The sequence below is a fragment of the Photinus pyralis genome, unplaced genomic scaffold (assembly GCF_008802855.1).
Source record: "Photinus pyralis isolate 1611_PpyrPB1 unplaced genomic scaffold, Ppyr1.3 Ppyr1.4_LG1, whole genome shotgun sequence".
In the NCBI taxonomy this organism is placed as follows: Eukaryota; Metazoa; Arthropoda; class Insecta; order Coleoptera; family Lampyridae; genus Photinus; species Photinus pyralis.
Genome location: NW_022170249.1, coordinates 66,611,585 through 66,820,192, shown reverse-complemented (window position 1 = coordinate 66,820,192; position 208,608 = coordinate 66,611,585). Strand labels below are relative to the sequence as shown.

At 35.2% G+C, this 208,608-nt stretch overlaps 5 protein-coding genes and 1 pseudogene across 8 annotated transcripts; 2 read left to right on the top strand and 4 right to left on the bottom strand.

Moving 5' to 3' along the window:
• The window catches only part of LOC116160717, a 7,525-nt pseudogene extending 3,745 nt beyond the window's left edge, over positions 1 to 3,780 (bottom strand).
• Positions 3,781 to 14,171: 10,391 nt separating this feature from the next.
• LOC116159949 (neuropilin and tolloid-like protein 2) lies at positions 14,172 to 141,065 on the bottom strand. 2 transcript variants are annotated; one of them, XM_031473060.1, is made up of 9 exons: positions 140,703 to 141,065; positions 56,273 to 56,323; positions 50,149 to 50,340; positions 32,469 to 32,732; positions 32,252 to 32,412; positions 31,950 to 32,196; positions 31,787 to 31,896; positions 24,305 to 24,442; positions 14,172 to 14,787 (listed from the first exon to the last, which is right to left on the bottom strand). In XM_031473060.1, exons 1-9 carry the CDS (start codon positions 140,737 to 140,739, stop codon positions 14,245 to 14,247), a joined length of 1,743 nt encoding a protein of 580 aa, XP_031328920.1. In that variant the 5' UTR covers positions 140,740 to 141,065; the 3' UTR covers positions 14,172 to 14,244. The 2 variants fall into 2 exon arrangements, with proteins under 2 accessions (XP_031328920.1, XP_031328921.1); XM_031473061.1 differs by lacking the exons at positions 56,273 to 56,323; positions 140,703 to 141,065 and having other exon boundaries at positions 32,469 to 32,648; positions 32,719 to 32,732; positions 50,149 to 50,306.
• On the top strand, positions 95,403 to 97,325 carry LOC116159952 (neuronal acetylcholine receptor subunit alpha-2-like). Of its 2 annotated transcripts, none has more exons than XM_031473064.1 (8): positions 95,403 to 95,638; positions 95,681 to 95,874; positions 95,923 to 96,032; positions 96,071 to 96,296; positions 96,345 to 96,513; positions 96,567 to 96,719; positions 96,766 to 96,926; positions 96,970 to 97,325. In XM_031473064.1, the coding sequence occupies exons 1-8, from the start codon at positions 95,542 to 95,544 to the stop codon at positions 97,153 to 97,155; spliced, it is 1,296 nt and encodes a 431-aa protein (XP_031328924.1). In that variant the 5' UTR covers positions 95,403 to 95,541; the 3' UTR covers positions 97,156 to 97,325. The 2 variants fall into 2 exon arrangements, with proteins under 2 accessions (XP_031328924.1, XP_031328925.1); XM_031473065.1 differs by having other exon boundaries at positions 95,521 to 95,638; positions 96,766 to 96,921; positions 96,970 to 97,132.
• A 10,265-nt stretch (positions 141,066 to 151,330) lies between the features above and the next one.
• Positions 151,331 to 152,850, top strand: LOC116159962 (longitudinals lacking protein-like). Of its 2 annotated transcripts, none has more exons than XM_031473074.1 (3): positions 151,331 to 151,371; positions 151,821 to 152,013; positions 152,066 to 152,850. In XM_031473074.1, the coding sequence occupies exons 2-3, from the start codon at positions 151,828 to 151,830 to the stop codon at positions 152,255 to 152,257; spliced, it is 378 nt and encodes a 125-aa protein (XP_031328934.1). In that variant the 5' UTR covers positions 151,331 to 151,371; positions 151,821 to 151,827; the 3' UTR covers positions 152,258 to 152,850. The 2 variants fall into 2 exon arrangements, with proteins under 2 accessions (XP_031328934.1, XP_031328933.1); XM_031473073.1 differs by lacking the exon at positions 151,331 to 151,371 and adding an exon at positions 151,518 to 151,671.
• A 3,201-nt stretch (positions 152,851 to 156,051) lies between these two features.
• Positions 156,052 to 202,950, bottom strand: LOC116159948. The gene is made up of 7 exons (XM_031473059.1): positions 202,619 to 202,950; positions 201,372 to 202,543; positions 195,960 to 196,146; positions 164,307 to 164,521; positions 163,462 to 163,553; positions 162,260 to 162,452; positions 156,052 to 157,296 (listed from the first exon to the last, which is right to left on the bottom strand). Exons 2-7 carry the CDS (start codon positions 202,507 to 202,509, stop codon positions 157,031 to 157,033), a joined length of 2,091 nt encoding a protein of 696 aa, XP_031328919.1. The 5' UTR covers positions 202,510 to 202,543; positions 202,619 to 202,950; the 3' UTR covers positions 156,052 to 157,030.
• On the bottom strand, positions 180,146 to 182,026 carry LOC116159950 (4-coumarate--CoA ligase 1-like). Its single transcript, XM_031473062.1, has 5 exons — positions 181,982 to 182,026; positions 181,280 to 181,922; positions 181,074 to 181,230; positions 180,726 to 181,022; positions 180,146 to 180,679 (listed from the first exon to the last, which is right to left on the bottom strand). Exons 1-5 carry the CDS (start codon positions 181,995 to 181,997, stop codon positions 180,164 to 180,166), a joined length of 1,629 nt encoding a protein of 542 aa, XP_031328922.1. The 5' UTR covers positions 181,998 to 182,026; the 3' UTR covers positions 180,146 to 180,163.
• Positions 202,951 to 208,608: the final 5,658 nt, after the last annotated feature.

The following is a 208,608-nucleotide window of genomic DNA, read 5'->3' as shown; positions in this document are numbered from 1 at the left end:
TCCGTCCGGACTCCGCCAAACGTGCGGGGTCCCTCGGCATACTGGACTCACAAACGGACCAGGCCCCGGGTTGGTGTATAACAAGGTTCGGGCTTTGGTAGAGTTGCCGATCAGGATGGTAGAACACCGCGGCTCCATTTCCAACTGTCCATCCCCGGCGGCGGGAAGTGTCTAGCCACCTTCCTTAACGATCTCATCGTGGCGTTTAACTACCGCTCGTTGGTTGGGTCACCAACATCCCTCAGCACATTGCGAAGAGGGACTCCACCCCGAGCGCACCCTCCCCGGCAGAAACGCTCCCTCTGGGATGTTTGGGGGAGACCTTTGGGGGGGTTTGGGGGGGGGGGGGGGGGGGGGGGGGGGGGGGGGGGGGGGGAAAGGGGGGGGGGGGTTCGACGTTCTTAGTTGAACGCCACGGACGTAGTTCGGCCCTCCCTCCTGGGGGGGATTAGAGTATCACAGGAATCGGCTGCCGACTCGTGCGCCACTTCCCTCCAGTCTCCGCGCAATGTAAGGGTCGCGTCGTCAGCTCTTTCCCGCCAGAGGCGTCTGGCGGACCTTGACCAGAAGTTCGGTCTATAACCATTAGATCTTGGGGGGACGGGGTTTTCCAAAAGAGGAAGAGAGATCAACGGAATCGTGCGTGTGTGCGCAGGGTTCCGAACCTCTTCGCGAAGAATCCAGGGGACAGGCGGCGAAAGTTCCGGAACCCCCAAGCCCCGTTGCCACTGACCCGGGCGTGCAGGAATTGAATTGCCCGTGTGACTATTCAGATGGGAGAATCCTCCTCGTTGTGGTACGGGCGAAATGAGGCGTCGCATTCGTCAGGGATAGCGGCAGTAAGTTTAGGGGGTTTTGCAAGCCGACAGCATCTTGGGGCACAATGTGCGCGGTCAGAGTCCAAACTTCTGCTGGGGCTTGAGACGGCGCCCTCTCCAGGGGGGTTGGTGAGGCCATGAATTTAGATGAAACAGGGTTGGCCTTCTGTGTACCCGGCTGCCATTACCGAAGGGCCAAGGTACATAAAGGTGGAAAAAGGGCACCCAAGAGCTGGCTAGAAGTTGGCCCGGCGATCTGAAGGCAGGGTCTGTGCGGGTGATGCTTCTAAACCTCCACCGGACAGGCCGAGATGGAAACAACATTTCTTCGGATTTATTCGACATTTTCCCCTGGCGTTGAGGGAATGCCTTGTGCGGCGGTCCAGCCGTTGCGGGCATGTCCAGATCCCTGTCTTCCAAGAAGTATTGGTTCGTCGGCGAACGCCATCGCCGAGATTTCTCGACCCCGGGACACTGTACCTTCCCGGTATGGCTCCTGTTAAATGGTCCACCAACTCATCCATTACGATGTGTGAAGAGGATGGGGTGTAAGGGATTCCCCTTGCTTCACCCCGGAATGGATGGAGATGGGCCGCTCCTAGCCCCGCCACTACTGAGATGGCGTTGGTGGCGTGTCTCAGGATGCTTAGAAGTACTCCGAGGGCTTGACTCGCTAACCTGATGCCTCATGCAGAGAGTCATAGTTACTCCCGCCGTTTACCCGCGCTTTTTTGAATCTCTTCACGTTGACATTCAGAGCACTGGGCAGAAATCACATTGCGTCAACACCCTCTGGGGCCATCGCAATGCTTTGTTTTAATTAGACAGTCGGATTCCCCTTGTCCGTGCCAGTTCTGAGTCGGTCGTTTGTCGGCGGTCGAAGGGGGAACGTCCCGAGCATCACGAAGCCGTATTACTCCGACTAGGGAAGGCCGAGGCCAACCCGTCGCCGGAGTCGACAAACCGCTAGCGCGGGGCCCCGCAGCTTGACGTTTTCGCGGGCGGCCTGCGAACGCGGTACCGAGGTCGGATCGACGAACGCCCCCGCTAGTGAGGCGAACGCCGCCTCGCTCGGTCCCGGTCTTTGGCCGTCGTCCGCTGCCGCGCCAAGCCCGACACGCCCCGACCCTCAGAGCCAATCCTTGTCCCGAAGTTACGGATCTAATTTGCCGACTTCCCTTACCTACATTATTCTATCGACTAGAGGCTATTCACCTTGGAGACCGGCTGCGGATATGGGTACGAGCCGGCACGGTCGCTCCTCGTAGCCCTCTCCCGGATTTTCAAGGTCCGAGGGGACGATCCGGACACCGCGGCAATTGCGGTGCTCTTCGCGTTCCGAACCATATCTCCCCACTATGGGCTTCCATGGATCTCGAACGCTCATACAGAAAAGAAAACTCTTCCCGGACCTCCCGACGGCGTCTCCGGGTCGTTTTAGGTTACCCAGACGAACTCTCTTACGAGGGCCCGAATAATGGCGGGTCCGTTGCCGGGTTGCGGAATAGGAACCGCATTCCCTTTCGCCCTTGAGGCGCGAACTGTGATACACAAAAAGGGCGCGGCGCGCGCGAGACGCCGGCCCCTTCGCATACGCGATCGTCTGCGCCTCATCGACGTCGGCTTTCGCCTAGCGGCTTAGGATCGACTGACTCGTGTGCAACTGCTGTTCACACGAAACCCTTCTCCACGTCAGTCCTCCAGGTGCTCGCTGAAGTATTTGCTACTACCACCAAGATCTGCGCCGACGGCGGCTCCAGACGGGCTCGCGCCCGGTCCTTCTGCGCTCACCGTCGCGACCCCCCTACTCGTCGGGGCCTCTCTTCGCGCCGCCCCCGAGGGTGCGACGCCCTTGCCGCCAACGGCGAAGTATAAGCACGACGCTTAAGCGCCATCCATTTTCAGGGCTGGTAACTTCGGCAGGTGAGTTGTTACACACTCCTTAGCGGATTCCGACTTCCATGGTCACCGTCCTGCTGTCCTGAGTTACCAACGCCTTTTCTGGTTTCCAATGAGCGTCGATTTGGGCGCTTTAACTTCACGTTTGGTTCATCCCACAGCGCCAGTTCTGCTTACCAAAAATGGCCCACTTGGCACTCTAGATCCGATCTCGCGGCTTCGTATGTCGGGCAAGCCGGAGATCTCACACATTTAAAGTTTGAGAATAGGTTGAGGTCGTTTCGACCCCGATTCGCTCTAATCATTCGCTTTACCGCATGAGACTCTCGCAAAGCGAGCGCCAGCTATCCTAAGGGAAACTTCGGAGGGAACCAGCTACTAGACGGTTCGATTGGTCTTTCGCCCCTATACCCAGTTCTGACGATCGATTTGCACGTCAGAATCGCTGCGGACCTCCATCAGGGTTTCCCCTGACTTCGTCCTGACCAGGCATAGTTCACCATCTTTCGGGTCCCAGCGTGCGCGCTAGAGGTGCGCCTCCGGCACCGAACGAAGACGCGCAAACGTTCCAACAAAAGTTGGAGTATTATTATCATTTAAAATTATAAAATTATTACTATTTAAAATTTCCGAAATCTTTTCTCCTCTTCTATTTTCAACATCACTATACCATAAATTTGATTTAGCATTGTAATCTCCAGCAATAATTATGTTATTTTTTTTCCCAATTTTTAAAATTATTTCTTCAAATAAATTACAATAATTTACATCTTCATTAACATCCGGAGTAAGATAAATCGAAACAATAAATAATTTTGATAAATTTCTAAAATTAATTTCAATAGTAGTAAATAAATTGCTTGATAATTGTTCTATTATTGTACACGTTGCTTCCAAATTTTGATATATTATACATGATTTGTATGTTTGTTCTTCTTTTAATTTTGATACTTTCATAATACTAAATCTTGATGAAAATCCCACAATATCTCCTCTCCTTACATTAGGTTCTTGTACTAAACATATATTAATTTTGTGCTTATCCATTAAATAAATTAAATTATTTGTCCCCGCTTTACTTTTACCCAAATTTAATTGTCCAAATTTAATAAATAATTTTTTATCCATAATTTATTCTATTTTCAAGTCCTTTTAATTGATTTTCCAATGAACAACAAAAATTACTAAAAACCTCGTGCTCAGTATTTAAAATTAATTTATTCTTTGAAACATTAAATTTTTCGCACATAGGACAACAGGGTTTGTTTGAATCACAATTCTGTCTTCTGTGTCCCTTTTTTCCGCATCTACCACACATTTCTTCGGTCTCCTTACAATGCTTGGACATATGTCCGAAACACCAACATTTATAGCATGTTAAAACTGATAAATGGTCTTCAACCAAGTGCGAACTCCAACCCAAACAAATCTCCCTTCCAACTATTAATTTTCTAAATTGCCAGGACAGCAGGATGGTGACCATGGAAGTCTAAGGAGTGTGTAACAACTCACCTGCCGAAGTTACCAGCCCTGAAAATGGATGGCGCTTAAGCGTCGTGCTTATATTTCGCCGTTGGCGGCAAGGGCGTCGCGCCCTCGGGTGCGGCGCGAAGAGAGGCCCCGACGAGTAGGGGGGTCGCGACGGTGAGCGCAGAAGGACCGGGCGCGAGTCCGTCTGGAGCCGCCGTCGGCGCATATCTTGGTGGTAGTAGCAAATATTGTCGACTCCGGCGACGGGTTGGCCTCGGCCTTCCCTAGTCGGAGTAATACGGCTTCGTGATGCTCGGGACGTTACCCCTTCGACCGCCGACAAACGACCGACTCAGAACTGGCACGGACAAGGGGAATCCGACTGTCTAATTAAAACAAAGCATTGCGATGGCCCCAGAGGGTGTTGACGCAATGTGATTTCTGCCCACTGCTCTGAATGTGAACGTGAAGAGATTCAAAAAAGCGCGGGTAAACGGCGGGAGTAACTACGACTCTGAGGGAATCCAATCAGTACGCTGGTATGCGTCAGCATTTAAGGCGTTCTCATCCGAAACAGTACAACCAAGAGCTAGAGTTACAGGTTGCACAACCAGTACGTGACCAGTTCAGATAAACGCATGAGGAACGATTATTACTTGAGAGGAAGCTAGCTTCACAGGACGCTTTTTAAACGTTCACCTAGCCCAGCTCTTGCTTGGTCATACCAAAAAGGCGATAAAGATTAGGCGACTTATGGACGACGTTCGTGCCATGACCGCGTAGTACCTACCGGACGAGGGAGAGACTTGCAGACGAAGCCGGAAATGGCCGGGTTGTCTCGGAGCGGCATTAACAGAGTGCGGAGACGAGTTCGTGCTCACACTCTGGGACTCAAACGCCGACGAGTAGGGGCTCTAGGAATGAGCCGGCGGTGAGGGGCAGTGCGCCCAGAACCCCCGTCTCTACAAGATCTGGGGTTAGCGAAATGGGAGTTGTCGGGAGAGGTAGGACATACCCACCCGGGACCGACCCTAGTAGACGAGTAGGGGCAGGCAGCAGTCTGCTCCAAAAGGCCACAAAGAGGGCGGTAGCGCCGGGAAAAGAGGTAACCCGGGTCGACCTGCCCGGGCCATCTACGAGACCAACGTACGCTGAAATAGCGTCTGGTACTTCCTCCTCGGTTACCTCCTCTTCGGAAGAGGATAGTCCGAAGGCTGGATTCTCTCTAATATCAATTGCCCGCCTCGAACGCCTCCCGGGGGCCCTAGGCTCGAGGGTCCCCACAACGTCAAGCCCTGATACCGGCGACGAATCCGATGAGTCCGAAAGTCGAGTAGTTGAGATCCCAGCTGCCGTCACACCCGGCCGCGAAAGGCCAATTCTGTTTGGCGATCCCATAGTCCGGTTCGTAAGCGCCATGGAACCGACCTTTGATGCCTGGACCGATTCCGATAGGAGTCTTTTCAAGTGCATCCACGACGTCACCAGTGCCAATAAGGAGCCTCTCAGAGTGTCTTAGGAACGATGGCTAGGTAATTTGGCTGTTAGAGCAGGTACACGGGCGAAAAGATCCGGTGGCAAAGCCCTTGATGATGGTAAAGTCGACCACTTGTAGCGGTGGGAGAAGAGAGTAGTTTTTTTTAGTTGATTTTTACACGTACTCAGCCCTCAGGCTCTCACATGTTGTGTAATTTTTAATCTATTTTATTAATCAGTTTTCTCTCATTATAAATTTTCTTCTTTTTTTTTATTCACATACTTTAGCCGTATCTAGGATGCTTATTTCCCTTGATATTGTAAGGATTACCTAGACTTCGTTGCCCGTCCCTAGCCACGTGGAGGCCTCTGTATATTTTTAAATTTTTTCTTTTCCTAGTATTATTTTTCGTGGAACCGCGAAGCGGAGCCTCCGTCGCGGGGCCCCTTTAATTTAATGTTCAATACTGTTCAGCAAGTTGTTTGAAATACAATTTAAAAAATCTGCAAATCCCTTGTCTTCTTTTTCGGGGGGGGGGGGGGGGGGGGGGGTTGATAATTTAGTCTTGCTTTTTCCGAAATGTGTTTAGATGATCATATCATTTAATTGTAGTCCTTCGCCAAATGTTACACCTAAATATTTAATTGATTTAACCATTTTTATTTGTGAATTGTTAATTTTTATTTTCGGTGGTCTTTTTGTGTCTAGAGTTCCCTTTAATAGAATCATTTCCGTTTTCTTTTCTGAAATTTCTCATTTATTTTCTTCACACCACATTTCTAGATAAATTTCTTAATATTCTTTTTGGCGTTTCTTCCAAATTTGTTCTTGAATGTTCCTCTATTAAAATTATCTTATCGTCTGCATAGGCTATTTCATTAATTTCATTTTCAAAACTTGAATTAAATACAATGTTCCACAGGGTCGGTCTAAGAACCGAACCCTGTGGGCATCCTTTGCTTACATCTTTATGGAGTTTATGAATTTTATTTTTATAAATTGTTTTTCTATCTTAAATAATTTTTTAAAATTGTCCAGATGTATTTATTACAATTCATTTTTTTCAATTCGTACAAAATTGACGGCCACCAGACATTGTCGAATGCCCCTTTGATATCTATAGTTATTCTAATTTTGTATTTTACATCTCGTCCAATGGATATATATTTTTTCCATTTTTAGTAATTTTACTCGAATTTCGGTTGTAGTCTCTAATACCCAGTGTACTGTATCTTTTTTTTTTAAATATAGGGTTCGACTGCCAAGGTCATATCCCCTTTATTGCACGGTATAGAGTACAGGTACACATATACACAGTGCTATATGTCGATATGTCAGTTGAGAGTGTTCGATTCGAACGTTCGGACGTGTTTCCTAATCGCTCTTGTGTATTTTCAATTTTTAGGTAGGTATATCTTAAAAGTTACGGTTGTGTTTGGTACTATAATACAGACAACTTCGCGAAGAATCTTATATCGTATTCGTTTCGGTAATCTGCTGACCGGTAAGTGTATATTTTTAATTATTTCCAAACCTATTTTGCTTGTCATATTATTGTTTGCGTAGATCCTTATCACATTAGTACCGGCTTTGGTACCGGTATCATAGCGTGTGCCCCACTCTGTTAGGGGCGGTCGCCTGCCGGTAATCCTTACTCGCTGTTGTCAGTGTTATCATTTTCGTTCAGGCATAGGCGTAATCTCAAACTATGAATATGAAGTGCTGTCATTGTTTTGAGTCCATTCTTGCCTCGCATTTCAAAATTAGCTGCAGTGCATGCAAACTTGGCCTGCATCTGGAATGCTTGGATATGACTGAAGAGGAAAGAACATTTGTTCCTAAAATGCGCTCCAACAATTTAAAGATTTTTTGTAACCGTTGCCATGTATCGCTTGCGGCAATTGCTGATATCAAATCAATGGTGAATGATTTGGAACTGGCTTTTGAATCGCGAATTGAGAAACTCGAAAATTTAATTACAGAAAACGCCACTCAATCTCTCTCTTCTAAAGAGGACACAATCAACGAAGCTGTGGACAGATTGAATCGTGCGCTCAATGTGGTACTGTACAATGTCCCTGAAACTCCTGCTATAAATGATTGTGACCTTGCCAACGACATATTAGAAGTAATAGACTCCACTTTGGTTGTCTCCCCTGATAGTGTTCATAGAATTGGTGCTCCTTCCAACAACAAACCAAGGCCGCTCAAGTTGAGATTTAAATCTTTGGACATGGTTAATCTATGTTTCAGAAAAAAGTCCCATTTACAAGGCCATCAAAAATACTCGAAGGTCTCTATAAGTGATGATAAAACTAAGAAACAACAAGTAGACTTAAAACAACTGCGTGTGGAACTTGCAAATCGTATTAGCAACGGAGAGTCAAACTTGACCATAAATTATATTAATAAAACCCCCCTCATAGTTGACCAAAAAAACTAAGTACTGGCAAGCCTTTTAATATTAACATCCTTTATTCATTGCCTCATTGTTATCTAAATTTAATGATCTTACTCTTGTGATTTCTTCGTCAATCCCGAGCATTATTGCTATATCAGAAACATGGCTTCACTCTAATATTGCTGATTCTGTTGTTGTTCTAAACAATTACACTTTACACAGAAAAGATCGAGTAGTCTGTAAAGGTGGCGGAGTGTGCTTGTTCGTGCACGACGACCTAGTGAGCGATTTTCTGTTGAAACAATTCATATTGCTACTGAACCCTACGATTCATTGTTTTTAAAATTCTGCAGCAAGGATCTCACTTTTGTTGTTGGTTGTGTCTACAGGCCGCCTATTAACACGAGCTTGAATAACGCCGAAAACGACACTACATTTCTAACCGCGCTAGACACTTGTTTTGCTAACTACTCGAATTTAATAGTCGTAGGTGACTTTAATTACCCTAACGTACAATGGAATGAACATTCTTATATAGGTAAGAACTCGTCTGAAACTGAATTTATTGATTTACTTAAAACACGATATTACTCCAGTCATCGATAGTCCTACTCGTTTTAACCCTAATTCCCGACCATCTATCTTAGATCTGGTACTTGTTTCCCATCCTAACATTGTTTCAGAAGCATCGGTTTCCAGTCCAATAGGTATATCTGATCATTGCTCAATTTCAATCACCGCCCAATTTTTGGTTTATCAAATTCCTAAAATGGAGATTAAAACATACAAAAAAACAAGTTACGAAAATGTTAACTACGATTTACAAAAACATAACTGGGCCGATTTCTACCAACTGAAATCTGTGCAGCTTCAATATAATTACTTTGTTGCTACTGTCATCAATTATGTACGAAGCAATACTAAAATTTATAGTTCTAAGCGACTGACTACGAAACAATGGATTCATGATTCATGATCAATTACTGGTACAAATTAAGACAAAACGGAAACTTTGGCGCAAATTTATCCAAACAAAAAATCCTAATGACTACATTGCGCACCGCACCTTTTCTAACCAGCTCAAAAGTAACTTGGCTTTAGCTAAATCCAAATTTGAGGATAAGCTTGCTTCGAAACCAAAAGCTTTTTATAACTACGTCAGAAAGCATTCAAGTTCAAAGGTTTCAGTTCCTGTTGTTTTTAACGATAATGGTGACTTGTGCCATGATAATATAGAGACTGCAAATGTTCTAGCCAAGACTTTTTCGTTAGCTTTTAACCGCTCTGCTCATGTGAACCTACCCGTGTTAACAACTGTTCCTCGTGAGACGCTGTCGATAGTCATATTCTCTAGAAATGATTTACTCTCTGAAATCAATAAGCTAAGTAATAACACGGCTCCCGGTGCGGACGGAGTCTTCTCCAAAATTGTTAAGTGTTGTGCGATAAATATCGCCGATCCTATACTGGCAATGTTCAATAACTCATTGAACGCTGGAGTACTTCCAGCCCAATGGCTACAAGCTATTGTAACGCCGATTTATAAAAAAGGAGACAAATGCAATCCGGCTAACTACCGGCCAATCAGTTTAACGTCGATAGTGTGTAAACTTATGGAAAAGCTTTTAGTTAAAGCGATTTTAGGTTATGTGCTAAAGCACGGTCTAATTCCTAATTAATAGCATAAATAGGCTTGCCTCATGCTATTATCATCTAAATATAATAATAATAATAATAATAATATAATAATAATAATAATAATAATAATAATAATAATAATAATAATAATAATATATATACCAATTCCTTTTAAGAAAGCGAGGGTATTATTTGCGTTTTGTGAGTTGAAGTTTGTAACGTAGTTTGGCATAATGTTATGACGTACGCGTTCAACGGCATATAGTGGGCAATCATTTATTATGTGCATCACTGTATGGGCTATGTGGCAGTGGTTACAGTACCGAGGAGGTCTACCTTTAAGTAGATGGTGAGTTATTTTGGTGTGCGGCCCTATCCTCAAGCGGTGCATCTTTACATTCTCCTCCCTTGATGGATGTTGCAATGTAAATAAATCCTTTACTGCGGGTTTTATTTGGGAAAGATGTGTATTGGTGCGTGCCCATTTTTCCTGCCATTCCATAGTGTACCTCTCTTTCAGATATTTCGTGATATCACTTGCCACCACAAATTCGACATCAATTTGCTCATTAAATGTAGCTTGGTATGCAGCTTGATCTGCCTGCTCATTTCCTGGAATGCCAACATGACTGGGGACCCATACAAATTTAATTGACTTCCCTTGATCGCGTACAACATTTAATGTGGATTGGCATTTTATGTTCATCGGGTCTGAAGGGTATATTTGAGATACGAATATACCATTTAGTACATTGTTGTCTTTAGGTCTCGTTTTAAAATTTAGTTTTATTTGCTCGTTATCTATTATTTCTCTGATGTTGTCTTCGCCCTCTGTTAAGTTTTGTCTAATTATTGCTTCTATTATTTGTTCCTTGTCTAGGTCAGACTTAATATCATCTTCTTATATCATCGTCTTCTAATATTTTCCTTTTACGGTTTTGTTTTTGTATACTTATGTCCATTTCACTACAAGATGAAAAAACCGAATCCGCGGCTTCATTTTCACTCGTCAATTTAATGTTTATATTGTCTTTGGTTTCGTTAATGTTATTCATTTTTGAAAAGTATTAATTAAAATGAAAATCCTACCTTACAAACACTCCCACGAAGGTAACAATCCTCTGGACGTGCTGTTTTTTGAGGCGTTTCAAATTGTTCATGACGTTTAAATTTCAACACAGTCTTGTAATAGCTATCGCTAGGAAAACAGTCTTATAATTCACAATGTTTTAAATTGAACAGCAACTTGAAAATAAATTATTTTTGACAACTGTCAACAAAAGTTTGAAAATTTGGTGGCGTTAAAATAGTATATTGAAAGATAAGTGTTACAATGCGACCTATTGGTAGGAGTAGTACAATAAAGCATTGTAACACGTGTTTTTCATACTATTTTTTCTATTTCGGGGCTTTAATTTAATTAAAAAATAATTATGAAAAACTACAGGAAACTTTAGAATTAATATGTCTTAAGTTGGTAACACCATTTACGTTGACAAATTTTAAGTTGGCAGCGTAGATAAACACAACACTGACATTTGGAAACTTTAAATTCCGTGAATGTGTAATTTTTTATTCGTAGATACATTTATTTATGGTGGATGTGTAAACTGCTGATTTGGAATGTATTAAGTTCTTCGTGTACCAAAAATCAAGGAAAACACATACATTTTACGTACGTAATTTGATTTCACATCTGATGATTTGACGTTGACGTCTTGGCGAACTGCCAACTTAGAGATGAAAAGTAACCAAAAACAATGTTACAATGGAACTCATTGAAACACTGTTTTTGCCGAAAACAGTTGCACAAAATTCTCATTGTAACACCGAAATAGAAAAACACCTTTTAGCCATCAATGTCATCACTGAACTGATTTAATACACTCGCGAAAAGTAAATTAAAAGTCGTATAAATTGAAATTAAATAATCCTCAAATGTCCTTTAAAAAGTATCATTTCTGTTTTTTCGTGTGATATTGTTAATTTATTTTCAGTATACCAATTTTCAAAATTTTTTATTTCATTTCCGGTAGTTTCTAATTTTTTTCTTGAATTTTCTTCTATTATAAAAATGTTGTCATCTGCATATGCGATTTCCTACATGTTATTTTGAAAACTATTATTAAAAGTTATGTTCCAAAAAGTAGGTCCCAACACCGATCCTTGTGGACAACCTTTGCTAATTTCTTTTGTTATTTTTTGATATTTGTTGCTATATATTGTAATTCTATCTGTTAAATAACTTAATAATTCTTTGTACTGATATACCTACCACATTTAATTTTCTCCAATTCATAGAAAATAGCCGGCCACCATACATTGTCGACCGCACCAACTATATCTATTGAAATTCCTAAAACATATATTTTTTTGTGAATTTTCAACGTTTTTAAATAATTCTAAAATTGCATCTTCCGTCGATCTTCCTTTTCTGAAACCAAACACTTTATTTGATAAAATTTTGTTCTTTTCCAAATAATAATTTAATCTATCATTTAATAATTTTTCTAATATTTTTCCTAAACAGCACAGTAGCACTATTGGTCTATAACTTTTTATGTTTAAAGGATCTTTTCCTTCACCTGATTTTTTAATAATTATTAAATCAACACATTGGAAAATATCCAAATTTTAAACAGGAATTATATAACATTTTTAATTTTTTCCTTATAAAAGGATATACTTTTTTTATAATTTCGTTGTTTATTAAGTCAGGACCAGGAGCTTTTTTATCTTTTTGTTTATATACTGCATTAGAAATTTCACTATGATTAAATTTTTCGAAATTATCACAATTTTGAATTTCAGTTTACAAAAATTTTTTTTATCTTTTTGTAATTCGGTTGTTTCAATTAAATCATCATCTGTTATTAATTTTGTTACTAATTTTTCTGCTGTTTCTATCCATGTAGTTGCCATTTTTCATATCTAATTGTGGAAGGTATATTTTCTTTTTTATTTTTATTTAATTTATAAATTGCACCCCATTTCCATGTTTAGTTACAAAGTCTTTTAAATGATAAGGAGATAAGGGCCATATTACAGACATTTGATCACAGTTTACTTATCACATTTATGGTGCTTAGAAATCGATTCATTACATATGTTTTGAATATTATTTGTTATTTTAGAATATTTTCTTCGATATCGTTTATATTTTCTATTTTTATTTTTTCATTAAATATTCTATCCATTAAATTATTACTCATTAAAGTTAAATCAATATTAGTTAATCCGTTTCCTATGTAAGTATGTGGATTGTTAGGTTTATTTGATATTATTAAATTATTTTCTGCTATGAATTGTTCTATTTTTTTTCTTTTCCTTTTTTATCTGTAATATTGTTAAATCACATAGTGGATTTTGAATTTGAATCCATACTTATTATTAATCTAGTGTTTCCTAAAATTTTTAATATTTTATTTAGTTGAGAATCTTGTTCAGAGACTCATAGTTACTCACGCCGACCGGTGGTCTGGGGGGGGTCGAGCTCGATTTCTCGAAACTCTACTCCCGTGTCGACAGTGGAGATCGCCCTTTCACCAGATTACCTGGAATCGAGAAGCCTGCCAAAGTTTACACGCGTTTTTTTGAATCTCTTCACTTTGACATTCAGAGCACTGGGCAGAAATCACATTCACCTCAGAGCATTTCTAAACGTCAAGTCAAGTTTTAATAACAATACGTTTAAATTGAGTGTGTATGCCCATACCCTTTGCGGAAAAAAATTGTACTGACCATTCCTTTTGAAAAATAGTGATACGAAGATAAATAAACGTATGGTAGTATCAAATGGCACAGCAGATGTACGGACCAATACTACGAGTAGAATTGTATTAAATTTCGAGCACATCATGTTCCAAGGTTTCTCCTTGTTTTATATTATGATAAATGCATATAAACAGTTTTCCACCGGGCCTTTTTCTATCAAACACTTTCTTCACAACAGGTGTGCTTTTTAATTAGTTTATAAATCGATAAATGAATAGGTACCTACCTACCTTTGTTGGCGCGTCACCTTTACTTCTCCACGTTGCTGCTCGCTTGAAAATGCTGTTAATTAAAAGCAGAAAGCAAAAACAATGGTAATGAAATTTATTTAATACATATATACACAATTTCAATAAAAAACGGCAGTTATTCTATGTGAAGGTTTTAGTTTTTTCCTCATACACAGTTTGATAGTTTGATAAGTTAGCTATTTTCGCCTGTTTAGTCCACAGAATCAATCACAGGCAGTTTGGTACATATTCATTTATTAACTACCTAGCGAAAATCAATAATCGAGTTAAACAAAAAGGATAAGGGATAAAAGGGAAATTGGGGGATTGTCTTTTGTGTGAAAATTTATAAAATATCTAGTTTATAGAAAAATGCAGGTTAACTATATATCACGTGTTATAGAAATCCCAATCGTGTGTCTGTGTTTCGGCATTTTTTATAAGACTTTCTATTACTTCGATCATTTTAGGAGAGTTCTTCATATCATGCCGGGGGTGTCTCCTTTTATACGGCTCCCACTCGGCGCAAGGCATATGTCAGTGGGTCACTATGACGTCTGGTGCGGATTTCGTCGTTTGAACACTATAGGGACGTCTTTTATCGTCCACGTGAGGTTTAGGCTCAACTCGTTCCATTTCTATTCTCGCCTCGGCGCGATATTTGTTCTCCTTTTTATAACCGAACGTACTAAACGGCGCTGGGGGGCTCGGCTTTGAATGTGAAGTTATGCTGTGAACGGGTGAACTATGTTCTGAATTATAGTCGTGAGGAAAGAACAAACTCTCCCTCGTTTGACACGCGCTGTCGCACATTTCTAATTGCATCTCGTCTCCGTTTTGTGAATAAATATCACCGTTTGGGCTAACACCGTGTTCACTACGAATTAATATTGGCAATATATCACCGCCTGGTACGTAGCAGGAGGTGTCAGCCATTATGGCATTTGCGCTAGTAAAGCGTTGGGAATCCGACGAATGTGTACTATCCGAATGAGATCCGATTTTTGAGTGTTTCTTTTCCATCTCCTCTTGCTTTCCGAGCTCGTCCAATTGTTGCTCTCTGCTTTGACGAATGTGTTCCTGAAATAAAATTAATTCCTTTATATTTTGTTAATGTGAGCCAAATGTGCAGAGTTCATTATCAGTAAAGTAAATAATTTACTATCACCGTTAATTTCCCCTTCAATCACTAGTAGACTTGGTATTTCCGTTGTATAGTGCCTACTGTCCTATGAAAGATAAGCACTAGAATCGGATTAAGTCTTAGCCATTCATACCACGTCTATTACCTAACGCTTATTATTTCAGGATAATGCATTCCTTCATCCTTGCAGCTGTATTGCACAGCAAGCTTACATAATTTCTATTATATAGGTATATATAAAATAAACCCGTGCTCAGGCTAAATACTCTATTGCGAAATTCCGATCATACATAATTAGCAGCCTTGATAGACGAGAGTACCAGGTATTGAAAATGTGTTGTTCCGAGTTTATTTCAGGCGTCAGTGCCGCAAGTATTTCAATCCCTCAGTAGAGTTTTTGTGGGTTTTACGAGACAGACAAGGATTCTTGTAAGGGAAGTTTTCTGTGGAAAGATGCTCGAGGAATCTACTCTTTGAAAAGACCTTTCTAGCACGTTCTATTCAAAAAGCATATTAATATAGTTACTCTCAGATTCCGCAACTCGTAATCTCATTTCGGTACTCAAATGGAAAAATCTTGGAAGAAAAGGAAATAGTATCCAATTGTGATATTTTCCATATAGCAAAACAACGTTTGTATCTTCCATAGCTGGTATTGTGATTTGGAAAAACCTGTTAGCTGCACTTTCAAAGTACGGCGCGGGCGGCGTAGTGAGGTAAGCGCTCATTGAGCCGAGCCGAACGAGTCGCACTCACCGCACGAATCGCAGGAAAATATTCTTTGCATTGGTTTAAGCGAAAGTGCACTTGACTAGTTCGAGTCGCACGACTCGTACTGCCGTAAATGCGGCTAGATTTTTTGAAAAGAATATATCTTCGGCGCGTACGATGCGAGTTGATGACGTACGACGGGATTCCGGGTAGTGAGCGCGCAGGCTGGAAGAACTTCACTTCATCTTCAAGTAGATCGGGAAATAACGAGTTAAATTCACCAAACCTTGGTTGTTTCTTGCATATATTATGTACCCATACGCTTCGTTTCGTTTTTACATTTTCTTCTTCTGCTAATAAACTGCCAACAATGATGACGTCTTCTTCACTGTCGCTTATTTTTCAAAAAAATACTAAGGAACCTGCACGCAACGGACGCCAAATGTCTAGTGGTACGACTCTTGTCGTGCGAAACTGAAAACCGGTGACGTATATATTTATTATATCAGCAAAATGCGGCTCCTGCGATTGATGCGGTTCGTTCGGCATGAATCAGTGGGCGCTTACCTCTTAAAACATGCGATTCGTGCGGTGAGTGCGACTCGTTGCGCTCGGTTCAATGAGCGCTTACCAGGTGCGCTCAACGTGCGGCAGTTTCGTTACTTAGCTAGTAGGCTGCTGTTTAAGTACTGGAATTCCTAAAACTGTCATAATTTGTACCTACATTAAATTTTTCAATTGATGATTAGGGGAAGATTCAGTTAACAGAATCATTTTGTTGGCATTATGTAAATAGAAATTACAGAAATGACGAAGCCCTATTGCATTATCTGCTCGAAACACATGCAACCGCTGACGCCGCTCACAAACGCCACGTTAAGCAAGTGTAGGGGTGTGCTAGAAATTCGAAACAAGTTTAAAAAGTCATTATGGAAACAAGAATGACGAGAGCGTATTTTCCTCCTAATAATACTAATGCTAGGAAAAAATACCGGTAGGCACGAGATCCTTATCCTATTCTCTTTCAAATGAGCCGCCTATCGCCGAAGTCTGCTTTCATAAATAAGAAAGTTACCATGCGCAAAACCAAATGTTAACACTGGTGTTAGATTTGCTTGTATTCCAAGTGCCTATGTAGTAAATTTAGTTTAAATACTTCAGTAAATAAGGAAGTTGGCATTGCGCATGCGCAAAATAATATTTTGAAAATATCGTTAATTATCGCCAAAATCGAGTACGTGTGACGGACGGGCGGACGGATGTCAAAGTGCAGCCAATAGCGATTTTTCACTTTGAGGAAAATACGCTAAAAAGAACTGTTTATCATTGAATAATGTAGTGTTACCAAAGACAATAAATGAGTTACATGTATCATTGGCTATGCTACCAGCGTGTCCACAGCTTTACCTCCAAGATACAGACTATCTGTAAACCTTCCGAACCATCAACTTCAAGTATACCAAGGTAATTTATTTTATTATTACCATAAATTAAGCTTGTGAAAACCGCATTTAGAAATTCGGAGTCCTTCTATGCGTTTGCGCAATTTTTCGTAAATATATACTTAATTCGTTTTTCTTGAAACTGAAAGAAATTGAATTGTTTTAAATTTTATCTTTGTGCTTTTTAGTTCAAGTCAAAACTAAAATATTCAAGCGAATGAAGATATCGAGAATGAAGAAGGAGTTAAATCACAAGACGTTAGTGTAACGAAGCATCCGGAGTTTCTGAGTGGATTTTGCCGTTTACAAGGACCACCCTGTATAGTAACGATTTGTTTGAGCTTCGTTACGTAGAAAACCGTAATTTTGAGAAGTTTCCGCGATGCCATGGAGACAAGGAGATACCGTAATTAATTAGTTCGCCTACACCCGTTGATGTTGGAATTTTCGAATTATTTTTGTAACCACTGAAGGGTCTTGTTCTGGAGAAGATGAAGAACAATTAATATGTTTTGGTTTCAGCACCGTTAATTTATTGTTTATAAGCTGTTTGAGTTCCCCATAATAAGTAAAAGCAAGGATAGAACAAGTTCCGAAGCGAGTTGTTTTGTCCGCTATCAGCTAGCGTCGTGCCTGCAAAAATTAGATAACCGCCACCTGCTCCGAGTCCGAAAACTTTCAATTAACATACCTACAGTGAATTATTGTAATGAGTTCATGAGCTTCCGTTGTGTCTTTTGAGTATGTATAATTAGCATGCACTAATTAAATGAATTACAGTAAAGGAGCGCCGATTGAGACCATTGTGGTATCAATCTTTGCGCGCTTAAATAAGGAATCGATTCCCAGCTGTTCGTGAATTTTTAGGACGAACAGGAGCCGAATAATTAATTAAAAATGAAATTGATTGGTTTCGATTTCGTATTGAATACGCTACGGTTTGGAGTTTCCTTCTACTTCTACCAAATTGGGTTTCCTTTATCAGCGAAACGCTCAATTTTGGAAGGATCTTTTTGCGTTCTACTTGCCGTAAGTAAGTCCGTAATATTTTTTGGATCTTTGCATCTTTTACGTTTCACTGACCGTAAGCGATCTTTATTTTTTGCGTCCCTCTTTATAAATTTCCAAAGCCGAAGCCGTTTTAGTGATTATATATATGTATAGGGGGGAATTGTGTTATTGTGTTTATCCGTTTTCCCGAATTTACCTAATTACCTTTCTTCCGCTAGGGAATTTGCCGGTAGGCCCTATTTTGTTTTATGTCTTACTAACCTATCATAGCACATTTTATATCTGTGATACGCGGGCATAAAGTACCACTTTATGCCCTAGGGCATTAAGTATCACCATAGTAACTCATTTATACTTAATGACAAAACAAACAAATATTTGCAGGTCATTGAAAATTAGAAACGTCAATTATTAATTGTCAATACCTACTAAATCACAAGATTGGCCTTATTTCGTATAGTTTCTGGAACTTCTTGCTCATTCATGATGAATTGAATTATTTAAAATTACGTTTGACGTTTGCATGGTTTCAATCACATTAACAAATTCGAACCACGCATACTCGATCAAACATAATGAATTATTTTGTAAACGAATTTTAACGAAGAAAACTATTTGTAAAACATAAAATTGTGTATGTACCACGCGCATAAACTGATGTTTATACTCTCGGGCGACTAAAAAGCTCTCGGGCCATAGGCCCTCGAGCTTTTTAACTCGTCGCCCTCGAGAATATAAACATCAGTATTATGCCCTTAATACATAAATAACTATTAGCGTTCCAGACATTACGGCCGCATTTACTGAACCTGACCGCCGAACACCTGGAATTATCATCTCCGATTAAGACTACTTCCGAGGCTACCGAAACCTACCCGTCCGTCCGTAATTACCGCCGACATCGTCCAGGCGCGAGATTATCGTCTGGTGGCGCCCGAGTCCGTTCTTCCGTCCGTTCCCTGTATCGCCGTTTTGCCGTTTTGTCGCCGACTACCGCTTGAGGAATTACAAGATACTTTGTATTAATATCTTTAATTAAATTACACTTGAACAATAACTCTACTAATTGGGTTTTAATTCCTTCAGCACCAGCTATTCGCGAGCAGCCAAAGTTCGTCGCAATAGTGAAATAATAAATTGTGATAATGATCTCGAAGATGAATATGAAAATGCAAATACATTATGTGTAATTTGTTTGCAAAAAAGAATGAGAGGACGCAATCTACCTCTCCATTTATGCAAAAAAAATTATAAGTACATTATGATAATTGTAATAAAAATTGGTTGTCGTATGTAAAAGTAATGTAGTACGTTTTACTTTCAAAAACAGCATCTCAATAAAATAATTCGTGGGCAGCGAAATTTGATGGCCGTCTGGCACACCTGCAAGGTATAGGCTACCTACTGCAAACATTCCAGAACTCTAGGACCATTCCCCTAGAAGTAGTTCGAAACGGCTGAAGTGGGCCCGAACGAATGGACAGACGGACGGACAAAACGCAAACAATAGCACATTTTTTTTAATTCTTAAAAAATGCGCTAAAAATACATAAACAGCAGCCTACTGGCTAAGTAACGAAACTGCCTCACGCGGCACGTTCCACGCAAATAAACGCTACGCCGCAGTTTGAAAGTTCAGCTAACAGGTTTTTCCAAATCAGAATACCAGCTGAAATTATAAATGATAAACCTTAACATATAACATTTTCAGGTTTGCCAAAATGCTCCGATTTTCATGAATTTTCCGACATGTTTACATGATCAGCTAACACATTTTTCCACGGATCCAATGCAGCTGACACATTTTTTAAGATCAACGTTTTATAAATTAATCATCATTAATTTTTTAGCTTTGCCAAAATGATCCAAAATTCATTCATTAATATTTTTATCTCTTATTCCCATTTTGCATTCAAACCATGTGTCAAAGTAATCAAATCTTAGAAAGCTTATAGGTGAGAAAAATCCTATGTTATTTCTTATTGTGATAATATGAAGAATCTGAGATAGAATTCAGAGAGAACGAACAATCCGAAGAATCTGAACAAACAGAAAAACTGTAATAAGCGGAAGAATCCGAAATGTCCAAAGTATTCGAAAGGTTAAAAGCATGTGTTTTACGAATTGTAAGAATCGGAATAATTAGAAAAAGTAGGAAGAATAATAGAAATTTTTGATGGGACTGAACAAATTTAAAAGCTGGAAGGATCCTAAAAATTTGATGAATCCGACGATTCCGAAAAAAAAGGAAAATCGAAAAATCTGGTCAGTTTGTAGAATTAAAAGAATCAGAAGAAACGAAGTAGAAACATTCAAAGCCCTAGAAGAAACGAAAGAATCCAAGCGCAAGAAAATACAGGGAATTCACTGCAAATAATAAATCCAAACGTGCCATGAAATCTGAAAAGCTAGATGAACTCGACGAAACGAAAGTACCAGAACAATTTTAATAATACGAAAGATTTGAAGAATCTTATGAATCTTTTACTTGAAGATCCATAGAATCATCCAATCAAAAGAATCTGAAGCGTGTGACAAATCAAAGGAACCCGGATGGATCTGAGGAATTTGAGAATCTGAGAAATCGGAAAGAACTCGAACCATCTTGTGAATTTAAAGAAATATGCCTCTGGTTAATTTAAAAAATCAAAGGATTTTAAAATACTGAAAGGTTAGAAAAATACTTCCGAAAAATCTAAAAATGTTTCAAGAATCTAAAAACATGAGAAATTCGGAGAATCATAAAAAACTGAACGATCCAATGGATCTAACGACTTAAAAAAACGGAATAATAAAGAAATTAAATAATCTGAAGAAAAACTGAGATCTAAAAAAAACTAGAAAATTTTTAAATTTTGAAGAACCCAAGACTAAAGAGTATCAAGCATCTGAAGGAATGGCACATTTAAAAAAATCTTAACTGAAGAAATTTGAAAAGAATATGAAGAAACAAACGATTAACCTGGAAGATCAGAAGGATATAAAGAAACTAGGGAATGTCAACGAGATCTTGAAAATTAAGATGTCCGAATCCTCTATGCCATAGTTCGATTTTATTTTGCGTGTTGTCGGTTACGGAACTACCTATTCACGTGTACAAACCATCGACATATTTGGTACTGATTTGGCACAAACGTAAAATAAATCGTCCCGAAGTTTGGCTGTCATTTTGACGTTGCCCTTTAAATCATGTCGATTTCTGAAAATAACTTCGTGATCTTTCTCTACAACTTTCGTTACAGATAACAAGTTTGTTCGTAAATCAATCAGGAATAAGGATTTTTGAGGTGTACGTTCTTGTACCTACCCTGGGATTTGATTTTGAGATTGACACGACCTGTCGCAACAACATCTGCAGTTGCTGAACTAGTAAGTCGTATTGAGCTGTCAATGTTTTCAAGGTTTTAAGGTGCATCTTTGTTCTTACAAAAATGTGATTTGCAACCACTATCCAAACACCAAAGTTGCGATTAAAGAAACGTTCGTCTACGTAACTTGCATTTTGTTTATTTTTGCCTGGAGTATTAACATTTTTTGGATTCCATGTCACCCTCTCCTCTTACAATAACCGCAATATTGCAGTTCAGTTTCTGTTTATTGTAGTTATCTGATCGTAATTTTTCTGTTGCGTTTGACTCAGTATTTCACGAGGGGAGTGGAGTATTTTGGTGTACACGTTTTGAGTAATACTGAGTGATAGTAAGTAATACAACATTATGTATGAGTAATGGTGTACACGTTTTAAACCAGCGTTTTACGACTCGGTTTTCCCTGTTTTTCTTTCCCTGCCATCGCTACCATCAATTATTTTAATTTTCAATGATTCAGGGTCAGGCGACGCGCAGTATGTCATGCGTCTCGATGACACATCTAAAATTATCAAAATTATCCTGAAGACTATGTAATCGAATAATTGTGAGAAGATCGTCATTGATTTCTAGTCATTAATGGCGTTGAGTTTGGCAACTATATCAAAGAAACGTGAAAAATGTTCCCCCACATCATTTTCATCGGATATTTTTTGAGTAATGAATTGCTTAAATGAACTTGCTTTTCGGGTTTGGTTCTTTTGATGCGTAAATACTTTGTAATTTCACCCATACATCGTTCTAAGTTTCACATCCCCATATTTGCTTTAGCTCCGTAGGTGAAATTATAGTATGAGCTCTGACCTCGCTTTGCGATCTTGTAAGATCCCTGCGTCTTGTAGTTACTGTCGATTAACGGCGTTTTCGGTACCTGACTCAACTTCTGGTTTCTCACGGATACCGAACACAAATCTACTTTCACAAGTAACGCATCGACTTGAATGTTCCATGTAACATATAATTACCTACTTCTGTTGAGTAATTCGATTCTGGTAGCATTAAGGATGTTAGCGCGAGCCATTTGTTGATTTCTAATCGAATAACCATATGACTAGGAGATTAAGACAAATCGACTGTTCGAGAGTAGGTACGTCACATTACGTTTTTGACAGTTATTCTGTTTTAAAGTAGTTAGAGCGCCTAAGTAAAAGTAACAAGAAGTTGGTGAAAATTTGGTCACTTATTCTCTGAGAGACGCACTTTCTAATGGTCAAAAGAAAAAAGTGTTCCTATGTGCCGTTTCTGAGATATTTGACAGTAAAAACAGGGTATTTTAACATGGGCTCTTATGGACATACTCAGTTTTTCTGAGCTAGCGAAGGTTTTTGTATCAAGACTTAAATGAGATGGGTCTCATTAGAAGCGAAAATTTTGTGACGAATCTAAATATGCACGGAAAAGTACATGTTCATGATGAAATAAGGAAGATATTTACCGCCGAAGCGGCGTCTGCTCTGGCACGCTATGCAGCACGCGTTTAAATCTGATGACTTTTCCACTAGGTCTAGTATATAGCTGAGCTAGGACAATCTTTTCCTTCTTCTGCTGAGCACTTTTCTTCACAAAAGGCATGGTGTCTTTCAGAAAGAACACCAAAACCAGCGATATTTATAAAGGCCTGCACACGTCTTGTTGACACACTGATCGGATCGAGATCAAGATAGCGGCTGGGGATCTATGGTGCCAACATCGAAAACCCAAATCCACTACACCGACTTCACGTAAAACGCCAAATTATTTAGTTTCCCGGCTTTTACATACGTCTCGCATACGTTTTGATTAAAAATAAATATATTCCTTTAGGATTTACCGCTTACACTGTGAATATTTAGTCGCGGTGTGTCGTCAACTGTTTAGTGTGCAAAGGTTTGAAACAGGGTCGAAAAGTAGGGAGACTAGTCAAGTAGACTACTGTATATACCTTTTTAAAAATCATGTATGACGTTTGCATTGTGCTGAGGTACAAAATACCACTCATACCGTATTCCTAATTATGTTTCCTTCGTAACAACATTTTTTGGGGACGTTTACCGTAAGTAATAGGTAGGCCGAGTACATCGCTTGACTTCAGCCGAACGCGCTCTAACTACTTTAATGATCTTCAATCGCGCAAAACTTCCAACAACTAATTTATCGGACGTCTGGGCCCATAACTTAGTGGAAGTTGTAAATGTAACGCGCGATAAAAGAGTATAACAAAGAATATCCTGAAATATATTGGACAAATATTACACGTCAATGAATGTTATAAATTGACCACACTATTAATTATAAACATGTTGTAATGGAAACGGTATTAGTTGTTAAATTAATTTAGTATAGTTAATTAAATGTTCAATTATTCGTTCTAAATCGTATAGAATTACAAATGAATTGAAAAAAAAAGTTAATTTTATAATTGATTTTGAGAGAGTACTCACAAAGGGTTGTATAAAAGAACGGAAAACGGGTTCCAGCATGTATCATTTTATAGTAATAGTGCGTTGCTGGCGCAAGAGGATTTATTTTGCAGATACCAGATTTAAGACTGCGCCACACGATTACATATATTGGTATACTATAGGTTTAACGTATAACCTTAAAATTACGCTAACCATAGGAAATGATTATTAAAACCCAAAGATCATTACCTCGAAAATGGCATAATGGAAATTGATTTAGATCTAACCAGGTACTTATCCGTGTGTTATATATAATCGAAAAGTGGTTCCTTTGTTAAAATGTACCTAAAAGAATATCTCTGTATTTGTCAAAAGAAATGATTCCATCATTTAAACGAGCTTACATTTACGGTTATAAATTCCCTCTACAAAAACTTGAGCTCGAGTTTAATTTTAATCTTGACTAATGAAGTCTTTTGCATTCACTCCAAAGAATCTTATTCTCATGGGAAAAATGCGAACAAAGATGTTGCCACTTACCTGGATGATGCGATGATCACTTATTAGCTTCTTAATGCAACTGACGATAAATGTGAGACACATTCCTGCCAAAATTAAGCAGAAGACTACCATTATGACGATAACACGCAGTTCGGAGAATGGAGCGCTTACAGTTTTCTGTAACAAGGAATAAATACGGCGGTCATTACATTAACATGGTACTTACAGTAATTACTACTATTCTATTACCGGTGGGTTTTCGGTTCTCAGTTCTTTATTAGCTCGTTCATTAGGTTAATAATTGTGTCGTTTTAAACCAGTAGTGTATTAGGTAGGTACGCAAATCACATTGCGATTGCGAGTATACGCTTTCGTAATGTTGTGCAATGGGAATAAAGTAGCCAGCAACTGCTATAGGTAGGTACTTTATGCATCCAGTTTAAAGTCGAAAGAATAGTCAAACTGATCCGTTTTATGCTGGCGAAATATTTAACGTAGGTACCATCAATGACATGGATTATGTGATTAGACTGATTAATGCATTATATAGTAGACTGTAGCACAGTGTGACTGTAGTGAATACTTGTATGTTAATGCTTGTGCTTCTCTACTGAGATGACGTTTGCCATAAAAATAATTTATACTGAGATTAAATTACTGTCGTCGCAAACGACCAATAACAAATAAGTTACCGAACATTCTTAGATTAATTAACTGACTGATACCTTAGACCATAGAGTACATGGATTGCTAATTGTAACTAAAATATGGCCAAGGACATTGCCTGGTATGTACGTTTCAGGATAAACGAGTCTGTCCGATGAGACACGATTTGAGGCTGTCAACCTATAAATTAACAAACGTCAATTAATTAATTGCCCAGATATGGCAAAAAAAGCAAACCTATTCGTATTTGTGGACGTATAGAAGATAATCAGGATTCAGGAGTATTTAAAGCTTCCCATACTACAAAAGCTACTCTTTACGCGAACCGAAAGGTGTTCATACGACTTTAGTTTACCCTGAGATTCACATACCCCCAACTACAATGCCCTCTGTCCGTGACCAACCATTTTGTATTGAAAGCATAGGGCTAATAGCAGTCCATGTATTATATGGTCTAAGACTGATACTCGAATAATTAATCTATTGTTTTCTTAATCAAATGATTGGTTGTCAAGTAGTCGATTCACCGATCCATTAATCGATTATTTTGCTGAGTAATCAAAATCCGATTGTGAATTATGAACGATTTCGGGCATTACTAGCACAGAATAATCCGATTGTATACCCTTCGTGTACCTAAATATCCAGGGGCGGACTGGGTACTTAAGGACCAGGTGGAATTGCATACGTTACGGGCCATTAAAGTATTAGTGTAGTAATGAAGGTGGCGGGGGGGGGGGGGTAGCTCTGAGGTGCACCACAAAAACAGTACTCCTTTCTCGAAAATCAATTACCATACAGTTTTCTTTTAATTCAGCTGATAATTAAAAGTAACAAAATATACAATCCACACGAGGTGCGTCGCCTATCATTGTATTTCAGCACTTTCATGCTACGACAAAAAATGATAAATTCATTGTAAAACACTTCAATTAAAACAGAATTTTTTAACAACCTAACATCAACCCCAATTAAAGAAACGTGTTAATAATTTTGAGCCCCGAAAAAAAATTGTCTCAGATCAACCCAGAAAAAAATTTTCTTATAGAATGGTGCCTGTAGAATCCATAATTTCAAACAGTTCCAAGATTGGGCTACTAGTTCAAAAGTTACAGCCCTTTGAATTTTTTTGGAAATTGGTTTCTAGTCTATAACTTTTGATTGAGAAGTCTGATCGAAAAAGTACGAATTGATTTGGATTCTACGCACCCAAATTAATAAAAAAAAGTGTTTTCCCGAGAAATTTTGGTGTAGTCGATTTTTGGTAAAAAAGGAAGGTAATACACTGCCTTTTTTTGAGCCCCGAAGAAAAAATTGTCTCAGATCGACCCGAAAAAAAAGTTTTCTTATAGAAAATTACCATACAGTTTTTTTTAAAATTGCAGCTGATAATTAAAAGTAACAAAATATACAATCCACACGAGGTGCGTCGCCTATCATTGTATTTCAGCACTTTCATGCTACGACAAAAAATGAAATTCATTGTAAAACACTTCAATTAAAACAGAATTTTTTAACAACCTAATATCAACCCCACTTAGAGAAACGTGTTAATAATTTATTAATAGTGCAAGAAACTAAATACAGCACATACTTATAAATTTCCAACGGGCCATTCTGATCTACAGGCCAGGTGGCAACCGCCACCCGCCCCCCCCCGGGTTAGTCCGCCCCTGTAAATATCCACAAATATGCTAGATAAACGCACCCAATGTACGACTTAAAAACAATTCGTTGATAATTTTAAGGTTACAGATTGCGAATATCTCTATACAATATCTTAAACAACAGCCTTCGACATCAATAACCAATCAATGACTATAGATAGGACAAGAACTACCTTTTGCAAAGTGAAGAACAAACCGAATGCAGTGTCCAAAACCGCAGCCCCGAAACCTATAACGATAGAAATCGTCTTATGAAGCTGAGGAAACTAGAGAACCACGTGAATGAAGCATCTGCAGTCTTGTAACAAGTGCTTGCTTTATGCTTAGAAAGATTTGAGTTCAAATTTGTCAATATTTACATTTTTATACGTGTCCCGCTTCATTGTGTTTCCGGGTCTAAAGATGGTTCTTACGTAGCATGAGGGACGGACTTTCTGTTATACTTTTACATGTATAAACAAGTTAAAAAGTAATCGTAAACGACTTACATAAAGCGCATTTCCACTTGCATTCATTTCCCATTTGTAAGATGCAACTTCTATAAAATCGTAAAAATCCGGCCACAAATATGAAAGATAGCGTTGCACATGGGCAATCCATTTTTATTGTGCTACTTCAATGTCAGTTTATGAGAAGAATTTCATTTCAATGCTTTTCTAAATAAGAAAGTTGGAACTGCGCATGCGCAAACCTAAATTTTGAAACTAATGTTAGATTTTCCTTTGTTCCAAGCGCCTAAATATCAAATTTCACTTAAATGCTTCCATAGATAAAAAAGTTGGCACTGCGCATGCGCAAAATAAATTTTGAAACTGGCGCTAGATTTTCCTTTATTCCAAGTGCCTATGTATCAAATTTCATTTAAATTCTTCCATAAATCAAAAAGTTGGCACTGCGCATGCGCAAAACCAAATTTTGAAATTGGCAGTTGATTTTCCTTTATTCCAAGTGCCTATGTATCAAATTTCATTCAAATGCTTTTATAAGTAAAAAATTTTGCAATTCGGTTTATAAATGGTCGAGATGCGAAAAGGGCACTGTGAATTTTGAATCGATTCGATTCAACTTTTGGCGTTGCGTATTATATGGCTAAATCTATGCCCATATTGAATTTCATGCAATTCAGTTCATAACTAACGGAGATGTAAAAGCGATCGAACATTTCTAAACAAAGTTATCGTTCACACGGACAGATAGATGGACAGACAGACAAAGGAACAGACGGACAGACCAACAGGCAGACGACAGATAGCAATGCAAAATTATAAACGATCTCTAGGATCGTTAATAAATGTTATGGAACATGTAAAAAACGGTTTTTTGTTTTTTTACCTTTTTTTGGTACAAGACTCGACACCATAACGAACCAAATAGCGAAAAAAGTAGAACATAGCTCTTAAGATAAAGAACTAGTAGCGTCGCAAAACGAGCGGACGGACGGACGGACAAAGTGGCCACAATAGCGCATTTTTTTTTTATTTTTGTGGAAATGCGCTAAAAACGTGACTCAATCAAGCTTGGTTTGCGTCGTTTCGGTTTTTTGATGCGGCTACTACATTAGTAAAAATTCGGTGGAAAACAGAGACTCTTCATCGAACCTTACAGGTGAACCCAACTGCAAATTTTCGAAGGACGGCTGCGTAATCGACGTGATATTTGTATTGCGCAAGCTACGAAGTTTAACGGCTGCGTAATCGACGTGATATTTGTATTGCGCAAGCTGAAGTTAATTGCCGAATTACAAGGAAAAATGGTACCTACCGCCAATTCGTGGAAAGTATTGTTGCATTTTTTGATCATCGTAACTACGTTTAAATTAATTTTTACCACAAAAGCGTTGTGATCGAAAGTGCAGAACGTGTCATTGCGTTTATACTTGGAGTGGTTAGTTATACCATTGAATAATATATTATTCAATGGTTATACGATAAAAAACCCAATTTGTGCACCTCTCTGTTTTATACGGGGCGATAGTAAGATTCTGGATTAAACAGAAACCGGTGAAAAGTTTCAAGACGATTTTAATGGCTGTCCTAAGTATACAAAGAGGAAAATTGACATTTCCCTACTGCGGAACATTGGTTCATTATTCCAGTGAGTAAACAAGATTTCAACTCTAAATTTCGAAAAACCTGAAGCCAGGTTTGTTTCCAATTCAAATCGGCAACCATCTTTCAAAATTCACATACAACGAGTAGTCTAATTTATCAGGCGAAGCATATTCTGTGACTGTGGCTTAACGTACAAATTTTGAATGGTGGCCATTACATTATGATGCTAAAACGGTTGTTCCTTTAATAATCAATGAGTTTAATTAGGTAAGCGTGATGATTTATAAATTAGGATACTGAAACTGAGAAGGGTTGAGAAGTCTTTGTTTATACAAAGTTTCCGTTTCGAAATGCTTCTGCATCCACCTACCTTGTGCTACGAACACGTTCAAATGTGTATACAATAGTGCCACAATTAAACCTTGGTTATTATCACAAACTGTAGTAGGAAAAGCGCACCGACTCGGCTACATTATTCAGATATTGAAATAGTTCATTTAACGTCGGTAGGCGATTAAGTATTGACAGAGTTAATAAAGTTGTACAAGTGCTTGATTAGGTTTGGAGATTTAATTAGTCAGAATTTATCGCATAAATATTGCCCACAGCTGCTCCCGATAATTTCCACTCTGATTACAATTACAATTTTACGTTTAGAAAATGGGAAAGATGGGATATTCGTTTCGTAAAGATATGTTGGCACAAAAATCCTTGCCAAATAATATTGCAGAAAACAAAACATCCTTGCCTTTTGCTTAGGTTTCTGCTGTTGGAATACAAACGGCGCTTTATGCGTTTTATTTTCAAAAATTTTTCATTGGATAGGTAACAGGACGAACGATATCACTCGAAACTTTGATTAATTCCGAAAGGCAGCTGTCGATTGAAATGCAGATTGAGTAAGAAGTACGCGCTGGAGGTAAAATTGGATACCAACTAATATTAAAGGTTGACAGGATCTTCTGTTAGGGTTGAGAGCGTCTGCATTGTACACGAAAATAGCCCTGCAAGAAGTTTTGATTTCGTTAGCGGTAATGAGAAAGGTAATATTGGATTCAAGGCTTTGCGTCTTCGCTATTCAAAGAGTACTTCTTCAGTTTTATGAAGTATACACCTATTAAAGACTTTTCGGATCGCATAGCAAAGGAAGCGGGCTCGGAAGACGACGAATTTATACAAGAAAAATGCGTATCGTTATTTGCACGAATGCGCAAAATTTGATACTTGCCTTCTTACTTCCCTTATTTGGAATTAATTAAAACACTACGGTTTTCTACTTTGTTTTATACGAAAATACGATAATCAAGTTTCTATTGTCTGAAAACATCGGTTCTTCGTCTTATGCTAGTTTTCATGCCACTTATACTTTCTATTTTTTAATTACTGGTAAAATATGAACGGGAACAAATCATTAACGTCAAGTTGAACTCAATCCAGCAATACAGCAATACTCCCCCTTTCCTGTTCATTTTATAAAATTAAACTAAAAGTGAGTTGTATCCATCCAATTCGATCACGAAACTGAAATAGTTGAAAACAACACGTTAGCCCCCAATAGTTCGACTTATAGCCCAAAATGTTACATTTGAGACTTTTATACCTTATATTTACCCCCAAGCACTCTTCATGAACAACTAGAACTTTGCGATAAATTTTATATTCATGCGTCATAAATTATGTCCAAAAAAGTTATACCGGGTGATTCATTAGAAGTGAGGACAATTTGACTTTCCCGCAAATCAAAAAAATTCTGAAGTTGGTACGAACTGATGATCATTTATTTAATTGCTTTCAGTAAATCGTTTACTTATTTATAATCTTCAAATACTGCTTCTGTTTTACCACAAATTATAAACTAACACCAGACACAGTCACGTTTCTTACATATTTTAGTGCATCAACTCCAAAAATTGTTCAAAATGGAAAAAGTAATAAACCACAAATGGCACACAACAATTAACGGCGACACTGGTTTCTTAAATGACAGTCATGACAGAACAAAATTACTAACGAAATTCAAACCGTCAATCTAACAATGCAAAAAATACTAAAACCTTACGCGCGAAATTCAAGCGATCATCACTTCTAATGAATCACCCGGTATGTTAGGTGTCAAAGCATCCATCTGTGATAACGATACTCGTAAATGACCAAGGATTGTTGGCACAGGAGCCAAACAATTTCAAGTTACGCCACTACGGAAATTCGAATACAAGTTGTGGACTTTAAAGTTCAAATTATCTAATCATTTTTTCTATTAGGAGCTTTGTTAGTATATTGACGTACAGCTTAATCACCCAGGCACCGTTTTTATCAATACAGTGGTTACAACAAAACATTAGTTTTTCTACATTACCTTTTTCATTTTTAGAGATTGGACGTCGGTTTGGTCCCTACTGTAAGAAGATTCAGAAAGGCAATATTGTTTGCAGCACACTTGAAGATTTTCTCACCACACTTAGGAAAATCAATTACGGTCCGTGAAGTTGTAGTGTCGATTTGAAAGGAATTAAGTTCCCAGTATTTCATAATGTTGTGCTCATACTTCGTGCTAATTTGTGCTGCTAATTTCAAACTTTGCGAGTAATTCAACTTTTTCTGATGTAGTGTCAACATTTATGTTTCCATAAATAAGAAAGTTGGCGTTGCGCAATTTGCGCATGCGTACATCTGATTGTTACATTACGCGATATGTTTGCCTTTACCACCTGGTGGTTAATTTTAAAAAATATAGGAGGAGGATGGCAGTGCGCAGTTTGCACATTTAATTTTTACTATAAATATGCGCTAAGTTTATCTTTACTAAAAGCATCTATGGTTACAATTTCAAAGAAATGTCTATAAACTTGGCTTGCGCACATCAATCGACAAGATTTTTTTTGGCTCAGGTGTCAGAGCCATAAGCTACCGAATTCAAAAAGAACGACCTAAATATATTGAAAACTGTTGCGGCCTCGGACGGACTGAGCCTCATTTTAAATGTTTTATGGCTCCGTAATTTCAAACCATAAACGACACTAGATATCAGTAACGAAAAGACGAACTTTCAGAAGTTTTCACTTTTCCGAGAAGTTTTTAGAAAAAAATGCCCGAGCGTGGTTCTAAACTGGAACAATACTAAAACTAAATAAACTTACGTGACAGTTTTCTTCATCCCATTGTGAGCGACAATTCTTCTGGTCGTTGCACTCCAATTCCTTGGCTATACAAGTAGCGTCGTCGCAATCAAATTCATCCGCTAAACATTCTGAAACAAGCGAGAAATGTAATCTTGAAATCTACTTTGAATATTAGACTTACTTTGAGAGACTTTATCGACATCTCTGTACGCTGTGAATAATGCTTTAAAAGACGAATCGTACGCTTTCGGCCGAGCAAAAAATCTAATAAACATAATGTGACTCTTTGACGACACGATGTCTGCAACGGAACCGCAGAAATTATTTAATCTGGAAGGCAAATCGGTTCGATTGCTGAAGACGTCGATGAAATTATTTTCACAGTCGTTAGGTTTCGATAGCTGAAAGTCAGTGAACGCGATCTGCACCTAAAATAGACAAAACGAAATAATCACCATGTTAATCGAATATGTAATTACTTGCCATTTTTGTTGATTCCACGGTTATCGCCCAAAGACAGTCAACGGGCATACTGTGTTCGGTAATGTAATCCTTAACATCGGTGGGAATATCGGCGTTGCTAATAATTCCCTCTTCTAAACCCACCCGATCGATTCGGCACTCTCTCAACTCGGGCGTCTTGACTGGAAAATACAAAATCTTATAAATATAAAGATGACTTCCTGATGGAACTACTTACGACTACTATCTCTCAGTTGATATCTAAAAACAGCTCTAAAGCCCTTCGCTTCGATATTTTCATCTGATCGAAAGAATATCCAAAGATATCTATCCGTAGAGGTAATTTCAGGCGGAAAAGTCGTTCCACAGAATGGTCCGTATAATAAATCATTATAACCGTGTGGTCCATCACGTACTTCTAAAAAGTCATTTTTACACTCTTGGCTATATTCTAAATCGAAGTATTCTCTAAAGTCCAAAATTATTACGTGATTCTTTGGCGCTGTAACAAAAATGATCAGTATTAGAAATAAGAAACTCCATTTCAGGTACGGTGTATGATTTTAATGATCATAAATGTCAGAAGATGTAAAGGAATGAAGTGTTTGTACGTTGTAACAGCACTTTTCAAGTACCGTAAACAACACATAAAACTACTTAAATAAACCTAAAAGAAGATAAAAGTATCATTCAAAGCTACGTTTGTGTAACTTTCAGAGAAAGCAATTTGAAAGGAATGGGCGCAAAAAAAATTGAATCTTTCACGTTAACTAACGATGTTTTTGTTTGAAATAGTCGTATACTTATACTCAGTATTTTTCCAATAATGTTGCATAACAATGTTTATCCAGTTCTAAAAAATTACCATACCGGCGTATAAATTGACACTTTGAAGTTATAGGAATAATATACTCGTTTAATTAAAAAAAAATGCGCTAAAAAAGCTAAATTGCAAGAAAATTGCTGGAAAAAGTAGCACAGGCTCTAAACCAGAAAATTGCAGAACATATATTAACAATACTGCAACTCAGAGAGAAATTCTGTGTGGAATTCCTTGGGCAAGAATTACGTAAAAGTTTAAGAAAAATGTCAGTATCGAAAAATTTGAGGCAGATTTTGAAAGGCGGCGTATTCTATCGGAACCTTTTTTGGTTAGCAAGTGGGTAAACAAGGACGCAACTGGCGTACCCCTGAAACTAAACGCGCATTATTTTGAGGTCCTTTATTACCTTTGTGAAATAGAGAAAAAATTATGAGAGAAAATCGCAGGATCTTGAGAACAAAATCTTCGAATCGAAGTCATGAGGCTTTCGGTTGATTCCGAAACTTGAAAGCTCGCCTTAAAATCTTCAGAAACTTTTCAGAAAGCTAACTTTTCGAAAATGACCGAGACTCTCGTGACACTTCAGGCAGCTACAGAGTGGGTTTCTGGGAGAATTATACACAAAATTGTAAGAAGCATAGTTTCAGGGAAAAAGATGAAAAAATTTTAGAAGGTAGTGTTTTAGGAGTGTTCAAATATTCGTATGTTCTTCGGAAAGTGTAAAAAATTGGGTTCCATTCGAGAATTCTAAAATTATTTCTCGGAATTCTCAAGTGTACATTCTTTTAGTTTGACGCTAATATACCGTCGTACAATTTATGTACACCTTTATAAAAGTTCGCATTTCACTGTGGGGGTTGAGTTCTTCACAGACTACATTTATTTTATTCATTCAATTATAAAGAATCGGAATCGATAGTTAATTTGGACTTCACGGTTGTATTGCAAATGCTGGCAAACTTTATTAGCCCTACACTGAACGTTAACCCCACCACTGGATACGATTGACAAAGGGCTACTATTTATTATTTTATTCCTTTCTCAAAAAGTTGTATAGGGTAAGAGGTGTGCCATTATACACGAACTTAACTTAACTACTCTCAATGTATAATTAAAGTTAAAAAGTTGTAATTAGATTTCAAAAGTTTAAACATTCATTTGAGTTGCGGGAAATTACAGATTTGTTTCTTATTAGGTACAGTAGGTTTCAAAGTACGTAAATTACAAAGTGCTCACAAATATTTAATTGAGAATTGAATTTACGGTTGTGTGATTTAGATTTAAACACACCATTGCACAAATGAAGATTTAGGTTCCTCTAATAGTGTAACTTCCATTATATTTCCTGCAATGTATCTGTCGTTGTAATTGTGTCAATTGATTTCAAATAATAGTAGGTTCCTAACTGTATTTTATAATATTGGCCTTTGTAACAATATTTTAGGAAAATAACGTAGATTTTCATTTTTTAATTGTGATTAAGTTTTCCACCCTCCGGTCCATCGACGTTAAGGAGTGAATTGGATTCTGGATTACGATAGGAGGGTGGACAGGGTCCACGTGTACCTAGACCGAAAATTCGGACCATTTGTACTATCTGCGGTCCATTTGTTTAGATGCAGTGCCAAGAAAGTATACTCAGAAAGTATGCGCACAAGTAACCTTAGGTTCTCTCTTGATAGCACTGTGCAAAAACGCTCCAGGCTACGATGTGGTCCTTGAAGGCTTCTATCGCGTGGCGACAATCTAATATCATGTTCCACCTAGTGTTATGGGTTGGGTTTAGGTGTCTTGAGTTACTAAGTTGTTTATAGTTGCAACTGTAAGTGGAAGATCCGGCTCTGGACCATAACACCTGTTTTGAGAGGACGGTAAAGTTGGTACTCCCACTTGGCCCAAATCAAATAAAAATATGAATACAATTTAGGACTAATTAAGGAATAGTTTTTACCCGCTTAGTTCCCCCGACAAACCGATTTTTCCGATTGAAAAATTTCATATTTGCAGCAAAAATATGAATTAAAGACTAATTTCTACCCATTTATAAATATACAGATAATATTAACAATACCTTAAATAAAATTATCATTAAAAACATCAACAACAAATATACTTATAGCAATAACATCCAAGTGCTTCATATTTTAGCCAAGATTCCAGAAATCCGGATAGACATCAAGGCGCCATGAAAGATTAATCATAGGCGTGGGACTATAAGGAATGGGTAGGCGGTGCATTCCTTCCGTGAAATATAATCCGCGTTCTAGACCTTTCCAAACGTTTCAAAACCGTTAAAGAAATGTTTCACTACTAAGGGAATTGGAGCGTGTTTGGGTTCAGTTTCAATTTCAACATGGAAGGAATAAAAGTTCATAATTAAATGTACGTTACAATATATTGCATTAGATCTTTGTATTATTATTATTCTGGTCAGGCCAACTTGATTTCAAGTTAACACTCCCACTTTAAAAATCGGTTTTCCGGCTGTTGGTACAAATTAGTCTTTAATTAGTCCTAGGCTTATTTTTATTTGAATTGTATAAAGTGGGGGTTTCAATTTTATCGACCACAAAACAAGATTAGCTATCCAAATATGGTTTTGTGGGTATTTCTGTAAAGAGAATTGTATAGCCTTTAAAATGATGTGACACTCGATGGTGCATTTAATTGTAAAGTAGTGGGGGTGCTGGAGTAAATAGTAAAACAAAAGTTAACAATCAAGCAGACATTAAACTACTCCCTAACTATCTAAATGGACGTGTTTTGCAATTTTGATCAAAATTACGAATTAACATCCGTGGTTCGTATTGGAATGTACGTGTCACAAAATGGCCAATTGTTATATTTACCTTTTTTCGTGAATTTGCTCGCCTCTATAGATATAGGAGGTTTTGCTGAAGCTCGTAAATATTTATTGCTAATTGTTTTACTGCTTGTTTAGATGATTACGTCCCTTTGGCATTTATACATTACCTATATTCAATGTGCTTGTTCGATGATCTATGAGTAGCCATACGTTATCGTAGGTACCTAACCGGAGAAAAAATACCGTTGCACGCGTTGTTTGATTTTGAAAGTCCAGCTTTGCTGCTGCCTTTACCTCGACTTTAATTTCATATTATCATACAAAGAAATCCCGCAGCTCTGGTGAGCGTATTTGACATTGATTTAGTTTGTAAGCTTAAGGTGAATGAATGTCTTGTTTGTCATTGAAGGCGTTTATAAAGCGAGTTAATAAATCTGTCGGGTTTGACATCAAACAATTTTACTTAGCCTTAAGCCTTAAGAGAGACGTAATTCTCCTTTGTCTTATATGAACACCCCTAAGGTATTGGGACGTATAATCTTATTGCTGGGATGTACTCTTACACGAGAATTTGATGTCTACCGTGCGCAAATAAGGCATAATAGATTTTTTTAGTTAGGAACCACAGCCATCTTTCCAAGCGAACTTGATTACAACGTTGTTTATTCAAAGTTCAGCCTTTATTATTCGCAAATTCTCTTTTTACTCCACGGTCTACGAAGTTACGCTAAGAATTTCTCTTTGCCAAATTCTCAACTTGATTGGATTGATTATAACCCTTCCAAAACCTCTACCTCGTGTTAGTCGTATACTTTTGTTCAGTATACAGTGAAATTAAGCGCTTCAGAATGATGTACTACAAAGCAGCTGCAATAAAGCAAAGTTTGTCTCTGTGAGGTTACTGTATGTATGTAAGCCAGACGATATCAAATTACAGTCCCATCGGGGAGGTACTTTCTAAGCCAATATTTGGCAATATATTGTGAAAGAGGTGCGAATGTGAAATTTAAGGATATTGGACAATAAATTGACCTTAATGAACTCACCTGAAATGTTCTTATGAAGGCCTTCCTATAACGAGCTGTCCGGGTCCTATTATGCCATTTAAAAGAGAGACTGTGGTCGCAGAGTAGGAATGAAAAAGTTGTGGTATGATGCGGAATCTTACGAGTATATAGGTACGAGAAAACCGGTAAAGATTTGTTTTTTATACTAATGTATTCTGAAATTTAAATAAACAAGCAAGCTCTAGCCTTATATTTTTATGAAATGAACAATCTCTGAAATTACAATGCGTAACAAATGCCTTCTGATGATCTTCCATCATTTGAGGTAGTCTTCCTAATTCACAAAAATAGTCGTATATTTCATAACAAAACATTTAATTTGTTCTAATTTAAGTTATGGTAGTCACTATGGGAGTATGGATCACTTTTAAATGTAATGTAATATAAGGGGGAATAGTGTCTTTGAAAGTGTAATGCAGCATACAAAGTGGTTTACCTGTAATTACAAAATACGCCGACCGTGCCTGATTTTAAAAAGTATATGTAAGTAAGCGAAGCATAACATCTTTTCTGTGGCGAATGCTGTAATTAAAATATTTCAATCAGGGTGCTTCAAAATGTAATTTTATTTGCATAGCATACGATCTATAATATGCAAAATTAACACTGTAATCAAAGTTTAAACCCTACCCCTCGAGATTTAATCAAATTCAAGTTTTACTCATTGAAATCTCTATCAAAAAATAATATATACGGTACCGATCCATATTTGCATTTTGTTGTGAAATATTTTCACTTTGATTTTATTTCTTTTATCAGATGTAGCCGCGGACATAGCGTTTATCTCCATGGAATAGATCACCGTAAAAATAATTAAAATAGTATATTATGCAATGAGCATTTAAAGACGCCTATTAAGACTCGAGTATGAGAATTACGAAACGAGCCGTGGCTTGGTTGAATCATGAATGAAAGATATCAAATTATCTTTTGGTAAGGTACCTTTTGGTATACTGTGTCGATTCACATCAGTTCACACCTAATAGAAGGTTTCGCAAAAAATCCTACTTTGGTATAATTCGAGGTATAATTCGAAACAACAGTTAAACTTAGTCGATTTCTTCAGAGGTCTATTTAAAAACCACCCTGATGTGTGATAAGTAATCTGTTTTGTGGTTCTAGAACGTCAGCAGATGCTTTTATAGTTAAGTTTAAAATATCTGTTCCGCAAGAAGCCATCATAACTGGAAGCACTGTGGTTGTTGAACGAAAGTCAATATATATTATTGTGGTTTATTCGTGTTATTGTTTTACCTTTGTTAGATGTAATAGTACTAAAGGTCAGTATGCACACGCTATTTTAACGTACGAATAAGTCAATAGATACCCTTACAACTCCGTTAATTATTACTCTCCGTTTGCAACTTCATCAACTTCAGTGTTAGGCGTAGAACATGAGCCTGTTGTACCGAAATTGCGCCCTTTCATAAAACTGCGCGTAACAACAAAGAAGAATGAGTTTAAACAATAACAAAATAGAGGGGTAGTTCCACCAAGCTGAATGTCCAACACGTTAAGATAAGTTTGTGTGCCTAAAGTAAGTACATTTACCCTTTTGCCTTCCCGAGGATTAACCGCACATCCCTGCAATTTCTGACTAATCATTAAACAGGTTACTGACCAAGAAGTTTATTCAATGAGTGACATTGTTACACAAGATGTGTCTTACAAAGATGTTCTGATAGTTTACTTACTACAAAGGACAACCCTTTCAAGTACGCGTACCTTCGCACTATATTAATAACTGAAGTGATATTAGAGGGAAGACAGAATTGGGAATGTGATATTCAGTATACGTCGGGGTGATCGGTTTAAATAAATAATTTATGGATTATTCTGTATTACATCGTGTTCAATGCTCGTGATTGATTATATGTGCACAAGCTGCAGTAAATCTGTGCAAACATCGTAAATGTATGAGCGTGCGATGACGAAAGGCATTCAATGGAAAATGATGCTTGGATGAAAAATTAATATTTTCAACTAAATAATCTCTTTCTCTACAAGAATTAAGGTTGAAATTAGCAGCTTTTTTTATTATACCTAAATCACAATCTCCGTTTTAAACACTCAAATGCGTGCGAAAAAAGGCCTTTAAAACACACGTGCTTTAAAGTTGCTAAGTAACGATACTTCAAGTATGACTTTTGAAACTGTCATCTGGGTGAAATAAAAAATCTTCCTAAGTCGCTTTCTGTAAATGCAGAACATTTCTTGAGCTTGTACCTATCCTTTGGTTGAAGCTTTTACAAACGCGCGTAATTTAGGGTATGCTTCCAAATCTGTTCTACTTTTTAATCGCAGCAATAAGTGAAGTTTTGAATGAATGCACCAAAAGATAGAAGATTTAAATACCTTTATTATTTAATACATTTCCTTCATATATGCCAGCATTATCGATGCATTTAAGACTTTATTCGTAAGTAACTTCCTATTCATCCATGGAAACAACTTTTCATATGCTTGATAATAGGCTTTACTGGATTGAGATTTTACACCTACCAACGTTTGTTTAGATTTTACAACAATCGATTTAATGGACGGTGTATTATCTTTTTCAACGGAAATCGTTTTATTCACAAAGACGACGATTTTTATAAGCAAACGTCAAGTGACATTTCCATGGCAATCGTGAAATTACGAACACCCAGCCCACTTAATTAAACATGTATTCGAGTATAACGTCAATATGATTTCATTGTATTTCCTATTTTTAAATTATACTGCAGGTATTATAATAAAAAATACTATAAGATACACGTGTATAATTGGTCTTTAAAGCACTTGCAACGTTAAAGGCACTCCGCTTTGCGTCGTGCCCTTAAACTCGTTGTGCGTGCTTTAAAGACTTGATTATACACTTGTATCTTAATATACTATTGTAAGTGATTATTGCATCATTAGTTGAATGTGCCATTTCCAGTTTTTTGTTGCATGACAGATAACTGAAGTGCTGAAACCTACAATGGCAAGCTATTTGAAAAATTCTGAACGGAATCTTTATTTGTGAAGATTCGCGTTTAGCGATTCGTTAAAACAAAAGCCCGAAAAAAAATTGTCTCAGATCAACACGAAGAAAAAAAGAATGTGGCCTGTAGAATCCATAATTTCAAACAGTTCCAAGATTGGGCTTCTAGTTCAAAAGTTACAGCCCTTTGAATTTTCTTTCGAAATTGGTTTCTAGTCCATAACTTTTGATTGAGAAGTCCGATCGAAAAAGTACGAATTGTTTTAGATTCTACGCACCAAAATTAATAAGAAAAAGTGTTTTCTCGAGAAATTTTGGTGCAGTCAATTTTTGATAAAAAAGGAAGGTTATACACTGCCTTTTTTTGAGCCCCGAAAAAAAAATTGTCTCAGATCGACCCGGAAAAAAAATTCTCTTATAGAATGTGGCCTGTAGAATCCATAATTTCAAACAGTTCCAAAATTGGGCTACTAGTTCAAAAGTTATAGCCCTTTGAATTTTCTTTCGAAATTGGTCCATAACTTTTGATTGAGAAGTCCGATCGAAAAAATACGAATTGTTTTAAATTCTACGCACCAAAATTAATAAGAAAAAGTGTTTTCCCGAGAAATTTTGGTGCAGTCAATTTTTGGTAAAAAAGGAAGGTTATACACTGCCTTTTTTTGAGCCCGAAAAAAAAATTGTCTCAGATCGACCCGGGGAAAAAATTTTCTTATAGAATGTGGCCTGTAGAATCCATAATTTCAAACAGTTCCAAGATTGGGCCACTAGTTCAAAAGTTACAGCCCTTTGAATTTTCTTTCGAAATTGGTTTCTAGTCAGGGGCGGGCCATGTGGAATTGCATAGGTTACGGGCCATTAAAGTATTAGTGTAGTAATGAAGGTGGCGGGGGGTAGCTCTGCGGTGCACCACAAAAACATTTTTTGCTTCATTTTAAAGTACTCCTTTTTCGGAAATCAATTACAATACAGGTTTTTTTAAATTGCAGCTGATAATTAAAAGTAACAAGATATACAATCCAAACGAGGCGCGTCGCCTATCATTGTATTTCATCACTTTCATGCTACGACAAAAAAGATAAATTCATTGTAAAACACTTCAATTAAAACAGAATTTTTTAATTTTTTAACAACCTAACATCAACCCCAATTAGAGAAACGTGTTCATAACTTATTAATAGTGCAAGAAACTAAATACAGCACATTCTTATAAATTTCCAACGGGCCATTATGACGTACAGGCCAGGTGGCAATCGCCACCCGCCCCCCCGGGCCAGTCCGCCCCTGGTTTCTTGGTGCCTTTGTTTAAGTGTATCCACCCTTTAAAGTTCTTTTATATCTATACACATTTACTTATCCTCATTTACATTTTGTGTAATGTGTACATTGTTACAAACAAAGCACGACACAATTTCCAGTTTTTTAAAGCAAAATTCAATTCCAAAATTTAACTTTTATTAATGCTATATCCAATTGTGTATCATCGAAGGTGGTATTATAAATGGATGCTACACTTAATTAAAGTATTATGCCCGTTTGCACCGACAAATTTAAGCGGTGCTTAGCTTAAGCGTAGCTTTAAAAACCATGGCAACCATTGTTTCAATAATCGTTGCCATGGATTTTAAGCTCCGCTAAAACTTGTCGGTGCAAACGGGCATCTTATTTAATCATTTTAAGGCCAATTTGATTAATAGTGGACAAAACATCTCTGTTATTTTCCAAGCTACAACGCCCACCGACTCTTAGTTACAATTTGCGGTAGCATTTCAGTTCTCTTGTATTCTTATGCCCTTAACAAAGTGAAATGTTTTATTCATGGCTTTTGGCACCCGACTCTACAAGATGGTATTAGTTGCAAAATCTTAAAATTAAACTTATATTTCATAAAAATTTAATAATACCCAATTTGCGATTTTGCATTGACATTTATTATGAAACTTACGAAATGGCACGAATTTTGTTAATGTTTGATGTACATTTTTAAAACAGAAACACTGAGATATAGAAATAAATTTCCCTCTTTGATCTATAACCGTTTATATTGCCTTTGTTCTCTAAAATCGAAACAAAATGTAAATATACAGAAATTGGTTATTTCGGTTTGGTTTTCACTTTGATTGGGGCATAGAGATCCTTATTTATACAGTATAAAACTTTCCCTTAATAATGAATTATAATATGCAACCCATCGAGTGACACATCATTTTTAAGGCCATAACATTCTCTACAGAAATGGATGCTCTGATTATGAAATAATTTACAAAATATATAAATTATGTGGTGGAGTAAACGAGAAATGGTTATATTCAAATGCTATAAACTTTGTAAATGATTACAAAAACAATAGCTACTTAGGACCGGTCTTTCGTGTAACCTTTAACACATCTATGTAACTGGAGCAGGAGCAGCATTCTGAAACTCAGGGTTATGCTTATGTTATTATCATATTTAGGTAGGGTAGATCATGTCACCCTGCACTTATAGAGGATATAGCAAGTAGTAATTAGCAACACTCTTGGGCTCGAATGGGTCAAAGAACATATGCGTGCGCTAAAAATTTAAATATGCGGACAGGATTAGGAACAAATAGTAAAACACTTAGCAACACTGTTCTGGGTGTTCTACTTTTTTTTACGTTTCAAGGTCTTAATGTCTGTATGTACGTATGTGTGTGCGTTCGGGATGATTTTTGTAAACAGGGTTCAGCCGAAACTACCCGACCGTATTTAGTTGAAATTTGAAACAGTTGTTTCCTTGAATGGTCGCGAGACTAGACAAACGTTTGAAAGCGATTCGAAAATGGCAAATGCCTTTTTGGCAATAAAATCGATATTTACTGAATTACGTATAACTGAAATTTTTTACTCTTTTGTGTTTTCTAATGGTAAAGCTGAGAATATTTTGGAAACGATTGGGAAATAGGAAATGTCCTTCTGGCTATAGAACTTATCTTTATTTAATAAGGTATGAGCAACAAAATGTTTATTGAGAGAAGTCTGTAAAAATATTAGGTCACGTCTAATATTAATTAGCAGCTCGCGTTAAGAAGCGCTTCTCGTGTACCATTTCACTGAATTATAACGCTTTTCGGCTCTTGTAACACAAATTCTATAAAACTAATAGTACATATTTCCCAATTAAAACAGAAAAAAATCTGTTCTAAGTATGAAATGTTCCAAAAGCTTCGTAGATGGCATCAGTATTATAATGGCTAAAGCAATGAAAAATATTGAAGTTGCCATGATAAAAACAGAGATTTACGGATTAAAAGGTCTTTTACATGAACGGATGCGTATTATAAAATTTTTGTTTACATAACATGGGGTCGATAGTATTCGAAGCAAGTAAATTGCGAATAGCAAACTTGTTTACACGGCCTCAACGCACGTTCACCTATTTCTTTGCGTAAGTGCAAATGTTGTTTATCGACCTTTTGATCATATACGCATAGCATGATGAAAAACTAATTTTGCAGTAATAAATCACTAAACATTGATGCCTCACGTTTTTAAAACTGAAAAATCTTATTACTCGCGTATATGTATATTTGCGAGATAATTAATCTTTATTTATTTTCAGCCGCTAGGAAACTGGGAAACATGGGTAATTCGTTAAAAAGCCATGCCATTAGCCGCAATTTATCAAATTCGGAACAGTATATGTATTGTTAGTTTTATTCGTTATTCAGTAATCTTTTCTAATCCATTATTTGTTACAACTCCTTCCTATGATAATTTAACTGGAATCATTGATATAATCCGCATCCTTTCTACTGAAAATGCATTTTATATTTTATTCATGATGGATTTTACAGAGGTAGGTATTCAAGTTTATCGATGTGAAGTGTATCATCCTTTGATATCCATTCTTTGCTTCATCCACATTTATTTGCCAAATTGAAACCTTTATCGTTTTGAAAATGAAATTAAGCAACACGTACAGAGATAACTTTGCAGATAATAGATTAATAGAATAGACAAAAGGGTTAACATGTTATGAACAATATAAGAGAGTGAACCGTTTTATCTAAAAAACTGGAAATTGTTGAAAGATTCAGAGCACTAGTTGCATCAGAGTACCCGTTTCAGAGTAGAAAAATGCTTCAAACGCATTGGTTGGAGCGAATACAATGTAGGTATTTCAAATTATGAATTGACATTTTTCATTAAGTATTGAATTTATTTCGTATCATAACCCAGTGAATATATATCGCAATTCGTAAGGAAATTTCTTTGAATAGTTATAGGTACTGTTGACGAGACATGTTTTGTTGAAAGGTCACTAAAATTAACATGTACGTTGTGTGCAATAAATTCCGAGCCGCATGTTATTTACATCTCAAATTTAGGTAATATGTTCGAATAACGGTTATGTAACAGCGGTATAGCTTTAATTGGAAATGCTCGACGAAATGCTACTCTGTGGAAAAATAGAACGCGTTTAAATTCCCCGAGGATATTTTTATAATTTAAACTACGTTTACATTATTTTTGTGCAATTGGAGTTAATGTCAAAAAGACTACGAAACCTTTACTTTAAACGAATTTGCATTAGTTTTACGCTTCGACCTTAAATGGTAAAAACAGAATGTGTATAATGAAAGCTTTATGTTGAATTTTCCACGACAAATTAAGTTTATTTGATAACGTAACTAGCTTTGATGAAGCCCCTTGGGAGTATAAAGTCGGCAACGAAGGAGACTAACCCGCGGTCTTTAAATGAAGCAAACGTTCTGCCGTCTTTCGTGTTTCTTTTGCGATATAGAAAGGAAAATTTTTTTAAAGCCATTAGGATGTGTAATAATCTGATGTAAGCAACAGGATCGTATGTACGTGAAAAGAAGTGGGTGGCAAAGGGAATGATATTTTTGTTACCACTAAAAACATTGACTTTAATAATTTTATTTGTTACTCAGTTGTAAACGTTGATTAACAAGACAAAACGCAAACGGGTAAACGTCATGTTTAAACGCTACTGACTTGTAAAACTGACAGCTGACCTGTAAAACTGACAGCTGACCTGTAAAAATTTTACAAGTTAGTAATCTAGTAATTTCATTGGCCAGAATTAATGTGAAGTCTCTGTTACATGGATAACATGATATTTTAGACATTTCTTCGAGATCAATTTAAGAACTAATTATTTACGTTTACTATTGTTTACAAATGAGTAACAAATAAAATATTGTACATTATACGCCAGGTAATAGTTTTTACGGGCTCTAGGAGATGACAGGCTCGCCTAGCGGCTCGCCAGTCAACTTCTCCTATCGCCAGTAAACTCACTTACCTGGCTAATAATGTAAAATACTATAAAAAAGTGTCAAAATTTGCATTCTTCTCCATTGAGTGTGAATTCGATCGGAAAGTTTATCTAGATATCAGTCAGTTTTTTAGAAGTGTCGAGGTGATTTTGTAAAGTAGGTACGTTGTTAGCTCTGAATCGCCAAAAGCACCTAGAAGTAAGTGCGTTTGTTTTTTATTATTTTGGAGAGAATCGAGGATGCACAAGTGTGTCAAAGTCACATTTCCGGCTAAGCGGTTGAAGCAATTTAAACCAAATTTGGTACACATATTCTTAGACATAAAAGGGCAAAATAGCGCATGCGCAGTTGGGGAGGGGGAGGGGTAGTACCTGTGCTAGCCACAGCACATTTTTTGAAAAATTTTTTTGTTATTATTTATTCCAGTTCGAATTGAATAGGTGTATTCATAGCTTAAGTGTACAAACAGAGTGGAAGCAGGTTTGTCGCTTTCCGGTATCTCGCGCCGATAGGAGCAGGTTTCTCGCGCTATGACTGACTGCACACAATAAAAGCGAGAAAAAGCGAAGCCGGTGGCGCAGTCCACAGTGGTGGTTGCGTTGCCGACTGCTATTCGGGAGGTTCGTTTCTTGTATGCAGTGATTATTACATCCCTAGATACTACGGTCTACGGAATTTTTTTTTTTTGGCTTTTCTCGGGATCAATGCCCATTTAGCCGCGATAATGAAAGGAAACCTAATGTCATTAATTAACGGCACACACTTCTCGCCAAGAGGTCTGTCATGGCCTTTCATGTAGACATCACAGGTTGCGACCTTGGATAGATAGGAAGAACGGTTAAACAAAGGTTAGACACTTAGGAGTCGATTAGGAGGGTAAATCTTTGATCTTTAAATATTTAGCCCAATGTTGATTAGATATTCTATGACTATGTCATATGTGGATTTAGAGTTAGCACACATGAGCGTAGGGATGTTCAACGGCAATTGTGTTCCTCTTTCGATTAACCGAGAGTACATATGATTAATGAACGGCATCCTCAACGCGCAATTAAAAATATATGATTCAAGTCGCCAATCTCCGCCCCGCACATACACATTGGCGAGTCAACCACCCCAATTCTGTGGAGATGAGAAGGAAATCGTCCATGTCCGAATTTAAGACGTACAATTGAGGCGTAGTATTTTTTTCGGATATGATGTTTGATGTACCATGGTTTGAATTTCACCGTGGGCTGAATTGTACTATACTGCGTTCTCCGTTCTTCATAGTACTCTTTCCAATGATTATCCCACTCGTCTAACATATTGCCTTTAAAGAAATTGAGGAGGTCGGACTTTGGGGTATCATAACTGAGTTTAACCCCATCTTGCGCTGCCTGTTTCGCTAATCCGTCTACCATTTCATTAGCATGTATCCCGGAATGGGCCTTGATCAAGAAAAATTTGACCATATGACCTTTCTGAATAATTTTAAAGGACTCCGCTATGATTGCTGTAATTATCGGGTGGGTGTGAAAGTAATGCTTCCTCTGATTGATTCCGGCCAAAACACTCCTGCTGTCTGACATAATAGCAAGGTTCTTAGTTACCCTGTGGATCTTAAAGTATTTTAATGCTTCGAGTATTGCTATTGCTTCCGCTGTAAAAATGGATACGATTTCTCCAAGTTTAAATAACTTGGACACCTTGTTCGAAAGCTGGTAGAATGCACAACCAACTCCCTTCTTGCTTTTTGAGCCGTCTGTAAATATAACCTTCCACCCTTTTAGGTCTTCTAAGATGTTATAGTACTGCTGTATATCGATGATTAAATTTCCCATATACCTTGGAAAGTACGTCTGGAGGATCCTAGTGTAGAAATCATGGTATGACGCCTCCGGTTTCTCTTGTACGCAAGGGGGCATGTTTATATCGTGAACGTAAACACAGGCAACTGCGAGTGGCGGCGATTTCGTTTTCGACCAAAAACTCGATCAAAGGACATTAACTTATAGAGGGTGTTGTGAATATCGACCAGATTTAATGTTTTAACCTTAGTGACGTATTTTACGGCCAAGTATTTAATTCGGAAGTTGAGTGGTGGTCGCGAGCTTCCACATACAGCGCCTCCACAGGTGTAGATTTCATTGCCCCAATACAATGTCTTAACGCTTTATTTTGGACGACTCTAATTCGTTGCAATGCTGCTTCGCTAGCTGACCCGTATAATTGAAGTCCATACTCTATTAAGCATCTCGTATGCGCTTTATATACCTTTCACGCGGTTGGCAGGTCCATTCCCCACCCCACTCTCGTCATCAAACGTAAGACGTTCAGTGATTTCTCACATTTTTTGGTCACCAGGTGTATATGTTCTGACCAATTTAATTTATAATCCAATATGAGCCCTAAATACTTGAAACATCGCAATAAGTTAGCTACCTCTGACTACAATGAACTGAGCAGTTTAACTTCTGATCAATTGTGACTACTAGAAACTTAATTTGTGTTCAGTTTTCTACATTGTGACTGAGTCTCAACTTGAAAATACGTTTTCGGGTTTTTGTTTGATTAATTTTTAATTTATTATTTAGTAATCATCGTTCGATATTGACAATAAATTTGCTCATCATCCTCTAATTAGCCTAATTCGTGACTCAATGAAGTTGGGTCATCTGCATAAAGAATAACATTATCAGGTTGAGTTAAAAAAAGGCAAGAAAATTACACATTACATTACTAGCGAGGAAATTTGTATTAAGGCTTACCCGAAATCGGATTTTAATATAAAATTTCAATTTTCGTATAGAACATTTGATTAATATCAATCTGTCGGTGATCAAAGGAGTCATTATAGACATTTAGCACTGTGACAGGTGCGTCCGGTAAAGTGACGGGTGCGGCCGGGCCGATAAAGTGACAGGCGGTAGGAAAAGTATAGTCTGGTTTCTCTGTCATAGAAACTAAAATTTGCTGACATAAACTACGTATCAAGATCAAGGTTTCATGACGATTTCGGGTAAATGAAGTTTTCGTGACTATTTTGGGTAGGTACATTTCATTTTTGACGCTTTGTGAGCATCACGCTTACCGAGCACTGTTTTCCGAGTTTTTCCACTCATAACCATGCCGTTTTCATAAAAAGAACATTCTCTGTGAAACGCGACAATCAGGAACTATTGTAAAAGTGATAAAAACATTTTAAAAAAAGTGTAAAACGTCAAAGCCTCTTTCACAGACCCAATTAGCGATAAAAAATGCAAATTATGATATAATGGGCAGGTTTTTAAATATACAGGATCTCCGATTAGATTCAATGATAATTGAGTTTGTTTTTTTAGTGATAAAAAAGGATTAGTTTACAATCTGAGAAACGAATGCCATACCACATATTATTATATTGGTTTGGTTATTCTCAAATGTACTTATACTTCCTTTCTATTTATTAGTTTGTACTACTTTGATGTTGGCTATAGCAATTGGAATGCTAATTACTTTGTTTCCATCTTCGGCTTTATATTTACTAATTCCGAATCTTGGGGTTTATGCTTTAATTAAGATTTGCTGTAAGAGCACCAAAATGTAACATTGTGTTACCACTTTCAGTTTTTCTTCAAAGGAAATATTTAGACCTTTCAAAGCGAAAGTCCCTCAAAGAAATGGAAATTTCACATCGCGCATTAATAAGTAAATGAATTAAAATCTTATTTTATTTTCCCTTGCAGAATGCACCTAAACATCACATGTAATTACCTAAGTGGGTAATTAAGACGAACGAGGATATAGGCCCTTATAAGGGCTGTAAAAATAATGAATAGAAAAACTTTCTTAAAGAGTAATACCCATATGCCTACAAATTGGATACTGCACTCAAGAGTTCCGAATGGTAGGAAAGAGAAGTAAAGGCGATTGCAAAATTTAACATGTATCTACAAAGCATTTGTTCCACATCATACAACTAAATTACCCTTCAATAGCAAAAGTAATGCGGTTGTAGCTGCAATCACAAATCTACAATACAATTTCCATTTATTGAAACTAGCTTACCACATGAATAGTACATTGCTCATATGCATACATTTGGCGGTGGCCGCCTGTAAATCAACCATTATTTTTATTTCATCGGCGATGAAAGAATCGCAAAATATATACAGCGCGAATTGGAAACAGGCCCAATATAAAACAACCTCATTAAGGAAATAACAAACAACTTAACAAACGGTAAAATCTCTTGCGATGTAAATCTTTGATAAAGAAACTTTTAACCTCTAAGCAACTTCTTAATTATGCTACGCCTTTTAATTATGACTGCTACGAAAACTTGTTTAAAACTCAATTGGTAATTTTAAGAATAAAGGATTTCATTTGCATATTTAAATTTTGAAATGTGGTAATTCGGTGTTGCTTTTAAACGTATATAACTTAACTGTAACGAGAGAGCCATATATGTAGGTATTGAAATAGGTGATGAAGTTGTTTTTACGATAGGGATATTTTAGCATTAATAGACTTTATCTCGAAAAGGTAACCGCCAGGATTTTCGTAATTAGCACGTCTAAGTTTCCCTTAAGAGCACGTGTATTAAGGATTACGCATCCGTCCTCGTTGTGACAAATTATAAACCCTCGGTTATGGTGGGAGATGATGTCCCTTATCAGATTTAATATTGGCGGCATTAAAAATTTTCGCAATAAAGTGGAAATGGAAGGCTTTTATCTTGAGATAAACAGGAAATGCAATAAAGTACAACGAACACAACACTTTGTTTTAGTAACAGATAAGTAATCCTCGCGTTTTAAGATGGCGGTGGATGGTCAAGTGGAAACGGAACATGTATTAGAAACGAAATCTTAAAAGTTACTTTAACCTCTTAAAGGAAATTGAAGCGTAAACAGTCTCGTGGTATGAAATAAAGCGAAACTTAGTGTAAATTTATTTTAGGTGATTAAATTTGAGGAAATTTGCATATTAATTAAAATGAAGTGAATATATAGTTTCTAACTTACCTTTCAAGACTAAGACACATTTGGTTAGATTAGGATACATCTCTGGATATCCGGGACTAGTAAATTCCTTCGTAGTAAAATCTGGATTTTCAAACTTATGGCAAGGATCATTTATATCTGATACGGGATGCATATTGTCCATGTCACTTTGTGGATATTCAGGATACATCGTTGTCAGTTCGCTATGATCATCTGCAATTGAAAGAAATCCCATTATTAGCAGAAAGAAACAAAGGTAATATCCTAATTTCGATTGACGCAAATAGCCTTTCATTTTGAAAAGTTAACGACTGCAAACTATGTGCTTATTCTAATTTTATTGTAGTCTTTACATTTACATTTACACAAATTCTCAAGATTTCATTACTTATATGCTACTTATGGGACTAAATACAATAAAATTCGGGCAATATCAGAATCCCATATTCTAGTGGCCGTTCTATTTTGCCAGAGACAAGTCTCTTATAAAGCACTCTAATATAAAGCAAGTTCGTTTTATTGTGAAATCGTGCTCTCATAAAGTCGCATATGAAAAATATCAACACTATAAGCATAACTTTCATGTTCTAACAAATATGATTAATTTTACACACTACTGACCACATACATTTTTTCGATATTGTGGTATAAGAACTTTTAATTGTGTGGGAAGTACTTGGCTAGGATTTGAGTGAATAGTGACCTTATGAAGGTAACGGTAGGATTTCAATAAACCTCTGCACATAATAGCTATTATTGGTAAGGAAAGATCATTAGCATATGTGCGACATAGATAACCATGAAATAAACCCCCTACATTCACAATAGCGTCATTTTTCGATGTCAAATTGTTAGATACCCGCATAGTGCACTATGGTACAAACTAGTAACATTTCGGTATGATCTATACGCATTCATCATTCCTACAACATACCTCAACTGGTTTGATTCTGTCCACCAGATCAGCGTATAGCTTGTAGCCGCACTTCTACTCAGAAACGGTACCACGTTATCACAAATTCACAACCCATTCGTATTCAAAAAACCTAAACGCAAAGCCAAACAAAGACTTACACAATAAACAACGCCACTTAATTTAATTGCTACACTTGTAGGAAATGTGTGTTTTTATTTTATTTTATTTTTTTTTTTATTATACGAACGACGTACAGACAAACACTAATCGTTACTTGATTTTAATCCGTGCGATTAGTTAACCAGGCTAGACCTGAGTTCTGACAAGAAAGACTGACCATAATAATAATAACAGCGACTTTTTTTGTACAGAGAATCATAACCATTTCAAAAAAATGTGTAAACAGTAACAACTAAGGAAAAAATCTCAAGGCGGAGTTCATCGCATCTTACGGTCATATATGATCCCGTGTAATTAAATATTATTACAGTGCCACCAAGCTCAAAAAAGCCCCGGAAAATATGCCAACTAATTTTTAAATCATCCAAACTTTCCAATAAGTTTACATTTTGCTTCTTGTTTTTACGTTTCCGTCTGCGTTTTACACAAACTCGTCTTTTTCAGGACACATATATAGCTTTTGGATTTGGTAGCTTAAATCACTTTAACGAAGGCTTATGGTTTGTCCCTTAAAACCTAGCTTAAAACTGTCCGTCCGATCAGATGTAAGTGCGTGCACCCAGTAGCCCTTTGACCGCAATGACCTCTGCGCAGTGACCATTGAGAGAGTGTAATTCGGCCCTCCTGCCCCTTCCTTCGGTTTGGAGCCACCTGTGTATAGGTACCAGCATAAGCTTTTTTTCTCAAACGCTGGACTGTTCTTCCAGACCTCCTTGGCCGGGATCACCACTTTACAGGGCTTGTCTTGGCGGCATTCGAGAGCAATGTAGGCTGAAATCTTGTAGGAAACAAAAGTTATTAACTTTACGTATGAAAATGAACAACCGTGTAACGATCTCTTTGATGATACAATAGCTGTAATAGCGTATATAATTAAAATATATTCTACTAAGCTCGCCCATAGCGTCCATAGGGAACTGCCCTGTGTAAGTGTAACAAGAGGTTTATAAGGATAATTTGATTTACATCACCTTCTGTAAGAAGGCGACCTGTAATACTCTAGTTTTATTTACCTCATTAATTTTCTTAAACCCTTACTAATTATTAGCGAAAATGTCCTTTAACGTTCATGCTTCATGTCCGTGTGACAGATCGAAATGCGAGTCTTCTTATTTAGAGATTTTTACAGTGACATACTTTTTCATTTAAACAAAATGCATCGATTTTGTAATAAAATAGTATCACACAACCTGACTACACGATAAGGTTAACATGTCTCTACACGACACATTCGAAACGTAATAGGATAGTATATTTATATTTTGGTAATAATAGCAAAGAGTATATGCATTATATACTCTTTGGTAATAGTCACTGGCTGGCCCAGTTCTACGTGTCGGTGATGAATGGAGGCACTTATGTTGTACATGTGCCAAACTAAACTCTTGCCTTGCTCGTGCGTGCTTCCGAAGCCCACATAATGGGATGAAAGAGTGCAGAAGGTAGTAGGTGGAACACCACAAAAATGCTTTTCCTGTGACATTGCTTTTTAAGAACTGCTTTTTTCCACATTTGTCAATGTTTTTGTTGTCGTGCACCACCTTTTCCTGGCTTCATGTTTGATATTTTGATGCTGTAATCTCTGTCGGCAGGCAGTTTTATCTTATTTCCGAGTCCGATGCATATTTCGTGACACTAGTGCTCGATCTTTTTGAATTCGTTCGTTATCTATAAAGTAGGTAGTCTGAAATTTAGTTTCATTCAATTGCTCGTCCATTTGTGTCGTGGGATTTAATGCGTTCGTGGTGAGTTACTCCCACCGTTTACCAGCTCTTTTTTGAAACTCTTCACGTTCTCAATGAACTGTTTATTTTCGAAACCATACACCCATAATGTCTGTGCGTCTTACCGAGCATCAAATACGCATTTGAAAACTGCAGTAAATTCCTCGCTCATAAAGTAGCAAAATACTACTTACTGTTTTTTATATTACCAAATAGCAGATAATTTTCATTCAGTTTGTTTCTAGTTTTGCTTTTATAACATGGATCTATAGTAATAATTGTAATTAATCTTATAACAACCAAGAAAGTTGGATTGTGCAAAAGTACGGAGATTTATTGATAATATTCTCGTTCACACCTCAAGGTAACTTTATATACAATAAACACTTGCAGTATGATATCAAGGCTGAGATTTCAATCGTTCGGACAGAAGGAAGGGCAGAACTCATACAGGCGAATGTAGTCTGCTATCTTTGTCTATAGATTATTGTTTTTAGGGTCGGTTTTTCCATCTCTCGATACATTTGTTCGGTAGGTCTGTACCATGACAACGATTGTATCTAGAATGGTATCCATGGAATTTATTCGGAGATTGAGAGTTGGAAAAACGGGGCCTTAGTGTCTATATACTCTTATCAACTTTATAATAATGTATCATTATACACGTAAAGTTAAATCCTTATTGATTGGTCCTTCTCATATTTTTAGCGCATTTTTGAAAAAAATACGCTATTATATTCGTTATTGCTGGCAGGCCGGCTGTCCGCGTTAGATCTCCACAACTACAATAGCTAGAGACTTTAAATTTTCACTAAAAGCTTTCTGCTATAGTGTAGATGTGCAGGCACTAGTCTATTTTGAGTTAGATTACTTGTGAGATCGATAATTGAAGAAAATAATTTCGATATGGGTTTCGGAGGTGCTATAATTTTACCGTTAGATAGCGCTACTAGTATAAAAACTTATTATTTACTTTGTGATTTGTTTTACAAAATGAAGACGTATCGTCAATTGAAATTAAATAAAATTAATTATTTAACGCAGCCAAAATTACTCGTGAGATCGATAATTTTAAACTTCGCTAATAAAATACTGACCTGCATTACCAAAAATGCGCTTTAATCATGCATATGCTGATTTACAACTTGTTTTATATATACTTCTTGATATTTATGCGCCTTGTACTCAAATTAACATTCCAAGTGCCTAAGAAATATGATATCGATACATAAGAAGTATAATTTTATAATACATTCTTTACGACTAATAAGTCCTTTTGAAATCATATTTCTCTTAATATTAATAGTATAAAGAAAAATGTTACAGGCTTACTAAACTACAAACGGATGAAGCCATCAAAAGGGACCAGCCGCAAATTATATACCTTTGCTAATTGAAGGGCGTATAATTAAACCTGACGATAGTGTGGACCCGACCGATTAATTACACATCACATAAAGATTATTATAAAAAAATGGAATTCCCTAAATCTTGAAGTTAAGTTATTATATTCATTAGTTTACGAAAGCTGTAATGATTTCTTACATAAATGATTGTGTTCAAGATTCTATTGAGAGTGTCCCTTGATCCTTGTATTTGATTCTAATCTCCTATAAGTTCTTTACTGCTATAGTGCTATTTACTCCGCTAGAATGAGGTTTCTGGAATGATTGGAAGTACGTAGTTTCCAATTTCTCCTTTGGCGGACTTCAAATAAAGACCGCAAGCAACTAACCAATTCTGACATACATATTATGTTACTGTAAAACCCCGAAAAGCAGTAAATCCTAGAATTAACGCGCACCAATTTCATCTGGTGGAAATTCGAAAAAATTTATCATCAGCATTATAAACAGTCCAGGGAAAAAAATACGAGATTCAAAAGAGCCTAACCCAAAATAAAACTTAAAAACAAAAAAATAAGTACTACAAAAAACAACGGTATCTTGATTGAAACTTGTAACAAAGAAGACCTAAACAAAATGGCAAATAATATTAGTTTACAAAAAGATTTAATTACAATGGTTCCTAAGCCTAAGAGACCAAAATTGCTCATATACGATGTACAGAGAACTAGAAAAAGAAAACATTATAGAAACTAAATTTAACGGTAGGAGAATAAGTTAACGACACAATTAATAAATGAAAAAATAAAACTAAATTTTAAGACAGGGCCCAAAAACAATAGCACTGTACAGTGGGTAATTGAGGCATAAGCTGAAATTTGGGAAAAATTATGAAGTCTGGGGAAAAGTTCAAAATTTTATTTCATTAGTAAAGATGTTATAAATGTATAAATGTCAGAAGAAAAACGAATACAAGAAAAAGAAGATGTAATGCAAAATTATAAACAACAAAAAATGCATACTACAAAAAAATAGTTATAGCAAAATAGAAAACTTTACAACACTTCATTATCCAAATAGAAATGAAGAACCATGAGGGGCGATATATAAAATATCTTAAAGATACTAGAATAGAAACAATTCCTAATACAGTCTAGGATGAGCAAAATAATAAATATACATGCACATGGATATCTACACCTAATCATTAATAAAAATTCTAATTAAAGATTACTTTATATAAACAAAAAAGATTAATTTCGGAAGAAAAACCTCAGAATTATGAAATAGAAAAATCGCACACAATGAAATTGCTAATGCAATAAATAGACAAAAAGATAGGATAAGCATCTGATACCGATAACTTAATAAAATGCAGTAAGAAATATGTAAAATGTTTACACATTTTAATACCCTATAAATTTATGTTTGTATTTTTGAAGCAAAAGTTTTCGGTGCATTTTTGTGTGTATCATTAAAATATTAATTTTGTTGTTTTATGTTTTTTCTTTTTTGCGAATCCGTTTCGAACTTGTAAATCTTAAGATTGGCCGCTTTGGCTTGGTAAAAGCACAAAATTAAATAATTGACACCATTTTTCGCACACTTGCCACATTCAATTGGTAAATCCCGGGTTTAACTCGTCTATCCTGGGCTACATCAATTTTCGACAGTAACATATTATACCATATACATGTGCAAGAACATAATTCAGAATTGTTTACGCACTCCCGTCTAGGAGCCCGAAAGGATCAGAAAGAACATGCCAACACTTGAATATCAGAATGTTATAGTACATATCATATTCTCGTGTTGTGTAACGTACATAGTTAATTATAACGGGCGATCAAAAATGAGTTGCTGTCGAGTCGCCTTTGGAAGTTCAAATTAAATATGATTTTCCATGTAAACATTCCAAAGGTGACTCGACAGCAACTCATTTTTGATCGCATTGTATGTAAAAATATGAAGGCGCATACCTGCTTTGCTTTGGAACATGGAAATTTGAACCAGATTCGTCGCGACAACCACTGAAACAAAATGTCACATTAGCTGTTGTTGCTGTAAAAATTCTATAGCTAATATATGTTAAAACAACTTCATCCGTCCTGTACTTTTAAAATTTGTCAAGCTCCGATTTTTTTGCGAACGCATGAAAGGTAAATACAATTATATAATATTGAGTGATTACATTTTATTTTATAGCATATGTTAAAATGACATTTTAATATCTTTGAATGAGTAGACTAAGCAGTTCTTTAACCGTAAGAATAGATAAAGAGAAACAATTGATTGTGCATACTAATGACATCTGTCATTCTTGTTTCAAATGCGCGATATAAAATGACGTTCAGAACAATTGACTATTCTGTTTCTATGGAAACGATCGCTACGGCAGAACCTAAGCTTGCTATTTTTGACGTCTCTAAATTAAATTCAGAATTGTCAGAAGCTTTACATTGATTTATATGGCTTCTGCCATATTTTCACGACGATAAAGGGAAACTATCTCGTGAAAGTTAATTCACTCAATGGTTAAAACATCCCTTTATCGTCTTGTATAATAAATAACTATTAATCACGGGTTACATACATATACGTATAAAACAAATAAACTGTGAAAATTACGCTAAAGTAAGAAGTAGTGGGGTAGCAGAAATAAATAGACTCAAATACATATTCTAACATTTATTACACCAATTCCTTTTCAAGTGAAACATCAAACACTTCAATACAGCAAATGAAGGAAACACTTTGAAAGGGTTCCTTCAAGATATTTACGACTTATTTTACTTCTAGTAGAATGTGAGGACGTATTTAAAATGTCGAATCATGAGTGAATTCATCGTATTGACTGTAAAATTCACAATACTTGTACCAATTTAATAGTTCATCATCAACGACAAATTAAATTTAGAATGGAGGTTGAGGAACTGAAAACGCTGAAAGGTAGATCGGGATCGGGATGGTAACGACATCCTTCTTATCAATCAACATTCCTTGAAATCGAAAGACACGAGCCAAATACCTTTATTGCATACGATAGACAATAAGATAAAAATTCAGTGAAGTTATGAAAAAATTCCTTTCTAAATACAAAAAATTGCGATCTTAATTCTAATTCTGTTTGTAACTTATTTCAAAAGAAATATTAACATGGAAACCCTAAATCAAATCTCGTGCAAAACCCGAGGCAACACCAGTACACCTATACCCTGTTTACCAGAGAGTGCTGACTGCACCCGGTGTGTTCTGCCAAAATGATAAAAGTTTCAATCTGCAATATTTTGCAAATATAACATTATCAAACTCAGAGAAGGGATACATTTTACAAAGATATATTACGCTCTATTGTGCTATTTAAAATTTTGATAGTTGCGTCCAAGGTAGTAAGAGATGACAGAGATTAGTGGAGTCGCAATAGATCTCTTCGAACGTGTCTTCTTAAAATTTACCTTCACCTACCAGAAAATTGAAATTAAACGACTAAAAGATAAACGATTTGTAATTTCTTTTTAAGCCCGAATCTTTATTTTCAGAGCAAGTTATATTAATAGCCGTTATAATTTTGCGATCGCGTTAAAGATAAATGAAAGAAAATTTTCCTTTTTGCTTTTAATTTTTCTTATCTAATTCGCTCACTTCGTAATTTACTTTTTTGTTGCTCTTCCATTAGCGCAGTGTTATAAACAAGACACACTAATTACTACGCAACGTCCGAAAAATGCATATTTGGAAAACAAAAATGGATGATATACTTTATTCTTTTGTTAGTATAACTAAGGTATAACGAAATAAATAAAATAAGAATACCAAAACTAAATTGAAGTTTAAATAGGAATGTCGTTTGCAGGCATTGTTAAGACAAAGTTAAGGATAAAGAGTTTTTCCGGATTTGAAGGAATTGAAATTGAACGTGAACAACTTTTTTTGTAATGCAAGACACCGAATAGCAATGTAATTGCTATACAGTTGTTTAAAAAACAATCATTTTATTATGAAATTATGACAAATTATAATTACGTGTCGTTTGATCTGTTACGCAATAAGAGCATGCCAGATCATTAAAATGGTAATTGGCAATGCCTTGAGAACCGCAGTAGAATTTCATTTTCAGAGAAAGAAAAGGGTTTACCGCAGGCAGGAATTTAATAACAATCACTTCTGTACGTAATTTTGCTTGTACCTGCCACGAGTATTTTCTTCGTAAATCTAGCCCTTGTCAATGGCCCAACAGTATAGTATATTAAGATACAAGTGTATAATCAAGTCTTTAAAGCACGCGCAACGAGTTTAAAGGCACGACGCAAAGCGGAGTGCCTTTAACGTTGCAAGTGCTTTAAAGACCAATTATACACGTGTATCTTATAGTATTTTTTATTATACCTGCAGTATAATTTAAAAATAGGAAATACATACAATGAAGTCATATTGACGTTATACTCGAATACATGTCTAATTAAGTGGGCTGGGTGTTCGTAATTTCACGATAGCCATGGAAATGTCACTTGACGTTTACTTATAAAAATCGTCGTCTTTGTGAATAAAACGATTTCCGTTGAAAAAGATAATACACCGTCCATTAAATCGCTTGTTGTAAAATCTAAACAAACGTTAGTAAGTTTAAAATCTCAATCCAGTAAAGCCTATTATCAAGCATATGAAAAGTTGTTTCCATGGATGAATAGGAAGTTAATTACGAATAAAGTCTTAAATGCATCGATAATGCTGGCATATATGAAGGAAATGTCAAAGGTATTTAAATATTCTATCCTTTGGTGCATTCATTCAAAACTTCACTTATTGCTGGGACTAAAAAGTGGAACAGATTTGGAAGCATACCCTAAATTACGCGCGTTTGTAAAAGCTTCAACCAAAGGATAGGTACAAGCCAAAGAAATGTTCTGCATTTATAGAAAGCGACCTAAGAGGATTTTTTATTTCAGCCTCAGATGACAGTTTCAAAAGTCATACTTGACATATCGTTACTTAGCAACTTTAAAGCACGTGTGTTTTAAAGGCCTTTTTTCGCACGCATTTGAGTGTTTAAAACGGAGATTGTGATTCAGGTATAATAAAAAATTACTTTTTTTCACTACTAGCGTCTGATGACATGATTATTAACCTTTTTTCCACTTGTAAAGTAGGCTTTCTCGGCATTTGTTCAAAGTGGTTAATAATTTTTTATTATTAACTAGTAGTCAATAATGAAAACTGTCATGCTGTCACTTTTAGAAAACACAACCCGAAATTTCGCTCAATGAACGTTTAGACAAGTTCTCTAAAACGAATAATTGCCACCATTCGCAATTTCCAGAGAAATTACATACCTAAAATTATCACATTTTGAAAACATTCGAATGAAATTACTCTTTGAAAAATCTCAATGACAGAACAAAATACGGCCTGTTTGACTTGTACTTCCACGTACTTGATTGACATGTTAAATTAAGAAACAAACAATTCTGTCCAACCGTTAACTCTCTTATCAATATAATATGTTAATTTAGAGGATTTCAAGTGCTAGTAGTGAAAAAAATAGTATATATACCACGGTAGAGAAGTCTATTATTGCCTTCGCACCTTACACCCCTCGGCGCAAGCGCCTCGAGATGTAATCTTGGTGCTCAGGCAATAATAGTGGACTTCTCTACCTTGATATATAATGTACTATTATATCACGTTAACTTGTGTAATCAAGGTAGTAGCGCCAACACCTCCTGATAATTCTAAGAAGGTTGTTCCTTGCTTGCACTTAATCTAAAAATTATAGTTTGCGATCGCGCCCAGAGCTATGTTGGTACAGTGCGGCTTGCCATCCTTATTAGGTAGGTCCACAAATATTAAACCGTCCTCTATGTTTGAATTGATATCATGGTTTTTTTGTTGCCAATTGGAGAAAACAGCTGCGCTCAGCGAATGCATGACGACAGGTACGCATTTGGTGAAACACAGTGCAAACAGTGGTTTCGAAGGTTCAGCGAAGTGGTGATTTTGACGTGTTAAACGTTAAAGTTTGGATGAACTTCGTCAACGCATCATCGAAAGCGGCCATGATATCCCACAGCATGTTTTCGAAAATGTCCTTCACGAATTTGAACATCGGCCCGTATGAATAAAAATAAGCAAATGCTTATACTTGCAAAATTCAAAGTAAATACTCGTAACTGCCCCTTCATACTGGTCTGTTTAGCAGCGCTGCACTGCGTCCTGTCCTACTGCTTAGCAGCGCTGCTAAGTCGCCCAGTGCGGAGGAGCACTTACGAGTACTTACTTTGAATTTTTCAAGTATAAGCATTTGCTTATTTTTATTCATACGGGCCATTGCCTACATTATTGTTTAGCCAATAACGGGCAACATTTTGAACACTTATTTTATTGAAATAGAAAGTGGTATTTTCACCGAACTTGGAACTTTTATTAAACTTACATTCCAATGGCTACGGATGCAATACACACCAATTTAATGGAAAATTGTTGTAGTGGTATAATTAGGGTTGTACAATTACCTACACGTAAATACATATGTATTTCGTTTACGGAATGAAATTGATTTAATGCTACAAAATGTGCTTCCTAATAGTAAAGTGTCAACTGTACTTTGCTTTTTGATTGTTAGGGTAAGGTACAATCAAACGTTTGACTATGAAACAAAATTAGCTATGGAAGGGTTCCTTGGGGATATCTACGAATATGAAATTACATTTTCAAATGTCACAAATTTAAACTTAACATTTAACAACAGGCTTAAATCTTTGACATTCAGTCTAAAATATAAGGCGAAATTCTGAATCCTAAAAACTGAAACTTAATAGTATATTGAAAGACAAGTGTTACGATGCGACCTATTGTAATACGACTATCTTGCGGCACGAGTGGCGACGCGAAGCGTAGCTACGAGTGTCCGCAAGATAGGAGTATTACAATAAAGCTTTGTAACACGCGTTTTTCATACTATTTTTTCTATTTCGGTGTTTTAATTTAATTAAAAAAATCATTATCAGAAACTATAGGGAACATTAGAACTAACATGTTTTATGTTGGGAACACTTTTTATGCCGTTAAGTTTTAGGTTGGCAGCGTAGTAAGACTGACATTTTGAAGTTCAAACATGGAAGTACCCAACGAAGTACCACAGCCGTCTATAATTACAAGCCGTGCTGAGAATTATGGCAACACTGCATGGTAGGCCGATTTCCTAATTCAACATGACAGATTATGAGTGTATTTTATATGTGTTTTGGGTGTACTATTCCTATTTACCCGTTTTAACAGAGCGAGATTGCGACAATTTGTGTTACTCCCTACGGAATTAACAGAAATTACTATTCAGGTAAGTTGCTAAACGAAATATATCGATTTGTTGTCATAACCTCTAAAGCAGGCTACTCCTTACTGGACCCTTTACAAGCACTTTTATTTGTTCAAAGTACCTGTAAAAAGCTCAAATATGACCTACACACTACCGGGTACGTAAGTACGGTAAGTGTTTATCGTGAAAAAATACAATTAGTTTGTATTTCAGGTATTCTAGCACGGACATGTCAAATCGATTTTCTGAAGGAACCTTTCAACTTATTCCCAAGAGTTCATGGTACGGGAATTTGAAGTCTATGGGGCTCCCCTCTTTAAAAGCTTCGTATCTAGACCCACTGGAGTAGCGACTGGCTTAAAGTCTGCCATTCCGAATCACACCTGGTCGTTGATATAACTTCGCTGATGCGCAGCGATTTACTGTCCTTTTACCGAAATTAAGTGCTCAAGCGTGTGCTTCACCTCAACCTCTTTCGACAGAAGTTCACCAATTTCGGAGATCTCCATGGAAAACACATTATGATGCAGTTACCAATTTACAGCGTTCCGAATTTTAAAGTCAAATAAAAATGTTATTATCCATTTTTGTAAAAGAAAAAAATATATGTACAATTGTAAGCTGCCTAAGTATCTTTCTTCTATATTAAAACCACCAAGGCGAAACACAGGGGAGAGGAAAATGCCATTTTTCAAGAGCAACAAGACGCTATTAAAACTTGAATCGGCCCACCGATTGACTTTCGAACAACGTTGCCAAACTTCTCAGCATGGCTTGTAATTATAGACGGCTGTGGAAGTACTTACTTGTACTAACTAGTAACTGCCAACTTAAGAGATGAGTTACCAAAAAAAAACGACTATAATCACTGTCTTTGTACAACCTGTTTTGTACAAAATCATCATTGTGACACCGAAATAGAAAATAGTATATTGAAAGACAAGTGTTACAATGCGACCTATTGTAATACGACTATCTTGTGGCACGAGTGGCGTCGCGTCGCCACGAGTGTCCGCAAGATAGGAGTATTACAATAAAGCATTGTAACACGCGTTTTTCATACAATTTTTTCTATTTCGGTGCTTAAATTTAATTAAAAAAATCATTATCAGAAACTATAGGGAACATTAGAACTAACATGTTTTATGTTGGGAACACTTTATGCCGTTAAGTTTTAGGTTGGCAGCGTAGTAAGACTGACATTTTGAAGTTCAAACATGGAAGTACCCAACGAAGTACCTACTTGTACTAACTAGTAACTGCCAACTTAAGAAATGAGTTACCAAAAAAAAACGACTATAATCACTGTCTTTGTACAACTGTTTTCGGCCGAAAACAGTTGTACAAAATCATCATTGTGACACCGAAATAGAAAAAAGTATTTTCGACTTCAATTCAATAGATAGTAATATCACAGGACCTTTAGTAGACACAGATTCTTGGTGGATTCCTGAAATAAGTAGGTAAGTAAATTAATAAATGTTGTCCCTAGTGACGAAAATTAGATAAAAAAAAGTGCTCACGCCCAAATGTTGAGTAATGTCTCGTAAACATCAAGATATTCTTTTCGTTTTGTAAAAGGAAAGCGTCAAAGGGGCGCAATTTTAATAAACACTTTCGTTAGATACTTCGTGCATGCTTTTATGCCTCCGTTCAGATTCTTGTAGATTAGTCGATAAATTAGGAAGTAAACACCTTTTTTCGGGAAAACAAACATTCTCAAGATATCTAAATTGCTTAAACAGAACTTTCTGTTTGTGTTTGAAAGTTTACTCTACTTATTGAGTACTTTATATCAAATTGAAATTAACTCGTGTAGACTAAGTCTAACAAGACTGAAGTAGGATAAATGTTTAGTTCTTCAAGTGATATACGAAATTCCATAAAAGTTATTTTGTCTGTCGTATGTAAAATTAGATTGGGAATCTCACTCGGATTCGTAGACTTGGCCTATATCATATGTATGTCAAACATTTCGGTAGTCATTAGAATCAGACACAGTATTACAACATAAAGGTTATTTTTATCTTGTTAAAAAAGTGTTCCTTAGTGTGTTTCTGCTGACGTGTGCTTAAAGGAAAATTTATTCACTACAATGCTTCGGTCGTTTTCTTTAGTTTTATGGGATATAAAATATGCTCTCTTAGCATCACAGATGCCTAAAATGTTTCTATAAAAAACACAATTTAGAAAGAACCTTCCAGTAACGACCTATATGAAAGTAAGTTGGTCGATTGGAATGCTAGAATATTTACAATATCTCGTCTACAGATCCTGTAAATTCAAGTATTAACACAACGCCCTCTCACACCCGTTTTCGTTTTGGTTCCATATTAATGTTGTCACAATGTATTTTCCACTTCTGTTCACGTGTTTTTCGTTCAAATCTTGCTGTCCTCGTAGCTTCACCCATAATTTAATATTCATGCTAATTGCATAGGCTTAGCTTAATACGCACCTCTACCGTCCTAATAGTCTTAATCACAATCGTAAATTCTGTTTCGCTCATATTCTATGTTCCATTTATACACATCTAACATCAAATGAGAAACAAATGTGGACAAGAAATTTTAGCACATATCCATATGTTATTTTTTATTCTCTCTTAATTGTAATAGGTATATTCACAGTGCTGTCAAATTGTACGGTATAATTCCGTAGACAATTAGTGAACAAACAACCTTTCTGCATTGCCTACAGGCTGAAGCGGATTTCGAAGTTCGGGTGACCTACGCGAACTTTCCTGACAAAGGGTGAAGTACACGTCGAGAGTCAACGTCTTTCTTTGGTCAATATGCATTAAAGTATGTGTCCGCAATAGTGATTTGTTTTCATAAGTACGAAAAATGCTAGTTTTCAAGACGACGAATGAAATGATATCCCACAACATATTGAATTTATCAAATCTACTAGGAAACGTTAATATGTGTTCCTCAATAAAGGTTTTTTTTGCAAGATCTTGAGACCAAACATAGCTCTTAATGCCCTTTTTTGAAGGATGAAAACCCGTCTTGTTGAAGGTGCCAACACACAGCAGCGTATCTTATTTTTGCTTCAAAATTTGCATAATACACGGAGAAAAATGGATTGTTAAAATCATATAGTAAAAATTATATTGTAATCAGTACGAGAAGCTATTATTAAATCAGACAAACCTTGACACACGCTGTACAATATGAATATGTCTAATCAAAATTATTCTCACTATAATAATGATATTGTATTAAATATGATCTTGGATATTTAAATATATCCAAGAGCAAATAGATAATAAACATTAAAATATAGTTTATTAACGAAATGGGTTTATTATTTGTGTATAATACAGTTTAGTATATAACGCATTCTTAAATGAAAACCTTGCGGTTGAAAGATTGTTAGTTTAACAACCCATATAATAATTTTTTTCTCTACAACTGTCAAAAAAACCTGTCATTTTCTGACGGATTTCGAAACGCGAAGTACTAGATTTTTAAACGGTTAATTAATAAGTAATGTTGCTCTTGACAACGTGCGCAAAATCGTCAACAGTGAAAAAAAGTATTTCGCGCACGTGACAAAGTTGAACTTAAACAGCAAATTTAATTATCAATCGGTTCAGTTGTAGAAAAAATATTGTATATAACGATAGCGCGAAGTTACTTCGCGCATTTGACTGATATTTTAACTCGGCCTCTCCTCGGCAAAATACCTTCAGTCTCAATGCGCGAAATTGAACTTCGCGCTCTTGTTATATAAATAACTATTTCACTACTAGCGTCTGATGACATGATTATTAACCTTTTTTCCACTTGTAAAGTAGGCTTTCTCGGCATTTGTTCAAAGTGGTTAATAATGTGGACATTATTAACTAGTAGTCAATAATGAGAACTGTCACGCTGTCACTTTTAGAAAACAACCCGAAATTTCGCTCAATAAACGTTTGGACAAGTTGTCTAAAACGAATAATTGCCATCATCCGCCATTTCCAGAGAAATTACATACCTAAAATTATCACATTTTGAAAAAATTCGAACGAAATTACTCTTTGAAAATATCTCAATGACAGAACAAAATACGGCCTGTTTGACTTGTACTTCTACGTACTTGATTGACATGTTAAATTAATAAACAAAAAATTCTGTCCAACCGTTCACTTTCTTATCAATATAATATGTTAATTTAGAGGACTTCAAGTGCTAGTAGTGAAAAAAATAGTATATATACCACGGTAGAGAAGTCTATTATTGCCTTCGCACCTTACACCCCTCGGTGCAAGCGCCTCGAGATGTAATCTTGGTGCTCAGGCAATAATACTGTACTTCTCTACCTTGATATATAATGTACTATTAACATATGATGTAATTGTAATGATGCTGAATCTGCAAGACAAGCATAAGCTTATTTTGAGAACAAGCGTTGCAAAGGTTGCATTAAATTATTAAAAGCTCTGTATTGTATATTGTATGCGGTTTTTGTTCAGTCGACAGTCAGTTCAGTGCGTATGTGTCGCAATTTTGGTGAAGTTTATAGATGAATTCTATACCACTTATAATCATGAGTGATGTTCCAGAGATTGTTGCAAATACAGGGTGATTCCTATAGTACCTGCCACCGTTTGGGAGCGTGTAGGTGGTGCGTAGGGGAGTATTTTGATATAGGACACTTGGGGTCGGAAATATAAAATAAGGGTGCCAGAGCCAAATTTACCTTCTGGAATTTCGCGCCTGTAGGTAGGCAACCCAACCGGCCGGCGGTGCACACGGAGCGATCTCAGGCGGCGATGTGTGGCTGACACTTGATCAGAATTTTGTTTAAACCCACGAAATCCCGTCTGCAACGACGCGTATCAAGTGAATAACACTATGGCAATAGTATAATAATAGTTGGCTAGATGTAGGAAGTGCATTGAGAACAACGGTGGCCACGTTGAACACTTGTAAACGTTATTGCTTTTGACTGTCGTTTTCCCTCCTTCCCTCCCATGTCGCTTCCTCGCGCTAACTCGCTCTGCATCGCTCCGCGCGAAACGTCGGTCGGTTGGGTTGCCTACATACAGGCGTGAAATTCCAGAAGATAAATTTGGTTCTGGCGCCCTTATTTTAGATTTCCGACCCCAAGTGTCCTATATCAAAATACTCCCCTAGGCACCCCCTATACGCTCCCAAACGGTGGCAGGTACTATAGGAATCACCCTGTATATCATGATTTTTGAACTTATAATTTTATATATTCGAAACCAATATGTGTGTATCCTGATTTTTGGTAAAAAAGGAAGGTTATACACTGCCTTTTTTTGAGTCCCGAAAAAAAATTGTCTCAGATCGACCCGGAAAAAAAATTTCTTATAGAATATGGCCTGTAGAATCCATAATTTCAATCAGTTCCAAGATTGGGCTACTAGTTCAAAAGTTACAGCCCTTTGAATTTTCTTTCGAAATTGCTTTCTAGTCTATAACTTTCGATTGAGAAGTCTGATCAAAAAAGTACGAATTGTTTTGGATTCTACGCACCAAAATTAATAAGAAAAAGTGTTCTCCCGAGAAATTTTGGTGCAGTCGATTTTTGGTAAAAAAGGAAGGTTATACACTGCCTTTTTTTGAGCCCCGAAAAAAAAATTGTCTCAGATCGACCCGGAAAAAAATTTCTTATAGAATGTGGCCTGTAGAATCCATAATTTCAAACAGTTCCAAGATTGAGCTACTAGTTCAAAAGTTACAGCCCTTTGAATTTTCTTTCGAAATTGGTTTCTAGTCTATAACTTTTGATTGAGAAGTCTGATCGAAAAAGTACGAATTGTTTTGGATTCTACGCACCAAAATTAATAAGAAAAAGTGTTTTCCCGAGAAATTTTGGTGCAGTCGATTTTTGGTAAAAAAGGAAGGTTATACACTGCCTTTTTTTGAGCCCCGAAAAAAAAATTGTCTCATATCGACCCGGAAAAAAAATTTTCTTATAGAATGTGGCCTGTAAATAACAGACTAAAAATTAATCAAACAAAAACGTATTTTCACGTTGAAACACAGTCACAATGTAGAAAACTCAACAGAAATTAAGTTTTTAGGAGTCACACTTGATCAGAAGTTAAACTGGTCAGGTCATTGTAGTCAGGTAGCTGTCAAACTATCGAAAGCATGTTACTTATTGCGATGTTTACAATCCGTAGTATCTAGGGATGTTGTTATCACTGCATATTATGGATACTTCACTCAATAATGTATTATGCAATTATTACCTGAGGACATGCTTCGGGCGTTAATAGTTATTTACATATGAGTATGGTAAATCAAGGTTTACGTTAACGAATGAGATGTTTACTGCCGAAGCGTAGCTGAGGCAGAAATTTCGAAACGAGTAACGTTAACGGATTTAACATACAAATAATGTAAAACATTTTATTTCATACTGCTCTATTTTTTATTAAAATGCCATACAAATTTTGATTAGACTGTGTACGCATTCAAATGAAAGCAATAGTCGATCACTTGATTTGTTTGATCTGACAGTAGTTTGACACATTAATATATAGGTTTAGATGGATGTCAGTTGATGTTGCTAGGCAACATTTCCAGTCTGGTAAAAATTTTCAGTCTGGTAAAATACGATTTACCAGACTCAAATCAGTCTGGGAAAGCGGCGATTACTAGATAGTATGAAATAATAGTACTTTGTGTACCAAGGCGGGAAAGTGGTTGTTTTCCGGGGCGAAGGAAGATATGGCCAGGCGAGGCGCAGCCGAGGCTGGCCACTTCCTGAGGCCCGGAAAACAACTTTCGTGCCGTGGTGCACACAATATTTTTTATCCTATACACTTACATTTAAAATTAATCCCTCAACAACGTCCGATCGCAAGCGCTTGAATTTGGATTTGCTTTAACGCGTCAACGTGCACGCGTTTGTTTTGTTTATTTCCACGTTTCCTGCTGACTACGCGAAAAAAAATTTACGAAACGGTGCAATCTAAGTGGGCCCACGAGTATATTTTTTACTCGTAGATTTACCCCTTTCCCTTATAATACAGTTCAACGCAAATTAAAATTCTAGCGCGCTTGCGATTGCACAGTGCGGAGTCACCGAAGAGAGTCACGGTGCAACCGAGCAGAGTACAAGTGGAGAATACCAATCATATGCGAACTGAGACATTTCCGGCATTTCACTGGCGCGTGATTATTTCCTTAGAAAATAACAGGATTTAAGGGGGTGTAATTAATACCAGGCGCATTTGAAATTATTACTGGTCTTGTGTATTAACAAATGTGTTTTAAAATTGAATGTGTGTTTTCAGGGACAAAATCACACCGGTTACATTTTAAATCCTTGGCAGGATCCATGTCTTGTCAAATGTTAGATGCTTTTAAGACTGGATTTATGCTTGGTGACGAACGCGCAATGGGCACACTTTAAATCCTTGATGATCTTGTATTTTAAAAAATGTGTTTTATAAATAGATTTATTCATTCCTTACAGTCACACTGGACACATTTTAACTTCGGGGTAGTCTCGTATGTTAAAATGCTACTTATTGCGGATAAGCGGTGTTCTACTTACAGTGCAAAGTACATCTTGGTGTTAAATGTATTGACACAGATGCTCGTTATTGAAAATAAATGGGAGATTATGACTTGTTTGAAACGTTTGAATTGGTCACGTGATATTGGGAACGTATTCAAATTCACGAAACATTGATAGGTAGGTATAGGTTCGCGGTAATTAAATAAATTCTTGAATTCAGTAAAATAAAGTGAACATAGGGTAAATTTAATTATTAAATAATCAGTGTTGACGATTTTATGTTTCTTATTTAATTAAAAAGAAATAACTTCTTTGACATTTTATTACAACCGCGCCGACAAAATGGAATTTTCTCGCTCCATGCGTGCAATTGTCTTCTTTCGCGTCCTCACACAGGCGAGAAAATGTAAGTCTCTCCTTGTATAGGATAAAAAAGAAATTTTTCAATTCAAAGGCGTGCTATTAGAATTGTAACTGATCTGGACTATAGAACTTGCTGTAAACATAAATTTATAGAACTTGGAATTTTAACAATTCCATGTATTTACATATTAAATTGCATATTACACGTTGCCACTAAACTATCGACTTACCGACTGCGTGATTTATCATATGAGTACGAGGTACGACACAAGAAATAAAAATAATATTCGTTCCAATCAACTACGACTAAATACTTCAAAAAATTGCAGTCATTATTATGGTATACAATTTTACAATAAACTCCCTCAGAGTTACCTCGGAATTTTCTTTACAGCATGATAATAACTATATGCGCATCTTCGTATCTTTTATGGTTTCGGAAATTCCCATGATAGACATCCTTATCTTGGACACAGTGTATATTGTGATTTAAGATCTACAGTGATATAACTTTGAATTCTGGAACTGTCTAGTGGATTTAATAATTTGATCGACGTTTTTTTTAGCTTTTTTGGTTAAGTCTTCTGTCACGATTGCTACCAAAATTTTTTCTTTTTCTAAATCAACCTTCTCAATAATCAGTGTAGGACCATTTGTTATGTTATACCTAAACTGTTTTAAGGTCATTTTAAACTTTTTTTCATATTCGTATTGCCGTTTTATACAATTTGCCTCCCGAAAATTGTTTCCATGCTTAAAACGTCCAATCTTTAATATAATATTGATATTTGGAAAAGCCAAAGTCAATGCTGTAATGTCAGTTAAAAAAAAGAAGAGGGAGATTTCTGAATAAATTCGTTTCAAAATGGAGACACTTTAATTAATTAAACTTGTTTGTGTACGCATACAAGTACGGAATAAATTGGTCCATAAATTATAACATTCTTTTAAGAGAATGTATGCGTATACTTCCCCTGTGACGACTTCAAAGCATTAGAGAATTTAGGTAACTTAAATTGCATATACATAATTAAATAAGTTGAAGAATGAAAGGGGTATAGTGACAGAGTTTAATAAACATTATTTTGTAGTTTCAAGATACATATTTATAAAGGCGTTTAAATTTAATATACAATTTATGTTGTACGCGGAATTAATTTTTAAAATGGTCGTTTACGGTCTGCTTTAAAATTTCATTTTCTTTTTTTATGATCATAGGTAATAAAGAGGAAATTGTACAAAGGTAAATAGAAAAAAATACTTTTATTAATAATGTAAGGTGTACTGCCGAAACGGAAATGTAAGAAAAATTGGAAAGAGGGTTTTGAAGCATAATGACAAATTTAAGTAGAAGAAAATAAAGAAAAAGGAAATTGTGACAATGCTAGACAGGTCAAAGGGTAAATTAAGGAGAATTATTTCATTTAATGATAATTTTATATTTTTTGAAAGTGGTGGTAAAAGTGAAATTTCTAGAAATGGTCACATTATTTTAAAAAATTCGTTAACTCAGGCTTTCTCTTTTAAATCCCATATTGAAAGGCCATGCTTATTCTTTTTTACCTGCCTTCTTTCTCTCGTTGTAATGTAAATAATACGAATTATACATACTTTTATATGGAAACAATGGGACCGCTGTGGCCATTGAAGTTACAAAAAGTAATATAGTTAAAAAAGTAAAAATTAGTCCGCTAATCAACGCCAGCGTTTTACTAATCCTATTAACTGCGACTATAACATGGAGCAATTCATAAAGCATACAAGATAAAAAGTTAAAAATTATCACTGGTGATGAGACTTCGGTGTATCACTGGAATCTTGCAACCGAAACAAAGAATCGATGTAATGGGTGCATAAAGGATCGCCACTACTAAATTCACTACAATTAAGGATGTTTGTAAAGAGACTATTAATATTAATATTTCTCATCATTCTGCCCGTAAGACCGGTACACGGAAAATGCAGGATGCACATCAAGGCTCAAACAGTTATCGACTTCATGAGAATTCATAGTCCAGATTTAATAATTAGCGAATACTATGTTTTCCACAAGTTGAAAAAGCACCTACGCAATCAATAATAATTTGTTTGTGATGACATGAAGGTTAGCAAAAGATTTTTTATGATACTTTCAGAAACGGCCGTGGAATATGCGTAAAGGTTGAGGATGCAAAATATATCGAAGAATAAATGTTGTTTTGTCCTATACATTTTTTTTTCATATCTAAATGGATTTCATAAAAACGTCCCCTCGTGCACCATTCGATAAAATGTCGTGATGAATACCCGTGCTAGAGTTAGCATGTTGGCTTTCCTAATATTAAGTTCTTACTCTCCGTATTTGAAATAAAACGGGTAACAAAATGTTGGATTTGTGATCTCTCGCAGTGACTTTCACCGGAGTGAGTTAGTTTGAGTTTCTCATTACAAACGCGATTTCGCTCTCCTTTTTACGCATCTAACTTCACATTTTCACATCATACTGAATTGTTCGAGCTTGCTTTCAAAAACTGCTTAACGGTATGCCTCTACGTCCTTAGGAAATTTTTCCGGCGCCAAACTAAAATCAAATTTGTAGCCGAAATGAAAATAAACAAAAGTGCATGAACTTTGAAAAAAAATCTAAACAATTTATTTTACAAAGATTGTGTAAGTACCTTACTGTTTTGTAATGTATTTTGGAATACTATTGGCAACGCACACATTTCCTCATTTCTATACAGCAGATCATTGAATTTTAGCATTGTTAATGTTTAGAGCGAATATTTTCGCAATCCTTTTATTAGGCGGTATGTTTTGCCATCCCCCTAAGTGGACCGATTTACATTAGCACGTTTTTGCTGCGGTAGACGAAATGTACGTTGAAGATATAAATTTTGGTATACGAAGTGCGTGTGCCAAGAAATTTAAATTGTAATATGGACCTTGGTTTGTCTGTTTTTATTTATAGGTTTCTTTCGCTAAACGTGTCAGTGAAAATTGTTCTCGGTTTTTTTTATGCTAATTTTTACGTATAGCCGCAAAAAAACGTGTTTATTTAGTATTTCGAGAGTCGTTTATTGCCTTTAGCATTTATAGCTTCCGCCTATCTTTCCAAAGATTTATCGTATTTAAATTTTAAATTTCAGAAAGTTGTTTAAATGCATTAATGTTTGTGATTACGACTTTTGTTTAGTTTAAGAAAATTTTATAACAGGCCACGTCGCATTTGGTGTGGAATTTCGCTTATTTTCAGTGGGGAACATTTTACGACTCATTACGAAAATTATTCCTTTTCCAAAACTGAAAATTATGACTGCTTGTAGCTTCGTGCATTGTTTTTTGGCAACAAAGCGACGCATTGGAACTGCTCTACCATAAAATTATAAACTAAATAATCAAAAGTTCGCCGCATGTAAATTTTAATCTTTAATGTGAGAAAGGGTAAAATTTAAAGCTCGCTTATGCAGAGACGGAGAAACGTTGGATTTAATTATTATAATGGCGTATTGTTCCATTGCAACTTGCAGCTGCTGTGTGGCAGTCAACCACACGCGTATGTGGATTAAACGGGTTATTACGAAAATTAAACTCTGAGACTAATTACCCTACTGCAATTTAATTATTTCGGTCATATACACTGATTGCTACGGCGGCGTATTGTCCTCAAACTCCAAAAAATTGCATTTGTTTCGCAAATGTCTACAACTAAAAGGTTTATAGAACGTTCCGAAACCTTCTATAATAGCATATTAAAACATTAGTTTATAATGTAAGAGTGAGTGATTGTTATAACACCAACGAAGGTGTTTTCAAAGCTGAAATGTAGGCTGCCAATAAAAAATAACGTGGATATTGGCAGTTTCCCAAATTGATTGCCTGCAAAAAAAGTCGTTCCATTGGTTTATGTACTAGAAAAATCAAAAGTATATTCAAAGGAGCAATTAACGGAGTTTTTAATCTTTATCTTTAATCTTTAATCTTTAAATGTTCCAGCTATCATAGTATATAAACTATATCAGTGTCGTCAACTTACTATAAACTAGTGCATCTACTAACAGAGCAATTTATACATATAAATAATATAAAAAAAGGTCAAGTTAAAGTACTGTAAAACACTTAAGTAAAATAGACAAAATATCACAGAATATTAGAACACCAATCAGTTAGTAGGAACTCATCAAAAGTGTAAAAAGCGTTATTCTTAAGGTAACTAATCACAGCATTTCTTAATTTACTCATAAGCAGTGTTTTTAAATCCGAGGGTACTTTGTTATAAAACTTTATGCAATAATAATTGTTGCAATTTTTACTAGTAGTAAGGCGTATTCGTTTTAAAGCAATATTATCACACAGTCTGGTAGAGTATTGATGGATATCACGTCCTGTCTGGTAATTCAAATGAGTTTCTTTACAGTGAATTATACAATTTAATATGTATACACAAGGGAGAGTTAAAATACCATATTCGATAAATTTACCTTTACAACAGCTTCTGTATCCCAAATTACTAATAATGCGCAATGCACGTCGTTGGATTGCAAAGACCCGTTTAATACCTGCCGAGTGACCCCATGCAATTATAGCGTAACTCATAACCGAATGGAAGTAACCATAGTACGCATTAATGACAATATGTCTAGAGGCAATCATTTTTAAACTTCTTAAAACAAAACATGCTTTTGACAGTTTCGATGCAATTTTATTACAGTGATCATTCCAATTCAGTTTAGGGTCAATGTAAACACCCAGAAAGTTTATGTTTGCTGGGTTATTGAAATGGTTTATTTCTTTTAAACTAAAGGTACATGTTTGCGATTTTTGTGAATTTATGTGCAATTTATTATCATTTAGCCAATCTTTAATACTATTAAGTAAACTGGTAGTGTAATCACACAGATTCTTACATCTGCTTAAAAGGGTAGTGTCATCTGCATACAGAATCAATTCTTTCCAATGACTAACATTTGTAATGTCATTAAAGTATATCAAAAAGAGCACAGGGCCAAGTACCGAACCTTGCGGCACTCCCTTTTTAATTTCTTTAAAATTAGATTCGGAATCATTAAAATAAACATATTGTGTGCGATTACTTAGGTACGACTCTAATAATGCAACTGATTTGTCCACAAAATTATATTTTGACAGCTTCTGCAACAAGCAAGAGTGAGTCACACAATCAAAAGCCTTTGTTAGGTCTAAAAAATTGGCAACACACAACTCACTATTTTCAAAACAATCCAAAATGTAATCCGTAAACCTCAATATTGCACTACTTGTCGATTGTTTGTAACGAAAACCGAATTGGTTATTAGCAAATAGGTTATTTGTTTCAAAGTAATCCATTGTTTTTTAAATAATTTTTCAAAAATTTTTGAAAAAATGGGAGTAATTGACAAAGGTCGATAATTATTCAGCTCATCTCTATTTCCCTTCTTGTACAAAGGAATAACTTTTGATATCTTTTATGTGTCAGGGTAAATTGATTCCCGAATGCACGCATTTATTACTTTAGTTAGTGGAATTAAAATTACATTAAGCACAGATTTAATAATGTCTGCAGTTAAGCCATAGTGAGCTTTACTATTACTGTTATTGATGCTATTGACACTATCTCGCACATCATTGTAAGATACTTCACAAAAATTAAAGCATGTAGAATTATTTATATGATAACTATTAAAGTAGAACATCGGATTATTTTTCTCATTAGGAAGTGATGATCTTATATTTTCTGCAATTTCAACAAAATGGTTGTTGAATTGCTCAGATGTCAAATTACTACTTTCAAGAAAAACATCAGATGCACCCTGCTTAATAATTTGCCATATAGCTCTTGATTTACAATTAGATTTTTGAATAAATTTGTCATTGGCAGCTATTCTAGCCTTTTTCAATTCACGTTTATATACTTTACGGTACTTACTTACAAGCTGACGAGTATGGTCATCCTGTACTCTCCTGTTGTGCGTATTAAGCACCATCAAAACGTCGTGCATATTTTTGAGATGATGATTAAACCACACATGATTATGCCTTTTTTTACTTTTAACAAAGGCACCAAACAGAAAATATTTGCTTTAGAAGGTACGATTTCAATATGTTAAATTAAAATAAAATTCAATATAGTAGGAGAGCTGGTACACATTTTTGGGTAGATACGTATTTGAGGCACGCTGAAAACTTCTTCAATAAATACCCAAACACAGAATTGTAAACCTAAATCAACCCTTATATTTTTAATGATAGGAATTTTATTTTTCAAAAAATGTTCTTGAGGCACTTCCAAATTTACACATTTAACTTTAATATTTAAAGAGGGAAAAAATAAATAAGCCAGATCATTTAGTGGTGTCCTATCCTGTGCCCTACACTTTGCCAGGCGCATTCAAAGTTAGAATATGTAAATTCATATATGCATTAATATCATAGGTAAACACTTCTAAGAGAAATAAAACAAAGGCTAAGAAAAGAGATCACAAATTAATAAATCTCGGATAAAGTATATAGACAGACAAATTGCAAATAAATGTCTACCTGAGGTCGCTTAATACCTAACGTAACTTGTTATAAAGCCGAACGCCTCTCATTTGTAACGTTTGTCTGCATTAGAGAAAAAGATTGCCTGCTCGCGTAAGAACATCCCGTTTGTTACATCCTCTCGCACCATTCTTTCGTTAAAGATTTATGAAACATGTTAAAAATCCTCACCTTTCCACTTTTGTAATACATACAGTCAATTGAGCGAGAGAAGTGCAACTTGACATTATACTGAAAACTTTAATCCTCATAGAATGAAAAATCTCGACTAAAATTCAGTAAAAGTCGAGAAAAATATGGATGTTAGGGGATTGTGATTCCGTTTTAACGTTTTCTTTTATCAGCGACGTTTTCACGCACTAAGTTCATTTATACGTCCTTTATGAAGTCCTGACGGTTGCCTCTGAAGATAAGTTTAAGATTGTGTCTAACCCATTTTATGTTAGCCTGATCGGTAGACATTATGTTTGTGTAGTCGGATCTCAACCGAAAATTTAAGAAGAAATTCACGAAGCTCTTGTGCATTACTTCTAGTTCTCATCAAATTTGCTGCGGGCAATCGTAATCAAATAATCTGGGTTGGATTTACACGTGTAGGCAGTGGAAAATGAAGTGAACCCTCATCACCCCTACGGAAAAAATGTGTTTCGCATAACTTTTTGTTGAAGGTTGGATCATAGACAAATTACGGTTGAATGATAAAGCTTACCGTGTGTCAGCTACATCACTTCCAGTCACTACGAAAATATAAAAGGTGCAGAGGAACAAAGACGGTGTCAATAGTTTATGCGTAAAAAAGGAATGCAATTAACTGATATACAATCATGCGAGAGAGCGGTCTAAAATGTACATCCTCCGGGCATATGAAAATACGTAATAAAATTCGCAAAATAGTACATTCCCATTGTAATTAAGGTACGATGTTATGACCTAAACTAGTTTATTCCGGTGTAACCACATCATATGCTAATCTTCAGACTGGTAGTTAATTAACGGTAAAATACGAGGGCACTCTCAGATCTGAGTCCAATATCATTAAGCTTTTACGTGTTCTATACAAATCCGAAAGGGTTGCTTTACTCGGAAAACTAGTAATAAGTAACCAAGAACAAATGAGTGTTGAGGAAATCCTCGGCCGCATTGTTAATTTTCGGTTAGCAACTTGAATTCAGTGTTGATTTTTATCCATCCCTAACATTTGTTTCAATGCTAGATTGTTCCTATTTTCCACACTATAGCGCTTACGGCAAACGTTATACCCGTTTTTTTATAATCTTATAGTATAAAAAGCTTGCATCAATGCTCGAATCTTAAAAATGAGACTTATCTAAAAATTTTACCTCCAAAACTTTCAAATTCAAATCGAAATTCGTGTTCTAACTTGAAGCTTTAGAGTTAAAATTTTCAGTTGTAACATAAACTTTATGTTGAAATTTTACCACAAAACTAAGAAAACATTATTTCGGCTCGTTCAGGGTTTCCCAAGTTTCTTATATCATTTTCAACAAAAAATCTCTACTAGGTATGCACATTTCGTCCGTTCGTCCTTCCGTCTGACCGTTCTTGAAATTAGTTTTTATAAGTAAAAGAAAACTGACAGTAGTAACTCCTATACTACAAAATCTATCTCAAGAATGAGAGAATCCCCAAGACCTTTGAATTACTCGAATTTGATTATAATAACGACTAGAATGAAGCAGATAAAATGCCATACAACACACTTTCTCTTATTGCGGTCAATCTTTATTTTCGATTCAATCCCCAGAATAATTATAATTGAAAATTGCAATTAGAACCACAAGCTTTTCGCTCTACGCTGCTTAACGTGTGGAACTGGAGGGTGCATGGAGTTAAATTGTGGAGAGAAGATCTCCGCTCGCCCACCCTTTACGGGTTTAAGGCTTTACCACCACCCTCCAAAATTAGCGGGGAAATCCCTCTTTTAAGAAGTAACTTCCTTGGATTGTTTTGTTACTGCTAAGTAAAATGAAATATGATCAAGTTATTTTGTTTCAAGTATGATATTTGTGATGCAGCATAAATATATATATTTTAACTTATCCTTTCAGGGCTTGGTTCCGTTCTTTTCATGGTAGTTTAGTTAGACCATTGAATAATAAATCTGAATCTTTATTCAATGGTAAGACTAAATTAATTCTAATTATTAATTACAATTATTAATTTATATGTTGCCTTGTCACATAAAATAAAATCCAAAATCAATAGACAAACATGAGCAAAATAAAAAAAAGGAGCAACGGCACGCGGTCACCCATCCAACTACTAACCGAGCCCAACGTTGTTGAACTTTGGTGACGGAAGAGAACCGGCGTTTTCAACGCGCTATGGCCGTTGTCGAGAAAGTTACTGTTCTAAGGGAAAGAATTGTAGAAACTTTACTTACAAAATGAGCACACAAAAAAGATGTAAAGTGAAAAATAACGGGCGGGATTTTTCAAATAGTGACCCACTTATCAATAGTAGGGGAGCTAGCTCGAAATCCACGGAACGAGAGCGATCAAAATTTTAACCGATGGAATTCTACATTGGCCTATTCGAGTATGCCAAAATCGACCGTCTGCTGCCTCAGGCGCTGATGCGGCACTTTTTGCGGGACCAATTTTAAACGGACTTTTTTTGAGAAAATAAGTTATACACCAAATGAAAACGTTGATAATAGCTCTTAAAAAAATATTTAAAAAAATCGCGAACATTTGATAACTCCGTAAAAAACAATTCTTATAGTCGGTTTTTCACGAACTTCCTGCGGATAGCATTTTTACGTTTCCTAGACCGTGAACGCTACTGGTTGCGCTACCGAGCTAGGAAATGTACCGAATGCCAAACCAACACTTACCTAACCTAACGTCCCTTGTCTATGTGCCAAACACTCCGTTGCCTAGACAGTGAGCGCAACAGTGAGTGATGATATTCAAAACGCTTGACAGTAGGTCGTTATTAACAATAATAAAAAGAAGCTATAGGTAATAATTTGTTTCAAACCGAACATAGGGAATTAACATGGGAAAACTGTTTTTCGCAGATTGTTGCTCCCCAAATCAACCTAGAGAGTTCATAATGCAGAGTGCGAGATTTATTTTCCGTGGAATTTAATCAAACCTCTATTCCGTCAATATCGACAATTCGAAGTTTTTCAATTTGACAATTCCGGATGCTTAAATCTTATACGGGTCATGGTTACATGATTTTCTGAGTTCATTTTATTTTGCGAATTTTTGATAAAATAATAAGAAAATACAAATAAAACTTAACTAATTCGCATTTAGTTTGAAATTATGGATTTGACAGGCCACATTCTATAAGAAAAAATTTTTCCGGGTCGATCTGAGACAATTTTCTTTCGGGGCTCAAAAAAACGCAGTGTATAACCTTCCTTTTTTACCAAAAATCGACTGCACCAAAATTTCTCCGGAAAACACTTTTTCTTATTAATTTTGGTGCGTAGAATCCAAAACAATTCGTACTTTTTCGATCAGACTTCTCAATCAAAAGTTATAGACTAGAAACCAATTTCGAAAGAAAATTCAAAGGGCTGTAACTTTTGAACTAGTAGCCCAATCTTGGAACTGTTTGAAATTATGGATTCTACAGGCCACATTCTAAAAGAAAATTTTTTTTCCGGGTCGATCTGAGACAATTTTTTTTTCGGGGCTCAAAAAAAGTCAGTGTATAACCTTCCTTTTTTACCAAAAATCGACTGCACCAAAATTTCTCGGGAAAACACTTTTTCTTATTAATTTTGGTGCGTAAAATCCAAAACAATTCGTACTTTTTCGATTAGACTTCTCATTCAAACGTTATAGACTAGAAACCAATTTCGAAAGAAAATTCAAAGGGCTGTAACTTTTGAACTAGTAGCCCAATCTATACAAATACGGATTTTCAAAAAGATCGGACTAATTTTCGGGATTCCTTTTTTTATTTTTTTCCGTGAAACACAATAACATTTGAAAATGAACGTTCCCGATCAACTGTATCTTATGGAAAATTCGATTTTACACAAATTCACAATATCTTTCAATTACATGCTAATTTCGTTCATCATTTTTGGAATGCACTTGCTATCACGAGAGAATAAAAATGTAATTTTAGAAATTTAATTAAGATCATTATTAAAGGAATTAGTATCAATTTATAAGAAAACAGCCCATCTAAAATTAAGAAAATAAAATTGCGAGACTGACATCAGTAGCAAAAGGTAACAGCAAAAGGTAACGTTTGCTATAGATACTTCTGTTGAAATAACACTATTTGATTCCCCCATTAAGTTATTTGAGATCGATAGCGCACAACTCTAATTAAAATGAAGTACAGGGATCTTATAAAAAGTTAAAACAAAGGCGACTTTTCGAGCTGTTCCCCATTGTACCTAAATGAAACAGCGTTACAGGTGAGAGTAAGGGGACCTTTTTTGTAGGGAGTAAATGTACTTTTAGTGGTTCGTTTTCCTCTGAAGGATTAAACTTTTGGCCATTTGAGTTTACCTAAACTACGTTTTAGCGTGCAAATACCGCACAAGAATGGGCATCGTTTACAGCATTATAATTATTATGAGAACATGCTTTCAGCGTTACAACTTTGTTAGTATCGTTGCCATTAGTGGGATTAATTGGAGTGCACTACGCTGCATCTTTGAAGATTCACAATGCAAATAAGTTACCTAAATTACATCATGTCATTTTAAAAATTCATATCTTATTTCCAAACTGACAAAGGAAATACCTTTGTCAGTGTGTCGCTAACGGTCACAAACGGAGAAAGATTACAACGATTCAAAATATAGCTGGAATGAACAAATCGGTTATTCCTTACCTTCTGTTTACATTCTTTACAAAATTCGGTCGTAAGCTTATAGTAAACTTTATATTTATATATATTTTTTATGTACCAAAGAACGAAAAAGGAATCGAGCTAAGTATCAGAATAAGGTAAAATTGTTCGTTAAAAATTCGCCTGTCATTATTTCCGCCTTTTCGCTTTTGCAATATTTTAATTTATTGAATCCATCAGCAAGTTTTTTAATAAGTGTACATTGCAAACTTCACAATATCTTTGAGCCTTGTTTTGGCATGACCAAGCAAAAGCACTAGGCATGAAAATAAGTCTTAATGCGATATATATGACCATAGTGTAAGATTCTTTACACTAAGATATGACTTAGAGAGTTATTCGTTACGCTCGTGTAGCCATGTTATTTTCACTCGCTAAAAAATGGCATTATTCCTTAAGTAGTGTAGGTACGAAATTTCTTAATTCTTGTTCAACTGGCAAAACAGAATTTGCATATTTACCTCCAATTTTACTTCAATTGATAAAGTATCAATTGAACATAACATTCTAAACGGTAATAAAATTGAGCGCAAAGAAGGTAATTTATAAAAAACCGTCCGCTAGCCGTACCTGATGGAGAACCATAATCTTTTAGGCTGTCATATGCGAAAATGTTCAATGTATACTAAGTTATATATTATACAGAAGAAATCACACAAACCTTATTTTAAATTACATAGCTTTCGTGCACAGTAAGATACACGAAGTCCGCCTGAAATAATTGGTCGCGAATAAATGAAATCTATACAATAGGGAAATAATAGCATTCTGCAAAAAAAATTCGCGGTGAATGGGCTTTTATTTCGTTTAAACTTACTGGATATGAAAACACAAAAGTCTCGTTCCAAATTCTGTATATAAAGCCATGTTACGTACTGTAGCTGACCTATACATGGTCAGCATGTTGTTGAAATGTTCTGCAGTACACGTATTTTCCTCTGAAAAATTGCTGCAAGCGCAATATAAGGGATTTATAGTACATAAACGTAGGTTTACGAACACGTTCTGGAAACTAAATTTCGTTTCCTTTTAGTGCTCCCCAATGGTATTAAACAGATTGCATATTATAGATTATCTGCATGGCTATTTTCTTAATTGGCATTACACTTGGTTCATTTATAAAATATATTTGTTAGGTGTAATGATTCTCTAATTTTTTACATGTACACCGCAAACAATCCAGTAATAGTAATCGCATTAACTGGGTTGGTTTAGAAACACGGTTAATCCTGTGGATTTATCGTAACTCCCAAACTTAAATCTCAAGACATCGGGAGGTCACGGAGGAAACAGAAGGTAACCGAATAACGAGAAGTTCAGATAAAGTTAAGTGCAATTTTTAGTATGATTATTTTTTAGCAAAGATGTCAATGAGTCATTTGATATATTTACCAAAAATCTAATCAACTACATTAATTTGTCAAAAAATACTATTACCAATCCTCATAATTCTAATAACATAAAAAAATCTACAGCCGTGGATTACCGATGGGTTATGGCTCGCAATTACTAATAGGGACAAACTTTACCATAAAAATCATCCCAAATGATCAGCGACTTAAAGATCAATATCTTCGACTAAAAAAAATATTCAATTTATCGCTAAAAGGAATTATTTTTCTTTTATCATACGTTCTAATAATCCAAAAAAAAAATTTCTTTGTTGAGCATTCTCTCTACAATTCTTGAGAAAATAGTCAAGAAACGATTTTCTTATCGATGACTCATTTTCTGCATAGGGCGCAATTTGGTTTTAGGAAAGGTCGGAACACAGAAATGGTACTCTGTAATTTCTTGAAAGAAATCTATGAAAACCTAAACCTCGGGTATAGTGTCACTAGAGTTTTCCTCGACATTCGCAAAGCATTTGACACCGTGGATCATACTCTCTTGTTAGAGAAACTTGAACGGATTGGTATTAGAGGCATTCCAGTGCAATGGTTTCCCAGTTATTTATCAAACAGGAAGCAATACGTTAAAATCGGAAACTCGAATAGTTCTGAGCATTTGATTAAAGTGGGGGTGCCTCAAGGCTCCGTCCTGGGCCCGATCCTACTTTTGATAATGACCTTCTCTCTGGTAAACTTGAAGGTTCTGTTACGGCTTTTGCGCATGATACTACTTTTGTATACTCAAATATAAATGCCGATGAACTTCATAAGATAATTCAATCGCACGTTAGGAAGCTCCAATTGTGGTTTACATACAATCGGTTATCTCTAAACACCGAGAAAACAATGGTTATTAATTTTGGGATTGACAAGAGTTCTAATTTTTTTAATTTATTTATCTTTCATGAAATCTCTTGCTTAAGTAGTCCTAAGTGTCACTGTCCTAGCTAGGCTAAACGAAACAAATTCTATTAAATACTTAGGTGTTTGCCTTGATAGTGGATTAACACGGAACCTAAAACGAAATATTCGTGCCCTCAAAAAAATTTCCGGAAATAATTTAAGCTCTTGTGATATATAAGTGACAATTCAATGCGATTATTCAATGACATTTGTCAAACTTCCACCAGTGAAATGACGCGAAATTTTGTCGTATTAACCGGAACATTCTTCTTAGTTTGTTAATCAATTTCGACAACCGACTTATCACCACATCTTTTAATTTAATCACTCATAACGAATTAGCTTGGAGCACAAAAGTTCGAATAGAGTCAATAGCAAAATGAAAAGCAACTTCCATAATTTATTTTGACGTTTATTGTTGTCATGGAAATACATTCGCGTGGGTAATTATGCTTAATTTTTCTTTTGATTCATTGAATAGTCCTCCGAATACCATTCGTAGTCGAAGTATTTGTAGATTATTTTTGAGCTGCTTACGCTCCACTCATGCTAAAAATATTCGACAATACTTCGACTACTTATGGTATTATATATGAAAAGATTCTTTTGGGTCAAAAAGCTTTATACACCCATTGTTGGGGAGAAATAACTTTGATACGTGTGTCATTAAGCGCAAAACACTCAAAACAAAGAGGGTAACGGGATAAGATGGATGAGGTACAAGTACAAGCCTTTGAAGAAAATTGAACAGGCACATTTTTTTAGGTTAACCGTAATTCTAAAATGTTTCAAAATCCCTATGCAATCCCTGTACCTATATAAAATGAATAAGGGAATTATAAACACCTTTGAACATGGATAATCAAAGATAACACTAAAGGGTTTTCTTTACTAATTAGTTCAATTTAAATTCCATATATGTATAGGGTGCTCTAATATATCTGGACCAAAAAAAATGAAAATAAATACATACCTTCGTCTTTCAGGATAACTTTTTAAAGATTAAAATTTATGTCTCGTCACCCCCTGAATCACCAAATGAAACTTAATTCATCCCCTAAATACGGCCAATGCATTTATGTGTTATGCAGCTGAAAGAGAAATATTGAGGTAGTATTTTTAAACAAACTTCAAATTTCGTTGAAATGGAACATGAGTAGGTGTGTATCTATTTCATATAGAATATCTGGTATCTACATACGTATACATCCACTATTGATTATCTCTCCTTAATTAAATTTCTATGATTCCATTCCGATAATGATATTATTCACCTAAAAGCATTATTAGGTGAGACACCTAACTACTTTGAATAGTAATATGGTCTAATGCGAACTGAACTTAAAATTCTGAGAAATTGTTCCTAGAATAAAATCGATGTGGAGCGAAACAGATTTTGAGCGCACTTGAACACTTCGATGACAAAGTTCCATCGAATTAATCACCATCGTTGACCCTACATTTGCGCTCTATATGGTATATTGCTAATGGCGATTGTGTAATGAGATTGTAATTACTAACCACTTTGGGTATGTTGGAGGTAAACAATCGTCGATATTTACTGTGGTGTGGTTAAGTGAGAACTTTCAACTACAATTTTACCTTTATCCCTATTAATCATACAGCTGATAGAAAAAGAGACAAATGTCAGTTTCTTTACGCTTATAGAAAACCACCGGGATATATTTACGCGTCTTCACTTTAAGGAAACTGGAGCGAACGCAATAAATAAAGTTCGAGACTCCCAAATAAGAAATAAGTTCCTTTTCTGTTTGTTATTTTTCCATTCGACAAAAATCAGCATTTTCAGAAAGCACGTGTACTACTTTTCATTCACAGCGTAAAATTGCCTTCGTTTATAATCTACCTCCTTTCAAATATTGAGGATTTTTCGACAAAGAGCGAACCTCGTGTAACCACTTCCTTCCCTTCGAACGGAGAAAAATTGTTACTAACTGCTGATCATTAGCACATCATTCATTTGTGCTCAAACTGGTCTCTAAAACATATGAAAAAACAGAATTATTCAATCATGCCTAGATTCGATTACCCCAGATTATTTTTTCTATAGATATCAGAACAAAGAATTTGTAGTGACCAGAATCTATAAATTGAAAGGTACATCTTATTCAATAACATTTCCCACCAATCTTTTCGTTGTTGCCATATACATCTTAATGACAAAACAGTTGCCAATAGCCTGGTACATGCTGGTGACCCATCAACAGAATCTAATCAAAGATGGTCATCTACGCATACAAATACTTGCTTACGTAATTCGAATTCAAAGAATCTTAAAAATCTCAAGAATTTTAATCATCAAACTGAAAAATGGGTAAAAGTTAAAGAATGGAAAGAATCTGAAACATTCGCATAATGCAGCCTAAGAGTTTGAAGAATGCGAGCTTGTAAAAAATTCTAAGAACCATTAGAATATCAAAAATCGAAAGAAATAAAAAATCGAACAAAGAAGAATCTAAATTCCAAGCAGGATTCGAAGAATCTAAATATACTACAAGCTTCCAACAGAGGAGTATTTAACTATGCGTAGTAATCTCTGACTTATCTGAGTATTGTGTAGATTTGTGAGATAATTGAATCATTTACATCATCCATAGATTAAAAAAAACTTTTAATCATTCGAAAATAAAGTTTATGAAGAATATGAAACTGAGAAATAAATTAATTAAGAGGATGTAGCTTTCACACGAAAGGCTTTGAATCTTATTAGTTCATCTTCATTTACAAAAAATGCTTATTGTGGTCGCTTTCATTTTAGTTAACCCCAATCCTGCGATTTTCCACTTCATACATACATTGTTGTGCTCGTAAAATGTGTGATAAGTTAGAATTGATAAGGATAAACTTTATTCAGGTGGTAGAAAAAAGTATACAAAAAAGGAAAACTAAAGTTTGCGATTTCTATTTGCGGTGTAGTAGTCATTTTCCTTAATGTTGTTAAATGTTGTAATTAGTTGCTCATCCTTAAAAAAATTAAATAATTACCTGGTAATTTTTATGTAAATGCATAGGTACTTTGAAAAGAAAACAGTTGGGAACTTTTAAGCTTTGTATAATTATAGAGGAAAGGTGCAGGTGACTATATTACTTGACATCTTCGACCTTCATATTGTTATTACTTTGGTTTCTGACTCTGAGAACAAGAAATTGTAATGAAGTTAAAACAATCTATACGAGTTGATAGAAATTGAATTTGTTCTTATTAGGAGTAATTTGTAAATTTCACCGGGCGTTATCCCTAGTACTTACGACGATAATCTCTTTCAAATGTACTTTATTCGTATACACGGACGAGAAGAATTTAAAATTTTAATTTCATTATATTGAATACGTACCTTTTTAGGCTTAAATTTACACGGGCGCCGGAATTTGCATTTTAAATAAATTTAACATTTGTTCCATTAAGTTCATTTACTTGACATTTTAAAGGGGGCGCCATTTATTAACGTTAAAAGTTGAACTTTATCGCAGTTATCATGAAAATATTTTTCTGTATAAGGCATTTGAAACGACCTCGGAAGTGATATTAAAGCGTCCCTATGAACCAAGAAGTCCTTCGGTTTCCGGAGAAGGTGGCTTACTTTACTTGACCGGTAATGAAATTCGAACAAGTTGAATCGCAAAGAACTACTTACCGCATTCGAAATGAAAAATAAACATTTATGTTACGAGAGCTGAAAACGGATAAAAATGGGCATTCACATTTAAAAATGAAGATTTGCTACCGTCATTGTGTAGACCTTTTTCATTTAATTGCCTCCTATTATACCATGCCTCATAGTTACAATTATATAGCGTTATTCACCACAAGAATAGTGTTTTCCACGAGAGTTCCTTGTTTTAGAACTTTATAGAGTGTATATTAAACGAGACACTTTAGTACTTGAATGCGAATGAGCTCCAATTTTATTATTTTAGTAAGTAAAATTCCTTTATGAGTATAGGTAATCCCTGGGGAACAAGAATTTGCAACCAAATGAACTCTTATTTAATAGAATATTTTTTATATGATGATGATGACACAACACCCCATCCCATCCCATAAGATGGAAACATAATTTCCATTTTATGATCTATTTCAAAGCTCCAGAAGCTTTTAATTTTCAATAAAACAGCGGAACTTTCCTATCAATCAAAATTGCTTCCCAGAAGTGTAATTTATTTACTGTCAGATGTTATTTATTGCACAAATGTAGAAGTAACGCGCTCTAGATTAAATTTAGTGGATAAATGCGATACTAAACATTCTTATATAACGTTTATTATGGATTGATTTACACCATTATATATTTATATGTTCCAGAAATCCGATATTCAATCATAATTTTCTTTGGCAATAGGTACTGTTCAAATATTGTTATTTTTGTGAAAAAGACATGTAGGTAGGTACTATCGTTGAAGTTACGGAAAATATGCTGCAAGAATATCGAACGTTTACCTCATTATAGGTAAATGGAATTATACAAAGCTCCCAAGGGTCCAGCATGATACATTTTTACAATTTTACATTTAAAAGATTATAATGACTTTATTAATAAAGTACTTATAAAACCTCATGCTGACCAAGAATTGCATCCAATTCCACCCCTAAAGAACTGAACAAAAATCAGAGGAAATAATGCAGCGACGGATCTCGAACATATTTTAGTAAAGAATTTTTCTCCCTAACTGGATAATTATACTGAGGGTCTCATTAATAGACCGGGAGATGATGACACTTTTTGTGGTGTGATTTGCTACAAGTATGGCGACCATTCAAAGGTTTAATTAAGTACTCCTCGAAACGAAAATGGTGCTAACTCTCTGGGAGTGGGGCCGTTATTGCGTGACGATTGTTTAAACATGTCGGAAAATTGAATGATTTTGGACAATTTGCTACACAAAATTCTTTGGATTTTCTGGTAGTCGGTGACAAAACAAATGACGGAAACGAAATGCCATACTTTTCCGGTGGGCCTTATAGCCCGCCATACTCATTTGAAAGTGTCGATTGTTTGTATTTTTTTTGGGTGATTTGCTACAAGCTCATTTTTTTATGAGCATCAAGTCCTCAATCCGTCATTCACGAAAATCAACCTGCCATACAGCAGCGACGGGCCCCCATAGCCGCCATACCGACACAAAGATGTCATTTTTGTTAATAATTTTGGGCGATTTTCTGCACCCTATAAATTTTTCCACCTATTATTTTTATAGTCAGAAATAGAAATTTCGATACGCCATACCTGTGGCATGGGCCAATTATGTATAATATTTTTTCAAAAATGTAAGAATTTTCGGAAAATTTGGGCGATTTGCTACAGTATGGCACCAATTTTTCGTGACAGTTTGAGGTGTAATAAAAGTAAATATCAAGTTTCAAACATGAATCCCAGGCCAATCTTGTTTTACCACGAGATGTTATGTCGCTTAATCTTCTCCGCCCCACTCGAACTTCTTAGTCAAGTTGTAGAGGTCCCGGTCGGGGTCGTTGTGTTCTGCATTGCATTCAATGGATCGCAGGTAGTAGATAGTAGCTGCCATCAAGTTTATACTATCCGCCATAAGTATCTGAACACCCAGTGACTTTGATCAATTTTGATAAAATTTTCAGGGCAGTTGTATTTATTTCGAATTTGAACATTATACAAATTAAAATAACACTAATAATAATAATAATTTTTAATTTTTATAGTTATTATTATTATTTTTATTTTTATTTTTATTTTATTTATTTATTTATTTTATTTTTTTTAGGGCGCTACATAACTTCACCAGACACAGACACAGACACTAATCGTTACTTGATTTTAATCCGTGCGATTAGTTAACCAGGCTAGGCCTGAGTTCTCACAAGATACACCTACCATAATAATAATAATAATAATAATAATAAACGTTTAAACAAATATAGAAAACGAGCTCCTGGGTATGGCTATAGCATGTTCAAGACCAAGTTTTGCACCTCTAAGTGCGCATATAGGTATAAAATTTCATTTAGATGCTTTCATAATTAAGAAAGTTGGCACTGTGCATCTGACATACCCATCAACATAATTTTATATATGTATTTTATATTTTATTATAGTCCTGAATATTACGGATAGAAGTTAACGCACACATATAATTATGAATTTAATTGGTTCGACGGCGACGACATGCCCACTACTGTCGGATACCTATATCATTCTGGATCGCATTGACCAAGAGAATGAAAATCAAATCGATTTGAGTACTGACGAGGGCAATAGGAATGAAACAAAAGAGACCGATGACGATAATTGTTAAACGCGAGTACGATATTATATCTTGTCGGGATAAGTTAATCAATTTAGAACAATTATTCTTTTGAATGGATTGTGTTACCAATTTTTAATAATAAAATCATTTTTTTGAAGCTCACGAGAAGGTCGTTTTCAAGGTTCCTTGCTTGTCCCAGTTATAGCACAAAGATGTTTTAAGAAAACAGATTTTCGAGTATGGCGCCATCTTTAGCCTTCATGACGAGTATGGCACATATATTATGGATCAATGTGGAGCATGAACTTTCGGAAAATCCAAATGCCATACTGTAGCAAATCACCCAAAATTATTAACAAAAATGACATCTTTGTGCCGGTATGGCGGCTATGCGGGCCCGTCGCTGCGGTATGGCAGGTTGATTTTCGTGAATGACTGATTGAGGACTTGATGCTCATAAAAAAATGAGCTTGTAGCAAATCACCAAAAAAAAATACAAACAATCGACACTTTCAAATGAGTATGGCGGGCTATAAGGCCCACCGGAAAAGTATGGCATTTCGTTTCCGTCATTTGTTTTGTCACCGACTACCAGAAAATCCAAAGAATTTTGTGTAGAAAATTGTCCAAAATCATTAAATTTTCCGACATGTTTAAACAATCGTCACGCAATAACGGCCCCACTCCCAGAGAGTTAGCACCATTTTCGTTTTGAGGAGTACTTAATTAAACGTTTGAATGGTCGCCATACTTGTAGCAAATCACACCACAAAAAGTGTCACCATCTCCCGGTCTATAACCTATGATCAGATTCAAGATATTCAGGAATTCTTAGCAACGATCTACATCTATAAAATTTGTAACGCAAAAGATTAATTTGCGGTTTCATCAACTTGCGATGGTACAGGGGATGAAATCAACAATCGCATACAATTTTCATTAATCCCACTGATCCTTGAACTCGTAGAAATCCAAAATTGTGCTCTATTAACTCATTTGAGACTGCACCATTGGAGAAATAGAGTGAATCAATTGCTTACTCAGTGCGAAGTTTTTTAGATTTGCAATGGGACCCACGGAGTGAAATCGCGCAGCGCTTAAAAATTCATAGCAAATGTCTGCATCGGAAGAACGCATTCAGACTTTACCTACTCCAATGCGAGTCAACACTGTGAGGTTTTTAAATATGAAGATATCGAATACTTTTTGAATGTTTGGTGTAACGGTTTTAATTCTTCTCACCGTTCATTTTCTCTATGCTACGGATTCTTACAGGCCGATATTAGGTTACGCCACTGGCATATTGCAAATTGGGAATATTTTCTATGTTTTTGCGCATGTGCGTTACTCCACCGACACGTATTAAGCGGTGAATATTTCATTCATTGGTGCTTGCTTTAAAAACGAACAGGTGTGATGGCGTCTTGAAAATTCTCATGGGCATAATATAGTTACATATCGCCGAATTGCGGATTTTCGAGTCCATGAATAATCGATGTTTTGGAGATTGGTTTGTTAGGCCATTTTATCCATCTACCGTTACGGGATCTGAATACATTTGCTTGACGTAAGTAACATCTGCGTATCATTTCTATTGTTACTTTCGCACCTGTTCTTCGCATCACCTAAGCCAGAGCTTTGATTGCCGATAACCTCGAGGCATCTCGTTAATTAACGAGTTTTAAAAAGCCCTCTTTTTAATTAAGAGGTATGCTTAAATCTTGGCCAAAAACCAGTATTAATTCCGACATTGTTTTAGGGTTTTACTTTTTCCTGTTTTTTTTGTATCGCACGTAATTATCTCATGTCAAACTTGTGGTCACGCATGGTTGGTTTCCCACTGCTGGACCTTATTGTCATCCGATTGTCCCCCTAGAGGCCGATTGTAGCGGTTATTACCCGAGCTGAGGGCTCCCGGATATCCTGAGATTTGTAACCACGGGGGTGGACAACCGACACGAAGAATCTTAAGGGGAGCAGGAACACCACGTAGCCGCCACGTTTCCGGAGAACGGTGAAATAAACTTAGCCTTTCGATATTAGTACTATTTGCCATTGCATAGGCACTCCTATTGTTAATCTTAAGCGAAGGGTTACGCTCGCATCTGGGGCACTTTACCGATCGGAGGTACAAAGTAAGGGGATAGGAATAATTGGTACATTTACGGGTCATACTGCTGTGGATCCCGTTGAATTTGTAAGCGCATGAGTACTCATACCGCCTTGTTAACTAAGCAACCCCGTACCACGTCATTAAAGTGTTTAGCTTATAATTAATGCCTAGAACTATCCATTTATGCAACACCGTTTAATCCAGGCTGCTTGGCCACTGCCGACCTAACTATAAAAAGGGAAAAGCAAGGGTGGGAAGACCATTTTGTTTGCGGATAGACTACTATTTGGGAAGGGTGGGTTAATTAACCCCCGGGCTTCGCATCGGTTGCCGCTCACTAATTTTTGCATGTGATATTACCTGTGGGTTAGTCATTAGTTGTTATATATATCTACTTTAGTAGTCGATTTTATACATATTTATTGTTACTTGTTATACTGTGTGTTTTGGGGTACCTTAAATTGATTCTGTGATTATTTGCATGTGTAATTGCTATACTGTTGGTTACAAATTATACTATCACCGTTGAAGTTACCTCCAGTGTTTTGTATTATCGCTCGTTCCTACAGGGTATTTATTGCCCTGCAGTGGTATCAACCTTCCTTGTTCAGGTTGAACCGAAGACCTTCTCTAGTAGTGAACAAGGTGGCGCCCATTTATTGTTTGAGGTGGTAAGTCAAATCGTTAGTCCAACGCCCTACCCTGAGTATTATAGTTTCGTGTGGTTTAATTTAATTGAGCCGCTAGCTGAGGCATCCCCTTTATTTAACGTGGGGTTTGTAAATCAGCGCCACTCAAACTTAGCGTTACATTGGATATAGAATTTCTACTTCAATTCGTAGATATGCAACAAGTAGTAACGTAGTAGTAGTAGAGGATGGTTTATAAAAAGATTGTTTTTATTCCAACGTAATTCCCTACTACATGTTCCTCTATGCCCAATACGCCAATGGCAAAAAATTTAATAATTCATCCTTTTAAAGTTTGAATATTCTTAACATAGTAAAATTTATTGATATAGACCAGCCTTAATTCTTGTAATAATTGCATAATATCAGAGCTGGGCAGAATACTTTCATAAAGTATTTGAATACTAAATAGTAAATACTTTACACAAATCAAAGGTATTTGAATACTAAATACTTTTACGTCCAGCACAAGCGAATACTAGATACAGATACATTGTAAAGTATTCAAATACTTTAAAAAATAAGTATTCAAATACTCTAGAATGTATTCGAATACTTTGAAAAGTATTTCATTAACTTACTTTGAAAAGTGTTCGAATACAGTAAAAAGTATTCAAATAGTTGTCACTCAAATACATTAAAAATTTAAAATAGTATACTAGATAAAAGTCTGAATACTACTTAAAAAATCAAGTTATACTTTGTATGGGGTTAGCTTTTTTTATATTTCTATTGTTATATACAAATTTAAGGGGAGTAAAAGCGTATTATTATTATATTATTATATAGGAGGTACCTACCAGGACCTTTCTTATACCAGTTATATCCTTAAGAATACGTGTACCAGTTTTCAAAACGATCGTTCCAAGATTGGGCCACTAGTTCAAAAGACAGCCCTTTGAATTTTCTTTCGAAATTGGTTTCTAGTCTATAACTTTTGATTGAGAAGTCTGATCGAAAAAGTACGAATTGTTTTGGATTCTACGCACCAAAATTAATAAGAAAAGTGTTTTCCCGAGAAATTTTGGTGCAGTCGATTTTTGGTAAAAAAGGAAGGTTATACACTGCCTTTTTTTGAGCCCCGACAAAAAAATTGTCTCAGATCGATCCGGAAAAAAAATTTTCTTATAGAATGTGGCCTGTAGAATCCATAATTTCAAACAGTTCCATGATTGGGCTACTAGTTCAAAAGTTACAGCCCTTTGAATTTTCTTTCGAAATTGGTTTCTAGTCTATAACTTTTGATTGAGAAGCCTGATCGAAGAAGTACGAATTGTTTTGGATTCTACGCAGCAAAATTAATAACAGAAAGTGTTTTCCCGAGAAATTTTGGAAAATCAAAGTATTCAAATACTTACCTTGTGAAGTATTCGAATACTTTACGAAGTATCCAAATACTTTGCGAAGTATTCGAATACTAAATATTTGTGAAAGTATTTGAGTTACAAATACAAATATTGTTTCCATAAAAGTATTTAATTACAAAGTATTTGAATACTTTAAAGGATTTGAATACTAAAAAGTATTTACAAAATTGAATACTGCCCAGCTCTGCATAATATAATATGAGACTTTGTTAAATTTCTTGCATACCACAATGGGCCACATATCCTGTTGTAAAATAAACATCTTTCTTCAAAATAACTATAACTGTTATCTGATTTGAAATCAATATTTGTACCACTTTTTGTGAATTTCTGAACTTACGCTTTTCGATTGGTTCCCTATGAATATTTGTACTTACCCGTTACTGTACAACGACGTAGTACTGCGTACATTTCTAAATTAATTTCTTGATAAACAATTAGATGAATATTTTCTAATTACCTACAATCATTCATGATCACCCGATGTACTGTCAAATATTCGGCTTTCATATTAGAAAGGGATTGATGCATAAAAAAAATCTAAGGGATAAACAACCCATCCAAAGTTTCTTTAGTAGTTTGACGTATAATACGTTTCGAAAAGCGAGCGTGGTTGCATTAGTAGTCCTTTTGGGAATGCGTCATACTTCACTACAAATGGTCGGAATTTTATTTAGTCTTTTTTGCAACGAATATCCTATAAAAAATTACAATCGATTTTCTTGCGTCAGACCGTCCGAAAATGTATTATCTACAAATCTTTATGTCGGTACGTGTAGAGCTAGTTTATTTTTATAGCGATTGTGGCGTGGACGTATATTATTTGTCCATTACGGTTCTTTTAATACCTACATTTAAAAGGCGATTATACGAAAGTGTAAAATGTCTACTGAAAATTGAAATTGATCGGGTGAATTTATAATTTACCACACATGAGGCAAGATGCACGACGTACAGGATAATATCCGGGCCTTGATGACGTTTTATTTCTAGAAGTCGTGTAAAGGAACGAATAAAAAACTCAACTCTATACACTTAAGATTTTGCTAACGAACCTAGCTTACACTGACATCCGCAATCGAATCAACCCTCTCATCATATTTCATTTAATAGTTGTACACAAAAGGAGGAGAAAACATATTTCGAAAGGTTTGGCTCCCATTGGGATTCCTATAAAATGAATCCTTTATGCGAGGCCGGTACGTATGTTTACAAAACACTAACAGTCTTCTTTTTATAGCATAAAAATCATTTTGATAATATAATATTGGATTAGCTCTTACTCTTTCATTCCGAGTGTTGGCGATTCTCAACACTGTTTTAGATGCTAGAAAAGTACTAGGTATGCGCCATTTCTTAAGGAGCTCAAAATTTCAGACGGCAATTTAATTAGATTTATGTCTGCCGGAATGTTCCTCCAACATATCGACTTTATACATATACTCGTCGATGAAAACTGCAGGCTTTTTCCGAAAATAAAAATACTACCGACGAACGTACTGTATGTATTGTAAATTAACTTCGGTGCGAATGTGAATGTTTTCATTAACGTAAATTAGTTGGACTAATTTTATTATTGCTGCACTCCCAGGCGGTCGAACCCTCTTTTCAGAGACCGTATCAATTCGTTCTTTATTTTTAGCGAGTAAAACCAAAAAATTAATGAGCCATTGTCCGTATCTCCCTCTTGGATGGGTAAACCGGGTGTTCGCGCAACTTAATCAGAAGAACACGATATTCAATTTTTTGTTCATGTGACAATTTTTAGAAAAAAGAAAGTATCAAGAGAACGTAAAACCATAATATAAAGTGTCGAGTAATATTTACATCATTGTTTGATACAAGAACTGCAAGCAAGAGATTGGTTTCCTGTGTTTGTTATTGGGGCAGATTTGATTTCTAAACGGTTACCAAAAATAGACCTCGACGATGAATGCCAACTGTCTTACGCCAATTATGTCATTGAGAACAATTTATCACTTAATTCTTAAACATCGTCAGTTACCGATATGCGCTCTAACATCGTTCTTCTACTGATTTTCATCTCTAACTTTGCAGACAGTGTGTTTTTCGATAACTTCACTTTCGACCACATGATCGCGATTGGTACGTGCGTTCTTTGAGTTACGTACAATTCTCCGATTTCAGAAAGTGGAAAGGTGCAGCTGTGGAACGAGACCGACCAAGACAAGCTGAAGAAGGACCTCTTCGTTAATTATGACAGGTTTTCGCGTCCCACAGAGCACTTCAACACGACGAAGGTGAATCTTGGCGTGAGTATTTTACATCTCGAGACTGACGAACGGAGGTCTACAGTAACGGTTCACGCCTGGATGCGGATGGTGAGTGTAATAGTTTGAATCGAACGCAGTTGATTTTTGCCATTTCAGGTCTGGTACGATCAAAAATTGAAATGGAAGGAGGAAGACTACGGGAAGATTTTCGTTTTAAGAATAGCAGACCACGAGTTGTGGCATCCCGACCTCTATCTCTACAACAGGTGAGATGGTCTAGGCAATTCGTACCACTTTCGGGTAGTGCTTCAGGTGGTGAACCCCTACTTCGTTTCGGAGGGTCGCACGCACTGGTCTATCCGAACGGGGAGGTTCTACACGTGCCGCCTTTGAAACAGACCGTTCTCTGCGAGTTTGACTTACGTAACTGGCCGTTTGATACTCAATCTTGCGAGTTGAAGTATGGGTCTTGGGTGCACCACGGTCAAGAAGTCGAGCTAGCGCTCTACAACAACGAGGCACGTATTGACGTGAGTGTAACGCCCAATGCAACCGAAATATTCACCTGAGTCTTTCAGCTAAGCGATCTCCTTCTGCACAACTCTTGGAAGATTATCGACACAGGCGCAGCGATTACTTCGACAAAGTACGTTTGTTGCCCTGAGCCTTACTACGACATCAAATTTACGTTTAGGATAGCAAGGAACCCGAATCCCTACAGCTCGGTGGTCATAGCACCATCTATCGGTTGAGTACATTTGGATGAGCCAAGTGCTCCATTGTAACTAACGCATTTTTAGTGAATGCCCTTCTGGTACTGGCGCAATTTTCGTTACCAAACGGAAGTAAACAGAGATTGTACCTCAACGGGTTCCTCCTCTTGATTTTAGCCTCCTACCTCCTGTACTTTTTGTGCCTTTTCAGCGGAACGGGGAGAGGAGCACCTTTAATTGGTGAGTTGATAGGAAGCGTTGGTTAGGGTAACGTCTTGGCTTACAGTGCAATTTTACGTATGCAGTTTGTACACTGTTTGTTTCGGGTTGCTTTCTGAAACGACAGTCACCGTCATCTCCAGGAGCAAAAAGTTGAAAGTTATAGAGTCCACGGCTCGCAAAGTCTTCGCTGGAATGGTTGCTAGAGTCCTGCTGATCGAGAGTGATGTATGACTCGGTGAGTCATTTGAGCGCTGATGGTTGATTGTAGGTACCACCGGTTAGCAAGGAAGCTTTAATGCGAAATGACCTCGATGACGTCGATCACGAGGAAATCAAGCTTGGCGAGTATATGGTTCGGAATGTGCCATTTCTTAGCGTGCTCGTCAGCAGATTATTTTTCATCTTATATTTAAGCGCGATAATAGCGATTGGACTGCAATTCAGACTTGATTGAGTCTAGAACACGGTTAAGAGTCTAAAAAGTGTTAATGTTTTCAAAAATGTGTTTTACCAATAGTAGTCTTCAAATGACTCCACAAATTCGATTTTGTTCCACTTTCTATAAAAACTATTCTTTTTTAAATATACGGATTTTGTAGAAAACTTTTCTTATTTTCCAGTGCATCTTGATTGGAGAAAAGCACAACGGCGGCTCCCGACGAATGTTCACCTCAATTTCTGACTGTCTTATACGAGTTTCTTCATTCTCGATTCTCGACAAATTTCTGGTTGTGATCTCTAAAAGTGACAGCGAGACAATAATGACCCCATTAAGTTCAAATTCTGTATCGCTTTTGTTTGATGTGAAACAACAGCAACTTATTCACTGATTGCAACTTTAGATCGTTCATTGAAAGAGAATTGCAATGTAATCGTTGTATTCTAACCCCATAAAAGGAAGATATAAGCCAATAGATCTGGTGAGCGTTATTGAAATCAATATGTTTTTTTGTCCACTTGTATCATCTAAAAAATTAGGGGCTGTGATCACAAATTCCAACGAACCTAAAATTGACACTTTCACTTTACCTCACTTTAATCATCACTTTAATTTAGTTCACTTTAATTATCTGCAGATTTCTCCTTCAACTGTATAGCACGCAATATCACTAAAAAATAAGACAATATAAATGTTTTTTCCCCAATAAAATTATATTACAGAGAATGCTTACTGCTCTCCGTATGGCGTCTCCATTTCAGCATATTACGAGTATATTATAATCGGTTACTTTCCCTCCTAATTTGGAATAAACGAGGGGATGAGTTTAAATTAAGACTAACCAAATATTTCGTCGCAAAACGAAATGAAATTTATTATATCATCAAAATTTTAAGTATTTGTATTTCATTTTCAAGACTCACTTGGGATTAATTTGTAAAAGCATGCGATTTACGAAATAGACAATTAACCAAAACATTCTTGGACCTATTATTTTCTCTCTGATACAAACATATTTAGGGCGGCAAAGAAGAGAAAAACTAGGTCGGGCAGCTTCGGCGTTATGCCAAAAGTGACTTCTTAAGGCAAAAATCGTTTCTATTTGATATGGCGAAACAAATGATTTGAAAGAAGAAAATACCTAAATGATTTTCGAAATTTATTATATGCTTATGTCCCAGAAAATGGACGGAACAGATCGTGAGAAGAGCCAGTATTTCAATGGTACTAATTTCGGCTTCTTAAAAATAGATTTAAGCTTGACCTATTTTAGTTATGAAAATTATCGTAGAATTCCAACAGGGACATGCTTGCATGTTATGTAAATACATATAGAGAAGCGACCTTACAAAATACGTTTTGGGGAACGTAGAATATTACTCCAACTTACAGGGGAATATTCCGCCAAAAACAATCATGTACACCCGTTTGCAGTTTAAATGTCTGTAAAAAGATTCATTATTAACGAAATGAGCCCGTGTCGGTGCGTTTTGATTTATTTGTAACTTCGCATTTGCTTTTCTTACTTTAACGCAGTAATCCCTAGGGAAATTTTTAGACAACTTCAGAAATTGCTTCAGTGATTTATGAAGAAATATTTTTTGACATAAAAACGTAATTTTTCGCCAACTCTTCGCAAATTTTAAACGAATTTCCTATAAAGGAAGAAACTTGTTGAAATGAAGCGTATTTCGAGGAGTTGCTTCTGTTGTTTTATAACTCAAGACGGAGTAATTTCACCATTCACCTTAACTTTTATGTGGTAATTATCACGGTTGAAAAAATACGGACGACTAACTAGCTGCTAAATTTCAGTTAAAAGATGACTGAGGAAATTGCACTTTACGAGAAATCTAGATTAGTTTGGGTTTGTTCAGATTGCAAAATTAATTTAGTTATTCTTGCAGGGTTTAATTTGATACTTACACTGTACACATATTGAAATACAGTGTCGCATCGCAAATCGCAAACTTCAATTTTAAATGTGGTCTTTTACTTTTACAACAAAATTCTTGCACTAATGTTTTTTTATCTCGTGTTCCTATGACTACAACCTTCAAAACTTTAAATGGCGACAATATCTCCAATAACAGCGTTAGAAAACGTGTCTATTCTTGGAATTTATGTCCCTACTTTTTTATTGTACCGTGAAACGATTTTAATTAAAAACCAGTACCGACATCTATCAATGTAAAAGTAAGCCAAAGGGCTAACTTAGTATTCCTGCCATTACTCTATCTTACAGAAATTCGATGCGTTTTGTATTTTTACAGCGAAGCTGCGAAGGTAGTGTTTTTATTTTTCCAAAAAAAAATAAACTTTTAGTGGGTGCATTTGAGAACGCAGAGGTGATTGGATATTTTGATTGTTTTTGACATAAAAGCTTGTTAACTTTATTAGATATAAGTGAAAAATAAAGAATGGCCATTGGCCACTCGTTCTCATTGCCTTTTTTTGTGGAATGTATTTTTGTTCATGCGCACAACCAAGAGTCTATCTTGCAGTTTACATTAAAGAGCAGTAACAATTTAAATTCCAAGCCTTCTTTTTGCAAGTGTATATATATGGTAAATAGGATACTCTTTAATCACTAACATGTTCATAGTAGGATTTTATTATTATCTGAACTTTACATGTTGACATGTTTTGATTAATTTCATATGGTCAAGAGAAATGCATAAAATTCGTATCTTGGGCATTTAGATAATTATAGGTAATTATAATGCTCTTGGTGCATAAATAACTATTTTGATACAGTTTTTCAGGTCCTATAACTTTTGTTCCTGTTGAACCAATTGAGGAAGTGCTGTTGTGGTCGGTTGACTATTGCATTTGTACGATACATTAAACAAGAAAAAAGTTCAATCGTTGGCGAGTTGTCACCTTGGCGAGTCAGTCAGTGGCCTGTACCTCGAAACGCGTGCCAAGGTACAAAGGTTAAGTTTTTATATTTGCAGGTTATTTTATCATGTCAGTAAAACTGGAAAAAAAAGATTCTGATGACCCAACAAAAAAATAAGTGTTAGAGAACCTCATAAAGTGAGCTTTGCTACATTTGCCAGGGAATCTAAAAAAAGTGGGGAAGGAAGCGCATGCATATTCTGTAAATTATGTCGTTAAGCAAGTTTCTATTAATACGGAGGAAAATTCTTTGGTGCAATATGTAAAAAAAAAACGCGTTGAGGCAATATGGATTAACAAAGAGTGGTTTTTTTAAAGGATAGAAAACGTTCTATTTGGGGTACCTCCTGGTACTGTTAGCGCTGCAACATCCACTGGATGGTCTAACGAACAGTTGCTACTTAAATTTTTGAATCATTTTATGTGCAAAGGACGAGGGTCACGAATCACATCCTTCGACTGAAGCGGTATAAAAAGTTTCTGCTGCTGGAATGGTGATAATAACTTTTCCCCCGCACACTTTCAACAAGCTTCAATCGCTTGATCTTACTATTTATGGAATCCTGAAAACATTTTACAGTCAAGCAGTGGAAACGTGTTTGTTAAATAATGGAGGAAAAACTTTTGATATTTTCAGATCAGGATTTCCTGGGTTCCTATGTAACAGATCGAAATTTAGATCGTTTACATTTGAAGGATTGAAAGAACTCGATGGATCTAACGAATATTTAAGAATCTGATGAGTTCGAATAAGGAAGAACCCGAAGAATGTTATTAACATCAATCATTTGAAAAATATTAAAAACCTGAAGAATGTTATTCGATGATGTAAGGTAATAAAAGAACATCTATTAATATTTTAAACAAAACCACCATCAATTTCAGTTAGAAATTGTGATAGGTTTACGTTCTTCGTAAATAGATTCTGCTTAACACAAGACAAAATAGGTAAACGTTTTGGATTGCACCCCAGATTCCAAATTACGTCCTTTACGTGCTTGTTCTTGACTCAATCGTATCACGAGAGAAGGACGATCAAAATGTAAAAACTTCCAACAGAATTTGAAATTAGGCAATCAAAATCAAAAGGATCTCTTTTTATTCGGTAAACTAAGTTGGCCCTTACAGTAAACTGCAAATAAGCAAACCGGTTACTTAAAGAAAACCCTTATACATTCGATACATTATTGAACATCCCTGACGTTTGTTAGGGGTTCTATATTTTCATCACATAAAATACACACAAAGTCACCCTAGCTTACACTAGGGAATTTCGAATATTCATAATAAAGGTTGTTTACTTTACCCAAATGTAGTCTTAAATTAGCAAAATCCACCTCCACAATTTTAGTAAACTAATAATGTTAACTATCATCGTCAAAATTTGCATGTGAAGTATTCGTTTGAGGTTGTGCAAATCCCATACGCTTCAGGTTGGCTTTGAGTACTTACGATATATTTCGTTGCCTAAATACGGAAATTTCGCATATACATACGTTAGGCTAGTGAAACTTTTGCAAGTTTAGTTTAGACTGTTACCATTAACTTCGTGCTTACGTATTGTTTTTGTTCACTTTTCAGAATTTGCATTAAAATATGAAAAGTTTTGTACTTTATTAACATAAAGTTTTTTGGTGAGTTTGAGTGTTTTAATTAGCTTGTCTTTACAACTTTGTAACTTTGTGTGTTATAGTCTTAACGTTTATTTTATTTGGGCCAAGTGGGATAATTCTTTCAAAAATCTGCTTAACGGCCACTTCCTATTGCAGCTTTAATAAGCCTCGACACGAAACACGTTTGCTTCAAATCAAAGCGATGTCAGCGAAAACTAATTGACTTTGTCGACACCACCAAAAAGAAAGACGTATGTCACACCAACTAGCGTTTTGAATTTTCGTTCGTCCGCGTGAGGGGCGAGATTTCAGCATTGGAAAGTCTTAAAGGGCTAAGACGTGTGGTTCATTAAATATAGGTCCCTCATTAACACAATAAGAAAGACGTATTTATGTCGAGACTTATGTTCAAATACATATATTTTTTCGTTAAAATGACAAAACACATGATCTCTGTTACTTTTGGAGCAACCTATCAAAATGCACTGCCTCAATAGACAGGAGCAACACCTACATTTTTAAAAATGTGTTGCAAAACGTGTGATGTTTTGGTTGTTTTATATCAGTACATCATTCTATCACCTCACTACGTAAGACGCATATCAAAAGAGTAGGTACCAACGTTTGATGCTTATTATTAGTATATTTTCCTAAAAAAAATATTACCGTATTACCTACCCTTAAAATAAATAAAATATTCTATACCGTATTTAAACTTCGTTCTTTGAGTAACTGATTCTTATTTTAACACCTAATTTTCTCTTTTAAACTTTTGCGGTTTATATTAATGAGAAAGACACCCATCTCTGTTAAAAAATTAAGCTACCGGAAAATTTAAATCTTAATCTCAATTCCTCTGAGCTTTAACGGGATGGAAAACGCTTCGTCGTAAATTACTGTTACATCTACTAAAGCTATTTGTAAGCTTTTAAACTTACCATTATCACTGATAATTCAAATTGAAGCTATTTTGAAATGGTTATAGATATAACTCCAAATTTTGTAATTATATTAATAACAAAAATGTTTGTAACTGATATTATAGTTCAAAATTTGTATGTATGTTTGAGGAAAATCCGGTAGAGAAACATAAATATACATATAGGTACCGACAATTAAAGAAAGAATAAAGTGGCAAAATTGGTTGCCAAATAGAGGAACAATTCAAATTATTACAAACCATAGACTATTTAATGCACATTCAGACAGAATAGGAAGCATTGACAGTCCGATGTGCGACTGTGAAACAGGAGAGAAAAATGCATAATCTATACCTAACTGTGAAAATTTTAATATAGAAAGAGAAGATTTTAAAAATTTACTAAACATGAATTCAATAACAGATTGGTGGTAAATCGTAGATACGGCAAACGTCTGTATATACAAAAAATAAAAGCTAGCGAAATTTAAGATTGTTAAACATGTGATAGCCTGAAGGCTGAAAAGTGGAAGAACCAACAAAAAAAACTGTTACATGGGACCCCACCATCGGATGCACCTTGTCGTGGGGCTTAGTAGTCACCATTTTTGTGGCGAAGCTAAGCATCGCAGGCGGGTGATTGCTAGACTCCGTTGCTTTAACCGAGGCCTACGATACTTTTTATTATACTTATCGTAGGCCTCGCTTTAACCCGTAAAGTCTGATCCGTGCTACTCGATTCCAGTTAATCTAATTCAAAGGACGTCGTATCATTAAAATGCTTCATGGAGTAGAGAAATTCCAAAAGGGCTCTCGACGCTTCTTTATAAATTCACTACAAATGATTAGGTACTGAAGATGAATCCTGGAGATCCTCTAACCCAACAAAAATCGATGCAGTAGATGCATAAAGGATCTCCACAAAAAAAAAGTAGTATTGAGTGGATAAAATAATTATTGTAACGGTTTTCTGGAATGGAATTGTGGGGAAACGCAATACTCCTAAATTTCGACAGTTATCCAGGAATTAAGATATTTTCCCAAAGTTGAAAAAGCACTAACGAGATCAAGGATTTGCTTCTGGTGAAAACCCGAAAGTTGCTGTTAGTGACTATTTCGAAGAGCTACCAAAAGAATTTTTTTAAGAAATCTGTTTACTGCTAAAACGGTTGGAATAGTGTGTAGACTGTAGAGGAAGGTACATATCTGGAATTTTGTTTTGGCTTAAATTCTTTTTCTTTTATATCTAATCTAATAAGTAGGTTACATAAAAATTGCCCTCGTATTTAATATTTATAATGTTTAATTAACAGCTTAAGGCCGTCTAGCGGAATTCGTACAAAAAAAGATATTCCTTATGTTACGTTGTAACGTCAATCAATTATCTCTCTGTATAATAATATAAAATTTCTTTACTTTACGATTGCCTTCTCGCCTATACGCTTTAGAGAGAGTTTATATACCATAACGTTCCCTTGCATCGTTTTGAAAAAAATCTCCTATACAACACTATTGCTTTGATAAAAGATAAGTTGATTTTGTAATGTATTCCAAATTGATTTTTAGGCATGAAGAAAGAAAGCCAGGCAACAACTGACAACTTTATATAAATGCTGAATCAATATATCGTTTTTCAGTAAAAATAGACGAAAAACGTCCCAAATGCGTATTAAGTAAATGTAGGCTGTTTTAGTATTCGTCTGATGCTTTCTTATTAGGTATATTCAATATTCCTCGTAGTGGCAAAAGTTCAATGCAAACGACGTCTATGTTAAGTACATCTCTTGAAATGTGTGCTTATATTTGTGTGCCAGCGCATTCTACTTACATCCCAAAGGATGTTTCGTTGTTGATATATAATGACCAATTGATTTATGAATGTTGTCATTGTAGTGATGAAGTATCAAATGTGTAACACAATCGGCGTAAAGAAATAGGCACGCCAATGACCAACTTATCATTTCTTGGTAATGGAGGAGATAGATACCCCTTTTTTCTAAGATGGTGAAAAAAATCGTAAAACTAAATATTGTAGTATAATACTCGTAGACTGGATGCCTTAAATGGATATTAAAGTTCTGGAAATATTGTGACACGTGGAGAAGACGAGTAAACTTTTGATGCAATATACAATACGTATGAATAGTACCTATGCTTACTAAATTTCTCTGTGTGAATGAATATTCATGTTAGGGCTTCATTAAAATCATGTTATACCAAAGTCATGCATTATTTAGGCAACGGTGAATTTACTTCAACTCACGTAGAATTCGTTTTTCTCATTGTCTAATTTAAAATTAAAAACATATCCTCGAAAATAGAAAGACGCAAGATAATTTGGAAACCACCAAAAAATATATGCGTTACTCTTACTTAATATAGATGATCGTGCTCAATTTCAGACGTAAGATAATATTATTAATTTATAAAGTTACAGTAGCATCTCTATTTAACGAATTGTGTCAAACATTTTACAACTAATTTTGGCAGTAGCCATTAACACCTCAAATGCTGGTGGGAAAGGAAATTTGGTTAGTACCTAATTTTAATACTTAATACCTAATTCTTTCTTGGTTTTTTTTGGAGCAGTTCTAAGTATTCTAGGACAAATCGTTTTACAAACTGTTTCATATTTAGCAACTGAAAGCAAAACGCACACGTATCTTTCTCGTAAGGTTTTGCCCATTAGGTACATTACAGAACGCCCACGTGCCTTTTATTAGTGTAACGTAAAGGTAGCATGTTAAAGCCTATGTTAAATAAATGATGTTGACAATATTTCACTACGATGCAGGAGGTTGAGATGATTAATGTGGATATCCCGGACCCGTGGCTGTTTAGTAAAAGGCTTAAGAAAAATACTGTACCTAAATCTTTTGAAAGTGTACATAAATCGCTTTCCACGTTCGTTATGCAATTATACATCGTTAATTGCACCGTCGGCCTCGGTAAAGTAAAGGTGGAAACGTGTTCTTATAAGCAAATTTACTGGGCATGTTCTTAATTCGTAATATCCAAATAAATTTTCCGCTAGCTCTTGGAAAAGGGACTATTGAAAATCGTATTTACGTATTAAATTTTTTTAATTGCGCGATTCAGCATTTTATTGTTATTTATCTGTCAATCAGGTTTCAATTAGAATTGGCAAAGTGTAATGCGTTTAAGTTAATTAGGCACAATACCGACTTAATCCCTTTTGGTGAAAATAACGATGCAACACAAGGACACATTACAAGGAAATGTGTCTAGGGCATAATGTAGAGTGTAAGAAGTTCACTTGTTTCTATAAGCATCCCTTGAGCAGTGTGGACAGGGGAATGTCATGAACGGAGCTTCAACTATCAAATAAAATTTTTACTAACGTGGTGGTTTTTCAATTTTTTCCTATCTTCTTCGACAGTTTTGGTTCGATTGTTACTGGCGTCGTTGGAAAGATCTTGTAAACGCGCACAACTCTTGTGTGACTGAGTTTTGATTTTTTCCTAAGTGGTCCTAAATTAACCACCTTTGGTAAGGCTCGTTTCTTCGAGGGGCAGTTGACTTCTCCTACGAATTTTGTCACTCGGTTTAACATTTCTTAAAGCTCGAACCAGGGCCTCTCTTTCTCTTGTTGCCACTAGAAGCTCCAGCTCTGAGAAGTGCCCCAAAAATTGAGTACTATTTCGTGGAGGGTTTTTAGCGAATTCCACCAAAATTTATATGACTGAAGGGGCGTGAGAAGTGGATACCGACAAAGGAAATCTCGTCACCCCGGATATGATCCGACTGATGGTGGAGTCAAAACTGCAAACGTAAATTACGACGTGGAAGATAGGTTCGTAACTATAGCTAACAGAATAATACTGGTCTGCTACACAAAAATGCGTTGAAAGCCCCTTCGATCTCGCACGACGATTTTGAACATGTTTGTATGCCAGAATATATTATAATAAGAACAAAGAATCGCATACGATTTTCAGTAGGGGAATTTTGTAACACTCGCCTCGCAGACGGGATAACCAGACTTTTAATCCGGCTCTTATTCAATAGTACTGATGCTTGAACTCGTGGATATCGATTGGCGAGAGTTTGACGTCTTTGTCTGTTTTCCTTCTCGAACCTACGAATAGAATGTTCTGCTTCCCAACGAAAATATTAGACGCTTATTGCGACTACTAATGGGTGTAATTAAAAGCAGACTATATCGCAGAAATATACGGAATATAGGCACGGTTCTTATGAGGGATGAGAATCTATTTAGGATAATTAAATTTGCCGATATTAAAGCTTCAGTATCAGACGTTGTTAAGAAAATAGATAACGTGAACTACCGGTTAATTTAATAGAGGCAAGTTACGTAGAAAGGCGAAATAGTTGCCTGTCATAAATTAGGGTTTATAGTCGATAATGACTCTGTGTTTTTTTGCTAATTCATTTCAAAGGGTATCACTAAAACGATAATTGCACATTAAAAGCGAACCAACTTGTCTAATAATGTTGATTTGAGCTTATGCTTCCTAATAGTGCAAGGTTAGTTTTTTTGGCAATTATTTCTTTGGAAAGTCTCCATTTAGGGTTGCACTGGTAACCCCTACGTAGTGTGCTTTGGCAATTGTTTTTTGAGGATTGACAAGCATAAACCCTCGCCAGGAAAGATTGCCGGTCACAGAACATGTGATCCCGGTCTACAATCTAGGTTTTTCTAAAGATGTGACGGACTTCCGGGATAGTATCGTGTCAATGTTGAACAAAAAGACTTTTCGTTTAACATTGGCACGATCCTATTCCGGAAGTCGCTCGCATCTTAAGAAAAACTTAGATTGTAGATCGACACAAGGTGAGCTGTGACCGCCAATCTTTCCTGGCGAGAGTTATATTCATTTTAATACAATTTACTAATTAAACAATAACACCTAAATGAAAAAATACTAAAACCCCGACGCTTCTTTTCTTCCCCTATCCTATTTGTTTACCTTTAATTATAAAGCTTATTATTATTACTTCTTTTATACTCTTATTATAAAGGATCAGTTACATAATTATAAATTCAATTAAACTTTTCAACGTGCTCGTAGTTATCGACTTTTATACTTCCGCTTCTCCCGGACAAATGAGTACGAAACTGACACCCAATCTGCTTAGATATGCTGTAGTGCAATGGGGGTCGTGAATTTAGGATGCTCTGTGCCTGCCCAATTAAGCAAATTAATAGACTCTTTGCCAAAATACTTGCTTTTGTAATACCTATACAGGATGGATTTTTTATATGTTACCTACACATATGCGAACTTTAAGGACTAACGTTGGCTCCGATTAAAGAACTGCATCGTTACGACTGTAGGGCAGTGTGGTGCAGTGGAGTGGATGGTTCGAATTCGGGTTCGGGCGTGGATATTTGTAAATATATTGGTAGATCAGCCGTTTGATTTGTTTAAACTGCCCCCCCCCCCTCTCTTAAAGACAACGGCCAAAAATAAAATTAAATAATAAAAATATTTTCAGTTTGTTACAGAAATTGTGAGGAAACGTTGCGTATCGCGCGATTGTAACATCGGGCTCCACAAATAAACATAATAAACTTCGGAGCTAAAGTGTGAAAATCGTTTACATTAGGACAAGCGGGGAGGAGAAGTCTTTGTCGTCTGTACCATACAATTAATATTGGATGTTCTTGCTGACTTAATGAACCTTTATCCAATTTTTAGCGCATTTTTGAAAAAAATACGCTATTATATTCGTCATTGTTGGCAGGCCGGCTGTCCGCGTTAGATCTCCACAACTACAATAGCTAGAGAATTCAAATTTTCACTAAAAGCTTTCTGCTATAGTGTAGATGTGCAGGCACTAGTCTATTTTGAGTTAGATTACTTGTAAGATCGATAATTGAAGAAAATAATTTCGATATGGGTTTCGGAGGTACTATAATTTTACCGTTAGATAGCGCTACCAGTATAAAAACTTACTTTGCGATTTGTTTTACAAAATGAAGACGTACCGTCAATTGAAATGAAATAAAATTAATTATTTAACGCAGCCAAAATTACTCGTGAGATCGATAATTTTAAACTTCGCTAATAAAATACTGACCTGTATTACCAAAAATGCGCTTTAATCATGCATATGCTGATTTACAACTTGTTTTTCTTTTCATTCTATTTCGTTTTTAAGTATTTACCCAAAATCGTCCTGAAACCTTCATTTTCATGCCTACTTTCTGTCCGGAAATCCTCGGTAGCACCAGTGCAGTTCTTTGTGGGCTAGATACTCCATGATAAAGAAAATGATATTAATCAAAATGTAAATATTAGCAAATATTGTAAGCTGATGTCATTCTTTAAGAGTAAATCCATTGGTCATGAGTCCAAAAAAGCTAAGCTATTTTCTAAAGAAAATGTGAAGTTTATGACGGAAGTTCCAGGTGATACGTATTTATTAACAAAGGTAACATAATTATTATTCTCGACATTATTGACAAGTATACCGTCATTATTTTAGGTATATTTGGTATTTATGATGAGGCCTCGCGGAAGGAAGAACAAGCAAATATCAGTAAATGAAGTTTCCATTGAAGCAAAAAATTTCCAGATCTCTACTGGGTGTGGAAGACAAGCTGAAACATCAAGAGATTATTCAAGTTTAAATACTGTTTTGTCTTTTCCAGATTGTCCAATTTCATTCAATAACTTGTCATATTGTTAAATCTCTTAAGCCGAAGGTTCAGGATGAATGTGAAAAAATCTAAACAATTTTAAGAATCGAAATAGGTACCTACTTCGAAAAAAAAAGAAAAAGGTACGCAATTTTGCCAAACTAATTGAACTACAAATTTAAAATAATCTGAAGAAAAGGCGCAAATTGGAGTATCGAAAGGGGAATATGATCCGATGCGCCCGAAGGAGCAAGGGAATAAATTAAAAGGAAACAACATCAAAACACAAGGAAAACTGCGAGGAATGCGCAGAAAATTATGAATGCAAGACACGGGGGATCATAAGGAACTGAAAAATTCGAAGAATCTGAATAACGTTGCGAGACTGAAAATATTGACAGTTTCAAAAATCGGAAAAAATTGAAGAAGCGTAAACACCCAAACAATGAAAGAAATTTCAATCATTTGAAGAATCAAATGAATTCGACGACTGTTAAGAAAGCATCTACAATTTATGAGATACCTCAATGTAAAGTTTAGAGTTTTATCAATTTTTGAAAATAATATTTTTACGTTGTTAGACTTAGGTAAAAATGAATTTATACAAATATATAGCCCCTTCCTACATTCCTTAGCTGTTTTAGATCGTAAATGGCCTTTCTACTGTTAAATTTTTAAATCTACCGCTTTTTCAGTAAAAATTGTACGTTTTACTTGTGAAGGTGAAGAAAATGTGCGGCTTCTTAAGGAAAATGGAATACAAACATTACAAGCTTCTAGTATAAAACTTAAAAACAGGGAATATTAAACTTTTCATAACGGAATAAAGGAAGTGGCGGTGCACGAATCCTGCTGTAAAAGATATGTTAATGAACAGAAGATTGCATCAACCTACTTCTCCCCCGTGGATGTTAGCGGCCAACAACATCAGAGTACCTTATTGCTATCACTCCCTTCACGGAGTGATGCTTTTGATTTTAAAAGTAAGTCAGTCAGTGCATGTTGCGTGGGGAGAAAGTTAGAAGTTTTTTTTGCAAAACAAGTAATTAAGAAACTGGAGTTAAAAAACACAAGTTTGGAATTAACCAGAACTCAGACGAATCTGAGTTTCCATTAGATGATTTGCTCAACAAAACAGAAGGATCTTTTCACCCTAACATATGAACAGTTAAACCTCGTCTTTTTAAGCAATTAAGCTATAAAATATTGAATGACTTCTTTTATTCTAAAAAGATGGTATTTTTTCAAAAATTCATAAAAACACGAAATTTTTAATTGGTGTATCTCCTAAGCCGTGTTCGGGCTTCGGGGGCAAAATACAATCTCAAATTAAAGGTACTTTAAGGTACATTCGTAGATTTTTGACCACAGGAATTTCTCGCAGGGTCAAGTTTAAGTACTATTTCTATATCATGTGTCGATCGAACTACTTATTATACTGCTTTGAAATCGAAGCGTTTTTTTTATTAATCTCGTATTGATTTTTCAGTGAGACGTTTAGATTCCTCTACCCAACGCAGAAAGAGTATTTATTATTTAGGAAAGCTCCAAATCGATAAAACCGTAATCTTAAAAAATAAATGTTTGTACGTTATAACAAACCAGGCAAAATGTAAATAAAGAATGAAATTATTTCTCTACTCAAATAACCATTTGTATATTTAACCACGTCATTGTTGACGCAACAAAGGATTGATTTTCATCTAGTGCAAATTCGACACCTTTTGGGCGCTGCTTTCAATTTACCATGTAAATATTGGTATGTTACAGATTAGGTATCTCTCTGGATAGGTATAGGTATTATATATCTCTATAAACAAAATCTTGCCGCGTACGTAACAACCGTTTAATCCTTACTTTATTTCTTTCAATATTTATTACGGGTAATGAGTAATGGTAATTATAGGTAGGACTAATACCGAACGTGAACAACAATAGCATAATATTAGTTTCGAAGAAAAAAATGCACATTTCTGGTTTGGTGTTTAAATTGGAAATTCAAATCGAAAATTTTTTTCATTCCCTTTATGATTGACGAACAAATAGGTTCTTCCGATCCTTTTTATTTAAATTTAGAATATCTCCGAGTAAATTGGTTGTCAAATCTGAAAACGTTGTTTTTCCCCCATTACGAAAGCGTTAAAGCACCCCAGAGGAAAAAAATGGACAATATACACCAATTGAAACGATTATATAACAAAAATTGAACTTATTCAGGTTTGAGTCTCGAAAAGAAACCGACGCAGATTTAAATAAATTAGATGTCCCGCGTAATGGTGTCGTTAGCGAAGATGTACTCGTTTATTTTAAGCTCATCCCAAATCACAAAAGGTGTTTCTTTTATTCAAATTATAAAGCAAAAGGGGTCAACAAACCTCATTATCCGCCTCATTCGAAAGCGTTTTTATTTTTGTAAAGGGTGCCCGCACAGCACATCACGTACGTATCTATTAATAATAATAAGCACTTAACGCGTTAACCTGCTTTTTGTATAAAACCTCGAACATTAATAATAAAGTTTGCAAAATTTATTTACCAACTCGGAAGGATCAAAATGTAACACGTAAGCCCTAAAAGTTTTCGGTACGTTTATTTAAAATGTTGCATCATTACAATGTATTTGACGTTTAAAAGTACCTATGCTATACAAAATTTGTAACGTCTAAATAAGGATATCGTTTAAGCTTTAGAAATTAGGTAATCGCAACCCGTATAAATTACTTTTAAATCCCATTGAGTCATTACTTAGAATGAACGTGGAGATTTTGTGTGTTTTTTCCCTCATCGCTATCGTATTCATTCAAATACAATTGTTTTTTAATCGCCTGAAAGAAAATATATTCGTCATGATCTAAGATGATAGTTCCTGAGTTATTTTTGTGAAGAACTTATAGTATTTCATGTACCAAATAGTCTCAACCTACCGTCCGTTAGTAGTCCATATCTTCCAATTTTCATTCAGAATTTTGCATAATTAAAAGTATATTTTTGTATGTGTTTAGTGTGGAAAAATTGAAATATTTTCGTAGCACGTTATTTTAGTTGCGCTGTACAATTCAGATCATTCGTATTTTAAAAAGCATCATTTGTAAATCCAACGACCTATTTTACGAAACTCTAATCAGAACTCAAAATGTTAGGTTTATTGCAAAATTCGATTACGGAAGTTATGGGGTAAACCTGATAATAAAGAGATTGTGGTGGGTGCTTTGTTGGTCTGTCCGGCGTACAATATCATAATCAGATCTCTTCATGAACTTTCTCGTCTGGAATTTTGTTGTATCTATGTTACTTTCGCAAAAAAGTGCAGCAATTATAAATGATTATTACGTGGGGTACTTTTAGAATTTTGCCTTTTAATTCACACGTCACACCTACCTTCGGTAACACTATTAAAATTGATTTTTGCTTGGACCGGGATTCAAAATTGCAAATTTAGTGGCAAAATCAAGCTATAGGTAATTATTTTAAATAATGTGAAGCTTTGAGAAAGGTTCACGTAATTTACATTTTTTAATTACTTACAAAATGGGAAAATCTAATTTTGGAACATTTTAAAGAGAGAAATTTTACAGCAGTTGCAAGCCTTTGGAACTGCATGTACTTTGTATAAAGTCATTGACGGAACCGTTATAAAAAAAAATTGAATGAGTTTAACATGAATAGTTAAGCTGTGTTTTGTATAAATATTTTGCCGTCGCATGTTATTATCTTATATACCCTGTCTTATACATATATCTAATTATGCGTATCATTCATTTCAAAAAACTGTGGTCACAAGAATTTTGATCTACGTAGTTAAGAAAATTTTTTTAAATTATACCTCAATCACAATCTCCGTTTTAAACACTCAAATGCATGCGAAAAAGAGGCCTTTAAAACACACGTGCTTTAAAGTTGCTAAGTAAGGATACTTCAAGTATGACTTTTGAAACTGTCATCTGAGGCTGAAATAAAAAATCCTCTTAGGTCGCTTTCTGTAAATGCAGAACATTTCTTTGGCTTGTACCTATCCTTTGGTTGAAGCTTTCACAAACGCGCGTAATTTAGGGTATGCTTCCAAATCTGTCCCACTTTTTAATCGCAGTACGTATTGTTTGAAATTTTGAATGAATGCACTAAAAGATAGAAGATTTAAATACCTTTGACATTTCCTTCATATATGCCAGCATTATCGATGCATTTAAGACTTTATTCGTAAGTAACTTCCTATTCATCCATGGAAACAACTTTTCATATTCTTTATAATAGGCTTTACTGGATTTGGATTTTACACCTACCAACGTTTGTTTAGATTTTACAACAAGCGATTTAATGGACGGTGTATTATCTTTTTCAACGGAAATCGTTTTATTCACAAAGACGGTGAGTAGAATGCCGACACTCCCCCCCACCACTTTCTGTGACGTCACGGAGACCTTGGGTTTTCCCAAGGTCGTGGCCTTGGGTTTTTCCCAAGGTCGTGGCTTTGGGTTTTTCCCAAGGTCGTGGCTTTGGGTTTTCCCAAGGTCGTGACCTTGGGTTTTCCCAAGGTCGTGGTTTTGGGTTTTTCCCAATGTCGTGGCTTTGGGTTTTCCCAAGGTCGTGGTCTTGGGGTTTTTCCCAAGATCATGGTTTTGAGGTTTTTCCAAGATCGTGACTTTGGTACAGGATCATGGTCTTGGATCCTGGGGCAGGGTTGTGATTATGGATTCTGGATCAAGGTCGTGGTCTTGGATGCTGAGTTGAGATTGTGTGATTTGGATTCTGGGATTTGAGTTTGGACTAAAATTGTGCTCTGGGATTTTCCTAGCGAATTTAAAAGAGAGAGGTGTAGAGAAAAATAAGAGATGCTGTATTACAAACCTAATCTAACTACATACTCTTAGAAAAATGGTAATCCATACATTTCAAATTTTACAAAGAAGAAGAAGAGGAAAAAGCAAAGCGAGAAGCAAGCAAAACAAGAAAATATTTGTGTACTTACTTTTTCTTAGTTTTTGTTTGAAAATCCTTGTTTTTTCCAAGTTTATCCACACACACACACACACCCTAACACATAAGAAAGAGAGATGCACAGATTAGCACTGTATAATTACGTAAACTGCAGTAGATTATGCGAGTCTAATAAAACTTGTAACAATACGTTAGGTGATGTTAATGAGTCGGTAGTCAAATACTAACTGAAATTAGAGCGTACATTTCTTATTTGGGTATTTCCCGAGGCCATTGCAATGGGTTTCCTCAAGTCATGGCCTTGGACTATGAACTTGTCGTAGCATTGGGTTTTTCCCAAGGTCATGGTCTTGGACTTTGACCTCCCCAAGGTCATGGTCTTGGACTTTGACCTCGAGTTTTTCCAAGGTCGTGGTCTTGGACTTTGACCTCGAGTTTTTCCAGGGTCGTGGTCACGTAGTCTACCGCTATGCTTTAAACCAACTTACTTATCAAATGCATTTAAGATATCCACACTCAACGGGGGCTGCACGAGGTCACTACTAAGAAGCTGTATCAATCTAGTTGGTAATAATCGATGTTAATTTCTCAACTACTGTCGCTTACTAAGCGAAATAAGAAAGGAATTGAAAAAATGCAATTAAGAAGGTGTAGTTGGAAAAACAAATTAAGCTGTGCTAGTGAAAGTATTTGTGTAATGACATACGGTGGAACTCAACGACAAATTATTCAAAACGCTGCTAATTGTAAACGATCAGAAGGCCAAAATAAATTCTCATTACCCACAATGTGTATTTGAAATATTTTTGCACGTTCACTATTGAAACTAGGAAAATTACTAGATTTTAGTTAACAGGCCGAAATTCGTTTTATTTTTTCACGTAAATAGTCTATTGAGTTACAGAACTTTTAACGAAAAACTACACTTTTGTACTCGGACTCTTATTAACCGTACCTACTGGTTGCCTTTAAATACATAAACAATGATTTTTTACGAATAGAAATAAAAGTCAAAATTGCTCATAACCGAAAACTCTTGCTAACGGACTTCAACTAAATTACACATACAAAATTTAAAAGCTTTCAAACTCAAAGGAAATTTAGTTTTTAAAACGTGTACCTACTGTCTTTATTGTGCATTTATATGTTTTCAGTTCATTTGATAGCATATACAATCACAAACATTTTAAAGACAAAATACGAAAGCAAAACAAAATGATTCAGGGTTTGCTCTGCCTTTAATAAAAATCTTCGAGTTTAATTTTATAGATTCATAAAAAAAGATTAGGAAGATATTCGAAATAATACGTTTCAGAACTTGTAACGTATAAGTGCCATCGAAATCATTGCGTATGTTGAGAGTTTATTAACTCATAAAGATCATCATCATCATGTAAGTGATGTCCAAGCTCATATAGATTCCAATTAAAAAAATTACATTATCAACAATTTTATTTAGAGGAAATAACATTAAGATAATACATATACCTCTTTTTTTGCGATATTGTACTTTCAATAACATAATTAATAAAAAACAATTACAAAGGAATAGTCAATATTTAACATTCTGCTTACAAGTTGAAAGTAAAAAAAAGTGATTGTTGTGATTCAAGTTTGTTACGGTAATTATACACCTAATTGCTTACTGTTATTTAATTTGTAGGTAGTAGGGTAGTGTCAATATAAAGAAAAGAGCATTCTTGTCTGTTTATGTAATTTGGTTTTTATCATTATATACGGTTATAATGGAAGACCTAGTACGCCTATTGAATTTATCTGTAAGTGTAAAAAATTTGGAAAAATTAAACGAAAAATACAATTTAAATATTGAAGAGTTGTCAATCTGTTATAGTGCCATAAATCAATTGAGTGCGTCCTTTTTTGACCGAAATTCGTTTTGTAGTTGAAATTTTTTCAACTTTTTCGAATATTCAAAGAAATTGTTGATGGAATAAAATTAAAACACAAAAATTTTGATTAGAAGTTATGTGATGGTCTGTTTTCATAAAAGTCAAGTAGTTTGAATTATATAAAAATGAGGAGATGAGGAACAAAATGTTAATTTTCGCTAAGTTCAAATTTTTATTAAATTTTAAAAGCGATTGCTGTTTTCTGATATGAAACTTTTATATGTATTTATGGAAGATAGCACGTGCGTGGTATATGTTTCAAGATAGAACTTGCAAAAAAAAATCCAGTTTAATTTTATTTAATTAATTTGTTCAATCGTCTTAGTTTTTTCTTGTAGCCAAGTAGTGGGTAATGATCCTGTACCATTTCCACAGAACTTGCAAATTTTTGTTACGAGTTTTGTAAATCGAGACAATCACAAAAATTCACGGTATTGCGAACGAGTATTGTAATAAAACGAGTACGTAATAGGCTTCTCTTCAAGATACACTTCAGCCACGTCCTACAAGCATATTAATCGGATTTTTGCTCGGGGCTATATGCCCGGAGCAATATTCTGATTGTAAACCGAAACGTAGTAGTCTTGAATGTTTGTGAAAAACTGGGTATCAAGTTTATCTACTTACCAAAGTTTTGTACGATACGCGCGAAAATCGTTGTGTAGTTGTAATTTTTTTCAACTTTTTCGAATATTCAAAATTGTTGATGAAATAAAATTAAAACACAAAAGTTTTGATTTGAAGTTATGTGATGGTCTTTTTTCAGAAAAGTAGAGTAGTTTGAATTATATAAAAATGAGGAGATGAGGTACAAAATGTTAATTTTCGCTAAGTTCAAATTATTATTCAATTTTAAAAGCGATTGCTGTTTTCTGATATTGAACTTTTATATGTATTTATGGAAGATAGCACGTGTGTGGTATATGTTTCAAGATAGAGATTGTAAAAAAAAAATCGAATTTAATTTTATTTAATTAACTTGTTCAATTTTCTTAGTTTTTTCTTATAGCCAAGTAGTGGGTAATGATCCTGTACCATTTCCTCAGAACTTGCAAATTTTTGTTACGAGTTTTTGGATGTTTTGTAAATCGAGACAATCAGAAAATTCAAAGTAAAGACAGAGATTTTAATTAACCTTTTTTTATCGACATAAAATTAAACTTGAACAATAAAAGATTGTTTATACCCCTCGTTAAATCTGTTTATTATATATACATGACCAATTGTAAATTAAGTCCCTATATCTACCATAATACTGTCTATAACAATCAGACATACTAACAATATTTATACAAATCCTTTCGTATAAGTTTAAGTAATTAAAACTAACATCTACAAAATAACTATTATTAAACAACTCAATATCTATATCATCCTTAATTTTATTTAAACTACCTATTAGAGTATCTACAAGTTCTTGACTGGAAATTAAATAACTATTTATGTCTCTCACTCGTTTAACTAACTCTGCGTCCGTTTCTTTTTCAAGATGTAGTAGGTCTCTACCGAGATCATTTAGCTTCTTCTTTTTCCACGACAATTCCGTTTGGATATCGATTGGTAAATTAATCCATTCAGAAGGTCTCCGCAGCATTTTTTTAGCACACAAATTGTACAACGTGTCATTTGGTACGGGAACGACGGCACGTTCTAGCATTGTATCTATGCTACACCAAAAAGATTGACATTTGAACAAATTGTACAACGTGTCATAGCATTGTATCTATGCTACACCAAAAAGATTGACATTTGAAGACAAAGTTTTCAAAAAAGGACGCACTCAATTGATTTATGGCACTATAACAGATTGACAACTCTTCAATATTTAAATTGTATTTTTCGTTTAATTTTTCCAAATTTTTTACACTTACAGATAAATTCAATAGGCGTACTAGGTCTTCCATTATAACCGTATATAATGATAAAAACCAAATTACATAAACAGACAAGTATGCTCTTTTCTTTATATTGACACTACCCTACTACCTACAAATTAAATAACAGTAAGCAATTAGGTGTATAATTACCGTAACAAACTTGAATCACAACAATCACTTTTTTTTACTTTCAACTTGTAAGCAGAATGTTAAATATTGACTATTCCTTTGTAATTGTTTTTTATTAATTATGTTATTGAAAGTACAATATCGCAAAAAAGAGGTATATGTATTATCTTAATGTTATTTCCTCTAAATAAAATTGTTGATAATGTAATTTTTTTAATTGGAATCTATATGAGCTTGGACATCACTTACATGATGATGATGATCTTTATGAGTTAATAAACTCTCAACATACGCAATGATTTCGATGGCACTTATACGTTACAAGTTCTGAAACGTATTATTTCGAATATCTTCCTAATCTTTTTTTATGAATCTATAAAATTAAACTCGAAGATTTTTATTAAAGGCAGAGCAAACCCTGAATCATTTTGTTTTGCTTTCGTATTTTGTCTTTAAAATGTTTGTGATTGTATATGCTATCAAATGAACTGAAAACATATAAATGCACAATAAAGACAGTAGGTACACGTTTTAAAAACTAAATTTCCTTTGAGTTTGAAAGCTTTTAAATTTTGTATGTGTAATTTAGTTGAAGTCCGTTAGCAAGAGTTTTCGGTTATGAGCAATTTTGACTTTTATTTCTATTCGTAAAAAATCATTGTTTATGTATTTAAAGGCAACCAGTAGGTACGGTTAATAAGAGTCCGAGTACAAAAGTGTAGTTTTTCGTTAAAAGTTCTGTAACTCAATAGACTATTTACGTGAAAAAATAAAACGAATTTCGGCCTGTTAACTAAAATCTAGTAATTTTCCTAGTTTCAATAGTGAACGTGCAAAAATATTTCAAATACACATTGTGGGTAATGAGAATTTATTTTGGCCTTCTGATCGTTTACAATTAGCAGCGTTTTGAATAATTTGTCGTTGAGTTCCACCGTATGTCATTACACAAATACTTTCACTAGCACAGCTTAATTTGTTTTTCCAACTACACCTTCTTAATTGCATTTTTTCAATTCCTTTCTTATTTCGCTTAGTAAGCGACAGTAGTTGAGAAATTAACATCGATTATTACCAACTAGACTGATACAGCTTCTTAGTAGTGACCTCGTGCAGCCCCCGTTGAGTGTGGATATCTTAAATGCATTTGATAAGTAAGTTGGTTTAAAGCATAGCGGTAGACTACGTGACCACGACCCTGGAAAAACTCGAGGTCAAAGTCCAAGACCACGACCTTGGAAAAACTCGAGGTCAAAGTCCAAGACCATGACCTTGTGGAGGTCAAAGTCCAAGACCATGACCTTGGGAAAAACCCAATGCTACGACAAGTTGGGAAAAACCCAATGCTACGACAAGTTCATAGTCCAAGGCCATGACTTGAGGAAACCCATTGCAATGGCCTCGGGAAATACCCAAATAAGAAATGTACGCTCTAATTTCAGTTAGTATTTGACTACCGACTCATTAACATCACCTAACGTATTGTTACAAGTTTTATTAGACTCGCATAATCTACTGCAGTTTACGTAATTATACAGTGCTAATCTGTGCATCTCTCTTTATTATGTGTTAGGGTGTGTGTGTGTGTGTGGATAAACTTGGAAAAAACAAGGATTTTCAAACAAAAACTAAGAAAAAGTAAGTACACAAATATTTTCTTGTTTTGCTTGCTTCTCGCTTTGCTTTTTCCTCTTCTTCTTCTTTGTAAAATTTGAAATGTATGGATTACCATTTTCTAAGAGTATGTACTTAGATTAGGTTTGTAATACAACATCTCTTATTTTTCTCTACACCTCTCTCTTTTAAATTCGCTAGGAAAATCCCAGAGCACAATTTTAGTCCAACTCAAATCCCAGAATCCAAATCACACAATCTCAACTCAGCATCCAAGACCACGACCTTGATCCAGAATCCATAATCACAACCCTGCCCCAGGATCCAAGACCATGATCCTGTACCAAAGTCACGATCTTGGAAAAACCTCAAAACCATGATCTTGGGAAAAACCCCAAGACCACGACCTTGGGAAAACCCAAAGCCACGACCTTGGGGAAAACCCAAGGTCACGACCTTGGGAAAACCCAAGGCCACGACCTTGGGGAAAACCCCAAGGCCACGACCTTGGGAAAAACCCAAGGTCTCCGTGACGTCACAGAAAGTGGTGGGGGGAGTGTCGGCATTCTACTACGGTGATTTTTAAAAGTAAACGTCAAGTGACATTTCCATGGCAATCGTGAAATTACCAACACCCAGCCCACTTAATTGGACGTGTATTCGAGTATAACGTCAATATGATTTCTTTGTATTTCCTATTTTTAAATTATACTGCAGGTATAATAAAAAATACTATAAGATACACGTGTATAATTGCTCTTTAAAGCACTTGCAATGTTAAAGGCACTCCGCTTCGCGTCGTGCCGTTAAACTCGTTGCGCGTGCTTTAAAGACTTGATTATACACTTGTATCTTAATATACTATTTAATAGTAAACTATGGAAATAGAACACTTGTAAGAATGAAAATGAATTTGATGCTGTCAATATATTCAAAGCTTGATCGTAAGTCGGTGTTGAATTTTCAAGTCACCAATAGAAAGAACAAAAAGGAAAAATTTTGAGTATAAGTACGCCACCGTTGGTCAGTTAATTAATTTTTTCTAAAGAATTTTCGAATTAATTAAAAAAAGTCAACATGTTGTTTCAACAAGGGAGGCTCAAACCCATTTCTATTACAAAACCCTGTTGCATGATCTCTGTAATAAAATTTAAAAATTTTAGTGATTGTTGTTCCTTGAATTTTAATTTACGGGTTTAACATTTTTTATTCAAAAGTTAATTTTATATATGTAAAGATATACAGAACGTTCCATTAAAAAATATCTTGATAACCTGATGCGCAATTGTTTTTCTGATGTGACCATTGCAATCGTGAGAAGAAATGCTAATTAATTTCTTAATTTAAGTTAGCGCAAGATTTTTTATTCTGAAGAAAGAGATTAGCTTCAATGGACAAGGCCTTAGAATTTTGTGAGTCGAGTGCTAAATAATTCGACTAATGGGAAGTACGAGTCATCTCTAAAATTTCGACTCAAAGCACACGGTTATTGAAAAAAAAATACCAAATTCAAAGTGGAAGGTCCCATTATGAAGGTAATTGTCTTTGAAATAAGTATCACTCGATAGCTCTTTCCATTTAACCTCGTTGTCAGGGTAGAAGGGAAAGAACCAGAATATAAAATAATTTGATCTGCAAAACTACATTCAATTGCAAGAAAAGAAGTCTCAGAGGAAGCTAAGTTTAGAGTAGGGAGAATTCCAGGTATTGCTTCAGGTACCCTAGACTTTCCCTCAAAGGATTCCAAAGAATGCTTGAAAAACATTTCTGCCGCATAAATGGCACTGTGATTGGCTTGAAACGAGTTAAACCGAAATACCTACAAGATCTAATTTTGTACGAAACGTTAAACTGACAAATAACAAGACGGCAGATAGGAGGTAGATTTACAATGTAACTTAAAGCTGAAAGTTTAAAAACAGTTTATACTTTACATGTAAATAGCCATTACTATAAATAGTACCACGAGATCAAGATAACGTTTAAGCTTTAAGTAGAGCATAGTAACATTCGAGGTAACTATAGTAGATAGGTATCGTTAACAACAGCGTTGTATTTGCTGGTAAGGCTTTGCAAATTTAACACATTTGCAATTTTACTGCTTTACACATTGTTAAGGTGTAAATCTCTTCGAAATTTAATAACAACACGAATGATATAGATGGATTACAGGCAATTATATTGATTTATTTTTAGCAGTTAGCAGAATGGAACAAAGTCACTATTGAACTAGATGCAGTAAACAAGTATTGTGAGACCGAAAGCGGCGGCTTGACAGAATCCTAGGAAAACAGCTGTAATGTGAATCTGCTCTTATCTGTAGTCACCGATATTTAGTCGGTAAATGAAGGTCATTTTGCGTGAGGTAAACTTTTTGATATAGTTAATGTTCAGGGACGGACTGCCCCGGGGGGGGGGGGGGGGCGACTGCCACCTGGCCTGTACGTCATAATGGCCCGTTGGAAATTTATAAGTATGTGCTGTATTTAGTTTCTTGCACTATGAATAAATTATTAACACGTTTCTCTAATTGGGGTTGAGTTGATGTTAGGTTGTTAAAAAATTCTGTTTTAATTGAAGAGTTTTACAATGAATTTATCATTTTTTGGCGTAGCATGAAAGTGCTAAAATACAATGATAGGCGACGCGCCTCGTTTGGATTGTATATTTTGTTACTTTTAATTATCAGCTGCAATTTAAAAAAAAACTGTATTGTAATTGATTTCCGAAAAAGGAGTACCTTAAAATGAAGCAAAAGATGTTTTTGTGGTGCACCGCAGAGCTACCCCCCCGCCACCTTCATTACTACACTAATACTTTAATGGCCCGTAACCTATGCAATTCCACCTGGCCCGCCCCTGACTAGAAACCAATTTCGAAAGAAAATTCAAAGGGCTGTAAGTTTTGAACTAGTAGCCCAATCTTGGAACTGTTTGAAATTATGGATTCTACAGGCCACATTCTATAAGAAAATTTTTTTCCGGGTCGATCTGAGACAATTTTTTTTTCGGGCTCAAAAAAAGGCAGTGTATAACCTTCCTTTTTTACCAAAAATCGACTGCACCAAAATTTCTCGGGAAAACACTTTTTCTTATTAATTTTGGTGCGTAGAATCCAAAACAATTCGTACTTTTTCGATCAGACTTCTCAATCAAAAGTTATAGACTAGAAACCAATTTCGAAAGAAAATTCAAAGGGCTGTAACTTTTGAACTAGTAGCACAATCTTGGAACGGTTTGAAATTATGGATTCTACAGGCAACATTCTAAAGAAAATTTTTTTCCGGATCGATCGGAGACAATTTTTTTGCGGGCCTCAAAAAAGGCAGTGTATAAACCTTCCTTTTTTACCAAAAATCGACTGCACCAAAATTCCTCGGGAAAACACTTTTTCTTATTAATTTTGGTGCGTAGAATCCAAAACAATTCGTACTTTTTCGATCGGACGTCTCAATCAAAAGTTATGGACTAGAATGAATGTCAGCTCTTTACGACGACGACCGTGAGTGTACCTAAGATTGTTTATTACATAGGTGAGCTATATTCTACCAACTATCCCAACACACAGGAAACAATCAGAAATGGACACTTTGAAACACATTTATAACCCTTGTGGAGATACTACTCACATGATGTATTTAATATGTAGGTAACTAGAAAGTAGAAACTGGAAAGTTTAATTGAATTTACTAATTACATTAAAAATATTCTTAGCACAAAATACGGTTTTTTCCAATTTTCTTTCCGGATAAAGCGTCATTATTATGTGCTATTTTGTAATATAAACACGTAAAAAGCTGCTTCTCTGAAAATAAGTAAAACGAGGTATATATAACTTTTACTTCTTTCGAGAAAAGTTCAAACTTTTGCTAATTATACGAACATAACGAACACATCAGGAAAGACCCTAGCTACTTAAAGGGAAGGAAATACCTTAGGCACTAAGACAAATTTTAGATTTAGTTTTATATAAGTAGTTTACAGTTGAAATAGTGCAGACATCTTTAGACACTAGTAGATAACCAAATTTCATTGTAAATATAGGTAGCCCACCAACTAGTACACAAATTCCTGCAACTAGAAAATTTTAAATGGGACAATGGAATAAGTAGTATTTCCTGAATTTTGATCAAAAATATTCTATCAACTTTAAGCATTGGAATTAGCTTTTCGTAATTGCCGTTAGAAATATATAGGTATGATGAGACTGTACAATTCCTTATATTGTTTCTTGTACCAGAAAAGTGTGCGGCTTAGCATGATAGGTAAATTCACCCGCAGTATGCAGTACCAAAAAAATCTTCATTTCAGCAGGAATATAATACTTTATCCTTTATAAGAAAATGTCAATGTTCTCCATTAATCCTCTAAATAATTGTTCGATGGGTCACATTCTTTCTCACACATTCGTTCATCTCAAGCTGGTTTATTGCAAATAATAATATCTTTTCTCCCGTTATTTTTTCTTTGTTCAAACCGCTTTTTTAAAACATGTAACTATAAAATGCAAATGTGACATTTCACATTTCGAAAACACAAAATCTGGTGTAGTTCTCAAGACTAATTTATATGCCTCATTGGAGTCTCCAACATCGTGGGAGTTACCCACCTGCAGATATACCTTACCACTACCGCACATTATTATGTAAACTACATTATTACAATTAATCTCGTGAACGCATCACACGGCAACCATAGAAAGCTGATGTGGCTTTCGTATTATCCGATCAGTAAACTATTATCGCGATCTAAGATTGTAGTAGTAAGCACATTAAGGTTTGGATTTAGAGAATATAGGCAACGGGTGATGCACATGTAATTCAATGGGGCGTGCATTGCCTCAGAACTTCATTCACCATTCCATAAGCAAGGGGTGTATATGATCGGAAAAATATGCATTAGGTAGATAGATGTACAGAGCATAGTTTCCATACAATATAAACTGATATTTTGTCCATTAATATATGTTTAAAAAATCTAGAAAACATGCGTCAAAAGAGTTCATAGTTTAGGAATTAATTGCAAAAATTAGGGAGCATTTTAAGCAATACGAATGTATGGGATCGGTAGCGTGAATACTTATCTATATTTTGGCAATTCATGTGAAGCTCAAAAGTTTTCATAAAAAAAGTGGTGAATGAAGTTCTGAAAAATGGGCATGTAAACTGGAGAAATGGAAATAAACTACGCAGCTGTGACTAATATCGCGGTCAACAGTGTAGCTTCTTTCTCACAGAGGGTGCCACCAAGAGTTTCATGAAGTCGGTAAAAAATACGATAAAGATATGAAATAGGTACCTAAGCGCTTTTATCTTGCGATGGAGTTGTTCTTACTTTTTAACTAGGCTAGTACCGTTGAGCTAGTACTGTGTAATGGGGATAACAAAAGACAAAAATTTACGAGCAAAAAAAAACTAGCAGGCTATGTAAGTTGCCTATGTTAAATCATTTAGCGATTCTCTTTCAAGGTTAAACAGAGCCTGCTTGTAAAAGAATTTGCTGACGGCAAGAAAAAGATCGTTCACTGGTATATTTTTATTTTGTCAACTACTTGCTTCGAAATTTATTTGGTTTCTCTTTCCTATTCATTGCAAAAGGTAACCTCCTCTACCTATCGTTTTATGAAATAAATAATAGAAATGGGGATAGGTAACATTCCTTTATAACAAATATCAAAATTTTACGTTATTTTTAGAACAAAGGGCTGTTGTATATTGTTGTTGATGTCTGGCAAGTTACGACCTTGTGTGGGTGTTTATTTGTAATGCGATTTGTTTGACCGTCTTCCTTATTCTTTATCTTTGCTTATTGCACTTTGCAGATTAAAATACCGTAATTTATAATCCATACCTTGTTGCAAATTAAATTTTTTGAACTTCAATAGTACCATTGAATAAAGCTCTTTATTCAATGATAGTACCTATTACATATTATTAGTATTAGTTTAGTCAGTTTAGTGTAATGTGTAATAATTGACCTATACAGGGTGATTCAAATTCAAAGGCCACCATGGGGATCTCGGGAACTGTAAGAGATGGGTAGTTTACATTTGACAAAGTTACCCTTGATGGTAACATCATCTAGTTTTAATAAGAAATAACGTTAATTCGTAAAAACGCAAGAAACTACTTACGTACGTTACTTAAGACAAAGGCAAAAAAGATGTTTTACAAGCATTAAAAACATTGATGTGTACATTTTTTAAATCAGAAAAAAATTCTCTATCAAATCACACAAAAAGTAAAAATTACTTCCATAAGAAACAAAGTTGATGATAGTTAACCGGAGACGAAACGTCAAACTTCAAATTTAAAAGTAGCATCTTGTAGAGGGAAAAAAGTGGCCATAATAATGTGTCATTTATTATTAAATATCTTTGTAAATAACTATTAACTTCAGTAAAAAACAAAAACGATTTTCAAAATCTCGTTTTTTCCGGATATCTCCGAAAGTAGTCAGAATTTCAGTTTCAAAACTGTTTTTGTTAAGCATCAAAATACACAACTTTGCCAAATTTACCACCTACCTATCTCTTACATTTCCCGAGATTCCCATGGTGGCCCTCGAATTCGAATCAGCCTGTCAATTACTAATTTACAAAAGACCATCCCTCGAATGTAAGACATTGGGTACAAATGTATATGTATTTAGGTATAAACGGCTAAAAAATTTAAAAAAAATCGGTATACCGTATGTCCCCGGATTGACTTTACGAGAAGAAAAACTTTTACTATACTTTTTGACAAAAATCCATTCTCATAAAAGCTTTTGCTTGTTCTAATTCGAAATGTCCCTACCGTTTCAGAGAAAAATATAAAAAAAACGAAAATATGGTTGAACTTTTCCAAGTCCTAAAAGTCAAAACGCGTCTTTACTGTAATAACATTTCGTTAGTTACAAAGTCTTCGTTACCTGTTATTTGAATAGGCACTAGGATCGTTATAACTTATAAATAAGTATAACAAACACACTTCGTAATGACATTGAATTTCATTAAGTGAAGGAATCAAGAGTTTTACTGAGGGTCCTCCCAAACAAAAAGCCCCTGTCGCCACTTGTGAACCAATTTTACGACCTTAATTTTGAAAGTCCCCCATGCCAATAATTACGCGATTTTTACTTCATAAGTTACGTTACAAGCGGTTCATTATTCTCCTCAAGTTATGTGCGGTAGAGAGCTAATTATAATTTTGTTAACCTAGCAGTCTGTAAGGAGCCGTGAACGACCTTGCGTTTGTGTTTTGTATCTTCTTGTCGTGTGGTTATGCAAATCAAATTGCATTTTTTTAAAGCACCCTCTGTGTTGTTTGGGGCCCACTTAAAGAGAGTGTAATGATTTAAATATTTGTATAGAAAACTGCTGTAGTTACGCTATTCATTATTAGGTACCAGCACATTCTAACGAAAAAAACTTTGTCCTTTACTATGGGTACTTCTCTTTTCAGGCAATCCCAGCCTTAAACAATGCCTTGCTCGATATGACTACTTTTCGTCTTCGAGGACCACTTGATTTTATAAATTGGCTATTGAATGGTTTTTTACTTCGTTACTGCTTTTAATTAGAAGATTAGTGATACTTATGATGATTGATGAATGATAATAACTATATGGGTATTTGCTTATTGTTATTTACGGCTTATTGTAATAACCTAACCCGTAGGTAGACTCAACGTCCGTTTCGCATTTGAAACAAACAGGTTTGTCTACAATAAACTTTGATAATTGAAACGGGTATTTCATAAACTGTTTTAGTTACCACAATCACCGCGAGACGCTTATATTAATAATCCCTTTAAATTTGCACGGAAACATACAAATTAACCAAATGACGCCTTTCAGTTACCCTAGTAGTTAACTCTATGAAATAGAGAACACAGAACACATAATGTAGTAATATACTCGTACATATAAAGGTTTGAAAATAATTACCATACGTACTCAATGGACTGTCGATAGTATTTTACTTTTTTTGTTAAATTGCGTTTTTTTCATACTCGCATGCTAGAAATTAACGTTACAGTGACGGTGCATTGGTTTAAAAAACCAACGCGTTTGATAAGTTGAAGCAAGAAATGGATGCTGGTGTGAATTTTAAATGATTAAACGCGTTCCATTTTTTGCATAGCTGCTTTCGCAACTGCAATTGTAGGGGATGTAATTTTCTCTGACCTTACAATAGGGATACGGAATAAAGCATTACAACAACCGACGAAGGTTTAAAAGTTAAAAGGAAATTTAACGTATATAGAGAAAGCGCGCTTTTAAATTAACGATCGCCACTTAAAAGCATCTCCCACTTTAGCATGTCAAATGGTCCCTTTAATATTAAATCATTAATAGAGCGAACATGATCTTAATTGTTAGTGTTGAGAAACTGGAAGCCAAAATAATTATCATTTCTTACAACGTCCAACAAACAAAGTGTTAACTCGTCTATCTGAAACGTGTATTTGTCAGGTATTTTGCCACATTCTCTATTTTCAGTCAGACTAAAAAAAGCCGACCGATTCAATCTCTTGACGTTTTATTTTCGTCAAAGATGGAATCATCATTTTGAAATTGCTTTCTCCCACAAATGCATTATTGATTTTTGTTCTCTCATTCAGACGTAAAACGTTCTTTGAAGTGCGCAATCGTCAACTGCAAACCAATTAATTAACAGAAAAAGGTTTGAAATAAGCGATTGTTTCTCCGCAGATGTATTAACACAATAAAATCAAGATTATAATGAAGTATTCTAAAAAAACACGTCCTGGGAAACGTTTTTGTATTCCGGAGGTGTTTGCTCTTTAACACGTATAGAAATAAGGATTTATCAGTAGGTACGTGAGGTTTTTAAATATGCATTTAGATTAAAATAAGATAACGGTTCATACTTATGAGCCTGTAAAATAGTGCAAAATATTGCTTTTGTAGTCAGTGTAAGATAGAAAAATGTGTGATCGTCGAAGTTTTCACGTTTTAAATTCGGCAAGTGTTACTCTTGGCACATCATTATAGGAAGTAAACATTTTCTATACATCTCGAAAATGGTGATCTCATCTATTATCTTTCACTCATTTGTGTGAGAGTTAGTTTCGGAACGCGCTTTATTTAGTCTGTAACCATAATCTCTAACCCTTTAGGGGTCGGTCTTTCAAGTTTGAGTTAAACATATTTGACGGTTAACTTCTATGGGATTGAAGGGCCAATCAAAACCTGGATCCTTGACGCTTTGGGACGGTAGCGCCCGAATTCACGGAATGTGGCCACCTGGGATCTTTATAGAGAGAATGTAAAGATCAATCTCGAGAACTGTCCCGCAGGACCCAACAACTCGGCGGAACTGAAGCTCATAGAATCAAATCTTCGCATAGACATCAAAGGTGCCTATGAGGCAAGCAGCCCCACGAAAGAAAGGAGAACTCCGAATAAAGTATCCTGGTGGCACGAGCAACTATCTCGATTGTGAGCACAGACTAGGAATCTTTTTAACACGAGGGAGTGGGGTTTACATTCCGTCAAGAAAGCACCGGGAGTGGATCATTTAAAAAGCTCGTGTACAGGGATTGTCGAAACTATTTTTGTAGCTGAGTTGGCACAACTGTCCTCTATACTCAGGCGGAGTTTGAGCATCACTTTTCCATTTAGTTTGTTTACAGTACTCAATTTGTTAATTATCCTCAAACGTGATTTGCGAGTTTTAAAATCGATTAACATATCGAACAAAGAATCTGTCATACAATTTGCATTTCGTGCCGAAGAGGCAAAATTGGTCCAAAACCAGACATGTGGAAAGTAAACTTTTGAACGATAATGCATCATCTCGTAAGGCTATCATCATCAGCAAATTTCTGGCCAAAAACTCAATAAAATCTTATCGAACAGGCACCGTAGTCACCTGATATGGACCCGCTGACTTATTTTCCAAACCTTAAATTACCATTTCGAGGTGTCAGTTTTCAGTCGATAAATGACATAAAAGAGAATTCGCGGTGAGTACTGAAGTCCATTTCAAAAAATGCGATTAAAAATGTTTTGATAACTGGGTTTACGTATTGTTTCACAAGGGGCGTAGGTATTCAAAATTTTATAGGTTTTCGGATTCTTTAAACCCTTTAGGTTTTCAAATATTTCCGAGAGTTTCCAAAGGAAATGAGCCATTTACAGTTTTATTATCTTAAAATATTAAATTACTATAGTATGCCTGCATGTATTTCTGTAAGCGCATAATAAGCAAGTAAAAACCACGCTGTTGTGCTATGCATTTAATAAGAACGTGGCTATCTAGAAATGAGTTAAATTTGTCAAAAGTAGCCGTAATCCAATTAAACTGAACGACGCAAATCAATTTCAAGAGCACCGATAAACAATATCGGGCAGCCATGTAACTAATTGCTGTACTAATCCCAAAATACAAAGTAAACTATTCAACAATAATTGCCGGATATAAGGGCATTTATGGGTAATAAAAACTTTCATTACTCACACTAGCCTTTGGACAATATTAGTTTAGTTGAATGAAACCGATTCTAATTGACTCTGCACTGTGCGTTTTACGCTTTGTGACGGATTAATGTCAGATACTGTGTTTAGGATGAAAAGAATAAATGGGAGAGCTTAAAGGAGAACGAAAAGGATTTGATAAGTATTTTATATTGTTGCGGGTCCTTTTATTGGATAGAAAAAAAGTTATTAAAGTCGTTTGAATTGTCTTCAAATATAGAAAGATTTAGTAACGCAAACCAGATAGACGCAGTTCGTTTGTTTATTTCGGATTATTTGTTACTTCCTTCCTCATTTGCATAAGACCACCCTACTTTCCGCATTCCCATGCGCTATATCATTTCCAGTTCGATGTTATACCATGAATTAACATAATAATATTGTAACTGTACTGTAATTTTTTTTAGCTACGTATATCTGTGACTAAACCAATACTTTTCCTGGTGGAAAATCAAAAATAATCCATAGTAATACCTCCTGACATTATTGCTAGAACCTGAGGTAAATTTCTAATTCATGAACAGCAAATATGGGAACAGCCATCGTTATAAGGAGTTGTTTGGCATTAACTTTCGAGCAGATGTTTGCACCATCGACTTTGTAGTAGATCTTGATGAAGGTTTTGATATGGTCGAGTTTTAAATTGATATCTTTTTTATTTACTTGATAATTATCATCGTCATTCATGATGCTAGTCTCTTAGTATGCAGTGAATAGTAATTGAAAGTTTATATAAAACAATGAGACGGTTGTGAAAACCCATCTGTTTCGTCCTCTTACTAATAACTAAACAGAGATTTAAGCAGGTATCACAAATATGATCTGAGATTATTAGCTCCACGGATTCCTTATAAGCTCCGTGAAGTAGATTTCAGCTATACTTTAGCTTAAGAAGATGCCTTTCTTAGTTGCGAATGTTATGTTATACCTTCCTTTAGAACATAGTTTTCAATGGCAGTGCTTCGCTGTCTAAAACACGAAAACAATAATTCCCCATGAACCATCAGAACTAATATAAATGGACTAATTAAAAGCCAGTGAAAAGAAATTAGGACGTTAATTAACGCTTCATATCCGATTCAACGGCCATTTATTATAATCTGTCTAAACGTTTATTTTAAAGCAGTTAGCTTGAAAAGTTTTACTCGTCTAACTTGCCTAAATCCGCCTACACGTAATAAACAGGAAATGGATGAGGACCGTAAATTTGTATATTTTAGTTATAGGTACCTACTCCTTTTCAACTATTGAGTCGAAGTGAAGTACCCAATATTGTTTAAAGAGAAGTTATTACCTGCACAGAGTTGCCGATCCAGAGTCTGCGCTGAAAGACTCTTAACATAGAAGCATGTCATTAATGGAACATTGGAGATACTCTAATTAATCTTTTATTTAAAACTGGAATTTAGTTTGACGATTATTAGACAACAAACATCAAAATTTGTTCTTTAATGATTTCTTGACGACTGGTAGGTATACCCAATTTTTTAAATATTTCCTACGAAAAGTTCAGATTCTAGTCTTTAATTGTGCTTCGTACGTACGAACCCTAAAAATTCGAGAATATAAAACTTGATGTGCGATTTTCTACTCTAAACTAAAAACTTTGAATTCAAACCTCCACTCATGAATAATGCAAAATAGAAAATAGACGCCCTAATGAAAATACCTGATGCTTCCCTTCAATTTAATACCGAATGAACTCTTTCTTCGTCGAGGTACAATGAGAGGCAGCGAAAAATGTCTTGGGTATAATTTTTGTTTTTATGATTCATATAGGTCGCAGGAAACTCGCCAAACGAAATAAATTTGTTCAATTTGTTACTATCAGCACGCCAATTTGACGTAGACGTGGAGAAATGCCGCTATAAAAACAATCTCTGAAGGAGGACAAGTGCCAATCAAACAAACGGGAGTTATAATGATAGTAAATCGGCTCGAAAATGATTCTATCTAAAGATTGCGCCAATTTATAATCGTCCTTATATTTGTGTAGTAAATAAATGCGTTGTCTTCTCGCTTTTCCATCTTCCATATACTATTATTATCTTAACGAAGTGTATGAAATTGATGGGGAAATTTATGTGCATGCAGTTTGACCATTTCACTGGATATAGCGCGCAAATATTTTCGTAAATTTCATTTTCACGTTTTACAAGGATTGTGAGCAAGGCATAGAAACAATAACTTTAATAGAAGTGATAGAATTGAGATCTTAGTTTGGGAATATATACTGCAAATAAAAATTGTGAAAGTGCGTGATGTAGGTACCATCGTTACTCTTAAACGCATTTTTGATATCGTAAATCGCTGAAAAAGGCAAGAATTGCTCATTCATTTGGTCAAGTTAACAAAAATACTTGAAATTGTTTTTTTGAGTATTGTGATGATGCATTCTGACGTTTTTCCTTCAAAATTGATGTAAAACATAAAGATTTTGATAGTAAAACTGGTCGGAAGTTTTCAAACTGTGCGACGCGGACAAAATTGATATAAAATGCGCCCGAACGAACATTCGTCAGTTAGTGAAACCATAAACCCCTTTTTATTTGCAAAAATCAGCTAAAAAATAATATCATTAAACAATCAACAGTCGTCTTAGGGGATGTTGTATTGTATTGGAAGTACGTTAGAAAGTAAAAATATTTCAATGTCTTTTTCCGACTGGTTTGGACCTTACACATGTAGACCAGGGGACCAATCTGATGATAATATTTTCCAGCTTGTGCGAACGTTGTTGTAAGGTTCAGAGGTGTGTGTGTCCATCACAATGATGAAGATTCCCGCGTCGCAAAAATGTGTGGAGGATCTAATTTGGATGCGAATTGAAGTAGGATTTTTTCATAGATATGAATCGTAAGTCGCGTTGCTTCTCGACAATATGCACGCGGGATTTTTGAACAAGTTTGAAGTTCGGCACTTTACTTGTCGAGTGTTAGATGTCGAAGAGATGCCACCCTTTGATCACCTTAAATATCCGTGTTATTGAGTCTTTCGCTCTCACCATTAAAATGTTCCTTTTGACTTTACTCTTCAAATTTGATAACTACTAACGTGCGGGCGGTAAAAAGAGATAGGTTGTAAAAGATTGGTTGAAAACTCAAATTAAGATTGTATACGAGTATTCGTTTTTTTTTTTGTTAGCGACGCTTTAAAAAAGATAAAGAAAATTCACCAAGAGCGTACCGTTGCAGCAAGAGCGAAGAAAGGGTAGTTTTTTCACAACGTTTTAACCAAAGAATGTTCGCACCGTGCGTCGAGGATTTATTTACTTTTTGCCACGTCTGAAAGTGAGAACGATTAGTGAAATGAAATTTTGGCCCGACCGCCTTTGGAAATAATTACGACAACAATTTTGACAGACCGTCTGTGCTTTTATTGTAATCGATCCTATATTAAAAGGTCTGGAGAAAAGCACTCTAGGTGTTTAAATTGATCAGTAAGAAGTTAACGGAATTAACTTAAAAAAACATTTATGTAACGATAGGTGACTTTGTTCCAATTCAAACCCTCTTATATACTTATGAGCAAGTTGTGATGGTGTGATGCATTGCGTCATGTTCATTTGATTCATTACGGCCTCATTACTATATTACTTGGTATTGTATCTAGTAAGGTTATATTAAGGTGTTAACGAAAAGTTTATACTATTTATATATTTTGCGTACTTATTTGTTTCATTTCTTTGGGAATGCCCTTAGAAATCAAAGTGGCGTTCTTTTAGCAAATGTAAATTTGATCATCGGTTTTTACCAGGGTTTTTACTTATGAAAGCGACCTCGAGAGAATAATTATTCAAATCCGTACGCGAACACCCGGTATCTGGAGAGTCTTCGTTACAAAAAGTGTCGTGCTGAAAGCATTTGTGTTGGTTCTAAGAGTTGAAGACAGAAGGTAAAGGTAATTGATTTACCGTAAACAAAAGCTGTAATTAATTCGCCGTTTGTAACCATTCCCGTCAAGATATTTCAATTATCTTTGATGCGTCCAAACGCTCTTGTCATTTAAAAGACGAGAGCAAATTATTATTTGAGAATTTCCGCTCCAAGTCATTATTAGCAGGTTTTACGTAGCTTCGTATGGTAATTTAAAACGAGAAGACCACGCACACGCAGGTTTACGCCATTTTAATTAATTTAAATGTTAAGACCAATTACAGATTTTGAAGACGTCCGCAGGGGGCACAATTAATTATTAAAGAAGTTTTAATTTTCGGATACAATTAACCGAATACGCCGCCGGGCGGCTCGGTATTTCCTACGTTCCCTCTCCGTATTTTGGAAAGTTAGTTAAACGTTTCTGGGAAAGTGAAATAGGTAGGTTTTTGAAAATTTGTACTTATACTGCATTCATTATAAGAAGGTAGTAGATGACGCTATGTTTGAAGATAAATACACACAGGAAAAATATAAAACGGCACCAAATTATTGTAAAGAAGAAATATCCAGTACTGCGAACAGAAATAAATCTTTGTCATTAACAGCTAATGACACTTCGGCAGTTTAGTTGGCAACATAAACTACCAGTTTACAAAATTCGCCACTCGTTTTATGTTTCAGTGTAATACTGACTCGTGTTTTAGCCAATCACATTGAAGGTCAAAGCTTCCCTATGCTTTCTACCGCTACCTTCTTAAAATGAATACAGTATAGGAGTTAGTCTGAAGGCCCAAGCGATGTAAAATACATTCAAAATTGTGGGTGGCACTTCCGGAAATACCGGAAGTAGCTAGTAAGTTCGTTATTTTAAATGGCAACCCCTATTTTTTTATTGCATTTTTGGATTCTACGTGAAATTTGAGTTCTTTTGATATCCCCATGTCGATATTTACAATTTATGGTTTTTCAGTTATTTTGACTTTAGGGAAAAAATGGCGGATGCAGACGGTATCTTGAAAATTGATTACTTGAAAACCGCACCTATGGAAATCCAAATTGAAAAAATTTCAAACACTCAAAACTCGGTTTTTTTAAATGGGTTGACAATTTTCTTACTATTTTGATCCTGATTTTGATAGAGAATCAAAATTGGCATATTTTGATATTGCATGTTCCTATACCTATCTTTAACAGTTTCTGACTTATATTTCCATTTCATTGAATTGAACATATTTTTTCACATTTTCTTTTTAATAGTCAGAAATATTTCCATGGGTAGGCAGTATAATGAATCTGCCTCAACGTTTCACAGGCCTCATGTACCATGCCACAGGCGAGGAGATGTAAACACTTGTCGACGTATACCATTGACACAAAAAAAAACATATCAATTGAAACTACACCTACAAAAAAAGTGATGAATTTGAAGATCTAGCTTACAGAAATCGTACAGCATCGTATCTTATACACCCTGTATAGTCTATCTGGGGACCGGTCAACTTGTGTCTCGTTGTTTTTTTAAAGGTATAATGCGAGGTATAATGTTTTATAGTTTCTATCCTTGATTTGTGTATGCAAATATTCTATGCCGGTTTCACTAATTGAACTATTTTACCATTTATATGCGCTAACCAACCACACTATAAGGTAAATGCTTAATTTCGAGGTGACCTTTTTGCCTTTTGCAAGATACGTTCGTAAGTAGGTGCTATAATTTTAAGCTTTCCCGTAAATTTACTTTGGCAAGAGTACCGTATTTAAATCATCGATCTTTTCTAAGTAGATACCGTATTAATTTTTGATACATTCCGCAAATTTATTTTGCATTCATACTCGTTTAATTTTTGCTTTTACCATTGAAAGATTTATTATTCAATGCTTTTACATTAAATTACCCGCCCCGTATACCGCTTTTACTTTTTTATTATACCTGCATTAGAATCGCTGTTTAAAACACGCCGAGCTTTAAAGGTTGCTAAGTAACGTTACTTCAAATATGACATATGCAACTATATTTGTAATGTGGGATTGAAATAAAATATCCCCTCGGATCGCTTTTTGCAAATGAAAAAGGTGTCTTTGGCTCGTATCCTTTGTGGGAAGCTTCACAAACGCAAGTTTTGAATGAATGCACCGAAGGGTAGAAGATTTAAATACCTACCTTTGATATTTCCTTCATATATGACATCATGAACAATGCATTTAAGACATTGTTTGGAAGATGCTTCCTATTATTCCACGCCATTTTCATATATTCTTTATAATAGGCTTTTGCATTTGGATGTTACATGTTCTTCTGCTGCAGAAATAAGCCACTGAATAGACGGTATATTGTCTTCTTCAACCAAAGTCATTTTATTTACAAAGACGGTGATTTTTAATATGCGAACGTCAAGTGACATTGCCATAGCAATCACGAAATGACAAATAATCAGCCCACTTAATTAGAAATGTATTCGAGTATAACCTCAATATGATTTCATTGTATTTCCCTTATTTCCGCTGCGCGTCGTGCCGTGCCATTAAACTCGTTGCGCGTGCTTTAAAGACTTGATTATACACTTGTTTCTTAATATACTATTTTTGGCATACGATTCGCAGCCGTTCCGAAACCTTGTCCAGGCGCATCAAGTACGCCTCCCTTGGTAGCGTTCAAATCCGTCCGCCTTTCTCATTCCATCAGGTTCCTTTTGAGTTGCAAGTAAATTATACTTAATTTAATTGTGAATAGATAGTTTCTTTATACTTAATTAAATTTAATTTAACTAATTACACCGTTTAATTTTAAAAGCTCGCCCATTGCGAGCAAACTACCGAAGTTCGTCGCAATTTGGGTATGGAGTTTGAACAAAAGCATAGCGAATCAAAACAAATTCGAAAAATGTTTATTTTTACTGAACTTACATAATATATTGTTGAGAGAGAGTCTTTAGAGCTTACTTCGTAGGTACATATCCGTTATATTTTTGGAGGCTGCACTCAATTGGTTGGTGGGGAATGTTCCTAAATGTTCGATATATCAATAAAAAATTCTCAGAGATAACTTCCAACGTATGATTCTCTATAGTAATCAGTATTGCGGCCTCTTGCTACTAAATAAATGTTATTTTTGACAAAGTTTGGTACTGTTTGTGTCTGTAGAATGCTTTAGAAAGCATATAGTGATAATATCACATTCGTCACACCGTCGAAAAAGGTATCTATTAACACTACGTGAGTGGAAGCATATCTCACATTGTTAAACTTCAATATTATATTTCACTTTTCATAAAAAAAATATATTAAAGTTCGATTTTGATACCTACAGACGGGTATAAAAAATACCTAGAATTGTCTGACACCGCAATTGTTCCCCTGGCAGTTATTAAATTTAATTTATGTGCGAAATTTATATATCAATAGAATTGGCAACAAAATTTGTTTTACGTATATTGCATTAAGGGTATAAAATGGTATGAAATGTTATGATTATGAAGATGGAATTTTTATGTATGCTATTAACGTATATACCTGCATATAATAATTTTTGCATATTATACAATGCGATCAAAAATGAGTTGCTGTCGAGTCGCCTTTGGAAATTTTTGTTTACATGGGAAATCGTATTTAACTTGAACTTCCAAAGGCGACTCGACAGCATTTTTGATCGCCCGTTATGAGTTGTATTAGAAATCATATCAGTTTGTCATCGATAGGCGAGGATTTTAGGAGATATTCGAAAATCGAGATCTGTAAATGGTATATCTTGATACGTGCAATGTTTTATCTGCGTCCGGATGCCTTAGTAGACATACTATACATGCGTGGTGTAGAAACGGTTTACGGTAGGGATTTCAATGGTCATTTAATTAATTTAGAGCAAAGTTGCAAATAGGTTTCTTGTAGCTTGAAAAATTCTGCATCTGCTCATGTCCTCATTTATTATTTTTCAGTTTGGGATTAAAAAAGGCACTAAAAAATTTAAATGTAGCATTTGCGTAATCAATACGCTGCATGGACGAATAATTTCACGGCACGAGTGATTTTTACTAAAATGGTAATTTATAAGTAATAAGTACCTAATTTCTCTGATTTCCACAACAAAAAATTACAATTGGGCACATGGGTAGACGCAGAACTCATTAACTAGATTAATTATTGGAGAAAACATTTCGCTATAAAGAAATTACCATTGTCCGGAAAACTTAGATTCGTCACAGAGAAAGGGGCGCAAAACAATATTTTTGGAAGGGATTCCATTTTAATCGTCTTTCGTAGGAAATTCTTCTTGCATTTCCGTCACTTATTGCACAGGTTGTATTAGGCTGTTAACATTCTTAGCACACTCTATTTATATCGAAGATGCTCACATAAAGGTAAAGTGTTAACTAAATTAAATTTACACGAACTTCCCCAAACTTATCCAAACTGAATTTGACGAAGGTATCGAGTGGCAAAGGGATTCTTTGTTTGATGAAAATTGATAGACATTAGCTGCGACATATTTACACTCAACGTAACATGGTGTTCTTTCCAACTAAAAGTTCCTCCTTTTAATAAATCCGTTTCCCGGAAATTAACAACAAAATGCTTCAACATGACAATTTGCAAGTTTCATTTTATTCTCTAAGTTAGGTACACAGTTTTGTTGGCACATGGGATCGTGTGACACGTCCTTTGAAATTTTCAGGAATTTACTTACTCATCTGTGGACCGGCGAATTTAGTCATTTGTTCAATCAGTTTTACAGTGGTATCGATAGGGTAGGATCGGTAGTAAAAGAAAGCGGCTTGACATAGCGGGAGTATAGACCCTTGGAACCAATTTCACCCGCAGTAGGTACTGGAAAAATCATCCGTTAGTATTCCACGTCGAAACATCAATTGCGGTTGTTTATAGCGTTTAAAAAATATCGCAATCTACACTGTCGAAAGCTTTGCAGAAAAAAGACAAGGAGAGAATCACGACCGTATTACATACAGGAATCCATAGTAGGTATACTAACCAGTGATTATGAAAACCTGTTGAAGACGTCGATATCTTTCAGTACATAGACTGTAACCGTTCCATATATTTAAATTTACGAACTTGCTTTTTAGAGCATTATTGAAAAAAAGATACGCTATAGAATTCGTTACGGCTGGGTGGCTGTCCGCCTGAGATCTCAGCAATTACAATAGCTGGAGACTTCAAATTTTCATTAAAAGCTGTCTGCTATAGTGTAGATGTGCAGGCTCTAGTCTATTTTGAGATAGATTACTCGTGAGATATTTTATTGCTAAGTATACTGGTATTTATACCATAACTCTCTAAGGAACCTATTTCCAATTTGAAAAGGGAAAGACACCATCATAATCTGGCAGCTTTAGGTTCGTTGTAAGCTATTGACTGTGATACATTGCGAAAAACGCGTGGTGTCAATTGAAGATTTATAATGAATTTACCTAACTGTATTGATTGCGTCTGAAAGTGGGTATTATATAAAACAATCGGATCTTAACTCAGACCTTATATTCTATCCTTGCACTGGATACAAATTAGGATACGTGCGTTTAATCAAATGACAGTGACATATGATAAACGACCATATGATTTATAAAATATTTAGATGAAAATTTCGTCACAAAGTTAACTTTGCCACTAGAATTTCATACTATGTATTAATTATTAACCTTAATCTTAACACCGATTTAATTATGATAACAATTCGCAACATGTATTTCAAACAATTTTCTGCTTAGGGAACTGCGTGAGGAACGTAGCCCACACTCCACCTTTAATTTAAGTAAAATGTTAATAATGGAAAATGTTGGTAGTCGCCGAAGGAATTATTTTCATTTACGGTTCAGAAGTTTTGGCATTTATTCACCAAGTAAATAAATTGACTTATTACACAGACAGGGTGCTTTGAAATTAAAAGTTTATTTTTCCAAAATGCGAAAGCCCGTTCTCAATGATAATTGCATGTCTATACTCGTATACGGAATTATTATGTTTTATATTGAATGAACATTTGCTTTCTATGCGTTGTCTCTTACGGGTACGAATTTGAATGTATAAACTTAATGTGGAGATAGCCTTGCATTACTTTTTAAAAGGTATGCAAATATTATGCAAATCTACCAAGTCTACGTCCATGCGTTCGAATGCCATGCATATCCAAGTGTCGCCGTTCTATACTTTTACTTTGAAGCAATACAGGTATGAAGTTATTGTTTGAACGATTATGGTCCGAAGATGCATTGCGTCCGTTGCGCCTGGTAACAAGCAAATTATGAATTTATTTATATTTATGGGCGATAGCAATTGGTAATCATCGCCTTTCACTACGACTTTCAATAAAACAGTTGGATTGATTAAAGTTGTATATCCACTAAGCTCGGCGAGCTTTTTGGCGTATGGATTTCAGTAAGAGTTTAAGTTCGAACACAGAGAAATAAGCTTGGCGCCGACAGTAACTATTATTAATAGAAAGTTTAAAAGGGAAGAACCAGTGCTTCATACCCAATAGGAAGTGTATGTACCTTTAAATTGAAGACTCGTACACATGTTATGAATAAGTGAAGAGTGCTTGACACAAGATTGCGTACAAATTGTCATCTTTTCTCTATTCTGCTATAAACGGGTTTAGACTGTTCAACATCTCATAGAAAGATATTCCTAATGTAATTTCAACTGCATAAAAAGTTACGTACATAGTAAAGGCAGCGCAGTACATCCTCTTGATACCATTAGGAAAATCGACACCCACTCACTCGTAACAACAACATACAACACTATATTTAAATAATCTTGAAAGTAACAAAGGTGAATAACAATTTCTATGAAGTGATCACAGAAAACTTTACGCAATGACTTCTGCTAATTAAAAACCATCTCGAAATACTGCCTATTGGAAATTTGAACGCCCTTTTCATTATTTACTAAAATAAATAATGCCTAATAATTAATTAATTCCCGATAATTGCACATCTAATTAAACAAACTTGATCACTATAAGGTATACGACATAATCCTCATGTTACGTGATGAATTCGTAGTGCAGGTAATACCGTTCCCGAAAGTTAGAAAGCTACTAACACTCTTCCCATAGTCCTGCAATAGCATCTGTCAAGATCCTGTGGGATAACCAACTCGTGAAAGTTCGGATTTTGTCGTACATTTTCGGTACTGAATCTTTTATTAGCGCAACTTTGTTAAAATAATTTTAGATGCAGAGCTTCGATTTATTGAAACCAAGTAGAGATGAAAAATTTAACTTTGTTTAAAAGTAACGTAATTTAACGCTATGGCCTGTGGATGAGAGTTACGAAGGTTACGTTCGAAATTGTAATGTACAGGCTTAGCAAAACGTACAGTAAATTAAACTACTCCCAGTTTATGGGAACGAAAGATAACCTGTGCTTTTGTCGTAATAAAGTATTAAAGGGATGCCGAGCAGCGTTCATCTGGAGACACTATTTGTGGACGTTCATTTTGAGAAAGAATGTCAGACATTTCCTTTGCTGTATTTGGCATTCATTGCGCTGTGTAAAATCAAACAAATGTATATATTAAATTAATACACAATCGGTAATAGAAACTAATTTTAGCGACTAGTGTGTCAATTCTACGGAAAGAATTGAAAAACTTTCGGTAGTTGTCTGCTCTAATTTTAGTACAATTTAGCACCGTGTCTGGAATATTGCTTCACGTTGACATTTCCCTAGAAACTTCCGTTGTTCCAATTTATGTGGTGAAAGCTGCTTCAGATTCAGTTCTGTTACTTTATTCGTTGACAAAACTTGAACATACCCTTCACCTGCTGACATTAATTTCTTAGATTACCTAAGCATGTATTGTTTTACAGTTGCATTGTGCGAATAATTTTATCAAGATGAATATGAATTCGCTCTTTTATTGCCATTGTTGTGGCATCTAAATAGGTGTTTACGCGGCACACAAACAGCATTCGCATTGCACGTATTAACCATTATTTCGGAGGTGTTATTAAAGATGCCGCACACGTATTTTGAAAATAATTTTCCTCGCGAATGCCTTTTGAGTTCTAAAATCTCTCTGTACTAAAGCGAGATTTATTTAGATTGTTCACTATCTTATAAATTTCATTGCTTTTTTTAGGTACCGTAGTTTACTGCGCGCATCCATCTATAGAAAGGAATCATAAAACGATTTTTTTTCTTATATCATAAGATGTATAAATGCACTTTCGCCTCTTGTTTTTAAGTCCTTTGTAGAAAATCACAATCGAAATTAAAGGAAAAGGCACATGTCCATGTTATGGACATGTACGTCTTGCTCTATTGGGAAAAGTGGTATGACCCAACTAATTTTGCTTAACCGAAAATTAAACCAATGGTTTACAAACGTGGATCTGACTGCCAGTTACCACTATGTAAAGAAATCTTTACACTACCAAACTATCCAGCTATTTTCCTTACAAACTTCGATCTGCGTCGAAAACTTGCTTTTGATCTGTCAAAACCAAAATTAAAGCATAATTAACGATCACATCAAAAAATGGAGCAAAAAAGAACCTTGATCGAAAACTAATTTTTCTATTTCGGTGTCACAATGATGATTTTGTACAACTGTTTTCGGCCGAAAACAGTTGTACAAAGACAGTGATTATAGTCGTTTTTTTTTGGTAACTCATCTCTTAAGTTGGCAGTTACTAGTTAGTACAAGTAGGTACTTCGTTGGGTACTTCCATGTTTGAACTTCAAAATGCCAGTCTTACTACGCTGCCAACCTAAAACTTAACGGCATAAAAAGTGTTCCCAACATAAAACATGTTAGTTCTAATGTTCCCTATAGTTTCTGATAATGATTTTTTTAATTAAATTAAAGCACCGAAATAGAAAAAATAGTATGAAAAACGCGTGTTACAATGCTTTATTGTAATACTCCTATCTTGCGGACACTCGTGGCTACGCTTCGCGTCGCCACTCGTGCCACAAGATAGTCGTATTACAATAGGTCGCATTGTAACACTTGTCTTTCAATATACTATTTTCAGATCGATTCTGATAGATTTTTGACCAATTGAATCGAAAACCGGCGCATAATAATTTATGGTCAGATTTTCACATGTAAAAACCAACTTTTTAAATTTTATTTTACAAAATACAATGATTTGAGACATGAAACCAACCAATAAAAAGGTATTCAAAAATAGCAGTTAGAAAATTGCCCAGTATACCGGACATGATCGTTACTATTTGATTTACATGACATACAGTGCGTTAGAGGTAAGAGTGTCACCTCAATATCGCTTTTATTTGGCCAGATACGAAAAATTTGTTAAATATCCATATCCTTTTGTATGTAACATTGCGATCTATCCGATTGCGTACTGAAACGTCCGGGATCACTTCCAATTTAACTGAAAATCCATGCAAGTTTTCTTTTTCAAACGCAATGCTTATGAGTGCAGATGGAGAAGACCTCATAGAATCTAGGTACAGAGCAGAGAGATAGAAAGAGTACTTAGGCGGACAAACCGTTAGCAGAATTGGCATACTTAAGTTGGATAAAACTATAAAGGACTAAGCAACAGGAGCAGATGCAGTATCAGCAGAATTAATAACACATTCGAGAACAAAAGTGCAAGATATGCTCCTTTAAACTGACAAATAGACTGCCTGCCATAAGTATCTGAACACCCAGTGCACTTTGATCAATTTTGATGAAATTTTCAGCACAGTCGTATTACGAAATAAGAAACGATGAAAATTTGTACATTATACAAATTACAGTAATACTTTATTTTTTATTTTATTTTATTTTATTTTATTTTATTTTATTTTATTTTATTTTATTTTATTTTATTTTATTTTATTTTTTTTTATTTTATTTTATTTTATTTTATTTTATTTTATTTTATTTTATTTTATTTTATTTTATTTTATTTTATTTTATTTTATTTTTTTATTTTAAATAAAAATAATAACGCTTCCATGGCCTTCCCCTTCGCTGAATCTAACACGTGTGGTTATGATGGGTCGGTGGCTAAATACTTTACAACCACCTGTAAACATTTGTAAACAGTTAAGGTGATCGTCTTTTAGAATCTTGGAACAGTGTATCACATCAGGTTAGGATCGATTCACTCATTTTCAGTATGCCCAGTCCAAGAATCGATGGAATGATCGACACATTATTAGTTTTGTTCGAATTTCTTCTAATTGTATAATGTTTTCCTTGTTTCTTATTTCGAAACAAATACAATTGTCCTGAAAATTTCATCAAAATTGATCAAAAGTACATTGGGTGTCCAGGTACTGATATGGAGAGCAGTATAGTATATACGAGACAAAGCAGATGCCGGGCGCAGAAGAATGCGGACATTTCAGGACAATTAGTTTACTGGCGTACGGATCAAAAATACTAGCTAAAATAATCTATAGGAGAATAGAGGAGAAGATCGAAGGGAGGGTGGCGGATAACCAAGTCGGGTTTACTAAAAATAGTGCGGCACGCGCGCAACGGTGGGAGGACAATTTACAACCTCCAAAAGAAAGAGAGGCGTGATTAGCGTAGACGGTATGGAGGGAATATTATCTAGATTCTAAAGACTACAGCAAGAAAAAAACAAAAATAATGAACTGCGCGAAAAGAGAGGATAGGAAAAAGATAAAGATCCGAATAGGAAGAGACACTTTAAAGTACGTAAAGGAATTTTGCTATTTAGGTAGTAAGGACGATATATTTCCAAGATACTTATAAAATCTAGGATAGCGCAGACTAAAACGACACTTGGGCAAAAGCGGGCCCTGCTAAGATCTGTGATAAATATAAAAAATGGGAAAAGACTGCTCAAAAAAGTACTTACGAAGGTATGGAGCGTAGCGATAGGCAGAGAAGACAAAAGTAGGACAGAAGCATTCGAAATGTGGTGCTATGAAAGGATAATGAGAACTAGCTGGATGGAGAGAGTAACAAACGAAGCACTCTTGGAGCTAAAAGAAGGAAATGTGGAAAACCGTACAGAGAAAACGAGATTAGGAGGATTAGTACAGCTAGCTATAGAAGGTAGGTAAGAGAGGCGTAGGACGACAGAAGCTTAATAACGTAGACCAAAGAGTTAGGGACGGAACGTGGGTAAAGGCAGTTGTGTAGAAATAAAACGGTTAGCGCAGAATAGAAAAGGATAGAGAACTAGTCCAATCAATCCTTTGATTGTGAACTTCGAGAAGAAGACGTACAGTTTTCACACTTATAATATGTAAGATTTCCGTCCGTGCATGCTTGTGGAACCATTATCAGAAGAAATTAAAAATGTGAATTTTTTTGAGACGATGGCAGTTTGTGCTTGCATAATTTTACTTTTGTATTTCGTAAATAATGATTAACGGTCGTTTGGGACTCCTACGAAGTTCCACCGACTGTTATAATCAGGTTTTTAAAGCATATAACCACTTGATTGCTTTGTATAATAAATCTAACTTGTATATTTAACAACCTATGGAATTTGAACTAGATAAAAAATCAGATTTTTGAACCATGAAATTTAATTCAGAATTTCAATAAGTATGCCAAATGTATGGGTTTCTTAAATCTTAACTACTGATTTTAGCTAATAAAAATGTGTATAAAAACAAGTTTTAAGAAAATCTACTTATTTATTCGAGAAGCAACAAAAATCAAGGAATGTGGTAGTCACATTTCAGACTGCCGGAGAGGCCTAAGAGAATTAAAAATTTTTGGAAAGATTTGAGTTAGTCGATGGCAATGGGTAATTCAATTTAAAAAGACCACAAATGAATCAAATATACAAAAGAGAACACAATATAATTTAGACTCTTTCAAAAAACAGGGCAAAAGAAATTTGAAGAAGAAACAGTGTAAACATGCATAGTCCTCCTCCATGCGGCTAAGGATGGTAAATGGAGTCCAGCTCTAGCATTAAGGGAAATAAAAATTCTAGATAAGGCTAACGTCTGCATGAGAAAAATTTAAAGTTTCGGAACAATAAAGATAAAAGAAAAACACATGATAGCAATAAACAAAAAAATTGCTGTGGCCAGCACAATACGCGTTCCAAAGTTTGGTTCCAATCGGTACAGTCCTTTAACCGGAAATGAGAGGTTAGCACAATTGCTAATCCGCGAATCTGCCCAAAAACTTATCAGCTCTCCATTTTATATCTAAGAATATGTGTACCAAATTTGGTTCTAATCGATTCAGCTGTTTAGCCGGAAATAAGGTTACAAACAGACCGACATCATCGAGATTTTGTTTGATTCGGAATCCTGGTGCTTCGCAAGTGTTTAAATTAAAGGTACGTAAGTTTAAGTAATAATTGTAAAACTTATTTAAAAGGAACACAAAGATCTATTCGTGCATTCTATTGTCAGAGTCGCCTATAAAATTTAAGCGTCTTTATAAAGGGTGCATAAATTTTATTCCTCAGAAAGTATAGTATTAAGACGAGGAGACGTTACTCTCTGCATTTCACATTTATTTGTGTGTGGTAAACTAGGAACAATTACTTTGTGAAACTTCTAAATTAAATCTTAGAACTTGAACCATCTTTCAACGTTAAAAGAGACGGTAAACTTACTTTGTTCCTGTTAAAATGCTAGTGTTAAACGAACTATGAGACGCTTTGCACTTTCGGAGCTACTGGTAAATGCATAGTCCGTATATCAGCATTGCTACATTATGTATTTGATTATTAACGATTTATTTGTTCGCAGAGCATCACTGCAATATACAGAGTGTCCCGCGAATGATACGAATATTCTACCACCCTAACGATTTGAAGCTTTACAAGGACATAATCTATATTTTGGATTCATTGGCTTTGCGAGAGGATTTAGAAGCGCTTAATAACTGGTGTATCAAAAATAAATTAGGTAGGTGTATTGTTAAATATAAAGAAATGTGTGATATATATTTCTTGGAAAACGTCTATGTACTTTCCTGTCTTTTAAAATGATTGGGTTTATAAAAAGAAATACTAGACAGTTATATTATGTTGTGCTTTTGTAAGATCTTAGTTTGTTATTGTTCTATATCTTTGCTTTGGTCTCCTGTGTTATAGACTTATATGTTTCAGTCAAGGGCTAACAACTCATCACAAAATCAAGTACTTATTATAAGTATATAGAAAATGTTGTATAATGTGATCACCTTCGAAAAACGTACATATTTGCAGCCATAAGGGAATGATATGATGTGCCTTTTTCGTTATGAAACTGATCCCTGCAAGGCAACAAACTCGAAATTCGGATTCAATACTTAAAATAATTAAAATAGTGAACCTTCTAGAAGGTTTTAGTGTTTAAGAATTTCGGAAGTCTTCAACGAACCTGGCTCAAGAGTAATCAAGAAACTAAGAATCTTTAAACCCCCTTAGACTTATTTATCTGTTTAAAAACCTCTAATTCGATTTATTAATTGTGATTTAAGAACCTTTGGGAGTCTTTAAACGCTTGCTTCTAATCTTTAATAATTAATAGTGTTTCATACTGTATCGAATATTCTAGAAATTTCGATAAACATCGAGGCGCTATAAAAGATTAGTCATCGGCGATTAGAAACAAAACCGGATGTAACGCATTTGAAATGTAACCTGTGACATTCTAGAATACTCGGTAGCGTTCGAAAGCGTTCGACAACTTTTGAGAAAGAGATATAAGCAAATCGAATTGTGTTTCAGTCAGTTCCAACTACGATAAGAAGTAAAGTATTAAGCCCTCACTCGTGTTATGTTATAAATTGTAAGTGATATGATAACTAATGATTACTGCGGTATCATCCACGTCCTAGAGATAGCTCGCAACGAGCTGATGTGGTGTGAGAGCGAGTTTTCTAAACCACCTCAGATTGTACTATATAAGACTTATCGGAATTTTAGCAATTTTAATGAGGTTCCGTTCTATGATCATTTGCGTTCTATATGTACCAAAGAAAAATATATATGATATTGTTACTCAGGTTCAATGAATTAATGAAAATATAACTTCACTTTGCAAGTGCAAAAATAACAATACGAGCTTCTCCGTGGTTAAATAATAGTTTAAAGCTCATGATGAGCGCCAGAGATAGAGCTTTGAATAAATACTAAAAAACGAGACAGGCAAAGTACTGCGTGGCCGAAATGCAATTAACACAGTGAAAGAGCAAAGAAAGCTTACTATGGAAGTAGGTTTAGGGCAAATGATTCTAAAACATTGTGGTATAATTTGAGGTAGGTCAACTATACTAAAAAGTGTAATGACGTCTCCCGTGTACTCCCTTTCGTACCTACTTATCAGATCCAGATGAGATTAACAACTTCTTTATCAATAATATTCCCACTTAAACTATTAACAGCTCTAAATTAATCCAATATAATATTTATAGTAATAATGATAGAGTTGGATCTAATTTAACGTTGCATAGAATTTGAAGAAATGAAAGTGTTTATGTACATTTCTACAATAAAATCCAACATTGTTGGACATGATGGCATTGCTATAAGTATGAAAAGAATTTTACCCATTATGTCAAAAGGAAATGGAAAAAGCCATTGAATCCCAACTCAGAAGATACGCTAAACGATATTTTGCCCGAACAGTAATCTGGACTTAAATCGAAACATAGCTGCGGCACAAGTAACAGATGATGTATTACAAACAAGAGCCGTTGGAAATGTTACCCAACTAATATTATTAAATTCCTCTAAAGTGTTTGACACGATCTCGCAGAAGGTATTGCTGGCTACACTACATTGTATTTGGGTTTTATAATCTGGGATTTCATTAATCAACAGCTAGAGACCAATGACGGAATGAAACGAAAAAGGAAAAGAAAGTAAAGAAAAAAACACGAAACTACGGAAAGAATCAGGACCATACTAAATTACCAACGTCAATGCGACTGTATTTATTAGTGAACCCGAGAACAAAATAGTAGACCTGTCATTAAATACCAATAACAAGATAAATAAATATGACAAAAAATATTATTTAAAGGTATTAAGAGTCTAAAAGGTGTAGTTAGTGCTACAAAAAGTTGCCTATTTAAAGGGAATTAATTATTGAGTGTCATGAGAAAAATAAAGACAAAGTTGAAGAAATTAAAGATATAATTGCAAATAATACACAAACAACTTATGCAAACATAGCTGCATGAAAAACTAATGAAAAAAATAATGTCAATAAGCAAATACCATAAAAACAGTAGAGTGGGAGCCGAATAATGTCATAATAATAAATAGTCCAAGTAAACAAAGGGAAGAAATCCGCACTAAACTAAAGAAAATAATAAATCCGACTAAGAAAACCTTAACATCAAGACAATACGAACAACAAGAAAGGATTGCATATTAATTATTGAAAGATGCAATAAAGAGGATTTAAATAAAATGCTATATGACGTGGATGCAGAGTTAGACAAGAAAAATATTTTAGAAGCCATTATAAAACAAAATTTGACAGAAAATGATATAATAAACAATAAAAAATTAAATTAAGAGCCCTGAGGACCTATCTATAAAATCTCAAGAAACAAAAAAGAAAAATACCTAGCATAAACACAATTTGGAATGGAAATGGTGGCATAACAACTGCTTGATTAGAAACTGCAACTAAATTATTAGAATGTTTAATTCCAAATGATGATTTTAAAGAAAACAATAAGATACACATAAATTAAAGAAAGATTTTTAAAACTCCTATACCAAGGTATGAAGAAATAGTAAAATTCACACAGTGAAATAAAAAATGCAGTTCACAAAAAAAAGAAAAAAAAAGTTCCAGAACCAGATTTAATAAATGTCGAAATAATTTAAATTAAAAAATCTACATAGGAAAAAAACTAAAAAGAATATACAACGCCTACTTAAAGAATGGAATGGCAATTTAATTATAAAAAAGTAGGAGTTAATATAGTCAAAAATTCAAAAAAAGAAATATATCCTAGCAATATCTTTAGATGTAAAAGGGGCATTTTATAATTTACGATGGCCATAAATTATTTTAGAATTAAAACATTAAGTAGTGACAGTTACTCATTAAATTTCAGAAAAATTTACCTAGAAAATCGTATGTTATGCCAATAAATTTCAAAGTGTAACCAAAGAGGTGAGCAAGGGATGCCCTCAAGGCTCCGTTTTAGGCCCTACTTTACAATCCAGTATGCATCGAGTACAACTGGTTTCCATTATTGCTGATTTCATATTGTAAACACGTGGAGGCTAATAGTCAAGTTCAAGGATTTTGAAACTTGAGTACAGGAGCTACCGTGTACCGTAAGACTCTATTTTCAAAAATTTGAACGGCATCGAGCATAATTGATTGTCATTATTGCTTATTTCGTTTTTATACAGAAAAAACTGAGGGTTACGAGTGAAGTTGGCCCCCGAGGCTTAAGTGCAGGGACTACCGCGTACCGCAAGAGTATGTTTGAATATTTGACCGGCACAATTCAATATGCATCGAGCACAACTCTTTAAGTAGTAGTGGAATTTGTACCTTAAATACCGGGGAGCTCAAATTGGCTCCCGCGATTCAATTCGAGGAAAACTGATTTTCCAGATCAGCACAAGTGAACGTAATCCTAACACTATTTAAAAATTTTCATTACACATTTTTTTTTAAATTGCAAGGGCTAACATGATGGGGCTTTATTACAATGCCGGGATGATCCTAAACCGCTTGATTTCATCATGAAATGCCGAGAAAAAAATTAGAGAAAAACACACATTTCGCGCCTTTTGAGCGAAATTGATTTATTTGGAAGAAAGTGTTTGTTATATCCACTCAATTTTTTCATGTGTTATGATCGGGCAATTTGGGAAAAATGTGGCCAACTCGCGTTCTGTCCACCCCACCAGAATATTTCCAATGATAAAAACCCGACCTCTGGTTGTTTAATGTACCCCAGGATGCGTTCTGGATTGTTTAATTGCAATGCCAGTACACTGGCATTCGTTATTATTGCCAGAACGCGTAGGCGTAGAGAACACAAATAACAAACTGCTCGATTTGTTTCGTGCCTTGAGGTAGACTTGCCCTGAAAAATGCGTTAGCTTTATTAATATTAATTAATGAATTTGGACGTCTGCTATTACTTACCGTAATTTTTAATCCATTTATTTTTAAATTTGAATGTCATACATAAAAAATAAATACATTTTTTCATACTGTATTGGCCTTTGAACGTGTTGGCTGCTTGTTTTAAGTGTTCTGACAATATGATAATAATTACCAGCACGCATTCTGGCATTGTAAAGGATCCAGAACGCGCTTTGTAACATAATTATGAACTTGCATAGTGTACAACCTGTTCATCCTGTACAGAATTAGTTCGTTCCTTGGTAGTTCATACTTGTCGTAGTAGATCTAATGTCCTAGCCGTCGCAGTTTGAATTAGGTTAGTGTGGTTTGCTTTTATATTATTTTTATTTAATTGATGGCATTATTTATTGTTAAACGATACCCGCCGTTTATATTATTATTTAAGAAATGGCACATAACGAAATATTAAAAGTACACAAAATTAAACTTAGCGCCTATAATTCTAGTGATTTTCTTTTTGATGATGACAACACAAAGAATTGCATTTAACGCAGCGCTTGCGTAATAAATTGTTTTAGTGAATAGTAATGATTGCTTAAATTTTCCATTTTTTTAACCATAAATTCCTAATTAAGTTTTAAAAACTATTTCACAGGTAAGTTTGTCGAGATTTAATCGACATGCTGGCTGTTCCTCTCAATTTCTAAGTTGGTTTACAAATGGGGTTATGTAAGTCAATAAAATGTAGCTGTAAACATTACACCTGTTTTTAAATCAAACTGATGTTTCCGTATTTCGTTTCAGCAAAAATATGGCAGATCAACAACAGTTTTTCTTAAAATGGAACGATTTTCAAAGTAATATGGTTTCCTCCTTTCGACATCTAAGAGATGAAAAAAGTTTTACAGATGTTACACTAGCTTGCGAGGGTCAGACGTGTAAAGCTCATAAAATGGTTTTGTCAGCATGCAGTCCGTATTTCAAAAGCTTACTAGAGGTAAAGTGCTACGTAAATTTGACAATTATTGTATTAACAGATGGACTTACAGGAAAACCCATCGAAACATCCCATTATTATACTTAAAGACGTAGCATACAGTCATCTTCAAGCAATTCTAGAATTTATGTATGCGGGCGAAGTAAATGTAAGTCAGGAACAATTACCTGCATTTCTAAAGACTGCAGACAGACTCAAAGTGAAAGGTCTCGCCGAGGCACCACAAGCCATCAAACGAGAATAATTCCTACTTAAACTTTTGCACACATAGCAAAATTTTAAGAAACATTTTTGTACTTTTCTGTCTAGTTAAATTGATTCAGTATGCAATATTGGTTCCATATAGTTGTACATTGCAAGTAATTTTATTTAAAGGGTTTTGTTTATATAGTAGAGGTATAAGATACATATATTTTCGTAACATGATCGAAAGTAATAGGTTTTAATAATCAAAATTTACAGAAGCTCTTCATTTTAAGCTAACGCTTTTAGTAAGTTTAGTACCAACTTAGAATTTTAAATTATATATTACTTGTAAATTGCTTGATTTAGGATTAGTATTATTAAATTAGTTTGTATGAAGTGTGAAAGCGACTACGTAACATGTACTATTTCATTTTGTGACAAATCATAGATTTATACGTTTTAAGCACAGAGTTTGATGTGAATATGATTGATAATTACCATATTTGTTACCAGTTATTTTTACAGTTTTATAGATCTTCAACAAATAAGGGTTGTCATATTTGTAATATAGTTTTGCCTTTTCATTTGTAACAATTTCATACCGTTAAGTTTATTTTAGTGTATACTTTTTATTATATTGTGCAGAAATTTTGTATTTTTATTGATTCTAAATAATCTAAACCCAGTTCAATTAGTAGTACATGCCTTGTACTGAAAAAAACAGCATTTAATAAGAATACAATAAAAAAAACCTATAACTGCAAATTAAGTGTTATTTTCTTTCTTCAAAAACAAGTCGACTGAATTCTAGGTTTTATATTAGTCTCTTATGGACGATCAACGTAAGGACAAGCTCAAAAATTGTTTGATGTTTTATTATTTTGAGCCTTAAAATTATCATTGACACAGTTTAAATAGGTAGTCTTGATATTCACTAGTTTCATTAATTGGAAGTCGCGCAATAGACCAGCTGCAACATTTTGGTCCGACTTCACATACCTATACGCCCAACGTTTCAACCTATTTGTTGTCATAATGGGAATTTCGTTTTTGGGTCCAAATTTGGTAATCAAAGGTTTATGGCATAGTTACTAGTGTAAACTTTTGCCCTTACAAATATTGAAAAAATTTAGAATGTTATAGTGTGGGTACCTATGCTTCCTTTTCCATTTGTGAATATCAAATTTGGTGTTTAGATAAAATCCAGGTCTTTCGACGTTACCATCGGTAACATGTGAAATTACGGCCCCTAGTCCATAGTGAGAGGCATCAACCGTTAACAGCTGATGGGTAAGCTTTGATCAAACTTTATCAGTACTTTCGCGGAAGTTAAAATGTCTACAACCCTTTTAAATGCATGTTTACGTGCAGTTCCACACTCGGTATAAATTTATTATAATAGCTATCATCCCCAGAAAACCCTGTAATTAAATCACATTTTGGGACGGGGCGCTTCCTGAATGGCTTTAATATTTTTAGGACACGTAGGTATGCATGTCTATCTATACGATATCCTAAATATTCAGTACTCTAAAAACTATATTTGTCTTGTCGTACGGTTAAACCGCGAGCTCCCAAACGCTTTATTAAGGTATCTTTTATAAACGCACATGTTCCTCTTGTGTAGAACCAATGACTAATACCACAGACGTAAATTAGTATATTTAAATCTGTGCTAAACCATCATAAACCATATATACAACCCCATCTGTACCTTTCAGAACTCTCTCCATAAACGGAATTTCCTGGATTCTTTAAAGTATGATAATAATGCCTCTTTAATTGCTCATCTTTTCTCTAATTAGTAATTTGACCATCGTCATATCTTCTATGGTTTCGGAGGTCCCCATGATATAGACATCCTTTATCTTGTACACCAGGGTATAGGTAACACATTAAAGGAACCTTTGCAGTACATAACACAAAAGGGTAAAATACATTATGTAAAGTAAAACTTTTATAAATGCGAAAATTTAACATCTTAAAATTGAATTAATAAACTGAACCTGGTTCGAATCCGGGTTCGGGCATGGATATTTCTAAATGTATAGTGCAGGGTTGGTAGAGCAGACTTAACTGAAACCCCGCCCACTCAAAAATAAAGGCAAAAATAAATAAATAAAATAAATCAAGGGATACTCCAAGTAAGATGAATCAAAAAGAACTCGCAAATCGATGTCTTCCCCTCTATACTTGCGGTATTGCCATTGCCGGATTTCTTAAAAATGTGCGCGTCAGCGTAGGTTATATATACAAGGTGGAACCGCTCAGAATCATTTAACATATATCAAGAAGAACGTTTCGAAAATCAAGTAGAACTCCAAGGAGTCTAGAAAATAAGGTAATTTGCGCAAAGTTTTATTGAACTCGTTACTTTAATCCATTACACTTTTATGAAGACTTAACTGGAACCACGTACATAACGAAATCAGTACATCAAACAAGATTTTTTTCGGAAATATTCTCGGACACTTCAAATTAGCATTTTGAATTGCACTCTATTTGATGTATTAAAATTTTATACAGGGGTTCCAAATTTAAGATATGACGCCATCCACTATTTTTTTAAGTAACCCTAATTATTTTACTTATCACAATTATTAATTAAAGAGTAAATTTCAAATTCATCATTTTTTGCCTAATTTTTTGACAAACACTCAAACCGGCTAATGGTCTCCTTGCTCAAATGCGTCGATTGCCATGCTACACGTACCTCCACTTATTTTTGTAACTTATTACCTACTTACCATTGTAGGTAATAGGATGTCAAAATGAGACGTCAGTTCGAGAAAAAACGATAAACTAATATCTTTTTTCTATTTCGGTGTCACAATGATGATTTTGTACAACTGTTTTTGGCCGAAAACAGTTGCACAAAGACAGTGATTATAGTCGTTTTTTTTTGGTAACTCATCTCTTAAGTTGGCAGTTACTAGTTAGTACAAGTAGGTACTTCGTTGGGTACTTCCATGTTTGAACTTCAAAATGTCAGTCTTACTCGGTCTTACTACGCTGCCAACCTAAAACTTAACGGCATAAAAAGTGTTCCCAACATAAAACATGTTAGTTCTAATGTTCCCTATAGTTTCTGATAATGATTTTTTTAAATTAAATTAAAGCACCGAAATAGAAAAAAAATAGTATGAAAAACGCGTGTTACAATGCTTTATTGTAATACTCCTACCTTGCGGACACTCGTGGCTACGCTTCGCGTCGCCACTCGTGCCACAAGATAGTCGTATTACAATAGGTCGCATTGTAACACTTGTCTTTCAATATACTATTGGCATTCTACTTATGTTAAAAATCTTGACAATATAGCCAATGACGTCAGCACGTCACATCTCAAATTTTGAACCCGCAATTTTACTAAAAACAGCGAAGTTGTCCAGACTTATTTCCGAAAAAAGACTTTTTACTGAACTTATTCCAAGTTATAGAGACTCACCGTGTATGTAAATTTCAACAAGATGAATTTGTTGCGATTTACTTCTGCGCACAGCCGCAGCGTGCGAATTTTTCTGCAAAAATCGTCCAAACTATCAAAAGGATGATTCAACACTTCCATCTACAAAGACGAGAACACGCCATTATGCATTGGAAAATCTCCACCGAGTTTGATATAGGTACACCTACATGCATTTCGTAACCAACTTGATCCAATGAAAGCTATCGCCGCATGCGATCTGTGTTCTAATCGGCGAATAGTCGATAAGTGAATAAAATATTTGCTAAGGGGACCATATTATAATAGATATTAATCCCTAAAATTGTTATTGCTGATTTATTTTCCACACAACAATTAACAAATGGCTACACTTCTTAAACCTAATGTACTTAGCTCATCTAAAACTTGATTGTCATTGTAAAGTTAGCAGTATGTAAAATATATATTCAGAGACATTTTATAATAAAGTAGAAAATAGATATGTCATTTAAAATTTCACATTTCCCTTATAATTACAACATTAATATTTAAGGCTCTGTCTAATAAGAAATCAACACGCATTAGTGGATTATACTTAATCGTTATTTAAATAGTTTTTAACAGTAGGTATCGACTAAGTAACAATTATTATCCAAAGAAGCGCATCTAGGTATAACGAACGAACCTATCCCCCCTAACACACTACTCTAGATCTACAGTTAACAATGGTAGAAACTAAAAAAGTGTTAATTTTGCATAGGTACGCAATTCAGTATGAGGGGGTAGTGAAGCATAAGGTGAGCACATGTCTCACATCAGACAAACATTAAGCACATCACATTTACAACACCTACCTACCTACCTACTTAAAACGGTATAATTATTATGATAGTTATTGTTAGTTACAAACATATTTAGGCCTGCACTACCTCAAGGGATGTTTTAAATACCCTGGTAACAATTAATAAAAGTACATTATAAATTAATGGATATAATAAACCAACTTCATTCACACAGGAAATAGACTTTAAAGTTAAACTACACTATGTTCAGTATGATTCATATAAAAGTTTAGAATTAACTGGGAAATCACTACCAATACTTTTAAATATCACATGAAATCTTAAATCTAAGGATGTATTACAAACGATAAAGCAGTCTCCAAGTCACGAACACATACTTTGGCTTACTTAATTTAAAGTACTTATTTATCAAAATAGTTCTTCAATCACATGCTTTATTACTTGAAATACTACCTCATGCTATAGTAGTCTAAAAGATTAGGCTGCTTAACAACTTTTTACAAGAATCCACATATTACTTCCTTCATCTTCCTATAAGGTTGCCAAAAAAGGTAAGAGTTGTAACGTGCGAAATTGGAAGTACTTAGATACGAACAGATTTTTAGAGAACGTGCAAATTCTCACAAGATTTTGACTTGCTTATGTCATTCATACAAATTTTCTGTAGTATTTCTCTGGCAATATTTAAACTTAGGCTTGTTTTCGAACCGTGCAGCTTATTTTTGCTTGTAGCTTTCTTCTTTTCCCTCGATTCTCGAAGTCTTATTTGTTTTAGTATACCTACTAAAAGTTCGTCTACATTATGTTGTATTCCACTTGACGTTTCAATGAATTTGCAGTCTCTTGATACCGCTAAAGATTTTCCATCTATAACAAGAAAAAACACCGTTCATTTCTTTTAACCTGCTGCCTGCTGTGTTCTTTTTGCAGGAAAAGTTTCCGTAAACTTTGATGTATGGAAACAAAACTGGTAATTACATTGTATAAGAAAAAAGTGTACCTATTATCTATTGATCACATAAAAATATACATACCCATACCAACAAACAGTTTAGCATGAATAGGATGCGCACATCTACATAATTTAAAAAATATTTTTTCTACAACTGTCAAAAAAACCTGTCATTTTCTGACGGATTTCGAAACGCGAAGTACTAGATTTTTAATCGGTTAATTAATAAGTAAGGTTGCTCTTGACAACGTGCGCGAAATCGTCAACAGTGAAAAATAGCTATTTATGATATGAGTGTTAAAAGTAATGTTTTACTTTGTGAGTGAAAAAGTTTGCGAAACGAGCGAAGCGAGTGGAGCAATTTCACGAACTAAGTAATACTTACTTTTAACACGAATACCATACAACATTTTTTGTATAACTGCTCCTTAATTCTTCTCTAAGAACTGCTCCCTTTGGATAATAAAATAGATCACATGCTGGCGTCATTTGTCATACCTATGTTAATTAATTTCTGACGTTTCAGTAATTATTATCAGATTGGCTGTGAAGTGACTGTATTAGGACACGCCGAATCACCTTAGTTACCAACAAACAACCCTGTTTTGTTCTTGTGGTTTTTTAAAGTTCTTGCTAGTGTTTAAAGCTTAATTTCGCGTAATGGAGAATAATAATACTGATGAATTGTGTGTTCCTGGCGATATTGAAGAGGCTGCCAAAAGAGCTACGTTTGAATTATTACCGAAAAAATCAGCTCAACAGTATGACATTGCATATTCTAATTTTCTCAGCTGGTGTAGAATTAAAAAAGTGGAAGGAAACTTCAGTGAACCCGTATTTTTAGCTTATTTGGAAGAGAAATCTAAAATATGGAACTCGTCAACTTTGTGGAGTAAATTTTCAATGATCAAGGCGAGTGCGCTCGTTAAAAATGGTGTCGATGTGAGCAAATATTTCAAGGTAATCGCTTTCTTAAAGCGGAAAAATGAAGGCTACAGTCCCAAAAAATCAAAAACCCTTACGTTTGAGCAAGTTCAAAGATTTTTAAACGAGGCACCAGATGAAAAATACTTGATGGTGAAAGTTGCCACTATTTTCGGAATATATGGAGCCTGTCGGCGTGAAGAGCTATGTAATTTATTAACAGAAGATATTGAATTAGCAGGTACATCGTTAATTGTTCAAATTCCCAACACGAAAACAAAAATTAGTCGTTCTTTTTGCATTATTGGAAAATACGTTGACTATTTTAGTAAGTACGCTGCATTACGCCCTTCTGTTATCAATCATCGTCGTTTTTTCCTGAAATATTCAAATTACAAATGCACTGCCAACCCAGTTGGTATAAACACGTTTGGAAAAATGCCCTCTACCATTGCCGAGTTTCTGAATCTTCCGGACACAAAGGCGTATACAGGACACTGTTTTAGAAGATCGTCTGCTTCTTTGTTGGCGGAATCAGGAGCAAATATCACCGAAATAAAGAAGCACGGAGGATGGAAGTCTACATCAGTAGCCGAGGGTTACCTCGACCAGTCTATTACTCACAAAAAGGCGATTGCTGAAAGAATTATTCCAACACCTAGCTCCACCATTACAGGCGCATCATCCACTTCACATCAGGATATGATTGCTAATGGTCAAGAAATTAACAAATCAGTTAATTCTAATTTGTTGCAAAGCTCTTTAAATTCTCAAGGTATTAATATCAGCAACTGTTCCAATTGTACTATTCATATTAATGTTCATAAATTATAATATAATCATCTGAATTTGTATACAGTTGGTTACTTGGATGATGTACCTACTCCTTTTACGGTCCACACACATAGACGCATTGGTTACAACGAGTAGAATTTCGCTTTCACTTCATCGCATCGACATGGGAGCTACGATTTTACTTCATATCTAAGAATAAGGTATACTATCGCCATATATAAAGCTGGAATGCGCGTTGCGTTGCCACCGCCATCACTTCTACTTGGTTGAAAAACGGTAGCGTTAAAAATATTTTTAACACTAGTGTTAAAAATATTTTTAACATCTTACCTTGTAAACGTCATCTTTTAACTCTCTTGACAGCCATTAAAAACGTCACTTTTATTGACAGTTATACAAAAAAGTATTTCGCGCACGGGACAAAGTTGAACATAAACAGCAATTTAATTAACAATCGGTTCAGTTGTAGAAAAAATATTGTATATAACGCTAGCGCGAAGTTATTTCGCGCATTTGACTGATATTTTAACTCGGCTTCGCCTCGTCAAAATACCTTCAGTCTCAATGCGCGAAATTGAACTTCGCGCTCTTGTTATATAAATAACTATTATATCCAACATTTGTTGCGCTTAGCTTACAGTAAAACTGCTTAAGTAATTATACTTCGCAGATGGAGCAGTAAACAATTTGGTCACCTAAACATGTGTAAATGAAGGATGTCAACTTCATCTACAATATTTGCTATTTTTCACTCAACGGTTTTACACAACATCCATTTGCAATATATTCTGGAAAATTGGATATTGACTATTTTTAAAATTAAGGTTTTTTATAGAAGCAGAAATTTGTTATAGTAACGGAAATTTGTGCAGCTAATTTGCATCGTGACTTGCATAGGTAAGTGAGTAGGTATACGTATGTATGTTGCAGGACATTTTTAGCAGGACCTTCGTTATTATTGAAGGTAGGGATTACGTTTACTGGTAAAAGGTTTGCACTCTTGTGGAAATATTTGTTATTTATTTATTATATTTAGGCAAATAAACATGCCAAAAAATGTCCCCTTCATCAAGGATAAGGTGGCGCAGGAATCATAAGTAAACATATTTAATATAGGGAAGTACCTAATTTTAAACGAGGGTTGTGCTTTTTCATCCTACTGCAGAAACAACGTCATTTGATTAAAGCAACCACCAAAGAAAAAATCGGTTTTAGTGGAACCGACAAACAATTAATTATAAGCCACTGAATACGGTTACCCCATCAAAAGGTTAAAGAACTGAAAATCGTACATATACTTTCATCTCTCTCTCTCTTATTTTAACTCATAAGCAAACCCCTTTTCAGTCTGTTAATCGATGCCTTTTCACTGGAATGATTTTTGGATACGTTATTGTTCTTATAGGCTTGCGTATACATTTTGTAAATTGTAAAATACTAACATCTTGATTATTTTAGATATACGCAACTTGTTTTTTCATGGTGTATAATTTCGCATCATAATTCACGTTTTGTGGAGAAATAATAAGGTGGGAAATAAAGATCAAATTAATTTAATTCAATTCACTGAAAAAATATCAGTGTGAGGATGTTATTTCAATTCATTCAAACAATTTTGGAATGGTGAATTGTAGGAAGTTTGAAAGCTAAAATCCGTTAAAAGAATAAATTACGGCCATGATTCTGTAGTAGTTGAGATTCATTGCAAATTACATACAAGCTTGATGTATATGTATTAGTAAAACCTGATTTGATATTCTACTTTAACGTACCTTAATAACTTTATGAAAGCATCCAGTTAGGTACAGACAGAAAACACTTCTTCTTATTAATTTTGGTGCGTAGAATCCAAAACAATTCGTACTTTTTCGATTAGATTTTTCAATCAAAAGTTATAGACTAGAAACCAATTTCGAAAGAAAATTCAAAGGGCTGTAACTTTTGAACTAGTAGCCCTATTCTGGAACTGTTTGAAATTATGGATTCTACAGGCCACATTCTATAAGAAAAAAATTTTTCCGGGTCGATCTGAGACATCTTTTTGTTCGGGGCTCAAAAAAAGGCAGTGTATAATAACCTTCTTTTTTTACAAAAAATCAGGATACACACATATTGGTTTCGAATATATAAAATTATAAGTTCAAAAATCATGATATATTTGCAACACTAAGGTATAATAATCAATATAATACAGTTTTGTTGTACTTATACTGCCATATTGTATTGGCCCAACCCTCAAAATCTCTGGAACATCACTCATGATTATAAGTGGTATAGAATTCATCTATAAACTTCACCAAAATTGCGACACATACGCACTGAACTGACTGTCGACTGAACAAAAACCGCATACAATATACAATACAGAGCTTTTAATAATTTAATGCAACCTTTGCAACGGTTGTTCTCAAAATAAGCTTATGCTTATCTTGCAGATTCAGCATCATTACAATTACATCATATGTTAAAAATTATTAGATGGGTTGTTAAACTAACAATCTTTCAACCGCAAGGTTTTCATTTAGAATGTGTTATATACTAAACTGTATTATACACAAATAATAAACCCATTTCGTTAATAAACTATATTTTAATGTTTATTATCTATTTGCTCTTGGATATATTTAAATATCTAAGATCATATTTAATACAATATCATTATTATAGTGAGAATAATTTTGATTAGACATATTCATATTGTACAGCGTGTGTCAAGGTTTGTTTGATTTAATAATAACTTCTCGTACTGATTACAATATAATTTTTATATATGATTTTAACAATCCATTTTTCTCCGTGCATGTACATTAAAAGTTCTCCAATGTAGTTGATAAACTTCATTCAATTTGGTTGGGAGCCAATTTGGGTTAAACGAAGTGCAACAGACTTAAAATGATGAGATGCTTTTTTCATAGCGTAAATATAACCGTAGAATATCGCTATGTAATGCAAACGAATACAACAAAAGAGAAGAGCTTTTTATCCCGCACAATCAGAAAACACAATAAAGCATTCCAATTAAATTGAACGAATTTGAACAATGGCGCAATCCTTGCCTTTGAATTTATAAGGATGAGGAATAAATCCGTAATTGGTAGAAAAACAATGTAAAATGAGCGAGTCATACTTAATTCTAAATTAGTAGACAAATTTACTTACCGTTTGAAGAGATCACACGTGATCTAGCTAAGTCGGCCTTATTCCCAACAACAATAACGCTTTTTTCGTGAGTATAACCTTCTCTCCAGAGATAATTTAAAGTCTCCTCTGCGTGCTGGAAGCTCGGTCTTGCAACTATAGAGTAGATGACAACACATGCGTGCGGTTCATATGTGCTAAGAGAGTTTTCGACCTGAAGTAAAAGAAAATGTATAAGTATGTATTGTATAATTAATGTTGAAATTGTAAGTAAAAGTAGTATATTCCGGTCAATTTATGCGGCACCTTTAATGGTCCTGCTCAAATCACAGAACCTATATTTGTATGTAATCATTGTACCTAAGTATCTGCTGTGTAAGGTAATTTTCTCACATACAGGATGTAACATACAAACAAACATTTTTTAGATTGATTAGCTTTCTTACTGGCGATGTCAATAGCTGTGAAAACAAATTTATTCCAGAATTTCCGATATCTAGGGAAAATTGAATTCTCCATTCATTTTGTCAACATTTTGCACGAAAGTGCAGTTTAAAGAAGTAAAAAAATTTCCCTAGAATTTTATGTTATGTAATTTTTTTTAATTTATTAGTTTTTTAGTTAGAACTTATATAACATCAACGGAAACGCTGCACATAATTTTCTATGGTAATTTATTGTCTTAGGGGACTCGCACACCGGAGCAATATGCATATACAACTAGCATTCTAGCATGGGAAGAAGCAATGGGCCAATATGTATTCCACATTATTTCATACTGCAACGTGATATTATTATCGATCGCCTATGTCAAGCAACACGACTTGTATGTCAAAAGGCATAAGGCAATATAATATTGCGAGTAGTTTAACAATATCTAGGGTAGATTCGTCTTCAAAAATAAACCAATAGTCAATAGATATTTATATTGAGTGTATTTGGAGTGTATTTTTAGCGCAACTTTCATTTTCATGGCTACTTTATTTATGTCAGAAAAATGTAGTTTCCAGGACAGAGGCAGACCAATATTCCATTTGTTAAAAAACGTAAGTTTGAAACGCCACTGGAATACAGCACGCTCTTAGTGACTATAGAAATATTTTAGAAACATGGCAACGGTAGTTGTGTACAATTATGTGTACTTACCTATTATTAATTTATTATTAATAAGAAAGTATTGTGGTATATTTGGAAAGGCAAAACTTCTTTTTTACCGTACTTACCGACATTTCGGATGCTGGATGATCTATGAATATCATTTCGGATTCTTCTCCATCTAGTAGGATAGACACGGTTCTCTCCCCAAATTCATCATCTGGAAAAAAATACATATGTACAAGTCTTATGTGAGTCTATTGTAAAACATGTTAGTGTGGGTGTAGTTACATAAAAAAATCCAAAAGCAAATAACCAAATAGGGCATGTCTAGCACCCCTCCCCCTCTTTTTTAAAAGTTTTACTTTTACACCACTAGAGGGAGGCCTATGGAAAGTTTGGAACAAATTCATCGTCGCATTTAAAATATAGACATGTTTTACTATTTATTATGGGGAGAGAGGGGGGGGGGGCGGGGCAAATAATTTTGAAGGCCGTCTTTTTAATGAAAAAAAATTCGCGAACAACATGTGATAATGGTCGCTCACGACTTGATTATTTTGTCACGCGAGCATCACTTCATCTGACTTGTACTTTTATCAATGAAGTTATTTTCTCCCCTTCACTCGGTTTTATTATGAGTTCAAAATAGAGTAGCCATATCATTGAGTAGCGCAAGCTTGAACTGTGAAGTTAGCTTGAGATTTTGGATAAGAACAAGGGATTCTAATTGGTCATTGCGTGATAAATGTTACTTCATGATACCTAATTGCTTTTCTTTCCTTCATTTGCATAATTCGTGGGAAATCTCGTAGTAGAAGTTGGCATTTGTTCTACGGAAACAAAATTTACGTAGGTTTTCAACCGTGGTAAATCCATTAATGAAAGCAACAGGTTCGCGTTAAGCGCTGAACCCCGTTTCCACATAAAACGTTGTGCTAAAGGTCTTGTAAATTACGGTTATAATACTTACCCAAACTCGCGTCGTAAGTATTCATATACTCTGACGTCATAAATTGGGAAACGAGTGCAGTCTTCCCCACCCCGGAGTCGCCCAACATTACCACTCTATATTTTGGCACCTCTGCCTCTTCGGGAGATCCTAAGGGAGTTGAATCGACAGTGTGATATCCCGAACCGCAACAGGATCCCTCAAATGGTGATCGTTCCCCAGAGATATTGCTGGCCCTGAAACAACACACATTTTTATTTTACGGAAAATTTGAAATTAACGTCAGTTTATTAAAATAAGAACTTAAATATGCGCCAGACCGGAGGCTTCCACGGCCAGAGTCTTTAAGATGCAAGCGACTTCCGGGATAGGACAGTGTCAATGTTGAGACTTAATTGCAACGCAACTTATTTTTGTTCTCGAATTACTGTCAGGTTCTATTTTGAGATTTTTTAGTGAAAACCAACTATAGCAATCCTTCATCCTTCCTTACCAAAAGACATCCCACATATATTCACCTTCAACTTCTCCAAAAAGACAGCTGCTACTATATCACGCTTAAAATGTAACCACGGTAGATTCCCAGCTCACCTCGCGAAGCTGCACATTATTCCATCTGCTGTGTGTTCATGCGATAATGCTTCTGCATGCGACATGAACCATATCTTCTTTAAGTGCTCAAAAAATAATGATGGAATTGAACTACTTTACAATGGATTATTATTTTACTTAATAACGTTCAATTACCGGTTAATGTTGCTCACTTACTTTCTCTTAACCAAAAAATAATATTTGAGTTACTATGCAACTTCTTGTACCTACAAAGTTGACCAACTTATATAATCTTATACGTCACAATTTGTGGCAAATGGATACCTAACCTTCCATGCCATTAAAAAAAAAATAGTAAAGTAGAACTCTGCCCAAAATCTACGCTTATACAGCGATTGCGTTTGGGAATGATGAAATGACCGTTGAACAAGAACTAGATCCTTATTACTTGTGAAGTATAGACAATTACCTAAAAGCTATGGCCGCGCTCTGTAATTAGTTTCAGAAATGTACCTATAGCTCAGTGAATATTGACAAGTTTTCCAAAAAAGCGACTGAAATTTTTATTACACTTCTCGCGCATATACAGCTTTAATAGTTTACAAACTATGGTTGTTAAACACAACATTGAGGGCCAATTGCACCGTCAAAATTAAGTATCCCTTTTCTATTCTATTCTATTTGTAGGGGAGTTGCTTCACCCTCTCCGGTTCCAGATATTTGTCTCCAAGGAGTTGATATCTGTCCCTGATCAAAGCGTCACAGTGACAGACCGCATGCTCGGTAGTTTCATCTGCCTCGCCACAGAACCTGCACGTGGACTCCTCTGCGAGCCCAATGTTATGCAGGTGATAGTTGACCATCCAGTGCCCCGTAAGGACACCTGTGATCTTCCTAATCTGGCTTCTATTCAGTTTTAGACGCTTAGAAGACCCCGATTTGCCAAGGGGCCCTGTTAGAAAGGCCTTGGACTGTCGGAGTCCGGTTACTTGTTGCCACTGAGCCTGGAATTGACTGGTCAGCCAGTCTTTAATCCTGGCCCTGACAACGGAGGGAGCAGGGTCTTACTAATTAGGTAAGTATAAATTGCAGCATTTACTTCATTATTACTACTTTTGGATACCTTTTCTTCATGGCCTTCATTTTACATTTTTTCTTTGTTTTACAGGGAGGATACACAAGGAAAAATCGGAAGTGTTTGTGGTTTCTAATATGTAATTTGTTAGCCGCATATCCAAATTTCCATCTTTTGCACTTTTTTGTAGATACTATTTTTCATCTTCTGTCGGATAACAGCGCGGTATAGGTACCTATATTAAAGACGAAAGCACCAAATCAATTTTTTCACCTGTTGAATTAAGTATTGATCTCTTGCTCATACATTGTTTGTAATTTGCCTACATTGAATGAGAAAGCTGATCTAAAAGCAAATCAACAACCAAATACAGAAGTACTTACAATTTAGTCGAATTTCCCTTTGAATAATGAATGATCCCTTCGGCATTCGAATCCAACGTTTTGCGAACGCTAAATGAACGCTGCTAAGGTAAGTATTTATCGATCTTCTGTTAAGTTACTTTAAGCGAGTAATACGGTTTTATTACCGTTCTGCTATATATGTATAATGATTAAGGACTTCGGCTACCTATTCTATACATTACAGGTCCGCATTCTATTTCCCTGGCTAAACGGAAATGCACCATATGCACATGAAGTCTACTTAATAATTACCTACACTTGGCCGATTGTTCGTATCTGCTTTGTATAAGCTGATAGCTTTTTCTTACAACGCTAAATTTCGTTCTTATGGTTTCGCTATTTCTCAGTTAATACAAACTCAATTAGGTATACCAAAGTAGATGATATACGTTTTGAATACATGTTACACGGTGTTTTTTTTAAGATGGGAAAGGCGTTGAGTTATTTAAAATGGGCCATAGGGAAATTTACATAGCATCAGGTGCCACAGTACTGTAGAAATTGTTTCTAAATCAACAAATTTATTCAAATGAGATATAAAAGTATAAAATTACAATCGGTACTCGAATTGTTTTCCACCGGCAACCAAACAATATACCCGATACTCGGCACTGAATAGCTCACATGCCAATCAGCTACTGTGCCCACCCCACACTTGTACAAATTGTAGGTACTACATGAACACCTTTTCGAGCGGCGGAATACATGTTGTTGCTTCGTTGATGCAGATTGAAGGATCAGATTGAGAATTTCAGTGAAATAACTAAGCGCAAGGCCAAGATTTGAAAACAATTGGCGCAATGTAACTTTCCCTATGGCTCATTTTAAATAACTCAACGCCTTTACATTGTCGTATGGCCCATCTTAAAAAAAACACCCTGTATAAAGGCAACGTTAACTTCAACAGAAGACTACCAAATAAATTGGGGTCCGTTAACTTGGCCCCCCCCCACTGAGAGATTTGATAGTTGTATTATTTTAAAATCTATGCGCTCATATGCGCCACCGATAATAACTCTTGCGCCATTATCGTTTTTTAGAAATCCGAAAAAACATTGGGGGGGGGGGCAAGTGAACGTAGCCCCTCCCAGTACGTATTTTGTCTCTTGTAACTAGGTCACCTGATACATTTGGTTATACGCCCAATTGCGCCACTTGAATTAAAGCTAGCGCCATTACGGTTAAGCCGTGACAAATTTTCAAAAAGTGGGGGGGCCAACTTAACGTTTTTAAAAGTTCCTTTTCATACGAAATTGTACTGTCAGGTATGCGCTGAAATACGCCGTAAAAAGATACCTTTGTGCCATTCTTGTTTTTTGGTTATCCTTAAATATATTTGGGAGGGGCCAAGTGAACGGAACCCCCCATAACGCATTTTGCTACCGGTATTTGTGCCACTCGATACATCTGGTTATGCGCTCAATTGCGCCACTTGAATTAAAGCTAGCGCCATTACGGTTAAGCCATAAAAAATTTTTAAAAAGTGGGGGGGGGGCTAACTTAACGTTTTCAAAAGTTACGTTTTTTAACACGTTTTTTTCTACTACATCGTACCTTTCATCATGCACTAAAATGCACCGTAAAAAAATCTTTGCGCCATTATAGTGTTTCAGAAACACTATACAGGGTGTTTTTTTGTTACTCCGAAGGCCGAATCGATGTAAAATATTTTGAAAATGGACGCACTTCCGGAAATACAAGAAGTGGCTAGTAACTTCGTTATTTTAAATAGCAACCCCTATTTTTTATTACATTTTTGGATTCTACGTGAAATTTCAGTTCTTTTGATATCCACATTAGCATTACTTTTACTTTTACTCGAGGTGCGTACATACAATTTCATTTAAATAACTTGACAAATACAAAAATTAGATTGCGCACGCGCAATATTATTTTTTCATCTTCAAAATTGTTTGAGGTTTAATGAATATTTACTGATACAGAAAACCGAGCATTTATATGTTCTTTGTAACACGAATTTATTATAAAAGATACCATTCTTTGAAGGTTCGAGCAGTTTTTGGGCTGTAACTGTTTAGCCCGTTAGTCTACGTAACTAAAAAACAATAGCGACCTTTCTTATATCCTTAAGAACATGTATACCAACTTTCAAAGCGACCGGACGTTTCTAAACAAAGTTATCGTGCTCAGGCAGACGGGCAGACATACAGCAGTACAAAATTGTAAACTATCTCGAGGATCGTGATGAACTACATTGCGGCTTAATGCATCAACTCCAAACTTAGTAAGTTAATACCTATGAGTTGTTGGCGATTATTGCAAACCGAGTTAAAATTGCACAATTAGAAAGAACATAACTTCACCGCATCCCATATATATACTGCAGGTATTCATTATAAGAAGGTAGTAGATGGCGCTGTGTTTGAAGATCGACACACACAGGAAAAATATAAAACGGCACAAAATTTGGAAAATATAATTATAAATCAAACGATATCACGCTTGGATCTTTGAAATTGACAGCTAATGACAGTTCGACAGTTTAGTTCGTAATTGAAACTTCTAACAGACAGAATTCGTCGCTCGTTTTATTTTTCCGGGTAATAGTGACTCGTATTTTAACCAATCATAGTGAAGGTTAAACTGTCCCTATGCTTTCTACCGCTACCTTCTTAAAATGAATAGCGTTCTAGTTCTATAGGTACTAAAAAAGGTTCTTAAAAACTATAATGCGCAAAGATTTATGTTAACGGCTCATTTTAGCGCATGATGAAAGGTACGATGTAGTAGAAAATAGTATATTGAAAGACAAGTGTTACAATGCGACCTATTGTAATACGACTATCTTGTGGCACGAGTGGCGACGCGAAGCGTAGCCACGAGTGTCCGCAAGATAGGAGTATTACAATAAAGCATTGTAACACGCGTTTTTCATACTATTTTTTCTATTTCGGTGCTTTAATTTAATTAAAAAATCATTATCAGAAACTATAGGGAACATTAGAACTAACATGTTTTATGTTGGGAACACTTTTTATGCCGTTAAGTTTTAGGTTGGCAGCGTAGTAAGACTGACATTTTGAAGTTCAAACATGGAAGTATTGTACCTACTTGTACTAACTAGTAACTGCCAACTTAAGAGATGCAGATGAGTTACCAAAAAAAAAACGACTATAATCACTGTCTTTGTACAACTGTTTTCGGCCGAAAACAGTTGTACAAAATCATCATTGTGACACCGAAATAGAAAAAACATGTTAAAAAACGTAACTTTTGAAAACGCTAAGGACCCTCCACTTTTTAATAGTATATTAAGATACAAGTGTATAATCAAGTCTTTAAAGCACGCGCAACGAGTTTAAGGGCACGACGCATAGCGGAGTGCCTTTAACGATGCAATTGCTTTAAAGACCAATTATACACGTGTATCTTATAGTATTTTTTATTATACCTGCAGTATAATTTAAAAATAGGAAATACAATGAAATCATATTGACGTTATACTCGAAGACATGTCTAATTAAGTGGGCTGGGTGTTCGTAATTTCACGATTGCCATGGAATTGTCACTTGACATTTGCTTATAAAAATCATCGTCTTTGTGAGTAAAACGATTTCCGTTGAAAAAGATAATACACCGTCCATTAAATCGCTTGTTGTAAAATCTAAACAAACGTTGGTAGGTGTAAAATCCAAATCCAGTAAAGCCTATTATAAAGAATATGAAAAGTTGTTTCCATGGATGAATAGGAAGTTACTTACAAATAAAGTCTTAAATGCATCGATAATGCTGGCATATATGAAGGAAATGTCAAAGGTATTTAAATCTTCTTTCTTTTGGTGCATTCATTCAAAACTTCAAACACTGCTGCGATTAAAAAGTGGAACAGATTTGGAAGCATACCCTAAATTACGCGTGTTTGTAAAAGCTTCAACCAAAGGATAGGTACAAGCTAAAGAAATGTTCTGCATTTACAGAAAGCGACCTAAGAGGATTTTTTATTTCAACTCCAGATGACAGTTTCAAAAGTCATACTAGAAGTATCATTACCTAGCAACTTTAAAGCACGTGTGTTTTAAAGGCCTTTTTTCGCACGCATTTGAGTGTTTAAAACGGAGATTGTGATTCAGGTATAAAAAAAATTTTAATTCAAGTGGCGCAATTGAGCGCATAACCAGGTATATCAAGTGGCACAAATACCGGTAGCAAAATGCGTTATAGGGGGTTCCGTTCACTTGGCCCCTCCCAAATATATTTAAGGATAACCAAAAAACAAGAATGGCGCAAAGGTATCTTTTTACGGCGCATTTCAGCGCATACCTGAGAGTACAGTTTCGTATGAAAAGATGTTAAAAAAAAGTAACTTTTAAAAACGTTAAGTTGGCCCCCCCGCTTTTTGAAAATTTGTCACGGCTTAACCGTAATGGCGCTAGCTTTAATTCAAGTGGCGCAATTGAGCGCATAACCAAATGTATCAGGTGACCTAGTTACAAGCGACAAAATACGTACGGGGGGGGGGGCTACGTTCACTCCCCCCCCCCCCCAATGTTTTTTCGAATTTCTAAAAAACGATAATGGCGCAAGAGTTATTATCGGTGGCGCCAAGTTAACGGACCCAATAAATTGTGAAGATCCAACCCGCCGCTTTATTCTCCAAGACTTTTGATGCCATTTCGGCAAATGGGCACCTAAATAAAAATTACAGCTGTGAATTTTAGTTAGAGTGTATATATCGTTCAGCATAATTACGCTAGTCTCACTTCCTTTCATCCCACTACAGTAGCGATGAGTGTTATAATGTAAATTAAGCGGCAGAGACGACCAAGACATTTTCAACAAATAAACCTCGAAATAAACCAGATGCTTGGTTATTTCTTTTTGTTTTTTCAAGAAAAATGACAATAAAAAACGGAAGTGACGGTTTTACTTACGTTTTGGTTTTTTTTCAACTTTTGGAAACAGTCTTAGCCATAAATGGTGGTACGCAAACAAGATTCTAATCTCGACAAAAATTGATATCTGGGGGCGTTTGCACATAACATTATGCATAAAACCGTCTTTTTGAAACAAAATTATAACTGCAGTTCTTTTAATTGTATACTTGTTTTGAACTGTGACCATGGTAAATCGCATAACGTATGTACCATATATACCCTAACAGTATAATCGTAATCACGCCTACGTGGTAATCTTCTTCCAATCTATCGGATAATAAAGTGTCATTATGAATTCGATACGCACATATCAGTATCATTGACATGTCTACTTACGCGATAAGCCGAGCATAACACAAAAATATTCGCTAAAAGGGTTGAATTTCATTGGGATACAAGTTCACTTATATACGAATCTTAAGTGTAGAAGCAAATATCTATAGATCTAATAACCAATAGAAAAGGTATGTAGACGGATAAAGAGACAAAAGCACCTGTAACACGCAACTAAATTTATTGATTTACGAACAGCAGCGTTAAATGTTTAGATGATCGCGTGAAAACTTCGTTGGAGTATATTATGTACATACAACATTGTCAGAAAAGTTCAATAGAATTTTGTTTTAATTTTCGAATTCAGCTTTATTAAATTGGGAAACAGAGCTTTGCAATTTAAGCTTGTAATTACACTATTAACGAACACAAGGTATACGTTTATTAAACGAATCTACATGGATTGAAATTCAAATATCCTTCAAGATAAAACAAATCACATTTTCAAACTCAATTAAAAAGTTATTACTGAGAATATACTTTACTCGTATTTCTTGTCGAAACTTTCCATTTTAAATTTTGCTGCTAAAGTTTCCCATAAAACTATGCGGCGTCGTTTCATACATAAAATACAATCCTTCGAAAATACATAAAACAGGAAATTTATATAAGTGCTTACGGTATTAATTTTTAATTTCTTCTCCTTGCTCACCCCACCTCTTAACGAAACTTGATGAGGACTTTCGCGTTAAAGCGCTGACCTGCCCTGCTATAAAGTGATTACTGATTACCTACAATTTTTATATGTAATTAAGTTACACTTTAAACTAATTTTCTTAATTTTAAGGTTAACGTTTGATAAAATTAAATAGATAAATAGAGTAAATTACAATTTACCAAGGATTTAATCTTTCATATGGTTTTTAATTACCGGAAGACATCGAGTGAGGGCTTGTGAAGCAGATAAAAACGATTTAATCTTAAATCAATAGAATAAGAGGGTAGGTGTATGTATGCATTGCGTACCTACGTGATACATTGCTTGAAGGATGGCTTTAAAACCAGATCAGATTATAGCCGCGTAAGGATTTCATTCATATAGGAATTAAAAGCAAAATCGTGGAATTATTAAGATGCCTTATTTAAGTGTTTCTGATGGGTAATAGGTAATTATGAATGTAGGTATGATTAGTAGTATCTTTTGGACATGATATGACGTTAAAAATGTCTCAGAGTTCTGCAATTCTTTTATCCCAAATCATATTACCGAAATCTTAAAGACCATAATATTAAAGATAAATATAACATTGGTGTAGTGACATTGATGATTCAAGGTTGCTGCATTGTTGGTGTGATGTGTTTTTTGTTGAAGAATGGTTTGGCACGCCCAGAAGAAGTCGAAATGATAGGTACGGTTATAATTTATAAACTATGTACAAATTTATTATTAGTCCATAATGCCATGAACCGTAGTATACTTTACTTTAAAAGTAATAAAAGAGCTTGGAATGTGATGTATCTCATGTAAAATTTTGAGACCGGTATATCGGGTTAGTATTCGAAAACCGAAAATTTTTACGAAAGAATCATTTATAAGGCGATTTAAAATACTACGCGTGGTGGCATTCTTCAAAGGGTAGAGAGTCACAATTTTGTCAACACGTTGAGTACTACAAAAATATAACACACCCCACTTTTAGAGCAAGGTAAAGGTCCGAACAAATCAATCGTTATCAAATCTGTTTCATCCTCTGGAATAACCGATAACATAGGCACTTTCAATGGGTGGTTACTAGGTTTTGCGCGCTGACACAAAAAACACCCAGGTACGACCCTATTTACTCTCCGACGCAAATTTTCCACTACAAAGTACTCTGACATAGCATAATAATTCTTAGCTGTACCTACATGGCCAAACGCTTCACGAAAGGCTTTAATTAAAGGAACCAACAACGCTTTAGGGATGTAAGCTTTCCACTCCTCATGATTCGGGTATCTAGCACATAATATACCATTAAACATTTTAAATTCGTCACATCCGTTTATTATTTATTTGACTCCTAATGCTAGTACAGGTGGTACACCCGATTGTTTAACATCTGCGTTACTAAAATAACAAAAGATGACATTTTACAAGTCATCAAAAATCAAAAAGGTAAAAAATAAAAACACAAACTTGATCGTTGATCTACTTCATTTAATTTGTGTCAGCCGTTTTTGGCAAGGACAGAGAAGCGTGATTCCACAGGGTCATTGGATTTGACCCATTTTCAATAGGCTTATTACATGTGGCATATAGATCAACTGTGCAAAGTTTGAACTAAATAGGTTCAAGCGTTTGACAGTTATCGTGTTCACGGACAGACGGACACCATCGACTCCCCTATAAAGCTGGCATCGCTTTGCTCTGCCGCTTAATAAACGTGATATCGGAAATGGTCTAACAGAAGTCAAACACCCCGTTTCCGAAACAGAAAAACTAAAATCATTGACTAATTAGTCAATACTAAAATCTATCAGTGCAAAACGAAGTCAAAAACGAATGAAACATATAACGCTCCATTATTTTAACGTTGGAGGGCTAAAATCGTAATACCTTTACGATTTTTATTTTTTCAGAATCTTTTTTTAGGGAAATGCGCAAACGAAAAATCGAGGTGTGCCTAAATGTGCAATCAAAGTGCAAACGAAGGCAGTATTTGACGTTTCATTATTTTAATGTTGGGGCGCTAACTTCGCGCGGGTCTCAGTTTCACCGAACATATTAACACGACAGGGCAATCGGCCTCCAAGACTTTGCGTTTTATATGGTGTAGCTGTAAAGATTTCCCCATTTCACGAGCTTTTCGAATGATATATATGGATATGGTGCTCCCTAAGCTTGAATACTGTGGCCTTGTGTGGTACCCCTATTACGACGTCCAGAAATCATCCTTAGAATCGGTACAACGAAGATTTCTCAAAATGTTATAGCTTTCAATCACAACGATGTATCCCCCCCCCCCCCCCGGTCACGGTCTGCTCTTTTTGTATTTCAACTTTAATCTCTTATACTCGATAAAGGTTCGTTGATGTGAATTTTTCCCATTGTTTTCAGAACTGTTAGTAGCTACTACCATGCGATCACATTTGGAATTTTTGTTTACATGGGAAATCATACTTAACTTAAACTTCCAAAGGCGACTCGACCAGCAACTCATGTTTGATCGCCCGTTATATACCCTTTGACCTAATGAAATTACTTCAGGGATTAATTATTATGAGTTATTTAGTAGAAGAGCAACTTTGGGTGGCAGTTCTAGAAAAGTATAGTATACACCACGTTTAAAAAGCATCCTTTACACACGTAGGTATATCAAACTTGTGTGAAAGATTAAGTCATCGGCGATAAAGAACGAAGGCCGATGTGACGTAATCTTTCTGAGAAATATAATGTGTTTGTTCGAGAACATTCTAGAATAGTCGGATGCCTTCAGAAGCGCTCGAGATCTTTCGGGATAGTGGAGTCGTTTGTTATATAAGCAATTGTGTTTTAGTTCAGTTCTAATTTGAACGTCGAAGTAATTAATTGTTGGCGCTGTTATAAATTGTGTATACGTGAGTGCTAAATAATATTTTACTGTTATAAATCCATTCATTTCAAGACTGTTATACTAAATTTATTATTAATTATTTGTAAATAAATAAAATCATGCAATTAAATTTACGTTACAGTCACTAAGAATTTAAATACTTACGATTCTTTATACTTTGTACCAGTTATGTTGAGGAATAGTTACGTACCTAATAATAAAACTTACAACTTGAAAAAGGATCACGCGTGACATTTATTCTTGTAAAGGTATGAAGTCACTCATAAAATTAATCCTGTCATCCACTCAGTAACTCAGCGTTTCGCAGCTAATACAGAAATAGAGTTAAATATACACCCCGTTTATGTTCTCCTCTTCAGAATAGATTGACATACTCATGTGAACAATGACACAACTAATTTTCCTTCATTGTACAAAATGTGGAACATGCAGAAGTATTTCGAAAATCTAACCTAATAACATTACAAACGGAACCTCACAGACATTCAGGAAGAATTTCCATTAACTTATGGATGAAGATAAAATAATATTCATATTAGAAATTATAAAATTCCGGTGCAGCAACATGTGGCGGCCGGCGGGTTACGAAACTGTTGTCGTTTTGTGTCCTTTCTCGGGCCTACGTATGAGTACATATACTCTTCCCGTTATTAAATCTGGAAGTACGGCCATTAGCCCTGTAAAAAATTGTAAAATCGTCGTGATTCCTATCAAAATATCTACTTAGTTCTCGATCTGAGAATCTCGGATAGGTGAAAGTGACAGCTAATGATGGTAACGAAAATTGTCGTCTCGACAATCATATAATTATTTCTGTCTTTTAACTCAATGGATCCATATTTCAGTATACGTTGAGCATTAGCTTTCTTGGAATAAACCAACCGTTGCAGTGAGCTGTCAATCAAACCAACGAACGTTCGACAGCATACAGCAACTCAGTTTACATGAAGTAGATATCCTCATTCCTCAGACTGATTAACGAACGAACTTCTCGTGGTTCGTAAGTTAAAATTTCCGTAGTTTTAATTGTACTCTAATCATTGGAGAATAGGGTGACTCTTGACAAGGAAATCGTTACAAATTTTACTTGAAGATTATCTGCACTTCGTACATAATAATACAGACAAAATTGGAGCATAAAAATTGAACTTCTTATTTAGCCAAAAGGTACTCCCTTGTGTATTGCAGAACGATATGCCGGCGTTGTCATTTGCGTTACAGAAAGAAAAACTATAGTTGAGTATAATTCCTCTTCTAACGGGGGTTGATAACGAAAAACGATGGCAAAACCTTAAACCTCCATGTCTTGTTCGGAGTAACGATAATAATGAAATCGTGGCACTTCTTTATAGTAAGTTGATGGTTGGCCCCGCGCAACCTCACAAACACTTCGCCCAGATTCTTGAGGTGATCTTCGATCGATCAATTACAATTACGTCGTCTAAGTACACAAGGCATGTTTCCAGGACAAACCTCTCAAAACCAGTTCTATTAATCTCTCGAAATTGTCAGAAACGCGATCCTACGTGAAAGGCCGTTTTGTCGCGATGTTCAGAATGCAAACCAACTTGCCATCTAAGGTCGAAAACCACTTAGCATCGTATGCGTATTCACCGTGTGATCTATTCGGAGCAAAGGATAACTATCTTTTTCCGTTACGTTGTTCAGTTGCCTATAATCTACGCAAAACCTCGTGTTGCCGTCTTTCTCCTTCACTAGCACCATAGGTGCGGTCCAAGGGCTGCTAAATGGTTTAATTATTTCTTGACTAGCAATGTCGCCGATGATCTTCTGATCTTCCTCGCGTTTAGCTCATGATAGTATTTTCGGATGTTGCTTAATAGGTTGGGCATCTCCCGTAGGTATTTATTCTATGAGTTACCATAGTGCTTCGGCCGACATCATCTACAAGAATAACACGTAGCAACTCGTCTCCTTCTCTGTGAATAGGAACTTCTTCATGGTCCACTCGAAGTATTTGATATACCGTTACGCTTTATTTTTCATTTTTGTATTGTTACTTTTATATATTAGGTTGGCAACTAAGTTCCTGCCGTTTTTTTCTATTTAAAAAAAAATTATTTTCCTGTAAAAATTAACAATTAATTAATCTATAATGTATTCTGCGTTGCTGTTTATAACGTTTTCCCAACGTTCAACAAGTTTTTCAATACCAAGTTTGTAGAAATCACCCGGTTTTGACTCAAAAAATGTGGATTTAGTTTTACGCGTTGTGTAGCGTGTTTATCGGGGCTAAGCCATTCCTTGCGCTGCTTCATATTGATGTACAGGCACCATTTTTCATCGTCAGTAATGATTCGATAAAGAAATCGTTCCTTTTGTCCATGAGTTGAGCGGAGACGAGCAAGCAAACCGGCGGAGATTATGGCTCGTTGACTTTTGTTATTGTCACATAAGCATGCTACAAATTTCTGAACTTTTCCCATTTAGTGAAGATGTTTCTCTATAGCAGTCTGAGAGCATTCCATTATCTCTGCTAGTTCCCTGGCCGTTTAACGCGATTTTTCGTGCAAAAGTTGGTTTAATCGCTCTTCATCGATCTCTACTGGACGACCCGAAGGAGGTACGCCTTTGAAGTCAAAATTACCAATTTAGAACTTGGCATACCTATTACGTGCAGTTCTTGCAGCTGTGGCAACGTCTCCATAAACAGGAGCTTTTGCGGCATTAATACCTTAATTAAAGGCAAAAAAGAGGTGTCGAAAATGCTCATTTTTCTCAACTTGACATTTTATTTTAATGATCTGACAATTAACGGAAATTAAATCGAACAAAAAACAAAACATAGTTTCCGGTAGAATAATACCTCATTTTTCAAATCAATTCAAAAGTTTTGCCAAAGATATTTAATGACATACTTACGGAATGTCAGGATTTAAAAAAACGGCCAATCTAATATTATGTGAATAAGGGTCATTAATATTATTATTATTATTTACTCCATTCATCAGGTCTTTCGTAAATCCGAATTCTTTCATCGGGTCCATTCTCAAAATCACTTAATCGACGATGTCTGCGACCAACATTTAATACCTACTTTTCTTGAAACCAATAGCAATATTGACCGTCGTCCGTCACTTACAATTTATAACAAAAGACGAGCGCATAGATATTGGAACTGACTCGAAACACACTTAGTACAAGAATTCCAAATGTGTAGGCTATGAAAAATGTGCGATGTCACAAAGTCGTAAGGGGAGTCGTATTGACATTTTTTAAATCGACATTCCCGATTATTTCCAAAATTCGCAGTTCCAAGCTCAACATTTAGAGCTGTTATTCACCGCTTTATAATTATATTTCGACTTATCTACACCCAAAATAAATTGGCATATACAGGGTAGATGATTTCATATCCCAACCGCTGATGTTGGCGTTAAATGTAGATTTTGTTCTAATATTATATTTGAAATTAGCTCAACATGCTGCAATTTCTTTCTATATCTCTTCTAATAACTGACTACCGAGAGTCATGGGCATAGAAATATGGATACATCATGGATCTTATTTAATTCAATTTAATCTGTATGTTATGATAGTGGATACGGTATTTAGTAAATAAGTAAATGTGCTTTCTATGTATTTTTGATGTTATTGTGTTAATTGGAACATAATTTTAGTGAGCTAAACACATTAGACCACGTACCGGACACTTTACACTCTGCTTTTAAGTCATGAATACATTACCGTGCGATGGTTTAGAATTTTAGATTATCTAACTTTTACTTTGCCAAATTTGAATGGGCCATTCTTTGAAGTTACACAGCCAACCATATTTCAGAAAGCTAGCTTTTTAAAATGTTTTCTGCTGCCATCAAAGTAAAAGCAGCGTATTAGGGGGATGTAACTGTATTCATTTCTAATAAATGTAATAAAGGTTAGGGGCGAATATCATATGAAGCATTGATTTTTAAATATTGTTAGTTGCGTTTTCTAACCATTGAGAAAACTGTTCGAAAAGCAAAATGTGTAAATTTAAACATAATACACAAAGCGGAACATCCCATTGATTATCCATAAACTGATGCACTTGCTATCCGCCATCGTAAAATGTAAGAAATACATTTTTCTTACACAAGAATAAGTTTAAGCTGTTTTGTTTTTGAATATGCGTAGGAAAATTTATACGGGTAAAGATTGGAATATGCTTTATTTTTACACAGAAGCACAATAACGAATGCAAATCTTAGACCATATAGTATATGGACTGCTATTCGCCCTATGCTTCAATACAAAATGGATGGTCACGGATAGAGGGCACTGTAGTCGTGGGTATGTGAATCTCAGGGTAAAATAAAGTCGTGTAAACACCACTAGGATCGCTTAAAGAGCAGCTTTATAGTAAACGCGTAGTACGGGAAGCTTTAAATACTCTTCAATATTTGCTATACGTCCACAAATAAGAATAAGTTTGCTTTTTTTGGGATATCTAGGCGATTAATTAATTGACGTTTGTTAATTTATAGGTTGACAGTCTCAAATCGTGTCTAATCCGACAATTTCGGACAGACTCGTTTACCCTGAAACTCACATACCCAGGCGATGTCCTTGACCATATTTTAGTTACAATTAGCAGTCATGGTCTAAGATGCAAATCTATACTATCGTCATATATGATCGCTAATAATTGAACGGCGTGTCAGCAGAAATCGCGACACCTTAGGTATTTGCGTACAAGTTGACATTTTCCGCAACGCAACACTTCCCGATAGAATGAAACCCAGCTCCACGCAGTAGTAGCATTGATTAGGTATACATATACAACGAAATAGGTATGTAATCAACGGCAGTATTCTTGATTATATGCGCGACTTGAAAGGGGATGAAATAATTTTTTTCTGTTATGGCGTCCTACTACTAACAATATTAGTAAATACCACCACAGGATCGGTGTTTCCCTCTCATAACAGAATTTAGTGACCTCTAGTTGAAAAACTGTGCTCATAAGAAAGGATTTGAATATCAATTTGTGTGGCACCTCGTCGCTATTTTCGTTAAGGGAATGAATAATAACACAATTGTGGAAGGAATTTTTAATTTAAAGAAAAAATTATAATTTTACTTATTAAATTTGCTTATCCCGAACCATTTCCTTCAACCTTAAACGATTAACCTTTCCAGATTGTGTCAAAGGAAAACTTTTGACAAATTTTACGCCTGCTCTTAGACGGAAAGGGTCTTCAACCCTTACCTCAACATACTTTTCAATTTCTTCAGTAGTTACATTGGAACAGTCGGGTTTTACTATGATCAACGCCATGGGGTGATGATTATCCATATAATGCGGTACACCTATTACAACGGATCTAAAAACCGCAGGATGGGTATTGATAACACTTTCGATTGTAGCCGGAGTGATGTGCTTATAGCGATACTCGAACATTTCTTTTATGCGATCAATTACGTAAATGCAATAGTCTTGATCGTAGTAACCGTAATCACCAGTTCGTAACCAGCCATCGGAATCCCAAACGCCACTTGAGTCCAAGTTATGATATCCAGAAAGTTGCCTAGAGGTTTTTAAACGTAGTTCTCCATTTTCGTTCGGTCCAAGCACTCTTTCTGTATCGGGATCTACCACCTTGAACAAAAGTTAAACATGCAGCAGATGAACTGCAGAAACTCACTTTAAAGCAAATCCCTCGCATTGGTAATCCACACGAGCCGGTTTTTTTTAGTGCCAACTGTGCGTGCTTAGGTTTGGTATGATCAAAACATGTAACGCCGTAGTAAACTTCAGTTAGGCCATAAGCTTGGGATACATGAACTCCTGGAAAGGTCTCCCTTACCTTCGCCATTTGATCTTCACTAATTGTGGTGCCGCTTACTACCAAAGTCCCTAAGCTACTTAGATCGATGTCCTTCGGCTTTGGAGTATGGCACAGTGTTAACATGCGTGTCAAGTCAAGCATGACATAATTTACCTGCACAAATTATCTTTAGTGATTGTATAGAACAATAATTATACCTTTTACATTGTAGGTGAAAATGCTCCAGGGATTGTTATAGTCAAAAGTTGGGGAGACCAATCGCACACTCTTACCAAAGATCGATTGATGAAGATAAATGCTAAAAACGTTCCAAAAAGGGGAATCATTACTATAAACGATCACATCTCGATAATCACGCTCTCTAAAATTCTAACGATTACTTGCCACATCATCGACTACTAATAACTTACTTTATCGCTGCCACTGAATGCAACATGGCGCGATGACTGAAACAAACTCCTTTTGGTAGCCCAGTGGTACCGCTACTGAACAAAATTAGCGCAATATCCTTAAGGTGCTGTACTTCAACAGGTTTAAAGGATGTTTCGTTTGGTTTGGGACTGATTAGATCACTAAATGGCACGTGCTTATCAGTCGCTCCGAATACTACTATTTTAGTATTAGCACCGACCTCTTGTATAACGTTTTCAATAAGCTTTACAGATTCGGTGCCTGTAAATATCACCTTTGGCGTCACTTGGCGGAAAAGGTAAGCTGCTTCCCTAACTGATAAAGTTGGATCAAAGGCAGCTATTTTGGCACCAATAAAGTAACTGGAAATATGAGGGACCCCACTGTTTAAATGATTATATGTGCACGACGAAACGACATCACCATACTGCAATCCCATTTCCTTTAACCCAATAGCGGTACGTACACATCTTTTTAAAAGTGAAGCAAACGTATCCTTTTCTCCGGTGTAGCCATCTACTTGCGCTACAAGATCATTGTTTTTTGACATTTGTTCAAAGTATGCATATCCGAGGCCTCTTGAATCTAATTCCTCGTCATAATCTGTAGTGTATATAATATTTTTCTCGTAACGAATTTCATCTAAAAAAAACAATGATTTAAGTACTTACGTACCTAATAAAAAAGAATGTTAAGTTTACCTTCGATGTTTCCCATTTCGCGTACAATTTTAGAACACTTGAATAAGGTTATTGGCAGCTTATTTTATAATATATGGAAAGTGCTATCTTATCACTTATAATTTATAAAACCGAAAGTTCAAGGTAATGTTTACCGAGTTTAGTAGGTTCTACAGTGATTTTTCAATTGAGACACATACTGTGTTTTATCTTTTAGAAATTTTCCTGAAAAATGCACGTAATATTTGTGTAAATTCCTGTTTGAGATCTTTGCACAAAGATCATGTATAGGAAGCTATACTGTTTTTCTTTACCTTATATCTTTTAAGGAAGGGCGGGCGGATGGACAAAAATAAAGAACAAAAGAATTTGAAGGAAAATAAAGATTGCTTTACCAATTGTTTAACTTTTAAAATTTCTAACGCATCTTGACGATTTGATCAGCATCATGCACTGTAAATAATAATTTGTTATCCTGTTTGCAAAATTCGAAGCAAAAAAACATCGCGATACGTGGTTGGAACCATAGGAAATTTAAATGGGAAGCAGCTAGATACCAATTTTGTCATCGATATCCATTGGAGGAGACAGACCCTCATTCATTTAAGAATGAGAAGATACCTATGTCTACCGTGCATAATATACTGTGTGATTCAGGTTGAACGCACCATAGGCTAACAGAATTAATGTATTTTTTCGAGAGGTTCTACGAGATCTTTGATATGTGATTAAGAAATTTGGGAAAGACAAAGATATAAACACGACTTCAATAAAACCTTTAGACGTGAATCCGCATGGTAACCTAGTTTAAATTGCAACACCGCCAGATTAATCGAAGGTCACGTAACCTTGGTTTGGAGTATCACGTGAAAATGAGATATCGTCTATACCAAATTGTTTTTCAGATCAATTATTTATATTATTTGTGTAAATCAGATCTTACACAATAGTATCTTTAATATATCTATGAATATAAAATGCCAACTCAGTTAGCGCTGTAGCAGATTCTGAATATTTGAAGGACCGAGGCCTGTAGGTAGTGCCTATTCGTATACTTAATACGTGAACTTATTTGATACTAATTCCAATTTTTGTGTGTGTGTAGAAAGGTCGACATTAACAATTTATTGTTTTAATATTTTTCTCAAAAATAATTCTTTTTTTTGTTGAAAAAAAAGTGGTGTATAAAAGTCAATGTTGGGAGGGCAGCTTTATCTTATCTTTGCATTAATTGTATAAATTAATAAGTTTTCTGATTTACTTAATAAACCAACAAAATTGTTAGTAGAGAAACCTTCTTGCTAAGGTCACAGATTAGGGTAATGATTTAGAAAAAAAATTGTTTTGGCGTTAAGGTTGTATGTTCACTAGGTACACAGTATTTACGCACCATAGAAATAAATTTCGGTATACGGTGTGTGTCTAAAGACCATAAGATCCTTATTGGCAATGAATAAGGAATCTGATAAAGGTTACCAGACAATTAACCTCAGGAATAAAAGGTTGTGACTTAGTCACAGATTAGTTTCCAAGGTTGCAACTTAGTTTACTGCCCGTGGAACTTTTTAGGGATTCTTCACAATTTATGTTTTATATGTTTTAGCTCTTGTCGACACATATCTTTACTATTTAATCGATATATCCATGTAGACATCTTTTTAAGAGCCCTTTGTTGAATTTTTACATAGGGAACCACCAGTATCTTTTATCTACGCCTCAAATGTTGTTGGACACCCATGCACATATTTTAATACTTTTTACAGTTTACTTTATAAAAGGACCGCATTCCTGTATATAGCGACAATTAGTTTTAAGGCATCAATTATATTGCATTTTTTTAAAGTTTGTTAGTCAACGCAAACACATGTTCGTGTTTTAATAATACATCGTAAGGAAAAAATATAGGCGGTTTTCTTATTTCTTTAACCCCAAAACAAATGTAATTAAATTGCAGAAACTGTACACTTGGTTTTTAAATACCTATGTCCTGAAAATTACTTGCGTTTTTTAACTTATCGTTAATGTGTGAAGTGTGAATTTCCTCCAGCGGCTATTGCCTTAATTCGTGCTGAAAGTGAAACACAACATTATACTAAAATGAAAAAGATGTATATGCTTCCATTGTGTCTTATATCTGCTACACCTGGATTATTTTAGATGTTGGCGATTACGAAAGATGCAATATTGTGCTCTAATCCATCCATCTTGTGAGAGATCTTAGCGCATTAATCACTCCATAGATATAGGTTACATTATAATGGGGAGAGAAATAATTTTGCCGCACAACTTGGGGATGATGTCTAAATTATTTTATTTCATGATGAAAGCGTCAAAACGCATTGCCTTAATGCACACAGTGGGGGTACAGCCAAGAGCAACATAAACACAAGTAGCATTTTTCAATCTGTTTTAAAACATACTCTGAATATGAATAATAGAGGAGATTATAGTATACCGTATTTTACATCGCATTCGCATTGTACATTAGATCCTGCCACGTCTCAAACGGGATACCTAATTGTTTTCAATTATAACTAATTTTCTGCTTCGTAAACCCTACAACGCCAAATACTTGAAATGACCTAGTTTCATCAAAGTTAATCTACACGACTCTGAGAATTAATTGTACGCTTTTAACAATGGCGCGAATTCAACAATTTGTCAAAAACAACGGTGGCGATAATAAATACTGCTTTGAATTTGAAAGCTGTATACCGTAACCTCTATTAACACATACCTGAAAGGAATATATTATTTGGCGGTGGATATCACGGTGTTTAGTAAGGAAATTTAATAGGTATGTTAAGAATGAATTCTGTTTACACAAATACGCCAAACATCAATTTTCCTTTTGTTCGATATTGTTCTGATTGATCAGATACTGTAATTATTCGGTTCCAGTAGATTTATACAATTTGTTTCATTCTTCCGTTTTTACCGCATTTGCACAAAAACTAAAAAATGTCCGCCCGTCTATCCGTCCCTCTGTCCGCCCGTCTGTCCGTGTGCAGTTGCGCACGAGAACGTTGGCATTTGTGCAATCCAATTTTTTTATTTGTTAAAATACCTAAATGAAATTTCGTTCTCGAACAGACGTAGAAATACCAAATCAAATAAATTTGTTTTGTCGAATGCGCCATCCGATCCGACTAAAAACACGTAAAACAATTATTGCGCATACTCGGACCCACATGCGTTATTTGTAAACCAGTCCTTCTAAAATTATAGGGTATATAAAATATAATATAGGTAAACTGAAAATTTATGTACCTAGCACGTCAAAAATTGATTGCACATGTCCAACGCCAACTTTCTTATTTGTTGCCGGATTTTTAAAAAATGTTAACAGAAGTTGCATCTTAAAAATAGGAAATGAATGCAAGTGGAAATGCTCTTCTTCATCACTTAGACAGTGAATGGCGAGATAGATGGGTTTCGTTTATAAGAAATGATGAATCTGTCTGGAGTAAAATGTATGTAATTTCAGTACTATCCGCCACAAATCCCTATGTTCCTACTTACTGTGCACCACCCGGTATATATGGTAGGTACATTTACATAGGCATGTGTCATACTAAACAGACACGGTCCATGCGGCATAGGTACATTATACTAGATTTATAATAATTCAAAACAGACTGTGCTAATTTACAACATTAGGTACACAAAGTGAAATGTCGTTTAGTCACAGACAAAATGGCATAATCTGTCTGTTTTTACACATCGCCGGGATATTTTCGTGTATTGTTCTAAAACAGGAAATGATTATACCTATTGTAACACCTCATATTTCGAAAAATCCCCTTAATATGTCGGGACTACCATCTATAATAGTTTACCACCTTGCATCACAAGTATGGATACATTGCATATATTTAAACGGGAATTGAAGTCATTTATATGCTCACGGACACCATACAGTATAAAGGAGTTCTCTGATTAGTTGTGATATAAAAATCCAATACAACTGAATACCAAACGATCCTCGAGATCTTCACGCATCCATCACTTTTAGAACCACGCAGCTAAAAAGCAATAACCAGACGTTTATATACAAAGTTATGATGCACACGGAAAGACAGACAGGCAGACAGTTACACAAAAGTATAAACGATCTCGAGGTCCTTTATAAATTGCCATATTGTCTTTCATGTTTTTTTTTAAATTGTTTGCCATTATCTATGCCTAAATCTACATTAATTTGTACATTTGTATATTGCTTGTTCATATCATCTGTTAACAGCTACATGAGTAACTTTATTATTATTATTATTAATCATGATGTACGATACTATTACTTTTTCTATAATGAGGACCGTAGAAAAGCGATATAAAAAACGTATAGTTTTAAAGACCATTACGGGTTACTGTAATTGGGCTTGCGTGCAGTTGCTATATAATTGCACATGCAGTTTCATTTGAATCTCGTAAACATTTCATCTTCCAATAATTATTAAGGGAAAGTAAACACTTTTTCGCGAGCGCGTGTTTCCAGTCAACTCAAAGGTCAACAACATCTAATCAATACTTAGACTATGTTTGTGTATATTAACGATTTGATCACACTACACAATATACTGTATTTTTTCAGGTAGGTACTATACTTTCATGAGGATTAAAGGTAATTTCATTGCGTTATTCATTAAACCAAATTATAGGTACATTAACATACAGATGTTTAAATATAAATAACACGAATTCAAAGGAATGCCCGTAGAATAGATATAAAATTAACAACACATGGCGTTTAACTGTTTCATAGATTTTACTGAGGAGTTACAAGTAATAAAACAATTTTTCAGATTTTCTAGTATAGTACAGGGAAAAATAATAAAATCAGGGTCTGCCGTCAAAAGTACACGCCCGCTTAAAAATCTTACAAAAATCACTTTAAAATGTCAAAACCAGAAATAAAGTTCACAACCTGCCTACGATTTTTAAAGGAACTGTCCATATCGAATGCCGTTTTCCACTTATGGCCTTATGGGTGAATAAAATGAGGGGTATTTGTACTGTACTTTTTATTGAAGGGATTGCGAACGGGATTTCTTTCCCCTTACAAGATCGAAGAACGCCGCAAATGAGATCATCTTAGCGAAATGCCTCAGCGCCTCAGCCTAGAAAAGAAGCATTGCACGTGATCTGAACAGTCGTCTCTCCACATTTGCGAATAGGGAGAATGCAAAAAATGTAAGTGCTATAAATTTTCATATAATATGATGCACGAATGATCACAGAGCATGTAAATGAAAGAATTTTTTCAAAAGAAGCAAGCGTTTTCTCAAAATTAGGGAAAGAAGTTTGAATTTTGTGACGAGGTCCAGAAATGTGGACGACGTCACAAGCGGGCTTCAAGCCCCACCTACAAATGTATCGCGGTCATATCTGGAACAATGTCATAACAGCTTAAATAAATAAATGATCTTCGCAGCAATAGCATACAGTTTTTTCTGGTACGGGATACCTTTCATAATAGATAATCGACGTGTAGCTGAACACCGATGTCGTCCTTTAGGCCCTTATCTTTGGGAAATATTTTATCGGGTGCCGATGCTGTTGTATTTTTGCACCCTTTGCCACTTTCTTGACGGCATGTTCATAAAAAAAATTAACAGGGAAGAACAAGAAGTACCCAAGAAAAATTTTCAGCAAGCATCAACACCCTCCAACTAGAGCGATGTAATGTAACCACCAGTATTTCACCACCACCGTTTGGACTGTTTATTGGCATTTAGTCATGGGCAATTTTTAGGTCAGCTTAACTATATAAACTACAAATGCTAACAGGTTTCATATACTTATAATTATATAGGTTTAGGTAGAACATAACCTTGCAAAACGTACGTCGAAAACAAGTTTTACTTGTCCTTCGTAATCAGGGATAGCAGACGATCCCTTACTTTGCAAATGAATATATGTATGATGTAATAAAGGTAATACCTACTGCTAAATAAAATCATACAATTTTAGTTGAATAGTGCCCAACGCTACTTAAAATGTAGAACTGGGGAGTAATACTAAACCGGCGTAACGTCCTGTAATAACTACTGTGAAAAAAATTGAATTTTCATCTTTTGGTTAGCGGTGACGATCATGTATCTCTTGCACTATTGTTCATTCATTTACTTGCACTTAGTGAGTGGCAATATTTTAATTTTAAACGACTTCCATTCATTTGTTATAAGCAACTTTACATAGCGCGCTCAGAGAATAGCGCGCTACTGACGTCAGAGTGAGCAGTCTCGTTGCAGGGTACGTTTTCTAGCCTCTCGCTGTTAGCGAATAGAAATTATTGCTTAAATCAATTAATAATTTTTTTTTCGATTTTTTAAAAAGTGCTATTTGTATTAATAAAGTGGGTAGAACCCATTTATAGCAAATTCAAAAAATGTGAATTCTCAAATTCAACTAACAACTTACACCATAGCATAGAGGAAATACAATCCTCTATGACCATAGGTATTATAACGATGCAACTCACATTTCACCTTTTCTTTCAAAATGAATCCAGTTAGTGATATTTCCCCATGTTGTATACATACCTTAAGTTCATAGTTTTCAACAGCACGTTTTTTAAGCCCCACGGTTGCGCGTCATAATGCAACAGGTTTGCATAAAACGGTGGTTTAACAGAACTTCCCTTCTTTATAATAATTCCTAAGTGAATTTTGAAAGTTTTTTAACCAAATAATTACTTGACCAACGGCTAGCTCCTAACACGAATTTCACTACGGTTGACTGACGTACTGAAGATTTCGCCTTTCCTAATTTCTTGAAAATTAACGCACGCCACAAATTTATGAACACAACGGTTTGGCGAGTTTTACAAAAAATTGAATATATATAAAGGAGTCTATGACGCCCGAGGGCATAATGAGAGAGTATAATGGATTGTCATTTCATTCCCTCAAACGGCCTGTCAAATAAATTGACGGAGTTATATTATGCGTAATAAAAAAGATGCTACTTGATTCTTATGAAGCACTTTAATGTTGGGCAAACAATAATCATTACATTTGTATATTGGAAATGCAGTATTTGGAACGGTGAGAAATGAATGAATTGCATACACCGTTTTTTCGTCGACCTCGCTGGGGTAGGCGTAAAGATGAAAGTACCGAAGAAGAAAAGACCGGAGATGGTTGAATTCTGCTGCATGATTGACAGAAATTAGCAGCGTACTGAATTGAAGAAAGCGGTGGCTTCATATTCAGCCTTATGCCAAATTGCCGAAAATTGCGATTTAATTTTAATTTGGAGGTCTAGTGGAAAAGTTTTATTTTTTTGTATTCCATGTATTCCCGAAAATTGCTACCAAGGCAGGACTTTCTAAGGTAGAGGCATTTCTTTTCGTTTTTGTTGTTTGCCAGGTTTCTGTAGACGTTAGTGTACTAGGAGAGGGCAGTGGTGTCTGAATTGGAGTTGATTCTCTGAAAAACCCTTCTGGGACTTGTGTATTGTCTCCTTCATCGTCACTGACCACACTACCAGTGGATTGTGGTGACTGAACGTTGCTTTGAGCTTCTCTCTCATATTGCAAATACTGTTTTAAAAATTCCATTTATTTTTCGAATTTCCAGGGTTTGTTTTTCACTACTGTCTGTCCAGACTTTGTAGTTCTGAACTTCAATCCTTCTCTGTAACAATCGCGAAGTAATTTCCACTTATTCTTGCAATCTGTACCTGAAAAGAAAAAAAATGTTTATTTGTAGGGTGATAATTTTGGGACTATAGCCTTTAGTTATCGCCTTGGAGAAACAAATGTTCGAAGTATTGTATACGAAACTTGTGAGGCAATTTGTAACGTTCTTAAACCACTTGCAATGCCAGAGCCAGATAGAAATATGTGGAAGCAAAAGGAAGAAGAATTTAGCCAGACATGGAATTTTCCTAATTGTGTTGGCGCAATCGACGGGAAGCATGTTGTGTTTCAAAAACAAAAAAAGTGGATCGCTGTTCTTTAACTATAAACTTGCAGCATTACTCTTCTTGACGTGTTTGATGCTAACTACAAGGCAATGGTTTTTCACAATTTGATGAATGTCCAGTTAGCAACCATTGGCTGCGCGACAAAAGTGGACTCTCTTCGGGACAATTTAAGACCGCTATCATGATGTCAACAAATACAATATCTGTTCGAGTTAACCCCGGTATGAGCACAGACGGTACCCAGGGTAGACGATTTCACACTGAGCCCGAAACCCTAGGAGACGTTCTGGGCTCATGTCCAGTTGGAAACTTGCTTGTGAACAATAGACACAATAAAGTTCGGTCAATAATTGCCAACGCCTTTCGCGACCAAAGTTTAACAGTACCTACATGAAGAAATAAGTTGTGGTTCTAACGGACGCCTCGACATCCTGGTAGTCAATGACAAAAATCAAACAACTCTATTGCTTGACCCAACAATTCGAATTGAAAGAGGCAACGTAACCGAACAATTCGATGCTGTTGACACTGAAAAGAAGATTATATACGAACCGTGTATCGCTGAGCTCAAAACTCGCTATAATCTAGAGAACATTTCGGTTCACGGCCTTTACATTGGTTCTGTTGGTACAGTGACAAAACGTCTCGCAAAGCGATTCAAAGAGAAAAAATTGTAAAGTGCGTCATTCAAAATTCAGTAAATATCATTAATAATCGTTTATACTCCTGTGTCTTAAAATAGGCAACTTATTACCAAAACAAGCAGGCATTTATTTAGTAAATAAAGTTTCTCTCTCTTACGTTATCAGAAATACCCTCAATTTCACGAATGTACACACAATGCTAACCTTATATAACGCGTTGATAAGGTCCAAGCTTGAGTATGCTGCATGTATCTGGTCTCTCAAACTCTCAAATACTCAGGCATGATCGAAAAAGTGCAGAAAAAGTTCATCCGAGTAATGTTTTTTAGGTTAACGCACAATTATCCACATTCGATCTCTTACGGTACCCAGCTTAATTACTTAAATAGTACTTTCGGCTGAAATATAACGTGGTTAGAAACCCGACCGACTGTTCATTGCATTCACAATTTTTGTCTTCAAAATTTTACATAAAACTATTCCGAATTACTTCAAGAAATTAAGCTTAAAGTACCATTTGTTAAGCTAAGGAAAAATAATACTATTTTTGCAGTTAGCAACATAACTTCCCCACTTATTAAGATCTTGATCACTTTAAATAAGTTCTCCTTAGTGAACGATATTGACTTTTTTCACGATGCCCTAAATGTAAGAATAAAACAAATTAGACCTTAGGCCCTAATGTATGTTCAGAGCCCCAGTGCCATGCAATTGGAATTTTTATTCTGTATGGTGTCTGGTTAACCAAATAAATAAATAACAAAGAAAAATAAATAAAACTATATCGTTGCCCAAGATCGAATTCATCCCAAAAATATTCCCGTGCTATGCTTTCTGATTAACTGGCACCCACAAAATGGTTTCTCATCAATGACGCTCGTTACTCTTTGATTCGTTTTCATCGTTCTGCACTACCTACCAATTACATGAGAGTCGCAAATAAACGTGCCACATGAATTCAAAAAATGCAAAATTGCTTTTCCCAAGCCTGTAGTGAAGCCATTCTTAGTTGGCGTTTTTGAATACGAGAAACTTATTAAGATAAGAGCTATCTGCTGCTCTGGAGCCTGACTTCTAAAACCATTACGAAAACAATACCCCATGGTATACAAATGATGCGAACAAGACGATCGTCAATTCCACCACTAAGTATGTGCAATTTACGATGATTTTTTCAATTTCACCAAAGATGATTAATTGAAAAATTTGTCCTTCTAGTTATGTAAATCTTGTAGATTTTCTATAATGCACACCCCTAAATAATCCTAAAAAATTAAACTATACCTATTTCTATCAAAAATGCAAAAAAATTACATCCACAATTGGAGCTGCCTTTACAAGTTCAACAATTCGTTCGTGATATTGATACAATAGCGTGACATTCGGATCAATTACAAGTTTACAACTGTAAATGACTATCGTTTATTGTAAACAGAACCAATTCCGCTGTCAAAATAAGGCAGCTGAATAACACTTTCTTTAAAAAACGCTTTCAATCCGGATTACTGTCAGTTTAAATTCAAATTACAGTTACTTATCTAGCAACCGTACGGTAACAAGCCCAATTTGTTATAGTAGCACTTAGGTACTGTGCACAGATGTACATAACGATAGTCTTATTAAAAGCATTATGCGGGTTAGTGCTATGACATACTATGCTGGAAACCGCATGCGGTGAATCGCATGCCGGAAAATGAAAAACCGCATCATGTATAATTAAATGCATAAAGACATACTATACGTCTTTCGCTATAGAAACCGTTGCACGTCATTGATTTGTGTATCAATTTTAGACATATGCTGCAACACTGCAACATGTACATAAAAAAACAAGTGTGCGAAATCTATAGAAAACTTGTCTGAAATTGATTCATAAATCAATGACGTGCACCGGTTTTTATAGCGAAAGACGTATAGGTGCGTTTTGCGGTCGCCGCATATACATGCGGTTTGCTGCCGCAACTTGTCGGCGGGAATGCGGTTGCGGTAAGTGGGAGAACACAAAGAAACAGATATTCGATGACATACTAGCCGCAACGTTTCTGCCGGCAAGTAGTAGTGTCTTCAAAAATGTCTGAAAACTACCATAACTTCTGAAAGTAAAAAGTATTAAAATTATCGGGATGTAGTCGATGATATGGGTGCACGGAATATCTCCTCCTTCTTGGGTTGCCGAGTAACCCTTCTGCTTCGGCTGCACATACAGCTACCACAGTCCACATTAAGAAAATGTTTGTATGCGTCCATTCTCCCCGAAAATTATTCAATAACTGCAGTAGCAAGGGACTATTTTTTGCGCCGGCATGCGGTTCCCGCATACCTATAGTATGCCATAAAATGAAAAATGCGGGAACCGCTCAAATTTGCGGCTGCGATTTACCGCATGCGGTTTCCAGCATAGTATGTCATAGCACTTACGTAAGTGGGTATACATATAGTTAAACATCCAAGCACAATAAAAATATCCACCGACAAAAGTTTAAAGAGTAGGTACACACCAAAAATGGACAATTAGCAAAGAAATTTTTTAAAGGGATGGCTGACCCTTTTCCATTTTCCGAGCAATTACATCTGGCTCATTTGGTCTCTTTCGCTAAACAAAGGCGAAGGTTATTAAACCAATAATCTTTTGCCGATACCGTAAAATTTTTCCAATTGTTAATATTAACGCACAGTCACTACGAATTTATTTATCATAATAGAAATCTTCAGCAAAACAGTACGTTTAAATAGAAATCGTAGACATCTGGCGCCATGCCACTACAGCTTTCGATGCGGTCTGCCAAGATTCGCATAAAGGAGCGTTGTAGTCATTTCCCCAATTGACAAAAAAGATTGTCTTGAGAATGAGTTATTTAATGAAATGTATATAGTATTTACATTTTCGTCAATAAGAAGATGCAGCCCTCCTTGTATGTTATTATTTGATCTGGAAGTGGACGTAAATAACCTTTATGTCTTACTAATCTATCATAGCACATTTTATATCTGTGATACGCGGGCATAAAGTACCACTTTATGCCCTAGGGCATTAAGTATCACCATAGTAACTCATTTATACTTAATGACAAAACAAACAAATATTTGCAGGTCATTGAAAATTAGAAACGTCAATTATTAATTGTCAATACCTACTAAATCACAAGATTGTCCTTATTTCGTATAGTTTCTGGAACTTCTTGCTCATTCACGATGAATTGAATTATTTAAAATTACGTATGACGTTTGGATGGTTTCAATCACATTAACAAATTCGAACCACGCATACTCGATCAAACATAATGAATTATTTTGTAAACGAATTTTGACGAAGAAAACCATTTGTAAAACATAAAATGTTGTATGTACCACGGGCATAACCTGATGTTTAAACTCTCGGGCGACTAAAAAGCTCTCGGGCCATAGGCCCTCGAGCTTTTTAACTTGTCGCCCTCGAGAATATAAACATCACTATTATGCCCTTAATACATAAATAACTATTATTTTCGTTGTTTTAGGTAAGTAAAGCGTAAAGCTATTTAGCACAGTGTTGTAGGTAGTTAGTCTGTCCTATTAGAAATTACCGCCAACACGTTGCTATTGCTAATTTACGTCTGATGCTATTGGCATAATTTTTAATTTAATCCTTTTTCTTATTCATTTTCTCAACTTTACAGGTGGTGCTACTTTGTTAAATTCTTGTACTACTGTACATCAGTCGCATACTTTTCACTAGGTAGAGTTGATGGATTTTATTGAACAGATATGGGTCAAAATCTAATTCAAATTTTTTAATCTAGATTTATTTGATATAATGACCTTAAAGCTATAAATTGGAACATAATGATGGATATGTCGGCTGTAGAGGAAAAACTTCAGTTTTTAAATACCTACTAATATTTCTGTGTTTCTAGATAAACACACGCCTCTTAAAATATCTACGTTCACGAAACCGTTTCCACCATGGTTAACTGGCACCATTAAAATAATGATATCATTAAGAGAAAAGCTTTAAACAGATTCAGACGTAGTAATAAATCCAGCTCATTGGAATTACTATAAATCATTACGAAATCTGGCCACTAGTGCTATTAAAGCAGCAAAAAAAGCATACTTACTTAATTCATTTTCAAAAGTAAAAGCTCAAAAATTAACTATTCTTGTCCTTATTGATTATTTAAAAGCTTTTTGCACCCTTAACCATAACACTCTTATTGCGACTTTACAGTTTATTGGACTCGAAAAGTCCGCTGTTCGATTGGTATTTAACTACCTAAACGGACGCCAACAAAAAGTGGTATTAAATGACAAAGAATATATAGCATTACATTTGACAAAAGGTATTCCTCAGGGTTCAATTTTAGGTCCACTTCTGTACACGATTCACACCTTCAAGATTTTATCAACACTAAGGCATTATAAATATCATCTTTGTGCCGACGACACCCAAATATACTTCTCGTTTAATATAAAAACTCTCAATGTGTAAAAAGCCCTAAAATATCTAAATTTGTCAAAAGTTTTTTTTAGAAGGGCGATGAAAATGAAAATATTAACAAGTATAGATTGTGATTCTTTAGTTTAGGGTACCTGCCGTCGTATAATATAGACTGCCTATCGACCATGTTTTTTTAACCTTCAAATGAGATATTTGGTTACGAGCATAGTACAGGTAAGTATATGTTTATGTTGTATACATACGAGTACAATGTGATTCATTTAGAAGTAGGCATAGAGATTTCCTATGTCTACTTTTAAATGACAAAAACTCTTCTGAAAGACGCCTAATTTTACAGTGCACACAAATTCCTATATCAACTAATACTACTAATATCACTGTATAATTGTCATTGCAATTTTATACCTAGATTTTATTGTGGTCACAGGGGGAAGAACAGATAACTATTTTCAGTTTATCTGACTGTTCAATCCAATTGAATACGATGTAGGAGCCTTATTAAAAGCTATTATTATTAGTATGATTAATTATTATTCTAAGAACCTATACAGAATTCGCAAAATTGAAAAATCTTAAGAATTTAACGCCGCAAAGAAAATCCGAAGAATTTAAAGAATCCTAATAATAGGAGAGAATATTTTCATACTTCCGAATCCTCCGAAGGGTCCGAAAAATCTAGCCGTGACGAATGTTGCGTTTGCTCGTAGAACATTTTTGCAAATGGGCCTTTACTTCAGGTCATGTAAGGTATTAGTGTTGGTTTTATTTAGATTGAATGTGTTTTATTTTACGGCTCCTTTATGTGTAAAGTAATACAGGTTTTATGTAAAATAGTTCTTGGTTCAATTAAATCACTTTGTTTTTCATTTAAAAAGGACTGTTCAAGCGCTCAATTTCTCCTTTAAAATATGTCATTTTCTGACACCCGAAGCTCTATCGAGGTTAACCTTGCAGTCATGCAAAATCGAAACAAAAGAAAAAGACTTACTTGCTCGTCGTAGAGTTAACGCTAGTATTCGATCTGGAACGTCGATTTATTATAGAATCCCCACAATTTACGACTCCTCCTTTGTTCGTTATGCTGAAAGTTCGTAGTCTATATAAATCGTCACTCAGTCGGGGATTGTAAGCTTTTTCGGGTAGGGAACACACTCTTGGGCGTATATGGTCGGGCACTGAAACATTAAAGCTTCATTGTAAATGTTGCTTTGTTGCGATTACTGTGCTCATTTATTCATTGGCTCAATACACAATTATTAAGTAATAGCACACTATTTCTGCCGTCAAAAGTGGCCCAACAAAAACCTGGAATGTTTCACAGACTAACCGATCAGCAGCAAATTGCAACGGCAATAGTAGAACAAAACTATTCAGATTGCTGCTGTCGGTTTTGACATGTCAATTTATTCTACATTGAAACAAGAACGTCTATTTAACGGTGCAATTATTGATGTATAGGTACACGTATAACAAATTAGCAAATTGCGATTACTTACAATTTTATTGTTTGAAAAAATAGTCTAATCGAGCATATCAATATCAAAAAGGTGAGATTTGATAGGTATATAAGTAACTTAATTCGCTGATTCAATTGTAAAATTGAAGAAAGAAAATAACAAACATAGGAAATGTATAAAATTAACGGCAAAGAACGGTTTCGGCAAAAAATATTTACAGGGTGGAATTCATAATGAATCCCATTTAAAAATGTATATAACAGTGGAAGCACTGGAACTTCTGTGAACGTTGAACTTATAAAAAGGAAAACAAAAACACCAATAAACCACAATTATTGTTGTTTATTGAACACCTGAACAATAAAATAAATATACAGCCCTATTAATACTACTACAAGTGAAAGTGAAAGTTTACGAGCTCTGATTGACCTAAAGGGCCTCCTTCAACATTTTTCATAAGGAAGGGTTTGTTCTTACGAATCTCTAAACTTTCATAACAATCTAAGCTATTTTTGCTATTTACTAGGTAAATATATCATCAACTATACCTATTAATTGTGATGTACCAAGGTGGCCAAGTCGGAAGTTCCCGCGCAAAGAAAAGGGGGGAAAAACCATCTTATATATATGGGAAAAACACGAACTCGGAACACCAGCGTAATACCTAACACAAACCTCGTACTCAACAATGACCACATTCCCTACGTTCTGAAAAACCAGGTCACACTCACTTGTATCTAAGCTTATTATGGGAAAGGTGGAAGTGGAACGCACATAATCTATCAAAAGTGCAAAACGAATAAAAATACCGAAAGAGTTCCTACAAATTTTGACAGAAAATATTTAAAACCAAAGAGATGCCGTGTCCCCCTAAATCTCAACGGGGAAAAGAACCGAGCCAAAGAAACTCCGAATCATTTGTTCACAGAGGGTGATGTAATAAAGTAAACTTTGTATTGTATATAACAGAATCTCCACTTTCTGCATTCTGCTTCTGGACAATAACACGATCTTCAGGAAAGAAATTTTTCACTCTAATTTACAGCATGCATTCGGACTATTAATCCGATTTATATTCAAAAGAAAGTGAAATCGATAAACGGACCGTACACGAACAATATTATTAACCATATTTCGAATAATTCACAATATTTTTGAGATCCCCCTCAGTAACGATGGTTTGACGAAGGGTTTAGTAATCTAGAAATTCTGAAATCCACCAGCCAATGATATATTTTCGCTAATACCTATTGCATGTCAAGGCGTCGTGTATATAAGGCGTTGTAACGACGTTTCTGGCAACAAACTGCATCCTCGGGATTAAACGCACTTTAGCCCTTTTGTAACTAATAACGATAAAAAAACTGACGTCGAGTCGCCTTTGGAGGTTCAGGCATTGAATTTATAACTATAAATTCAATGGTTCAGGTTAAATATGATTTCCCATGTAAACAAATATTCCAAAGGTGACTCGACAGCAACTCTTTTTTGATCGCATAGTATATACCTACTCGTATAATAGTTATTTGTACAACTAGAGAAGAAACTCGAGTTCAAAGTTTGACACATGAGCTTAGCGAGTGTGTCAATTGAACGAGAGTTGAAAAACACTTTCTTCTCACGCTTTACACATATTTTTTTCTGAAAATACAATCAAAATTAAAAAGGTATCGTATGCAATAATGAAGTTGACACACAGCAATCTGATACGGATATGTTTCAATTTTAAATGTCATGATTAAGATTAACGCAGCAATTGTTCTTTACTTTCCTCACTAGAGAGGAAAATCACATTTTCTTCGCCCGTTTTGGAGACGAAAGTAGTTGTTTCTAAAGTACTTTCAGAAAAATACTATTTCGCTTTCCCGTAGATCTCGGCCTCATCTCCTGTACATATTTTTATTTCGGGTTGCACTATTCCCATTGCTGGAAAGGTTTATGGGTCAATTATTATTACTACTATTTCAGTAGTAATCGAATTAAGGTTTCATTATCCGAAAGTGACAATCATTAACTGATCTAAGTACCTACCTATGTCATACTTTTTTCTCCACATTGAAAGAATTTTTTGTACAACTAGTTCCTGATTTTCTTATTGTCGATTTTCATCTTCATTGAATAATTCATTGTTCTTAGTTTTTTTTAATTAAAAATTTAAATCACTGCAAAATTGTGTAGTTGGTTTCTGAAAGGTCAATAGGTATAGTCAATTTACATCTCCTATGCTTAACGAAATCCGCTATCCAAATATCGTAGTATTAAAGGTTTAAAAATAGTACTAGCTACTAGCATGTAGCATCACCTTATAGTAAAATAAATAAATGGAATTTCAGCGAAAACTTGAAAATAGGACATTTAATTCATAATCTTACCTTAACAGTGATTTTATTGCTTCTCTCTATAGCGGTGCTAATTAAGTGGAAATTACTTTGAACAGAAACGTTGTTTTTCCGGAAAGCATTAAATATATGTATTAATTTACAGCATACCACCGCATTAGCTATTTTCACACCATAGCTAATAAAGTTTGCCACTTTGAATTTTACGTTTAAAATTTTTCTGTTTTTGCTTGATACATTGGCAATCGTTGTGTCTTCCATTAACAACGTACAATCAACAATTATGAATTAATAGGTACAAATATAATGCAAAGGACCCGAAACCTATTTGTTTTAAACGAAACGCAAGGACGTGACCAGAACATTTCTATTGCAAAAAGTCCTTCAAAATGGGTCGGCTCTTTAGTGTTTAAGTCGAGAGTACCTTTTGCTTGGCTAGATAATCAGAAAGGTGTAACAACTGATATGTATTTCATATCATACCTGGCTGTAGGTATAGCTTGAAATTCTTTCATGGTAAAGTAGTAGGTATATTATAGATTTACCATTTACCGACTATTTATTCATTTTCCTATACCTATTTCTGTGGTGCCCTATACGTACCTACTACACACCTTCCTACGCTACCTAACTTAATTTGGAACTCGCGTCTAATAGAAAGTAATTAGTAAAGTAAATGAGATTAAAGACGCGTTTGTAACGCCACGTTACACACAGAATTAGATTTTAACGTCACTAAAAATGTTTTGGGTTTATCGCAGTATTCATATACTACAATTATATAAGTAGGTAATAAAAAAACCATATTATAGGTTATATGATAATTGCAGCAATAAAGGGAAATTTGTCGCGTGCGCTGAAGCTTTTGTTCTGACTGAAATTATTCAGATTTTTAACATAACAGAAATTAACATAGTCTGCATGCAAGAATGTCATTAAATTCCAATGAAACTGTGGCTTTCGTTATGTTACCTTTTCCTTAATTACCGTTATCAAGTATGGACTCTGTCCATCACTGTCATACATATGAAATAAAAGAATTAAATTACTACCATAAGAACAATTTTGCGAGGCAAATTCGATAATTACATTATAACCATTATCCAAAGTCTGTAGGTACTACCCGTATCGCATTCAATACACCTTTTTCAGATAGAAATAATATTGTAGTTATCCTATCCTAAGCCAAGCGGCAACTATATTGTTTTGATATAGGTATATTGTACAATGCTGTCGTAGCACAGAATTATATTGACGTAAGTAGGTATTATTTATGCACCTATTTAGGTGTCCAATTTTGCTTATGATACTGAAATACCTACTTTTGCGATACCGAAGAAATGTTCTCCACGCAACAAACCAGAAAACAAAATTAGGGGCGAGAATCGAGTTTTCGATTAGGCATCAGCAAGTTAAATCAGGGTACAACCATTGAATAAGTAATTACTTATTCAATGGTACAACAAAGCTCATGTACAGAAATTGCATTTGGGGTATATTCGTGGGTCTGGTTTTTTTGTGTCCATTCGTTCATCCATCCGAGTATCTGGACAAGCAATGACCATTATTGTACACCTAAATTGCAATATTGATCATTGATACTGATACGTCTGATAAAAATTAATTATATTTCGCACGTGCTGACGAACCCGTATGTGCAGTTCTGTTAACACAACCTTGTTCAGAGTTTCCACTTCCCTGTAGAAATACTCTTGTTATTAGGTTAACAAACACGTTTTTAACGCATTTTCCAACGAATTTGGGTGCGCTATTGCAGCCACTTTCTGTGTCCGTCCATCTGTCCGTCTGTCCGAGACCTTAACTACTCCTACAGTTTTCAAGATATTTAGTTCGATCTTTTTGCATTCGGTAGCGTATCGCTCTGGCACCTGAGTCAAGGAAATCTTGATGATTGAACTGCGCATGCGCAGGCTGCGCAATGTTAACTTTTTTATTTATGGAGATATTTCTTTGAAATGTTAACCAAAGATGTTTATAGCAAAAGCAAACGTATTGCATATTGTAAATATCAGATTAATCAGCGCATGCCCAGGACGCGCAATATCAACTGCGCAGTAAGTGTCAACTTCCTTATTTATGAAGATATTTCTTTATTTTTTATTAAACTCGCGTAATTAAAATTGCATCAAGAATATATTATCAGTATTTCACTCTTTGATTGCATCTACGAGTATACTATTATAAATGGCACCTACCTCTATGATAATGTAGGTGATGCTTGTAAATTACAAATATGTCGAACACGGCCCTTTCGCTAACCAATTCCGATTTTTTACTTACAAGACCGTCCAGCATATTTACATCTTTTTAGAAAAAAAAAGTATATTTTCTCTAAATGTTCCGACGAACCCTATTTATACGTGGGAAACTATTAGATCCCTCTTAAGAAAAATTCTAAGGGCATCTTGCTTTTGCTTTTTGTTAACATTTATGTTATCTATACCTTCATACATGATACATACTAATACGTTTCATCCGAGTACCTAAATATGTAAAACTGTTTATTGCATATGTTTCCTCAAATATCCCTAACAAAATAAGTTACTTTGCACATTTTTAAATTCTAGGCTAATATCGACTCACCAGGCAATTCCAGGAAATTAGAAGTTCTCCGTTGGCGACCTCTTGGCGTATTTTGAAAATTAAGCGGTCCAATATCTTCATTAGACACATTAGAAGCCAATGAATCTCTAGAGCCTCGTCGAGAAGCTAAATAAGCCAATCCACCTTTTATGGAGCCGTTTCTTCTAGGTGAAGTTGGCCGGCTTAAAGAAGTTACAGTCGTATTTGGGGCATCGTCCGTTAAATCTGTTAAATCCGATGTCGATTTCCGACATCTACTTACACATTTTTCATTTTTCTCAGATTCATTTATAGATTTACTAGACCAATAGCGTTCATCGTATCCCGGATTTGTGCGTATATTACAGATGGGTTTCTTTGTCGATTTTTCTTTAATAGAAGAATGCCTGACCCTCCTCTTTTTGTCGAAATAGTAATTGGGATTTGAATCGAAATTACTTCCGGAATGTGAGCTTGAATCAATTGAATTACAAATTTTATACTCGACACTTTCATAATCGCCCGTGGGATGTTTTGTTGTTGAGACGTACTCTAAGCTCGACTTTGAACTACTCGATCCGCCTCCGTTCTTTGATGATTGAAATTGTTGTCGATTGTGAGAACGGTTTAATTTTGACTTTGGGGGCGCTTGTATATTAAAATTATAATTATTCCCGGAGGGGCTATGAATTTCTGTGTAAGATTTAGACGCGGTTTCTTGATCGGTTTCGTAAATAATAGCTCGGGGCGATTTTGGCGATTTAGGTAAATTAGGAGAGGAACGTGGAGTTGCCGACCGTGCTACGCTTTCAGAAAAGTCAAACACTTTGTCGTTCTTCAATATCGTAGGACTATCACACTTTTGATTGACTTGGCAAAATGTAAATATCTTTTCGGTTTGTGAAGAGGGACTGTTTTGGTAGTTTGACGTTTTAGGAGAGTGCAGTGGAGTCTTTTGTCCATGAATTGTATTTAGTGAAGGTGTTTGAGGCTTTGGTAAATCTTGGCTATAATGATAGCTAACGATCGGGCTTTTAACGGAGAAGACGGGACTAGACCTTTCAGACGAGAAGGATGACTTTTGGTGGGACGAACTTGATTTGCACGAAGATTTTGTTGAAGCGGTTCTTAAAATTTTTCCGGGCGTGTTAACTTCCATTTTGTCATGACGCGGAAATTATACGAATCGGACACTGAAATTATCGTACAGTTTTAGTTTGTAAAAAATTGGCCGCCAGTCATTATTAAATAAAATGGTTGAAACTTACCGCGACTCTAGAATAATACGCTCTACACTGACACCAACACACGTATACTGAATGCAGTTTCTTCCGTCTCCTCATAAACTTGTAGTGAGTTATCAAACTCACGCTTCTTGCTGAAATCCACTGTTTCCGACAAAGATAGGGAATATGAAACGCGTCCGTGCTCTACACAAACTTGTGTATGACCGGGAAACCCGGGAAATTTATTTCCACCAAGTGAAAATTGAACTTTAGCGATGGTCGTTCACAAATCTTTATTTCATGATACTTAACTCCATCTTCAATGGTATATCAATAGCAAAATTGGAAATAATTACACGATGTTATGATGGCAGTATCAAGAGCCAAACTTTTGTTAGAAAGGCATCGATTATTACCGAATGTTTGGGAGAGTGTATTATCACACGTTGTCTTTCGAGCGGGGGTGCAACAAGAGTTTGCGCTTTACGCTTTTTTGGGCAACAGGTAGCAAATGGTATGCACCGAATGGATCGACGAAAAGTTTTTACATACTTACGGAGCAGCATTTATTTTTCTAAAATACCTAAGTGAAAAAAGCTGATTTTTTATTTGAATTGCCATATAGCTAAAAACTATATACCTACTGCTTTAACGTTTAGTGTAATAAACTAGTAATATATAATGTTTCGTGTTCCGCATGCTATTATTATTCATAATCGATTTTAAATATTAATAAACCAATCCATTTTATATTTGAATTAATTTAAGAGCAATTATTATTACTTGATACCCAATACACTATACCAGGTTTCTATACGACATCGACAATATTCGAGTCTCGAGAGAGGAGAACATTAATTTGTGCGTTTAGGAAAACGTCCTGCACCTCTTCAAGCTAAATTTTCAATAAAATAGATTTACCATTGCTATGTATAATACGTAATTATTTTTAGGATTACGCACAGCTCTCAGGGATCATATAGTAAAAATTATATTGTAATCAGTACGAGAAGCTATTATTAAATCAAACAAACCTTGACACACGCTGTACAATATGAATATGTCTAATCAAAATTATTCTTACTATAATAATGATATTGTATTAACGCTGAACTACTTTCTCAGTAACTTAACTACTATCACAGATTTAATTAAATCTGTGCTACTATGGTGGGATCATTTTCGACCCACATATTTTATTGTAACACATATTAAAAAAAGATGAATACTAGGCATTAATAGCTTGCCTGTAATACGATAACACTTATTTGTTTCGTTATTTGACGAAAAAAAGTTAATAATTTCAGTTTAACGCTTCAAGTTAATCATAATAAATTGATATGCTTCAAAAATCATAAATGAGCAGATGTTCATTATTGAGGATTCTTTTTTTATTTGTTCTAGTTCTATAAGGGTCTAAACTAATCTACAACACAAATCAAAAGATTAAAATTGTAACATTACAAAAAATAACGGATAAATTTAGAAAAAATCACCTACTATCGGGGGTCACTTTTGACCCCAGCGGGCAATTACCACGAATATAAGCAAACAAAATAAGACAACACCTAACTCAAACTGATCAACGGCAACTTGTAGGAGAATAGCAGGAGGGACGTACACGACACCGGCGCGAGTACGAAATTGTGCAGTATTTCTTCTTCGTCTGGGTATTGACCCCGCGATAGTAGTTAAGGGTTAAATATGATCTTAGATATTTAAATATATCCAAGAGCAAATAGATAATAAACATTAAAATATAGTTTATTAACGAAATGGGTTTATTACTTGTGTATAATACAGTTTAGTATATAACGCATTCTTAAATGAAAACCTTGCGGTTGAAAGATTGTTAGTTTAACAACCCATCTAATAATTTTTAACATATGATGTAATTGTAATGATGCTGAATCTGCAAGATAAGCATAAGCTTATTTTGAGAACAACCGTTGCAAAGGTTGCATTAAATTATTAAAAGCTCTGTATTGTATATTGTATGCTGTTTTTGTTCAGTCGACAGTCAGTTCAGTGCGTATGTGTATGTGGCTCGCAATTTTGGTAAAGGTTATAGATGAATTCTATACCACTTATAATCATGAGTGATGTTCCAGAGATTTTGAGGGTTGGGCCAATACAAAAAAAAACTGTATTATATTGATTATTATACCTTATTGTTGCAAATATATCATGATTTTTGAACTTATAATTTTATATATTCGAAACCAATATGTGTGTATCCTGATTTTTGGTAAAAAAGGAAGGTTATACACTGCCTTTTTTTGAGCCCCGAAAAAAAAATTGTCTCAGATCGACCCGGAAAAAAAATTTTCTTATAGAATGTGGCCTGTAGAATCCATAATTTCAAACAGTTCCAAGATTGGGCTACTAGTTCAAAAGTTACAGCCCTTTGAATTTTCTTTCGAAATTGGTTTCTAGTCTATAACTTTTGATTGAGAAGTCTGATCGAAAAAGTACGAATTGTTTTGGATTCTACGCACCAAAATTAATAAGAAAAAGTGTTTTCCCGAGAAATTTTGGTGTAGTCGATTTTTGGTAAAAAAGGAAGGTTATACACTGCCTTTTTTTGAGCCCCGAAAAAAAAATTGTCTCAGATCGACCCGGAAAAAAATTTTCTTATAGAATGTGGCCTGTAGAATCCATAATTTCAAACAGTTCCAAGATTGGGCTACTAGTTCAAAAGTTACAGCCCTTTGAATTTTCTTTCGAAATTGGTTTCTAGTCTGTAACTTTTGATTGAGAAGTCTGATCGAAAAAGTACGAATTGTTTTGGATTCTACGCACCAAAATTAATAAGAATTCCCGAGAAATTTTGGTGCAGTCGATTTTTGGCAGGGTGCGTATATTAGTTGCAATAATCTAAGTTACTTATTAATACAAAGCGGAGATGTTAATTCAACTACTCCCGTATTACAAAAGCAAGCATATGAGATGGTTGCTGTTACATACAGTTTTTTTGTATGAGTTAAAACAATATATACTAGTAAAACTAGCTATACACTTGCAACAATATGTATATGATAAATTTTATAATTCTTCATAGCGATCCCTATACGTATTATATTTTTTGATAGCTATTATTATATTTTCAATTACCTTTAACAAATTAACATACATTTTTCTCCGTGACGTAACGAAGATACAAGAAACAATATCACACATTAAACTTCCATCACGACGTTCACAAGTAGCGACTCATGTACCTAAGGCTCTAGAAAAATGCAATCAAGTATTTGTTCGTAATGACGCCGTACGAAAACCTTTGCAACCACCGTACGACGGGCCTTTTATAAGGTCATTGCAAGAGAATCAAAATTTTACAAATTGCAATATCCGAACGCGATTAAAGTAATATCCGTTGACAGATTAAAACCTGCATATTTAATGGCAGATTTTGTCCTTCAGGATATTTCGCCAGTAACAAAAATAGCAAGTGAATTGTACAACAAGGTTCGGCCGCACTGTTAAAACCGTGCGTTTTAACTAGCGGGGGAGCTATAGGTATGCCTACTGCATATCGTTTAAATAATTATTGATAAAAACAAGTTAGTTACCTAGAGTTGCGTTTTGTTATTATATAATTATGTCAATCAATAATTTTGATAAAATAAAAACATTCAAGAAGATATTTTAATAATTGATACATATTATTCGCAACAACGTAATATAATACGTAATAACTTATTGGTTCTTAAGATAGACTACACATGGAAGGTATGAAATCTATTATTATTAGCGAAACATTCCAGATTGGATACACTCTTGAATAAAATTACAGCCATAAGCAATAAACAATTAAAATTTATAATAAAATAAGAAATTATTTTAAGTTCGAAATAGCCACCATTATTTGCTAGACAAAAATACAGTTTTAGAACTCTTCGCGAACTTTGACGAATGATTCACGGGGTGATTTGTCTACATTCTTGCGAATTACCAACAAGTGTCAATACGATTGGGATGGAAAACGGAGTAGGATAATTTCATTATGTCAAAAGAATCTTTATAGTAACAGCGCTGAAAATAGGAAAAGTGAACCATTTTACCGTACTAAGTAGCCATGTTTTACATGAAGGAGATGTTTAGTGTTTCCAGTTAGGTATGTGCAACGGCAACGTATACGGAGCCTAACATTTAATCATTTCTTCCCAAAATCATGCCCTATCCTAGGGCCGACGAGGAGCGTGGCAAAAAAGGGAAGATGCGCCGAGCCCCACGGAATGGGGAAATAGTACGGATATAGGAGTAGAATTTGAATTCACCGATATCACTGCAGTCCACTCTCGTAGAAAGCAGCAGTTACGATTCTATTGACATCAGATTGGACCACAAACAATATTTTAAGATGAATTTTTATTTTCAAATTTTGGATGTCCTTACACGAAAGGTGTGAACTACTACAGTCTCGCCTCAGCCTTTTTATACACAGAAAACACCAACGCCAATGATTGTGACTAAAAACCGTTGTTTATTGTTGTTGTTTAAACACGGAATCTTCCGGAAAAGCCGCAATGATCGTACCTTTTCACAAAAAAGAAGAGCAAACCAATGCTGCAAACTATCGTCCAATTTGTATATTATCGGCGTTACTCAAAGTATTTGAAGCTGCTATTATTGTTGCTCGCAGTAACTGATTTTATAAAGTGCTATTAGAATGCTTTGGGAGTAAAGACCATTCTATCATGTATGTATGTAAACTTTTTTAGACATGACCCGTGCTTTCTACTACGTTTCACATTCAATTTTAATTAGTAAAATATAACTACAACTTTAATAAACGTAGCTGTAATCTCATATTGTACTTATCGAACAAATTTTATTCAATCGCAAGGTAATTCGTGAAACGTCTTTTAAAAAAATGGCAGTCAGTGGGGCGGTTGGAATGTGCTGGAACCCAATCAATCGCACCTATCAATGTATCACCACGGCTATTATTTTGTCTACAATTGTATTTAATCACACCTTACAAAGTTATACGTAATTCATCATTAAATAAAACACATATACGAACATACAGACATTAAAAAAACATTTTTGACTTTGACTCCTGAAAAAATATAGGTATATTTGTAATAGGTAGGTACTGTTTGTGAATGTATTTGCAATACCCAGTACAAAATACAATGTATCTATTTGAATTACTATTGCTTAATATTATCACAGACAACATATACCTACTAGGTTGTCTGTGATATTATATAACAAATGGGGTGATTATTTATTATCTCATCCCGATTTTAAGCAAGTGCCATTCCAAAACCCGCTACCTGGGTGATTCATAGGCCGTGTCAGTACTAGTGCATATATATAGTAAACAAGATAAACTTAACCTGCTATTTAGAAGCTCACAATGGTAGCAACACATGCCTTTTGCTAAATCGTCAAATCCACGTTACGTCACGTCCAGTGGTCAAAATGGCTAAAATAAAGTAGGAGTAGGTCTGATAAGTGACAACTCGAGTTGTTGACTAAAAGTTGGGGGGGAAAAGGCAAAAAAATATTAAGTTTATGCCCGTGGTACATACAAAAAGTTTTCTTCGCCAATGTAAATATTCGTTTACGAAACAATTCATTATGTTGGATCAAGTATACGTGGTTCGAATTTGTTAATATGATTGAAACCATCTAAACGTCAAATATAATTTTAAGTAATTCGAAAGTATTCGAAATAACGCCAATCTTTGAGTTAGTAGGTATTGACATTTAATAATTGACGTTTCTAATCTTCAATGACCTGCAAATATTTGTTTGTTTTGTCATTAAGTATAATAAAAAGTTACTATGGCGATACTTAATGCTCTAGGGCATAGTGGTACGTTAATCTTTATGCTCGCGTATCACAGACATAAAATGTGCTATGATATGATAGTAAGACGTGGAGTGATCTCAATAACCTCCCAATTTTCTATTGGCGCAAAGGAAGAAAGGTAAATATTATTATAGGAACGCTCAGCGGTATGTTGACGAGATGGTACCACCCCGTATGGCGCGATAAATCTGGAGTAAAGATTGTT

Coding starts and splice junctions, on each gene's coding strand:
- LOC116159949 (XM_031473060.1), bottom strand. CDS start 140,739: ATGGTATCAAGAGGATGTACTGCGCTGCCTTTACTAT. Junction 56,324..140,702: donor TACTGCGCTGCCTTTACTAT/GTACGTAACTTT, acceptor ATTTTGTTTCAG/TGGTTGTCGCGACGAATCTG. Junction 32,413..32,468: donor TCAACTGAGAGATAGTAGTC/GTAAGTAGTTCC, acceptor TGTATTTTCCAG/TCAAGACGCCCGAGTTGAGA.
- LOC116159948 (XM_031473059.1), bottom strand. CDS start 202,509: ATGGAAGTTAACACGCCCGGAAAAATTTTAAGAACCGCTTCAACAAAA. Junction 164,522..195,959: donor GTTAACTCTACGACGAGCAA/GTAAGTCTTTTT, acceptor GTGTTGTTTCAG/GGCCAGCAATATCTCTGGGG. Junction 157,297..162,259: donor ACGTGTGATCTCTTCAAACG/GTAAGTAAATTT, acceptor TTCTTGTTATAG/ATGGAAAATCTTTAGCGGTA.
- LOC116159962 (XM_031473074.1), top strand. CDS start 151,828: ATGGCAGATCAACAACAGTTTTTCTTAAAATGGAACGATTTTCAAAGT. Junction 152,014..152,065: donor ATTTCAAAAGCTTACTAGAG/GTAAAGTGCTAC, acceptor ATGGACTTACAG/GAAAACCCATCGAAACATCC.
- LOC116159950 (XM_031473062.1), bottom strand. Junction 181,231..181,279: donor CATTCAGTGGCAGCGATAAA/GTAAGTTATTAG, acceptor TTAGAATTTTAG/AGAGCGTGATTATCGAGATG. Junction 180,680..180,725: donor TGCGAGGGATTTGCTTTAAA/GTGAGTTTCTGC, acceptor CTTTTGTTCAAG/GTGGTAGATCCCGATACAGA.
- LOC116159952 (XM_031473064.1), top strand. CDS start 95,542: ATGCGCTCTAACATCGTTCTTCTACTGATTTTCATCTCTAACTTTGCA. Junction 96,033..96,070: donor GACCTCTATCTCTACAACAG/GTGAGATGGTCT, acceptor ACTTTCGGGTAG/TGCTTCAGGTGGTGAACCCC. Junction 96,297..96,344: donor ACAACGAGGCACGTATTGAC/GTGAGTGTAACG, acceptor TGAGTCTTTCAG/CTAAGCGATCTCCTTCTGCA.